Raw genomic sequence first — 288,358 nt, forward strand, 5'->3', positions numbered from 1 at the left:
TCCATGCCATCAAGAGACGTACTTGAAAAGAGATACAGTGTTGTGCTACCAGAGGCTCAGTTGTGGGAAGACTTAGAAAATGAGCCCGGCAAACACTATTTTCGCATTTTTACGGATGGCTCCAGGACCGAGCATGGCTCCGGCTCTGGGGTCTACGTGGAATCCAACGGGACAAAACTGCACTTTGCTCTTGGAATGCATGCATCTGTGTTTCAAGCGGAGGTGTATGCCGTTCAAGAAGCAATGAACTTTGTTGTGGAAAAACGATGGAGAGTCAGATCTATATGTGTCTGCAGCGACAGCCAAGCTGCGCTTATGGCCTTAGACAGCCCTCCAACCACATCAGGGGTAGTCAAGTCCTGTTAATCCAGGCTGAACTATGTCCGTAGACATAATAGCCTGATGTTAACATGGGTCCCGGGACACGTGGGTATCGCGGGTAACGAGACCTCTGACTCCTTAGCTAAGATGGGTTCTGAGGCCAACTTCTTTGACCCAGAGCCCGTTTTGCCACTCCCCTCTGCGGCCATCACGGCCACGGTTAGCAAATGTCCGATCGACTGTCGCAAACCATTCTGTCATTAGGCAGAGGGGAGTGTAGACGGCTGGTTGGACTGATGACGGACCACTTTCTGTGGGCAAAGCACATGGAAAGGTTGGGCATCTCAGACAGTGTACTCTGCCCAGCTTGTGAAGAGGAGGATGAGACGGCGGACCACTGCCTGTGTGTCTGCCCCGCCTTCGCTCGAATCAGGTTTGAGGTCTTTGGCACTGATGTGTTAAGAAGCGACCATCTTGGCCCCATGGCACCACAAGATCTACTCAGATTTCTTCGGAGATCGCGTAGATTTAGAGAAAATTAAAAGGGAATCCAAGTGTAGTACAATGGACTTAGTTAGTGTCTGAGTGCTGCACTTGCTAGTTGTCCCGACAAAAAAATAATCCAACATTAGCAAAGCAAAATCCTGCGGCCATAATATATCAGGAATAACGACCTTCATGGTGAGTTTGACGTACCAACTCCAACTGAAGTAACGAAGCAATTGTAATAGCTCACAAACAACGAACAAAAAACCATATCAACGATGCAGCTTCCAGTCTACTTCAGTTGAATTCTTCTCAAAGACGCTTAAAACGCGAAACGTTAACAGACCTAATGGAGAGTAAATAGCGATTTTATTGCAAAACGCTTCTTAAAACTACTTAAATTATCATATGAAAATAGCCTATTAGTATCTTTTTATATATACTAGGTGCAATTGGACAACGCTTCTAAAAAATATATAAGAATCGTTAATAAAGAAAAATAAATTTCGATACAAATAATGATAGATGATGCCGACAGTACTCTATGTTTTATGAACTTACATTCTTTATTGGGTATTTGGCCGAGCTCCCCTCTGCTGTCCATAGTTATAGATAGCACTAGTTCTCACGCGTTCAGAAACACCCAATATAAAATTTAAATGCACCTCTGAAAGATGAAAGTTTGGCTGTCAAGGCAAATCCACCCAAGGTGTCTTGAATATAGCAGCTGAGTTGTTTTTTATTAGCGATTTGGTAGTTTAGATGTCAAAGAGTCCTGCTTCTCTGCTGTTGACTTGTTTGTTTACATTCTTATATAAATTTAGTATTCATGCTACCAACTTCCAAAAACAAAATAAATATTAATGTTGTTAGTGCTCTCCCGAAACCACCTTATATGAATTCGCTTAGCGTAGCTGCTTAAATTTGATAAAAGAACGCCGTTGTTTAGCGCCGGCTCGATTTATTAAGAGCAGTTACTTGCGCGACAAACCCATTGAAGAAGTGTGAATAAGTGCTAAAACAGTTGACTTAATTTTTGTTTTCCACTTTTGTACTGGTTTTCCGATTTTGTGAAACTATTTAAGTTTTTCCTCGATTATTCGAGTGAAACTAAATCAAAATAAAACATACAAGAAATTATTTACATTGGTCGGTTTCAGAGTATTTCGGTTCGGAGTGGTTTTCTTCGTGTGTTTCTTCGATGCAATGTTTTCGATTGTGCCATTTTTAAGCAATATATAGTATAATTTGTGTTTTGTATTTCTGTAATTGGATTGTGGAAAACGTATTTCTGCGAATGTAAAATACAGAATTAATATACATTTATCAACTTCAATAAAACTTTGTCATAATGTTCATATGTATATGTGTGTGTCCGTCGCAATATTTGTGGACTGAAATTTTATTTACAAATTTAGCAAAATACACTTCCATTTGCCTTTGCGTTATTAAATGACTGCAAATGTCTATATAAACATACAGTATCCAGCCAACTATTGGAAATACCTAGTATGCTCTCTTAAGAGCCAGAAAGTTTTCTCGTATTTGGTCCAAAACGACCACAGTATAGTGCTTATAGTTTTTAAGTAATTTGGAAATTGTTGCTTCAGTCTCATATGCACCTGTTCAGACAAATTAGCCACAATGACGAGATTTACCGTCAACAATCATCAAAGCTGCTTCAGTTTCCGTTTTGTGATTAGAAAATGCGCCAACATCGATAGTTTTGTATATTTCATTATTCGTAATTCTATTTATTAGAGTTCACTGAGAGTACAGGACATATTAGGGGAATTCACATTAAGCTGGTTGATTCGTTACATGACATTTTTACGTATATATAGGAGCCCTCACTCCAATTTCGTCACATTGGCGGTGTTATGAGTTGGCAGTTCGGCAAATATGGTTTGCTGTGATTTATTTCTGTGCTTTTTAACCTATATCTGTAGAGTAATGCTATTCCACTGGAAGAAAATATGGGTTAGCTTTCCTTTATGGCCGAATTTGTTTCGCATATAACGTCGCAGTGGGCGGGCCGAAATCAACGTTTTTCACATAAGCACGTTGCTAAGGGATCGCACTTTTCTCTAAAAGCAGTGTTATTATAAACTTTAATATTAGTTAATTTTACAAAAAAGTTGACTAATCTCTCCATTACTAACGCAATGTGTTTGGATGTTGGGCGGAGGGGAGAGGACGTATCACCACCCACCACCCCCATAAGAAGGAGCAAAGACCCACCATTCTAACTATGAAAGTCTTAATCTCTTAAGGTCCCTATAGAACTCTAGGTAACTCGAAGGAATATGAATGTATCATAATTTTTAATATATGTAGGCCCACGTACTTAGAGAGTACAAGTAAAACTCTCATAGTAGTAATGGAAGCCAACTCAAAATGTTACATTGAAAACTCATATTATTAATTGCAGGATATAAAGTAATGTGGTCATTTTTGTTTCGCTGATTATGTCATAAAGTCCCCCATTTATTGCTCATTGGGTTAACCATACCGGCCGTTCCAATGTTTGAACGATTTTAAATTCTTTTAATAAAATAAAATCCAAGAGCCATAGAGTTTCAGTTTTGAAAAAAAAGAATATATTTTTGGAAACGTCCATTCAGGCCACGCCCCCTTCTCCTTCGTTCACGATCTCTTTAGCTATCGGCCATATCGAAAAGTTTCCAGAAAATTTTCATTGAATTATGATATTTTTGACTAGTAATTACTTCTTTCTTCACATTTTGATATATTAAACTCAACTTCGTGCGTCGCGGTCAGATGCCAATTGTCAAACAGCTGATTGTTATTTTGCCAACTACTGATAGTGAAGTGCCCGAACAGATTTTATACGTAATACTGTCAAGTAACGTACCAACGAGCTCGGTTTGAATGCCCCAATTTTTTTCGCCATAACTTCTAATATTTGTATGGATACTGCACCGACATTGCTATAATTCGTCGGATGTTAACATATACTTTAAGTCAATTTTATGCACAAATACAATACAGTAGGTTCTGTTTTTATGCGGTAGATACGTTCCGCAAGAAACAGCATAAAAAAAGCTACTAGTTCTATAGTAAAACTATAGATACGTTTCAAAAGTGCTAAAACCGCATAAATCTGAAATAATGTAATAAAATCGCATAAAAAAGGGCACTAGTCCCATATTATAACTATAGATACGTTCCATAGACCGCATGAATCTGAAATAATTAAATAAAATCGAATAAACAAAATATTGTATTTTTGAAAATTATATCTTTATTTAAGAAACGTCAGAATCGAAAAATGTTGGCGTTCGTTTAGGATTTGGCGTAAAATCACTTTCGTCACTTGAGGAAATGTACACGTCTGATCTAGATAGTTATGCAGGCGGTTCCATACTTGTAGGGTTAGCATTTCTGATGTAATCTGTGATGAGTTTTTGCTTAGCTGGTTTAGAATCTTGTTTATATGTACAATTCCCGATAGGTCGACATGCATTTTGTAATTAAAAAAAAACCGCACTATTTCAAAACCGCATAAAAACAGAACCTACTGTATATAACTTTTAATGCAGCAATTTTTACAACTCTAAAAATACTGTAAGAGGGTTTGAAACTGCACTGTGCTTTTTTACCTTACACAACTGAGAAAAGGAATATTTTTAAAATGGCAATGGAACAACGAGATGTCGGTGTCAGGGACTTCGTGCTCCTAGACCAAATAACAATGGAAAAATTTATGGACAACTTGCAAAAAAGGTAAGTGACCCATAGCAGCAATATGATTTAAATTATATGGCAATTATCCAATTTATGCGGCACATGGAGAAATTTATAAAAAAAGTCGAGTGAGGCGTATTGACCTCACTATTAATAATCTGAACGCGAATTGATTGTTTTCACCGTACAAAAGTTACTAACAAATACCACTTTTAACGAGGTAATATATTATATGTTAACGATGTTTTCTACAAAAACTCAGTGAATATTGGCAATAACTTAAATATATATCTAACTAGCTTTAACCCGGAGGATGGTTCCATGTGTAGAAGTCCACGCAAGTGGGGAAAGTTACTGATCGCCATTCACTTGGGAATGGCCAGGACGATTCTTCTACATATGGTTCAAGCAGCTCACAACGGCCGGGATTAGCCCACGTATCCTCTGGGTAGCTTCCGAACATCCGTTCGGGAGTGAGCTAACGTGAGAAGGCGAAACATTCCAGGATAGCTGGTTGTGCGTTGGGTTTGGGACCCGCCACTTAAAAACCGCCCCCAATGAAACGTTTTAAAAAGCCTCGGATGAGACCTCCCTATACTGATGACGACCCCTGCAAACGAACTAAGGATTATGATTTGAGGGCATGCACCTGGAATGTCCGGTCCCTTAATGGGGAAGGTGCCTCTGCCCGGCTGGTTGATGTCCTCGTGAGAGTAAGGCTGACATCACTGCCATCCAAGAGATGCGATGGACGGGGCAAGGAAAGAAAACCATGGGACCTTGCGACGTCTACTACAGCTGCCATGTAAAGGAGCGCAAATTCGGTGTCGGATTTGTTGTGGGAGAGAGACTTCGTCGCCAAGTACTGTCGTTCACTCCGGTGGACGAGCGTCTCGCAACAATCCGCATCAAAGCCCGTTTTTTCAACATATCGCTAATTTGCGCCCACGCCCCGACGGAAGAGAAGGACGATGCGACCAAAGATTCCTTCTATGAGCGCTTGGAACGTTCCTATGAGCGCTGCCCCCGCCACGACATAAAAATCGTGCTTGGCGACTTCAACGCCAGGGTGGGCAAGGAGGGAATTTTTGGTCCCACAGTCGGAAAATTCAGCCTGCACAACGAAACATCCGGTAACGGACAGAGGCTGATCGACTTCGCCGGGGCCCGAAACATGGTAGTCTGCAGCACCAGATTCCAGCATAAGAAGATTCACCAAGCCACCTGGCTGTCTCCTGATCGAAAAACGCGAAACCAGATCGATCATGTTGTGATAGATGGAAGACACGCTTCTAGTGTATTAGATGTACGTACGATCCGAGGACCCAACATCGACTCGGATCATTACCTTGTTGCAACCAAACTGCGCACCCGCCTCTGTGCAGCAAAAAACGTACATCTACCTACGCAAAGAATGTTCGACATCGAAAAGCTGCAATCACAACAGACAGCCAGAAGATTCGCCACTCGACTCTCACTCCTGCTCTCGGAGAGCACTGCCCAACAACCCGGCATGCGCGAGCAATCGAGCAACATTTCTCGTTCCCTTCGTACCGCCGCCGAAGAAGAAATCGGATTCCGGCGAGCCCGAAAAAACAATTGGTACGACGAGGAATGTCATGCTGCCGCAGAAAGAAAGGATGCCGCCTATAGAGCCACGCTGCGATCGGGCGCAACGCGAGCCATGTGGGATCGCTACAGAGAGCTGAAAAAGGAAGAGAGACGTATTATCCGAAAGAAGAAACGAGAGGCCGAAATACGTGAGTGCGAAGAGCTTGAGATGCTGGCCAACAGGAACAACGCCCGAAAATTCTACCAGAAAGTTCGGCGGCTTACAGAAGGTTTTAAGACCGGGGCGTTTTCCTGTAAGAACAAAGACGGCGAACTGGTGACTGACGTACAGAGCAATCTTAGATTATGGAGGGAACACTTCTCGAACCTATTAAACAGTGACAGCTGCGCATGTCACCGAGAAAGTGAAGATCCCGATACCCCAATCGTTGACGACGGAATTGTCGTTCCGCTACCCGATCATGACGAGGTGAGAATAGCGATAACGCGGCTAAAGAACAACAAAGCTGCGGGCGCCGACGGACTGCCGGCTGAGCTATTCAAACATGGCGGCGAAGAGTTGGTAAGGTGCATGCATCAGCTCCTATGCAAAATATGGTCGGATGAAAGCATGCCTGCCGATTGGAATTTAAGTGTGCTCTGCCCAATCCATAAGAAGGGCGATCCTGCAATTTGTGCCAATTACCGCGGGATTAGTCTTCTAAATATCGCCTATAAGGTTCTAGCGAGCGTATTGTGTGAAAGGCTGAAGCCCACCGTCAACCAACTGATTGGACCTTATCAGTGTGGCTTCAGACCTGGAAAGTCTACCATCGACCAAATATTCACAATACGCCAAATCTTGGAAAAGACCCATGAAAGGAGAATCGACACACACCATCTTTTCGTCGACTTCAAAGCTGCATTCGACAGTACGGAAAGGAGTTACCTGTATGCCGCTATGTCTGAATTTGGTATCCCCGCAAAACTAATACGGCTATGTAGGATGACGTTGGTCAACACCAGCAGCGCCGTCAGAATTGGGAAGGACCTCTCCGAGCCGTTTGATACCAAACGAGGTTTCAGACAGGGTGACTCGCTGTCGTGTGACTTCTTTAACCTGATGTTGGAGAGCATCGTACGAGCCGCAGAACTTAATCGCTCAGGCACAATTTTTTATAAGATATGATATTGACATCATCGGCCTTAACAACCGCGCTGTTAGTTCTGCCTTCTCCAAACTGGATAAAGAGGCAAAGCGAATGGGTCTGGTGGTGAACGAGGACAAAACGAAGTGCCTCCTGTCTTCAAACAAACAGTCGGCGCACTCGCGTATCGGCACCCACGTCACTGTAGACAGTTATAATTTCGAGGTTGTAAAAGACTTCGTCTATTTAGGAACCAGCATTAACACCGATAACAATGTCAGCCTTGAAATCCAACGTAGAATCTCTCTTGCCAACAAGTGCTACTTTGGACTAAGTAGGCAACTGAGCAGTAAAGTCCTCTCTCGTCGAACAAAACTAACACTCTACAAGACTCTCATCATGCCCGTCCTAACGTATGGCGCAGAAGCTTGGACGATGACAACATCCGATGAAGCGACGCTTGGAGTGTTCGAGAGAAAGATTCTGTGTAAGATTTTTGGACCTTTGTACGTTGGCAACGGCGAATATCGCAGACGATGGAACGATGAGCTGTATGAGCTTTACGACGACATAGACATAGCGCAGCGAATAAAGATCCAGTGGCTACGTTGACTGGGTCATGTCGTCCGAATGGATACAAACGCTCCGGCTTTGAAAGTATTCGATGCGGTACCAGCTGGTGGTAGCAGAGGAAGAGGAAGGCCTCCTCTGCGTTGGAAAGATCAGGTGGAGAAGGACTTGGCTTCACTTGGTGTGTCCAACTGGCGCCGGTTAGCACGAGAAAGAAACGACTGGCGCGCTTTGTTAAACTCGGCCAAAATCGCGTAAGCGGTTATAGCGCCAATTAAGAAGAAGAAGAGCTTTAACCCGCGGCCCCGCTCGCGTAGGAGTAGTTTTGAGGGATTTAGGATATGTATATAAAAGAATTACAAACAATAATTTCATAGAAAATAATTTTTTATTAATAACAATAATATTACAATACCCGGCATCCGTTGCTATGCCTCGTTGAATAAAATCAAAACAACCAATCACAAAAATATCAAGCAAAATTATTTTTATTAATTTTCTATCTCAAACCGTTTTTGAACTTTGCATTTGGGTCATAGTTGAACAGCTTATGCGGATTATGAAGTCTAGAGTGTGCTATAAATAGTGGGAAATAGGAAAAACTAAGATTTTTTAGATTAAACTTAAGCAAATATTCGATTATTAGTGACGAATGAGAGTGGCGGCGCGGCCTGTGGGCTGTGGGAAGGGAGTTCCATCATAAAAACATGCCTATAACCTTCATTGGGTGAAAATATGAATGTATAAAAATTTTTACGTAATTTGGTGTTGTCATTTCGTAGTGATGCGCAGACAACGTACAGACATTCACCTTTATAGTATAGATAAAAATCAATATTTCTGTAACAAAGCAGCTTCCTTAATTATCAAATGTGCGGTCTTGTGGATGTTTTTAAAACTTTTATCGAGTTTTCTTCGTTCTAGGACACCTTTAATTGTCTTCTTAGTTCTGAAGGGATCGCCTTCATCCAGTTTTTTTTTCTTCATTTGAACATTCCCGGTATCGTCACAACGTGCAACGGTCTGCTGAACAAATCTTCTGTTCCCATTATGTCTTTTCATGGACTTCACATATGGACTTGCATATGTTGTCTTGCCCTGCAAATGCAGTTCTAAAACAAGCTCACGTTTCACATCCATGATGCAGAAAACTTTGTTACCTCAACCTAGTTACTTCGCTCTGTAGTTTTAGGATGTATGCCGATAATATCGATACTGGTAGCCGCCGTAGCCGAAAACGTCCGAATGTACTTTTGCCATCAAGCTTCTCATAAATAAGCATCTGCCGTTCGGAGACGGCATACAACTTTAGGCCCCATATTTGGTACAGCATCAAGACCCACACATAGAAGTGCCTGTATCTAAAAGACTAAAAATTTCCTCTCTTTTGTTGCTACTTGGTAATTTTGTTGTATTTGAATTGTGCCAAACGTAAATTGCTTAGGAAGTTATTGCGTATCAAACATTTGAGTCATCTTTTTTTTGGTCCTTTTTCTACCCTTTAAAATTTCCCACCAACTTTTGAATTGTCGACTCATTCGGACCATTATTTCCACCAAAAAACACAAATTTTGCGATATGTTGATATTGAAGATCGACTATTTTCATAATAAGTTTCTATAATTTTGACGCATTTCTCTGTCCAGTAAAATTGCAAATGTGTCTACTTGACAAATGCCAAAGTTGACATAAAAAACGGACTAAAAAAAGGGATTATCCACTACTGACATCTATGCGCCATTTTTGAAAGACCCCTTATTTCAATGCATAAATGCTTTGGTACATAAGGTGGAGAAAACCTATGAAGTCGTCACTTAAAACTATTGTTAACAAGTACATAAAAAACAAATAAAAAATATCTCGCAGAATTTGAAATAAATTTCTCAAAGTTCATTTCTCTTTTGGATAATTTTAATATCGAAAATAAAGAGTTGCTGCATTCAGTCCGGACCGAACTTTATATACCTGCGCACATTTTAAAATAATTAAATTTGGCTGGCTGTCAAACAAACTTATAGACAATATGGATTATAGTCTGTAACATCAGACGAACGGACGGAAATTTAGTCTTTAAAATAGTTCTATATTAAAAAGAACCTATCTCGATAGGATCAATGCATGCACCAAGCTTGGGCGAACTTTAAAAGTGCTAAGTTGTTATCGAGATATATGCATTTACTTAAAAAAGGGCACGGTTAAAAATTTTACTTACGTCGCATTTATTTTGTTGATTAATCATTTGTGCTAAATATGAGCAATTTTATTTTATTTATTGTTCTTTTAAAGTTTCATGAAATATAGTAAGTTTTGCTTGAGTTGTCGTGCACACGGACAAACGGACGGACGGACATATATGGCTAAATCGGGTCCCGCATCATTCTGAGCATTTTGATATAAATGGGTCTATATAAATTCTAATACCCTTGTGAATAAATGCACGCCGGTATAAATTTGAAGAATCGCATAAAATTTAAAATAGACTTTTCAAAGTTCATTTTACCCTACGATAATGTAAATACTATATTTTAGCGAGGTAATATAAGTTCACTTACCAAGGCGCTAAGGGCCATGTGTGATTAAGCCATAATAACGCAAAGCATTTTGTTGTTTATATTTAATTTCTAAGAATAGACAGATATCTATGTAGTTGTTATCTTTAGCCTGAAAACTATTTATGGTATTCCCTCTTCAACTGAGTCGTAGACGTTTCAATATATTTACTTATAGTTTGCTAAACTAATAACAATATTTTGTGCGTACTGAAGTTTTATTTATTTTTGCTTTTTATAATACAAGTTTTGAACCCTAATAATTTGAATTACAAATTAAGAAAAATATGCTATCATATACTTATTTTACATTATTCCGATATAAGCACTCGTTGTATATATAGTATGTATGCATATAATTATATTTTTTAAATAAAGAACATAAGAACTAACTGACTAATTCACTATACGGCAACCGTGACTACCTTTCGGAAGTGCGTAGGTTGGAATCTCCGTCCATGAAACACGAAAATGATATTATAGAAAAAGTTGTTTCTAATAGCGGTCGCCCCTCTGGCAATAGTAGACCCTCGAGTGTATTTCTGCTTTGAAAAAGCTCCTCATAAAAAAGCATTTGCCATGCGGAGTAGGCTTACAACTGTAGGTCCCTGCATTTGTGGAACATCATAAAGACGTACACCACAAATAGGAGAAGGAGCTTGGCCAAACAGCCAAAAGGGTGTAAGCGCTAATTATATATACTAGGATCGCCCATACGTCGGAATTTCGATGTTATTCGACGTTATATAAATACGGAGAGCAAAATTTAGTCATACCTTTGTTTGGTATTTATAGTCATAAAAAAAGTTGAAACATATATAAATGGATAGCTTATGTTGAAACTTTTTACATGATATATGTGAATAGATCTAGTAAAATTAAATGTGTATGAAGCGATCCTATATTTGTGTATTTCAAAATCATAATTTTTTTTACTCATGAATTGGATACATTTAATTTCATGTATTGCGGAAAAAAAATTTATTTTTTTTTGAAAAACCATAATAAAAAACAATCATTGATTAATCCTTGACCATCATAATTTCTGAATCAAATTAATAATAGTATTGTTTCACAATATATAAGTTTTCAGTTGTTTTATCAACTTTTATATCATGATACATATTATAACATGATATATAATAATATAGGTAAAATAGTGTGATTAATTTTACCTGCACTTATTCACTTATGTATCTTTTTTAATACAGTGTGTAATATATGCTATCCATTGGTATATGTTTCAACTTTTTTCTCTGACTATAAATACTAAAAAAAGGTATGACAAAGTTTTGCTCTCCGTATTAATATATAGATTATATGTATATGAATATATATATAATTCGGAGAAGAGATTAAACCTTATCGTATCTCTTGTTATTGGCGACCGCTGTAGCCGAATGGGTTGGTGCGTGACTACCATTCGCAATTCACAGAGAGAACGTCGGTTCGAATCTCGGTGAAACACCAAAATTAAGAAAAAAAAAAACATTTTTCTAATAGCGGTCGCCCCTCGGCAGGCAATGGCAAACCTCCGAGTGTATTTCTGCCATGAAAAAGCTCCTCATAAAAATACCTGCCGTTCGGAGTCGGCTTAAAACTGTAGGTTCCTCCATTTGTGGAACAACATCAAGACGCACAACACATATAGGAGGAGGAGCTCGGCCAAACACCCAAAAAAGGGTGTACGGGCCAATTATATATATATATATATATATATCTTGTTATACTTATTGTATATATCTTTTGTACTTATTGTATATATGTAGATGTATTTACCCAGTTTGATTAAAATAACTTAGTTTAATGCCACAGGACAGATGGCCACAGTATTCCTTACGGAAGTTTATGCCATCTTGAATGTGGCGTACTGGCTAATTGAGAAAAAGTGGCGGGGCAACAGTATTGGAATTTGTAGTGACAGTCAAGCTGCACTGAAAGCCCTTGCTAACCCACGCTGCTCTTCGAAGTTAGTCGGTGAATATAAGACAAAACTGAACAGTGTTGCAAAACACAACAAAGTTAGTCTTATTTGGCTTACTGGACATTGTGGTATTACAGGGAAGGAGTTAACTGATAAATTGGCTAATGAAGGCTCTGCAAGTATGCCACTAGTCATTGAACCCTTTCTAGGTGTCAATTCTGTCAAGTGATTGCCGTATTACAAAGGAAACTACTTTTTAAATTTACCTTTAGTAGGACGAAGAACGCGTCCCATAGTTGGAATCAACAAATGCGAAAATGCAAACCATAACATTTTGACAGCAGACCACTGTGCGCCGGGGATTATTCCCTTATCGCTTGCACCTTGAAACTACAAGTTCTACCTTAGATTGTGAGGTATTTTGTTCGATTTTTGTTTTATAAGCTTCGTAAATAGAAATACGTGGCCAATAAAAAATTCTAAAGTTAGTCCCATGTATGCAATCTTATCGTGTTTCGCTTTCATACCAAAAGTGTAATTTCAATGGCAAGTACTTTTGATATACTTCTTAGGAATAAAATTTTCCATAACTATTTCACTATCTTATCCAATTGAAATTGTATTGATAAGATTTTAATTTCACACAAACATCATTTAAATTATTAAATTTTTAAGGCTTCTTGACTTTATAAATTTCTGTATTATATGGTATGCAAATTGTAGTTTTGACTTATTTTCCTTCATTAACCTTCGCCAATTAATTTTAAACTACAGGGTGGCTGATGAAAGCCGCTACCAAAAAAAAATTGAATAACTTTTTTTTCTTTTTAAGTTATCTGTTCCATTTTTGTTTTAATTTGCAGATTGATCTTTAAAATTTATTAAAATGGATAACTGGGACACGCAAACAAGAATTTGGATAGTCCGACGCTATCACGCACTGGAGTCCGTAGTTTTGGTACAGAGAGAGTACAGGCGGATGTTTGGCGGCGATCCCCCGAGCAGATGGACCATAATGAGACTGGTGAATAATTTTGCTGAGTAAGGAACAGTCGCAAGAAGGCCTTATCATCGAAACCCACCAGTTCGGACGGAGGAAACGATCGCTGCTGTAGCTGCAGCTATACAAAGCAATCCAAGGGTTTCAACAAGAAGCTTATCTGCTCAACTTGGTGTCAGCCGACAGTCTTTGCAAACAATAATGCACAAAGATTTAGACTTTTTACATTTTAAACTGCCTTTTCATGTCTGATGAGGCCCATTTCGATTTAAACGGCAATGTGAACAAACAAAATTGTCGAATATGGAGTACTTCTAACCCACAGATACTCCACGAGACGGAATTGCATCCTCTTCGCGTGACAGTGTGGTGTGCGGTTTCTTCACGCTGTATTGTCGGGCCTTACTTTTTTGAAGAAAATGGTCACACCGTTACGGTTACTGGAGACCGTTATTTGAAAATGCTGGAAGAATTTTTCTATCCAGAACTACGCCGAAAGAGAATTCCTTTCAACTCTGTGTGGTTTCAACAAGATGGGGCAACGTCTCACATAGCCCAGACTGTTATGACAGAGTTGCGACGAAAATTTCCCAATAAACTGATTTCAAGAAACTCCGAATTTCGTTGGCCTCCCAGGTCGCCTGACCTTACTGCACCTGACTTTTTCTTGTGGGGTTTATGTAAACAAGAAGTTTATAAAACAAAGCCAACAAATTTGGATGAACTAAAACAATCCATTCGGGCAACAATTGCGGCTATTCCTGTCGCAACTCTCAAAGCAGCAATGAACAACTTTTTACTAAGATGCCGCACTTGTGTCAACGAGCATGGGGGGCATTTAAATTCAATTATTTTTAAAACTAGTTAAGCTACATTTAATAAAATTTAATGACCTTCAACTTGAAAAAAATAAATGAATTCCATACACTAAAAAAAAAGTTATTTGAGTTTCTTAATGTAGCAAAATTCATCAGCCACCCTGTATTAATTAAAGCTGTTAGTAGTTAAGCGTTCGATTTCGTTACAAAATCTTATGTTATGAAGCATACCAGAGTTTTTCAGCTTGTTGCGCGAATTTATGTCGGTGGTCTTCTTTCATTGCTCACAATTTTTTAACTAATTGACTTTTAAGCGAAACTAATTATTAGAACTTTCTATTATCCACATACCTTTCTTTTTTATTATTATGATTAATGTTTGCCTTGTCTTGCATTGTTATTTAGATATGAGCTAAAGTTACGGTTTTTTAGAGGGTAGAGGGCCGTATTTTTATGGTGATAGGTTAAAATAATGCTTATTTAAATAGTTTTAAAGTTTTCTTCTTTAATTCAATAAAAAAATTAAATAAACTTCGGTGTAGAATGGATGATCTGAACATAACCCTATTAGTACGAGTATTTTTGAAAGGTGTGTAATCAGCGGAAAATGAAAAATATCGTTCGGGCTGAAGACAGATTTTTAAGACTCATGCCGGGGATGTTGCCAGATTTTAGTATATTTGTCTGCCAACTACGATGGTGAAGATGTTAACGCTTGCCGCTCACTGTAAAAAAATGTGAAACTATTCATCACCGTTATGTGGCCGTCATATAAAAATCGGTGCTCTCGGAAGCAACACTATAAGCTTGCACAGACAACGTCTAGGTAAAGTTATCGTAATATTGCCACACCGGTTTCCAAGGATACCGTAGCTTAAGCTCGGTTAATTAAATTGCAATTTTTGTACTGAACATAAAATTATGTATTTATACATACTTACATACAGCTATGGGCAGAGAAATATAATTGTTTCCTTTAAAATCGTTTTGCCCGAAAATGGGAAAAGGGCCCGCCCCACTGCTCATTTGAAAAGAAAAATATTATTTGGGTCATTTACGAAAGAGGTACAAAGGAAACCAAAATTGCAAAAATAATGAGTTGTTCATGTAAAATGGTATACAATGTCATGAATGTATTAATACAGAAAAAAATCTGCTGAAGAAATAAAGTTCAAAAGACGCATACGCGAAAGTCTATAATTCAGCAAGGCAAAGCCATCGTTAAGAAAAGTTAGCGTGAGGCTTTTAAGCCCTCTTTCGAGCGATAACGCTGGAAATCAATGAGGAATATAGACAGAATATATCAAGCAAAAATAAAAATGAATTGTATGAACGTGCTAGCGATACTGTCGAAAGAAAAAAATATATATCAAGCACGTTTGTCTTTCGCCAATGCCCGTAGAAACAAATACATAAAATTCTGGAAAAGAATACTTTTACGGGCGAAACTAAAATTAATATGATTGGTTTTGATGGGATGAATTTTTTTCATTGTAAAAAAAAAACAAGACTCAATTTCCTGGTAAACAACAAAAACCGTAAAGCCCGGTGGGGGTAACTTAAAAGTTTGGGGAATGGAGTGGGACCATTAGTTAGAATAAATGGCAATATGGATAAGTTTGCTTATGTTGGTATTCTCAGAAATGCGATGCAGCTATATTTCTTCGAGCCCATGCCACTTAACTGGTTATTCAAGCATGATAACGACTTCTGGCATACAGCAAAAGTGGTGAAAAAAATTATATAGCGTTTTTCAATAGGTGCGCTTTAACTTTTTTCCGATAGGGAGGACGAACGACGCAATATTTTTTATTTTTCGCTTGTCATTTGTAAACTTCATTAGTATACATTTCATCATGGAACGCTACACACTCGAGCAACGATTGCAAATCGTGCAAATTTTTTATGAAAATAATCGTTCTGTTGCTGCTACTTTAAGAACATTACGGCCATTTTACGGTGAAGCTCACTTTTGGCTCAATGGCTTTGTCAACAAGCAAAATATGCGTTACTGGGCAGAAAGCAATCCACACGTGATTTATGAGGCACCGTTGCATCCCGAAAAAATCACTGTTTGGTGCGGTTTACATGCCGGCGGCGTAATTCGCCCATATTTTTTCGTTGACAAGAACGATCGCCACGTTACTGTGAATGGAAATCGATACCGCGACATTAATTGAATTGTATGGACTTAGACGACATGTGGTTTCAACAGGACGGGGCCACAAGCCACATAGCACACGCTACAATTGATTTGTTGAAGAGTAAGTTCGATGAGCGCATTATTTCCAGAAATGGACCGGTCGAATGGCCGTCACGCTCGTGTGATTTGACGCCTCTAGACTATTTTCTTTGGGGTTATGTGAAGTCATTGGTCTACAGTAACAAGCCGGCGACGATTTGTGAGCTCAGAGCCAATATTGAACGCGAAATTGCTGGAATTTCGGCCGATTTATGCAAAAGAGTGGTCGAAAATTGGGTTCAACGATTGGACTTCGTAAAACATGCACGCGGTGGTCATGCAAAAGAAATCGAATTTCATACTTAAATGTATATGTTCAAACTCGATAATAAAAAAAAAATTAGTTAAAAAAGTCAAACCGTTTGTGTTTTATTAAAAAAAAAAGTTGAAGCGCTTTTACTGAAAAACGCTTTATAAGATTGAGGAAAAAATTTTTAAATACCGATGAACTATGCGAAGAGTATAGCAAGCGTGGAACTACATTCCTTTGGAAAAAGTTAATAGAAAGTTTACCTCGCAGGTGTGAAACAGTTTTTAAAAAACCCGACAAGTAAATAACAAACAGAAATAATACCAATTTGAACTAACTTTGATAAAATTCCGATTTTGTGATCTCTTTCTGATTGTAGATACTGGATTTTTATTTATTTTGCGTTTTTTTTTTTTTTTTGATAATACTGAAATAAAAGAATATATTTGTGCAAAAATACTTGTCTTACTAGGACATCCAGTAAAAATAATCATCGCTATATGTTATTAAGGGGAAATGCCCTATTTCTCTATCCATAGCTGTACATATGTACTTATATGTATATAAATACATACATATGTACATTAGAAAATAAATTGCTTCATGATTCATTTGTGGCGTTTTATTATACATGCATGTATATATACGTACACATATATGCGTGTGTGACGCAGTTATAACACTGTTTTTACTTTATGTGGACCTCTTAACCTTATTACAATTACAGCGCACATATCCGTATTTAATAAGCTCCACTCTTTACTTCCGTTTTAACATTTTTTTTAACATATAGAAACTAAACTTGGTTGTAAGCAAATATGCCTATTTACGCATCAATTCTGATTTTTAATTAAATACTTATCCGTCTCCATTCGATGAATGTTAAATTTCAGAAACGTATTATCCAAATTTTAAATCTACAAAATAAAACTTTCAAGCGAATATCAATGGCAACTCTATGTCAACTAATGCATTCGATATGCTTAGCTCGGTATGCGTATACACAAATAACAGAATGATGTCAGCGCGTCACATTTGTATTATGTTTAAAAAAGATGAGGGAACGGGGAATACGAACACTGCAAAGGAGCGGTTTTCTGACAAGGTTTGTTGCTATATTACAGAACTTAGTCATCAATTTGACTTTGTTTACAATTTTTTTGTTGGCTATATAATTTCGATGCTAGTTAAAAGAAAAGTATAAGATGGAGGGAGTGGGAACTTTTATGTGAAACTTAGGTGTTTCTAACATGTGAATTTAATATTATTTAAAAAGCGATAAGGTTTTTTTGCAGTCGCGTATATTTGCGAATATGTGATAATTTTAATTAAATGAATGTTGACTCATCGGCAAACTGATGACAAATGGTTTAAAATCTGAGCTCTTGATCTAATAAATAACTTTGAAATTCCTCAGATGTTTTTAAAAGCAATTTACCAACACGTATACGTACAAATATTATCTTTTGGAAATTTGAAATAAGTATATATAAGTATATAGGTACATATAGTACATAAATTCATACAGAAAACTTTACGAACCCCTCAAAAATAATGCGTTGAAAAGATAATTGGTCTTATTTAAAAGCAACTCAGTACACCAACGAAATGCTAAAGAACACAAATATTTATTTCGAAAGTAAAATTTAAAGTTGAAATATGAAAAATGGAAATATTCAATTCACAGCACAGAAAAGTATACGTATTCGATAAAAAAAGATTGAAATCTAATTATAATAAATACAAATAGTTTAGTTAGTGCCTAGTTGGGCCCCCCATTGCCTCTGCTTAAGGTCAATGGCAGTAACCGATTTTGCATGTGAGAAACTATTTTTTTGTGGTTTCGGTGTTATTTGGTTGTATTCACGGTTCGGACCATCCTTTATTTCTTGGTTTCTTTTGCGTATTCGGCGTTCTAATTCGTCCCATTAATGTTCTATAGGGTTGAGGTCCGGTGGTTATGGTGGCAAAAGGAAATGTTTTGCCACGTTATAAAGCAACCATTCCTTTAATATACAGGATGTGTGCTTCGGATTTTGTTGGAAATAACCTCTGTCATGTTTCATAGTTGGGATACAGTTTTTCTGTTGAAGCGCTTCATTCACTTTGTGCCATATTTTCTGTTTACCACTATAACCGAATAAATTATATGCCTCTGCTTGGCTCACTTGACGAAAAATTTGCTTGTGAAAGCAACAACAAAGTTATCGAGCAAGATTCGCCGCAAGCGAGTATGGTTATACTTTATAAAACTGTTATAACTCATTATAACGTGTTCCTTCATCTATTCGCCACATGCTAACGCTTGGCCTTATTATTATTATTATTATTACAAACTGAAGCTTATAATTAAAATTATAAAGCTATGGCTGCTAAGGCCTTCAGCTTCTTCTTATGATGTAAAATTAGTGCTTAATTAATGCTTAATACTAAGTGCTTATGCGTCGTTTAGAATTTCATTATAAATTAGGAGATATAATATATTTATTCGACATGTTTGTTTAAATTTCGCAATATAATTTTGATATTTTTAAGAAAGCTATAATTTTTTTAATATTATCGATTGTGGGGTTGGAAATGCATTGAATGGGATCGGTGTTATAAAATATATGGTTTCTTATTGAGTTGAAGGGATAACATTCGGACATAACGTGATTAATGGAGATCGGGGTGGAGTTACAAAACTGACATGTTCTGGGGGTATTGCTGTCGATAAGGTGATATGGGTTAATTTTGAATGGCCCAGACGTACTCGCGTGAGTTTAACAAGGTCCATTCTAGAAAGTGAAAGGTTAGCGTGTTTTAGGAGGTTGCTTAAATCAAGCTTTTTAACATTTTGCGCTTTGTACCAAGTTGAGCATTTTTGCCAAGTCTCAGATTTATATTGTTTTATGAATTTTTTCTTGAGAAATTCAGCTATATCATCAACATTTAGATTAGTATGGATCTATGGTGGCATATTTAGCTGTGCTATCAGCAAATTCGTTACTCTTTATAAGGGCATGGCGCGGGGTCCATATCAGTAAAATATTTGGGTATTTTGTTTGTAAAATACTACGGATAGAACTGGGATAGTAATCATTGTTTTCGATATTGGATATGGCATCGAGAGATAAAAGTGAATCGGAGCAAATTGCAAATTTACCTTTTTTATTTCTAATTATATTAACAGCCGACATGATAACAATTAATTCAGCAGAGTAGACTGTACTGTATGCAGCTAGGTTGGATACTATTAAGTTTTCATTTTCGGTAGTTACGCCAAATCCGATCATATTATTGCTTTGGGAGCCGTCTGTGTATATGAAGGTGTAATCCCTGAGTTTATTTTGTATGTGTGCAAAAGCTTGTTGATATATTTTAGCTGGTGTTTCGAATTTTTTATACTTTCGGAGCTCAGAGTTAACTATTACTTTCTGGAAACGCTATGGGGGGATGTGGGTTAGAATAGGTTTTAGTGGTAGATATGGAAGGTTAAGTTTTTTGCTGTTGAGGACTGCTTTACTAACTGCTGAGGGCACTCTTTTAGATGGCCTATTTTTTTGTAGGTTTGAGCAATTTTGAAGAGAGGGGCATCATAGCTGTTCATAAGCACTTTATTTAATTTATTTGTGATATAGTCCCTTTTCGCTTCTATTGAGGGAATGTTAGCTTCAAAAAGCATATTATTAATCGGGGACGTTCTAAATGCTCCTAGTGCGGTTCTTATAGCCGCATTCAGAATAGTTCTTAACTTATTTAGAGCAGATTTAGGTGCGAAACCATATAGAAAGAGACCGAAATCAATTCTTGATATAAAGAGCGCTTTCGTTACTTGTATAGGACCCGCCATCTATCGTTACGGATTTGAACTAGGTATTATTTGAAGAATGGTAACACTTAGCTGTCATCTGATTTGACAGAAAATTAGTTTTATTCTTCCGCTGAACGAAAATGTTTGTGTATACGCTCAAAGAACGCTGGGAAATATTGCGACATTACTTTGAAAATCATGGTAATGTTGCAGAATGTGTACGAAAATTACGTACGGCAATGGGAAGAAGAAAAGCACCGAATGAAGCGTATGTGCGTTACTTTGTGAAAAAAGTAAGAGAAACTGGGTTGCTTATTGACAAACCAACGCGTCACCGACCAAAAACCGTGCGTACACCCGAAAATATTGCTGCGTCAAAGACTAGTGTTATGCCAACAAACCAGCAACAATTGATGCACTGAAGACCAACATACGCAATGTCATAGCTGAAATACAGCCGCATACAATCGAAAATGTGTTGAAAAATTGGACCGATCGTATGGGATGGTGCATGGCTAGCCGAGGCAGCCATATGAATGAAGTTGTGTTCCATCATTAACCGGAAGGATTGTACTTCGAAATAAAAAAAACAGTTTGGAAAAATATTGAGTAGGTTCTTTTTTATAGCATTTTTAGTTCCGTAAAGTTATATGGCGGACCCTGTATAAGTGTTACTGACTTGCAATTGAATTTGTAGCTAGAGAGGCACTTGATGATATTAAGGCGCTGTGAAAAGTCTTATTGTAGAAGTGCTATGTGTGAATTCCAATTATAGTGGTTGTTAAAAGTGACTCCTAGTATTCTTAAAGTATCTACTTTGTTTATTTGGATGTTGTTGCAGTGGACAGAGGGCGAGCACTCTTTTTTACGGCATATACATATGTAAGTGTTTGCATTTTTGTACCGAGAGTGAAGCACCAGAGTAGTTACACCAGGAGTTAATGTCTCCAAATAAATTATTTAGATTAATTCTAACATTTTTATCCTTTTTTTGTTTAACTAAAAGATTGAAATCACCTGCGTAAGCGCAGAACGAGACTTCTTTATAAAAGGAAATTGTGGCACAAATCTTGTTGTATGCTATTAGGAATATAATTACTGAAAGGGGTGAGCCTTGCGGTATTCCGTTTTGAAGTGGGTAAGTTTCGGAAAGGACATTGTCTAATCTGACTTTAATTTTCCTATGGGTCATAAAGTTTCTTATATCGTTGCAAATTCGCGGCCCGAGTTTCCACTCGAGCGGTTGATCTATTATAGCGTGGACTCCAATTTTATCAAATGCTTTTCCGAAGTCGAGTGTATTTACTCTCATTGCTTAACAACATTCGCAAAAAATTAGTCGATTTGTCAGCGTACTGTAATGCGAATTCCAGCCGTTTTTTTCTTAATTTCGTTTATAAATGGTTTCTTTCTCGGCACTTGGCTTTTATACTCGTTTTCTCTCGAAAAACTTGTATATTTTGGCATGAGCATTAATATTGTGGCCGGTTTCCAATGTATTCCGAATATCTACGGCTGTTGTTTTCGGATTCCACAACATTTTTGGTGTCTCAAAAAAGTTTTTGTTTTTAATATTGTTTGTACTGTTGACTTAGCACGGCCAAAAGCTTTAGCGATAGAATTCATACAATGCCCTTCTTTTCTTAATCTTATTATTTGCTCTCGCACTTCATATGAAATTACGAAGCCTACGCGAGACTAACGGTACAATTTGCTGCTTATTTTAACATATACTTCGTTCCAAATATATGTAAATACAAAGATATCATAGATTAGAAATAAGCAGTTTGTCTATAACTACATTTTTATGGAGGCACGTATAGTTTTCTGTGTGACTGTATATATAGTACATGATGGAATAAAAAGGTGATGTCATTGCGCAGTAACGACTTCGAAGTTTGACAAAATGATATTTTAATGTTTTTATTAGGAGATGTAAACAAGAGGTGGCCGCCATATGAGTTGGTGCGTTACTACCATACAGAAAACGTAGGTTAGAATCTCCATGAAACCCCAAAATGCCGAAAAAAATTTTCTAATAACGGTTGCCCCTCGTCATAAAAAAAATCTGTTGTTCGGAGTTGGCTTAAAATTGTAGGTCCCTCCATTTGTGGAGCAACATGAAGGTGCACGCCACAAATAGGAGGAGGAGCTCGGCCAAAAACGAAAAAAGGGTGTAAGCGTCAATTATATATAAGGTTGGCCAAAAAGTCTTGCGGTATTTCCGTAAGCTTGTCTTTGCAAGCGCGTAGTTCTAGTTGTATTCGTCGCATCGGTTCCCGCTAGAGCTTTTTGGAAAGCTCTTTTCACGTGCTAACACGTGTTTGATTAATTGTTGTTTGCTTTTAGTCGTCCGTCAGTTATAGCGTCGCAAACATGGAGTAAAATAAAGAGAAAATACGGCATATTTTACAGTACTACTACGATAAAGGCAAAAATGCATCTCATGCTGCCAATAAAATTTGTGCAGTTTATGGACCCGATACAGTTTCCATTTCCACCGCACAACGATGGTTTCAACGTTTTCGTTCTGGTGCAGAGGTGATCGAAGATGCGTCACGGTCCCGAAGGCCTGTCGTCGAAAATTGCGATAAAATCGCTGAATTGATCGAAAGAGACCGGCATACTAGCAGCCGTAGCATCGGCCAAGACCTGGGCATGAGTCATCAAACCGTTATAAACCATTTGAATAAACTTGGATTCAAAAAGAAGCTCGATGTATGGGTGCCACATGACTTGACGCAAACAAACATTTTTGCCCGTATGGATGCATGCGAATCGCTTCTGAATCGCAACAAAATCGACCCGTTTTTGAAGCGGATGGTGACTGGCGATGAAAAGTGGGTCACTTACGAATACGTGAAGCGCAAACGGTCATGGTCGAAAAGCGGTGAAGCTGCCCAGACGGTGGCCAAGCCTGGATTGACGGCCAGGAAGGTTCTTCTGTGTGTTTGGTGGGATTGGCAGGGAATCAACCACTATGAGCTGCTCCCCTATGGCCAAACGCTCAATTCGGACCTGTACTGCCAACAACTGGACCGCTTGAATGCAGCACTCATGCAGAAGAGGCCATCTTTGATCAACAGAGGCCGAATTGTCTTCCATCAGGACAACGCCAGGCCCCACACATCTTTGGTGACGCGCCAGAAGCTCCGGGAGCTCGGATGGGAGGTTCTTTTGCATCCACCGTATAGACCGGATCTCGCACCAAGTGATTACCACCTATTTCTGTCCATGGCGAACGAGTTTGGTAGTCGGAAGTTGTCCACAAGAGAGTCCTGTGAAAATTGGCTCTCCGAGTTTTTTGACAATAGGGAAGCGAGCTTCTATAAGAGGGGCATTATGAAGTTGGCATCTCGTTGGGAACTCGTCATCGAATAGAACGGCGCATATTTGACTTAAATCGCATTATTATAACCAATTTTATGAACAATTGAAAATTCAATAAAAATACCGCAAGACTTTTTTGACAACCTTATATATATAGCTGGAGGCCAAAGAGAGGTGAGAATATATTTTGAATATTAGTGTAACCTTTTAGCTCAAGCAAAAAATTCACAAAAAAGACCCACTTTGCAAACGAAAACAATTCTTCTTCATCAGGACAATGTACCGTGTCAAAAGAGCATTTTGACAATGGCTGAAATCCATGAATTAGTAAAACGTATTGGACGACCTAGTATATTATATTTGAACTATACTTTCTAAAAAACTCGCAAAATATTGGCAATAAGTTAAATATATTGTTAATAAAATTTTAAAAATTTATTAAAAACTAATCTTTCTTAAATCTATTTTCATTTGACACGTTTATTTTAATATTTGATTGAACTTATTACTTTAATTTATTTTAACTTCTTAATGGGCATTAACTCTTTTATCAGTCAAGGCGAATTTATTACAAGTGATGGTATCCGCATATAAGTAAAAATTTACATGCATTTTGTTTTTACTTGTTGAATCCATAACATCAGCTTGTTCATGGTTTTTTTCATGGCGAATTACTCGTGCAAAGAAAATTAGAAACGTATATAAAGTATTTCAAGCTTCGCGTTTAAATTATTTGAAGTAAATATAAGTAAATTTATTATTTACTCTTGGTCGATGAGCAAGAAGTAGCTGCAGTTGTAATAACAAAGTGTTCAAGATTGTTATTAAATGTAAAGAGAATAGGTGAATGAAATTTTTGCGGACATGGGTATAAAAGTACCATTTTGTGTTATTCAAATCTTGCAAAAAATCTTTTCGCAACAAAAACTATATGGGTCAGATGTAATCTGATATGAGCAATGAATTAATTAACAAATATCTTTTAACAACTTAAGGGGTTACGCCACTCTAGCTACTGTAAAAAAGCAGTTTTTTAAGGATTTTTTTTACATTGAAAGAAAGGTGCCAGGAAAAAACTTTTTAAGTATATTATTAAGCATGTATTTAAGTGTAATTACAAATATTTTTATTGAAAAATATTACAAAATGGCGCCTTTGGAGTGAATCTCTGAACGCGCCCTGCGAAAAAGGCACTTCACGGCAAGCAGTACAACTGACGTAAATGTCCACCTAAACCAAATTAAAAACATTCTTCTCAATCGACGTGAGTATAGCTGTAGAAATACGTACGGGATTTTAGAAATATTGAAATTTGTGTATTTTGCAGATGTTTGAAGTCAAAAGTAGAATTTTTCGTCTAAAATGGAACCGTTAATTGTTTATAAAAATTTTTCTAATTAATTAATAAAAAAATCCGTACGTATTTCAGTGCGGAATAATGTTCTAAAGATCCTTGTACAATTACAAGTGAAAATATTAAAAATTGTTTGTGTTATGCTGCTTGCCGTTTTGAAAAATCACGTTTTGAGATAAACACGCTTTAAATTTGAATAGTCGGTTCAGAGACGTCAGAGGCGCTCGCGCAAAAGTGCGAAATATTAGAGATAAACATTTTTTTCACGCATAGGACTTTTTGTTTTATATTCTAAAGAGTTTAAAGCATCTTTTAAGCAAAAAAAAAAAATTTCGATATTTTGAAAATCCTAGAGTGGCCTAACCCCTTAAACAAGTCCTATAAGGACTGTGAACTGACGTTTAATGCAATATCAAGTGTAATCCAAAAAATTTGTTGCGCTGCATTAAACTAAGAAAAAGGTTTAAATATCTCCAATATTGTTTTTTAATCACAAATTCTATTGCCGCTAATATCCAACTTTTTCTCCTCAAAATTGGTGGTTAATGATGATTTTCCTGATAATATGTGAATTTTCTTCCTCAAATTCTGGTGTTTTAAATTCTAGTATTTTCTGCTTTGTGTTAGAAACTGAGATCAATCACTGCAACCTTCGAAAGTGGGAATAAAAGTGATAAGGTACTTAATTTGTTTGAATCAACATGATTTTGTCACAGGTAGGCCTACGCTAATTAGTCTGGCAGCTTTTTCTGATGATTGCTTTTAGTTAATCTAAAATGGCTATAAAGTCTTTACTATTTAAGAATGATAGAATACAAGATGGCGTCCATCAGAGACGCGCGAACAAGAATGCAAGAAAAAGAAGAAATTACACAAACAACACACGAACGAATTGCGCAAATGTGACGTCCAATGCACGCGAATTCGTCAGATTCACTGAGGGCAAAGTAGCGGTACTACGAACAGCACCGCCCTATAATTCTCTCCAGTTTGGTTACTATCTATACGAACTTTTCTAAAGCATTTGATAGTAGCTCGCAAAAAAATGTAAAGGGTGTTTTTTTAGAGGTTAGGTTTTCAAGATGAAATAAAATATATATAATTTAATGTTATGGCCAAGAATTTAGCTTTATTATAAAGATAAGGGTTTGCCATTATGTTTTAAAAATGATTTCGGGCAAGTGGCCGCCGGGACTGGCTCGAATAAATTCCAGCCGAGAGGCCCAATTTTCGAACACTTTTTGCAGCAATTGGGGCCGTATGTCAGCAATAACGCGCCGAATATTCTCTTCCAAGACGTCAATCGTCTCGGGCTTATCTGCGTAGACAAGCGACTTCACATAGCCCCACAAGAAATAGTCCAGCGGTGTTATATCGCACGATCTTGGAGGCCACGCCACAGGTCCACGGCGCGAGATAATGCGCTCACCAAAAGTTTCCTTCAATAAATCGATTGTTGCGTTAGCTATATGGCATGTAGCGCCGTCTTGTTGGAACCAAAGGTCGTCCACATCAACATCGTCCAATTCAGGCACGAAAAAGTCATTAATCATGGCTCTATAGCGCTCTCCATTGACTGTAACATTATGGCCGGCTTCATTTTTAAAGAAATATGGACCAATGATTCCCTCTGCCCATAGAGCACACCAAACAGTGACTTTTTGAGGATGTAACGGCGTCTCAGCAATGGCTTGTGGATTATGTTCACTCCAAATGCGACAATTTTGCTTATTGACATACCCATTCAACCAAAAGTGAGCTTCATCGCTGAACAAAATTTTTTTCGGTGCGTCGCGCGAACCGAACCATTATTTTCGTAATAAATTTGCACGATTTGCAAACGTTGTTCAGGTGTTATGAAATGGCAAACCAAACTGAGCATAAATCAAGTGACAGCTGTCAAAAAGACCATCTACGAAAAAAGTAGTGCCAACTTGAAAACCTAACCTCTAAAAAAAACACCGTTTACTTGCTAAGGATGCTCAATTTGGGTTTCATTCTGTCTTATTTCAGTGACAGTATTTTGTGTCCATTACTTTTATGTATGAATATCATCGAAGCTTATATATAATCTGCTAAGTCAATTCACGCTGATGATTTAAATATTTACTCTGTTATTAAACGCTTTGATGATTCCCTTGTTCTTCAGGCTGAACTTATTAAGCTATGCTCTTGGAATGAACCATCAAATAATATTCACTAAATTCCAAAATGAAAACAAAAGTTAGTACAACAATATTTTTATATAATTCTTAAATAGCCAATTTTTTGCCGTTACAGATTTCAAGCTGGTTCTATTTATACATATATCGGTGAAGTCTGTGTATCTATTAATCCATACCGCCAGATGAATATTTACGGCCCCGATACGATCAAGATATATAAAGGCCGGGAACTGTTTGAGAATCCGCCACACATTTTCGCTATAGCCGATGCAGCATACAAAATTTTAAAACAAAGACATCAAGACACTTGTATCTTGATATCGGGAGAGTCCGGTGCGGGTAAAACTGAAGCGTCAAAAATTATTATGAAATATATTGCGGCCGTTACAAATATCCATGGTCAGAACGAGATCGAGAGGCAAGTATATTAATTTTATGGTACTGAAGCAAACATAAATATTCAGACTATATGAAAAGTAAAAATGTTTAGGGTGAAGAACGTGCTAATACAAAGCAATTCAATCCTGGAAACATTTGGAAATGCGAAAACTAATCGGAATGACAATTCAAGTCGATTTGGAAAATACATGGACATTGAGTTCGACTATAAAGGGGATCCAGTAGGCGGCATTATCACTAACTATTTGTTGGAAAAATCACGTGTTGTGCAACAACAAGCGGGTGAGAGAAATTTTCACAGTTTCTACCAGGTAAGAAAAAACAAATTAGAGTTTATGTCGATACAAAATGTTCATTCCCTATTCGAAACTTGCAAATAAGAAGTGAAGAATAGTCATATTTGCATGATACCTAAACTGCAAATACATGGATGTTCCGAAATTCATATGAAGTACTTTCCCAGTGAAATTAAAAGAATATATTCTTGTAACTCTAACTTATGGAATGTATTTAGTCGAAGTCAGCAAAACTAAGCGTTCCCACACGGTTCTACGTAACCGGAACGACCCGGATTTATATCCAGCGAAGGGCTGTCACTTCAGCAGCGTGTCCTGTATATGTATGGGGAATATTTCTGCTACAACAACAAAAACTATCTCTAACCTAAAACAATCCGGTACATTTTTTTTAATACCTGTAAATAAATAAATGAAATTTCTCGTTGAAATTGCTTCATATGAATTTCGCGATAGGCCTGACAGTCAAAAGCTTTTCTCACTTCGTTATAGCTTCTGCGAGGTGCTAGCGATAATGAATTGCGGCAATTTGATCTCGTCAAAGATCCCACCAGATACCATTATATGAATCAAGGCAGTATCGACGAACTCTCTGAAAAAGCAGACTACAAAGGCACAAATAATGCTTTCAAGACGCTTGGATTCTCTACTGAAGAAGTGCAAACTATTTGGCGTACTATTGCAGCTGTTCTTCATTTGGGCAACATTGAATTCCAATGTATGCACTGGTGTGAAAAATTAAAAAAAGAACACTTTAAAATCGAACCTTTCCTTAAATTTTGTTTTATTTTTAGCGATTGAAGATGATCTGGTTATCAGTAACAAATCGCATTTACAATCTGCAGCTAAGTTATTGCAAGTGACAGAGAACGAGTTGTCTAATTCTTTGACAACTCGAGTTATTGCTGCTGGCGGAACCGTTATGCAAAAGGAACATAATGACACCCAAGCTGAGTATGGCAAGGATGCCTTGGCTAAAGCCATTTATGATCGTCTATTTACTTGGATCATAGAACGCATAAATCGTGCCATTTTGTTTCGCGGTTCGAAGACTCAGGCGCGCTTCAACTCAGTGATTGGCGTTTTAGACATTTATGGATTTGAAATTTTTGACAGCAATAGCTTTGAGCAATTTTGTATAAATTATTGCAATGAAAAGTTGCAACAGTTGTTTATTGGTAAGTATTGGAAACAAAAGAACATGCCAGCATTTTAGTATTTCCGGTTTATTATTTATTTATTAGAGCTGGTATTAAAACAGGAGCAGGAAGAGTATCAACGAGAAGGAATTGAATGGACCAATATCGTCTATTTCAATAACAAGGTAAAGTAAATTGCATTATATTGAGATTTCCTTTAACTTCAGATTTGATATCGACATTAAGGATACATATAGCAGACTTCAATTGTTTCAAATTGATTTATCAATAGCATAGCAGATTGATTAATAAAATATGTATATAAAAAATAATTGGAAGATCTTTTAAAACTTAAACTAGTGACAATAGAAAGAAAAATGAAATATTCATGTGGCTGTTGAAATAGGTACGAAAAAGAAACAGATATTGTATAAAAATAATTTAGTGATTTTATTGAAAATGATGTGTAAATTATCGGATTTTAATCAATAACCACTGGGTCCACCGTGATTGTCAATGACTTTTTGTATTCGATTTGGCATAGAATTGAATATCCTGCGGCAGGTTTGTGTGGGAGAGGAAAGTTTTCGATGAGGTTTAGGTCGGGTGACTGGCCTGACCAATGCATAACTTTAACATTATTTTGCAAACATTGAGTGGAGTTTTGGTCCTTATCTTGAATACCAATCCACCGAAGTGACATATTCTCTTCAGCAAATGGCAGAATTACTTCGTCAAGTATGTCCTTGTAAATAAGAGTGTCTATTTTACTGGTTATGAATTGAATAGGTCCTACTCCATACCAAGAGAGCAGTCCCAAATCTTTATGTTGCCGCCACCGTACTTGACTGTTCATTTTTGTTTTATACCATTTTTTCATACCCACTAGTCCACACCATGGCTTATGCTTGTGAACAATACTTTTCCTCTTTCTTAAGGGGTAACACCACTGTACACGCGTAAAATAAACACGATTTTTAAAGAATTTTTTTGTATAGAAGGAAAGGGAAAACAATCACTCTGATTTGGGAAGTTATTACTTATATACTAAAATACAAAACTACAAAGTTTGATCGAAAAGTTTTACAAAATGGCGGCATTGGAGACATTTGTGTAATGTGGTTTCTCTTGAAGGAGCTCCGCGGCACGCAGCACAGAGGGTGCAAATTCTAATCTGAACAAAGAAACATTTTTTTTCTTAATCTAGATAAGAATAGCTAGAGAAACACGTAGGGGATTTAAAAAATATTTATTTTTGTGGAATTAGCAAGCATTTGAAGGAAAAAACTCTATTTTGGACGAAAAAAGCGGCACTTAAATAATTATAACAATCGTTTAAATTAATCTATCGAAAATCCCCTACGCTCTTCTCTTAAGAAGGTTATTATACAGACGTAGTGAAAAACCTGATTAAAAATATTAAAAATTGTTTGAGTTATACTGCGTGCCAATTTCAGAAAACGTGTTTTGAGAAAAACGCGCTTAAAGTTTGGAAATTTGGAGAAGTCGTTAGGCAGCAGTCACTAACGCTTGGTTAAAAGATTAAAATATTTATGAAATAAACTTCGGTAACGTATAAAACTTTTTGTTCTGTATTTTAAAAGGTTTAAAGAATTTTTTAAGCTTATAAAAAAAAGTCAATTTTTGGAAATTTCTACAGTGGTGTTACCCCTTAAGTGTGTTTGTTTCAACAGAGGATCCTTACGAGCTATTCTGCCTGACAGGTTCGTGTTGTACCCCTCAGTTTTCGCTGACGTTGTTGATTTCAGCTGCAATAGGATTTGATGACTTAAAAAATCCCTCTTAGCAGAGTCCCAATAAAATTATCAATAGTGCAATCGTTTTCTTTTTGCCCACATGCCGTTTTTTGAATTTTTTGGGCTTAAGGGACTTACAACAAAATGTTTGGACTATCCAAGTGACTCAGCGATACATTTGTGCGATTTTTTTTCGAAGATTTACAATAAGCCTTCGCTCCTGAAATGTGCAACGCTACGCCCAACCCATTTTCGAAAGAAATTCATATTAATTATTAGTTATTAAATGAATTATCTATCGGTACTTACGTTACATTCAATATTTTTCACTTAATTCGTTTTAGTAGCCACGCAAAATTAAAGCAGCAAATTTCCGTGAAGGTTTTAAATTTTTTTTCATATACATATAATAATTTTGGCAATCTAACATAATGGAATTAGATATGTAGACAGTCTGTGGTTGTTGTAGTAAACATAAACATTTCCCATACATGTAGTCGAATATGTGAAACCCCTATATGTGAATATATGAATATATTATCAATGCAATGCAGTTTGTTAGAACCGAATTAGTCAAATAGTCAGAATATGTACACCACACACCTTTCCGATGCTAATTACTCGAAGGTATTCGAACGTTAACTCGAGTATAAAGAGTTTTTTTTGAGTAATTCGAGCGATGCTTGTCTTGATTATTCTGTCTTTTCGCCACCAGTTTTTTAAGTGTTAAAAATTACTAACACACAGTGCTAAAATGCTGGATAGCCGAAGAAATGCTAACAAATAATTTTGACAATTTTTGTTTAGTTGCTCAAATTTTTCAGAAGCCCGAAAATCTCGAATAAATACCAGCTCTGCTCAATACCCTGATAACTAGAGCTTTAGTATATACTACTTCTATACTGAATTGTGGTTTTCAACTTAAAAATTCTCAAAGGCAAATTTCTTATTTGTGAGAAATTCAATCAGCTTCTATTTTTTCTCCCAATTTCTCCTTCTTGCCGGTTTTTTTGGACCATACGAACACAACTGAAACAAGGAAAAATATATAGATATGAAGTTTAATTGCATATACCTATATGTAGGCCACACTTTCCTATAATTAACATAATAGCTGTCTTTTTCTCTGATGTGATTGTACGAACTGCTAACTTTTACTAATATTTGTAATTTTGTTTAAATCAGATTATCTGCGATCTAATCGAACAACCGCATAAGGGTTTGATTGCTATTATGGATGAAGCTTGCCTCTCGGTAGGTAAAATCAACGATGAAACACTACTAGATGCTATGGATAAAAATCTTAGTGCCCATCCGCATTACAGCAGTCGCCAATTGAAACCAATGGATAAAGAACTAAAACATCGAGAGGATTTTCGAATCACACATTACGCGGGTGATGTTATTTACAACATCAGTGGATTCATTGAAAAGAATAAGGACACTTTGTATCAGGATTTCAAGCGACTTTTATATCACTCTAAAAATGCCAACTTGAGTAAAATGTGGCCCGAAGGTGCCCAGGATATTAAGAAGACTACCAAACGTCCTCTTACCGCTGGAACGCTTTTCCAACGCTCCATGGTAGATTTGGTGAACACGCTTTTAAAAAAGGAACCATTTTACGTCCGCTGCATTAAACCTAACGATATAAAGAGTGCAACTGTGTTCGACGATGAGCGTGTACAGCATCAGGTTCGCTATCTTGGTCTGCTGGAGAACGTGCGAGTCCGTCGAGCTGGATTTGTACACCGTCAACGATACGATAAGTTTTTATTACGTTACAAAATGATTTCTCAGTATACATGGCCTAATTTTCGCGGAGGCAGCGATCGCGATGGCGTGCGAGTTCTAATTGAAGAAAAAGGATTCGCCAATGATGTGAAATATGGTCATACAAAGGTGTTCATACGCTCACCTAAAACATTGTTCACATTAGAGCGGCAGCGAAATGAAATGATTCCTCATATAGTTACATTGTTACAAAAGCAGGTTCGTGGTTGGATAGCACGGCGTAATTACAAGAAAATGAAGGCCGCGCTCGCCATAATGTGTGCTTATAAAACGTATAAATTACGCTTTTACGTACATGACCTAGCTCAACGATTCCGTAACGTCAAGAATACAAGGGACTATGGTAGAAGCATCCAATGGCCAAAACCACCATTTGCCGGACGACAAGTAGAACCTCAATTACGACGTATTTTTAACAATTGGCGAGCTTATATGATACTCCGAAAATATCCACGATCTGAGTGGCCCCAACTACGTTTGCAGATCATTGCTGCGACTGCGATAAAGGGCCGTCGGCCATATTGGGGGCAGCAACGTAAATGGCTTGGTGACTATTTAGCTAATTCGCAAGAAAATTCAGGCTATCAAGCTTATAGCATCAACACAAGGAATTTAAAGAACAGCGAGGCATATAATGCGGTTCTCTTTTCCTCTTTTGCAAAGAAATACAACAAGCATAATAAATCTGCTGATCGCGCTTTTATCGTAACGGATACGGCTATCTACAAACTAGATGGAGCCAAACACAAATTTAAAAACATGAATCGCTCTATATCTATCAAAGACGTAAGTCAATATTTCAACATACACGCGTATTTATTTATTTATAGTATTAATGACTTTTAATACGTTAGTTAAATTTTGTCTAATTTTTATTCACTATCCACTGAATATGTACATACATATAGTAAATAAACAAAATTCTTTAGAGGTGTGTAACTAGGCCGGGTCGGTCGCTATACAAAAAAAAAGGGAGGAAAAGTCCACGCCTGTATTTAATGCTTTTGTTGAGAGGATTTCGGCAAATTTGTTTGCAATGGTTTTGCTAAATTCATAAAAAAAAAAATTATGACAATTATAAGTTTTACAAACTTATAGGTAACAATTAACCTTAAAACGCGCGATGTTACCTTTTTTGTTGTATTCATAGCACGCTATTAATAATAGAAAAGTCGTTTAACTATTTTTGGAGTATCATTTAGGTGGAAATTGCCTTTTAGCAGAAAATATGCCTCTCACAAACAAACTAAACAGACGGGTGTACCAACATAAAAAAATAATAATAGAAAGTCGAATGTACGTATATAGCCCGCGAAATTTGAAACCTTCACCTTATTTTTTGAACACACCACGTACTATATTCTGTTGCACAATAGAAGTATTGAATGCTCTCAATAAAATTAGACAAAGAAATCATTATAAAATGGAGCGATAAAAAGCATCGGTCGTTTGTATTTCTAAACCGTAATAAATATAAATCTCATACTCGCGAAACTAATTTGATAACTGGTGATTTGGGCATATCCATCTACTATGGCTAAGAAATAAAAAGGCAGGTGCCTAGCATCCGGTTGCAGAGGAACCCGCATTAGGCTTGCACTTTTAATTTTATTTATTAATTGCTATTCGTCCTTAAACCATTTTTAAGGCGAGATTCTTCAAAACAAAATGTGATTTCTATTAAAATTCTAATATAAATCACAGAAAATATAAGCAAAACCAGACAAATGCAATTGATAAACACTTATATGTTTTTCATTTGCAGTTAACATCGATCAGCATAAGCCCTGGACGTGACCAACTTATAGTATTTCATTCGCCAACAAATAATGACTTGGTATTTGCCTTGCAAGGTGAAAATTCACAATTAAAAGAGGACCGCATCGGCGAAGTAGTGGGTGTGATCTGTAAAAAATACTTCGAGTACGTATCAGTGCAAATATGCCGAGGACTTTAAAGTTAATATTTTGTACTATTCTTTTAGTATTTGCCAACGTGATCTGCGTGTGGATGTTAGTGCTACAATAGCCTGCCGATTGGGTGGTAAATCCCGAACCATTACCATAGAGGGTGAACCAGGAGTAGAAAGTCCGAATTTCCGACATACAGCGGGAAATATAATTTTCGAAATTCCACCATCCTATTGCGCTTAAAAATGAATGCGCTTTAAAAATGAAACTACTGGAAATTCTTCTATTGTCTGGTTTTTATATCCGACTCGTTCGTGCCGCTTTCTAAAAGTGCATCTGTATATTTTTGTGTATATAGCATTATCTTTGACTTGTATTGTTTAAATATTTGTGTGCAGCATTTTACAAAGCGTTTCCCCCTTTTGTGGTTTAATATAAAAACGGTGCAACTCCAATTATGTTGTCAACATTTTCACCACTTTTCGTTAAGTTTGTTAATAATGGAAATAACACAGTTTTAAATCTACCCACCTTTATTTAAAAGTTACGAAAGTTGGTTTATGTTTATGAAAGTTTTTATATGTACAAATGTACATGTGCATATCTTACATACAGTCGCCTTCAAAATACAAGAACATTACGCTATGATCAAGGGCATTAAATTGTAATATTAAAATTTTACTGATTACCGAAAACAATTATAATTTACATCGCCAGTAAATTTTTATTGATTACTAAAAATTTCTACTGGCGCTGAAAACGCAATGTACTCTAGCCTGAGGAGATAAATCCTAAAAACTTAGCTTATCTAAAAAGAACGTATTACAAAATCATCACCGCAAACTTTATACAATACGAACCAGATAAACTGTATGGAAGAACAGAGAAAAGTCATCCGATGCACTAAAAAAAAAGTGCAGTAAGTATTTTTATTATTGCACATTTGTGTCGTTGGTTGTGAAGCCTAGGACAAATGGTGACACATACGCTTAATTTTTTAAATTTATCAGCACAATTTTACTGACTACTGCTATTTTTTCAGTGACAAGTCAAAATTTACTGATTACACTGTGTGACAAAAAAAAAAAATTAAATATACTTTTATGGAGACCTAGCACAACTTGTGGCTATAGAAAAACTAAAGAAAATGGTATAGGAGAAAATCTCGTTTTATGGCCATAAAACCGTTTTTCAGTAGGTTGATGTGAAGAATCACTCCTAACTTCGCCAATTTCCATCCGATTTCGAATTTGTTTTTTTAGTTCGAAAGAACAAAAACAAGCCTTTTTGACAGTGTGTTGACAATTTTTCCGAAATGACAACTGACGAGACTGTAGGCGGAAGTATTTGGAATTTTTTTTATTTTTTCTCTATTTTTTCAACTTTGACATAATTTTTACGATATTATCCGATATTGAGGGTGTTTTTTAGTAGACTACTGTTATAGTAAATTTAATTTTGCGTCGTATGAGCTATATTTGACTGTAATTGAATTAAAATTAATAGAGTTGTGTGAGTTTTAAGATTTTATTTTTTTTTTGTACTAATTTGGTATGTAGGCATCGAAGCATGAAAATGATAACAAGTGTGATTATAAACACATAATAATTATTGGAGTAAAAAAACAAATTCGAAATCGGATGGAAATTGGCGAAGTTAGGAGTGATTCTTCACATCAACCTACTGAAAAACGGTTTTATGGCCATAAAACGAGATTTTGGGGGTGTATTGGAAATTTTTCCTATACCATTTTTCTTAATTTTACTATACCTACAAGTTGTACTAGGTCTCCATAAAAGTATAAAATCACTGTCGCACAGTGTTATTTACTTTAATCTTTTTCAATAATCAGTACTAATTTATTTTATGCAAGTTTACTGGTAGTGCAAAGTGCCCATTTATGGTCTTCAATACGATTCGAGTAACCTGATAAGTATTATATGCATTTGTATTGAATAACTAATATTCCATAACAACCAAATATATTTACATAAGTATATATGTACATATTAAGGAATGTATTGTATATAATATTAAACCCAAGGAATATCCAACAACTTCAGGCGCATAAAACATACTTTTTTTAATAAAAGGAATAAAGAAATTTATGTACTTAAGATATACATATATATGTATGTATGTACGTATGTATATGGCATTGGAGTAGAATGAAAGGAACTCCAATACACAAATAAAGCACAGCGATTATTTTATTAGTATGACTTGTATCACAAAAACCGATTCGTGGCTCATGTAAACGAAATAACATTTTCCAAATAGCATTGCACAACATTATGTGTATGTACACAAATGGTGCCATATTATACATAAAAATATCTTCACAGTTACATTGCAAAAGGGCTTGTGATTTTTGTAAAAGCCCATATGATTTTGGAGAATGTTGCTGTCTAGACATAAATCCGATACTGTAGACCCGACCGTAAAAGTGACTTGAATTCATGCATTATTCGTAGCAAATAAGTATTTACATATATATTTAACACTAAACAGCTTACATTCAAAAAATATACTTAAATTATTTTCATATGAATATTCAAGGAATTCGCATGGAATGGCATGCCTTAAGCAATATCATATAGAGCAGTAAGCATCCAACTGGTAATGACCTTGGCATAGTTAGAAGTTGGTATAAAAAAGTGCTGCATGGATGTATGAATGTTTCTAATTAGGAAATAAGACAGAGATTAAAATATTTTCTGATGAAAAGTGTATGTTTATTAAATTTTCTTTATAAATCCCATCAAACCGATATTTTGACTTTGGTGTGTCTTAAAAACTGTCACGGCTGTTCTTGTAACATCATAAAACAACCCCCATACATTTTTAGGGAATGCTGTTAAAGCGACAGTCCTTGGCCATAGAACCGAATGTTGGGGCAACAGAACCATAATAGCTCAAGAATTGTGTTTAGTACATAGTTCATATGGCAAAATAAAAATATTAATTCGATAGTAAATATCAAGGATATCAGTAAAGCAGCTGATTTGTTCGCTTAGTTCGCTGTTTTTGACGTGATAACGTCTTATAATTCGATTTAGTCGGCTGCACGCACGAAAAAATGTGTCGTTAACTTGCTCATTGTCGTTACCTTGAATAAACTGCAAGCGAAAGCGCGGAACGAACGAGAAAGCAAACAAAGCAAACGAACGGCAACGTTCGACATCTTGCTCTCTCCTACTTAAGTGAGCGTATATATGTATGTATATGCGCATATGTACATATATAAATTCACGTACTTGTATTTGCATATGCCTTCTTATTGATTATTATTAATTTGATTTACTTGAAGAATTTAAAATAAAACCAAGTTTGTTAATAATACCTGTTGTTTTAATGTTATTATTATTAATTTTTTTATTATATATGAAGGAAAAAATGTATGGTAATATTTACCACATACCTTATAAGATATGTTGTATACTAATATATGTATATAAACATGCATATACATATACAATATCGCGCAATTTTCAAAAAGAACAAATCTATATGTAAAGATGCATACGCAAGCAAATGTAAGCTAATGTGCTTGAACTGCAAGCGAGAGCGCGGAACGAACGACAAAGAGCACAATCGGCCCCCGCGTTCGGCAACGTTCGACATCTGGCTTTGTCCTACTTGAGTGAGCATATATATGTATGTATATGCGCATTTGTATATAAATTCACATACTTGTATTTGCATATGCCTTCTTCCTGTGTGCATGGTAATGAACCATTTCTCTGTTGAGAATAGGACGATGATAGAAAAAGTAGGAAATGAAAGGGAGTGTTTCGAGTGTAAAGTGTCTTGAAAAAGGCAAATCGATGATGGTGCCTCTTAGTGTTGTTGACTTATTAACGTCTGATGCACAATCGAAATTGAACATATCTTTCATGAATTTGATAAATGTTTCGTCATTTTTCACGTTTGCGTAAATGTAACTTGACCTATTCCATTGCAATTCCATTTACCTCCTCCTCTATATCCATACAAAATATCTATCAAACAAATAAAATTAAAATTTTGTTTTGAAAATTGCAACCCTTACATCAGTATTTTCTTATGACGTTGTCACGTTAAACTATCGTCAGACTTTACAGACAACCTCTTTTTTTTTAAATTTATTTTGCCGTGACATTCTGTTGCACAAAATGTTGTTTTTGTTCTACTGTTGTTGCTTTATATGAATGCGCCTTGGTGAATACATTAACATCTATGGAATCTCGTTACCTTATATTTATTATTTGGCATTCAAAGGAATATACTATGACAACGGAATGTGTCAGAAAAGTATAGTTACGAAAAGGAAGGAAGTAATGACGCATTTTGCCAAGGCGAATCTATTAAAGGTGATGGCACTAGACACTGTTGTGTACGTTTGATTGTCAAAGCAAAGTATTGAGAAACAAGAAAACAAATAATGAACTCGCCTAGTTTCATTCTGGGCTGACAGCCACATGGATACGGCGAAAGAAAAAAAAAACAACTCAGCTGATTTACCAACACCACCTTTAATAGATTCGCCTTGCATTTTGCTCCCAAAAAACAAAAAAAAAACACAATGAAAAGTAATAAGAGGCAAAGTTATCAATAATTATAGAATAAATCGTCCCCTTAGTATTAAAATAGCCTATAAATTTTTTGATGTTTTGAGAAAATGAATTTCAAACTTTTTGTCGAAAGTAGCTCTCACCCAAATATCGTTATGTCTGTAAATATTTATTATTTTTTGACTGACATTTTGACCCACTTTGTGGAACTAGAATTTGACAAAATTTTGACCACATATAAAATCGACGATGGAGAATCCAAAAATTCAATAAAAAAATAATAGCCTATGAGCACATAGGCTATTGTTATACTAAGGGGACGAAATGATTGTGCCTTCCCAAGTGCTGTGACGCTAATAAAAAAAAATAAAGAAACGGAAGGGGGAAATAAGCGAAAGAAAGCCAAGAATATGGAGCATATACTGACGTCATTCAATTGTCAAATTCACCAAAAATAAAGTAGCAGTTTTCGGAAAGCGCCATCTTCTGTATTCTCTACATCGTACAACGTTGTGGAATATCACGAACCCATAGAAGGTGATAGCAATAGTACAAAAACAAAATTTAACAAAACTTCAATCGGAGTGTAATCCAACAATCGTAACAACAACAAAAAACAAGGCACTTGGCATTAAAATCACTAAATTGCAAGAAAAAAAAACAAATTAACTATTCTACTGTATGAAGGTGGCTTGTTCCGAACTTTTGCTTCACTAACTTATTTTGTTCTTATATTGCCTACTTTTAAAACTTTAATATAATAAAATGAAAATTGTTAGAATACTGGCGATTTGTGTACTACAGTGTCGGACAAAACATATTGAAGGTTGCTTATTATTGACACTATCATCTGTCGCGTTGTTGTTTCTTAAAGCCATATTCACTTTTTTACTTGATTTTTAAGGAAATATTAAAAAATTGAATGCGTCACAACTTTTCACTTCATTCAGAGTTCATCAAATAAAAGCTTACTAAGAATGCTTAAACTACGCATTACATAACCAAAAACGTTTTTTTTTATCGCTTACTATGATAAATTTCGACTGTTATTTGCTTAAAATTTGTAAAAAAAATGTTTACATCGAATTCGATTATGAAAAAAAATGTATTATTAAACTTTGTCTTAAGGGGGTTAGTTTAATTTTATTTGCTAATTTTTTAAATTTATATTTCACTTTATATATATACTTAGATTTATATGTTTTGTCCGACACTTCGTATGATTATGCATTATTATGAATGCGTAGTTGAAAGTTTTACATTATTTTAATACATAAATACAAAAAACAATACAAATATATTTTAAATTGTATACAATAAATGGAATTTTAAAAAATGCAAACGTAAATCGTTAATTTACACTACACGTATTTGCATCTGCCGGCAAGTGATATTTTTATTCCTACTTATTTGTCCACATTGTTTTTCAGAAAGCTAAATATAAAACAGACATCCGACGCGCAGTTTAGTGCAAATGCGGCACTTAAAGAAATTACCATACAGTAAATGACCAAAAAACTATACGCTAATATTTGCAACTTCCAATTTATACACATACGTATGCACATTTACATAAACAAAATTTACACAGATTACTCCTAAACCACTAAATACCTCGGTTCGCAATACATAAGTACATACATACATACATCGTACGTACGTACATCATTGTGCAGTTGTGTTAATGTGATCGATTAAATACAGAACCAAAACTGATAAAATCGACAGGACAAAGTAAGAGGAATCACGGCAAAACCGATATAAAGTTGTGGTCGCGGAGTATAGCTACAGCAAAATCGACCACAGACTGTTGTTGAGGTGATTGCATAAAAAGTGAAAATTTTAATTCGATACATTTCATCACTGAAATGGTATTTACTATTACATACATATAATAAAATATGTAAAAAAATCATAATTGCAAAAACTAATATAGTAAAATAAACGTTACAAAAGGAATTTGATTGAGCGGCACTATCCAAATACAATATTTAATCCAATGTCTAGGAGAGTGCGTCGCTTTTTAAAACAAGTGCGTGAGCAAAAAGAAGAGGAACTTAAAAGGGAAGTCACTACTAAAAGGGTAACCATAAATGATACACCTGAGCTGACTATAGATGATCAGATTAAATCACAGACGCTTAACGAAGCTGAGTCCCTCGATGTTGTGTTTACGCCTTCTGTAAATCACGAAATTTGTAAAGATTTTAACACAAGTTTACAAAGATGTACCAGTCCTTCTATGAATCCCAAGGGCAAATATGTCAATTGGATGAGCAAACATACCGAATTGGCTACACAGCCATGGTGCTGTGTTGGTGATTTAATGGCGTTCTGTGACAAATATGAGTACCGAACGCTCAGTCTTAGCGATACTCGTGCTCATAACAACATTGTTTCTGAAGTCAAAGCCTTGTTAACTGTTGGCCAAGCTCCTTTTGACCTGCGTAAACGTTTTCCAGGAAACATCCGTAATCCAGAAAATCTGTGGATCTGCATAGGTCGTAGCGCTAGTGTGGAGTATCATTTGAAAAAAATTTTGAGTGTGTTTCGCAAACCGCTGCTGCACCTGCCTGTGGATAAACAGCGAGTGGCAAGAGAAAACTTCCACCTGGCGGTAAATGAATTACGTTTAGATATATCAGCCCGTATTAGCGCGGTTCAACTTTACGATCGAAATATATTCGAGCGCGAGTTTCATTTGCACTGGCAAGACGCGGTTGAGTGAAAACATAGAAAACAATGTTTTAATTTAACTTTTGAGTTAATAATAATAAAAGGATATCAATTGTTTTGTACTTCTTCGTTACACTTTTATTTTGAACTTTGGCAGGAAAAAACAAAGAATAATACTGGTTTATTTTGAAAAATAATAAATAACACATGCAGACCTATATTGCATTCGGATTTGGGTTAAAAAGCAAAATTTTACACATTATCCACTTGGGTTACTATTCTCTTAATTCCGACAATACTTTTAAAAACAAACCAATTTTTTTAGAATCGTAAAAAGAAGCATTACTCAGTTAAAGCTCTTGTTTTAATTTTTTATTTAATTTCTTTTTTTTTTAACTTTTTCTTTTAGAAATCCTTGCTAGTTAATATTTTTATGTTGGTTTTTTTTTCAATTAAACATAAAAAATAAAGCGCCCGAAAAACTATAATATTATAGGAACAATGCTTGTTTTAATTTTTTATTTAATTTCTTTTTTTTTTAACTTTTTCTTTTAGAAATCCTTGCTAGTTAATATTTTTATGTTGGTTTTTTTTTCAATTAAACATAAAAAATAAAGCGCCCGAAAAACTATAATATTATAGGAACAATGCTTAGACATGCTACGAGACAATCCCCTTAATATCGTAGAATAACATAATTTCGTGATAAGTTTTTTAATTAATACTGAAACAGCAGGTATAAAAACCGAATAGAACTGTCAAGACAATCAAGATGCTTTTTCAACTCTCAGATAGCTTATTCAAAAATTTCACAGTACCTTCTAAGGGGCAAAAATCAAAAATGTCCAAAGCATAAACATATTTGGTATAGTTAGAAAGCTTCGGAAAGAAATGTTTTTCGATTTTCATCTTAGTCTTAATTTAATCGGTTCGGTTAACTCTGTGGAGCCGCAGAGTTGTGTGTCATTTACTCTTCGTGTATACGACCAAATATTGCGCTGATTTGCTTTTCCTCTCCTTTTTATGCTTGTTACTCCATAAAAATGAGACGAACAACAAACACCTAAGTAGCACCCCACATATAAAATAATTTTCGTTCGAGATTGCGACTTAATGTTGCAACTCGAACCAGCCATGACTTTCTCATTGCGTAACGTAATGCCCTTTTGAAACATTCAAATGAACGACGAGGTAAGTTCTCATTGTTAATTCCGCAAACATCTCCATCTATTTATTTCGCATTTAAGGTATTTGGAAGAAATTACAAAATGTATACCCGTTTGCGCATCTCTTATAATTACAAGTCGTTTTATTTATTTATTCTTTTGGAAAGTGCACGGATTCAGTATCCATTTGAAGGAACGGTTCCACCTTACTATATTTTTATCATGGCTTAAAATATATGTGCAGACGAAATTGAAAACTGAATGAGTTGTACATATGAATTTTTACAAAACTTTTCGAGGGCAACTATATTTAAGGTATACTGTGCGATAAATGTATTTTATAATTCTATTGATTTAGTGGAAGACTTTAAGAACTTTTCAAAAAGCCTTAAGATAGGTGCTTCCCACCACTAGGCGCAGAGAAATTTTTTTAATACAATTAAGTTTTGAAAGGTCTTCTAGTGGATCTAATTAGATTTCGTCAAGGTGAATTTCCTTCGAGAGAGAGACTTCGTCGCCAAGTACTTTCGTTAATTAAATTAAAAATTAAACTTTTTTTGTTCGAAAGCGCGGGGGCCAAAAATAAAATTCGACTGTTATTGTACCACTGGTGGTCGCTGTCGTTTTATGTTCCTATAAAGTAAGATTTATGAATTTTTACAAAATGAAGTAAATAAATACAATCGGTCTTAAACTATATGTGTCCTCGCGCCCTTTCGTCTTTTGAATGAACATTTTTGACCCTTCATCTGACAGATCTGAATACGGCCTGCACCGTTATCGGAATTAACAAATCATTGCTTTGTGAAGCACCATTAGAATCTACAAGGTGTTCTTTCACAATAGTTCGAGTCTGGAACACTTTGTCAGTATGAGAAAAATAATTACCTTACATTTTTTCGAATTGTCAAATTCCTGATACGCTGAACAAGTATTGTAGATGTATTTTTTGTCTGTAATAACATACCACAACGGCATAGTATAAAAACGTAAACGTACTTAAGATTAACGAACTGCGAAGACATCCTATAAATCGAGGGTTAATGTTTACTCTTTTTAAAAGATCAAAAGCCAAAGATGCTCTCTTAACCTAGGATTTATATAAGATAATTCTCTGAAGACAATTGAAAATACTTATTAGCTGTCAAAAAAGAAAAAATCATTTGGGCAATATAGACGTCTCAACAGTTATAAAGACAATTCACTCTTAACAGTTTGGGTACATTTGACGTGTCAGAACGTCAAGCATTTATTTCCCCAAATTCGCACTTCACATTCTGATACGTCAGTAAAATGGAGATAATATTTAACAAATCATTCTTGTTTATTTGAGAGTAATTCGTATTGCAGTGAACCTTATTTGGGATACACAACCCCATAATGTCAAAAATAGAGAACATATTTGGAAAAACTTTCCTTTGCTACCACGATATATTTGAATGGGGGGCGGAGGGGGAGGGGGCGTGGCACCACCCACCACGCCCATTAGAAAGAGCAAGGTTGTACCATTATAACTGTGAAAGTCCCAACCTCCTAGGGTCCCTATAGAACCCCCAGGAGAAGTTTAAAAATTAGGTTTTTTCCGACCACATTTGCAGTTTGTACTGAAATGCAGTTGAAGAGAAGAGAATACAGCAGTCGAAAACCCAGCAAGCATTTAACTTAGGTTTTATAATTCATAGCTCTTATGAAAATGTTGTTTTATCGTAAAAGTAATGAGTGCCGATGGCGAAAATTTAGGCGATTTTTATTCCAAATTTTCAGTATTTGTAAAAATATTTGTTTTTGTAATATATATGTATATTTGAAAGCAAAAAAGCGCCGCAGGCGAAAATTTGGACTAAAAATCGCGCGATTTTTTTTCCAAATTTTCAGTATTTGTAAAAATATTTGTTTTTGTAATATATATGTATATTTGAAAGCAAAAAAGCGCCACAGGTCAAAATTTGGACTAAAAATCGCGCGATTTTTATTCCAAATTTTCAGTATTTGTAAAAATATTTGTTTTTGTAATATATAGTATATGTATATTTGAAAGCAAAAAAGCGCCGCAGGCGAAAATTTGGACTAAAAATCGCGCGATTTTTATTCCAAATTTTCAGTATTTGTAAAAATAATTGTTTTTGTAATATATATGTATATTTGAAAGCAAAAAAGCGCCGCAGGCGAAAATTTGGACTAAAAATCGCGCGATTTTTTTTCCAAATTTTCAGTATTTGTAAAAATATTTGTTTTTGTAATATATATGTATATTTGAAAGCAAAAAAGCGCCGCAGGCGAAAATTTGGACTAAAAATCGCGCGATTTTTTTCCAAATTTTCAGTATTTGTAAAAATAATTGTTTTTGTAATATATATGTATATTTGAAAGCAAAAAAGCGCCCCTACAAATAATAAAAATAATAATATAAGAGTTATTCCCTTTAGGTTGACTGGGTTTTTCTCATTTCGCTTTGTTCTTCTCTCTCTCATCGTTCGTTTGACAGTTCGCTCCGCACATTTATTCTGCACGGCATTACAAACGTTTAGAAGAACATTTGTAATAATAAAATTCTAATAGAATTTGTAGTATTATTTAGTGAAAATAGCTTTAAATCAAATCTTCAATTAATAAAGAGTGTTTATAAGTGAATTCGTTAATTTTCTGTGTTTGTATTTAAGTGAAATAAGCGTCTGTAATAGGGCATTTTTTCAAGCTTATGGAAAAAAAGGTGCATTTTTAACGTTAAATATTGCTAATAATTCCTAATTTTAATTTATAAAAAGTAATATAAATCAAAAGGCTGATATAGTGACTACATTTGCGTGTTATAATTTTTAAATTCGGTCCACGCATTTAGACATTATAAGCAAATATATCGTGGTAGAAAAGGAAAGCTCAGCCACATATTTTGTCAGCGCTCGCGACAGTTTAGAAGAAAGTAGTGCTTTTGATCAATGTGAGAACTTTTCAGTAATCCTTTTGAAAAATATCACATGCTTCAAAACTATTAATATTTTGCTTTTTGTTACGAATTGGTTTCATTTATTTTACTTTTTTTGTAACAATAACTGCTTAAAGCTACCTAAACACCATTAATCTAGGAGTATATACCATGAATAATATGAATTCTGGCATAAAATATATTGATTTTAATTTCCAACAAAATTAAATGCGCGCCAAACGCTGGATTTCTATCAAATAAATGCGTATCCAACAACTGCCATTAACGCGTTTCGTGCAAATAATTGGTTCTGACTTCGATTCTTACACAAACTACAACGAAACGTCGCCGTTGGCGAGTTACGTCAAATGCCGAATTTACTATCTCCGAAAAATCATAGCCAGTGACGAAGCCAAGAAAATTGTGAATGGGCTAGTAAATGTGAATATACCTATTCATGATTCAATTATACAAGGTTAAGTAAAGTTTGACAACTGATTTCGGAGCTACTTAATCCATTGATGCAATTTAGAAGCAAGGGAAAAAAGGGCATAAGTTTATCCCCTTTCTGAAAATGTAGTAAAAAATTGAAAAAGGTCGTTGAAGCCATAGAATAATTTTATGTTATTTTATAAGTGGTACTTAATTATTTATATTTTTAACTTAACTATTCCCATGGATTTGTGTCATATATATATGTATTTTGACCGTGCATCGGATTGGAATCTATGTGTTCCACTTGTAAATCTACACTGAAGTAATAAATAAAACAACTTGAGAATAGTGGAAACTCTTAACGAGGAAAAACCACTTTTATTTCGTCACGTCCGCTAATCATACATTTGATTTTTTAACGAGATTACCTGCAAAGTTACAAGTATAAAATCTGTGTTAAAAAAAGATAAATTTATATATACGCAGAAACAAAAGTAGACGCCCAAAGCATTGCTTACTTTACTTACAATTATCTTATCGAATGCTCATTGTTCTCTTCTTTTGTTTATTGCAGCGGTTAAGATGCTTTATTCGAAAGTGCATCCGGCATTTAAAAAAAATCGTTTAACATCATCGCGAAAACTCGCGTTTCCACTTTATGTGAACAATTTTTGTAAAAATGATATCCCACCGTAAAGCTCCCTGCCGTTGAACTGGTTAAACGCTGATTCCAACATTTTAATTTTGTCCAAGAACTCGGTGCTTGGTTTAACTAATCCACCCTTAGAGAAAGTGTCAACCGAAGTAAATGTTGGCTCATTGCATGAACAATCGGTCAACTTTAATTTGCGTATTATGTAACCGGCAATATATTCAAGGGCATTTTCGTGTAAGCTATCAAAGTCAGAGTTCTCATTTAATGAATCGTTGGTATATTGGTTATTACTTCTACATTAAAACAAAACAACAGAAAAATGGTTGTTTTTGTTTTAAAGCGAATATAATATTTACTTAGAATATTTTCGATGTTTATCTAACACAAGAGCACTCAGAAATATATGATGTTACTTATGTATGTATGTGTTTTAAGTTAGTTAGCAGTTGTAAAACAAATATTAGTTAGATGGGAAACGAGACAAAAGTAAAAAAATGGAGTCTCTAAAAGAGTATTTTCATTACATTAAAATGGAAATGCAGCTAGTAAACAAAAATATTTTGGAAAATTATTTCACTCTTATGCATATAAAGCCATATTTAGTAACCTTTGCATTACGTCGTGTTGCAAATTTCATCATTTCAGCATCGTACTAACGTAAATGTACGTTTCATAACTGTTTTTACAAACTTTTATTCCTGAAATAAATGCTGACTTTTAGCATCCTTCATATGGATTGAGAGAGTAACTTATTAAACCATTGAATTTGATATAGATTTGGCTGCCATGATATGTTAACGATAGGAATGAGATAAAACAGAAAATTTAATTTCGTATTTCGAGCATAACAGTATATGTATGTCCATTTGTTACCGTAAAGACATTGCGAAAGCAGAAGTTCAGTCGATCATTTCTCCACATAAGAAAAATATTGGAGTTAGAAGAGTTAAAATTGAAAAAATTACAAATTTATTAGTTTATTGTTTAAAATTTGTCTACTTTAATATAATTGGCGTCCCTAATATTAGTAAGAGTTAGTAAAATATATTCATATAGACTAAAACTAATACATCGAAAAATTTCTATATTGATAATATAATCCACTTTTAGTAATTGCGATGATTCGGGCAAAAATCAAAAATCTGTAAACCAAAAATCTTAAAAATTGTTAATTCATAAATATATCACAACTTACATGTAAATGTAGACGTAAAGCGCGAAGACTTGCTCGTGTAGGTGTTGCGCATGCATCTACGTACAGCATATTGTTCTAGACCGGGTAGGGTATCAACATGAGGAGCCAGTTCACATAATGACCGTCACATGTCAAACACTTACTAGGTATTTGCACCATCATACACAGCACGATCAATATCATCTATGAAATTGTCCGTAGCACCACATGTGACGATGGTAGAAATACGGGCATACTTGCCGTCGTTTCTAAAAACCAGCTCTTCAACAACCATCTTCCGCTGCGCTTGCTCGTCTGTGAAGTCCTACAAATAAAAACTTTTAAAACCAATTTATTAGCAAATATTCTAACAGAACTTACTAACTGTAGTTTATGTATTGTATGTAAGGTGGTCACTATTATATTTGCAAAAACGCTGTTCTAAAAACCTATGAATGAAAAAGTTTACTAAGAATTTATACAAATGTCTGATCTGGACTTACGTGTATGAAAATTCACCAACCGGTAGTTTTCGGCAGCAGAAAGGCGACTTCAAATAATCGACTACCACCATATGTAAGACATAATCGACCTAAATAGTGAAAAATGCCATTAATTTACAAAATAATTAGCTTTTATTATTATAATTACTTGAACGTTTACAAGTAGATAAATGATTTTCAACGAATAATAACAAGGCAAAGCGTCAAAGTGAAAACGATGTTGCCGACAACATAATTTGCACCAAAAGTTTAATTTTTACTACAATTTAAAAATTGTTTCGTAAAAAATGTAGGAATATTTGTAAAGAAGCAACATGTTTTCAAATAAGGGAGCCGATTTGTCAAGTGGGAGCGAGAAAGCTGCTTACTTACCTAACCTTGTATAATTGAATCATGGTTAGTGCTCTCCCGAAACCACCTTATATGAATTCGCTTAGCGTAGCTGCTTAAATTTGATAAAAGAACGCCGTTGTTTTAGCGCCGGCTCGATTTATTAAGAACAGTTACTTGCGCGACAAAACCCATTGAAGAAGTGTGAATAAGTGCTAAAACAGTTGACTTAATTTTTGTTTTCCACTTTTGTACTGGTTTTCCGATTTTGTGAAACTATTTAAGTTTTTCCTCGATTATTCGAGTGAAACTAAATCAAAATAAAACATACAAGAAATTATTTACATTGGTCGGTTTCAGAGTATTTCGGTTCGGAGTGGTTTTCTTCGTGTGTTTCTTCGATGCAATGTTTTCGATTGTGCCATTTTTAAGCAATATATAGTATAATTTGTGTTTTGTATTTCTGTAATTGGATTGTGGAAAACGTATTTCTGCGAATGTAAAATACAGAATTAATATACATTTATCAACTTCAATAAAACTTTGTCATAATGTTCATATGTATATGTGTGTGTCCGTCGCAATATTTGTGGACTGAAATTTTATTTACAAATTTAGCAAAATACACTTCCATTTGCCTTTGCGTTATTAAATGACTGCAAATGTCTATATAAACATACAGTATCCAGCCAACTATTGGAAATACCTAGTATGCTCTCTTAAGAGCCAGAAAGTTTTCTCGTATTTGGTCCAAAACGACCACAGTATAGTGCTTATAGTTTTTAAGTAATTTGGAAATTGTTGCTCCAGTCTCATATGCACCTGTTCAGACAAATTAGTCACAATGACGAGATTTACCGTCAACAATCATCAAAGCTGCTTCAGTTTCCGTTTTGTGATTAGAAAATGCGCCAACATCGATAGTTTTGTATATTTCATTATTCGTAATTCTATTTATTAGAAGTTCACTGAGAGTACAGGACATATTAGGGGAATTCACATTAAGCTGGTTGATTCGTTACATGACATTTTTACGTATATATAGGAGCCCTCACTCCAATTTCGTCACATTGGCGGTGTTATGAGTTGGCAGTTCGGCAAATATGGTTTGCTGTGATTTATTTTTGTGCTTTTTAACCTATATCTGTAGAGTAAGCTATTCCACTGGAAGAAAATATGGGTTAGCTTTCCTTTATGGCCGAATTTGTTTCGCATATAACGTCGCAGTGGGCGGGCCGAAATCAACGTTTTTCACATAAGCACTTTGCTAAGGGATCGCACTTTTCTCTAAAAGCAGTGTTATTATAAACTTTAATATTAGTTAATTTTACAAAAAAGTTGACTAATCTCTCCATTACTAACGCAATGTGTTTGGATGTTGGGCGGAGGGGAGAGGACGTATCACCACCCACCACCCCCATTAGAAGGAGCAAAGACCCACCATTCTAACTATGAAAGTCTTAATCTCTTAAGGTCCCTATAGAACTCTAGGTAACTCGAAGGAATATGAATGTATCATAATTTTTAATATAATATATGTAGGCCCACGTACTTAGAGAGTACAAGTAAAATTCTCATAGTAGTAATGGAAGCCAACTCAAAATGTTACATTGAAAACTCATATTATTAATTGCAGGATATAAAGTAATGTGGTCATTTTTGTTTCGCTGATTATGTCATAAAGTCCCCCATTTATTGCTCATTGGGTTAACCATACCGGCCGTTCCAATGTTTGAACGATTTTAAATTCTTTTAATAAAATAAAATCCAAGAGCCATAGAGTTCCAGTTTTGAAAAAAAAGAATAGATTTTTGGAAACGTCCATTCAGGCCACGCCCCCTTCTCCTTCGTTCACGGTCTCTTTAGCTATCGGCCATATCGAAAAGTTTCCAGAAAATTTTCATTGAATTATGATATTTTTGACTAGTAATTACTTCTTTCTTCACATTTTGATATTTTAAACTCAAACTTCGTGCGTCGCGGTCAGATGCCAATTGTCAAACAGCTGATTGTTATTTTGCCAACTACTGATAGTGAAGTGCCCGAACAGATTTTATACGTAATACTGTCAAGTAACGTACCAACGAGCTCGGTTTGAATGTCCCAATTTTTTTCGCATAACTTCTAATATTTGTAAGTCAATTTTATGCACAAATACAATACAGTAGGTTCTGTTTTTATGCGGTAGATACGTTCCGCAAGAAACAGCATAAAAAAAGCTACTAGTTCTATAGTAAAACTCTAGATACGTTTCAAAAGTGCTAAAACCGCATAAATCTGAAATAATGTAATAAAATCGCATAAAAAAGGGCACTAGTCCCATATTATAACTATAGATACGTTCCATAGACCGCATGAATCTGAAATAATTAAATAAAATCGCATAAACAAAATATTGTATTTTTGAAAATTATATCTTTATTTAAGAAACGTCAGAATCGAAAAATAAATTTAATTCAGAAATAGAATCAGACAATACCCACATGTTGGCGTTCGTTTAGGATTTGGCGTAAAATCACTTTCGTCACTTGAGGAAATGTACACGTCTGATCTAGATAGTTATGCAGGCGGTTCCATACTTGTAGGGTTAGCATTTCTGATGCAATCTGTGATGAGTTTTTGCTTAGCTGGTTTAGAATCTTGTTTATATGTACAATTCCCGATAGGTCGACATGCATTTTGTAATTAAAAAAAAACCGCACTATTTCAAAACCGCATAAAAACAGAACCTACTGTATATAACTTTTAATGCAGCAATTTTTACAACTTTAAAAATACTGTAAGAGGGTTTGAAACTGCATGTGCTTTTTTACCTTACACAACTGAGAAAAGGAATATTTTTAAAATGGCAATGTAACAACGAGATGTCGGTGTCAGGGACTTCGTGCTTCTAGACCAAATAACAATGGAAAAATTTATGGACAACTTGCAAAAAAGGTAAGTGACCCATAGCAGCAATATGATTTAAATTATATGGCAATTATCCAATTTATGCGGCACATGGAGAAATTCATAAAAAAAAAAATACCAGTCTAACGGTTAGACGCGATAGAAGTGAAACCTTCCGTAAAACAAACTGAGAGAGAATAAGACGAAAGCAGCATTAGGAGCGGGATAATTATAGGTTCATTATAATATTGCTATAAAGTTCATATTTTATTTTCTTCATTTTATTATTATTCATCCTCAATGTTTTCAATTTCAACAAATGATACGAGTGGCTTATGATAGCTAAAATATGATACAAATGCTTTGGTTTCGATGTTGTCAACATATCTTTGAAATACCGCCTCAATGGTTGTTTTTGATCGTGTTGTCGATTCAGTGCGATTGTTACACATTTTCAAATTTAATGTTGTATTGAGAACGTCAATTAAATGAACCGCTGTGTCCAATGCAAAATTTACGTTAAAATCGCCACTTAAAATCATTGGAACTTTATTGTAATCTTTTCTAAGTATCCGCGATACTTCCGGTGTATACTTTATTAAATTTTCGTGAATGAATTCCGTGATGCTATTTATTGATTTTTTTTTCTGTCGATATTCACGACACTTTTCTGCATTATTTTTCGGCATAATTGCGGTAAATATTTAAAAATGAAAATATTTACGAATATAAAAATACACACGCGGTTGCTATTATGAGCGTCCCCAGCAAAACCTGCGTGACCGAAACTCTAACACAATTACATTTTTTTGAATGTTACAAACACATATGCACGCAGGTTTTGCTGGGGCGTGACCGAAACTCTAACACAATTACACATATGCACTCGTATTTGTTTGAAAATCGACTTTTTTTTTGGTTCTCCGTCACCTTTGGAAAATGTGTAAACAGTAAGCAAACTTTATTCATATATTTTTCCTCATTTTTGCATCAGTAAAATTAAACAAACGCCGTAGCTGAATGGGTTGGTGCGTGACTACTATTCAGAATTCACAGAGAGAACGTCAGTTCGAATCTCGGTGAAAACACCAAAATTAAGGAAAACTATTTTTCTAATAGCGCTCACCCCTCAGCAGGCAATGGCAAAACACCGAGTGTATTTCTGCCATGAAAAAAGCTCCTCATAAACATATCATAAAATAAAATAAAAAAACTGTATAAAAAAAAATTTTTTCTTGTGATTCGAACCAAGGATTTTGGATCGGAAGCTCACATTGCTAGCCGCTCGGCTATCGCGCCATGCTGTCGGCGCTGGCCTAAAAGTTATTTAGTTCGTCGCTACGTTTATATCAACATATAATATAACGCTTCGTAGCCAAGAGTGTCGCTTTTTCGTTTCATCGAGTCTCAAATCACTCCCAACTATTCTAAAGAAGTTTTCACTTGAAAAGTCAAGTGAGGCGTATTGACCTCACTATTAATAATCTGAACGCGAATTGATTGTTTTCACCGTACAAAAGTTACTAACAAATACCACTTTTAACGAGGTAATATATGTTAACGATGTTTTCTACAAAAACTCAGTGAATATTGGCAATAACTTAAATATATTGCTAACTAGCTTTAACCCGCGGCCCCGCTCGCGTAGGAGTAGTTTTGAGGGATCTAGGATATGTATATAAAAGAATTACAAACAATAATTTCATAGAAAATAATTTTTTATTAATAACAATAATATTACAATACCCGGCATCCGTTGCTATGCCTCGTTGAATAAAATCAAAACAACCAATCACAAAAATATCAAGCAAAATTATTTTTATTAATTTTCTATCTCAAACCGTTTTTGAACTTTGCATTTGGGTCATAGTTGAACAGCTTATGCGGATTATGAAGTCTAGAGTGTGCTATAAATAGTGGGAAATAGGAAAAATTAAGATTTTTTAGATTAAACCTAAGCAAATATTCGATTATTAGTGACGAATGAGAGTGGCGGCGCGGCCTGTGGGCTGTGGGAAGGGAGTTCCATCATAAAATCATGCCTATAACCTTCATTGGGTGAAAATATGAATGTACAAAAATTTTTACGTAATTTGGTGTTGTCATTTCGTCGATGCGCGGACAACGTACAGACATTCACCTTTATAGTATAGATAAAAATCAATATGTTTCAGTGCCGGACGAAAAATTAGCCAAATAGTGTTTGGCAATGCACTTTTTCCGCTGATATGAAACGTTTCGAGACGAGTGTACCAACATAAAAAAAAATAATAATCGAAAGTCGAATGGTCGAATGGTCGAATGTACGTAGCCCCAAAATTTGAAAATTCACCTTATTTTTTTTAACAGTCCTCATACATATTTTTAAACCATTCTACACTTTTCTTGGCTCTGGAGTGTAAGTCATTAGCTGCTTACACACGATCATTTGGAAGGTTATGAGATTTCTGTAACAAAGCAGCTTCCTTAATTATCAAATGTGCGGTCTTGTGGATGTTTTTAAAACTTTTATCGAGTTTTCTTCGTTCTAGGACACCTTTAATTGTCTTCTTAGTTCTGATCGGATCGCCTTCATCCAGTTTTTTTTTCTTCATTTGAACATTCCCGGTATCGTCACAACGTGCAACGGTCTGCTGAACAAATCTTCTGTTCCCATTATGTCTTTTCATGGACTTCACATATGGACTTGCATATGTTGTCTTGCCCTGCAAATGCAGTTCTAAAACAAGCTCACGTTTCACATCCATGATGCAGAAAACTTTGTTACCTCAACCTAGTTACTTCGCTCTGTAGTTTTAGGATGTATGCCGATAATATCGATACTGGTAGCCGCCGTAGCAGAAAACGTCCGAATGTACTTTTGCCATCAAGCTTCTCATAAATAAGCATCTGCCGTTCGGAGACGGCATACAACTTTAGGCCCCATATTTGGTACAGCATCAAGACCCACACATAGAAGTGCCTGTATCTAAAAGACTAAAAATTTCCTCTCTTTTGTTGCTACTTGGTAATTTTGTTGTATTTGAATTGTGCCAAACGTAAATTGCTTAGGAAGTTATTGCGTATCAAACATTTGAGTCATGTTTTTTTTTTTCAGAAAAAGTTTTGTTGGTTTTTACCACAAGGGAAGTGTGCTTAAGAAATGGTTTGAGTATAAAAAATGCGTTATTTGATTTTCTCTAGAAATTATTTATTGAATTTTTGGCTATGTGGTTCGGTTAACGTGGACATGAAAATATTTATGTGCAGAGGCGTTGTGCCTGTATACAAAATGCGATAAACAAAGGTTTTGTAAAAATCTGGGTTTTTGTTTTTTGTAGGAGATGCATTTTACCTCTGCAACGTGTGCGAGTATATTATTCACTAGTGAGTTTTTAAATAAAGGGTATTTCGAAAGGCGCACCTGACTGTTGTTTAAAAATGAAATATGTAAACATTTAGATTCTCTCAGGTTTCTCTATTTTTATTCAAAGTCGGACTCTTAACAATTATATATATGTATATATGGCGCGTACACGACCAAAAACCGTGCGTACACCCGAAAATATTGCTGCCGTCAAAGACTAGTGTTATGCCAACAAACCAGCAACAATTGATGCACTGAAGACCAACATACGCAATGTCATAGCTGAAATACAGCCGCATACAATCGAAAATGTGTTGAAAAATTGGACCGATCGTATGGGATGGTGCATGGCTAGCCGAGGCAGCCATATGAATGAAGTTGTGTTCCATCATTAACCGGAAGGATTGTACTTCGAAATAAAAACAACAGTTTGGAAAAATATTGAGTAGGTTCTTTTTTATAGCATTTTTAGTTCCGTAAAGTTATATGGCGGACCCTGTATAAGTGTTACTGACTTGCAATTGAATTTGTAGCTAGAGAGGCACTTGATGATATTAAGGCGCTGTGAAAAGTCTTGTTGTAGAAGTGCTATGTGTGAATTCCAATTATAGTGGTTGTTAAAAGTGACTCCTAGTATTCTTAAAGTATCTACTTTGTTTATTTGGATGTTGTTGCAGTGGACAGAGGGCGAGCACTCTTTTTTACGGCATATACATATGTAAGTGTTTGCATTTTTGTACCGAGAGTGAAGCACCAGAGTAGTTACACCAGGAGTTAATGTCTCCAAATAAATTATTTAGATTAATTCTAACATTTTTATCCTTTTTTTGTTTAACTAAAAGATTGAAATCACCTGCGTAAGCGCAGAACGAGACTTCTTTATAAAAGGAAATTGTGGCACAAATCTTGTTGTATGCTATTAGGAATGTAATTACTGAAAGGGGTGAGCCTTGCGGTATTCCGTTTTGAAGTGGGTAAGTTTCGGAAAGGACATTGTCTAATCTGACTTTAATTTTCCTATGGGTCATAAAGTTTCTTATATAGTTGCAAATTCGTGGCCCGAGTTTCCACTCGAGCGGTTGATCTATTATAGCGTGGACTCCAATTTTATCAAATGCTTTTCCGAAGTCGAGTGTATTTACTCTCATCGCTTAACAACATTCGCCAAAAATTTGTCGATTTGTCAGCGTACTGTAATGCGAATTCCAGCCGTTTTTTTCTTAATTTCGTTTATAAATGGTTTGTTGTTGTTGTTGTAGCAGTATCTTCGCCCTGTCAGTGTAGTGTAAATTACCGGTCGTCTTCGTCTAGCTCATCTAAAGGTAGGCCCAGGAAACTGGCAGTTTCGACGGGTTGGGTCCAGAGGGAGAGAGGTGTTAGATGAGTGGGTTTGATGGGGCATGTGAAGAGGTGGTTAGTGTCGTGCGGGGTACCTTCACATGCAGGACATATGTTTAGTATGTCGGGCTCGATTCTGGATAGGTAGGAGTTTAACCTGCTACAATATCCAGAACGTAATTGTGACAAGATTACGCGGGACTCTCGAGGAAGCTGGAGCTCTTCGTCTGCAATGGGTGGTGGTTGGACTCCGATAACGGCATTCGGGGGTCGGGAGCTTAGGAAGGTGGTAAGTGTCTCCCGATGAATGTCGTTAATAGCCTGTCTGTATACTGTCTGATCCTGGAGAGGTCTGTCCGTTTTGTCCTGGATCTCGTCCACGTAGTTGAGGAAGTGTCTCCTGATGTGCCTGGGAGGTGGCTCAGGCTCGAGCAGGTGTCTGCATGGGTGAGGCCTACGGTGACACCCAAGCAGAAACTGCTTGCCGAGCATTTTGTTATGCTCCTTAACCGGGAGCATGTGCGCCTCGTCATGTAAATGGTGGATAGGGGACATCAGGAGACATCCTGTCGCGGTCCTGATGGCAGTATTCTGGCAGGTCTGAAGCTTCGTCCACTGCGTATCACTGGTTCCAGGCGACCAGACAGGCGCGGCATAGTTCAGAACCGGTCGGCCTATTGCTTTGAAAGTCGACAGCAACATTTCTTTGTCTTTGCCCCAAGTGCTGCCGGCAAGCGACTTGAGGACCTTGTTGCGATTCTGTACTCTCGTTGCAATAGCGGTTGTGTGCGCCGAGAAGGAGAGCAAGCTGTCAAAGGTGACTCCCAAAATTCTGGGGTTGTTTATCGTCGGAATTGGGGTATCGTCGACGTGTACCTGAAGTGGCAGCTTGACCTCCTTTGTTCAGGTGGTAAAAAGGGTCGCCGTGGATTTAGTGGGAGAAAGTTTTAAGTTTCTCGCAGTGAAGAAGCGAGAAAGGCGGGCGAGGTAGTCGTTTACTTTTGAGCATAGGCCATCAATGTCATTGCCCGTCGCCATTATCGTGCAGTCGTCGGCATATGAGACCAGTGAGACTCCCTCTGGTGGCTGGGGGAGTCTCGAAATATAGAAATTAAAAAGCAAGGGTGAAAGGACACCACCCTGCGGTGCTCCTTGCTTTATTTTTCTCTGTTTTGAGGTTTGGTCTCGAAATACTACCGACGAGTGACGACCACTCAGGTAGTTCGCGGTCCACCTCTTCAGCCCTGGCGGGAGTGTCGACTGTAAAATGTCATCTAGTAGCGTGGCGTGGCTGATTGTGTCGAAAGCCTTTTGTAGGTCCAACGCTACTAGGACAGTCCTCTCGCAGGGGCGGTTTTGGTTAAGGCCGCGGTTTACCTGGGTGTTTATGACGGTGAGTGCCGTGGTGGTACTGTGCACTCTACGGAAACCATGCTGGTGTGGGGCTGGAGTCAGGTGTTGAGTGAGGAGTGGGAGTAGAAGGGCCTCAAGTGTCTTCACTACTGGGGAAAGGAGAGTTATCGGACGATAAGACTCCCCTTGGTTGGCGGGTTTCCCAGGCTTCAGCAGTGGGACCACTCTCCCTAATTTCCACTTATCAGGAATGATGAGAGTGGCCATAGACAGGTTGAAGACCTTTGTGAGATATTCTACTCCCAATGGACCCAGCTTTTTCAGCATCAGCATGTTTAGTCCGTCGGGGCCAATGGCTTTTGATGGTTTCATGTGTTTAATGGCCCCCTGAACCTCGTCGCTGGTGAAAGTAAGCGGTGCACTGTTGTAGGGCAGTTTGTGCAACAGTCTGGTGGCACGACGTTTGGATCTGTCGACCGGAGGATGCAATATAAATTGCCGGCTAAAGTAGCTCGCGCATCTCTTCGGGTCCGACGAAGTACGACCGTTGAAGGTGATATCCACCTTGTCGTTGTGCTTCGTCGGGTTCGACAGGGACCTTACGGTGGACCAGAGCTTGCTCACACCAGAGGTGAAGGTACAGGACTTCAGATGCTCTACCCATTTGGTCCGCTTATGTTGGGTGACCAGTTGCCGGATCGCCAAATTGAGATCCTTTATACGAGGATCCCCGGGATCGGCCTGGCGTAGACGGTCACGCTCGTTTGCCATAACGGCTGCTTCGGCTGGGAAATTGGGACGTAATTCCCGGATCCGTCCAGCAGGTATGAAGCGAGCCGCGGCGGCTGTAATCGCCTTGCGGAATGCGCGTTCGCCTGCGCGCACATCGGTGGGAGTGGGTAGGGCTGCGAAGATGTTCTCAGTAAATTCCGCGAATCTGGTCCAATCAGCTTTGTTAAAGTTGATATATGACCGGTGATCCGCGGAAACAAAATCGGCAGGTCTCTCGATCGAGATGATAATGGGCAAGTGGTGTGATGCAAGCGATAGCATAGGTCGCCAGGTTATGCTATTTATCAGTCCAGCGCTAGCAATTGTTATGTCAGGCGAGCTGCTACAATTGCCCACTACCCTAGTGGGGGCGTCGTCGTTTACAGTGCTGAACGTCGAATCGTCTATCTGCTCTGCCAATAGCTGTCCCCTACGATCATTTGGCAGGCTTGAATGCCAAAGATCGTGATGCGCGTTAAAGTCACCTACTACCAATCGGTTTTCTCCCCTGATGAGCGCACCAATATCGGGGAGATATCCTGCCGGGCAGCAGGTGACAGGGGGTATGTAAATATTATAAATTTCGAGCTCGGCATCGCCTGACCGGACAGCTATACCTTGACGTTCTAAGGTGCTGTCCCTGCGGTCGATGCCTTCATCAATAAGACGATACTGCACTGAATGGTGTACTATGAACGCTAGGCCACCACCGTTGTCTCGCTCGCGGTCCTTTCGGTGCACGTTATAGCCGTCCCTGGTAATCAGGGGGGAGCTAGCGTGCAGTTTTGTCTCTTGGACCGCAGCTATCTTAATTCCGAACCGACTCATGAAGTCGACTATCTCGTCAATCTTACTCGTTAGTCCGTTGCAGTTCAGTTGCAAAAGCTTGAAGCTTCGCGGGAGGGTCATCGTAATTCGGGGGGTGAGGGATGCGTGATGTTGTCTGCGTTGGTCCTGCTGTGCGTTCCGCAAAATGGGGAGTGGCCTGATGTTGTCGGGTGGCCGCGCCACGGGGGGCGGTTGCGGGTGCAGAGCTCTGCAGCAGGGGGCAACGTAGTCGCGTGTCCACTCACGGGTGGTGTGCAGGCCGGAGCACCTCCGAAAGTGACACCAGCCACTGCAAGAACTGCATTGGACAGTTGTCAGGTTCCGAGGAACTACGGTCTGGCACACGGAGCAGACTGTGCGGGGGGCTAAGAGCTGCTGGTTTGTCCCCGCACTGGGGTAGGAGCAGGAGGGTTGTGGGTTGGAGAGGGAGTCGTGTTGCTCTTGGGGGCTCCTGGCCGTTGAGGTGTTGTTAGTGACGGCAGTGTGATGTGCCGGCACTGAGGGCAGTGTAGCCGTAGAGGCGGTGACCGCTTGTGGGCGGGAGCAACACGTGGCCACATACCTTGTGGACCACTCCCTGTGAGTCTTAAGGCCTGAACAGGTCTTAAGATGGCACCACCCGTTGCACTGGTTACACCTAACCGAGGTGGAGTTCGGGTGGAGCCGTTTGTGGCAAATGCAGCAGTAAAATACTTCAGGTCCGGGGTTGGGTTCGACGCCAGCCCGGAAGAGAAGTATTTGGAGCAAACTGGCTGCAATGAGTTGCTCCTGTGACGAAAGGTTTAGGGTAAAATACTGTGCACTAGACAGGGCTAGTGTACTGGGGCGGCAGCCCTTGGTCGGGAATAAAAACCCGAGTCATTCCGGTAACGTAGAACCGGCTGCCATGGGAATGTGTGACGAAAGGTTTAGGGTAAAATACGGTGCACTAGACAGGGCTAGTGTACTGGGGCGGCAGCCCTTGGTCGGGAATAAAAACCCGAGACATTCCGGTAACGTAGAACCGGCTGCCATGGTTTCTTTCTCGGCACTTGGCTTTTATACTCGTTTTCTCTCGAAAAACTTGTATATTTTGGCATGAGCATTAATAGTGTGGCCGGTTTCCAATGTATTCCGAATATCTACGGCTGTTGTTTTCGGATTCCACAACATTTTTGGTGTCTCAAAAAAGTTTTTGTTTTTAATATTGTTTGGACTGTTGACTTAGCACGGCCAAAAGCTTTAGCGATAGAATTCATACAATGCCCTTCTTTTCTTAATCTTATTATTTGCTCTCGCACTTCATATGAAAGTACGAAGCCTACGCGAGACTAACGGTACAATTTGCTGCTTATTTTAACATATACTTCGTTCCAAATATATGTAAATACAAAGATATCATAGATTAGAAATAAGCAGTTTGTCTATAACTACATTTTTATGGAGGCACGTATAGTTTTCTGTGTGACTGTATATATAGTACATGATGGAATAAAAAGGTGATGTCATTGCGCAGTAACGACTTCGAAGTTTGACAAAATGATATTTTAATGTTTTTATTAGGAGATGTAAACAAGAGGTGGCCGCCATATGAGTTGGTGCGTTACTACCATACAGAAGACGTAGGTTAGAATCTCCATGAAACCCCAAAATGCCGAAAAGAATTTTCTAATAACGGTTGCCCCTCGTCATAAAAAAAATCTGTTGTTCGGAGTTGGCTTAAAATTGTAGGTCCCTCCATTTGTGGAGCAACATGAAGGTGCACGCCACAAATAGGAGAAGGAGCTCGGCCAAACACGAAAAAAGGGTGTAAGCGTCAATTATATATAATATATATAGCTGGAGGCCAAAGAGAGGTGAGAATATATTTTGAATATTAGTGTAACCTTTTAGCTCAAGCAAAAAATTCACAAAAAAGACCCACTTTGCAAACGAAAACAATTCTTCTTCATCAGGACAATGTACCGTGTCAAAAGAGCATTTTGACAATGGCTGAAATCCATGAATTAGTAAAACGTATTGGACGACCTAGTATATTATATTTGAACTATACTTTCTAAAAAACTCGCAAAATATTGGCAATAAGTTAAATATATTGTTAATAAAATTTTAAAAATTTATTAAAAACTAATCTTTCTTAAATCTATTTTCATTTGACACGTTTATTTTAATATTTGATTGAACTTATTACTTTAATTTATTTTAACTTCTTAATGGGCATTAACTCTTTTATCAGTCAAGGCGAATTTATTACAAGTGATGGTATCCGCATATAAGTAAAAATTTACATGCATTTTGTTTTTACTTGTTGAATCCATAACATCAGCTTGTTCATGGTTTTTTTCATGGCGAATTACTCGTGCAAAGAAAATTAGAAACGTATATAAAGTATTTCAAGCTTCGCGTTTAAATTATTTGAAGTAAATATAAGTAAATTTATTATTTACTCTTGGTCGATGAGCAAGAAGTAGCTGCAGTTGTAATAACAAAGTGTTCAAGATTGTTATTAAATGTAAAGAGAATAGGTGAATGAAATTTTTGCGGACATGGGTATAAAAGTACCATTTTGTGTTATTCAAATCTTGCAAAAAATCTTTTCGCAACAAAAACTATATGGGTCAGATGTAATCTGATATGAGCAATGAATTAATTAACAAATATCTTTTAACAACTTAAACAAGTCCTATAAGGACTGTGAACTGACTTTTAATGCAATATCAAGTGTAATCCAAAAAATTTTTTGCGCTGCATTAAACTAAGAAAAAGGTTTAAATATCTCCAATATTGTTTTTAATCACAAATTCTATTGCCGCTAATATCCAACTTTTTCTCCTCAAAATTTGTGGTTAATGATGATTTTCCTGATAATATGTAAATTTTCTTCCTCAAATTCTGGTGTTTTAAATTCTAGTATTTTCTGCTTTGTGTTAGAAACTGAGATCAATCACTGCAACCTTCGAAAGTGGGAATAAAAGTGATAAGGTACTTAATTTGTTTGAATCAACATGATTTTGTCACAGGTAGGCCTACGCTAATTAGTCTGGCAGCTTTTTCTGATGATTGCTTTTAGTTAATCTAAAATGGCTATAAAGTCTTTACTATTTAAGAATGATAGAATACAAGATGGCGTCCATCAGAGACGCGCGAACAAGAATGCAAGAAAAAGAAGAAATTACACAAACAACACACGAATGAATTGCGCAAATGTGACGTCCAATGCACGCGAATTCGTCAGATTCACTGAGGGCAAAGTAGCGGTACTACGAACAGCACCGCCCTATAATTCTCTCCAGTTTGGTTACTATCTATACGAACTTTTCTAAAGCATTTGATAGTAGCTCGCAAAAAAATGTAAAGGGTGTTTTTTTTAGAGGTTAGGTTTTCAAGATGAAATAAATCGTATATAATTTAATGTTATGGCCAAGAATTTAGCTTTATTATAAAGATAAGGGTTTGCCATTATGTTTTAAAAATGATTTCGGGCAAGTGGCCGCCGGGGCTGGCTCGAATAAATTCCAGCCGAGAGGCCCAATTTTCGACCACTTTTTGCAGCAATTGGGGCCGTATGTCAGCAATAACGCGCCGAATATTCTCTTCCAAGACGTCAATCGTCTCGGGCTTATCTGCGTCGACAAGCGACTTCACATAGCCCCACAAGAAATAGTCCAGCGGTGTTATATCGCACGATCTTGGAGGCCACGCCACAGGTCCACGGCGCGAGATAATGCGCTCACCAAAAGTTTCCTTCAATAAATCGATTGTTGCGTTGGCTGTATGGCATGCAGCGCCGTCTTGTTGGAACCAAAGGTCGTCCACATCAACATCGTCCAATTCAGGCACGAAAAAGTCATTAATCATGGCTCTATAGCGCTCTCCATTGACTGTAACATTATGGCCGGCTTCATTTTTAAAGAAATATGGACCAATGATTCCCTCTGCCCATAGAGCACACCAAACAGTGACTTTTTGAGGATGTAACGGCGTCTCAGCAATGGCTTGTGGATTATGTTCACTCCAAATGCTCCAATTTTGCTTATTGACATACCCATTCAACCAAAAGTGAGCTTCATCGCTGAACAAAATTTTTTTCGATGCGTCGCGCGAACCGAACCATTATTTTCGTAATAAATTTGCACGATTTGCAAACGTTGTTCAGGTGTTATGAAATGGCAAACCAAACTGAGCATAAATCAAGTGACAGCTGTCAAAAAGACCATCTACGAAAAAAGTAGTGCCAACTTGAAAACCTAACCTCTAAAAAAACACCCTTTACTTGCTAAGGATGCTCAATTTGGGTTTCATTCTGTCTTATTTCAGTGACAGTATTTTGTGTCCATTACTTTTATGTATGAATATCATCGAAGCTTATATATAATCTGCTAAGTCAATTCACGCTGATGATTTAAATATTTACTCTGTTATTAAACGCTTTGATGATTCCCTTGTTCTTCAGGCTGAACTTATTAAGCTATGCTCTTGGAATGAACCATCAAATAATATTCACTAAATTCCAAAATGAAAACAAAAGTTAGTACAACAATATTTTTATATAATTCTTAAATAGCCAATTTTTTGCCGTTACAGATTTCAAGCTGGTTCTATTTATACATATATCGGTGAAGTCTGTGTATCTATTAATCCATACCGCCAGATGAATATTTACGGCCCCGATACGATCAAGATATATAAAGGCCGGGAACTGTTTGAGAATCCGCCACACATTTTCGCTATAGCCGATGCAGCATACAAAATTTTAAAACAAAGACATCAAGACACTTGTATCTTGATATCGGGAGAGTCCGGTGCGGGTAGAACTGAAGCGTCAAAAATTATTATGAAATATATTGCGGCCGTTACAAATATCCATGGTCAGAACGAGATCGAGAGGCAAGTATGTATATTAATTTTATGGTACTGAAGCAAACATAAATATTCAGACTATATGAAAAGTAAAAATGTTTAGGGTGAAGAACGTGCTAATACAAAGCAATTCAATCCTGGAAACATTTGGAAATGCAAAAACGAATCGGAATGACAATTCAAGTCGATTTGGAAAATACATGGACATTGAGTTCGACTATAAAGGGGATCCAGTAGGCGGCATTATCACTAATTATTTGTTGGAAAAATCACGTGTTGTGCAACAACAAGTGGGTGAGAGAAATTTTCACAGTTTCTACCAGGTAAGAAAAAACAAATTAGAGTTTATGTCGATACAAAATGTTCATTCCCTATTCGAAACTTGCAAATAAGAAGTGAAGAATAGTCATATTTGCATGATACCTAAACTGCAAATACATGGATGTTCCGAAATTCATATGAAGTACTTTCCCAGTGAAATTAAAAGAATATATTCTTGTAACTCTAACTTATGGAATGTATTTAGTCGAAGTCAGCAAAACTAAGCGTTCCCACACGGTTCTACGTAACCGGAACGACCCGGATTTATATCCAGCGAAGGGCTGTCACTTCAGCAGCGTGTCCTGTATATGTATGGGGAATATTTCTGCTACAACAACAAAAACTATCTCTAACCTAAAACAATCCGGTACATTTTTTTTAATACCTGTAAATAAATAAATGAAATTTCTCGTTGAAATTGCTTCATATGAATTTCGCGATAGGCCTGACAGTCAAAAGCTTTTCTCACTTCGTTATAGCTTCTGCGAGGTGCTAGCGATAATGAATTGCGGCAATTTGATCTCGTCAAAGATCCCACCAGATACCATTATATGAATCAAGTCAGTATCGACGAACTCTCTGAAAAAGCAGACTACAAAGGCACAAATAATGCTTTCAAGACGCTTGGATTCTCTACTGAAGAAGTGCAAACTATTTGGCGTACTATTGCAGCTGTTCTTCATTTGGGCAACATTGAATTCCAATGTATGCACTGGTGTGAAAAATTAAAAAAAGAACACTTTAAAATCGAACCTTTCCTTAAATTTTGTTTTATTTTTAGCGATTGAAGATGATCTGGTTATCAGTAACAAATCGCATTTACAATCTGCAGCTAAGTTATTGCAAGTGACAGAGAACGAGTTGTCTAATTCTTTGACAACTCGAGTTATTGCTGCTGGCGGAACCGTTATGCAAAAGGAACATAATGACACCCAAGCTGAGTATGGCAAGCATGCCTTGGCTAAAGCCATTTATGATCGTCTATTTACTTGGATCATAGAACGCATAAATCGTGCAATTTTGTTTCGCGGTTCGAAGACTCAGGCGCGCTTCAACTCAGTGATTGGCGTTTTAGACATTTATGGATTTGAAATTTTTGACAGCAATAGCTTTGAGCACGTTTCCACGACAGTCGGTTCTACGTTACCGAAACGACCCGGATTTATATCCGGCCAAGGACTGTCACTCCAGCAGCATTCACCGTATGTAAGTATGGGGAATGTTTATGCTGCTACAACAACAACAGCAATTTTGTATAAATTATTGCAATGAAAAGTTGCAACAGTTGTTTATTGGTAAGTATTGGAAACAAAAGAACATGCCAAAGAACATTCGGTTTATTATTTATTTATTAGAGCTGGTATTAAAACAGGAGCAGGAAGAGTATCCACGAGAAGGAATTGAATGGACCAATATCGTCTATTTCAATAACAAGGTAAAGTAAATTGCATTATATTGAGATTTCCTTTAACTTCAGATTTGATATCGACATTAAGGATACATATAGCAGACTTCAATTGTTTCAAATTGATTTATCAATAGCATAGCAGATTGATTAATAAAATATGTATATAAAAAATAATTGGAAGATCTTTTAAAACTTAAACTAGTGAGAATAGAAAGAAAAATGAAGTATTCATGTGGCTGTTGAAATAGGTACGAAAAAGAAACAGATATTGTATAAAAATAATTTAGTGATTTTATTGAAAATGCTGTGTAAACTATCGGATTTTAATCAATAACCACTGGGTCCACCATGATTGTCAATGACTTTTTGTATTCGATTTGGCATAGAATTGAATATCCTGCGGCAGGTTTGTGTGGGAGAGGAAAGTTTTCGATGAGGTTTAGGTCGGGTGACTGGCCTGACCAATGCATAACTTTAACATTATTTTGCAAACATTGAGTGGAGTTTTGGTCCTTATCTTGAATACCAATCCACCGAAGTGACATATTCTCTTCAGCAAATGGTAGAATTACTTCGTCAAGTATGTCCTTGTAAATAAGAGTGTCTATTTTACTGGTTATGAATTGAATAGGTCCTACTCCATACCAAGAGAGCAGTCCCAAATCTTTATGTTGCCGCCACCGTGCTTGACTGTTCATTTTTGTTTTATTACTACAAAGTGTGTGACTTAAAAGGATCCCTCTTAGCAAGAGTCCCAATAAAATTATCAGTAGTGCAATCGTTTTCTTTTTGCCCACATGCCGTTTTTTGAATTTTTTGGGCTTAAGGGACTTACAACAAAATGTTTGGACTATCCAAGTGACTCAGCGATACATTTGTGCGATTTTTTTTCGAAGATTTACAATAAGCCTTCGCTCCTGAAATGTGCAACGCTACGCCCAATCCATTTTCGAAAGAAATTCATATTAATTATTAGTTATTAAATGAATTATCTATCGGTACTTACGTTACATTCAATATTTTTCACTTAATTCGTTTTAGTAGCCACGCAAAATTAAAGCAGCAAATTTCCGTGAAGGTTTTAAATTTTTTTTCATATACATATAATAATTTTGGCAATCTAACATAATGGAATTAGATATGTAGACAGTCTGTGGTTGTTGTAGTAAACATAAACATTTCCCATACATGTAGTCGAATATGTGAAACCCCTATATGTGAATATATGAATATATTATCAATGCAATGCAGTTTGTTAGAACCGAATTAGTCAAATAGTCAGAATATGTACACCGCACACCTTTCCGATGCTAATTACTCGAAGGTATTCGAACGTTAACTCGAGTATAAAGAGTTTTTTTTGAGTAATTCGAGCGATGCTTGCCTTGATTATTCTGTCTTTTCGCCACCAGTTTTTTAAGTGTTAAAAATTACTAACACACAGTGCTAAAATGCTGGATAGCCGAAGAAATGCTGGCAAATAATTTTGGCAATTTTTGTTTAGTTGCTCAAATTTTTCAGAAGCCCGAAAATCTCGAATAAATACCAGCTCTGCTCAATACCCTGATAACTAGAGCTTTAGTATATACTACTTCTACACTGAATTGTGGTTTTCAACTTAAAAATTCTCAAAGGCAAATTTCTTATTTGTGAGAAATTCAATCAGCTTCTATTTTTTCTCCCAATTTCTCCTTCTTGCCGGTTTTTTTGGTCCACACGAACACAACTGAAACAAGGAAAAATATATAGATATGAAGTTTAATTGCGTATACCTATATGTAGGCCACACTTTCCTATAATTAACATAATAGCTGTCTTTTTCTCTGATGTGATTGTACGAACTGATAACTTTTACTAATATTTGTAATTTTGTTTAAATCAGATTATCTGCGATCTAATCGAACAACCGCATAAGGGTTTGATTGCTATTATGGATGAAGCTTGCCTCTCGGTAGGTAAAATCAACGATGAAACACTACTAGATGCTATGTGCTCATCCGCATTACAGCAGTCGCCAATTGAAACCAATGGATAAAGAACTAAAACATCGAGAGGATTTTCGAATCACACATTACGCGGGTGATGTTATTTACAACATCAGTGGATTCATTGAAAAGAATAAGGACACTTTGTATCAGGATTTCAAGCGACTTTTATATCACTCTAAAAATGCCAACTTGAGTAAAATGTGGCCCGAAGGTGCCCAGGATATTAAGAAGACTACCAAACGTCCTCTTACCGCTGGAACGCTTTTCAAACGCTCCATGATAGATTTGGTGAACACGCTTTTAAAAAAGGAACCATTTTACGTCCGCTGCATTAAACCTAACGATATAAAGAGTGCAACTGTGTTTGACGATGAGCGTGTACAGCATCAGGTTCGCTATCTTGGTCTGCTGGAGAACGTGCGAGTCCGTCGAGCTGGATTTGTACACCGTCAACGATACGATAAGTTTTTATTACGTTACAAAATGATTTCTCAGTATACATGGCCTAATTTTCGCGGAGGCAGCGATCGCGATGGCGTGCGAGTTCTAATTGAAGAAAAAGGATTCGCCAATGATGTGAAATATGGTCATACAAAGGTGTTCATACGCTCACCTAAAACATTGTTCACATTAGAGCGGCAGCGAAATGAAATGATTCCTCATATAGTTACATTGTTACAAAAGCAGGTTCGTGGTTGGATAGCACGGCGTAATTACAAGAAAATGAAGGCCGCGCTCGCCATAATGTGTGCTTATAAAACGTATAAATTACGCTTTTACGTACATGACCTAGCTCAACGATTCCGTAACGTCAAGAATACAAGGAACTATGGTAGAAGCATCCAATGGCCAAAACCACCATTTGCCGGACGACAAGTAGAACCTCAATTACGACGTATTTTTAACAAATGTCGAGCTTATATGATACTCCGAAAATATCCACGATCTGAGTGGCCCCAACTACGTTTGCAGATCATTGCTGCGACTGCGATAAAGGGCCGTCGGCCATATTGGTGGCAGCAACGTAAATGGCTTGGTGACTATTTAGCTAATTCGCAAGAAAATTCAGGCTATCAAGCTTATAGCATCAACACAAGGAATTTAAAGAACAGCGAGGCATATAATGCGGTTCTCTTTTCCTCTTTTGCAAAGAAATACAACAAGCATAATAAATCTGCTGATCGCGCTTTTATCGTAACGGATACGGCTATCTACAAACTAGATGGAGCCAAACACAAATTTAAAAACATGAATCGCTCTATATCTATTAAAGACGTAAGTCAATATTTCAACATACACGCGTATTTATTTACTTATAGTATTAATGACTTTTAATACGTTAGTTAAATTTTGTCTAATTTTTATTCACTATCCACTGAATATGTACATATAGTCAATAAACAAAATTCTTTAGAGGTGTGTAACTAGGCCGTGTCGGTCGCTATACAAAAACAAAGGGAGGAAAAGTCCACGCCTGTATTTAATGCTTTTGTTGAGAGGATTTCGGCAAATTTGTTTGCAATGGTTTTGCTAAATTCATAAAAAAAAAATTATGACAATTATAAGTTTTACAAACTTATAGGTAACAATTAACCTTAAAACGCGCGATGTTATCTTTTTTGTTGTATTCATAGCACGCTATTAATAATAGAAAAGTCGTTTAACTATTTTTGGAGTATCATTTAGGTGGAAATTGCCTTTTAGCAGAAAATATGCCTCTCACAAACAAACTAAACAGACGGGTGTACCAACATAAAAAAATAATAATAGAAAGTCGAATGTACGTATATAGCCCGCGAAATTTGAAACCTTCACCTTATTTTTTGAACACACCATGTACTATATTCTGTTGCACAATAGAAGTATTGAATGCTCTCAACAAAATTAGACAAAGAAATCATTCTAAAATGGAGCGATAAAAAGCATCGGTCGTTTGTATTTCTAAACCGTAATAAATATAAATCTCATACTCGCGAAACTGATTTGATAACTGGTGATTTGGGCATATCCATCTACTATGGCTAGGAAATAAAAAGGCAGGTGCCTAGCATCCGGTTGCAGAGGAACCCGCATTAGGCTTGCACTTTTAATTTTATTTATTAATTGCTATTCGTCCTTAAACCATTTTTAAGGCGAGATTCTTCAAAACAAAATGTGATTTCTATTAAAATTCTAATATAAATCACAGAAAATATAAGCAAAACCAGACAAAGCCAATTGATAAACACTTATATGTTTTTCATTTGCAGTTAACATCGATCAGCATAAGCCCTGGACGTGACCAACTTATAGTATTTCATTTGACAACAAATAATGACTTGGTATTTGCCTTGCAAGGTGAAAATTCACAATTGAAAGAGGACCGCATCGGCGAAGTAGTGGGTGTGATCTGTAAAAAATACTTCGAGTACGTATCAGTGCAAATATGCCGAGGACTTTAAAGTTAATATTTTGTACTATTCTTTTAGTATTTGCCAACGTGATCTGCGTGTGGATGTTAGTGCTACAATAGCCTGCCGATTGGGTGGTAAATCCCGAACCATTATCATAGAGGGTGAACCAGGAGTAGAAAGTCCGAATTTCCGACATACAGTGGGAAATATAATTTTCGAAATTCCACCATCCTATTGCGCTTAAAAATGAATGCGCTTTAAAAATGAAACTACTGGAAATTCTTCTATTGTCTGGTTTTTATATCCGACTTGTTCGTGCCGCTTTCTAAAAGTGCATCTGTATATTTTTGTGTATATAGCATTATCTTTGACTTGTATTGTTTAAATATTTGTGTGCAGCATTTTACAAAGCGTTTCCCCCTTTTGTCGTTTAATATAAAAACGGTGCAACTCCAATTATGTTGTCAACATTTGCACCACTTTTCGTTGAGTTTATTAATAATGGAAATAACACAGTTTTAAATCTACCCACCTTTATTTAAAAGTTACGAAAGTTGGTTTATGTTTATGAAAGTTTTTATATGTACAAATGTACATATGCATATCTTACATACAGTCGCCTTCAAAATACAAGGACATTACGCTATGATCAAGGGCATTAAATTGTAATATTAAAATTTTACTGATTACCGGAAACAATTATAATTTACATCGCCAGTAAATTTTTATTGATTACTAAAAATTTCTACTGGCGCTGAAAACGCAATGTACTCTAGCCTGAGGAGATAAATCCTAAAATCTTAGCTTATCTAAAAAGAACGTATTACAAAATCATCACCGCAAACTTTATACAATACGAACCAGATAAACTGTATGGAAGAACAGAGAAAAGTCATCCGATGCACTAAAAAAAAAGTGCAGTAAGTATTTTTATTATTGCACATTTGTGTCGTTGGTTGTGAAGCCTAGGACAAATGGTGACACATACGCTTAATTTTTTTAATTAATCAGCACAATTTTACTGACTACTGCTATTTTTTCAGTGACAAGTCAAAATTTACTGATTACACTGTGTGACAAAAAACAAATTAAATATACTTTTATGGAGACCTAGCACAACTTGTGGCTATAGAAAAACTAAAGAAAATGGTATAGGAGAAAATCTCGTTTTATGGCCATAAAACCGTTTTTCAGTAGGTTGATGTGAAGAATCACTCCTAACTTCGCCAATTTCCATCCGATTTCGAATTTGTTTTTTTAGTTCGAAAGAACAAAAACAAGCCTTTTTGACAGTGTATTGACAATTTTTCCGAAATGACAACTGACGAGACTGTAGGCGGAAGTATTTGGAATTTTTTTTATTTTTTCTCTATTTTTTCAACTTTGACATAATTTTTACGATATTATCCGATATTGAGGGTGTTTTTTAGTAGACTACTGTTATAGTAAATTTAATTTTGCGTCGTATGAGCTATATTTGACTGTAATTGAATTAAAATTAATAGAGTTGTGTGAGTTTTAAGATTTTATTTTTTTTTTGTACTAATTTGGTATGTAGGCATCGAAGCATGAAAATGATAACAAGTGTGATTATAAACACATAATAATTATTGGAGTAAAAAAACAAATTCGAAATCGGATGGAAATTGGCGAAGTTAGGAGTGATTCTTCACATCAACCTACTGAAAAACGGTTTTATGGCCATAAAACGAGATTTTGGGGGTGTATTGGAAATTTCTCCTATACCATTTTTCTTAGTTTTACTATACCTACAAGTTGTACTAGGTCTCCATAAAAGTATAAAATCACTGTCGCACAGTGTTATTTACTTTAATCTTTTTCAATAATCAGAACTAATTTATTTTATGCAAGTTTACTGGTAGTGCAAAGTGCACATTTATGGTCTTCAATACGATTCGAGTAACCTGATAAGTATTATATGCATTTGTATTGAATAACTAATATTCCATAACAACCAAATATATTTACATAAGTATATCCCTATCCCTACTAATATTATAAATGTGAATGTAAGTTTGTTTGTTACGCTTTCACGCCAAAACTACTTAACCGATTATTACGAAACTTTGTACACATGTTTTTGGAGGTGATAGAAGTAACATAGGATACATATTGATTTGTGGATAGGGTTCGAGATATAGGTCAAAACGTGGACCCAGGTAACCTTCGGATGTGTATGTACAATATGGGTATCAAATGGAAGCTGTTGGTGAATGCTTTAGTTCAGAGTATTTTTCATGCCGCTCCGTGACTAGGGTCTCGAGATAGAGACCAAAACGTGGACCCTAGAATGTGTTTGTACAATATGGATATCAAATTGAAGCTGTTGATGAATGCTTTAGTACAGAGTATTTTTCATGCCGCTCCGTGACTGGGGTCTCGAGATATAGGTTAAAACGTGGACCCGGGTAACCTTTGGTTGTGTATGTACAATATGGGTACATATCAAATGAAAGCTGTTGATAAGTTCTTTAATACGGGGTAATTTTGATACCTATTGATGACTAGGGTCTCGAAATATATGCCAAAACGTGGACCCGCCGTGCCTTCGAACCGAATTAAACCAAAGTTACACACATTGTTAAGTAGGTATTGAAGATGGTTTCCGTATAGTTTGGATACCTATTGGTAGATAGGGTCTCGAGATATAGGTCAAAACGTGGACCCGGGTAACCTTCGGATGTGTATGTACAATATGGGTATCAAATGGAAGCTGTTGGTGAATGCTTTAGTTCAGAGTATTTTTCATGCCGCTCCGTGACTAGGGTCTCGAGATAGAGACCAAAACGTGGACCCGGGTAACCTTTGGTTGTGTATGTACAATATGGGTATCAAATGAAAGCTGTAAGTAAGTATTGAAAATGAGTTTCGTAAAGTTTGGTTTTAATTCGGAACATTGGCAACGCGTACAGCGTTTTTTTGAACCAGCCATAATGTCGTTTACTTTTTTAACGCTTGGGGCGGAACTGAACTGTCAAATTGACAGTGTGAGTTACAATGTGTCAATATTTCTTTTTGATTTAGATGCCATAAGGAGAAGAGTGCAAAGTGTAAAAATTCTTTGTGAATTTTTTTGGAGGGGATTTTGGAACAGTGAATAATTTCTTACGAAATTTGAGAATTTAATGTGAAATCCGAATGTTCAAACGAAATTATGTGTTCGTGGAAAAAAAAAAATTTTTCGTTTTTTTTTTTTTGAAAAATATAAATGGATAATGGTTAAAAAAGCTCCAATGCTTAATAAAACATATAAATTGAAACGGAAAATTCATGGATGATCAGGAAAAAAGACGATTGTTTCTTAGTTATTCATTTGCGTTGATTTGAAATTCAAAAACAATCTTCTTTTTTCCTGATTTTCAATTTATATTTCATATTATTTACTCAAAAACAAATAGAAAAACAAAAAATATTGCTTATGCCAAAGCGCTTGAATAAAGAATAAAGAAATAAATAATATGAAAACCATATCTTTTCTGTTCTAAACCATATCTATTCTATTTTAGTGTTACATTTTGCTCCCAAAAAACAAAAAAAAAAACACAATGAAAAGTAATAAGAGGCAAAGTTATCAATAATTATAGAATAAATTGTGCCTTCCCAAGTGCTGTGACGCTAATAAAAAAAAATAAAGAAACGGAAGGGGGAAATAAGTGAAAGAAAGCCAAGAATATGGAGCATATACTGACGTCATTCAACTATCAAATTCACCAAAAATAAAGTAGCAGTTTTCGGAAAGCGCCATCTTCTGTATTCTCTACATCGTACAACGTTGTGGAATATCACGAACCCATAGAAGGTGATAGCAATAGTACAAAAACAAAATTTAACAAAACTTCAATCGGAGTGTAATCCAACAATCGTAACAACAACAAAAAACAAGGCACTTGGCATTAAAATCACTAAATTGCAAGAAAAAAAACAAATTAACTGTTCTACTGTATGAAGGTGGCTTGTTCCGAACTTTTGCTTCACTAACTTATTTTGTTCTTATATTGCCTACTTTTAAAACTTTAATATAATGAAATGAAAATTGTTAGAATACTGGCGATTTGTGTACTACAGTGTCGGACAAAACATATTGAAGGTTGCTTATTATTGACACTATCATCTGTCGCGTTGTTGTTTCTTAAAGCCATATTCACTTTTTTACTTGATTTTTAAGGAAATATTAAAAAATTGAATGCGTCACAACTTTTTTATTCACTTCATTCAGAGTTCATCAAATAAAAGCTTACTAAGAATGCTTAAACTACGCATTACATAACCAAAAACGGTTTTTTTTGTCGCTTACTATGATAAATTTCGACTGTTATTTGCTTAAAATTTGTAAAAAAAATGTTTACATCGAATTCGATTATGAAAAGAAATGTATTATTAAACTTTGTCTTAAGGGGGTTAGTTTAATTTTATTTGCTAATTTTTTAAATTTATATTTCACTTTATATATATACTTAGATTTATATGTTTTGTCCGACACTTCGTATGATTATGCATTATTATGAATGCGTAGTTGAAAGTTTTACATTATTTTAATATATAAATACAAAAAACAATACAAATATATTTTAAATTGTATACAATAAATGGAATTTTAAAAAATGCAAACGTAAATCGTTAATTTACACTACACGTATTTGCATCTGCCGGCAAGTGATATTTTTATTCCTACTTATTTGTCCACATTGTTTTTCAGAAAGCTAAATATAAAACAGACATCCGACGCGCAGTTTAGTGCAAATGCGGCACTTAAAGAAATTACCATACAGTAAATGACCGAAAAACTATACGCTAATATTTGCAACTTCCAATTTATACACATACGTATGCACATTTACATAAACAAAATTTACACAGATTACTCCTAAACCACTAAATACCTCGGTTCGCAATACATAAGTACATACATACATACATCGTACGTACGTACATCATTGTGCAGTTGTGTTAATGTGATCGATTAAATACAGAACCAAAACTGATAAAATCGACAGGACAAAGTAAGAGGAATCACGGCAAAACCGATATAAAGTTGTGGTCGCGGAGTATAGCTACAGCAAAATCGACCACAGACTGTTGTTGAGGTGATTGCATAAAAAGTGAAAATTTTAATTCGATACATTTCATCATTGAAATGGTATTTACTATTACATACATATAATAAAATATGTAAAAAAATCATAATTGCAAAAACTAGTAAAATAAACGTTACAAAAGGAATTTGATTGAGCGGCACTATCCAAATACAATATTTAATCCAATGTCTAGGAGAGTGCGTCGCTTTTTAAAACAAGTGCGTGAGCAAAAAGAAGAGGAACTTAAAAGGGAAGTCACAACTAAAAGGGTAACCATAAATGATACACCTGAGCTGGCTATAGATGATCAGATTAAATAACAGACGCTTAACGAAGCTGAGTCCCTCGATGTTGTGTTTACGCCTTCTGTAAATCACGAAATTTGTAAAGATTTTAACACAAGTTTACAAAGATGTACCAGTCCTTCTATGAATCCCAAGGGCAAATATGTCAATTGGATGAGTAAGCATACCGAATTGGCTACACAGCCATGGTGCTGTGTTGGTGATTTAATGGCGTTCTGTGACAAATATGAGTACCGAACGCTCAGTCTTAGCGATACTCGTGCTCATAACAACATTGTTTCTGAAGTCAAAGCCTTGTTAACTGTTGGCCAAGCTCCTTTTGACCTGCGTAAACGTTTTCCAGGAAACATCCGTAATCCAGAAAATCTGTGGATCTGCATAGGTCGTAGCGCTAGTGTGGAGTATCATTTGAAAAAAATTTTGAGTGTGTTTCGCAAACCGCTGCTGCACCTGCCTGTGGATAAACAGCGAGTGGCAAGAGAAAACTTCCACCTGGCGGTAAATGAATTACGTTTAGATATATCAGCCCGTATTAGCGCGGTTCAACTTTACGATCGAAATATATTCGAGCGCGAGTTTCATTTGCACTGGCAAGACGCGGTTGAGTGAAAACATAGAAAACAATGTTTTAATTTAACTTTTGAGTTAATAATAATAAAAGGATATCAATTGTTTTGTACTTCTTCGTTACACTTTTATTTTGAACTTTGGCAGGAAAAAACAAAGAATAATACTGGTTTATTTTGAAAAATAATAAATAACACATGCAGACCTATTTTGCATTCGGATTTGGGTTAAAAAGCAAAATTTTACACATTATCCACTTGGGTTACTATTCTCTTAATTCCGACAATAATTTTAGAAACAAACCAATTTTTTTAGAATCGTAAAAAGAAGCATTACTCAGTTAAAGCTCTTGTTTTAATTTTTTATTTAATTTCTTTTTTTTTTAACTTTTTCTTTTAGAAATCCTTGCTAGTTAATATTTTTATATTGGTTTTTTTTTCAATTAAACATAAAAAATAAAGCGCCCGAAAAACTATAATATTATAGGAACAATGCTTAGACATGCTACGAGACAATCCCCTTAATATCGTAGAATAACATAATTTCGTGATAAGTTTTTTAATTAATACTGAAACAGCAGGTATAAAAACCGAATAGAACTGTCAAGACAATCAAGATGCTTTTTCAACTCTCAGATAGCTTATTCAAAAATTTCACAGTACCTTCTAAGGGGCAAAAATCAAAAATGTCCAAAGCATAAACATATTTGGTATAGTTAGAAAGCTTCGGAAAGATATGTTTTTGATTTTCATCTTAGTCTTAATTTAATCGGTTCGGTTAACTCTGTGGAGCCGCAGAGTTGTGTGTCATTTACTCTTCGTGTATACGACCAAATATTGCGCTGATTTGCTTTTCCTCTCCTTTTTATGCTTGTTACTCCATAAAAATGAGACGAACAACAAACACCTGAGTAGCACCCCACATATAAAATAATTTTCGTTCGAGATTGCGACTTAATGTTGCAACTCGAACCAGCCATGACTTTCTCATTGCGTAACGTAATGCCCTTTTGAAACATTCAAATGGACGACGAGGTAAGTTCTCATTGTTAATTCCGCAAACATCTCCATCTATTTATTTCGCATTTAAGGTATTTGGAAGAAATTACAAAATGTATACCCGTTTGCGCATCTCTTATAATTACAAGTCGTTTTATTTATTTATTCTTTTGGAAAGTGCACGGATTCAATATCCATTTGAAGGAACGGTTCCACCTTACTATATTTTTATCATGGCTTAAAATATATGTGCAGACGAAATTGAAAACTGAATGAGTTGTACATATGAATTTTTACAAAACTTTTCGAGGGCAACTATATTTAAGGTATACTGTGCGATAAATGTATTTTATAATTCTATTGATTTAGTGGAAGACTTTAAGAACTTTTTAAAAAGCCTTAAGATAGGTGCTTCCCACCACTAGGCGCAGAGAAATATTTTTAATACAATTAAGTTTTGAAAGGTCTTCTAGTGGATCTAATTAGATTTCGTCAAGGTGAATTTCCTTCGAGAGAGAGACTTCGTCGCCAAGTACTTTCGTTAATTAAATTAAAAATTAAACTTTTTTTGTTCGAAAGCACGGGGGCCAAAAATAAAATTCGACTGTTATTGTACCACTGGTGGTCGCTGTCGTTTTATGTTCCTATAAAGTAAGATTTATGAATTTTTACAAAATGAAGTAAATAAATACAATCGGTCTTAAACTATATGTGTCTTCGCGCCCTTTCGTCTTTGGAATGAACATTTTTGACCCTTCATCTGACAGATCTGAATACGGCCTGCACCGTTATCGGAATTAACAAATCATTGCTTTGTGAAGCACAAGGTGTTCTTTCACAATAGTTCGAGTCTGGAACACTTTGTCAGTATGAGAAAAATAATTACCTTACATTTTTTCGAATTGTCAAATTCCTGATACGCTGAACAAGTATTGTAGATGTATTTTTTGTCTGTAATAACATACCACAACGGCATAGTATAAAAACGTAAACGTACTTAAGATTAACGAACTGCGAAGACATCCTATAAATCGAGGGTTAATGTTTACTCTTTTTAAAAGATCAAAAGCCAAAGATGCTCTCTTAACCTAGGATTTATATAAGATAATTCTCTGAAGACAATTGAAAATACTTATTAGCCGTCAAAAAAGAAAACATCATTTGGGCAATATAGACGTCTCAACAGTTATAAAGACAATTCACTCTTAACAGTTTGGGTACATTTAACGTGTCAGAACGTCAAGCATTTATTTCCCCAAATTCGCACTTCACATTCTGACTCCCCATAATGTCAAAAATAGAGAACATATTTTGTCAGCGCTCGCGATAGTTTAGAAGAAAAAAGTGCTTTTGATCAATGTGAGAACTTTTCAGTAATCCTTTTGAAAAATATCACATGCTTCAAAACTATTAATATTTTGCTTTTTGTTACGAATTGGTTTCATTTATTTTACTTTTTTTGTAACAATAACTGCTTAAAGCTACCTAAACACCATTAATCTAGGAGTATATACCATGAATAATATGAATTCTGCCATAAAATATATTGATTTTAATTTCCAACAAAATTAAATGCGCGCCAAACGCTGGATTTCTATCAAATAAATGTGTATCCAACAACTGCCATTAACGCGTTTCGTGCAAATAATTGGTTCTGACTTCGATTCTTACACAAACTACAACGAAACGTCGCCGTTGGCGAGTTACGTCAAATGCCGAATTTACTATCTCCGAAAAATCATAGCCAGTGACGAAGCCAATGAGAAAATTGTGAATGGGCTAGTAAATGTGAATATACCTATTGCTATTGTTTTTGCGAAACGGTACAAATGACGAACATGGTTGGCAATATGTCTTTACATTTATTTTTTCCCTTGAAATATTGGGAATCTGAATGTAAATTAATAAAGCACTGGCAAAAAAATGGATTACTGACATTCAAACTACCAGACCGTAAGAAAGAAAATTTTCTTAATTTGCAATCCATTCACTGTGAATTCTTCGAAAAGGAAATTAGGATTTCTTTGTTTTTGTTTTGTACAAACAGCTGATGACAAATTTTGCTTTGGTATTTATTTTATTTAAGATCTTCAAATTTAAACTTGGGGCACTACTAGTAACGTAATTTATTTTATGGAAGGAAATTTACTAAATTCTTAAATAGAGAAGATCTATAAAATACACAAACATTTCAAATATTACATTTCTTGTGATATGGATTTGTCTGACTTCCAAGTTCGCATGGTAAATTCATTCGATGCGGTGAAGGTTCAAAAACAAAAAAAGCAAACAAAATGACTAACTCTTTTTTAATCTACTCAGTGCCCTCCAACGGCTATATATATTCCAAACTTCATAACTTCGGAAGATGAGCAACGTATTTTCTCTCAGATCGATCGAGCTCCAAAACCTAAATGGACACAGTTGCTTAACAGGCGCCTTATAAACTACGGGGGCATACCCCATCCGAACGGAATGCTAGCTGAGCGAATTCCTGAATGGCTGCAGGTTTATGTAGACAAAATAAATAATTTAAGTAAGTTTGGTAATGGTAAATTTAGTACATAGTGTTTTCATTTAATGATTCCAATTTCCTACCAATTTTGATATAGATATTTTTGAGTCTAGAAAAGCAAATCACGTACTAATTAACGAATACTTGCCTGGACAAGGGATTATGCCACATACTGATGGTCCTCTGTTTTACCCTGTAATATCAACTATAACTTGTGGCTCTCATACGGTCCTTGACTTCATTGAACGAGAAAAGGATGCATCCAATAATCTCCATAGTTTAGGTTTCGCGCGTAAGCTTATTTTCAGAATACTTTTAGAGCCCCGTAGTTTGTTAATACTCAAAGACTCATTGTATACTGACTATTTGCATTCAATTAATGAAGTCAAACAAGATGTTCTCTGCGACCGAATCTGCAACTATAAGAGCTGCGAAACGGTCCATAAAATTGGAGACATATTACAGCGTGGGACTCGTATATCACTAACTATACGGCATGTGCCGAAAACGACTAAAATGAAATTAAAATTTTGAGAGCTCTTTGGATATATATGTATACATGTGTATACCAACCAAACAATATTGTTACTCTTAATTCAAGCTGGGTAATATTAAATGTTACAAATTTGTATGTAAATGTAATATCTGATAGTTATGTTTTAATAATAACTAGTATGTAACTCCCGAAAATCGGGTGGGCTTTTTTCCCACGGAAAGTAATCAGCATATGTGACACTTTTATATATTAAAAGTTATGATGATTAGAAAAGTGTATATTTTTAAAATTTTTTTTCAGTTAAATCAGTATTTTTTTTTTTTAATTACTTCATTATAAACTACATTCAACGTAAAGTTTTCGTTATTGCCCATTTGAACTCGTATATTTTCCCAGGATCTAACCCGGCTTAACGCAACATAAAGTTGGCCGTGAGCAAAGCAATCCTCCTTTAAATGAAGCCCCACCCTTGATAATGTTTGCCCCTGGGCCTTATTTATTGTTATGGCGAAGGCTATTATAATGGGAAATTGGCGGCGCTTCAACGTAAAAGGAAGTGTGGTTTCGCTCGGCTGCAAATTTATACGAGGCAATAGAAATCGCCTTCCCTGTACATCCAGTTGCACTTCTGCGTGCAAACAATTCGGATGCATTTGTTTTATGATAAGTCGTGTGCCATTCACCAATCCTTCTGCTGGGCTTAAATTGCGAATCAACATTATCACTGTTCCAATTTTCAATTATATATTGTAGTTCAATTGTACCATATATGAACGAAAACAAAGGTGGATGGATGCTTCTACCAGTTATATCCAATACGTGACGTTTCAAACATTTCTGACTTACTTACCTGCTCTATTCCTCCACTTAAAGTAGGAACTCTTCTACGAACTCTTCTTGGTCGTCCTGTAGGCATATTTTAAAATTAAATATGGATGTACTTTTTTCTAAAATAAATTCTATTTTGCGTTTGTCCAAAACTCTTGCTAATTTGCACTGTTACCGTTTTTTTAAGTGAATTGACAAATTTCCAGTCAATTGTCAATTCATACCAATTATTGCCATCACAATAAAATTTTGAAAAAAATTCGCAGCACCCGAGAACAAAACAAAACAATTATTGAGAATCGAAATGTACATTTATAAGTGCTCTTGTATGTGTCGTAATCCCGCTCCCAAAATTAATTTTACTCTTTGCATAGACATGCTGTGATCAATACAAATTAAAGAGTTCTTTGCCCATACAATGCTGTGCTCATTAGAAAGAGAGCTAAACGAAGTACTAATACATGATGCAAAGAATAATGTTTCTATCATTCTTGGTACTAATATATATGCGTATATTCGTATTTGTGTATCATCCCGCTTTGCATAGACATCGTTGTTATCAATATGACAATTTTGATAACTTTACACGCAAATATTTCATGAACAAATTAACCAATTTTAATTTTTATAATTTTCCGGAAATAGGTATGCTCATCTAAACCATTCTTTTGATATATATTTTATATCTGTACATATTGTAGTTTAGTCAGAATAAGCGCCATGTTTTAAAATAATACTATAGATATCTGATGTTTAAAAAGTATATTTTTATTTAATAAATAATTAAATAATATTTTTATATAATATATTCGCACATAAAAATTTTCAATTTAAAAATCCAACAAAATCTGAAAATTTAAATGGGTCAATAGAGAAATTACATGTATATAAGTAAAAAAACAAGCCTCATATGAAAAACATCGGCGTTCGGAGGTGGCGTAAAACTGTAGGTCTCTCTATTTGTGGATAAAAACATCAAGATACACACCACAAACAGTAGAATAGCTCGACCAAAACACCCAACAAAAGCGCTTACCTCAATTATATATTGATTAAAAACACAATATAAATATTATATATAGTTGAAAACATATTTTATTAATTTATTCCTCCATTACATCCCTAAGTTACAAAAACAAAGGAAAACAACAAGATTCCTCACTCAATTTTTTTGCATAAAGTAATTGCAGCACGCTGTAAATACAGCGACCGAAAATCTGCGTTCACTTTATTTCTTTTAATAATACCGTTACTTTTATTAGACGTTTTTCTTGTTTTTGCTAATTTTGCTCTTTGTTATTATAATTGATTGGTTGACGAACGCAGTTGGTTTTATTTAAAAAAGGTAATAATTTGAAAACATGGAAACTAAAGGGAAAGATGTTAGTTAGTGCCGTTCCCCCGACCGTCGGTTCTAGGCAACCGGAACTGGCTTTATATTCGACCAAGGACTGTCACTTCAGCAGCATTGCCCATATATATGTAAGGAAAAATTTTATGCTGCTACAATTTATTAGTGTATCAGAAAGAAAAATAATTACAAATTTGTGGAAAGATGGAAATAGTTTCCGCAATATTGGCAAATCTATTAGGAGAATGTATTCCTCTGTTCAACGCGCAGTAAACAGTTACAAGAAAACGGGGACTTTAAAATCCAAACCCAGATCTGGGCGTCCCAGAACACTATCGGTCCGAGAAGATCGCAACATAATCAATATGGCAAGAGTTATCCTTTATTAAAAATTCTTAAAAAAAAGTTGTACATAAAGCTGGATATCATCGTATAGTCGCTCGAAGAAAACCGTTTATTTCATTTGTTAACAGAAGAGAGCGCATTGAATTTGCTAATAATTATGTATATATGTAAGTAAGCCTCCAGAGTTTTGGAAACAAATGATTTTTTTCGGACGTAAGTAAATTTTGTATATTTGGGATAAGAGGTCCTCAAATTGTTTGGCGCAAATCAGGAATTGCTCTTGAGAAACAAAATTTTGTTGGCACAGTCAAACCGACGGTGGTGATGTTATGGTGTGGGGTGCAGGCGGCAAGTAGAGTGGGTGAGTTAGAATTGAATTGACAATGGATAAATGGGAAAATTAGAACGTTTCAAAAGGGAATTTGAAACAGAGTACCGAGAATCTTGGCTTACTAAGAACGTTTTGGATCCAATATGATAACGACCCAAAATACACAGCCGAGGTCGTTAAGCTTTGGCTCTCTGTACGCAGACTTTATGGGCTGTGTGTAAATAGATATAAATGGTAAATTAACCCAATGTTTCGTTTGTCTTCGAGTTGACGATAACGGATTGAGGACGCGTCTGACTAAAAACAGAAAAGTATGGGAATTTTTACTTGCACTGCGGTGCAAAGGTTTTCATGGATTTGATTGTTCTGCGCTCGACAGCTTTTGGGTGCCTGTTCTATGGTATAATAAAGTATGGTGACTCGCCCGAAGATCTGAAGAGGGTGGAAGCGGCAGCAAAATCAATATTGATGTATACCTGTTCATCTGAAAGATACAAACAAGCGGTGATAGAGTGGTATACTACAATCTAAAGAAGTATGGGATGGTATCAGAAATTTGTCAGCGTTCGTACTCAATGATTTGAGATAAATGGAGAGAAGGCGAAAAAGCGAAAGCATAGCACTAAATAGCTGAAATTCCATAGTAGTAGATGTAGCAACTTTTCCTGTAGTGAATTTGAATTTGAAAACGTCGAGACAAGGAGCACCAGGAGATTTGGTGGCTCCTAAAACACTCAGGCTAAGAGCCCATTGTATTTAAAGCTCTGGAAAGGGGGTAGATAGTCAGGGAGGGAAGGAGAAAAGTATCAGAGAAAGAGATAGGAAAGAATAGAGACAGAAATAGAGATAGTTAGTCCTGTGAGAATTTTCCAGATTCTTTGGCAAATCTGTAAATATCCTCCAGTTTTAGAGAACGAATATTACTCATTCTCATGACATCGGAACCCAATACTCGTAGCCTTGGTCTAGCAAAGGCAGGACACTCACAGAGAAAGTGCTCAGTGCTATCCGCCTCCTACAAGCATGACAGGCATACCAGGTTCTCGATGATTCCAATGGTGGTCATATGCTGACCCCATGGGTTGTGTCCTGTAATGATGCCGACCATCAACCGAATATCAGAATAACAGTAACTTACGGTTGTGCTGTAGGACCACTTTCCAGATAAATTTATTTGGATGCAGGTAAACTGACGATACCAGACATAGAAACTTACGTTTCTGTGGTATGGACAGAGACATGGTGGGTGGGGGAGTACTGTTATGACAGGGACCTCATCAGATGACCTAAACAGTGGGTGGTAACAAGCAGATGCTACTTTCGACGTATTGCATCAGGACAATAACGGACATTGAGCTTAGTGCTCAAACCGCCTCCCGACGAATACTTAACGGTTGTACCGGGGGGATCGGTACTTTGACGGTAGGAGGTTTAGGGGTTAGGCCATGATTTGTTGCTGCCTTCCTATACACACTTTTCGCTAAACGAACAGAAAAGTGGCGAATCGAATGCACCAGTTAAATAGTATGGATGAGTAAAATACAAACCTGTTGTGAAGTTTTCACATAAGGAGGAAACTATTTTTTATCCAATGCTAAATATTAACTTCCTTATGTACGGGAAGGCATACACTAAATAACATTTGTATAATTATGACGCACATAAAAAGATGTGTATATTTGCATGTTCATATTTAATACATCAGAGTTTTACTAGTCTCATAATCTGAAGTTAATAGACTTTAATTCACTAAGTGACAGAAATTTAAAATTTTTATAAAACATAATAGTGTTGAACAAATTTTAGCAAGAAGCACATAATTGTATCCATAAAAGTTAATAGGTATTCCTAAACTGACTAGTAATAAATAGCTTAGCATTAAATAATGTACATATTAATGTAATTAATGTAAATATTAAAAATATTTGAATATTTTAGATAACTGCTGACTTGTTTGTTAATTATCTTATTAAAACGATAATTACACTAAACTAGAAATTCCATTAAAATTAAGTACACTTTCTTTAGGGGTGGGTACATTGGGAATATATAAATTTATTTTAAGAAACTAGCCTTATTTCTAATAAATTGACTATTTTTTATTTTCGGCTTTGAAGAGTTCATGTAACCTGGTTAATAGTACAACAGAATGGTAAGGAAGTTATGTACGCATATGCAGATAAGCTTAAATTTATTTTTCATAGTAACTATTTCAGTGGAAGACTGCGATGTTTTGTTGCTTATTATTTTTAATATTTACATATCATATTTTACTACTAAAACAACTATATTACTATAAATATGGTAAAAAAACTATTCTTCATTATACTAAGGCATTTTTTATGAGAAAACTTACTTACTACATAACAGCAAAATATTTGCATACTATTGTGATTGCTTTTCTGTTCTACATATGAATGAATTGCATGATATTCTAAATGCATCTTTAATGCTATTATATTTACAACAACTATAGCAATAATGATTGCTGTTCAAAAACTGAAGCTAAATTATTTATACAACAAACTGAAGTTCCAGATTACAGAAAATTCGTTACATCCTGTATTGTGGTAATCACAAATACTTCGAAATCTTTAGTTTTAGTTTATTTAACCCCTTCCGGTAAAATGAGAGTCTAACTCGTGGTTTTTTATGTCATGCCACTAAAGTTTCTGTTTAATATGAAAATAATTTCAGTTTAAAATTTACCCGTGTTTTGAAAAGTACCACACGCTTGAAAACTATTAACTTAAGCTGATTAAGGTTTTGCTTGCCAATTTACATATTAATTAAGATTTAAGATATATACACTAATTAAGAATAGGTAAGAATTGTACAATGAAACCAGTTTTTTTAAATAAAGTTTTTCATTATTAAATCGTTCCGGGAGGAGTTAATAATTCAGAAAACTATAATTTTATGGAAAATTGAGTTTATTAAAGAAAGGTAATATAGGGCGTTTTTTTTAGAGGTTAGGTTTTCAAGTTGGCACTACTTTTTTCGTAGATGGTCTTTTTGACAGCTGTCACTTGATTTATGCTCAGTTTGGTTTGCCATTTCATAATAAATAGACTTACACCTGAACAACGTTTCCAAATCGTGCAAATTTATTACGAAAATAATGGTTCGGTTCGCGCGACGCATCACAAGAAAATTTTGTTCAGCGATGAAGCTCACTTTTGGTTGAATGGGTATGTCAATAAGCAAAATTGTCGCATTTGGAGTGAACATAATCCACAAGCCATTGCTGAGACGCCGTTACATCCTCAAAAAGTCACTGTTTGGTGTGCTCTATGGGCAGAGGGAATCATTGGTCCATATTTCTTTAAAAATGAAGCCGGCCATAATGTTACAGTCAATGGAGAGCGCTATAGAGCCATGATTAATGACTTTTTCGTGCCTGAATTGGACGATGTTGATGTGGACGACCTTTGGTTCCAACAAGACGGCGCTGCATGCCATACAGCCAACGCAACAATCGATTTATTGAAGGAAACTTTTGGTGAGCGCATTATCTCGCGCCGTGGACCTGTGGCGTGGCCTCCAAGATCGTGCGATATAACACCGCTGGACTATTTCTTGTGGCGCTATGTGAAGTCGCTTGTCGACGCAGATAAGCCCGAGACGATTGACGTCTTGGAAGAGAATATTCGGCGCGTTATTGCTGACATACGGCCCCAATTGCTGCAAAAAGTGTTCGAAAATTGCGCCTCTCGGCTGGAATTTATTCGAGCCAGCCGCGGCGGCCACTTGCCCGAAATCATTTTTGAAATATAATGGCAAACCCTTATCTTTATAATAAAGCTAAATTCTTGGCCATAACATTAAATTATATACGTTTTATTTCATCTTGAAAACCTAACCTCTAAAAAAACACCCTTTATTAGGACTGGTAGAATGAAAAGCTCAAGTGAATTACTAATATTTTAAACTGTGAGATGTGCCAATAAAAATGCATTACCTTACGTATTACCTTCAAATTAGCTATGTATACCATATTTGTATGTACATATGTATATATGTGAAAGTGTTTTCTGCACACAACAATAAAACACTACTCATCCAAACCAGACTAAGTTTCCATTGAGCGGAACTGAAAACTAGAAGTTCAGTTTTGTCGAGAGGAATTGTAGATATGTATGTATCTAAATATCGCTCATTTACTTCAAGAGAGCCATCATCCGAAAAGGCCGTCAAAGCTTTCTATTTACTTTGTCCTTAAGTAAAAAGGGCAGGATTCTCTTCCAAGTGAATTTCATTGAAATCTTAATTTTTTTGCATTGAAACTCATTCCAAAGTGAATTCCAACCGTACCTGTCCGATATTTTCACCTAACGAGATGCTGTAAATTGAAATTTTGTTGAATTTTATACGCAATATAAAATAATGGACTAGTCATTTCTACATGATGGATGATGACACGTTGCAGCAAATGTGCGATACACATAGGTATATCTTTGCCCTTTTTAAAAATTAGCTAAAAGTCTTGGTTTATTGAAAACTGAAAGTCATCGTACTTAAATTATATGTTAACGACTGAATGGCGCATTTTAACTTGAAAGGTTTAAGCTGAGCTTCTTCTCCAATTTTTGTAGTGCGTTTGATTGTTTAATTCCTTCCTATAATTAGATAAACTTAGTTTCATGCTGCCTTCGAGAAATGTATTCGGGCATTATAACTGAATTCACGCAGCGGTTGTAAGTAAGAGTTTTTATTTCGACACTAAATAAGTAAAATACGGGTCGGAAAAAAGTACGCTTATAAGACAGAGCGGAAAACTTTTATAAGATATTTGTGAATATTCGCTATATACATACATACTTAAGAGTTATGCCCCAGTGTCAAAAAATCATAGCTTATCAAGCTCGGTGGGGGCAGTACTAATATATATAGTGGGGGCAGTACTAATATATATAGTAATACCATATACACAATATCAAAAAACGGAAGCTAACTGCCAACATCTGCGACATCACCTGTTCCGGCTCGTTGTAAACTCCCGTTCTTAGTGTTACTGCTCCCGCCACTTCTACTATTACTTTTGCAGTCTTTATTTGCTATGGAATCAAACGGAGTGTCGAGTATGCAGCAAGTGTTACCGCCAGTCGTTTTGTTAGCTACTTTTACGCCGCTTCTCTTATTCTCACTACTTACTTTCTCATTGTTGTGACTGTCACTGTTCGGCTCATTCTTATATATATTGGCGCTTATCTGTAGTGTGAGGGCGGAACAGCTACTGCTGCTCTCATTATTGATACTGACACTCGGTCGCCGCTGCTCCGTTATTTGTGTTTGTGTTTGTTGGACTTCTTGTCTTTCTTCACGACTCTGTTTTTCTTTCTCGTTTATATCGCTAATGGCGGCGATATCGTTAGTCGGTCCAACCGTGCTTGTATCTCCAGTTGCTGCTGGTGCTTCTATTGGCATTGTTGATATCGGTCTCGCTGCATCATTCTTAGCAGCGGCTTGTAAGGCCAACATTTGCCGTGTTTGTGTAATGCATGCCACGCATGGGCAGGGACCGCCTAGTTTTTTCGCAAGCATTGACCGCAACTTTAACGCAGGTCCTAATTTCATGCCCAATGAATTCAGCAAATGGTCCTCCGTGAGCAAAGGCAAACCGCTGCCATCAATGCATTGATCACGAAAATGCTGCAAAAGAGTAGAAAAGGGAGTTCTTTAGAGCAAAATGTAATTTTTGTCAAGATGCATACATTATAGATACGCCTTGGTAATTGTCCTATTTCAAGAGTAGGATGACTGCCAGGTTTTTCAGCACTTTACATTAGTATTGTAGCTATAAGCTCATGTACCTCTTTTAATATGCATATGTAACAAGCAATGGAATGGATCCATACGATCTCAGAACAATAGTAGAAAAAAACGGAAGAAGTAAATAAACAATAGAAGTTTTTATGCTGATTTCAACGGGATTTAAGGCATTTTTTCTTGAAAGTTAAACATTTTGATATATCGAGTATCAAAGGTAAATTTTATTCTTCTTGATCGGCGCAATAACCGCTTAATCGATTTTGGCCGAGTTTAGTGTATAATAAAGCCGTTTCTTTCTCGTGATATCTGACGCCAGTAGCTCACATATGAGGCTAAATCCTTCACCACTTGATTTTTCTAACACAAAGGACGGCTTTTCTTCTTTTGCTACCACCTCGTACAGCTCATTGTTCCATCGTCTACGATATTCGCCATCTTTAACGTGCAACTGCCAGTTCGGTAAAATCTTTTTTTCAAGCACTCTAATAGATGTTGGCATCGTCAAAGCTTTTGCGATATATAATAGAACGGGCAAGATGAGAGACTTTTAAACAATAGTTTTTGTTCCCCGAGAGGAGATTTTAATACTTAAATGCCCACTTAGTCAAAAGTAGCCCTTGTTGGCAAGATAGATGCTTCGTTGGATTTTAAGATAGACAATATTATCAGTGTTAATGCTGATAAATAAATGAAGTCTTTTACTACTTAAAAATTAAACAGTCCGCAGTGACGTGGGTGCCGAGGGCGCTAACATCTTGTTTGATAACTGGAGGTGTTTCGTCTTGTCCTTCCTTACCAATAGACCCACCAATACATATATAACTAACGTCGCGGTTGTTAAAGCCGATATTACTATCATACGCCAGCAGTTGCACGATTTTATGATAAATTATAGGTGAGCGATTATGTTCTGCGGCTCGAACATTCTTTTCTATCACCAGGTTTAACAGACACACAATTGTCTAAAACCTCGTTTGGTAAAAAAGGGCCGGAAAGTTCCTTCCCAATTCAAACAGAGTTGCTTGTGTTATTTTGCGGAGATATCAAATTCAGACTTCGCAGCATATATGCAACTCCTTTTCGTGCATTCGAAAGCGAGTAGTAGTGGACACAGACACAGAATCATTTTTTTTTATGGATTGAACAGAGCACACTTAATTTGCAATTGGAAGGCGTGCATTCATTCCACCATATTTAGCATAGGAGCTGATGCAAGCGCCAACCATCGCAGCCATGTTTGAATAGTTCAGACGGCCGTTCATCGGCTCGCAAGGTATTGTTGTTCTTTAGCCACAATTTTCTTCGAAAAGAGAAAAAGTGAGTTTCATTAAACAGTATATTCAATTACCTTCCATTTGATATACCCTATGCTTACTTTTAACTTTGCCTTCCTCACCATTGTCAGCACAAGAAGTTCTATCAAAACTCAGCTCAACAAATTCATCAGTCTCAATCATCGTCGGACATATAATATGTACATACATACATACACATTTGTGTTCACATAACTAAGCCAGTTTATTTTTTACAGTATTTTTCATGCTAAATTTTTTTTCGTTAACTTCTTATAAAGTTTCTTCTTCTTCTTAATTGGCGCGATAACCGCTTACGCGATTTTGGCCGAGATTAACAAAGCGCGCCAGTCGTTTCTTTCTCGTGCTAACCGGCGCCAATTGGACACACCAAGTGAAGCCAAGTCCTTCTCCACCTGATCTTTCCAACGCAGAGGAGGCCTTCCTCTTCCTCTGCTACCACCAGCTGGTACCGCATCGAATACTTTCAAAGCCGGAGCGTTTGTATCCATTCGGACGACATGACCCAGCCAACGAAGCCGATGGATCTTTATTCGCTGCGCTATGTCTATGTCGTCGTAAAGCTCATACAGCTCATCGTTCCATCGTCTGCGATATTCGCCGTTGCCAACGTACAAAGGTCCAAAAATCTTACGCAGAATCTTTCTTTCGAACACTCCAAGCGTCGCTTCATCGGATGTTGTCATCGTCCAAGCTTCTGCGCCATACGTTAGGACGGGCATGATGAGAGTCTTGTAGAGTGTTAGTTTTGTTCGTCGAGAGAGGACTTTACTGCTCAGTTGCCTACTTAGTCCAAAGTAGCACTTGTTGGCAAGAGAGATTCTGCGTTGGATTTCAAGGCTGACATTGTTATCGGTGTTAATGCTGGTTCCTAAATAAACGAAGTATTTTACAACCTCGAAATTATAACTGTCTACAGTGACGTGAGTGCCGATACGCGAGTGCACCGACTGTTTGTTTGAAGACAGGAGGTACTTCGTTTTGTCCTCGTTCACCACCAAACCCATTCGCTTTGCCTCTTTATCCAGTTTGGAGAAGGCAGAACTAACAGCGCGGTTGTTAAGGCCGATGATATCGATATCATCGGCATACGCCAACAATTGTACGCTCTTATAAAATATTGTGCCTGAGCGATTAAGTTCTGCGGCTCGTACGATGCTCTCCAACATCAGGTTAAAGAAGTCACACGACAGCGAGTCACCCTGTCTGAAACATCGTTTGGTATCAAACGGCTCGGAGAGGTCCTTCCCAATTCTGACGGCGCTGCTGGTGTTGAGCAACGTCATCTTACATAGCCGTATTAGTTTTGCGGGGATACCAAATTCAGACATCGCGGCATACAGGTAACTCCTTTCCGTACTGTCGAATGCAGCTTTGAAGTCGACGAAAAGATGGTGTGTGTCGATTCTCCTTTCATGGGTCTTTTCCAAGATTTGGCGTATTGTGAATATTTGGTCGATGGTAGACTTTCCAGGTCTGAAGCCACACTGATAAGGTCCAATCACTTGGTTGACGGTGGGCTTCAGCCTTTCACACAATACGCTCGCTAGAACTCTTATAAAGTTTAGATTAGTAGTAAAAACTTGCCCAGTGTGCTTTTATGTACATACATCTCAGGGGCTTTGGACAATTCACGTACAATTCGTCTGGAGTATGAAACTTTCTATCATAGGACCGACTCTAGGGAGTACAAGAATCAGTTATTCTAAGGAAGCAACATATCTTGGTGTGTTGCTGGAAAGAACTCTGACTTGAAATGCTCACTTATACGCTGTTAACAATAAAGCGACGTGGGATCTGTCCACTCAAAAAACTTACAGGACTTACTTTTGTTATAAAATCAGTAGTCATCTTAGCATTCCTTAGCATGATGACTTAAAATTGGACAAACAACTTCAAGAACAAAATCAAGTTAATTGCTACGATTTGTGTGCATCGGCATACCTGGGGCGATAAGAACTTGAACTCAGTGCACTTATGTATAGGAATACCTTCCTTTCCTAACATGACAAAGAATGAGCTTACCCTATGAGCTCTAAGACTTCTCACCAAAAGATTCGGTTCGCAGGGAAATCTCAATGAAATTCATAAACAATCCTATAAAGCAATTGCATGATGTCAAGAATCCTGCGCTAAAGAGTTACAGAAATTTCACGGTATCTATTTTAGACTGGGCTCTCTCCAAATTTAGTACACAGATGGGTCGTCGCTTGCGGATGGTAGAACTGGTGCGGTTTCCTTGGACCAGACTTCAAAATATCGATACCAATAAACAGTTTCACCACCGTCTTTCAAGAGATCCATGACATAGAAGTCTCTGGCAGAGAATACCTAGGAAGATATACTACATCGAAGCGTATCAGTATTTTGGCAAAAAGCCAGGCGACCCTAAGTGCACTGTACTCTCACACAACAACTTCTAAACTAGGAGTAAGGCACACCGTCTTGTTGGACTGGATACCAGGACCTGATACATCCTCTATCCGCTATTAGAAAAAACGTTTTCTTCATTTTGGTGTTTCACGGAGATTCCAACCTACCTTCTCCGAATTTCTAGCCAGCGCTCTCCTTTACTTTTTGTGGGGTAGAAAATGCAACATTTTGAGAAATTATAACAACACGCTCCCCTATGAATATGCCTAAGGAAAACACGGAAACCTGACAAATGCATCATTATTATGATAAGAACAAACAGTAAGAGCTATAACAAATTATAGGTCTAGTAATTAATATGTTATATTATGTAATTAATAAATTATATTAAAATAGAAAAGAAAAGGTTCGAATCTCGGTGAAACACAAAAATTAAGAAAAACATTTTTCTAATAGCGGTCGCCCCTCGGCAGGCATTGGCAAACCTCCGAGTATATTTCTGCCATTAAAAAGCTCCTCATAAAAATATCTGCCGTTCGGAGTCGGCTTGAAATTGTAGGTCCCTCCATTTGTGGAACAACATCAAGGCGCACACCACAAATAGGAGGAGGAGCTCGGCCAAACACCCAAAAAGGGTGTACGCGCCAATTATGTATATATAAAATAGAAAAAAGGACACATAAACATACACACTATGTACAAGGCACATATGTATATATAGCAGGCTTATTTAAAAATTAATAATATTTCATTGGTTGTCTTTTACTGAAGCATCCCCCATTTTTTAATGCGCATGCTCATCTTTCATGCACGCTTAAATGCCAACCTAAATTATAGAATTCCTTCCCGACAAATGAAATTTGCCCAACATCCAAAACAATTAACAAAATTCAAAGTTGTTGTTGCTTTACTGTATGGATAAAATATCCTGCTGATGCACAAAAGCCCAATGTGTAAATAGTAAGTGCAGTCTGATCTCTATGACTTTTATATATACATACTTACATACATACGTACAAATATATAATATATGTATTAGTATGTAAAGCAACATACGGGTACATGTGTACGTACATACCATAGGTATTTGACTGGGTGGTTGCAAAAGTTATGTACGAGTATGTGGTTACCGTATCTGAACATTGCAGAAACCCAGAAACACGCATGCATATTTGTTTTCTGAGATCCATTTAAAATAAATATTCATTACTTAAATACTAAATAGATGGCTACAGCAACAAGAGAAAGAAGACAAGAGGAAAAAGACACAGGACACATCTGACTAAATTATAAGTAAATAAATATCCCAAAAAACTGTGGTAAAATTTCCTGGAATATAATTGAAAATATTTTTCCTCTGCGATAATGTAGTTTTTCGCACAGAAGTTCCAAAGCCCCTATTTCTAGAAGTTTGGTTTAAGTGTTTAAAAAATAAATTAAATATATTTGACCACAATTTACATTGAAACACATTCTGTGTAATGTCACCTCGTGCTTTTCTAATGGCATTGCGCGATCTAGAAGGCGCGCATGCGGAACAAGTTCATGCAACTGGAGCAAGCAACACATCATTCATGGTGAAGCGAACCATGCAACACTAGGATCGGTCGCCATACAACAATGACAAGCTTGTGCGTTATATTAACTTACTTGGTAAGGAGACATGAAGGTGATTCAACTAGTAGAACAAATGACCAGCCGGTATAGCAAACATGTAACATTGCAAATTCAAGTTTACCAAAGTGGTTGTACGGCGGTGGATGGCGATATCAGGTATTTGACAAGTGCATGAGCAGAGGCCATAGCCAGTACAAAAATACACAGCAGCAACGAAATATGTTTATGAGTATATTAGAGAAAAATGCACCGGCTATGTATGTATTTGTGAATGTATGTATGACAATCGACAGCATCCGTAACACTTCTGATAGCAACGTCTCAACGAGACATTCAAGTGTCGCCGTGGCCACATGTGTATATTATTTAATATTATTACTCAAATTGCTTTTGAATTTAGTTTAAGAGCTATGTGGCATGCAACTTAAGTTCACTCTAGATGGGTCGGTTCTGCTACGCATATTTGACGCTACATGGATAAACTACGCGCTCTAGATCGTGCTAACTGGCTCGACAACTACTAATGCCTTGGTATTGCCATTACAGCCGGTATTTGCTCAAGCTTAAAATAATGTGTGTATGCACGTACATATGTACATACATATGTATATTCACTAATGTATGTTCATATGAACGTATATATGTATGTGCATATGATTATGTAGGGATGTAGATGTGAATATAGTTTCCAACAGAGGCAGTAGTGTCAAATATCCAGTTATTGGTTGAATGGATGCATATTTACTAACATATCCATGAGTATTTATGTATATGTAAATCCTGATAAATCATAATAAAAATTGTAACACTAATAAAAATAATAATAACAGTAATAATAATAAGTTCGTGTACATATCCCCACGGATATGCTTTGCTTTAATTTAGTTTAATACTAGGTTTAACCCGCGGCCCCGCTCGCGTAGGAGTAGTTTTGAGGGATTTAGGTATATAAAATAATTACAAACAATAATTTCATAGAAAACAATTTTTTATTAATAATCATAATATTACAATACCCGGCATCCGTTGCTATGCCTCGTTGAAATCAAAACAATCAATCAGAAAAATACCAAGTAAAATTATTTTTATTAATTTTCTATCTCAAACCGTTTTTGAACTTTGCATTTGGGTCATAGTTGAACAGCTTATGCGGTTTATGAAGTCTAGAGTGTGCTATAAATAGTGGGAAATAGGAAAAACTAAGATTTTTTAGATTAAATTTAAGCAAATATTTGATTATTAGTGACGAATGAGAGTGGTGGTGCGGCCTGGGGGTGTGGGAAGGGAGTTCCATCATAAAAACATGCCTATAACCTTCATTGGGTAAAAATATGAATGTATAAAAATTTTTACGTCATTTGGTGTTGTCGTTTCGTAGTGATCCGCGAACCACGTACAGACATTCACCTTTATAGATTGAAAAATAAAATTTTATTCGATTATTATTTAAATTAAAATCGCGAAACTAATGATTGGTTATGGTTTATTAGAATGTTTTCTTTGATAGGAACATATGCGTATGCATACCGTGCGGGACGAAACATATTGAACGTATTTGTGTAAAGTTATTACCACATAACTTAAAAAAAATTAGCAAATAAAATTAAACTAAACCCATTAAGACTAAGTTTAATAGTTATTTTTCATAATCGATTTAAACAATTATCAAAAATCTTTTTTACAAAAATTGGGCGACAAAATATATTTGACTCGTAGTAGGCGGCAAAAAACAGTATTTGTACATGTAATGCACGTATGTATGTCCGACACTGCATGTACATATGCATATAAACAATTTTAAGTCCACAGGTTTTGTGGTTTATCTAATAGAGTTTTCTTTTCTCGAATAAAATAACAACTCATTATACGCCGACATTAACAAAAATAATTCTAAACGCTACGAAGATGTTGTGTATTTCATATGAGAATAGAACAAGAAAAATGCAATCCTTCCACAAATTATATATTGAATATAATAAATTACACGATGTACTTCCATTTTTTTATAACAATTACAATTTTCGGACAACATTTTTGACAACAAATCAGTGGGACAGCGCTCTCTTCAATATTTGAAGAGGATAGAAAATACTTTACATTTTCTGGTCAGAGTACAGCGTTTTCAGAAATGAACATGAAAATTTTACAGTCCTGGCGGAGAGGATATGATATTTCCTTGGATTCATTTATAGCTACATAATGGGTGCCCAAAGGATAATTTTTGGGCCTTTACTCTTTGTTTTTTTTTTGTCAATAATGACATTTGTAGTTAGTTTTCGTTTTAATAGTGTTTGCTGTACTTATACGATTTTTGCGGTGGTTAAGAATTCAGTCGGTGCATTGGAGCTCCAAAATGATCTGAATAATCTTAATCGGTGGTATGGGAAGTCCCGACCACCTCTGAATGTTAAGTGCTTTGATTCAGCATTTATGACATGTTGCGATCTTTATGAAACTTTTTATACTATTGCTAGTGGTATTCTTCAAAAGTTATAGATCTGTCGCTCATATTTGAACGCTAAGTTTTCTTTTAATAGCCATATACATTTTATTATTCCGAAGTAGTAGTCTCTAGACGTAATACCTCCTGATTTAAACAGCTACATATTTGCGCTCTTGTCCGTTTCCACTTAAAATACGCTGTTATAAGTTGGAGCCCATATGATCAATTTTTCAGAGATGGAATAACACACGACGAGTTCAAAATGCTTTTTAATATGCATTTTCTTTATCCAGGCCAGTTTTTTTAAAAATCTGACTATAATTGCCTACTTGTTTTTTTCATGCAATAACTTTTATGTGCGAATTATAATTCTTTATTTCGTACGTCTGCGAGGTACATATTTTGTACCGCAGATTGAAATAAATAAATAAAAACAACAGAAGTTACCTGATTTTATTACTAACATTGATACATTAGTTGGAGTATTTGATGGTATTGAACTTCGCTTGGAAATTCATTGCTTTTGAAATAGTATACACAAAAGATAGGTTTTTTTGTAGAAGTATAAGATTCATAATCAATTGAAATTTTTTCCTTCATGGTGGAAGTACAATCATTTTTTACCATAGTCTCGAACTTACCTGCACATAATCAGCGCATATATCAATTTCGCCCACGAAAGCGCATACATTATCAACGGTCCACCGGGCTACTTCTTCACTTTGAGCCTGACATTGTTGTGTAGTAGGTGACTGGCGAGTTATTGCCGGCGCTGGTGAGACTGAATCGCTGAATTTGTCAGGTGTATTCGAACGTGCTCTTTGTACTCCACCACTGGAACCAATCAAGACATTATTTTCTGATGTTGGTGACGAAGGGGCCATTGCTGCATTTGATGAAACAGGTCCAACTGATTCACTATTGCTACCAGCAGCATGTAATTCCATTTTAAATCGTTTGGCCGCTGGTGGTTGGGAGCTCAAGTCAAGAGGCACGGTCGCCGCACTTGTAGCCACTGATGATTTGCTTTTCTGAACAGAACTGCTGTGCAAAGGACTAGACTGACGTGAAGATTGGATCTGCTGCTGTTGTTGCAATTGAGTAGAATAAATAAATGCGGGTGAAACAAATTGTGCGGCCTGTTGTAATGCAACACTGAGATTGGGATGTGGTGAGGCAGGTGTGGAGTTTATTGGTTTGGGATTTTGCTGAGTATTGCGAAGTATAGTCTGAATCTCGGCTTCCTTAGCTGCACGTGCCTACAATTAATTTAGAATCCTTATAAATATTTTGTTCCTGACGCTATTTAATAGTTCTAATTTGTGCTTTTGAAACTGTTAAAGAAAAGCCCTAGAGGTAACTTACCAATGTAACTAAAGCTTGTGTGCTGCTCATATCGATCAATGGCGGACACACGCTTTGTGAGAATGGAAGATTGCTTAGAAAAGATGCAGCAGCCGCTGCCACCGCTACTTCTCCCGGTGACATGGATAGTTGTGGCATCAGTTGCGGTTGTGCGTCTTTCTTAGGTAAAGCACTTTGCGATGCTGCAGCACCTGCATTTCTAATGCCAGTTTGCTGGTTGATATTTTTGCTGAGAACAGAGGCGGTAGGAGTTGTTGATGAATTTTCAAAAAAGGTATTACGCCGAGCCGAAGAGGAGCTGAAAAGTTAAAATAAAAAGGGGGAATTCGACTCAAGTCTTTATTAACTATGCACTCTTTTGTAGTTTACTTTATTGGGTTGGATTCATTATATTTGGCCGCTAAATTGCGCATAATATCGGAATAGTTGTGTGTTGAAAACTCTGTCGGGAGTGCAGCATTTGTGGTTACTAGATGCGCAGTATCCATGGTGGCGGCAATAATAGATGAATTATGACGCCCAGCTGATGCAGCTTGCTGGATCCGTAAAATCGAAGTTAGTGGCATTAGTGTTTCTGTCGACATATGTTGAGGCGAAGCACCACGAAATGATGAAGGTGTGGTGCTGCGTGATCTATGAATAGAAAAACATAATGGAATTATTAAAGTAATTATGCCAGAAGCTTACAGATCTACTCAAAGTCTAAATCGCGTTTCAAATATGATTCATGGATAAATTGCTACACCTATATACACCCATGCATAGATACTTCCTTGCTTCAAAGTGTAGGAAGACAAATGTGACTCTGTGCTAACTGTTTATTGTCGTTTCTTTTAAGGTTGCTGGATATTTTAGTATAGAATCTTTGTACTTCCTGCTATCCCAGAATTATGCAAGAAAAAACTCTTAATATTGAACTAAAGTTGCTTAACTACTATTATGGGCAACATTTTATTTTGAACCTTGAGCACCTAAAAATTCACTTTTTCCGCAGCTATATATTTTTATTTATTTGTTTTTTCTTAGTTCAATTGAACAATTGATTCCTCTGTTTATGATACCATGAATGCAAACATTTTTGTGTGAATTGCTTTAAATATATGCTCAAATCCTGAATTTGTTTTTGGAAATTAATGCGTGGAAAAATGTAACGTTTTTTTTTCAATCAGAAAGGGTTCAGCGAACAACTACTCTATTTGTTAAACTCATAAAGCTTTACATACTAAATTACAACAATATGCATTAGGGCGGGTCAATTCATTATTAATGAACGTGGTGTTTGGGGATGTTTTTGATGTTTATATTCTTCAATTCTAAGTTTGTATAAAAGACAATGCCAAACAATCTAAAGTTTTTATATTTTTGTAGATTTATTCCATTGTTTCACGGGGAAGTTAAAGTTTTTGCGAATGACTTCAAATCACACACTTCCATATGATGTTTCCATTTTCATTAAATGCAGAAAAAAATTTAATTATTACAAAGATCCTATTCTTCTGAATAATATCTATTAACAAAACATTCTGAAAAAAACTATCAAAAAAATGTTTTCCATTCAAAAGCAAATCTGTTCAAAAGGGTTGTAGAATTATCACGTTTATAAATATGTATATATACATATATATATTCATACGCCGGCCCCCGTAGCCGAATGGGTTGGTGCGTGACTACTATTCGGAATTCACAGAGAGAACGTAGGTTCGAATCTCGATGAAACATCTAAATTAAGAAAAACAAATTTTCTAATAGCGGTCGCCCCTCGGCAGGCAATGGCAAACCTCCGAGTGTATTTCGGTTATGAAAAAGCTCCTCAAAAATTATCTGAATAAATATATAATAAATACTGAAACTGTAGGTCCCTCCATTTGTGGAACAACATCAATGCGCACGCCACAAATAGGGGGAGGAGCTCGGCCAAACACCCAAAAAGGGTGTACGCGCCAATTATATATACATATATGTATGTATTTGAAATGGCAATTTAATAGATCCTTTATGATCCTAACGGGAATTTCCGATACCTCGTATATGAATGCACTTATGTACATATATATTTTTGGCATTTCGCATCTATTCATTAGGAATTATTGTAGCGTGCAACAAATTACAGAGTAAATCGTACCATATTTCGTATTAATAATATTACAAGTACACACATTATTAATCAACTATCTGGCGGAGCCTATGTTGCTCGAACCTATTAAAGTTATGTTTTTTTCATATTTATTAGTATTTTTATATGTTTTTAGGCATAGTTTCCGCGAATTTTTTTTGTTTTACTTAAGTTTTGTTACAAATTGCTAGTAGATTCGTGTTCCACTGCCAATTTCTACTACTTTATGGATTAATGTAAAAAGTTGTATGGTACAATTTAGTAATGGGCAAGAACATTTGCTAATTTATTTATTTCTAAAGATTCGGAAACTCAAAATAATACATGGCATGTAATGAAGTGAATTTTAATTTACTAATTATTTTATGGTAACCACAAGAAGCTAAAATAAAACTTGAACAGTAGTAACACAGTTATCTGACCATATGTGTCGCCACACTCACTTATCGCTTTTAATATGAAAATAAATGAAACCGAGCAATAGCGGGAGTCATTACCTGAATTACAAAGAACAGAGTTATAATCTTAACGTTGTTGTTTTTCCTCGTGGCTCCCAACTCGCCCAGTAATATACGGCGTACAGTAGATCAACACATAAAGCGCCAAAAAAAGATATGTGGGTATACTATGCAGGTATGTTTGTATGAATTTTACACCAAACCTAAAAGCATAAAACACCGATTGATAAAATCTTCCTGATCATTTTTTTCAATTTTGAAGCCTCATTTTTTTGCTTTTAATTTCGTCGTGCTTTCTGCACGTAAACGTGTTATCAAACGCGCCTAATTGAGACAAATTGTTTAATTTACAAATTGCGATTGATACCTGCGCTTTTCATTGGTATTCTAATTTTTTTCCCAGTCTGGTTAGCCAGTTAACCTGTCAGTTGGTTAAGATTTAATTATTATTTTATGTTAATGATTTGGTATAATGACAGCTAACGTGTGCCAAGTGGATTTACATACAAATACTTATGCTGTAAATTTATGTATAAATATACAAAGTGAAATATGTATAATACAAATTTATGCAGATAACGCGGTAGCTAAATTATTGTGATGTTCGCCTGAGAGAAAAGATTCAGTGAAAATATCTTTCGGTTCGGTAACAATGGAAGGGAGTTACGAATTAAATTGAAAGTACTAAATGAACATCTTGTGCAGATATTTGGTCTCCCATTACTGTATTTATCTTTTGCATAATCATCAATATTAATCTTAACAAGACTTATAGTGTTTTTTTTTTATCTCCAAAAAAAATTAAAACATATGGTGGTCTTGCAATTTTGTTGCATATTTCGTTTGAATATGACAAGAAGAAAATACATACATATATATATATATATACATATATATACATATATATATATAATAAGGAGACGACCATACCCAAAGAACTTGTGTGTGACTACCATTCAGTGGGGTTCAAAACCCACTGTGGGCAAACACCGAACCATAAAAACAGTTTCTGTTTTTAAACGGTCGTCCTTTGGCAGGCAATGGCATCCTTATAAAAAACCATCTGCAGTTCGAAGACGACATAAACGTTAGGCACATAGACAGGCTATTAGCGGCACTAAATCAAGACGAACAAAACAACTATTTTGATAACTCGTGGACAAGAATAAATTGAAATCGCTTAGACAACGCTCACCCTCACTTTTGGATAGGGTAGAAAATGTGGCACGTTAGGTAAGTTACGCCATTTATTTATAGCTTCATTCCCTTCCTCTACACCCCTTAACCAGCATATGAAATTGTATATTGAAAGTGCGCACTGTTTGCATATTGCAGCTATGATCATACATAATAAAGTGACGTCAGTAACTTAACCTCACTTTTTCGTCAACTCTATTTCAGTCAACGTCATTTTGAATTCGTGTGCAAATGTATTATTATGTATTATGTAAATATTAGTTTTTATAACTCCGTATAATATAAAAATATTTTCATATTTCACTTGTTTATTATTAAGACTTCACAATCAAATTCGTAATGCGATTCGATACAAATGGTTTCGGTTTAATTATATACATATATGTATGTATATATAATTGGCGAGTACACCCTTTTTGGTGTTTGGCCGAGCTCCTCCCCCTATTTGTGGTGTGCGTCTTGATGTTGTTCCACAAATGGAGGAACCTACAGTTTCAAGCCGATTCCGAACGGCAGATATTTTTATGAGGAGCTTTTTCATGGCAGAAATACACTCCGAGGTTTGCTATTGCCTGCCGAGGGATGACCGCTATTAGAAAAATGTTTTTCTTAATTTTGGTGTTTCACCGAGATTCGAACCTAGTCATGCACTAACCCATTCGGCTACGGCAGCCGATTTTATTAAAGTTTCCGGATTCCTTTAGAAAGAAATAATTAATGATATACCATATTTGGCTTATTTGATTACGCCGGGGCGAAAAAAAGAGGTTTATACAACACGTTGTTTGGTAAGATAAAAGGAATTTAAGAAAAAGGCGCATCATTCCAAAATAAGCATGCCACGCTAGTCAAAATTACAAAAAACACTACTTATTATTTTATTGGGTTGTATTCCTCCTTCTTACGTTAGAGTTTTTTTCCAAAGCCTCAGAGCCAACTATTGAATTTCGAAAATCACTCAAACTTGGAAGAAAGTGCTTTACCACACTAAATTTTATTCGATCAGAAGAGTACTATTTTTTATAGCAGTTCATATTTAAAAAGAAAATAAGCTAAGAAAATAATGCGAAAAAAGAAAAATATACATGAAGCGGAAAATTGAAAGCGATTTTAGAAATGAAAATGTCAAAGCTATGTATCAGAACATTAAATACTATTCGGGAGTGCGTGCATGAAACACCAAAATGATAGAAAAATAAAAAAACATGTAATGATCGGGGTCCGCATTTGTGGAACAACATCAAGACGTACACTATTAATATATACATAGAAGGAGGAGCTCGGCCAAACAGCCAAAAATGGTGTAAGCGCCAATTATATATCAGACAGCGTCAAAAGATTATAGCTTCTATTGGCACCTCCACAGTCTTATTTGTGTCCAAATATAATCGATTTTACTTTAGCTCTCCTCCGGAGATGTTGATTAGAAACAGTTAACTTTTATTGTCAAAGTAAAAGAAAGTTATTTTTTCAATTATTTATGCCGATCGACTAAGAAATGTAACTTTTCTTGAACTCGTAGTACAATCGTCTATGGTATATGCCTTTATTTATTTTTTACTTAAAAACGTTATACACAACAACACGACTTAAACTGCATTTCATTTGGCAGGCACACTAACACTTTACTTGAAGTGGAGACTTTGAAGAAGGACGGCGTGGATATCCTGCGAAGATAATTGATTCTATTTTATTGAAATATACGGTCAATACGATTTTGTCAACCGAATTTCTATTCGATTGGCTTCCATCGATTTAAATACAAAATACAACTCTACATTTTGGGGTATTTGTGCCTAATTTTTGAAAATTCAATTATTTTAGATTTACTGGATTATTTTTGTTAGGTATGATCGCTCTCTGTCAATTTCATGAAAGAGCTGAAAACACGGGTAATATAGAAATACGTCTACAATCTACCACAAATATTGTTTGAGCGCATATTTTTTATATACCTCGACATCACTGACTGAAGGTCACCATTAGGACCAGCACCCGGACTCAGCCCTTCCCTCTTCACATTTCCAATGTTGCTTACATTGTTCTTTTGTGCTTGCTTTTGGGCTGACTGGGGTTGTTGAGAACTGTGATGGAGTGAGTGTTGTTGGTGGGGATGATTGTTGGTCATATTAGCAATAGTTAGATTGCTGGAGGAGCCACTAAGCGCATTTTTCACTTGACTAATTATTAAACTGTTGGCAATATTACTGTTGCTGTTTTTATTATTATTGCTATTTCGATTGGTACAATTACTATTATTGATACTCGCCGCTGACTCCATGCTGGCATCGTTTAAGGAGTCAAATTGTGCTTCTGACGCTTTTGTCACATGCGGCGATAACTTCTCATGTTTCACTTTCTCTAAATATATGCAAGCTGTTGCAGCGGCTTCTGCAGGTGAAGGCGAGGTGGGCAGATTTGCACCAATATCGCTCAGTTGCTTATCGATTAAATTAAATCCGCCACCGAAAGCTAAGAGCAGCGAACGATCACTGAGCATCTTCTCGGTAGCGGAGCTAGGTGCCGTGGCAGCGAAGTTCGCAATGGCTAACGGCACCGTCGGCGGCAACAAGAACGGTACAAATGAGCAATCTTTGTTACAAACACTCTTTATTCTACGTTGTGGTAAGGTTATAAGCTGCGATGGTTAAAACATTGTTTAAGTCGTTATCTGTTACCGCTGCTGTCAATGCTACTGTTGGAGTTGACGGTTCCGTCGAGTGACGCAATATTTTTGTCATGCTACTGCGTTTTCACTTGAAGGGTGATTTATGCGTCACGATGTCACCAACGTCGCCAAATGTTTTCTGATTGCTGCTTTGCTTGTGAAATCTTGCTGTGCGGGGGCTGATGCCTTCGATTTAACCGATGCAGACACTGCAGTTGCTGATGCTGCCGATAAGTCCGGTTGTTGGCTCAGTTCTCCCTTCACCGATTTAACAGCAACTGATAATTATGTTAAAATTTCGCTATTTATTTTATCTGCAATTGGTAGAAATCAAGATGAAAAGAAGATAAGTCAATAATATAAAACTTTATTTCTTCAAAGCAACAACATATAAGAAGTATTAAAATGCCCTGCAGGAACACTGCAATTGGTAGAAATCAAGATGAAAAGAAGATAAGTCAATAATATAAAACTTTATTTCTTCAAAGCAATAACATATCGTCCCCTCAGTATAACAATAGCCTATGTGCTCATAGGCTATTATTTTTTTATTGAATTTTTGGATTCTCCATCGTCGATTTTATATGTGGTCAAAATTTTGTCAAATTCTAGTTCCACAAAGTGGGTCAAAACGTCAGTCAAAAATAATAAATATTTACAGACATAACGAGATTTGAGTGAGAGCCACTTTCGACAAAAAGTTTGAAATTCATTTTCTCAAAACATCAAAAAATGTATAGGCTATTTTAATACTAAGGGGACGAATATAAGAAGTATTAAAATGCCCTGCAGGAACACTGATGGTCGGTTGGAAGTTGTGTGAGGCGGTGTTCATGTTATTATACAATATTCCAAAAACTGACATTTGGCATGATTACTATTTTTATAATGAAAAATAAGTCCGACTGAGGCTCGCATGAAAATTAGTGTAGGCTGAGTTCTAACCTTAAAGATACATACATATGTTAATTTAAAGTAAGTGCATAGGTTGTGAACTATTTATTGCCTCAGTTTTAATCCATTCCTTCTTACATTTCCATTCTCCAATAGTTTTGGAGAATAAACTAATCAGAAAACAAATACGAATTAAAGTATTTATCACTAAATTATTCCAAGTACGGTGAGTTTGTTTTTCTATGTAGATACATGCCACCAGAATCGCAAATATCAATTCAAGTGTGGGGTAAAATCAGAATGAGAAGAGAGAAGTGACTGGTAGGCGCTTTGAATTGTGATCGCGTTGAAGTAGGTAGAGTTAGCAACATTTGTTGTGCCTTTTTTGTAGATATGTAGTCACGATTTGGCCTTTTCTTCATTTCAATTTATTTTGTGGCAGTTCAATCTCTGAGTGCACATATTGAGTACCTAATGACAGAGGTACCAACGCATGTGCTCAAGCACAGAAGTGCTGTTTGACGGTTTTATTTACTCCTCTTTGTATGGCAGCATATAATTTGTATATACGTAGGTATATATATGTATAAATACACATGCGTATACAACCACATAGGGTATGTGAGTGTGAGTACAATAGGTTTATTTGCTTTTTGTTCCTTTTTTGTATCGAGAGCTTAAATGTACTGGTAGTATTATCAGTATCGTTGGTGCTAAGTGCCGAATGTCGACTTGCGGTTATGAGACGACGAATTGACTGAGAGAATAATCGTCAGGGCCATAGTGACAGATAGAAACCAATGACCGGGGTTATAGCTATGAGTGGGACCATCACCGACAGCAACGGTGACCGTGTTAGCTCCCTGCATATTTGTATCGTAGCTCACCAGCTAGCGCGCGTGTTGTTTGAGCAGCCTTTTATTGCGTACGAAGTGTCAATAATACTAATAGGTGTTCAATCTTTCGAGTACAATTATGACTGCTACTTATTTTTGTTGATTTACGTATGTATATATTTGTATGTGTTTGTGTATATATATATGTATATATATATGTATATATATACACTCTCTACGCTATTTGATTTATACGATCCGTTCGTACCAATACGCAGTAGTGCCGGGTTTGAAAAGTTCATTGCCGTTTGTTGTCACTTTTAAATTGACTTACCTAAATAAGTGCTCGCAAATGTGTGCCTAGCAAACACGCACATTCGATGAAAGCAATAGAGAGCAAAAATGTACATACATACATATGCATAAACATACATACATAAATCCTTATTTTTTACTGATGAACACCAAATTATAGATTCTACAAAGTCTGTTATCAAAGGTATGTATTGGAAACTATTTATTTAAAATTATTCAAATCTATTAACAAAAATCCATTTCCTTGCCTTCTTCAGCCAATGCAAATAGAGATCTAACTAATGTTAAAAATATGGGCCATAAGACGATTGAAGTTTAACTAAGCATGCCGTCATTGCCACTATGGTTAACAATTTCGCAGACAAAGGATATTAAAGTTTCTGATATTAATATATATTTTATTTGTTCAACTTACACTCGCGTGCTAAACTATCCTAATCCAATCAAATTAAATATCAACTAATATATTTCCATTTTCGTTGGCTTCGTCGCCATAAACTTCAGCGTGGACATAATTTTTGCGAAATATTTTCCTTTGTAGCGATGTGGCGGAGTAGTTCTTGACTTGTTTTCAAAATAATATGTAAAAATACCTATGAATACAAATTTGTAAAATTGTATTTAGCAATAAGACTTTTGGCTTGTGACTTTTCTTCTATCTACAAGTTGTTGACACTTGAAAATACCTGTTCCACTCAAGGGTGATATATTACAAGGTTTGGCCATCCGAAGAAAAATTGTTCGAGTAACTTAGGCTAGCACGATATCGGGGATGCAGGAACAGAATTCTCCCCGGTCATTTCCCACGTATTTACACACTTGTCCAATCAGTCGTTGTTTAGACCTTACTGACTGGTTGTGTTGATTTTTTCTTGCATCTACAACACAATCTCAGCTTTGTAGTAAACAAACTCCTGTTACATCCCCTGTTACGTCAATAAATCAGCTGATTCCTTAAAAATAGCTGAGAGCCAGTTAACAGTCTGATGTTGGCCATACCTTCTGAATTCACACAAAATATATTCAACTGAACTGAAACACTATTTATCATGCAAATTTTGAAATATTTCTCTCCATTAAATTAGAACTGAAACACTATCCTCTCACCCGCCGCACTGCCTGTATAATTTCGCAACACTCAAAAGCAGGAACCAAGAAAAACAGTTATTTCGAGTTTACAATTTGAAAACGTTGCCGCATACGTTGCCGTAGGTGTAGCTACAAGCCGTGCATACTGCTATGCCGATATAGCACTACTCATGAGAGTGGCCTCTTTACGAAAAAAAAACGTTCCTACGAACGCAATTTTTTTGACGACAGCACGACTTCAGGTTGCAAAACTGCAAATTGTCGTTGTCGCCGAATTAAATCTAAATATCTAACTTTGCTGGCGACAACTGGCAAATGAAGTGTTGCCACTGAAGGAGGAAATATGACTTTTTACAAAACTTTTTATGAATCTCCCGTCTTTTCATCAAAACCGAAACTATGCACAGTTAAATGTAGTAATGATCGATAATTCTAAACATTTAAAACAGTATTACTTCTTTATAAAAAAAGTATAAAAAAACCAATTTTACTTGAAACAAGATATTTTAATTTATTGAGAAATGTCGTTATGTGTTTCGTCTTATCAATTTCTTCCAATCCAAACGCAAATGCTTACCACACAAGCTTTAAATGAATAAATCGCAAAACCTCTAAATCAGCTGTTTTGCTTGTCGCTGCCGCTTTCAAAATATTTATGGAGCTGGCTTTACAACCACATTCGCAGACAAGAAAAATTTGGCTGTCGCTATGTCGTGAAGTGCCGTGGTCAATGTGTTTACGAGTATACTATAACAGAGTATTGCAGATTGAATTATCATCTTGCTAATGTGAAAATATGCTCTAACGGAATTTCCAATTTCTGTAGGGAGGAAGATGAAACCGCTAAAATATGTGCGAGGATCGAGCCTTGCACTGACCCATAAGCGATTGAAACACCTGGGTAAACTTATTTTACAACATTTAATAAATTAAGACAAATACTAAAACACACAGAGAAACACTCTAAATCCATGAAGGTCGCAGTGCTAAAACCCCTCATAATATGTAATAAAGTATTTTTATTTTTTTACCGTTCTTACCGTTGCTGGTTGTTTCTTAAATTGAAAATGTCATGTGTACCAACTTTCCTTAAAATAAGTAAATTCGCTTGAGTAATTCGCCCCACAGGCAGATTTGGTAGTGTTTGGTAAAGACATTTTTTTGATATATAATACATAAAAATGTATTTTAAAGTACGCAAGTGGGGCGTATTTCTTTCTGTGGTCTCATATACAAAATTTGAAGAAAATTTAACTATCGCATTTCTTGCATTTACCCGCATATATAATATAAGTATTGTGATTAATAGCTGATTTTAAACAGTTTTAGAAACTGAATTACACTTCTAAAGTGTGGAGATAATCTTTCGCCTTAACCATCCAACACCTATGAGAGCCACTAAGCCATAATGGTATGTTAGATCTTGCATGTCTGTGCATCATCTACCATCTTAGACATTTCTTACTTGATTACTCAGCTAAGAATTATTTTCCAGCCAACTGTGATAATTATTACAGCAGTTCGTGTTAGCTATGATTTCATCTAGCAATTAAGCTATCCTATTTTATGTTGGATCCTGAATGAATGAATATACGTACTTAGTGCAGGTTAATTCCATTGCGTGTTTATTTTTAATGCTTCGCTGCATAATTCAAGTGGTGATTTACTTGCATTTAATGCCTAACCAAGTGTACGCGACTAGTGCATCTAATTATATATAAATGCTAATTAAAGCATATTTGTATTGTTCAAAAATATTGCAAAAGAAGCCTTATATATTTATGAATAATTAATTATACTTAATAATACCCTGCAAACATTTTAAAACCTTTGGTCTAAGCACGCCAACATTATATTTAGTTACCATCGCACACTCCTATCGGAATATTTGCTCTAAATTATATAACATATGTATTTGTATTTGGAGATAGATCAGCCAAATTTTAATTTGTAGGACTTGGAAATGAATTGAGAAGAGTTGGACCATATAGCAGTAGCTACAATGACATCACGACTAGATTTAATAATATTTTTGATCATTGAACTAAAGTTATGCGATGGATTTAAATTTTAGTTTTATTTCAATACTTTATACACCTTTTAATCACTAATGGAAAAACGTTCTTGGACATCTATCTATATATATAAAAATTCAGCCGTTTTTCGAGTTGTGATGAACTTTACGGAGAATGGCTCAACCGATTTTAACCAAACTTTGCCACATTGAAGAGACACACGTGGAGTTTGTGTGTTTGTGTTTTGAAATTTTAAGAATCGGACACCAGGGTCTCGAGAAATAGGCCAAAACGTGGACCCGGGTAACCCTGGGATGTGTTTGTACAATATGGATATCAAATGGAAGCTGTTGGTGAATGCTTTAGTACAAAGTATTTTTCATGCCGCTCCGTGACTTGGGTCTCGAGATATAGGTCAAAAGGTGGACCCGGGTAACATTTGGTTGTGTATGTACAATATGGGTATCAAATGAAAGCTGTTGATAAGTGCTTTAATACGGGGTAATTTCATACCTATTGATGACTAGGGTCTCGAAATATATGCCAAAACGTGGACCCGCCGTGTCTTTGCACCGAATTAAACCAAACTTACACACATTGTTAAGTAAGTATTGAAAATGGGTTTCGTAAAGTTTGGTTGTAATTCGGAACACCGGCAACGCGTACAGCGTTCTTTTGAACCAGCCATAATGACGTTTACTTTTTTAACGCTTGGGGTGGAACTGAACTGTCAAATTGACAGTGTGAGTTACAATGTGTCAATATTTCTTTCTGATTTGGACGCCATAAGGAGAAGACGTAAGTGCAAAGTGTAAAAATTTTTTGTGAATTTTTTTGGAGTGGATTTTGGAACAGTGAATAATTTCTTACAAAATTTGAGAATTTAATGTGAAATCCGAATGTTCAAATGAAATTATGTTTTGTGGATTTATTTTTTCGGTTCATATGCGATAAGCTACGATACACCATGAGTGAAAAAAATGGTAAAAAAAAATTAAAAAACAAAAGAAATTGTTAAATGATGCAAAAGAAGAGCACGAAATTTTCAGAAGAAAAGAGATGATTTAAGAAAATCGCAACAAAATAAAATAATCCTGACCATGTGGACTTGGGCTTTTAAACACATATGCATCGAAAATATAATCCACAAAATTGAAAAAAAACATGTTTTAAAATCTCAGAATACCATAATTACAATCATCTTTATTACAGTACAAATGCCAAGACAATCACGTAATCATATTGGTCGTTCGACAAATAATAATAGGCGGATGAGAAATGCCCGGAATAACGCGACATCAGAAGAACGTCAAGAACAAAATGAAGTAGTCAAACGATTGATGAATAATGTTATCCAAGCAACTATTTTAATTGGCAAATTCTAGAATGAAGTCGTTCTAATACCAATTGCCATTTGAATTCAAGTGTTTACAACTGCCCATTCGTTTAGCATTTGCAATAACTATCAATAAATCACAAGGGCAAACTTTAGAAATATGCGGGATGAATTTATAAGAACCAGTATTCACCCATGGTCAACTATACGTTGGCTGTTCACGTGTTGGGAAGCCAACAACATTATATATTTACTCAAAAACAAATAGAAAAACAAAAAATATTGCTTATGCCAAAGCGCTTGAATAAAGAATAAAGAAATAAATAATACGAAAACCATTATGAAATTATAGACAATGTTGCAAATGAAAGAGGAGGAATATTCTTCTTAGATGCACCAGGTGGGGCTGGAAAAACGTTTTTGTTGTCGTTAATTTTGGCCACCATTCGATGACAGAATAATATTGAATTGGCTTTGGCATCATCTGGACGGCGGTCGCACTGCACATTCTGCATTAAAGTTACCATTAAATATGAAAGTAAATGAAGAACCAACTTGCAACATTTCTAAAAATTCTGGAATGGGAAAGGTTTTACAAACATGTAAAATTATTGTATGGGATGAAAGTACGATGGCTCATAAAAAATCCAGTGATTTTTAAAGAACACTGAAAGATTTTCGAAATAACACAAACATATTTGGTGGTGCACTAATTCTATTGGCCGGTGATTTTCGACAAACTTTGCCTCTAATTCCCAATAAATCAATTGATTTAATCACTAATCTCGACGATGTAGTGAATTATCCAATTGAATTTTTGAATTCACTTAATTTGCCTGGCTTGCCACCACATCGTTTGCAATTGAAATTCGGCGCAGTGATCATTATGTTGCGAAATATCAATCAGCCGAAACTATGCAATGGGACAAGATTAGCAGTGAAACGGACAATGAACAATGTAATTGAAGCAACAATTTTGAAAGGCAAATTTAAAGGTGAAGATGTTTTGATTCCGCGCATTCCAATGATTTTAACAGATTTGCCTTTTGATTTTAAGCGACTTCAAATTCCCATTCGCCTTGCTTTTGCTATTACAATCAATAAGTCTCAAGGTCCAACACTTCAATTGTGTGGAATTGACCTAACTTACTTTATATTTATACACCGCATGAAAATAAAACCAAAAATTTTGTGTATCAGAAGGCTTTAGAATAAGTTGTTAGTTTACAATCATTAGAGTAAGTCACTAAAATAAATAAAACATTGTTATTAGAATAAGTCACAAAATAATGGCCGAGCATGAATTAAATGATGAAACAAGAAAAAAAACAAAGAACACTTTTCATTTATATTTTTCTTTCACCCAGCGAAGCGGGTGAAGGTCCGCTAGTATATGTATATGTACGTAAGTGCATATTGCAGGTTCTTTGAGAAATGTGAATCCTGAATGAAATCTTTGAAGGCAGGAATTCCATCGTTTAGTTTTTATTTTATAGTGTAAATTTTGTAGCCGTATAATGCGCTTGTATATTTTCTCCTGATAATATAGCATGTAAAAATGTCCACATTTAATGATTTTATATAAATATCAGTTAGTCGTAGGCCTCCTTAGTACACCGGTTTAACAGGGAAATGAAGGCGCATTGCATCGTTCGCATGCTGCTGACCTAAGCGTAGGTCGAAAAGCCATCCACAGTGGAAGTGGCGCAGATTGCCCGTAAAGCGAACGCAACCACTCGACCTGCCTCTGCTGCTTTCCACATGCTCTTGATAATAAACCTTAATGAAACGCTAATGCCGCGGTACATCATTACTGTTTGACTAGTTGACTTTTTAATCGATGTCTGGCCGGTTTGAAAGGCTGCATGGTCGCTGGTTGCTTCAAGTCTATGGTTGGTTAATTGGTTGATGATGTCAGCTGCGCTGCCCGCTGGCAGACATTGACAGTTGCTAATAGACACTGCTGCGATTATACCACTAGTTAATCCCGATTTCCAATGGCAAATTTGAACTGGTTTCAATGAATCAATGGAAAAATACTCCGAAATGACTTGCAACTTCCCTCCTTGCCTTTTCTGGTTATGTCATAATTGCCATCGTCAAAAAGGCACACGCCCAATCAAATGTACATATGTATGTAAAAATATATGTAAATCATCATTATAAAGTTAAATAGGTACATATTTATGTATGTCCTGTCACATTTTACTACCATAACAAGCAATGTCGATTAAGAAAGATATAGAAGCCAAGTTGTTTTTTCGTTGAAAATGTGCCTTCACATAGCACTTGTGCATGCGAACCTATATATTTATACATATAAATATATGTGCATATGTACTTTATGCATACCAGAATTATTTCACCCTATTGTCGGTCAAGGAATATAAAGTCATGGATAGATGTGCATCCATCGATACTCCACAAAATTAAAGCATTCGACAGTTAAGTTAGCATATTTCAAAGCGAATATGGCCATAGAAGCTATAACATAACAAACTTTTGCATTCGCATCCACAAGTGATATCACTTATTTAGCCCGATCTCCGACCTGTTTACTAGCAAAAAAATTAAGAAAACAAAGTAAAGAATAATCTGCCCCAATACACGTTTTTTGCTCTGGTTTATCCAGTTCAAAAACTAAAGGTGATAATAATTTGTAATCTATCATTGATTCGTCTCGTATTGGTTTCTGTTTGTAGAAAAGTGCATATGTGTAGGTATTATGTGGAAGTCCAAGTATAAAAATACATACATACCTATGTCTGGGCTCCGCAATGTCAATTTTTGAGGAGCAAATTGAACACCATCTCGTCTCATTATATTGGCCTTTTGCCATAGCGTGCATTTTTGTTGGTTTTCCCTCCCTTACTTTTGCTTTAAATATAATGGCTGTGCAGTTATTACTTTTTTGGTTTAATACTTTAATACAAGTAGCAAGCGAACCGGTACAGGTACATTCAGTGTAGTGTTCAACATGGCTCGATTTAGAACTTTCTATCTACCAACTATACATACACTAAAACACATTATTTAAGCAACAGGTTGGTTAGTGATTGGTGTTAGGTATTTCAATTAAAGTGCAGTGTACCGTTTGTTGCTTGCGGTGGCTGAACGTCGTATCGCTCCAGTACGTCGAGGTGAAATTAGTTTTGTTTTTACCATTTATTGCCTTTATTTACTCGTATTATTAGTATTTCCAAGCTTTTGCTGCATTCAGAGCATCTTATAAGTGAAAGAAGTGTAAGATTCCACAGGTTTTCAACAAAAATACAGAGGCGTACGAGTATACACATAAGAATATCCAGTTCTCTACGCTTGCATTGACACCTGTAATTTTCTTTTTTTCCCAAAAAATTTGTTTATATTATTTTTAATGCATAAGGAGAAATGTTTGCTTCTATATTCTTTTTCTTTCTATTAATTGCCAGATTAACCGTTTAAGTACTTTGACTGAGATCAACAATAAACAGTATTTTATCTGACTGCCTCACGCCACCACTGCCAAATGATTTAATTAATAAAGAGTCCATGTTTTACAATACTTAATCAATAACTTTGAAACAAGAAAATCAAGAAAGATTGCGCCTTCAATTACTTGGTTGAGAAGAGGAAGAGTCAGCGAAAGCAATGGAACCTTCTAAGCACAAGAAATTATACACACACACACAGTAACTGACGTTGAGTATAATGCCCAAACCGCTTCTTGAGGAAATATTTTGACGGTAGGAGGTTTAGTTCGGGTTAAATCTCCAAACTCAAATACCATGGAGAAGAGGGGAAATTTATTTCTACACGGATGGATCCAATCTAGAAAATAAAGCAGCAGGCGGCCGCCGTGGCCGAATGGGTTGGTGCGTGATTACCATTCGGAATTCACAGAGAGGTAGTTGGTTCGAATCTCGGTGAAAGCAAAATTAATAAAAACATTTTTCTAATAGCGGTCGCCCCTCGGCAGGCAATGGCAAACCTCCGAGTGTATTTCTGCCATGAAAAAGCTCCTCATAAAAATATCTGCCGTTCGGAGTCGGCTTGAAACTGTAGGTCCCTCCATTTGTGGAACAACATCAAGACGTACACCACAAATAGGAGGAGGAGCTCGGCCAAACACCTAACAGAAGTGTACGCGCCAATTATTTATTTTTTTTTTATAAAGTTTTTTCAAAATAATTAGGATTAGATTTATCTGACCGACTTCGGGACTACTCTTGCGTCTACCAAGCCGAAGTCCTAGCCATAAAGGAATAAACTGTGTACCTTAACCCACACGCCATGACAAAAACTACGATAAATATCTTTTCGGCCAGCCAGGTGGCCATCAAACCAATGAAGGCAGTTATACTAAGATCAAAAGTTGCTCAGGCTGCCAGGCCGTCTTCAAAGTTAGCCTTATATGGGTTCCGGGAGATAGATATATTGAAGCTAGCCAGAAGGGTACTAATGTTCCACTGACTGAGAACAGAGGCAATATTGGTATTTCTAGGGCAACTCGCAAATTAAGGAAAAAAATAATATTCTTCAGTAGGCCAATATGCCATAGAAAGAAGAAAATACGTGTTTTACACCCAGGCTAATTTGGCCGCAAATAGATAAGAAAAGATCAGAAGAATTGCTTAACTTTCTAGAGAGAACATTTCGAAGGTTAAAAAGACATAATATACTTATGTTAACTAGTGGTTCTTATTTCCAAAAATAGATGTAACTACAAACTCTGATTTGAAATATGCCATTTTCGAAATTCTACATTCAAAGAGCCTCCTGTTTAAGCTCGGTAGTGGGTGGAAGTGGCTCATCGTATTCGTTCAAACTATTAGTGAACTATCATAGCATTCATGTCTGTTGTGAGTTGTTTGTTGTTCTTTAGTTTCATTGCTAATTCAGAATTAATGTGCATCGCTCTATAAATTTGTTAGCAATTAAGCAGATTAGCGAGAAACACTCAACGGTCTTTTCATTACTAGTAGTTGCAGTGTTTTGAGTATCGCAGACGTTTATGCGTGGTTTGGTGAACGCAGCGAAGAATGAACGGTAGGTAGGTTCATGCGCAGTGACTTCTTTGCATTTGCGTGTTCGGGCTTAATGCATGGTAGGGTTTATTTAGCTCGTTTTGATAGGCCTGGATATACATATATGTACTTCCATATGTATATACTATGCACTTTTGTGTAAGTACGGCGGCTGCTGTAGCAGAATGGGTTGACGCGTGACTATCATTCGATAGGGCTCAGGTTCGAAACCCAGTGATGCCATGATGAAACAACAAATGATAGAAAAGGGGTTTTCTGGATCGCTTTATACCGAAACAACGCGAAATCAACGCTATAAAACCCGAAATGCAGAAAAAAGGTCGCAGTTTTTGATTGCTAATAAAGGTGGCCACTTGATTGATATTGTATTCAAAAAATAGTTTTAATAAATTGTAAATAACCAAACCAAATAAAAATACCTCACTTATAAAAATTAGTTGTTTTTTTTTCAAAGTTATTCAATTTTTTCATACCGACATAAAAGATTTTTTTTTTTTTTGCCTCCTATATTAATTACACCTGTCGTATGACACTAAGTAATTCTTTCTGCAGCTTGGATTTTATAACATTAATCATTATCAATATTACATTTGGGTTAAGTTTTTGTGTGAGTTTACAAGTGTATGTGCATAGCTTTAAATTATTCTAGTTATCAGCTGAGTTGGGGTTGGTCGTTTGAGCCGCCTAGAGTTTGCCCTTTCTGCTGTTGGGAGTTGTCGCATGTCATTATTGGAATGGTTCATTAAACGGACAATATGATTTGTGCTGCGTTTGCGGATGATTTCCGCTACTGTTTCGATGTTGAGATCGCGATGAATGTCTTCGTTTGGGATGTACCAAGGTGCATTGGTTATAGTTCTGAGTATTTTTGATTGTAGTCTTTGAATAATGTTAATGTTACTTTTGCTTGCAGTACCCCAGATTTCTATGCCGTATGCCCAGATTGGCACAATCACAGTTTTGTATATAAGTATTTTATTCAGCAATGACAGTTTCGAGCGCCTGCCAAGTAGCCAATATAGTTGTCGGAATCTGTTTTTTACCTCATTTCTTTTCATCGTAATATGTTCTTTCTAGAGAAGTTTGGAGTCAATAGTCATTCCAAGGTATCTTGCTTTCGTGTCTATTGGGATTTGTGAGTGGTTTATTGTCAGATTCTTGTGTCTTACTTTCTTGTTGGAATAAACTACATGAATTGTTTTGCCACTATTGATTTGTATACCCCAAGCATTAAACCATGTTAGTGTTTTGTTCAAAATTTGTTGTAACTTGTTTGTTGCTGCTTCTAAGGTTTTATGAGTTGCCAATAGGACAGTGTCATCTGCAAAAGTTGCTATCATGTCGATACTTGCAGGCAGGGGAATATCAGCTGTGTACAGCACATATAGTACAGGCCCTAGTACACTGCCCTGAGGTACACCGGCTTCCATGAGTTGAATATTAGAGTATTTGTCTCTATATTTCACATAAAAGAATCTGTTTGCTAAATAGCTTTTCATTAACAAATAGTAGTCGAGTGGAAGATACTGTTTAAGTTTAAATATTAAACCCTTGTGCCACACGCTGTCGAAAGCTTTCGCTACATCAAGATACACAGCAACACGTGTATTTCTTTTGTCAATTTCTGATAATATTTTATTTGTTACTCTTTGTACCTGTTCTATTGTTGAGTGTTTTCTACGAAATCCAAATTGGTGTGAGGGAAATAAGTTTCGCGCCTGTAGTATGGGGTCAAGGCGGTCAAGTATAAGCTTCTCAAAAAGTTTAGATAATGATGGTAATAAACTAATTGGTCTGTATGAAGAAGCTTCAGAGGCATCTTTATTAGGTTTGGGTATTGCGATGATTTCAGCAACCTTCCAAGGCAGTGGAAAATACTTCATTCGTAATGCTGAGTTAAATACATTTCTTAAGTACAGAGTTGCTTTGTCAGGTAACTCCTTTAGAATCCTTCCTGTGATTCCGTCATATCCTGGGGATTTATTTACGTCAATTTTTGTCTCAATTGCTATACGAATTTCTTTTGAAGTTATTTTCTTGATTGGTATATTTATGTTATTTGTGAGGTGGTCATGAAATTCAGAATTGTCAATGTCTTGGTTGTTATGTTGATTTGTAAATGTTTTTTTAAAATGATCAGCGAGTATTTTTGCTTTTTCTTTTGGTGTTTTCGCCCAAGAATTTGTACTTGTCCTTAGAGGGGGTTGGTGCATAACCGCGTTTTCGATTTTTTTGCAGGCCTTCCATAGTGTATAGTTTGTAGCTCTAGTAGCTCCCAGTGATGCGATATATTTTTCAGATTTTTCGTCCTTGTCCACTTTTAATATATCTTTAATTTCTTTTGCTGCTATATTCAGCCTTTTTTTGATATCTGGTGAGCGTGTAGATTGCCATTGTTGCCTTAGTTTTCGTTTTTCTCTGATTTTTTCCAAGATTTTATGGGGTAATTTGTGTTTGTTGTTACTCATCTTGATTATAGGTGTGGAAGTTGTTGTTGCATACACTATACTGTCATTGAAGTATGCGATTGCGGAGTCTATTTCTTTTTCGCTCTTTAGGGGGACTTTTATGTTAAGGCTTTGCTCCATAATTTCACGAAAATAGTTCCAGTTCGTATAATTATTGTAAAATTTATGTGTCTTGTAGTTTAGGATAGGACTGGTTTCATAGCTTAAGAATATTGGAGAATGGTCAGATGAGAGGTCAAAGCTTGGATTTATTTCCAGTTGCTCACTTTTAATATCTTTCGTAATATAAAAGTCAATTAAATCAGGTCGCTTCCGCATATCAGTTGGCCAGTAAGTTGGTTCTCCAGAGCTTAAAGTCACTTTTATTTTCTATTATTGCATCGTAAGGATTTTGTCCTTTCGTGTCTGTTATATGACATAAAAGATGGCGCACCCTGTACATTTCTTAATAACGAATTTGTTGTAACCCTGTGTATAAATAAATTTGAAGAAAATAGTGCTTTAGAAGAAAATATGAAACGGGAGTTACTTTCATTCACGAAATTGTCCTATGGTAAACATACATATATATATATGTAGATTATTTTCCGTTTAAACCGTACTCGGAGTAATAGGAATTTTGTATGAAGCACACGTTGGACCAAGTTCGATAACCAAACATTTATCAGTTTTGTCTGACGGCTTGTAGCGGTCAGTCATGTCAGTTCAGAAAGACAGAAAATTAAAATATTTGGCATGCCTTATTAATCACACTGTTATTTAATAAAAATTAATCACACCGTTATTTACGGCGGCCGTCGTAGCCGAATGGGTTGGTGCGTGACTACCATTCGGAATTCACAGAGAGAAGGTTGGTTCGAATATCGGTGAAACACCAAAATTAAGAAAAAAAATTTCTAATAGCGGTCGCCCCTCGGTAGGCAATGGCAAACCTCCGAGTGTATTTCTGCCATGAAAAAGATCCTCATAAAAATATCTGCAGTTCGAAGTCGGCTTGAAACTAAGACGCACACCACAAATAGGAGGAGGAGCTCGGCCAAACTCCCAAAAGGGTGTATATATATATATATTTAATAAAAAAAATAAATACCAGAAAAGCACCAAGTGGGTAAATAGTTGCCAAAGGAAAAATAGTTTTGATTGATAAACATTATAATACCGAAACCTTGAAAGCTCTCTTCTAAGGAAACTTCCAAAAATTGTTAAGGCCGCCTGCTATATGTGCATGCTGGTGTTAAACATGTGCCTTTTGTTATGAGCTAATATTTCGCTTTAGATACTGCAAATTTTTAACTACACTATCAGTCAAAATTCAATATGGTCGCTGGTTGTTAACTGACGAAAATAAATCGCCATACTCGCAAACCAATAAAATTTTAGCAAAACTGTCAAACTTGATCGATAATAAAGGAGGTACAGTAGTAGGCAATCCGCCAACAAAAAATGTGCGTAAGAGTGTCCCACCGTTTACTGAGAGCGAATTCATAAAAACATTTAGTTTAGTTTAGTTTTTGAAGAGCTTTTATAGTTATGCAATTTGGATTGAATGGTTACAATAGGAAAAATTGGTAACCGTTGTAATTGATGAAGGCAAGACATTGATTGGACATAAAAAGGGTGTGGTGGGTAGATTTGGAATTAAACTGAGAGGAATAAGTAACTTAACCTTACCTATGCTTCCAGACTCCACGATCCCAAATATATATTTTCTGCATCTTCCCCACCTGCATGTATACAATGAGGATGTTTTTGCATTACATATTTTATTTTAATGGAACTTGGGGAAATAATTTTTACATGTGTGAAATCGATTGCTGCAAACACTCGGGGGAAGTTGTTCCAACTTAAAAGAGCGTAACAGTGACTCTTGTAACTCTCTTTCCGTTTGAGGGAAATAAATGGTCTTTTAATTTGCGGCGAAACTACTGATATAACTCGTGGCACAGTATTTTTAGAAACAAATAAATCTCTTACTGTTGCTAACGACCTTCCTTTACCATAAGGGCGTATCGTAAACAAAAACATTTGTTTCTAAAATAAATGTAAATGTCAGTGAGCGGCGTTAAGTAAATTAGATTTACCATTAGGTTTGGTGCTTAATTTCAGTTTAAATAGAACCGAGCACATTTCAGTCGGTTTCTTTGCTAATACGGATCGGTTCGGGAAATCTTTTTCGCGATAAGTATAACTCGAAGAACTCTGACGAGATTTTATTTCATTTATTCGTCGCATTATAACAACCTTCCACATTTCATCATATTCTGGATCACTATCAAAATCCCAACCCCAAGCCGCTTCCATTTTTTCAGCTTAAATTAGAAGTTGTTTCTTGTTTTCTTATTTCATCTTTTCCAGAATAGTTTAGTCTTTCTTTCATACATATTTCTCTCCAGAAGAGTGACAGAGCAGTTCATAAATTCAGTACTAGAGCTGTACTGTCGCTAAGGTCAACGAAAGCAGATGCTCGTTCACACAACTCATCGCTTACGTTTTGCACTAAGAGTTGTTTTTAGTATTTTTTAATGAATTTTAATAAAATATTTTTTTATTTTAAATAAAATCCGATCCATTTTTGAAAGTATTATAAATGAAATTGTTACAGTATAAAATTAACACACCGTATAAAATTAACTCCAGCTCTTATTGAAAAACTTATTAGAATTTTTAACCAGATAAACTTAAAACTTGATTTACCTGAACTAATTTGAACAAACTGAGTATTTGAATAAAGTTTTCAAATTCGAAATGAAATAAAGTCATTATATGACATATTAAATTATGTTACCATATGTGTATATGTAACTATAAAAATGGAAAGCGTCAGTCGACACCCATAAAAAATGATTGCAATGAATAAACTCTGTAATTTATGATGTGCATAAATAGTCGCAAAAGTACCACTGCGGAGAAAAGAGCAACTCGAAAATTATACAAAAAACGGTTTAGCGTTCCTTCTTAAATGGTGTGTGCATATAAAATTTTACAACTTCATATTTGCATAATAACAGAGCGAGTTAGCGACGAAGTGTGCGCATGCGCAACGCCAGGATACTAAAATTGTGCAGCACCAAGATAAAATAAAGATGGTAAATAAAGAGTAAGAACTGAAAGAGTAAATTGCAATAACAAGTAACAAACTCGACGGATCAAAGCAATTCAATAAGAAAGCAAATACATAAAGCATTCGTTAACTCTCGAGGAAGTAAAAAACTTGGAGCATGCAAAAAAGGAGCAACAACTATTGTTGACTTTTGCAGGTAGCATTCATATTCAATCATATGTATGGGTTGTATGTTTACTTTATGTTTATGTGTTTGTAAGATAGTGATGCCAGATGGCGGATGCTTTTATATTAAATTTTGCGTAGGATGAACGTAATAGATAAACGCAAAAGATTGCACTTAAATTATATTACGAAGGCAATACATTGCATGCATAATCTATACCTCCGCCAAAGCTGCGTTGAGTATCGCGAACTATTTAAAAAAAACAACTTATGTTAAACTTATATTGTCCTTCTAATTTTCACTTTAATAATCTAATCTAATCTCAACTTTAATTGAATATGCAAGCTCCGGCTGCATAGAAAATTTTTAAACAAAGTCGCAACCTAAGTCGCATCGACTATTATGGTAAATATGGCGAGGTCAAAATGTCCATGCTTCTTTCTAATAATTTCAAATATTTCGTTCTATGCAAAATAACTTCTGCAATTGTGTAACAGATTATCAGCTGAGTATCAAGCAAGCCACAAGGTTTGCAATAATGCGGTAATTATTGCATAGTTCAAACGCGTATTTCCTTACGTTATCCAGCTCAGTATCGATTCCCACTGGAAGGATCTGGACTATTTTTATGGGTCCTAGCAGCCCTGATATAAAACTTCTGTTTTAGTTCACTGAGCGGAAAGTACAGACTCGGGCTCAATCATTAAAATAATTATTTGTGGATGTATTCTACACAACATTTGATGTTTGGAACCTGTCATCATTAAAGTGAAGGATCCGTAAATAATACACATTTTCAAGAAAATTATATATTGGTGTTTTTCAAGAGCTATCAATTAAAATGTTATCAATTAGCCGTAATGCTTTATACTTAATAGTGTTACAATTTTTAACAGAAATCCTCAATCACCATGAAATATATCTATGAAATAAAAGCTTTCCTAATTTAGTTCCCGTAACCTCTTGTTTATGTATACATTCAATTGCCACTGATGCCAGTTACAAAAGGCTGGGCTGCAAAACTACTCACAATGACGGAAAACAAAACGAACAGAACGGATCAGAAATTGAGCCAGATCTCTATCAGTGCTATATCGTTGTTGTTGCATTTGCGTGCATAATTTTTATCCGGCTATAACATCATCGGATATTTCATATTCTCAGTTCCTTTGTGTATTAAATGGTTTATATTCATTTCCAAATCTACATATTTACCTACATATGTATGTACATATATAGTAGTTATTTATATGCATGCTCGACCATTCAACAAAGAAAATTAAAGAATACAGCGGAGCTTCCTTAGAATTGATAATTAAAAAGTACGACAACTGGCAACTCTAGAACAGAAATATTTATGCGTTGAATGCAATACTAATACCCATGCATCTCGATGTTTACGTGAGTACCCGTCACGTTTTGCTGCTGAAACTGCTACGTGTCAATTGTTTTTGTTGCATTTGAAAAGTTCTTTTGTATGAAGCTCAGAAATCAATTTGTTTAGCAATTGCAAATAAATATCGATGCACATTCACACATTGACAAATGACTGCAAAGAATAACACTTTGAAAGCAGCGATGGCATTGCGGCGTCTCCAATGTCACCGATAACAATAAGCGCTAACAAATCACTGAAATCTGTGACAAATTTATGATTGCTTTGTATTCTCTGAAGTAGTTTTCGTCGTTGTAGCTGTGCCTTTTTCATACTTTTTGGGTTGAAGATGCAGAGTGGACCATTGGAGGTGCTTATGAAGATGGGCTAATGGCTAATGCTATTCCACGCTTTAAACTACTTGAGGATTGTCGATGACAAAACTTAAATTTGCACTTATTTACTTAGATTTATATAGATGTATTATTTATAATTGTTTGGCAAGTAATTAATCTTTGCTTTTGACTATTAATTTTTGCTTAAGACTATAATATATTACATATATTTTAACTTCCGCCATTATTTCGGAAAAATATTATCCGAATAATATCCAACCATTGGTGGAAAAACCGCATCTTTTTTAGTGAGGTTCTCTAATGTACATACATATTAAGTTTTTAATAGATTGTTTTGTTTGTTGCTGCCATTGGGCAAATTTTTACATTTAAATATTTAACTAACTTCACAAGCATTAGCCGATCATCCCCTCTTAGTAATGACTGGATTAGCATTTTATAAAAAGCATACTTCCAATTTGAAGTTTATAGAATAGCGACATTAATAAAAACACAACAAAGAATTTGATATCACTTAGCGGATTCATAAGTCTAGTTTAATAACACATTTTTACTTTAATTTTTTTTGGGTGTAAGCAATTCTACCAGGTTGTTCAATAAGTTTTGTGGTTCGATAAGAAAGGGCATTGCTAGTGGCCTAAATTTTTTTTGTTATGTTGGTACACTTTTAATTCGAATGTATGTGAAGTGTCATTTCAAACTGGTAATTCTTTTTTTGTTTACAAGCTATTTTGTATCGACGTGCCATAATATTTTCTACAATAGAAAAAATCAAGTATTCAAGTGATTGAATTTTTATTTTTGGAAGGTTTAAAAGCAAAGGAAATTTACGAACGAATGTGGAAAGTGTATAAGGACTTTTCGCCATCAATTAGTACAGGTCAAGGACGTCCAAAAACAGCAATAATAATAATCGTAGAAAAAATAAATGGATTTTGTGCGTTTATTCATCACTACGATGCGACTTGGGTCTATCATTATGATTCTAAATCAAAACAGGAGGCTAAAGAGTAGTGTGAATCTGGCTCTTCGGTTCCGAAACGAGTATGTGTCGAGAAATCGGCCAAGAAGTTGTTAGCATCAGTTGGCATATCAGGGATGCGAAAGGAATTAGATTTGTGGAATACTTGCAAACTGGTAAAACAATAAGCTCTGAATATTATTGTAACCTTTTAGACCAACTGAGGAAAAAATTCGAGAAAAAAGACCCAGTTTGCAAAAGAAAAAAAATATTCTTCGTCAGGACAATGCACCGTGCCACAAGAGCATTTTGACAATGGCTAAAATCCATGAATTAAATTTCGATTTGTTGGAGTATCCACCGTATTCACCAAATTCGGTCCCTAGCGACTTTCATCTGTTTTCAGACCTAAAAAAATGCATGCGTGGAAAGCGTTTTCCATCAAATGATAAGGACGTAACAGCTGTGGAAGAGTATTTTGCAGCCCTTCTAGATTGTCACTTCAGGGGTGGAATTCATAAATTGGAATCTCATTGGAACAAGTGTATTGATGCTCAGGGAGACTATACTGAATAATAACGTGCATTTCAAACCATAAAATTGTGTTTTTCTTATCGAGCCGCAAAACTTATTGAACAACCTAGTATATTCAATTAAAAATTTAACTGCTTAATTTCAAATCAAGACAGTAGCAGATTTGTAAACACTTACTGAAAAATAATGTTATAGATACGTTTTCGTTACTTTTTTGGGATTAATTACATACAAATTACTAAAAAAGAATATTGCCCAGGCCTCGAACATTTAAATTTGGTTATTTTTAATGTACGCCCTATGTGTGACAAAAATCGAATGCGAAGCTAAATGGCAGTAATACCAAATACCAAACAGAAGTCATTATTGACACCAAAGTTTTGAAAACAATTCCATTTTTTCTTATTTTTAAGTTATTTCCACCTTCAACCAAAACTAAAGTTCTTGCTTCTTGAAATTATACGGCATTTTTCAACAATCTTCTTAACACGCATCGTTAGCAAAAGCTAGCTAAAGGGTCGTTCGTTTATCAATTTGACACCCCATTAATACCAATCCAGAGATCCAGGTATCCGTTCTTTTTAAGTACCCAAAATCTTGGGCTAGTTAGGACTTGATAGGTCAATTATTATTTTTTTGCAAGTATATTATAGGTCCCAGGGATATTTATTCGGGTGAATAATTTGGATTCGTACCGCCTTGCCTTGGAATGGCACTTGTAATAATATTAGTTAAGGAATAGACGATTTTGCGTAAAATGACGCAACATTGAAACTAAATGAAATTTACAATATACTCGTAAATATAAAAACTCTTCTTGAAAAATGTATACCCGACTAAGAAATAGCTAAAGCTAACGGAACATGATAAAAATAGTGTTCATCGAAGGCTTAGACCTAACGATTGATAGTTACGTCGGCAGCCAAAACAACCTACAACCTAACCTAATCTAGCTCACACTCAACCGGCTATGTGGCCCGCCATTTATTTGCAAAAGTACAACAATAAAAATGTGCTTTCGAGTGAATACTCCATAGTTATTTGACTTTGAGTTGTGGCAGTTTTGAAATTAATGTTCAATATGTATACCTGCACGTCCAACTCCCCCTTGTAAACATTCAATGATCGCATGTTAAGGTTTAAAAGTTCAGAACCTTTATACGCTGCAACTCTTATCACTACATTCCAATCAAAAGCACTATTGCATAGAGCGTTAAAATTATCTGCCACAAAATGTTGGTGTATTGACTTATTGCTGCTGTCATCTATGTTAGTAGCTGCTATGTGCATGATTGAAATAACCGAAGTACTCTGAATATTCACATTAGACAAAAAAGAGAGAACATGAGTGATGGACCACATATGGTTGTATATATAAGCACATATTCATAAACTAATATGCACAGGTTTAAAATACATACGCAAATAAAATAAATATTTAAAGATGGAATGTTTATGTGTGTTTACTTGATATAATTATAAAAAAATAATCGTACACACATACTCTAGAAGTTGGAGCACTGGACGTATATTCACTGCGGTCCCGCTATTGGTAACTTATTGCCTGTTTCCAATTTCGCTGCAAACAAGTGCTCTCTTTTATTTGTGTATTCTAAAAATTGTTTTACAATTTTATCATGAATTCTCACCCCTTTTTGGGTGTATGACTGAGCTCTTACTCCTATTTGTGGCGTGCGACTTGATGTTGTTCCAAAATGAAGGGATATTTTTTATGAGGAGATTTTTCCTTAGCAGAAATACACTCGGGGGCTTGCCATTGCCTACCGAGGGGCGGTCGCTATTAGAAAAAATTGTTTCTATCATTTTGGTGTTCCATGCACGTAGATTCGAGCCTACACACTCCCAAATGTTGGTCATGTACCACCCATTTACCTACGGCGGCCGCTGTAGTTCATCAAAATAATTAGAAGGTACAAAGTAAACAGGGGTTTTTAAAAATATAATACGTTTTCTTAGTAAAGCACGAGCATTATAAAGGTACATTTTTCAATTACATATTATCAAAATATCATGAAGGATATCACTTTATTATAATACAGAATATTTTCTACTTTTTGAATACGATAAATCGGCATAAAACAGTACCTCCACTTGTAGGAGAACATCAAGACGCACACCACAAAATGGATGGGAAGCGCATCCAAACACCTAACGAAGTATGTACGCGCCAAATAATATATACATATGATTGGGTGAAATTTACCCCAATGTTTAGCTCGCCTGCTTTTTTCATATATCTACAGTCAACGTCAAACGAAAGTTTACCCATATATTGACAAGACTAGGACACTATCACCCACTTCTAGACCACATTGCCATTAATGCTCTAAAAGAAAAGCACTCCTTATAAAAATGGAATTAAAAAAGATAAAAATATACTTTGACAAAACTAAGCTAAATATTATTGTATATTATAGTTTATATACGTATATACTGTCAGCGTCAGAGGAAAGTGTACATCACATATTGATAAGTTTTGCCTATTTATTTATTTATTTTTAAATTTTAATTAATTTTATACAAAAATATAGTTAATACTACTACAAAAACCATATTATGCAACTTACTAACAAACTAATAAAAATAAAATTTAGTTTATAAAGTTTTCTAAAATTCAGATAGTTTTCCGATATATATACAATATATATATTTTTTTTTTTTGAGAACGCAAAGCCTATTTTTGGTAAAAATTGTCTTTATGTGAATTAAATCCAAATAGTTATTACAGTATCTGATATGTTTAAATAAATTAAATTCAGCAATTCATTTCAAATTTATTTTATCTAAATACCAAATACAAAAAAAGGTGTAAATAAAAACTTTAACTCTTTTTTTGGAAAAAAGTGTATGAATTGGGGTGTCGTTTAAGCAAAAAAAGGTGTATCTCCGAAGGTTAATACCTTTGAAGGATATTGCCCAGTATTCCAGTAAAACGATTAGCACAATATCTGGGATCGTAAAGCGCGTTATGTCAATTTTACAATTGTAATAAAGAAATAAAGTTTCATTCATTTCGAAACCTGATAATTCCTTAAAAAACGAGACGCAGAGATGCTCTTGGCATTCAAGCATTTCATGACAGACATTTTATTATAGTGCAAACACTTCATTCTCATTTTTATACCTTCCATAATTCCAAATTTCTTTCATAACCAGATATAACAAAAAGGGTTGCACATTTAATCTTTCTAATTTATTACCATTTCCTATATTAACTATTGGAAAGTGGGCGCATTGGAGGACAATTGACACTTCTTGTGATATTCATTAGTTCTTATTACGGAACACAGGATAGCCTTGGTCCTAAATTCACTAAGAGCGCACCAATTCGGTTTTAGTGCATTTCCCTGTAGGTAAGTGTCAATGCTGCAAAAACAACTATACATATATACATTCGTGTATGCATATACATATACATATGTATGCAAAACGAACGACTAATCGAACGAAAGAGGAGCGATGATCGCGGAGCGTTAAAACGTCAGAAGCCATCTACGTCGCAGCCATTTGATAAAGCCAACATATGCACATAACAGTGTTTAATGATACTAGTGTTACAGTCACACCGTAAATATAAATTTCGGTTCCTACAACGAAATATTTGGTTAAAAGTGTTATAATTTACCTTTAATATATATGCCCACTAGTGCATTTATGACATATTATGATAGTAACACAAAGCTAGACATAATATTAGGTACATCATAATATACAGAATGGCGAGAGAAACCGGGATAACCATATATTTACATTACATACAAACGTACATTTCGGAAACCGCGGATTAAAAAAAAAACTGTTTTTTGGAGGTGTTTTGTTTGTGTCCATATTTTTAACATGTCTTAATCGTTCTTCAATTGCTACAAGGCGGGCAAAATTAATATGCATGATTTTTTGCAAATGGAGTCGCACGGCAATCATGTTTGACAATTGTGTATTAGACAGCTCCTTTATATAAACAGACAAGGAATGTTGTTTTTTATTTAGTAAAAAAGTTATTCAAAAACTAAATTAGATGATTAGTTTTGCGATCCCTTGTACTTAAATACATAGATATGTGTGATATGTTTCGGGGCTTAAGCTCGATGACATCTTTGGTGTAATTTAAAGCTAGGTCTTCGGTGATTTCAACTTCGATTGTTGTTGACAATGAGCTGAGTTCATTATTTTGGTCGGTCTTTTGTTTTGATCAATATGGCACCCTTTCGCACTCCCCGTTTAGATGGAAGTAGAAAGAATGGAGGGCTTAAGCAGCTCTTCCTCCACAAAGTACTTTAATAGGAAAATATATAGTATAAAACTTAAACTTTTGTAATAACTTCAATCGTTTCCGATTGTAGAAATCAAAGTTGCATTTCCTTTGAAGAATATTTATAGTATTTATTTTCAAAGTTGACTTCTGCAAGCCATTCCATTTTTTTCAGAAGTCATGATATCTGATTAAGTGTTTTTCCTATTTTCAGTTTGCCAATTTTTTCATGGTTCTACTTTCAAGTTTTTTGAAAGATTTTTCAGATTTAAATTTGTACTTTAATTAACTTTTTCGAACCACTGTAATTAGATACTCGTATGTATAAGTAAACATAGGTAACATTGTCGTTGAAGCTCGTCGGTGACTGGATCGTACAGCGGACGTTTAACTAGCCTAAAGCAACAAGCGAAGCCAGCAAAGGTAGAGTAAGCACGCTTGGCGCGAGTAACGGCCGACACAGAGCCGTCATCAAATCAATCTTGTGGGCGCCGAAAGGGTGATCAAGCGAATGCATTCACGCACACGTCTAAATATATGGGAGTGCATATGATTTTGTTGTATTTTTCACAATATGCCTTTGACTCAATATACTAAATACGCGTATTTCCACAAAACTTTGGTCAAGAGAATTTCGATTCGACCGAAACGACTGGGATAGGTGACTCCGTGTAATTAAATATGTTTGTTTGGATTGCAATGTGAATGGAATGTTTTCTTGATTTCTCATTTCGCATTAAACTATTAACATATAAAAATAGCACTGTACTAATATACATACATAAGTAATTTATCGTACGGAATATGGTTTGGATAATGTACTATAATTCATACATACGTGCATACATACATCTTTATTCTGAGTATGTGCATGTATCGGAAAACTAAAACTTTTATCCGCAGTGTCAAGCTGCTACTCGTATTTATATTGATTTATCAGTTAAACATTTACATACATACAGCTTCGTGATTGTGTTTCTATGAATTTCATTAAATAACACTGTGCGACAGTGATATTATACTTTTATGGAGACCTAGTACAACTTGTAGGTATAGTAAAACTAAGAAAAATGGTATAGGAGAAATTTCCAATACACCCCCAAAATCTCATTTTATGGCCATAAAACCGTTTTTCAGTAGGTTGATGTGAACAATCACTCCTAACTTCGCCAATTTCTATCCGATTTCGAATTTGTTTTTTTAGTTCGAAAGAACAAAAACAAGCCTTTGACAGTGTGTTGACAATTTTTCTATAATGACAACTGACGATACTGTAGACGGAAGTATTTGGAATTTTTTTATTTTTTCTCTATTTTTTCAACTTTGACATAATTTTTACGATATTATCCGATATTGAGGATTTTTTTAGTACACTATTGTTATATATTAGTAAATTTAATTTTGCGTCGAATGAGCTATATTTGACTGTAATAGAATTAAAATTAATAGAGTTGTGTGGGTTTTAAGATTTTTTTTTTTTTTTTACTAATTTGGTATGTAGGTATAACTTACGCTAAATGGGAATAAGGACGTGTTTTGATGCGTTATTATAGATACGTAATATTTATTGGAGTATATATGTATACATAAGAGTACACTGTACTGCATACAACAGGACTGGTTAGAACTTACGAAAATATCTTACATATTATAGAACATTTTTTTTTGAATAGAAATATGAAAAAGCTCCCAAGTGTACCAAAGTTCAAACTGTACATTGATTAACAAAAGAAGTTTGTTATTATAATTTAACCTTATTGAAACGTCAAAGTTTTATTGTTTTGCTTCAATTTGTGAGAAAGAAATGTGCGATAATCGCAATAAGTTTCGTTTCATATGTGGTTTATGGATCAAAAGCATTGTTTGAAGTTACAGAGTAATAAAGCTCTGGTTGATGGCTAGAAAAGTCGAATTTCTTTATATTCTCCGATGATGTGGCATCATCAGCCTTATCATAAACCAGATGATTGTTATTTTTGTAAAACGGACGTAAACGGTCATCATTATAAAACTCGAATGATGATGATCGAATTTCTTACAGGGAAATATTCAAAACTGATGAAGAGAATGACAAATGTACCGTACCATACTAAACTCCAAAGGACCGTTTCCAATGCATTTTTAAGTTTGGAACCAGTTCCGTTGTGTACTGCACCGTACCGCACCGTACCATACCGTACAGTGCTGCACTGCACATTACTCCAATAAATATTATGTGTTTATAATGACACTTGTTATCATTTTCATGCTTCGAAACGCGCCCTTATTCTCATTTAGCGTAAGTTATACCTACATACCAAATTATTAAAAATAAAATAAAATCTTAAAACCCACACAACTCTATTAATTTTAATTCAATTACAGTCAAATATAGCTCATTCGACGAAAAACAACAAATTCAAATCGGATGGAAATTGGTGAAGTTAGGAGTGATTGTTCACATCAACCTACTGAAAAACGGTTTTATGGCCATAAAATGAGATTTTGGGGGTGTATTGGAAATTTCTCCTATACCATTTTTTTAGATTTTCTATAGCCACAAGTTGTGCTAGGTCACCATAAAAGTATATTTAATTTTTTTTTTGTCACACAGTGTAATTAAGTGAACGAGCAAATGTTATACAAATATGTAAGTACCTACGTAAATGTATGCATTTGACTCACTTGCTGCACACTTATGTATGTCAAGTCATATACATTTTTATAACATGCATAAGTAAGTATGTAAAATTTGCAGAACCCGTCGGTGCGAATTCAAGACTCAAAAATGCGCATGAGCACCAGCTTTTCAACCAACCTAAGTCACCAACAACTCTCAACTAGTCTAGCCGTCTGATTGGTTGGCTGGTTGTTGACTAGTAGTTAACGATGGTTGGCTGTTGTCCGACGCCATAAGCAGGTATTGAATGCCGCAATTCACGCACGTCATTGACCATCTAATACCGTCATCAACTAAACAAACCAGCAAATAAACAAACTGCCAAGTCCAAGACCAAAATCACTCAGCACAAGGTCTTTGTTTTTGATTACATACTTACCAAAGCTTGACTCTCAAGATCAGCAACGAATCATGAACAAACCATAAGAATAATTAATAGTAACGATAATAAAAGTACTGATAATCTAAGCTGGTGTTACGATAGGCCTTTTAACAGTAGAAATGTGATAGAGAGGGTTTTAAGTGAGTAGACTGTGGGGCTTCTTATCAGAATTGAAAACATTATATATATATTGTCATTATGTTGCAAAATGCAACCGACGAAGCTGAACGGGTTGGTGCGTGACTACCATTCGGAAGTACGCCATGAAAATCTCCTCATAAAAAATTTCTGCCGTTCGGAGTCGGCTTGAAACTGTAGGTACCTGCAAATACCAAAAACGGGTGTATATATACATTTATATATACATATATATATATATATGATGCCAAATAGCCGCCCCAAACCAATTTTGGAAATCGGCTTTTATAAAAACTTCCTTGATAGCGAAAATTTTTTTCGTACAGTGTAAGATCTGGAGCAATAAACAAATATTTTTATATTCCGAGTACTGTTGCTTTTGGAAGTAAAAAAAACTAAAGTATAAAAACTATTCGGCTTTGAACGAAAAACGCGGGTAGCGAATTATTTATAACAAATAAAGTTTACACTCAATAATAAAAAGGCTACGTACATTTACAATATAAATTGTAAACCAAATAAAATATAATTGTAAACCAACTAATTGGAAAAAATGGGTTTCGCGTAAAAGTCTTTAAAATTATACGGCCAACTATGAGCTCTGTAAAACCAATCTGAAATTGACCCAAAAAAATACTAAGCTATTGCTGAAGTCAAAAAAAAAAAAATTTCAAATTCCGACCGTAGTTATATTTCTAATAACTCATAATTTTGTCGTACTCAATGTAGAATCTGGTAAAAAAATAACCATTTTAAAACCCTGAGAACCTTACAAAATTAAAGAAAGTGCCAGTTTATTATCAAATTACGAACCAGCGGTCGCGTGGTTAGCATTGCTCTATATGGGCTATACTTCTAGTATACTTTTTGCAGCGCAACCACCTTAGTTAAGCTCACAGCAGTAATAAAAATCGAAACTTTAAACTCTTCTGGTACGTGGGTTCTTTAAAAATTGCCGTCTACTACGTTCTACGACAATTTTTACATGAATACCAATTTCACGGCAAATTTGAAGTTCGAAAAACATATTGCAAGCAATCACGTTTCATACTTGAATCACCTCACCAATTTTAAATTTATACAAGCTTTGGTTCTGCCAGATACTTTTACGAATACATATTCGTAAATGGTCGGGAATATTTAATTTGAATGTGCCTCAATTGGAATTCAAACACGAGTTTCTTCTTCTTGAGACAATATGTTATGCATATATACGTGCATACATATATTTATTTATATTATATAGGAGAAAATTACGAAGATCACACGACGGTAAATCAATACACACATACTTTGTGCTTATGAGTCGTCAGAATGGAATGGAAGTTAGCAGTCCCTGTTAATTCACCAGACGAATCTTAATTGGCAACTGCGTATATGTAGGTGTGATAAAGTACTTATATACCTACATACACACATATGCATATGGTAAGTACATGCATAAGTAAGTATGCATTACGCATGGCTTATCCGAATAATATTTGATACAAATAGCTCACACGATTTTACATTACATAAGAGAGATTGTTTATTTTTGGTCTTATAAAGCTATTCCGAAGGCGACTACGCTCCACCCTTGATTTGAATTTAGAATGAACCCTCGTTAGCTTTTCAGAGGCAAGATTTTGCATTTATTTTTGTTTTTAGTCTAGGCAATTTAGTTTTAGCTGCGTGGCGTTTTATAAACATTTCTACTTACATCATTAATTTGCGTAAAATTAATACTTTTAATACAAGTTTTTTTTTTACATGAAGTTTTGTACAGGGCGGCCCATATTGTTTTTTTTTTTAATCTTCATTATTTTGGCAGTGGCAGCTCTCTCCCACTAGAAATCTTTTCTCAAAGTCAGTATCATATTTACGTGGAACGTAATAAATCGGTTTAAACTTGAACAAAGTTGAAAAATGTTGCAAACTAAGGGGTTTCCAATAACAGGTGTTATCTATCGCTGTCGATAGATGATTAACGACTTTTTATGGCCGGAATTGGATGGTATTGATCTGGACAACGTCTATTTTCAGATCACACAAGCAACGCGCCACACAAGCAACGAAACCATTGATCTTTTACGGGAAAAGTTTCCGGACCATGTTATCTCTGGAAGAGGTGATCACAATTTGCCACCGAGATCTTGTGATTTAACACCTTGTGACTTTTTTCTTTGGGGCCACGTGAAAGAGAAGGTCTACGCTAACAACCCAGGATCGATTTAAGACGTCAAAGATGGAATTCGTGAGGCTATCGAGGACATAGGGCAGCCATTTTGCAATTCGGTTATGGAAAATTTCATGAAAAGGATATTGCTTTGTACGCGTTGTCGTGGTGGCCACTTGCCTGATGTTATTTTCCACTATTAACGGCATACCTTCCTCTTTATAATGGAATAAACATCCGATCATTTATATTAAAAAATAGCATTTTTCTTTGAATATCAAAATCACACCTCTTATTAAAAAACCCTATATTTCCAAAGTCTATATTGTGTAGCCCGAACCATGCGTTTATTAAAGAAGAAGAAAAATCATATTTTCTTACGAAGCACATTTCCATCTCGGCGGCTATGTCAACAAGCAAAACTGCCGCGCGTGACAGAGTGACAGTTTGGTTCGGAATTTTACTGCTGTTATTTCGTTCAACGGTGAGCACTACAGAGGCATGATAACAGATTTTTGTTGCCGAAATTTGAAGACATGGACTCAGAAGATATTTGATCTTTGCAGAATGGTGCACCATGCCACACAGCTCATGATACAATTTCCTTTGTCGCGCCAAGTTTTATAGACGTGTTATCAGCCGCCTCGGCGATGTCAATTGGCCACTTCCGAGCAGTGATTTGACGCCAATAGACCTTTTTGGTGGATGCCTTGAAGAATATCGAGCAAGCCATTTGTGAGATAGAACCAGAAACCGTTACCAAGGCCTTGGAAAACTGAACTAGCAGGATGGACTATTGTGAAACTAACCCAGCCAGTTCCATGAATGAAATCGTATTTTATAAATAAGGCTAATATTTGCTCACAAACCAATGATATACTGGAAATAATTTATTTTTAAAAAGAGAAACTAAATAATATAACATTACTGCAGATCCACTTTTTTCGATATCGTCAGATTCTACATAACATTGCAAGTCCACTAGAGCATAGCTCTGAAGTAAATGTTGAGTCCCACAATTTTTTAAAGAAGCTACACTTGTCTTCACATAATTAACCCGCTTCATCCTTACATCCTTTTCATGCAACCCTTTTTTCGTAATTCTGAAAATATAGTGGAAAATGGGCGCTGCCACGCTTACTTTTGGGTAAATGCGTGCACCTCGATAACGACAGAGTTCACGGCTGTCTACTCATAGCAATATACTAGAAAATAGTCACCTCAGCCCATATTTTATCCAAGACGAACAGGGAAATTGTATGAACAAGACAATATTTAAAGACAAGACAAGACAATAAAAAAAAGTTTTTCTTCATTTTGGTGTTTCACAGAGATTCCAACCTACTACCTCTCTGAATTCCGAATGGTAGTCACGCACCAACCCATTCGGTTACGGTGGCCGCTTTATTTCAATTTAAAATCCGATACCTCACTCTTTATGCATGCATAATTTAATATAAAATAAACTTTAGAGATAAATATAGGAATTAACAACAAAGCCTAAATCCTTAATTTTGTTAGTAAACATCAGGCAGCTATTACCGACAAACTACTTTAGAATATCTTCTACATGCACTAAACTGTTACTAATAACTAAGATAAACTGAGATCCAACGTTGGCAGGCTTCAAAATTGGTTAACGAGAATTGGAGACAAGTCCGAATACAAACGCGTGGTGACGGCGCCTTCTCCGAAAGTGAAGATGATAAAGTTATACTACTTCTTGAGACACACTTTTCAGACTCCTCTCCGATGGTAGCGACAGGTAGGGACAGGAAAAATGTATATTAAAGCCCTGGGAAGAGCTAACAAGAAAGGATTATTGTCAATGAAATATTCACTACACTAAAATTAAAGTACGCGATAAACAGCCTTCCTGGCGGACTACCCAACTATAGTTCCGAAACCATTTTGTGTAACAGCTCTCTCGTATTCAGGAATTAGAAATACAAAGAATATTATTCTAAATAGAATTGAATAGAATAGAATAGAATGTATAAAATTAAATAAAAATAAATTTAGAATCATCACAAGAATTCTAACAGGGCATTGTAGATTATCATCTTACGAGTACTAACATGGAAATATACTCCAATGGAACTTACAAGTTCTGTAGGGACGAAGATGAAACCACTTTGGTGGCCTCGTGCCGAGCACCGACAAATAAAAATTAGGACAATACTAAAATTTATTTAGGGAATTTGGCTCAGAGAAATACTCTGAATCCACGAAGGAAGCACAATAGATATGTTAGGTCGCGGTGCTAAATCCCTTCACACTAACAATAATATTATATTAATTTTACAACGGGGTGTCATGGCAAAACTATATGCCATTTTCCAATTGAAAACCGGGATATTTGGTGGCTTATTTTCGTGTGTATTTTACATGGGCCATTGCTTGAATTTTCTGCACAAGAATAAATTATATTAGACAGTTTTTTTTTAAATTTGTATTTGGTTATTAGCAACCCACTGTACTCATAATGGCACTTCAAACTCTTGACTTTTGCTTGATAGTACGTCTGTAAGTGCTTGAATTAGTTGAAAGTTGTGCACTTTGGTATGCTTGTACAAAATGCTCTATTGTAAATACATATGTGCATATCTACATACACACGTATAAATTTCAATGTTTTGCTTCGACTTATAAATCATAGGCAATATATTTATTTTCAAAGGTACAGTTTTAAATGTTGAAAGAAAATTCCAATGAAAAAATAAAAACAGCAAACCACCGTTTTTTATCTCAACTTAATATTATCAGGTCTGTCCATAAGTTCGTGTGTTTTTCAAAGGTGGTTTTAAAATTAATAAAAAAGATGTTTAAAGTATTTATTAATCAATAATATATGTTCCTTCATTATTTACAATGTCTTCCCAACGTTTAGGCAAATTTTAAATTCCCTGATCAAAAAATTGTTTGTCCTTGGGGCCAAAATACGCTTCGATATCCCTTTTTATAGCTTCTTTTGAGGAGTAGTTCCACGGAAAATGTGATAATCACAAGGTGCAATAGGTATGATGCGGAGAGTATGGTGGATGCGGCATTAGCTCCCATCCGAGCTCGTTCAGCTTGCCTAATGTTTGCCTTGCGGTATGAGGTCTTACGTTGTCGTGGTGAAACAAAACTGTGCGTCTATTCACTACCGACGGTCGATTTTTGTTAAGTGCCTCATTCAGATTTGATAGCTGATGGGAATAATAATCAGCAGTTATCGTCTGGTTTGGTTCCAGAAGTTCATAATAAACAATACCGGGAGAATCTTCTTGGGTTCGGTTCTGGAGTTTCATCTTTATCTAACCATTGGCGTTTGTGAACCGAATTATTGTAAAGGACCATTTTTCATCACCATAGCGATACGGTTCAAAAAACCTTCATTTTCAAGCCGTTGCAGCAGCTGAGAACACACATTCACTCTCTACTGAAAGTTGGCGACGGAAAGTCTATGCGGAACACATTTTCCCAGCCGGAACCTTTTCCAACTGAACCAGGTGCCTGTGAACTGTTCCATCCTCTGAGCTATCTTATCGACTGTCAAATTTGGCTCAGCTTTCACGAGTTCGAGCAAGGCGTCGGAGTTAAAGACTTCAGGTCGACCAGCGCGGGGCATTCTCTACGTCGCAGTTACCACTTCGGAATTTTGAAAACCACTTTTGCGCAGTCCTTACACTCACGGTATCCTCTCCGTGAACAGTGTTTATTTCTGCAGCAGCAGTTTTTGCATTTTTACCACTTTTATAAATAAAATACAAAATATGCCTCTGATACGCGTTCGAAGATTCCATTTTATTATAAAAACACGTGCTTCTATCCGCGATTAAAATCACTTGTTGAATGCACAATATATCAAAGAAAATAAAAAATAAAAGAAAGAAATATAAAAAAAAGAACAAAAGTGAAACTATGGGTAAAATACGCACGAACTTATGGACTGACCTGATATATATTTTTTACTTTAAATTTTCTTAAATTTCTCAATATTACGTACTTATGGTAATAGTTTTGAACTCAAAATTTAATTGGGTATTAGTTGCTTACGTACAAACATTTCTATTTTCTATACTTAACTCTGTTTCGTGCTTTTTAAGATATGTACCATATAATTTTCGTTTCAAATTACAATACAAAAAGTGATAATAAGTCGCGAGGTTTCCTCCAATATACGGTCTTTTAAAAATACTTCAGAACGATGCGTCGGCATACCATACGCGCATCTCTTATCGAGTACGGTGCCGTAACGGTACTTTTTGCGCTTGAATTTATTAGCTGTTATCACATTCATCGAAATGCGTTCATTTAACTATCGCACTGATTTTTTGCGCGTTGTATTAACACTTGTACATGCATTGAAAAAATTCATGTTTTTCGTAGATGAAAATACTTACATATATAGACTGAAAACACTTTATTTATAAAGTAAAACCTAGCATGTAAAACATTAGTGATTTGATTAAAAAAAGTATCAAATGGAGAGAACTGGGTTGAGAACTGTAGTTATTCTACCCGTACATATTTTATCTTATTTCTTTCTTGTAGCTGTTTTTGTTGAGTTCTTCTTCCGAGAAGACGACACAAATCAATTCACTTAGGCTGCTTCTAAAACTAGTGTAACAACAATGAGGCCTTTTACATATACTTATCAAATATTGGACATCACTCGCTTTTAATCTCACTGTCTCCTACAGCATATCTTTTGTATTTAGTTGTCACGTGTTTCATACCTAATGATGTATTATGTTTTGTCAAATGGAACCGAATTGAACAGTGTTCTAATTAAAATAAAATAGGATTACTTTAATATGTATAACGCAGGCATTTAAATGGGCATATAACATTTCATCCAGGAGTAGCCTTTAATGCACTTTGACAACAAAATAATAATATGTATTACGATCGCATACATGTATTTTCATAAATATGTATACATACATGTGTATGTGCATACTACATATGTAGATATTTGTTAGTACAAACACTTTCACGTGCTGCTTCAAAGCTCCAAAACAAAAAATAAATACAGAAGCGAATTTTTATACTAAAGCAATACTCCAACTGAAACAAACAGGTGTGACTAACAAACATAACAAACGTTTTTGTATATGATTTTGCAAATAACACATCTTTTTAATTATTCAAAAACCAACCACAATATAATTTTTACGAGCAGCGAGTGCGAAACGTTCTTATAGTGTACTGGTTTCCGCGTTTTCATTCAGTATGATATCAGAGAAAAAAACAACCAAATGGGAAACTTCAGCGCACGTCAGATGCGATAAGAAATGCTCCCTCAGCTCCAACCAACGCCATTCACAACACACTCTCACACGAATCACACGACACTCGCGTCACTACTGCTAGATGATTTCGAAATTGTTCGAAATATTCTACAACAATCCAACAGCCAACAGCCCAACCAACGACCGTTTGCTGAGAGTAGTGCTGAAGAGAACAAAAATGAGAGGGTAACTATTGCACTCGTTAGTGATGCCAATTATGCCAATAACGAAAATATTGCAGATTGGGTGATGCTGAAAAAGGTATATAACATATAAGCGTACCTACTCATCCGAAACATCAAAAATTATAAACAAAATCTGTTCCAATGTTAAACTACCGAATTTCTGTTATGAAAAAGTCTTTCAGAAGTATCTGCTGTGCGGAGTCAATTGTAATAAAAAATCAATACCAATTTAATATCACTTCGTTACTAAACCTTGTTATATCAATTAGAATCGTCATCTGCAAAGGTTCGAAAATTTGTTTTTATATAAAGTTTTTCTGTATCACATAAACTTAAACAATTTACTCCAGGTGAGCAGGTAAATCTATCGAGTCACTAATATTATATTATATGCTTCTATCATTTTTCTGTCCGGCATCATTAAAAATGAGGGACTTATAAATATTCGGATTTAAAATACAATATAATCATAGGCACAAAGCAACTGAAAATGGTAAGAGAAACTGAAAAAGAGTCTACGCACACAAGAAGAGAGCTATACATTTACTTAGGCGTATGCAGGAATTTTCGTACTTAAGCACATTTGTCTGCACATATGTATGTGTTTATAAACAACACACTTGTACATTATTCATAAATTGCTTTTTATCTATTAGTTTATTCTTTAGATTAAATGTTCAAAGACTTAATCGTAATATAAATTCTTATCGAAAAGTCGCAAAAATATTGATTGTCTATAAATCAAGTGTAGATGTAGAATTAATTCATAAGCATCCTCCTGAAATTATTTTAAATCAGCACACACTCAATAAATAAAGTCAAATGTTCTTCAATATCTGCAAGAATAAAACCTCAGTGTCATAACTTAAAATATTCTATAGATACAGCCGTTGAAAAATACTTAAGAACGAAACCCAGTTACCTCCATTTGATACTTTTTTCAATAAAATCACTTAAATGTTTTGCATATATGGTTTTATTTCATAAATTTAAAATATTTTCAGTCTATATAAGTATTTTCATCTACGAAAACATATATTTTTTTTATTTCATGTACAAAAGTTAATACCTTGCGAAAATCATTCGAAAAAAAAAATAAAAAATTCAAGCGAGATGTTCGCACCAAATATTGTATGTTATATTGGATTTAAGTCGGCACTTGAATTGTCTTCGAAAATATTGTTTGCCACACGAGAAGTGTGCTTCGGATCATTGTCTTGTTGAAATTTCCAATTCATCGATGAATTCTCTTCCGCATAAGGCATAGCTATACATATTATCTTCAATACGATGAATCGACTCGACACTGTTTCACGAAAAGCAGCCCCACACCATTACTGAGCCTCCCCGTGCTTCATGATTTGTGAGACGAATTTTCGGTCGAATTCTGGAAGTTTTGGCCGCCGAACGTGCTTCCTATCATCTGGATCAACTCTATTTATTTTCGTTCTATCGGTGAATAAAATATAACTCCACTGGTTTTCAATCCAAGATTACGATGCTGCCTCTTCCGTTCCAGGTGACCTTGAGCTCTGCTTCAGCTGTCTCAGCGGCCGTCGTATTACGTATACGAAAAGATAAAAAATTCAATTTGTTATGAATATGCTCAAAAACTAGTAAGGAAATATCTAAGTTCGGCCGAAATCGAAATTTATTTACTTGGCCTATGCTTTTAGTGAAATGTTATAATCGCAGTACTGTATAAAATGCCAGTACTAATGATACATGTATTATACGCAAATAGTTTTACAGTTACTTACTTGAAAGTGGATGGTTCCATATCCGTTTTACAAATTGTATGGCATAACTATAATATCACCTTGGTATTGACACTATTACCAGAGAATGTTAATGCAATGAGAAGGAGCAAATGTTAAATGAGCTTTTTTCGAGTTCTAATTTGAAGATTTATAATAAGGTCATTTCAAATTCAACTTTCCTGAAGAGGTCGGAATTGCAGATATTTACCACGCGAGTGACGCGAGTGGAGGGTTTCTATATTTACTTACCACGCTTGGACAGTAATTCAGATATTTTCTGCGTTTACCATACTACTGAGGACGTTCATAAGATTTTTCGGCACACTACTAAGGAAATCGAAGCGAATAAATTTGCGATTAAGAAGGCCGCGTGGTAGTTAGTTTGTGGTGCAGAAGCTAAAGTCGGCGGAATTATTCGTTTTGTTTTTTGGCACGTATATAATTCAGGTTCGAGTCCTGAAGACATTTTTTTTTTCTTACACATTTTTTTTTTTTACAATTCAAACCAGGAAAGTTTGGTAAAATTTTTGAGTTTATTTTAATTAAAATTTCTTTAAAATACTGTTTTTTTTTTTGTATTTTATAAATGGAAATTTCTTTTCGGTATAAAATAGTTCATACTGGATATGACCTGATTTTTATATAAATCAATCAAAACAGAAAATATGTACATATGTCTATAATCTATTTCATCAAATCCAAATTATATTGATGAGAAAATATCATTCTAATATCCGTCCAGAAAGCCAAACGCGCATACACAGATGCATATGCATATAATTACGCATACAAACTTTCAACTAACGCAGAATATGTACATATTAAACTGCGAATCGAATAAATGAGTGATTTAGAAAATATCATTAATAATTGTAGATTAGCGCAATCGTGAAAGACGTGTCGTATATGCAGTACGTAGTCTCATGTTTGACTCAGGTTCAAATCCTGTGCACAGTTTTTTATTCGATATTTTTATTTCATTTTTTATATTTGGTTTAATTGAAATTGATTTAAAATAGTGTATTCAGGTTTTTCTAATACCAGTTATTTAGAAATTTATTTTCTATATAACATTATTCATTTGAATTGATTTATATGTAAAACAGCCATAAAGTCAATCATATGAATATGCATTCCTATATTTAATTTCTTCAGTCAAATCTGAACTACTTACATACACATATTGATGAGAAAATATTCTAATATCCATCCAGGAAGCCTAACGCGCATACTCACATATGTGTTTAAATATATGTACAAACTACCACCATTCTAACAAACCCAGAACACAAGCTTCTGCGCACACTTGACACATGGGATATGTATACCCTATGAGCAAAAAGAACCGGGAAGGTGATGTTGACTGCTTCCTTCGATTGCCAAGGCATAGTCCACCATGAGTACCTTCCATCGGGCCAGACAGTCAATAGAGAATATTATTTATCCGTTTTGAAACCTTAGAGAGATGCTGTGTGCTGCAAACCGCCGGAAATGTGAGCAAACAATTCTCAGATTTTGCATGATGATAACGCGCCATCGCACTGATCAAAGAGAATACAAATCGGCCTGCCGGGGGTGTTTGGAGGACTGGGTTAAACGTTGGCACATGTGTGTTGCTTCAGACGGGTCATATTTTGAAGAAGATAATATAAATTTGCCTTAAATTTAACTCTGTTTTGTTTAATTTAAACATTCCCGGTATTTTCTGATCATAAGGTACATACTTGCGGCTTTGCGGACAGCAATGTGTGATTCGCTGGAAGTCGCATTAACTCTCGACTGTCGCACAGTTAGAAGACATATTTACATACATATAAGGGTGCATACATACATACGGAGCCGCGGCCACTCGACATGACAAAAATTTAAGATTTATCAAATATTGGCAAATAATTCTACGCGAAATATTCCAATATTGACTATTTTCGAACGGTCGCGAAAATTGGCATATGGGCGGCTCGTTTTATGAATGAAATTGAAATATGAGCTCTAACTTATGAATGAACTTTTTGTTTTTCTTCTAAATTGTTCAGCGCAGTCGCTGATAGAATCATGGCCGCTGCGACTGCGTCTACGAATGTATTTTATTTTTGTGGTCGCCAGGCTTAGATTTTAGCTTTGGGCGACATGCGCATGTGAGGTATGTGTTTTTGTTGTGTTCTAGAACATTTTAGAATGTGCGGTGGCAAAGCGGCCATGGCGTTGCGCTTGCTGTTGCTTTTGCGTCTATCAAAGTACATATCGTGTTTTTGTAAGAACAATATTAGGAATATCGTCTGGTAAAGACAAAAGTACACGGAAGCAAGAAGGGAGCGCTGTGCTCGCGCATATACATATGCATGAATGTATGAACGTGCATGGATGTAGTAACATATGAATACAATTATTTTGTAGGAAGTTTAGAAGGCAAGTAGGTATATATGTATGTATGTATATATGCTAGGACATAAAGTCGGTATATATACATACATAGATCAGAATTGTTTTTGCACTTGTTAGGAAGAAACTCGCTAGTGCGTATGTGTATTTGTCTTGTAAGAATGTGATGTGCTGTGACTTGTGCACATACATAAGTCAAGGTTATTTGGGCATACATGCATATGTACATATGTATGAAAGGAAGATGATGTTCTTGCGCTTGTGCATTATTGTTTTTCATATACAAATGTACATACCTACATATGTATGTAAATGCTGTCGAATACATAAACTATAAATTGACATAAAATAAGTGTTGATTTATCTTAAACCGTTTTTTTTTTTTCTTAATGCAAATACCTCCTATTGACATGTACATACATATTATGTATGTATATTGTCATATACCATCATTTATGTACATATAGAGTATACGTTCATTTATGAATGTATGTAATGAAAAACTTCATGAATTACTTTCAGAACTTTATTAAAATTAATTCGCGTCGCGCGCATGCACAAAACCTTGGTTCACAACGCAGGCGCAGAAATAAACGCACTGCGTATTTATCCTCCCCATGTCACTCGGCATCAATTCTCGGCGCCAATTTTTTTTTTTTTTTTTTAATTTTTTTTTTTAATGTAATCGTAAAAAATTTTTAATAAATTTTATGTATCCGCTTATCATTTCAAAAAATACGAAAATAGTAAAAATTTAATTAGTTTAATGTATTTATCCTCCCCACGTGACTCGGCATCAATTCTCGGCGCCAATTTTTTTTTTTTTAATTTTTTTTTTAATGTAATCGTAAAAAATTTTTAATAAATTTTATGTATCCGCTTATCATTTCAAAAAATACGAAAATAGTAAAAATTTAATTAGTTTAATGTATTTATCCTCCCCACGTGACTCGGCATCAATTCTCGGCGCCAATTTTTTTTTTTTTTTTAATTTTTTTTTTTAATGTAATCGTAAAAAATTTTTAATAAATTTTATGTATCCGCTTATCATTTCAAAAGTAACAAAATGGTAAAAAAATAAGCAGTCGAAGAAATAAATGCACCGCCTATTTTTCCTCGCCACATGTTAGACTCGATTTCAATTCCCAGTGCAAACCTTTTTTTATAAATTTTTTTTTTTTAAATTCGTTTTTTTTTATGTAATTAAAAAAAATTATGTAATAAATTTTACGTATTCGCTTATTATTTCAAAAAATACGAAAATAGTAAAAATTTAATTAGTTTAATGTATTTATCCTCCCCACGTGACTCGGCATCAATTCTCGGTGCAAATTTTTTTTTTTCGTTTTTAAATTTTTTTTTTTTAATGTAATCGTAAAAAAATTTTTAATAAATTTTATATATCCGCTTATCATTTCAAAAATAACAAAATGGTCAAAAAATAAGCAGTCGAAGAAATAAACGCACCGCCTATTTTTCCTCGCCACATGTTAGACTCGAGTTCAATTCCCGGTGCAAACTTTTTTTTATAAATTTTATTTTTTAAAATCGTTTTTTTTTTTTTTAATGTAATTGAAAAAAAAAAATTATGTAATAAATTTTACGTATTCGCTTATTATTTAAAAAATACGAAAATAGTACAAATTTAATTGGTTTAATGTCGAGGTGAGAAATGTGTTGTATGTTGAGGTGAAAGATGTGTGGTGTTTCTAATTTTTGTGTGGGCAAAAGTCAGTGAGGTGTCTATAAACTCGGTGTGCTAAATGACCTTATTACAAATCTTTCAGATCTCAATTGTACTAAAAAAAGCTTACAGTAACATTTGCACCTTCTCATTGCATTAACATTCTCTGGTAGTATGGTAAACGCAGAAAATATCTGAATTCTTGGCCTAGCGTGGTAAGTAAATATAGAAACCCTCCACTTGCGTGGTAAATATCTGCAATTCCGACCTCTTCAGGAAAGTTGAATTTGAAATGACCTTATTATGAATCTATAAATTAGAACTCGAAAAAAGCTCTTTTAACATTTGCTCCTTCTCATTGCATTAACATTCTCTGCTATTACTTGTTTCTGATATCGGAACGAAGTATCGAGTAATGAATAAATATTGAAATTTATTGGGAAAACAATTTGAATTATAAAAATTTACATTTTTACATTTAGCATAGGGTATAAAATAAGATACGGGCGGCCGCTGTAGCCGAATGGGTTAGTGCGTGATTACCATTCGGAATTCACAGAGAGAACGCTGGTTCGAATCTCTGTGAAACCAAAATTAATAAAAACATTTTTCTAATGGCGGTCACCCCTCGGCAGACAATGGCAAACCTCCGAGAGTATTTCTGCCATGAAAAAGCTCCTCATAAAAATATCTGCCGTTCGGAGTCGGCATATATAATTGGCGCGTACACCCTTTTTGTGTGTTTGGCCGAGCTCCTCCTTCTATTTGTGGTGTGCGTCTTGATGTTGTTCCACAAATGGGGGGACCTATAGTTTCAAGCCGACTCCGAACGGTAGATATTTTTATATATATATATAAGACTAGCAAACCCGGTCCCCTTCGCTGGGCACACTAAAATAGAATAGATATGGTTTAGAACAGAAAATATATGGTTTTCATATTATTTATTTCTTTATTTTTTATTCAAGCGCTTTGGCATAAACAATATTTTTTGTTTTTCTATTTGTTTTTGAGTAAATATAAAAATAAATTGATAATCAGGAAAAAAGAAGATTGTTTTTAAATTTCAAATCAACGCATATGAATAAACAATCGTCTTTTTTCCTGATCATCCATGAATTTTTCGTTTCAATTTATATGTTTTATTAAGCATTGGAGCTTTTTTAACCATTATCCATTTATATTTTTCAAAAAAAAAAAAACGAAAAAAATTGTTTTTTCCACGAACACATAATTTCATTTGAACATTCGGATTTCACATTAAATTCTCAAATTTCGTAAGAAATTATTCACTGTTCCAAAATCCACTCCAAAAAAATTCACAAACAATTTTTAAATGTTGCACTTACGTTTTTTCCTTATGGCATCCAAATCAGAAAGAAATATTGACACATTGTAACTCACACTGTCAATTTGACAGTTCAGTTCCACCCCAAGCGTTAAAAAAGTAAGCGACATTATGGCTGGCACAAAAGAACGGTGTACCCGTTGCCACTGCTCCGAATTACAACCAAACTTTACGAAACCCATTTTCAATACTTACTTAACAATGTGCATAAGTTTGGTTTAATTCGGTGCAAAGACACGGCGGGTCCACGTTTTGGCGTATATTTCGAGACCCTAGTCATCAATAGGTATGAAAATTACCCCGTATTAAAGCACTTATCAACAGCTTTCATTTGATACCCATATTGTACATACACAACCAAAGGTTACCCGGGTCTACGTTTTGACCTATATATCGAGACCCCAGTCACGTAGCGGCATGAAAAATACTCTGTACTAAGGCATTCACCAACAGCTTCAATTTGATATCCATATTGTACAAACACATTCTAGGCTCCACGTTTTGGTCTCTATCTCGAGACCCTAGTCACGGAGCGGCATGAAAAATACTCTGAACTAAAGCATTCACCAACAGCTTCCATTTGATACCCATATTGTACATACACGTCCGAAGGTTACCCGGGTCCACGTTTTGACCTATATCTCGAGACCCTATCTACCAATAGGTATTCAAACTATACGGAAATCATCTTCAATACCTACTTAACAATGTGTGTAAGTTTGGTTTAATTCGGTTCAAAGACACGGCGGGTCCACGTTTTAGCATATATTTCGAGACCCTATCCACCAATAGGTATCCAAACTATACGGAAACCATCTTCAATACCTTCTTAACAATGTGTGTAAGTTTGGTTTAATTCGGTGCAGACACGGCCGGTTAGCGAACACACACAAAAAGTTGACTTTATTTTATATATAAGATTTTTTTCAGTTTGTGTCCGAAAAATCCAAATATCTTACGGAACCCTATTTTTTTCCAAAATAAAATGTAATCCATGTTACTCGTGGATAATGTAGTTTTCGAATGGTGAAAGAATTTTTAAAATCAGTCCAGTAGTTTTTGAGCCTATTCGTTACAAACAAACAAACAAACAAACAAAGTTTTCCTCTTTATAATATTAGTATAGATATTAAGCAAAAAATCGTCTCTCCAATTGAACTAAAAAAAAGCAAATTTCTCTATTTTTTCCTGATAGTTTCTCGATTTCTCTCTCTCACAAGGGGCAGAATACTACACCCCTTTATTACATATTTTACACGATGCAAGTTTATTAGAGCCACGTTTTTCAAAGTTTTTTTGCTAGCGGATGATATTGGAGGTACAAGAAAAGTAAACACGAAAATTAACGCCAAATTGGAATTTGCATGACTTACTCTGACATGAGGAAATGAAGTTATAATGAATGATAGTTATAAGGCTGTCATATAGCAAATAATGCAAAAAAATATCGAAATCAAGTACCAAACTCGAAAGCATTTACTCTAAATACTTGCGCGTGCAGGTATTGAGAAATCACTAACAACCCCGACAAACGACCATGAACAGGGCCCAACGACAATGGCGAAATGGAAATCATGGTTTCCATATATAAATCTCCTCCATGAGCTCGGATAAAAGTCAAAATAATACGGTATAGACTTGCTTAAAAGTATTAATTTCTGCTCTTTAATTTCAGTAAAAATTTTTAAATGCGGTCAAAAATATGCTCGAAGCACTAGCGTCAGCTATTTTCGCTTTCACTCTCACTGCGTATTTGCGAATTTGCTGTTCGCCCGATTTGTTTTCATATTTAGCAATAGTATTTTAATGCACATAACAGTGAAAGCTAAAGCCCAGAAGCAATTCAGCCAAATAACTGACAAATAAATTCAAAAAAATATATTTCATGTTGAATAGTGTTATTTTTATCAACTCCAATATTTGCTTAAGAGTACACCTTATCGCCTCACAATTGGACCGCGCAATAGAATAGCGTAGGCAAGAGCGCTGGAGAGGGGATACGCAACTGGTGTCAAGAATTGTAAACATTGTGGCCTAAATTGTGCTGATTGTAGGCACGTTAACAGTCAACACAATAATATACATATGTACATATTATCAACAAAAATAAAAATGACAAAATACGCATGCCGATCAGAAAATTGAAACATCACCATTCACTAAGAATCTGAGCACAGCTATCTACATGTGTGTATGTATGTGCATGCATAAAAAAGAGTGTCAAGTTAGGCTATGTATGTATATGCGAATACTAGAAGCCGGAGCTGCCACTCAAAAAATATTTGTTCTGATAAACTTCTATATTACCATAATAGATCAAAACCTAACGAAAAAATACAACCAATGCATAAAAACTCACAGATTATTAAATTTGTTTAAGAGTGCATTAATACATAAAATTCAAGTATGTATGTGAATGTGTATTTGGTGTTGCATCCTATCTTAGATGCTTGGCCGATCTCCTCCTCCTATTTGTGGTGCAAGTCTCGATGTTTTTAAACAAATTCAAGAAAACATAATAAATATCTTTTTATTCAAAAATATGTAAGAGAAGTGAGTATTTGCTTTGCAATACTGCTAAAAGCAAGAATAATTATACGGACGGGCATGTGCCAGAAGGGTATATTTCAATAATTCGTGAATGGGTTGAAAAAAGCCACTTACAAACAAATAATATATAATCAGAGGAATGATTAAATTTAGCTCGCTTCAATAAAATTTATATATACATACATATGTAATGTATATATATTTATCTACATACATGCTTATTAGCTCATTTATTTAATTGGCACTCGTAGTCTAATAAACTTACGAATTTTGGTAGCAATAGCTCAAAAGCGGCAACACTGTCAACAGCTATACAAGTACAAACATATACAAATAAACGAGTGGAGCGCCTACATACGGGGAGGTACTCTTAAATTCATTTACATTGACATTAAAATGCACTTCGATTCTTCCATCGGCGCTGCTCTCTGTTCTTTGTTTGGTTTAGTTGCGGGTGCTGATGATTATACTTCGTTTTTGTATCTCTTCTGCCTCTACTCGATTCCCTCCCGTAGCGGGTACTGTGAAGTTAACAAAAGTGACATGTTCAGCCTCAATGCCCCCGACAACCATTGCCTCAGGCAGTAGCAACACCAACAGTAACAGCGAAATAAGCAAAAGCAATAAAGCAACAAACTTGGCATGCATGCGAAACACTTTGTGGTTGAGTGTGAAGAGGACTGAGCCTTAGGCGGGTTGGGTCGAGGAAGGGACTGGAGTTCAGCGGGCTGACACTGTTATACTCGATCGTAGACCGTATTAGCATTAAGTGCATGTGCGCGTTATATGCCTGCAATCACAATTACAAGCACATACATATCTATAGTATACCTATACACAAGAAACACCTACCATGCACAGAAAATATATACCAACAACAACAGTAATTATAATAACAACCATAGGTTTATGTATGTATGTAAGTAACAGCACGTTTTATATCATGGCAAAAGATTGTACGAATGCTACATACAGATATATAAATATGTGCATGTTTATATGTAAGAAAAGTTCAATGGAGGTCACAGTTCAGAGTTCAAGAATATTCACTAATCGACATGGCGGGCATATCAACTCAACGACTTTATGTCTGAGTCGTATGTTGCGACGCTGATACATGCTTGGGTAAATATGTATAGGTATACAACTGAACTCTCAAAAAAGGTTCTGAGTTGTGTAAATTTATTTATAACACAATACAGAACAATTGCATATAATTAGACACACGATCGTGGGTTCGGTACCCACCGCCGGCCTCACACACCAAAAATATAGATGATGTCCTATATATGCATGCTTTCCGTAAACATATCTGTGTGTTCATGTACCTGGAATACTTGTACGGAGAATGCTGCTGGAGTGACAGTTCTTGTCTGAATATAAATCCAGGTTTTTCTGGCAACGTACGACTGTCGAGGGCACGTAAAACCATTGATAATAATTACTTGTTGCATAAAAAAATTATTTTAAAAATTACCTATTGACAATATTTTTGTTTTTTAGCATCAATTGAACTATCGTATGCCATCGGATTCAGGGGTGGTTGCATGTACACATTTCTCTATGGCGGTGGGTTGTATGAGATGGCGTTGGATGCACCTAAGAGGCGGCTCGGCCTCTATCAGGTCCCTGTGGTATGTTAGGTTAGGTAGTACTGGCTGATCTGTAAAAATACCTTACTTAGACCTTTAGGGTCCATTACATTACCAGTGGTGGAGTCAAATTATTATTTTATGTAATTATTAATGCACTTCTTCGCGCGCCTCAAAAAGCCGTTCAGCCTTTTGTCTGCAGTATCCCTCAGAGATGAAAAATATTTGGTTCCTAGGCACATGCAAAGCAGGGCAGTGGTAATGTAGGTGTTCCAAGGCACCCCTGCCATTCGCTTAGTTTTATGTGTTACACGCATCGCTCTGGACTAATCCAATTTTTGCTGCGAGATGTGGGGTGACCAACCAATGTTTCGCATCCTTTTCAGAGATGACAAAATGAAGTTTCTAATTTTCATATTCCAAGTCCTTAGCATAATCATGGCAGTACGAGGTTGAGTGTTCCCGCATCGAGTGCATTTCAAGAGAGAGCTCATTGGCTCTTTCATTTTCTTCTATTCTTTTGTGTTCTGGTCCCATTAAATAATGGCCTGGCCATTTCCGCAGAGTTCATCGATTTTGGATCTGTTGTATTGAACATATTCCGAGATAGTCCAAGGATCCATAATTGCTTTAATAGCCGCTTGGCTATCAATCAAAATGTTTGCCCGATTATTAAGAGGGGTTGATTCCAGACACAATTCCGCTGCTTTTGTTGCGGCTTAGAATCCAGCTTGAAATATTATATACTGGAGTAATTAGGGAGTATGAAAGACTTTTGGAGATAAGATTGCGAACAAGAGACAGACGCTGCCACTTCATCCGCCATTTTGGACCCATCTGTAAAGAAAATGTATGAATTAATATGTGGACTCTAGACCATTCTTCCATTCATTTTGCTCTGTAATTAAGCAAGGCTTTTTGTCAAATTTAACTGGTGGAATTGCTTAGTCTGAACTTCCGTTTGAATCCAAAAACAATGAATGTTGTTGTGGCCAGAAAGAGCAGCTCTTTTGGTTGGTATTTGCATTATAAAATCCTTTAAGGGGTAACACCACTGTAGAAATTTCAAAAAATTGATTTTTTTTTTATAAGCTTAAAAAATTCTTTGAACCTTTTAAAATACAGAACAAAAAGTTTTATACGTTACCGAAGTCTATTTCATAAATATTTTAAGCGTTTAACCAAGCGTTAGTGACTGCTACCTAACGACTTCTCCAAATTTCCAAACTTTAAACGCGTTTTTCTCAAAACACGTTTTCTGAAATTGGCACGCAGCATAACTCAAACAATTTTAAATATTTTTAATCAGGTTTTTCACTACGTCTGTAAAATAACCTTCTTAAGAGAAGAGCGTAGGGGATTTTCGATAGATTAATTTAAACGATTGTTATAATTATTTAAGTGCCGTTTTTTTAGTCCAAAATAGAGTTTTTTCCTTCAAATGCTTGCTAATTCCACAAAAATAAATATTTTTTAAATCCCCTACGTGTTTCTCTAGCTATTCTTATCTAGATTAAGAAGAAAAATGTTTCTTTGTTCCAGATTAAAATTTGCACCCTCTGTGCTGCGTGCCGCGGAGCTCCTTCAAGAGAAACCACATTACAAAAATGTCTCCAATGCCGCCATTTTGTAAAATTTTTCGATCAAACTTTGTAGTTTTGTATTTTAGTATATAAGTAATAACTTCCCAAATCAGAGTGATTGTTTCCCCTTTCCTTCTATACAAAAAAAATCTTTAAAAATCGTGTTTATTTTACGCGTGTACAGTGGTGTTACCCCTTAATACAGTGTGTTTTTTTTTTAGAGGTTAGGTTTTCAAGTTGGCACTACTTTTTTCGTAGATGGTCTTTTTGACAGCTGTCACTTGATTTATGCTCAGTTTGGTTTGCCATTTCATAACACCTGAACAACGTTTCCAAATCGTGCAAATTTATTACGAAAATAATGGTTCGGTTCGCGCGACGCATCGAAGAAAATTTTGTTCAGCGATGAAGCTCACTTTTGGTTGAATGGGTATGTCAATAAGCAAAATTGGAGCATTTGGAGTGAACATAATCCACAAGCCATTGCTGAGACGCCGTTACATCCTCAAAAAGTCACCTTTTGGTGTGCTCTATGGGCAGAGGGAATCATTGGTCCATATTTCTTTAAAAATGAAGCCGGCCATAATGTTACAGTCAATGGAGAGCGCTATAGAGCCATGATTAATGACTTTTTCGTGCCTGAATTGGACGATGTTGATGTGGACGACCTTTGGTTCCAACAAGACGGCGCTACATGCCATACAGCCAACGCAACAATCGATTTATTGAAGGAAACTTTTGGTGAGCGCATTATTTCGCGTCGTGGACCTGTGGCGTGGCCTCCAAGATCGTGCGATATAACACCGCTGGACTATTTCTTGTGGGGCTATGTGAAGTCGCTTCTCTACGCAGATAAGCCCGAGACGATTGACGTCTTGGAAGAGAATATTCGGCGCGTTATTGCTGACATACGGCCCCAATTGCTGCAAAAAGTGGTCGAAAATTGGGCCTCTCGGCTGGAATTTATTCGAGCCAGCCGCGGCGGCCACTTGCCCGAAATCATTTTTGACGTGATAACGTCTTATAATTCGATTTAACAGGCTGCACGCACGAAAAAATGTGTCGTTACCTTGCTCATTAGTGTTACCTTGCTCATATGTAGTTACCTTGCTCATATGTAGTTACCTTGCTCATTGCCGTTACCTTGCTCATTTGTCGTTACCTTGCTCATTGCATTGAATGAACTGCAAGCGAAAGCACGGAACGAACGACAAAGCAAACTAAAGCAAACGAACGGCAACGTTCGATATCTTGCTCTCTCCTACTTAAGTGAGCGTATATATGTATGTATATGCGCATATGTACATATATAAATTCACGTATTTGTATTTGCATATGCCTTCTTATTGATTATTATTAATTTGATTTACTTGAAGAATTTAAAATAAAACCAAGTTTGTTAATAATACCTGTTGTTTTAATGTTATTATTATTAATTTTTTTATTATATATGAAGGAAAAAATGTATGGTAATATTTACCATATACCTATAAGATATGTTGTCTATACTAATATTATAAAGAGGAAAACTTTGTTTGTTTGTAATGAAGAGGCTCAAAAACTACTTGACCGATTTTAAAAATTCTTTCACCATTCGAAAGCTACATCCTCCACGAGTAACATGGATTATATTTTATTTTGGAAATAGGGCTCAAGATATAGGTCAAAACGTGGACCCGGGTAACCTTCGGATGTGTATGTACAATATGGGTATCAAATGGAAGCTGTTGGTGAATGCTTTAGTCCAGAGTATTTTTCATGCCGCTCCGTGACTAGGGTCTCGAGATAGAGACCAAAACGTGGACCCTAGAATGTGTTTGTACAATATGGATATCAAATTGAAGCTGTTGGTGAATGCTTTAGTACAGAGTATTTTTCATGCCGCTCCGTGACTGGGGTCTCGAGATATAGGTCAAAACGTGGACCCGGGTAACCTTTGGCTGTGTATGTACAATATGGGTATCAAATGGAAGCTGTTGGTGAATGCTTTAGTTCAGAGTATTTCCATCCGCTCCGTGACTTGGGTCTCGAGATAGAGACCAAAACGTGGACCCTAGAATGTGTTTGTACAATATGGATATCAAATGAAAGCTGTTGATAAGTGCTTTAATACGGGGTAATTTTCATACCTATTGATGACTAGGGTCTGGAAATATATGCCAAAACGTGGACCCGCCGTGTCTTTGAACCGAATTAAACCAAACTTACACACATTGTTAAGTTGGTATTGAAGATGATTTCCGTATAGTTTGAATACCTATTGGTAGATAGGGTCTCAAGATATAGGTCAAAACGTGGACCCGGGTAACCTTCGGACGTGTATGTACAATATGGGTATCAAATGAAAGCTGTTGCTGAATGCTTTAGTACAGAGTATTTTTCATGCCGCTCCGTGACTGGGATCTCGAAATATAGGTCAAAACGTAGACCCGGGTAACCTTTGGTTGTGTATGTACAATATGGGTATCAAATGAAAGCTGTTGATAAGTGCTTTAATACGGGGTAATTTGTTATGTTATGTTATGTAATGTTATGTTATGTTATGTTATGTTATGTTGTGTTATGTTATGTTATGTTATGTTATGTTATGTTATGTTATGTTATGTTATGTTATGTTATGTTATGTTATGTTATGTTATGTTAAAGTATATTATGTTATGTTAATGTTAACTCATTCTCTATATCCATACAAAATATCTATCAAACAAATAAAATTAAAATTTTCTTTTGAAAAATGCAACCATTCAATCAGTATTTTCTTATGACGTTATCACGTTAAACTATCGTCAGTAAACCGACTTTACAGACAACCTTTTTTTAAAACATAATGGCAAACACTTATCTTTATAATAAAGCTAAATTCTTGGCCATAACATTAAATTATATACGTTTTATTTCATCTTGAAAACCTAACCTCTAAAAAAAACACCCTTTATATAGTTTATTTCGGAAGTTGTGTACAAATTTTACAACCGTTTTATTTTATCGTCATCAAAGTTTATATGGTTGAATCCAATCATCACCGTCTGCATCCATTGGCGATTCTAATTGCAGCAATTTGCAGTTGAATATAAGATGGAAAGTCACGCCCGCCATGCTACTTGGACAATTCTTAAGTTTAAGAATCCGATTGATAGTTTATTACATTGTTACAACTCAACCAGGCACAGCCACACCGATTGCCAAGAAAAATGTAATAATAAAAGACCCAATCGACTATTATTTACTTATACATATCAGACGAGATGTTAAAATGTTTAAGTCGTTAGGTCTGTTAATGTGAAAAAATTATCCAGTAACTTGCCAATAACTTAACTTCCGAGAATTCTCTCTCAAAGAGAAAAATATCAAAAAAGTATATGAACGCAAAACCAGTCACAATTTGCAAGTTTTACGAACAAATTGTTGGCAGGAAAACTCACAAAAATTAAAAATTTTTGCACTTATAAAATAAAGCAAATAAAATGCAAAATGATTTCATTTTGTCCACAATAATTTGTTCCATTTCATCATCGCTCTCAGATGAGAAACATTCCATTAGCAATTGCAATTCGCAAATTTTAATTCAAAATGAAAAGTCATTTTGCTCTCTCACTTTCTCCTACTTTGCAAGTTTTTTGGGTACATGAATACCAAAACGTGATAATGTGAAATTGTTAAAACTATTTTCTTTATGCATAGACCTATTCATTCCACAGATAGATAGAAGTCAAAGTTCCATGCATGTTCCTGTTGAAACGATTTAGTTTATTATCATTTAGGTAGTAATCAAGTTTAATATCTTTTCGTTTCTAGCCCTAGCGAAATCAAATCGTTTGAAAACGCTGTACACTTTCGTGCGTTTAAAAGCGAAGCCCTCGTTTAATATAAACTGTTTTCATTCATTTATTTCTTTTTAACGTTAACGAAATTCTTTTGAAAGGTTATTTTTACTCTTTAGCAAACCAAAATGGATTCATTATGGCTGGGTTTTCGTTTGATTCCGATAATTTTCAATTAAATGCACATGCATGCAAAAATATAATCTCAAAGAACTACGACAATTAAATAATTTTGAATAAACGGCGTATACACTAAACTTCAGTATTCCGTAAAATAAAAAGGGAAATTTATTTTCACTTTAATTCCACTCTCCCCGCAGTACATACTATACAATGAATGCATTAATAAATGTTGGAATACACCACGCGCTACCCACAGCTTTTCTCCATAATATTTTGCTTCTGTTTTTTTCTTTTTGATAAGACTTATAAACTGAGGGACTAGATAGATCTTTTTAGTTTTGTCAGAATATGAGCCACAATAATGTACGTATGTATATAGAGAACATATGTATCTATGGCTGGCGACGAGCTAACCTGAAGAGAGACTGTATTCAATAGAAGACTGGCAAAGCAGATGGGATTCGTTAACTAATGGACGCTGAGCTCATAGACTTATCTCAAATATTAGCCAATGGGTGACCAGGAAACACGTGGACGATGATTACTACCTCGCTCAAATACTGAGTGGCCACGGTGGTTTTTTGGAGTACCTCCATCGGTTTAATCTGGTGCACACCTCGTTTTGCTCAAACTGCAACAATTCGTTTCAAAGTGCGGAACACGTATTCTTCCACTGCGATCGTTTCAGAGTGGAGCGCCTAACGCTTGAAGCACTTCTGGATGTACAGCTATGCCCGGAAAATCGAATCACCAAGATGATCGCATCAAATACTTGCTGAATGTAGTAAACAATTTTGCAACAATGATAGTATCTTCAACGCACAGAAGGGCAACGACATGCAGCGAAGAAATCAACAGCAGCTTTCGACTGGAGGTAGATTGACTACGAACCGAGGACAAATCACAGACGCCTGAGCCTAGCGGTCACGACGGTATCAGACCACCACATGTCGGTAATACTTACGACATCGATGTTCCATTTGCTGCAGAGCCACTTTTGAAGTGGAAGCAGGATCGGGACCCCACAAGGATGTTCGCTAGTGCCGAACAATTTCGTTTTTCGTGAATTCCGAGCCATCACTAGTTGGCGATACTTTTGTCACATCAGGGGAAAGTAAGTCTGTAACCTACATACATGCATAGCTCGCGCTGCTGGCGTTAACAGAATAGTCGAGAGGGCACAGCTTTGGCGCATCCTTCAGGAGATCCTATACGTTTCTATTAAGTTTACTTATCTTATTATTGTCAGTTTATAAATTTTGATAATTTATTACACGACGCCATAACACTAATGTGGGAAGTGGTTCATATTTGGAGATATTTACTTCACTTCAAGCTTCTCCTGCAGGGTAGCATCAGAGCCCACGCCCATCGACCACCAGTATCACGATCAAATGAAGAGCCTACAAAAGCTGATGATCACTTTTGATCAGAATGATAATGCCATAATATGATCAGATACGTCGATAGCTAACTACAAACACACCATCACTACACTAATGTATTCATATGTAACCGATCGCTTGTTATCTTCTTCGCACCACCGTTTCACGCTTGTTGTGAGCGCGACCAACTCTTCAGCGAATTTTGCCAACGGATCACAAACCTTATGACCTCTGTTACATTGGTATTAGCGTATTTGTTATATGGACACGCAAAGAAGCATGCTAGCAAATGCATCGATCGATTCTCATGTGGGCTTTCTGTAACTTTGTGTGCGACTGTGTCCGCTAGTATAGCTACGAGTACAAGCATAACAAAGTTTATGCCCTGAGTTGCCCTGGATGTGATATAAAAATGTACATATGTGTGTATACCAATTTAGTCGGTTCGTTGTCAGTCTCTGTCCGTTGTTCATGCTCTTATTTGTGTTTGCTCGCTTTAGTTGCGAAAAGTAATTCTAAAAATATGTGGTAATGGTGATGGCTCAGGTCGTGCGGTCGTCGCATTTGAAACATATTCCACATCGAATTTGCGAGAGAATACTCGCTGCTATACAATTCTGCCCCTGTGACAGTATATTTTTTTTAGCAAAATATGTCTGCTTTATGAGATCTCGACTGTTGTAATATAAAACAAATGTATATGTGTTCGAACGCATTCGAAGGTGTTGAAGAGGAGCAATCTATTTATAACTGGTCAGTGCGGGGTACTTTTTATAGCCCTGAGTGAATAACAAATACTGAAGGGAATGAAAAGTTTTGTATTAAAGGTCAGATGGTAATGTATCGTCTTCGGCAAAAGTGGTGAATTAAATAAAAATCATACGTAAAATGATGTGCTGTATATGTACGTATGTAAATTGTTTCTAAATAGGTACATATGTACATGTGCGTATATAAGTATACTTATATATATATACATATATATACATTATATACGCATATAATATAATGCATACATAAATATAAAGGTTTGGATCGTGGGACTCATTCGCATTGCCGAACTTTAAACACATGTTATGCATTTGCTTTTACAGACGATCATTCCTTAGGAAAGCTCTTTTCACTAAGTTTAACTACATCAAAATCTTTGCTAGGATAATAAAGCTATTTACGTAACATCATCTTGGTTATTGAAAAGCTATATCGAGTAGTGTCCAAATCATATGCAACTAGTGTCCTATTATAGAATAGTTACTATGGTGTGCTTACTTTTATTTAATGTTTTCAAGTTAAACAAAATCCGTCCTTATAGAAACAAAAAAATTAAATTTTTGTTTAACAACTAAAAAATGCGTATATGTGTAGATTCTAAATGTTAATATTTCAATTTAAAATTAACTTACTTTTTTTTCCAATTCAAAGGGAGATTTTCTTTAATATTAATTAAGCTTTCTTTATACCTCGAATCCAAAGATAAAGCATTTCACACAACAACAAAAGAACGTGTTCATATTTTTGGTGGTATTTTTTTTTTGTTTTTTGAAAATATTCAAATGTTCTTTGTCCGTTTGAACTCTCTAATCTACGAAACTGATGAATGGAGTTTTAAGGAGCTAACTGGTAACTAGATTATTGAAAACTGTCTTGAACCTACATACATAGTATATATGTACATATGTACGAATTGTATGTGCATATGAAAATCAGTTATCAACAATTTTTTGACAGTCCTGAGAGTTCATTTCAGAGCGTTTTATTATACATATTTGAAAAAAAAAAACAGGCGACAGGTGTTGGTATTGTTACCTTTATATGATTTTACAATTTCTGTCCAAAATATATATTAAGTGGAAGATATAACAATAATGTTATAAAATAAAAAGTGTTTGAGAAGGTGTTAATACAGACTTATGCCTACTTTGGACTAAGTTGGCAATTGGCGCATAATCTTGACGATGTGATGAGGCATTCCGTGAAGTGTTTGAAAGAAAGATTCTGTCGAAGCAATTACTACTGCATATATATTACTTATATGTGTATGTGCATAAATACATATGTACGAGAAGTAGGTCCACATGAGTTTGGTGTAGAAAAAATACTGCTAGAATTCGTACCACTCTATTACTACATCATTCATATCTCTTGAAATCGAAAGTGAAGCAGGATTACAGGCAAGTGTAGCGGCCGATAGAATAATCAGCAATGCTTCTCGATCGTTTATTAGGTTACGGCCAAGAGCGCTGGTAGCATATTTTGTAAAAATGCCTCTAGCTGATTGTACATAGACAAAACCTCCTTCCAAAGAGGGTTCAAACCATTGGGCAAACAATTATCCCAAATAATTATTGAAATTTTGATTTTGTGAATCACTTTTACAAAAACAAAATACATGTAAACGTTGTTCTGGCTCGATTCCTATCACCTTAATAGACTTGCCCCTCTACTTAGGCTAAACATTACACATACATACACAGTTCTAGTTATGCTGGCGCGTTCGCCATTGTAGTTTTAAAAAAACGTTTTCGTCTTTTATATATCTTAAATATTTTTCCACAATGGAATAGGGCTTTGAAAGTTCAAAAAGCGGGTATCCTTGAGGTAAATATGACACATATAAATCAGAAACACTTTTCCCTTCAATATTTGTTTGGTGAATTAGATAATGTAACTTCGCTTTGTCACAAAATATTGGATAGCAGCAGATTTGGATTCGAATTCGAAAAGGGATATTTCCTTCAAATCCATTGTATTATATTTCGCTCGTGTTTTTGGTTACAATTTGTAAAAGCCTCGAGTTTTCGAACCGTACCATGAACACAATCATTGAAATTACATTAAGGAAATCTATTTCATATTGTAAAATATTCGCAGTACACTTTCAAAGATGATAGAATTCAGATATTGGTCACTTGAAGCAAAATTGAGAGAGTAACTTTGGCGATGTAGCAGCGGGGGTTTTGTCGGCAGAATTATTCTCGCTGATTTCACACGTATTCTCACGCAGTTTCAATTCTTTGGTCAAACGGTAACATGAGCAGGGAATGTATTGACTTTTTCGTATACCACCAAACAATCTCCGATTTTGCCGACCTCTGTCGTAAACAAACCTCTGCTATAACCCCTCAAATTTCTCCTCAAAATTACATCGTCTGTACGTATGGCACGGCCAAGGCAACGAAGTGGTTTTATTGAATGCGTTTTACAGAGTGTAAGCCATTGGAAAGCTCGTACAGATTATCAATCCTACTTCTGCGGTCGCCCATGCGGTTAAGGATATACATATGAACATACCTCGTCTGTGAAACAGTTCTTTGAGATGCACCTAAATCTCACCTGATATTTGTACGAAAGTCGTCGAATGAAGCTTCCAGCTGAGAGAAGTTATTATTGATTTGATCTTCAGGGTGATCTTTAAGCTTACTCTTAGAAATTATGTATGCAAATGCGTGCCAATCGCAATGTGTCTTCAAAACACGATTGCTTTTTTTATAATTCCGATCGATACATAATATACCTTTTCCGTGATGAAGTCAATGAATAATTTGTCAAAATAGGACAATCGCACCAGTAAGTAATAGCAAGTATTTACAATTTCATTTTAAATATTGACATATTCACATATGTATATGTACATACGTATCTAAAATTACTCAAACTAAACCACAGCTTGCATCACTATCGATGTCATATGAAACTATTCGAGCGATTTAAAAGTGATTACGATTGCGATCTTCGGTCTTACAACTGTCATAAGATCGGATTATTAAAACGAAACTACACAAAACGGTACTATTGCGTTGCAATGCCAACATGTACGTTTGTAGTTTGAAAAGAAAAATATTTTTTTATATACGCAAGTGTACATAGCACATGGAAGACGAATGTATGTAAATAAGGCTGTGTGCGGGAGTTGAAGCGATGGAGAAAAAACATACTGAGGGCAATAATCAAGAGTGTACATAAGGTCTTAAAACATGATCAGCAAGTTTGTTTTATATGGAGCTCAACTTCAGCAAATAAACAAAACCAACATAATTTTTATTTAAAGTAAAATAGCAACAAACCTTTATACGTATCAACACAAACATTAATGTGTACACTAGCAAATTTAGAGGAGGCACATATAGTAGGTCGTCGTTAGGGTGACATTCAAACAGTTACTTGAACATTTAGCTCATAAAGAACTCATGTGCCCACTCACACTTGTAAATACATCCACATCTATTCGGGGGCTCACTTGCATATAAATTCCTACTTGTAAACATAGAATAATAGCTGACATATACAAAATATTTAATGCCAAAGTCAAAAATATAGCGGCGGTTAAGGTGACGATTTCCTTTCGATGCTAGAATATTTATGCACACACATATGTATGTACATACATATGTATATTAAGCGAAAATGTGCATCATTGTTATTTTACCACTCCAGAACTCCTCTGCTCAACCTCAGCTTTTTAATTATTGTACCGTAATACTTTTAATACCCCCGGGGGTATTCGCCTAATCGTTTAAGTTTATGAATCCCGTATATTTCTTCTTCTTCTTCTTGATTGGCATGATAACCGCTTACGCGATTTTGGCCGAGTTTAACAAAGCGCGCCAGTAATTTCTTTCTCGTGCTAACAGGCACCAGTTGAATACACCAAGCGAAGCGAGGTCCTTCTCCACCGGATCTTTCCAACGCAAAGGAGGCCTTCCACTTCCTTTGCTACCACCAGTTGGTACTGCATCGAATACTTTCAGAGCCGGAGTGTTTGTATCATATAGTATATACGCACGATATTATTATTATTCTGTGAATTCGTTAACAATTGTCCAATGTTGTTCTACACTAAATAGCAGCCGACTAAGAGTATCTCGGTAGGTGCATAGCATACATAACTTCCAACAATTTTAGGTACCAGTCGGCATTTTTTATTCATTCAGTTAATATCGCTAAAATCGTCTTAAGGACCCTATTCACGCGAAATGACTAAATTCCATAGATGTACAATAAAACAAGTTCATCATCGTTTGTAATTCGTCTCGGTCGGCTATAATAATTAAAATATTTTTCTAGGGTGAATGAATCGATCACAGGAAGAATATGTTTACACCTTGAATGAAGGGACGCGAGTGGACAAAAGTGGTCAATAGAAAAGGTGTCAAAGGGAAATGATGTTTTTGGGGTCACAATGAAATTTCTATCTCTGGCATGCGGAGGTGTAGCGTACATGAACTTTTCCTTTTTCAATACCATTTTTCGAAACCAATGCTAACTGGCGGTCATTTCAACATATTGGTATCCTATGTTTTCATGCATCAATCTAATAATATTATATTCCATTTCGCTAGGCAAATATAGCAGTCTTTGCCGTCCGACTTCATTCGAATCTTCTTTAAGCTTAAGTTATTGCTAGTGTTTCAAGTTCGATGCTATGATATTTGGATTCGGCACTGGATACAGTTTTGGAGAAGTATGAAATGGGGTGAAAATTATTATTGTACTGTTGCTGTAACAACACGACACCAAATCCTATTGAACTTGCATCACAGTGCAGGTCAGTTTCCTTTTTCCTACATGGAGGAGCGGCCGTTACATATTAGCAAAAGCCAATTAACACGTTCCCTGTCCCAATACAAAAATGCAAAATTGACCGACAAGTCCAATATTTCACAACGTAAACATGTCATATAATCGGTTCTCGTCAATATTACGTTGCTGGCACTTTGTTGATAATGAAGCTCCGAGGGATCAAAACGAACGTCTATACAAAATAAAACCACTTTTGGACCTTGTTATCAATAACTGGAAGAGCTTACTAACACCTGGTGAATGCATCGTCAATGACGAGTCGATGATGCCGTTTGGAGGCAGGATATCTTTCCGTCAATACAGCCCATAAAAAGTTCATAAATACGGCTTGAAAATCTATAAACTGTGCACAGAAGAGGGTTTTGTCTGGAATTCTGATATTTACATAGGGCGTGACCCCGAGATTGCTGATTTGGATAAGCCTGGGAGTGTCGATAATAACAATAATTTGTGATTTCTGCGTAAAATAAAAATATTTTTTCGTATGTCCCGGCGTTTTTCTTTACTTTATTATCGTACCAGCACGTCCAGTGCAGAAACTGTACAGTTCCGTTACATCCAGTCGAATCATTTGCTTTAGAAGTTTCATATACCTCCTGACGCACATATGGCTCAGGAACGTATCAGTGGGATAAATGGGATCGCAATGGAATAGGTCAAGTTACATTTACACAAACGTGAAAAATGACGAAACATTTATCAAATTCATAAAAGATATGTTCAATTTCGATTGTGCTTCAGACGTTAATAAGTCAACAACACTAACAGGCAACATCATCGATTTGCTTTTTCAAGACACTTTACACTCGAAACACTCCCTTTCGTTTCCTACTTTTCCTATCATCGTCCTATTCTCAACAGAGAAATGGTTCATTACCATGCACACAGGAAGAAGGCATATGCAAATACAAATATGTGAATTTATATACATATGCGCATATACATACATATATATGCTCACTCAAGTAGGAGAGAGCGAGATGTCGAACGTTGCCGAACGCGGGGGCCGATTGTGCTCTTTGTCGTTCGTTCCGCACTTTCGCTTGCAGTTCAAGCAAGGTAACGACGATTGAGCAAGATAACGACATATTTTTTCGTGCGTGCAGCCGGCTAAATCGAATTATAAGACGTTATCACGTCAAAAAATACTTAACTAGCTAGCTTGAATTCTATTCTTACATAATTGTACGCCTCAGCAGTGCCGGCATCGCATAGTATTCTATTGCAATAGCTCCGTCGTCTTTTCCGTTTCAGGGCTTTTCTCGTGCTGGGGTAATTATCGAGTTCCATCCTCCAGCATTTAAAACATGAAAGAGGCATTTCGGCTTTAGTGCCCATTTTGCGAGCAGTTGAAGAAGAAAATATTCTGCCTTACTGCTGTCGTCCCTGGAACAAAATATTTTAAAGATTTCCTACCTGGTCACCGTAAAATTCACATCTTTAACTTAAGTCCCCTTGAGTACATAGTAGTTCAATGCCGTCGTGGTTGATAGAAATACATGCATGGTATCGGTTAAGAAACGACGGAGTGCCAGCAATTAAAATGTGCAAAATCCACAATCGACCAGATATTCACAATACGCCAAGTTTTGGAAAATACCCATCAAAGGAGAATCGACACATACCATTTTATTGGATTTTAAAGCCGCATTCGGCAGTACGAAAAGTAGTTGCCTTTATGCCGCAAAACTAGGACAGTTGTTTAGAATGCAGTACCAATTATTCTTTCAGAATTAGGAAGGACCTCAGAACTGCTTTCTTTAACAAGTTGGTATCGGAAAACAGCTGTGTTCTCTTTTGCAACGACATACACTTTGAATATACCCAACGACAGTTTCCCACTCAATACTTTTATTATTACTCTTATTATTATTATCGTCATCGTTTTCACACCAAGGAGCTACTATTAACCGAATGCTTATACTTATATGTACATGTCGGCCGCCGTAGCCGAATGGGTTGGTGCGTGACCAACATTCGGAATTCACAGAGAGAACGTCGGTTGGAATTTCGTGAAAATCCAAAATTAAGAAAAACATTTTTCTTATAGCGGTCGCAATCAGCAAGCAATGCAAACCTCCGAGTGTATTTCTGCCATGAAAAAGATCCTCATAAAAATATCTGTCGTTCGAAGTCGGCTTGAAACTATAGGTCCCTCCATTTGTGGAACCACATCAAGATTCACGCCACAAATAGGAGGAGGAGCTCGGCCAAACACCAAAAAAGGTGTACGGGTGTATGTAATATATATATATATATATACTTATACATGTATAGTATAGACACACACATATAGGCCACATAGACAAAATGTATAGACATATAAATAATGGAAATAATTCATATTGGCACTAAATTTGACGCAACTTTTTAGATTTTGACAGCACGTCCATCGGCATAGAACACAAAACACCAGCTTTAACGTGCTAAACACGAAATGTATATAACAAAGCTGTATGTATTACAGCCGTAATTGTCATTGTTAAAAGAAGGCTGACGTTGTCAAGCGGTAGACATTTGGTGTCGAAGTGCTGGCGATACTTTGCCACCGGATATGGGTGCCATTATTTTGACCATTTTCTCACCGTGCAAAATTTTTGAAAATTCGTCAGCCAAGTAATGACTTTAACTATTTTTTGCATTCGATTGTTTAGTTGTTTTTACTGTTGTTATTGTTATTATTGCAGAAGTCGTAACTCTGGTGAATTGCAAATGCAAATATTCGATAACCGTATATTAAAACAGAAATGCGGAAAGAAAAACAAACAAGAGTCCGAGAAGCAGAAGCCCAGCAAATAAAACTTTTTACGAGCAACTGCTGCTGCTTCGGCTGATGCTATTTTAAGTCGGTTATTGATTTAATAGTTTTGCAAAACTTACTAAACTTAACTATAACTTACGTTGTGGAAGATTTGTAAGCCCATTTTGAAATACTTGAGTTGATTTTAATACCTCAGTGCACTTCTACACAAAGGTATTATGGTTTTGTTCACAAGGTTGCATGTAACAGCTTAAGGTATCAAGATAGATATAGATATACACTCCACATGGTAAACATTTCAGGGGGCCAATATCAGACCGTTAACCGGTTCTCAGGGAATTTGAAAGAATCAGCTGGTAAGCTTACATAAGCAGGGTAACGACAGCGGTTTGTTTACGAAACAACTGAGACTATGTTGGTGGTAAGCGAAAAAAATCAACGCAGTCTACATCAAGGTGGATTTAATAAGGTGACAGCATTCACCCAGCTGAATTTTTCGCCGTAGGTATGGCTTACATCAAAATGATATGCTTTGTTTGTATGTATTGGTATGTTTACATTCGTATGTGTACATTTGCTTGCTGATTTTGACATGATGCTTGCACCAAACGCAACAACAAATACATGTAGGGTTTTACTTATATGTGTTTGCTGTCACCTGTAATAAATTCGCCTTGGTTTACATCCAAATTACTTCGTTGCCGCTAATTTCACATGTAATCATGCATTCATCCAATCAGTCGTTGTCCTGACGGCAACGAAGTAACACTAGTAAATGTACAATGATTTTTTAAATATCGCCAACACTATCTTAGTTTTTTCGTAAACAAACCGCTGTCGTAATCATGGTTGCGCCAGCAATTGAGCTAATTTCTTCAAAATCGCTGAGAGCCAGTTAATGGTCTGAAGTTGACACCTCTGCATTCTGTATATCGTGGACATACGTATATATACCAAAATTGTCAGAATGATGAGAGGAATCGATTTAATCAATACCCTCCGTTCGTCCATCCATCCGTTCGTTTATGTGCGTAACAAGCTCGAGCAAAAATAAATAACTTTCAATGAAATTTGGTACGCAAATTACACCTATCCAAAGTAGTTTAGTAATGAGAATGGGCGAAATCGATAAATAATCACTCCTACCTCATACATAACGACTATTTTCTAAAACAGAGGATATGGATAAGAACGACACCCTTTTTAGCTTTAACGTTAAAACTAAATTAATTCGAAATATTAACGCCAGTCCAAATTATAAAAATTATTATACTAAATTTTACTAAAATGTGCGCTCTAAGCTTATCTCATGGTATTACAATACATCTATTTGCCTATAATATTAAATTAATAAAAGCTGTGTTTTTTAATTTAATTCCATACAATCTTTAAATCGGGTTGGGTTAAAGACACCTATCACTGATTTTGATTGCGATTTAGGTACAGATACATATGAGCATAAAAAACACAGCGAATATCTACGATACTAAAAATCGAGTATTATCAGGCATGTTCTGCAAATCGTTTTCGGGCAATATTTTCGCATTTTCCGTTTTCAAATCGTTTGACATGTTCTGTAAATCGTTCCGTTTTCGTTTTTTTTCGAACATCAGCAAATTGTTTTTTCATCCTGTTCTGGAAATCGAAATCGTTAAAATTTTCCAGTTTTATTTTCGGCAACTTAAACGTTAGCGGTTTGTGACATTCTTAAAACTGTTTGTTGAAATAAATTTATCAAAATGTGAGTATTTACTCAAAATAACTGCATATATTTATGTAAATAAAAGTGTTTATTTAAAATATTTAAAACTTATTCAAAAACTTTTAGGGGAAAACACAAGAACTCCAAGCAAGAGCTAATTTTAGTCGAGTTTATGGAATCTCATCCAGATTTGGCGAAGAAATTTTCGAAGGGCGACAGAGTTGCTGTTGAGGAAAAGTGGAAAGAGCTAACGACGCTGCTAAATGCAGAAGGGCCGCCCCAAAAAGATGTTAATGGATGGAAAAAAGTAAGTATTTAGTAAAATATTAAAATAAATATTTTTGAGTTGTCTTTTTTCAAGATATGGTCTGACTGGAAGGGGTGCATTCGGAAAAAGGTTGCCCATAACAATCTAGAATCGAGGGCAACAGGAGGTGGACCCTTTAATAAGCATGTACTGACGAGCAACGAAGAATGTGTTGCAAGAACTTGTGGAATTTTTGCAGCCGTTGAGGGCATAAGCCATTCTAGAAGCTTTGGGACAGAAGAAAATAATAGCGCTATCGAATCTGAGGAAGAACGTCCCCAAACAAGTAGGGAAGCGGTGGCTACCCCGAGAGCTGCAAAAAGGCCACGAGTGTCAACGCAGGACAGCCTTCAGTCGTGTATGGCAACGCAATCTAGTTGTATGGAGAAAATATCCACCACTTTAGATAACATTTGCGAAAACCAACACAAGATTGCAAAATCGCAGGAAGATGAAAGGGAAGAGATTCGACGACTTCGTCGTGCTGTTGAGAAACAAAATGAATTGCTGGCAGAGCAAAATCGCTTGAAGACTCAAAGTATAGAGCAAAAGCAAAGACATTACCTCAAAATGGAGCAGTTGCAACAGGAAACAGTTAATATTAAAACTAAAATGCTTGAGATAGAGACTAAAAAATAAATATAAAAGAATCTTATTGAACTGTTATGTATATATTTACTTTTAATATGAATAAATTTTATGTTTCATAATATTAAATTTCTAGCAATAGAGTCTCTTATATTTCTGCCAACACTATATAAACTACTGTTTTCCTCATTTTCAGCAATTTCCTCATCAATTGGATTGTTTTCTAATACGGTTTCTGTTTCAATGTCATCTATTTGATTACTCCTACATTTGTTATGTAGTGCGCAACAAACATTTATTATCTTCACTACCATTTGCGGCGTATATGGCAGGGTAGTTTTCAAACAACGAAACCGACTTTTTAATACTCCTATAACACGCTCAACGATGTTACGTGCTTTTGCATGCTGCTGGTTAAATCTGTGTTCTGCCGATCTTGGGCCTGGGTTTCTATATGGAGTCAGTAGAAGTGGCTCTATACCAAAACCAGAATCTCCCAGTAGCCAAGACCCTCGGTCACCAGCTTCATACTGCGATAGGTAATAGTGTTTTGCATTGCTCATACTAAATACGAAAGCGTCATGGCTTGCACCAGGCCGAGTTGCATCTACTGCTCTTATTATCATATCAAAATCACAAATCTGTAAAATAAAGGCAGTAAATTTTAAATTTTAGAAACACAATTTAAATTCATTCTTACAATCATTGCGTTTATGCTAAAAAATCCTTTTCGGTTAAAAAATAGATGCTCGTTCTCAAAAGCTTTAATCAGAGCCACATGTGTTCCATCAATACACCCTATTACTCCTGGAATACCGAATTTTTCTACAAAATGAAGTTTTGATTTTCTAGAATCCTCTTCAGACATTTTCAGCTTAATCCACTTAGGATACAGAACATTTTCCAAAGCATTGATCATTTCGGATAATATTTTTGAGACTGTGCTTCTACCCATAGCAATATCTGTATCCTTTCCGACGGAACGTTGATAGGAACCTTCTGCGAAAAACCTAAGACTTGCTGCCAGCTTTAATAAAATAGGTATGGACGTTTCCTTGACGAAAGATTTTACTTCATTCAGCACTTCTAAAAAAGCGTACTTGTTTAGGCGATAGTTGGAAACAAATCTAAAGTAGAAAAACTTAATGAATGCCACAAAGTATAACCATTTCTAATCTTACGTAGAATCCGGTGCACTGAGAGGATTCGAATGGTCTCTTAAACGCCGCCTATCTATTCTACTTTGGTAATCTTGCTCCTGTTCGTTTAACACATAAGCTGCCATAAAAAACATGATAATTTTTTAATTAAATCCATTTATTTTGAAATTATTTCGTATTTTTTGCCAACGAATTCTTTTGTCATTTGGTTTGTTTAATTGCCAAAGAGAAATCAGCTGTTTCGAACTTAAATTCGAATTTAAATGAAATCGGACGAATTACAGAACACCCAAAACAAAATCGTACGAATTGCCATTTCGGATCCGAATTGAAATCGCGCGATTTTCAGAACATGCCTGTATAAATTCTATTCACAGATTTTCCATCGCGGGGTTTATCCTCAAATCCGATCCCAAAATCTTTATATGGAGGTATCTGCCAACATTTTATAAAGGCTTAGGAAGACCATTAAGAAGAGATTTTTAAGATTAACCTCTTTATATGACAATAACTGCATAGTGGAAAAATAAAAAAAGAACTTTAAAACAACTTACAATAAACTAAAATTGATAATATTAAATAAAATACCAATGTGTGCTCCCTCTTGAGATGAAATTACTCTATACAGTTTCCCAGATCGTTGTAGACAGTTCCAAAGAGCTAACCGTACTTCCAGCTACTTATATATCAGGTGTTTTTTAGCTACATGCGAACTATCGATAACTATGCTTTCACAGCTGAGAATGGGAAACCATGTTGTCATATCTGTTCAGTAAGGTTTGACAAGCCATCATGAATCGTTCAACGCCAGAACAACGTTTCCAAATTGTGGAAATTTACTTTGAAAGTAAAAAATCTGTTCGCGAAGTTCATAGTGTACCGTCATCATCGGTCCTTATTTCTTCCAAAATGAGGAAGGAGCTGCCGTAGCGGTGAAAAGCGAACGCCATCCAAAAATTAGTTAGCTAAACATCGACACCATTCAATTCTAACCAGACCGCGCAACTTGCCGTTGCATATGCGCTCATCAATCGATTTATTGCAATATTCAAGCAAAAAAAATAAAATATTCATGAGGCTTACGGTCAGATTTAGTCAACAATTGGACTGAGCGAATGGACCATGTAACTCGTAGCCGCGGCGGTCACATGTCGGCTACGTGCCATGATATTATCTACCAGATTATAATAAAACAAAATTCATTCCAACAATTATTATGCTCCTAAAAAAACACCCGATATATACATGCCCTAATCAGTACAAAAAAGCTCTTAAACTTTTAAATTCAACCTTTTAAATATACGAGGAGTAGACCACTTTCATCTCCAAACGGGGTGCTTTCGACAAAATTAAAAAAATTAAACCCTAACGCAAATGTCAAATTACAATCTAGGAGAATACCCGCTTTCATTTTAGATTATTTTATTAAATTTTAAAAGTAGTTACCACGCCTTCGCCATTTTTGAGCATAGAAGCACGAGGAACATGTTCTATCACATCTCTCATGTTTAACTACCTAACGAAATTCTAAATTCATTTAAACTTGAATAGAAAATTGCATTATCTTCCGAAAGAGGTAGCATAGAATTTAGCATAGAAGCAACTTATAGAATGGAATTAACAAAACATGCGGCTTTGTTAATGTTGCAATACACATACAAACGTCTGCATTTTGTTTCTATGCATGACCCACCCCTGCCAAGTAGTTCACTTATTCATTTCCAATGCCCTCTTCCCCCTTTTGTGGGTTGCTTTGTTAAATATATAAACTTTATACACAAATGCATTATTTATTTATGCACCTAAATGAATACAATCCCTACATGTTCGCACTACATATACATATGTACTATATATTTGTAAAGTTGTTCGTTGTAGAAGATCCGTCAGAAGCAAGCACAAGATCAAAAGTGTAATGTTAAGTCGAAGAGAGCCATACAGATTTTAAGAATTATATTCAAAAATTTTTATTGTGCTACATATGATTATCGCACGATTGAAATTATCATTGTCGCCACCTCTACAGCAGTGGAATTTGGCGTCAGCAGGTTGCAGTGTTTCCGGTTTAATCCACTTCCATCTTTACCACACCACTCTCCTCCCTGTTGAGCTTCGCTCGAGTACTTCTAGAGTACAGTTCCTATTGGGTTTTGCTGCATACCTATCGAGTATACTTGTATGTATATATACATGCTGAGGTTGCACATGTGTAACTGCAACCAGTGATTAAAATATTATTTGATATTATTGCTCTGCGTACTCTGAGAGCGAACAATTGTCACACAAACGATGACGCCTCAAAATTATGTTATCTACCTTATCAGATTACGATATTGTGATTTTGCAATCCCCATTTAATTTTTTTCAATCGTTTCAATTGCATATCTAAATGCACACATACTTATGCATACCAATGTACGTATGTATATTAATTTGTATACTTACTTCCCCTTAGAGAGGTTATTGATCAAACAAATTGGCACACATCTTTTAAGACATGCTGCACTTGTCTTCCTAAAGTCTGCACTAATGAATGCCTCATATGTGTTTTTTCTTTATTTCATTTGGCTTATGATTCTTTCTTTTAACTTCCAAGTTGAAACTTATCAAAAGTTCACTACGCTCATCACTTAACACTCATAAGAGGGAGTCTATTTCATTTAATAATCTATTCATTTATTTACTTGAAGTTGTTTAACTTTGTATTTGTATATTCTGTACCCAAAGCTTTCTTTGCCGCACATTTGATTGGGATTTCAACCGTTTTTATTGAACACTTCCAATTCTGAAAACCGACGAAATTTAACCCAGCCCCACTCTACATAACTTTGGTCAGTTTAAGTTATTGATTGACAAGAATTGACATATTCTGCCCCCACGATTTATTATACATAGTACTTTTCAGAATCTACATATGTGTATATGTATATACATATATGTCACTGTTCGCTCTACTATTTGTTCGATTGCTTTGTCTCTTCGCGCACTCCAGTTAGACAGCGATCAACACACGAAAGCGTTGCAAAAACAACTGATTGTCAAAAACAGGCGGGAGAATTTCCCGTGCTCCTCATTGTCAAAATGATCGCCGACCCTTCCCCCTTTCTTAAGGTGTTTTTGCTGTTGTTGTCGATATCAATGAACACAATATTGCTCAAATCGTTTGGCGCTCTATCACTGTTGGAGCAGTAACGAAATTTCTCTTTAAGTACTCTTCATTCTCTTTAATGAACAACTAACTTAAGAGAGTCGAACTGAGAAGCGTCAGAACTTATCTGCAAGTCATTTGGTTGAAGGTTTTGTAAGTTTTCGCTCTCCTATATTGCTCATTTACACTGCACAACATTTCAAAAGCGATGTACCCGTGTAATATAATATTTCTAAGAATAAAATATAAAATAAAACTTATTAGGCTTAAATCTTATTTTGTTGAACCTAATGTGTTAGGGAATCGTCTTCCCATTTATGAATTTAAAAAAAAAATTGTACATCAACAGATTGAGATCTGATATTCCATCACATTCAAGTAATGGGAATGGAGTCATTAAAAGTAGAAGAAAAAACTATAGCTATTTTTGTCTTTGTCTTGACCTTTTGTAATAGGTACAATAAATAGTGTTTGCCGAAAAGCATGTCAAAGTATACAAGTAAATATGTTATCTAAAATCTCTTTATTGGCGAAAATATTCTTCAAAGTACAGTCTACCACTCTTAGTGGTTGTTACACATTTAACCAATACCTGTACCAACTGTCAAAATTAAATGTCTATGGATTAAACTTAGAGAATTTCATTAAAATAAATACAGCAGGTTTTGAGCTATTTCTGAACTTTTTTCAGAAGTATTTCATTTATAAACGGTCAGCCCTTTACGCGGACTGGTGTCAAGATTTTATAAGGTATTGGCTGAAGCCAATATAATATAATCTGAAAAAGAGTGATGGGGGCTTTTGTGAGAGTGAGGAGGAGAAGGTCAAACTACTTCTGCACACCCAGTTCCCGGGATCTACCCCATTGCGAGAGACAGAAAGGATTGAAAATGTTAGGGTAATTAGTAGAAGCAACTAGCATTTAAAGTAGGCAGGAAATACCAAGGAAAAGCCGGGAATTGACGACATCTTCCCGAATAGGTTACAAAAGATATAGCCATTATCTTTGGACTTCTTTTGAAGATGGCTAGATGAAGCCAGAATCAATGCTTTCGGTTAAATACTTAAGGTTTCGGTTAAATTGAAGGTCGGAAAGAAAGACCCACTCCATTCAAAATCCTTCCGGCCAATCCCCCAACATCGTTCCTAGAAAACACTGAACATTATCCACTGCATTCTTGCACATATAGCAGGAAACTCGTGATCAGCTCATGAATATATAGGACGCTAATCAAAAGGAGGTAAGAAATGCAAACTATTACCGTTAGCATAACTCGAGACGGTTGTTGACAAGCTAGTTCAAATGCTTGATCTAACCTCCACGAATGGAGGAAATGCAGGACTAAGTTTGGGCACACCCTGAACAATAGGACTAAATTATTTTTTAATACAACCATCAAATTGTCCTACTAAAATGGGTTGAAAACTACCACAGTATAATTTACATGAAAATATAAACATTATGATCGAAAATCGATTTGAGTTAACAGAAGAAACACTGAATATCAAATACTAGACCGCAAACTACTCTGGAAACCACTTACAAAGGCAACATTGGGCAAATCTGTAAGAATATTAATGACTATAATTTTAAAGGACTTTAAAGTTTTAAATAACTAAACTTTCAAAAAATGGTTTCACATAATTATACTCACTCTCTGATATAAATGTGAATATCAAGCGAGAGAGAATATATCCAGTAATTAAAGAAAAAAATGTGCTTACTTTTCACTGGGACAAATATAGAGCAACAAAAAAATGTATATGTTAAAGATATATATATATATATATATATGCAGAAATGCATACCTCAACTTCGTTCTACTAGCTATTATAAAAACGTAAAAAATAGTCAAACTTTCCTTTTATGAAATAAAGTATACGCAATGGATACCTCTGTTAACGTTTTCACCTTTAAAAAATTAAGTTGATGAGAAAATAAAGAGCTGAGTATGCAGCATTATTACAGCACCCCTATATTTTCACGTGCATATGAAATTTCTCGGCATTATTTATATATCATATTAAGTTATCATTATCGCAATGTAAATCCATCTTAATATTTTTGAGTTTGGATAAAATCCCCTGATAAACATAAAATGAGTAAATATGTATATGTATAAATTGTGAGAAAACTTAAAAATAGACATTCATTTTCAAGCACATAACAAGAAATAACAGGAACTAAAAAAATGTATTATACAACAAAAAAGAAAAACAATATATGTAGTCAATCAATCTATGAGATTTAAAATGATTAACGCAGAGCGCATGTAATAAACTTGAATTGATATGAATCGCTATTTCGATCTCAAATTGTTGTATATATATAATTGGCGCTACACCCTTTTTGGGTGTTTGGTCGAGCTCCTCCTCCTATTTGTGGTGTGCGTCTTGATGTTGTTCCACAAATGGAGGGACCTACATATTTTTATTAGGATCTTTTTCATGGCAGAAATACACTCGGAGGTTTGCCATTGCCTGCCGAGGGGCGACCGCTATTAGAAAAATGTTTTTCTTAATTTTGGTGTTTCACCGAGATTCGAACCCACGTTCTCTCTGTGAATTCCGAATGGTAATCACGCACCAACCCATTCAGCTACGGCGGCCCAAATTGTTGTATACTTAGAGTTATTATCAATGAAATCTAATGGAATTGTAAATAAATCAGATCATTTCAATTGAACCATGGATTGGAGCTATATTCAAAGTTGTAAGTAATTACTATGGGTAAGTTGCTTAAAAATCGACTACAAAATTCCTATTGAAATATCGAACAAACATTTATCTATCTCCTTCAAACTGCCGAATACTGCAAAGGTTTTTCAAGCAGAAGTCTTTGAGATACTGCAGGCATTCAAACTGCTTAGGGAACGCGGGACCGAGGGAGATATTAACATTTTCTCCGATAGTCAAGCTGCGATCAAGGTTCTGACGTCGCCATGGTGCAGAACGAAATTAGTAAACTCCTGTAAGGAGGAGATCAAATCTCTTGGGTATGCAGGTAACATTTCTCTGATATGTGTTTTAGGACATAGGAGCATAAAGGGAAATTAAATTGCTGATGAGCTTGCCAGGAAGGGGACTGAATTGGCCTCAGAGACCTCCTACCCGGTCATAGGCATCCCCCTGACAGTTGTTAAAGGGGAACTACACAAATTATTTCCCAGGAAAGCGCAGAAAAGAATGAGCTCCATTTCTTCATGCGCTATTTCGAAAACACGATGGCCCCAGTACAATATTCGAAGGACTCAGAAAGGCCCGGGGACTCCACGCCATTCAATTTCCAAACTCGTTGTTGTGTTTACCGGTCACTGGACGATCGGCACACACGCGGAAAAGCTAGCGTTACCATTTAACCCACATTGCAGAAGCTGTGGGACCTTTAAGAGAAGGAGATTGTTGAGCACTTTCTTTGTAAATGTCCGGGTTTGGCAGCTAGACGATTAAGGTCACTGGGTGCTCCTTTCTTCGACAGCCTGGGGTAGTGCGCCAACATAAACCCCATCAATCTTCTCCATTATAGCTCAACAGTTCTGGCTGGCTTTAGATATCTGCCTGTTAGAAGTCTCATAATGGTATCAAAACGGCGCTTAAGTGCTTTTTGAGGAATGCCAGACTGGCACTTCAACCATTTCACCTACCTACCTAATATCGAACAAACAAGAAAGTGAGTTGATATAAACGTTCTAAAAACTATAATTTGATTCCAAATCATGGCTTATTTTCAACAATTTTTTCCAAAACTCCTTCCACCATGGGAAGATGTGTTAGAATAGTTAATAAATTATATAATCGGGTATATATGTATTTGGTAGGGTATCTTTTTTGCATAGTTCAGCGGCTTCGGAAACTGTTTTTGGCCTTTTCTGGAACTTCTTATTACAAATTATTTTCCCAAGATTAATTCCATCTGAGAAAATATGATTTTTTTTAATTTAGTAGAACATTATCAGATTAGTAGATTTTTTCTTGTGCTGCAAATCATTTCGCAATGCCCCTGATACTGTCATTACATTTAAGACCAATTCATCATTCGTGATACCTGCTCGTGTAAATGGCGTTTCGTCTCTCTAAAAAAAGTGGAGTTCTACCGTACTTGCTAATTTACCTTCGACGAAAATGTAACGGATGGTGTTTTCATGGTGCACACTTATGTAGGTTAGATGAGATTAACCTGGCTGACAAACAATGATACAAGTAGATACAAGCGCACCAAAATGAAGAGAAAATGAGCGTTGGCTTCAAATTTTACTCGCAAGACAAACTTAGCTTAATCGCGATCTGCAAAATATTGGGCAGTGACGCAACAAGTGCTTTAGCCTGAAAGCAGTTTTGCTTTATTCCACACCAGTTATATTTGTGTCGCGTGAGATGTAACACAGTGGGCCCTAATCTATGCATCTCTGGGATAGTTGTGGTTTTTGCCTGACAAACAATGATATAAGTAGATACAAGCGCACCAAAACAAAGAGAAAAGGAGAATTGGCTTCAAATTTTACTCGCAAGACAAACGTAGCTTATATTTTTGTCGCGTGAGATGGTGTAACACAGTGGACCCTAATCTATGCATCCCTGGTATGGTTGTGGTTTTTGCCCAGATCTGGCCTCCAAATAGATTCTGCTAAAGCTTCAATTTCGAATATATGTATAATAATATTTTTTCGAAGTTCATTAGAAATGCTCCTATCTTTTTCTTCTCATCAAGTATTCATGAATGTTGATCAATTTAGTCCGAAGCCAAGAAGCTTAGGCGCAAATCATCGTCTACACCTACGACATGGCCTAATGGAAGCCTATAGGCAGCTTTTTTGCTGATATCAAAAGTAGTTTCAAGGTTAATAAAATCAATAGTCGGTATGTGTTTCTGGAATATTTTCCAGGATTTGACATACACAAAATCTGATCAATAAAGGATTTGCTAACGACTGGTTAACGATAAGCATCAGTATTTAAAAAATTTGACAATAGTAGCAGAGTACATTCAAATTATGTGCAATCCTTGAAGCAGCTGATATATTTTATTACCAACATGTCGTTGCCTCACAAAATCATTTATTTCAACATGTGAGGAGCATATAAGTACTTATATATCTGGAAAGAATCCTTATTGATATGCGTACCTATGTATGAATAATGTATTCTCGCATATTATGGATTATATGTATTGTATAGTTTTGGTACTTGTTGTTCCTGTTGAGTTTTAGGTATTTTAGTATGGTTTTAAATTAATAGAAGATTTGCCGAAAATTTCGCGAAAACTAAAAATAATGACAAGTAAATCTAAATCGGTTTCAAAATATGATAGCATTTGGCTCACTACCTCTGATTAGCTGTTGATTTTCATTTATTATGAGCTCGATTTCCATCCGTTTAAAGTAAACAAGCACATTTTTTTGTGATCCATATTTAAAGCTATTCTTCTATCTTCTTATGTGTGTGCATATATACATCTCTACATACATGCATATGTTGCAAGTGGATTCGTGCGATGTACATGGATATACATATTCATGTAAAATATATGTGTTTGAATCGTTAGAGTATTCAATCGAAGGGCGCATGCGCATGCGCAGCGCTCAACGCGCTCACCTTTGGTTCAACGCATCCATGCTATGTTTCTCTTATTTTTTTAGATGCAACTGAAGCAACGACTATTGCAAATCTAAAATCATTATTTTTCATTATGGAAAGGTGGCTGGCAAGGCGAGCCGTCGCGTTGCTCTTTTGAATTGTTGCGCTGAACTCAGCCTCGTCGCTAAATTGGCAAGCTGAAACATTGGTTTAAAAATGTAGCTGGTTGTTGGTCAATGGCTAGTGGCTGGCTGCCTGTTGCTGCTCGTCAATAGGATCGTTAAGGCAAAAAAGCAACTGCAGAAGCCGTTGGCGGTAGCAGCAGTCACAAGAACAGCGCCAGTACTTTGACCATCGAGATCGTTTCATTTGGCCTATGTTGGCCTTTTAGTGGACGATTTCTGTTGCAGTTCTACCACCTTTTATCTTTTTGTTTGCACTTTATTTTTATTTTGTTGCACTCGCGCTGCAGAATGACTTCAAGAGAAGTTGAAATTACAGCTGGCAAAAAAGAAGTTGCTCACAGGTGCCAGCAGAGCCAACGTTGTGGCCAGAAGAGGCACCGTGGTACGAATTGAATTAATTCTCAATCAAAAAGATGAGATATACAAAACACGAATCATTATTCTTAGGCTAGGAACTTATTAATTTTTACAATGATTGCCAAGAACTGCAACATAATCTATTAGTAAAGATGATAAATAATTCCCCTACGTAGTGTATTAAGATATATACGTACATACATATATTCAAGTATGTATCCGTGTATTTACAAATATCTAGTATAAAAATTTTAAGACAGTTCTCATAGCTGTGCCGTATTTTCAATACAAAAAGCTTTTTGGCTCCACTGTTGCCCCTGACTACAAGTTCAACTGAGCACACAGTGCACTGGCCGGGCTTGCAGTGGCAATGCGAAAGGGCAAAAATAAACTCTTGACTTCTGAAACAACAATGAAGCTGACTTGTGCCTCCACTGACACTGCTTAAAACACTAAAAACAAGTACATTTAGGCTATCGAGTTGCTTAAGGAATCACTGCCAACAACAATACGATGCATGATAACCGAGTTGATTGTTTATTGGTTGGTTGGCCAAGGCGGCGAGCTTAGCTACAGCAGTTCAGCGGTCGAGACACTGACCGATGGCCACAAACTCGACAGTACATGCAGTGCTGTTACAATTTCAAATGTCAGTAGCAGCGGCAATCAGGTAGTGGCTGCGCAAGAATGCCACATCACCACACAAGGAATTCGATGAAGAATTCTTAGCAAAAAAAACAAAACAAATTGAAAGAGAGTTGCAACAGAAGCTGGTAGAGCAGAAGTGGTTACAACACTCAAAATTAAAATCTTCCGGATGCTTTGAACTTGTTTCTGAACAATCACATTATGAAGTGAAGCTGGATATAAAGACTACATGAATGTATTAGAACTCTTACGATTGCAACGATATGCCAGTTCTCGCCAGTTTCAGCGGCAAGGAAGAGTAGTTGCCCGCAATTCGAACGCGTTTTAGTACACCTTGTAAATTAAATTTTCCGAATGGTTATACCTGGTTCTGACCATGTATCGTTGTTATACCCAAATGCTGCGCGTGCGCTCACCCATCTACATATATTTGTCTGTGTGTCTTATGATTACTGTGTTTTTTTATTGCGTCTTAGCCTATTGAGACAGTATACTGGTTAATAAAAGGTGAGTGTAGCAAGTCATGTAGGCATTTGATGCTTCACTCATATGCCAAGCACCACTGCCGATACTCAAAGCCTGGATAAGTGTTAAGTGAAAATTATTGTATTTAATACTCGTTGCGTTTGATTGAGATTGGTGGCAACACTCTTATTTCAAGATAAACACCTAATATATCAATACACAAGTCAAGCACTCTTTGATCGATCTAATTGTTCCCCCATAAAAATGTTTTCTCCAGAATTTTAAATATGCACATAGGTCATCTCAAAACGATTTTTTTGCATTAGTGTAGATAAATATTTAAACAAAGTATTCAATATGATTTTCATTGCAACTAAAAGAAAATAGCACCACCTTAATGTATATGTACATACATATGTGCAGTTTAATATACATGCATTAAAAGTAGAACTATACCTCTATACCTCACAAAGTGGAACTATAGAAATCCTGGAACTTTCAACTGAGCGATCTTTGCTAATACATTTATGTAGGTAGCTTTCGAACAGGTAGGTAGTAAATGACTCCGATTTTATTTTATTTATTTAGTACTAGTTCTTTCCTGTTGAAGTTGCAGTAGTTGTTTCGAACATCACCGCATTCATTATAAATTATCAGGTGTATATGTACTCGTGTACTCTTTGGAATTTGCACTACATTGCTTCTTGTTGTATTTTAAAAATTACCTTTCTTCCCCAGCCAATCGTTGGTACCTGTTAGCAATACTCCTTCCGAAATGCTCGTTACTACACACATATGCATACATAGGTATGCATGTACATACATAGCTATATTCTCTTCATGTCTCACTATGCTTCTAGCTTCAAACTAAAGAGTGAATACAGTGAATGTATGCGAGCCAGGCTTGTAAGTTTGCTATGTTCATTGATTTGCTGCACTTGTATGAACTTGTTGCTACACATGTCGCACCGATCTTTATTCGTTTGTTGTATATTTAATATTTATGAGGTCGATGTTACTCCCATACTCAGCTTTAGTGTCCCTAACTTCATCAGTGCGTATGCCTTTAGGAATTCAACTTAGTTACATATGTACGACATAATTTTTCTATTCTTGTATTAGTTACACGTCGTAAGTTATTCATAAAGCATTTTAAATGAAACTTACTTCCTTTGTGCGTTTTTAACATTGGTCGTGTAGAATGAAAGAAGAGCAGTCATAGGTTTGCCATAGAAACTGCATTTCTAAAATTTGGAAAAATAGTATATAGTATATATGTAAGTGCAGATATTGTAGAAAAAAACTTGTTTGTGACTTAGGAAACAATTTTTGTCTCCTGCGTAATCCTTCACAAATAATAAGATTTCGTTTTAATTTACACTCCATTTTTTATTTTATTAACAATGATTATTACTATACATACACAAATGTCCTACCTCGCATATGCGGTGCATAATTTTAAGAAGCTTCAAACCCTTTTGCTCAGATTTTCAAATTTTTACGAGAGTTTGTCCTTTGATTTGTTTCGGCTGCTAAATAATGCAATCGTACAAATTATTCAATTAAAACACTCTTTAATGAAATTTGACATTTAAATACATACAAATATATGTACTTATATATTTACCACATGAGATGCATTCCGCCGTATATAAAATCAGAGTATGTAAACAAAGGGACTTAAATCAATATTATAGGCATTTTGAACGCTATTATTATTTTTTTTTTGTGTGTTTTTAAAGTCATGCTTTGGGATGCGATATGGCAAAACAACGAGTTTGTGATATACATACATTTAATAACACTTACATATTTTCGATTCAATAGTTTTTGATAACATTCATTTAAAAATAAAATTATGTAGTTAGTTACTATAACAAAATCCACACTTTTGCTAGTTTTGACACATATCCATACATAGTTAAAGGGAGTAAATGTAGTTTTCTGTTTGAAATGTTGTCTTTATGTGATCTCCACTAATGAATTAAATAGCTATGGAACAATGTTTTAGACATTTTTGTTAATAAATAGCATATTTACAAATTTCGTCTTTTATGCGATATTTTTAGCTTAGATTTTTTCAAAACATTTACTTCTTGAAGCACGAAATAGGGTTAAAATAGCACTGTCTATATCTAACTTGACGTTTTGACTCAGGCATGCGGAAGAGTTCGTTCATGCTGCTGCTCCACCCGGGAGTACGAATGTACGATCTATGAACACAGCAACCAAAATCCGTTACAAATATGTTTTAAAAGTTGTAAAAGTATTAACTCACGTTGGTCTATATTGTGCAATCAACATTTGCAGGCGATCGAGTGGGACGCCAGAATAGGATCCGGGCGCTGGCAGCTCATAGTAACTATTACGTACTTCATCGACATCCTGCTCCAAATTCTCCAGATTCTATAATTGAAATTGGGTTATAAGTTTAAAGTTTCTGGCCTTCATAATGTGCTTTATCTCTTTTAAAAAATAAATTAATTTTCAGTAGTGTGGATCATTCCAGAAGTAATCAAATCTGTAGTGAACTCAATTGTAGTATACTAAATCAGCAGTTTCCGGGTAAACAGGTGTTGTTGATCTACTAGAATAAAAACCAAGTTCTATATCAACGCAAATGTGGTCTGCTCCTGGAAGGGTGAGCAGGCGTCTGTAAGGTCGGGAAATCCTTCTGCAACGGGTGGATTGAGAGAAATTCTAAGATAAAGCCTCAGCTTTAGAAATTTGAAGAGGTGCCTCAGCTGCATGGATAATAAGGTGCAATCATCTCATTACCTTCTCCTTTGCTGTTTTGTTTTCGTTGGGCTAAGATTCAGGCATCTTGACTTTCATTTCTGATATAATAGGCCTTGATGGCAGCCACCTGACGAATTTCATCAACAGCATCAAGCGATTAACACACAACGACCCATCATCGTTCGGTCGTCATCCACAAATCCGTCCAATTTTGCGATCCTCGCTAATCATAGAAGGCTATATAAAATGCGCTGAGTGTAACCTTCACCCCACTCCAAATCGGGAAGAACCTTTTCGGGCTATTTAAAACCGAACGAGTTTTTAGATAAGGTGACTGTTTTTCGTGCGAAAGTGGCTCTACATTTAATATATTTACCATGATATTGGCCAAACTGCCATTTCCGTTATGCTTTGGAAGTAGGTTTTCTACGGCTTCATTTATCTGGTATTAACTTCAGAGCAAATTAATACAAAAGAGAATATTGTTAGCGAAAAAATATATAACTAAAGATTTAGTTCTCAAACTGAGCGATTTATTTCCCTCCGTTGAACTCGGTAGGTTAGATGGCAAGAGTACCCCAGGTACACTACAAGTAGCACTTACGCGCCGTTTTGATACCATAATGTTGATCACTGCGAAAAAAAAATTTAGGGAAAAGAAAACCGTCTACAGCCATCCAGTGCTGTCGATGTAGTGGAGGAGAGAAAAGGGATCTAAGCTAGGGAATTTCTTCAAGACCTCCCTAAAGGGCACGCTAAGGAATCTCAAGCGCCTAGTCGCCAGAGCCGGACATTTGCAAGTGTTCAACAGTCTCTTTCTCTGCAGGATCCCCACAGCTTCTGCAATAGGGGTTGTACGGAATTCCAAGCTTCTCCGCATGAGTACCGATCACCCAGTGAGCAGTGAACACCGCAATGAGTTTGGAAAGCGTTCTGTTTATATCGTATTGAGGCCATCGTGTTTATCGAAATAGCACACGATGAGACACACCTCCATCTGTCTTGCGCTTTTTTTAGAAAGCAATTGTGTAGTTTCCCTTTAACAACGGTCAAGGGGACACCGATGTCTGAGAAGGGGACAACTGAAACCGGTTCTGCCGACCCCTTCAATTCTATTTCCCTCTATATTATTGTTTAACTCATTTCTATTAAATGTGCAAAGTTTAACGGTGAATGATATGTGAATGTATGTATCTGGTTAACCTGTTCATTATGCAGAATAATTTATATGTTTTGCTAAAACATCGATATATGTACATGTATATCTGGGCGAATGTTTGGATTTGGGTTAAATGCAACATACATTCGTGACCGAAAATTTCCTCAAAAATGTATATCGATATATAGAAAATATAAAGAGTAAGTCCGTGAAATTACAAGATTGGTTAGCTCACCTCTCTTAACTATTCGATTCGATTCGTTGCCGGTTGGGCGGACGAAGGGCAGTCGTTAGGTTTATTATATAATTATTTTCATGAAAAGCAACTTTTCAAGGTTTTAAGCGTGTTTCTTTAATTATAAACATACATACATATATCACACAATATTTTCAAAAATATTCAATGAGTTCAAGATTTTGTATATATGTTCGTGTATGTATGTTACGGGTATGCTAATCAAATTGAATCTTCTGAAACTATCATTTAGCTTACTCTACTAAAAGTTTTTACCTACAGGCTCATATACATACACATACTCAGCCACACATAAGTATTTATTTACCTGATTATTCTCGAGCACATTTTGTGGACGGGACTCGATCGTGACAATATCCATTATCATCAGCAGGGCGCAAAACACGAATATAGTCATAGATTTCATCATTTTTATAGATGTATGTACCGGATTGCTACTGAGAAATAATAATTCAACTTTTATTAATATAACATACCAAACAATTAGTAAAAAATCCTGTGATCATAATCAAAATACTTCTACGTCAAAGGCATGCTACAAAAAAGTGATTTTATAAATCAAATCTATGCTACACAGAAACCAATACGTTAAGTCAAACTGTTTTTATTAATAACATTTTGTAAAACGTTCTTAGGGAGGAAGACGGGTGAATACAGAATTTATAGGCGTTATCCCATACTCTTTTATCAGTCATTTATGTATATGTTTTTACTCTTATTAAAACAAATATCTTCCAGATTACTCGCAGTTAGGGCGAAACGCATATATATTACTCTGCTCTGCGCCAGGGCTATAAAATATTATGTTTTTCTCAGCATAATCATAGAGTTGCGTGCATTTGCACAAACTGTTGCACTCTGGCCTATAGGCATATACCTATATGTATGATATTTTCTACTCCCACACAAAATGAGGACGAACGTTGTCCAGCTGATTTTAGTTTATCATAATAGTTGTGGAAAACCTTTATTTTCGTATTATTGCGATAACATATTTCTTGAGAAAATAAAACTTTATAATCCATACATTTCTCATCGAGCCTTTATATTGATTGGACAAATCAACACAATTCGCAGCTTTGGAAATTACAGGATGCAACAGTTTTCCTCACCAAACTGCCTCTAGATAAGCAATTACATCCTTTAAGAAACATGTAGTTTCTTCAATAATTTTTCTAAATCACATTCAATAAAGAGTTATTGAAGATACTCAACGACTGAGACAGATGACAAGAAACCCGGCCAATGTGATGCCATGTCTATATCAAAATTAATTTCAAGCATTATAGTCGGATATTCGTGATACAAAATTAGGAACAAAATCACTACGATTCATTTAAGTACAGGAAGCATGAATCTTGAGTTTTGATTTTGATATTTAGGTAAGTCCATTGCTTAAATTTTATTTCAAGATAAAATCGTTAAAACTCTAAATCAGGTTCACCAAATAAAACTTAACCATTATATTTACAACTGTGGGAATATCTCGTTAAAAACATAAGTACCTACTGTTGTGCCCAATGCTCAAATGTAAGCCACTATTGCAAGTTTCCTATTATATTTATCAATATAATTCTTTTGTTCAGTATACCATAAACGCATATATCTCAGTAGGCCAAATCCCAGTAGACTAATTCCTTTATACAATTTGCAAATATTATTCGCATAATATTGCATTAAAAAATGTATTAGTCATAAATATTCATGTAGCAAATATAATATATACCTACATCTCACTTAGTGCAAATAAAGTATGTATACCTACTTGTATATTATTTACATAATCGTATGCCCCTGCGGTATAGGATCAGTTTTTACTTCAAAGGCAGCTATATTTATGTATTCAAAGGGTATGCATTATGAGCATCACAACTAGTCAGAGTAAAAATTATGCACACAGTCAAACATTATTCCACATGAGCATATGTATGTGTATGTTGGAATGGAATAAGTAATGTGCGTAATGTCTACATAGGTAATTACATCCTCTGTCGAAGACAATTTCCGTTGATTGCATTGAATTTGACCGCAAATACGAATCTAAGAATATTAAAGAATACTAATTACCAGTTCACTATCAAACCGCATGATTCAGTGTTAAGAATTTGATTTACTAATGCTGTTAATTAGTTGTATTTGCTTTAACTGTTACCATTCAAAAGTTTGTTAGTAAATGCATTTATGCATGAAATTGAGAAATTGACTGTGGTCAATTCTATACGTTTTTCCATTGAAAGTATTTTTATTCAAAATTAAATTCAAAATTTAAAATCAAAAATTTATCTGCGAGTAGTTAATTTATAAATTTTAGGACAACTTTGCAATAATTGCATTAAAATAATTAACATCTGACCGCTCTAGTGCACTAACGGTTCTATAAAACAACATAAAGGAAAAGAGATCAGGGCGAAGAGGAATGTTGAGGCATTTTAAAGAACATTTGTGCTCCATTGCTACATTATAAAAGCACCACATATTGACAAGTTTTGGTTTTCTAAAAAAATATAGTTCATTATATAACAAAGACCACATTAATCCAAATTTAAAACTTTATACACGATTTATTGTATATAAAATCCCAATTTTCAACAACCTTTTAAACATTTTAGCCACCAGCAAAAATAAAAAACATCAAATATCAACGAAATTTTTTATCCACTTCACACTTGCACTCTTTTATACTTAAATTTAATGGCGTTTATAAAACGATGGTCAACCGATTTGACGAATTTGACGATCGATACTAAAAGCCTCTTAAGCACATTATTCAAACCAATCCTCGAGTATGTTAACTATGGAATTTGAGATGACGCCAATCAAAGTCTTAGACTTTCGTATTTAATTATTAACTGGACAAAGCTTAGACTCATATATACCAATGACGTAGAATGAATCACGATCATTCGGATAAAATAACAAAAATATACAGATGTACAGATATCTACATATCCTCAATATGGAAAGTCGCTAACTAACATTTTTGTTAGTTTACAAAAGAAGGAAAAACCTAACGACAAATTTTATCAAAACAGAGATAAGTAATAATGCTCAACTTTAGTTGTTCAACGCTTATATTACCAATAGTTTCAATAATAATGTAATATTTTTTAATAGAGGTACATATATTTAAAAGTAATATATCGAAATCCGTTAAAAAGTCGATTTGGTAAAAATATGAGTTAGTGCTTTTTTATATTTAACCAACGATATGCGCTTTAACTTGACATTTTTATAAACATAAATAATATACATATGTATAAAATTTAATTTTTAATTCTTGTAATAACAACAATGACTCAACAGCGCTAATCGCAAACTTAATAATTCTTACTGCAGTCCAAGCAATATGATTAAATCGGTGACATGACTATCAATTTCTTACAAGAAAATCGCAGCGACCTCCGCTAGCTCACCCACAAGATTGTGTTGCCTCTGATTGTTCTGAAAGGTAGAATTTTTTCCGTATACTCTGCACTGCTGCTACTGAGATGCATTTCCGCAAATCGTGCCACACCGGCAAAAGCAGTACAAATGCCAATCGAATACAGAATCAGAGTTATGAAAAGGATAAAAAGTTTAATTGCAATGCTTCGACATGGTTTCCGTTTCGTATTTACCACCAACAATGGTTTAAAGCACCGTTGCTTCAATGCTTTAACAATAGAAAAATAAATTCCACGTGACAAAATATTGAGAAGCACACAAGTATGAATATTATAGTAGCGTAAAAATTTAAGTAATTATAAGCATTAACTATGTTACTTATTTTTAAATTGCACACAACATTTTTGTTTGTACTGTCTTCAAAGTATAAAAATGAGAAAATTTCTATAACGCCCGTTAAAAATAGTTTAATATTTTATATAACACAAAGAACAAATTTCTAAACGAGAATTATTGCTGTGGTTAGTGCTGTAAACATTTAAATCCCTCTATAAAGTCAATTACTGCGAATAAGTGCTTTACACGCCATGACTGGTCCACGGCAAAGCATTTCTTCCTTCCATAATTTCGAATTGGTAAAGGCAGGTGATGCGTATGAGTGCAGCTTATTCCCTGTTGGCAGCAGCGAAAATGTGCTATGCACATACATGCCACATATGTACGTATGTACGTGTTAATAAACATGAGTGCACATGCACGTATGTACACATGGGTGTACACAAAAAGTAGTTTAAAAGAGCTGTGTCATAAAAAATATTAACACATATCCACACGTATCCAACGGCGAAATAATTCATTACAACAGACCGGAAGAAATAAGTACATATCTAAAGTTATTCTAACAAATCGAAGGGCCTACAATTTGAGGACATTTTTGAAAACAATTTTTTTTTGAAAATACAATCATTATTAGAAATTTTTTCAGTAGTTTCATATAAGCGACTTTCTGCTTTCTAGCCGATATGCCTCGCTTGAACTTAAACTCACTTAGCCTTACATTAAAAGCCAGAATAAACGATTTCAATGACTACTTTTTTTGTTATACACTGTTTTGTCTACAGCCCTAAAGGTATTCCATGCGTTACCTGCTGATGATAGCAGAGGGGAAGGAAGTATGATATTTTGTATTTTGAAAAGGCCAAAAGGACAACGACATGGCTTCATTGATATTTCTCACCCATGTTATCTAGCACGAGAAACAGAAACTCTGCCCTAATTGCTTAGGTGGTTATACCACTATTTATTCGAGAAGAATAACAATATTCCTCGCCATACCTACATATTTCTAGAACTAAGTTTTCCCATTCTTTATAACTTTTGCTTTTTAAGAAGTATTGCTTAAAGTACGCAGTACTATGTTATATTATACATTGAAACCTACTCTCCATACTAAAATTATATCACAGACGAAAGAAATAAAAGTTTTAATAATTTAAGTGGCATCACAAAGTCGCCAGTTTTAAATTAAACATTTTTAAATGATTGCATTTCCAAAAACTATAAAGAAATGTATCAGCAAAGGAAAATAGGTTAAGTGAAATAACACTCATAGAAGTAGCTAGGTCTTTATTTTCATTTTGAGTATGATACTAAATGCCAATTAAAACCTCCAATCCAATTACCATCTCCCTCGGAAAATTCTGTCGGTTAAACATAATTGCGGGGGACGGAAAACACAGGAACGGTTTTCAGCTGACATTTTATGGTTACAATAAAATTAATTTTGTGGTGAATTTTTTTCGTTGCTATATTTGTAAAGTAACTTGTTAAAGCTCTGTGTTAAATAAAAAAATAAATAATTGGCGCGTACACTTCTGTTAGGTGTTTGACCGAGCTCCTCCTCCTATTTGTGGTGTGCGTCTTGATGTTGTTCCACAAATGGAGGGACCTACAGTTTCAAGCCGACTCCGAACGGCAGATATTATTATGAGGAGCTTTTTCATGGCAGAAATACACTCGGAGGTTTGCCATTGCCTGCCGAGGGGTCTGTGTTATAAAATATGAGTCTAATTATTTTCTCGTCGTAAAAATAACCGACGACAAGAAATCCGCCCCCGCCGCAATTCTATGCAATTTCATGCATTCTAATATTTACATCGGGTATCTATCAACCCCTTACCCGCTGTCCATTGCAAGTCCAAGGGGTAATGACAGTGCGTCTTATTAAAAAAATGATATTCACTCTCGTTGATGCTATTTCCTGAACTAGGAAATTCGTGTACTTATATATCCAAAATCAATAAACGAAAGTCAAGAAGGAAAATAAAGCTGATGGGAAGAAACTTCTTTAGATTAGGCTAATTAAATTTGCTTAAAAGCCGTAACTTATTCCCCTCAAATGTTACTTTCCTCACCTTTTAGAGCTCGTCAATATACCATACGGGGTTTTTTTAATAAAAAAAATTTCTCCCGGCATGCCAGTCTACCTGCTCTTCAAGCCTCACAATTTAGTTCGAAAAATTGTGAGGAAAAAGGTTATTTTTATAAGACGATGGGTGGCGATACACACGTAAAGAAGATCGTATAAAATATACTAATCAAGAAAAAATCGCCCACTAATGACAGGTTAGGTTGTCCAGGTTGCTTGTCTAAGGCAAGACACTCGGGTGGCCCTAAGGTCCACTGTGATGTCAGCATTTGATTTCCATCCCCTAACTAAGTTGCTTAAACTACTTAGATCTTTTGAAGAAGGTAACTAGTCGCTCCAGTGAGACATTTTGTAAATTGGTTAGGCTGCCAATGGTACCCAGTGACCAGTAACTCAACTAATGATACAACTTCAAAAAGATATGACGATACCAAGACTAATTGGAAGTACTTAAACTTTCCCTAAGCCAATCACGTTCCAATAACAATGATTCTCGCCATTATTTACGCGTAAAGTGTTTATGGTATTTATCGATTTTAATGCTGAATGCCAACCCAACGAAATTTTCTTAAATCTAGAAATTACAACAGTGACAGCAGCGTGCCTGCCTATATCCGAATGTACCTTATCAAATTTTCTTTGGAACATGTAAGGAATTTCTGAATTCATTCTATGTCCGTGCACATTTTAGTAAAATTTAAATTGAGACAGGCAGACGACAGAAATTTAGTCCCAATATGTAAAGGAGGGTATGAACTAAATTTGGGTCAGTTTTATTAAATTTACCAAAAAATTACTCTGGCACCGCCCATTCTCCAAAATGTTTGTTTCGTCATTCACCCTGTTTTTGGGTTCATCAGTTGTACCAAATATGAACAATTTAATTTACTTATATTATATTAGAGATATCAGATTTTTTCCTTTTTTGAAAAATTACCGTTAGAAAGGAGATGAGCGTAGTTATATACCGACTTTGCCCATTTTCAATACTAAATTGCTTTGGACAAAATGTCATTAAAAATAAGTTTCATTGAAATACATATAATACAAGTGCACATGGGCATACGGACGGACAGGCAGACATTTCTAAATCGACGCCTCCCACTATTCTGAACGTGTCTATGTTCATATCTACCTTCATTATTTTATGTTATTATATGATATACAATCGTTGTGTGGACAAAATTATAATAAGCAAAATCCAGCATCAACCGTTCCCCAATTCTCGCTTATATAGATTTCTTTAATAAGCTTCTCAATTGATTAAATATGAATTTCCGAAAAGCCGAAAATTGATAATTGAATCCCCACCGCTTATATTTGATAATACATACTTCAGAAACAATGTATTTTTCAAAATCCATCCCGCTTGCGTTCCTTCCTTTATTCTTTGCAAAAATTATGAATTTATTTGTGGTTGATGAAAAAAACCATCCTCGAAAACATCACTTTCTTTTCAACTGTATTGTTTCTACAACACCGTGAATAAGTCTAAAAAACTTTAACCCCAACACTGCACATTTTCTAACGCAGCATTTAGCTGAAAACAAATTTTTTTATTGCCATCAGAATGTTTTCCAAGTGCGGATGTTAGTGAAGTTAAATTTAAGAACAGAAAACTTGAACCATAAAACTCCCACTAAGATTTAATAAAAGCTGAAAAATTCTACTAATGAAATTTTAAAACTTGATAAACATTGTATCATATCAGATAAAGTCATGGATAAAGGCATTTTCAGTGTTTTATAAATACACACACATATATATATCAGAATATACATATATATTTTATCAGAACAATTTTTTTTGAGCAAAAAGGATAATGGTGGGGAAAAATTTATTTGGAGAGAAAAAATTATAAATTTATGTCATTATATTTTAATTTCAGCGTTCAATGCATATACATACTTACATACATACTTGTATATAAGTTCAGTAAAGTAATGAAAGATAGATAAGAAGTTGACGGCATGATTTATTGCTTATATTTAATAAACACTAAACGAATTTGGTTACTTAAATCAACCTAAATATAAATATTGTCCTGGTCTTTATGGAAATGTTGTTGTTGTCACCTACGACAACCTTTGCAATGCCGTTTTAGATGTTTTTCTTTTTCGGCACAGCAAGCGGATCGGATTTCATTACCATCATTACAGTGTAATTTGCATATGTACAACAATGTGTAATTGCGGAGGCATTTTTACAAGTAAGTTAAAAGGTTTTGCGAAGAAAGCAAAAATTTGTAACCACTAACTTCCTTGAAATAGAAAAAAAATTGTTGAAAGGAAATTAAACTTGCAAACCTCTGTAAAACCCTGCTCAATCGCACCTCTTGTTCAAAATAATCTCTGCGAATGTGTCTTAAAGCATATCATGAGAACAACCTGGCACTGAATCAAGTACCAACATAGTGGATTTCTTCCGGCGACATGGGTTTAAACATGAACATATAAGTACATATGTACAAGCAAAAGCTGTATTTTAAATTTAGCCATAGCAATGCGGAGCTTAATTTGCTGTTGCTTCAATGCCTCTCCACACTACGTAGGTATGTAATCGACGGATATAAATTCCATACATACAGAGCAGACACATTTTCCGATATCAAATTTCTAATTAACTTGCAAACGTTATTTATCAGAGCAATAAAAATGTCCTGATTATGAGGATTTTATTTGATGTACTTAAGAGTACACACTTTTTGTCGTTAGAATAGTAGTTGAGGTTGTCTCACAGCGGGACTAGTATACCATTACTGCTCATATTAGTTTTGTTGTGAACATTTTTTATTTTCGTTTGTAAAAGGGTTAACGGAATTTATTGAATGTACATGCTATGTACACACCTTTAGCGCTAAAGCCAAAATTCGCTACTTGGTATAAACATATGTATGTACTTGAACATATGTAGGAAACGGTTCACCATTTTAGCACCCAATTTTTCAACCATTAACATACAAACATATTTGCACATATGCAAATGCATATTTTTTGCTATTTCGCTGAATTAGAACTCAACGATTTTATGGCCACTAACTGATTAAATTTTATTGCCTAAGATTCCATTCATGTTCATGCGGTGTTAAGAGAGCTCACTTGTGGCAATGAAGCACTTATATGTGGTAAATGGCAATAGACAACCAACTGATTGATGTACGCAGGTGATTTAACAAACAAAATCGCATCATACTTAAATTGGTTTTAAGATATTGAACTTAATAACACTGCACACATATAGGAGGAAAATAAGTGACTCAATTTGAGTTTTTAGATTGCTTTCCCCATAGTTCTATAAATACAAATACTAAGTTATTAAAACGTTAGACGTTGGTCCGATATATCAATCACTACGAAAATTCGAGGCAATCACAATTGCCTCCACTTAGCCCTCCCTCAGACCCAATTACTTAATAGCATCCCTTCCTTCTAAAAGATTGTATTTACAAGCTTAATTGAGGATAAATGACTCAATCAACGCTAACAAACTTACGAAAGAAACGAAAAGTTCTTGATTGCTACAAATTAGTCAATAGATAATCAAAAAAAGTTTGCATGGTTTTTTAACCTTTAATTGTAAGTTGAGACCGTGCTTATGATTACACATGCTGCACCGCACGTATGTAGCGACAATTCATTAGATATTATAACTTTGGGCAAGGAAGTATTCCTTTTTTATGTACATACATATTAGCTATACATAAATATGTGCATATATGTCAGTAGTCTTCCGTGCATTATAATATGGAAGTTTAGCGCTGAAGGACTCAATATACATATATTATCGAAATGTAATTTTTTAAGAAACCAAATTAAATCAGTACCTTAATCATTGGTCAGTATCATGACCTTAATCATTGGTCAGTTATATATTTCGGAACCGGCAGCATTCAACTGGACGTGAGCTGAAAGTCTGACGACGAATATTTGAGTTTTCATCTCTACATAGTTTGATTACCTAAAAATTTAGTTTTTATTCTGATTTCTAAAAATCTTGTATTTGTCAAAGAGAATATTTGCCGATAAAAAGAATACAATAATCAAACATATGTTTTTTGGTGTTTGCACTCTAAAAACTCCTTTTTTTATACATATTTGTAGATACGTGTTTCATTTGATTAATTAAACAAAACTGTAAAAACGACTCTACTAAACTTACCGTTAAAATTTTCTTATTTTGTAGATCTTTATTTTAATTTTAATTTGGCGCCAATTATCACTTAACACGTCAGGATAGGCCTCTGTACAGAATCACACACTTGCTATTATACTTGGGAAGGTAAGTGAAAAACACGAGAGTTATACCAAGAATTGCTACAATTGCTGTTGTTCACACTGTTACTTATGCCGACAATCTGATGCAGAAACCACGTTGCTTAGCCTTTTATACAAAACAGAGCCAAAAGTCGAGTGGCTTACTTTCCCACCCGCAACATTCGCGTCATTATCACAACGATGACATAGCGTTGGCAATGGATTCGTCGCAGCCAAAGAGGCAACAGCAACATTTAATACAGAAGCAACAGCCAGGAACGATGCAGGCAATTGATGTATCGTTGTCTCAAACTCGGTGTGTTATTTTCGTTCCTACTCGTTTGTTTGTATTGATGTATGCATGTCTAGGTATGTTAAGGAGGGTTGTAAAAACTGTCGGGGCTAGGGGCATGCATCCTCGTTCATCACATGGAGTAACGAAGGAATAAATAAATTGGAATAACTTTTGTTGGAAACATGTTGCTTTAGTTTAGGGTTTTTTCATCATTAGTCGCGACTATCTACGTACCTTTTGCGTGTATAACACTTCCGGTGAATGATAACAGTTTTCGTTTACAAACGTGTGTAGAAAATAATTAAAGATGAAAGTGAATGTAATTATGACACTTTTGTAGCAAACGAGCGATATATACTACCGTTATGCCCTCATGCAATTGATAAAATCAATGACATTTCCGAAAGTGGAATATAATTCTAACTGTTTAGTTTTTAATCCTTTTTTTCTCTTGTGTTTCACATTGAATATAAGCCAAGCAGCCGTTATTTCCCAAGCCCATTTTTCCCCTTAATAATATCATGCAGGTATTTTTATAATTACACATAAGGACGATAAAAGCTTTATAATAGTTCAGAAATTAGCAGAAGTTTTACGCAAAATCTAATGCTCACTATATGTACATAAATTTAATTTCATTTGCAATTTAGCAAAGCAATAACACGTATTTACGAAGCAATAGTTCTAGCTCAAAAACAAAACACATGATTTCATTTTATAAAAAAGCTTTGTACATACGAGCTGTGAATGGCTCTGCAAAATTATTTAATTATTTCTACCTTCAATATATCAGGCCAGTCCATAAATGCGTGCGTTTTTTAAAGGTGGTTTTAAAATTAATAAAAAAGATGTTTAAAGTATTTATTAATCAATAATATATGTTCCTTCATTATTTACAATGTCTTCCCAACGTTTAAGCAAATTTTAAATTCCCTGATCAAAAAATTGTTTGTCCTTGGAGCCCAAATACGCTTCGATATCCCTTTTTATAGCTTCTTGTGAGGAGTAGTTCAACGGAAAATGTGATAATCACAAGGTGCAATAGGTATGATGCGGAGAGTATGGTGGATGCGGCATTAGCTCCCATCCGAGCTCGTTCAGCTTGCCTAATGTTTGCCTTGCGGTATGAGGTCTTACGTTGTTGTGATGAAACAAAACTTTGCGTCTATTCACTAGAGATGGTCAATTTTTGCTAAGTGCCTCATTCAGGTTTGATAGCTGATGCGAATAATAATCAGCAGTTAACGTCTGGTTTGGTTCCAGAAGTTCACAATAAACAATACCGGCCATATCCCACCAAATAGATAGGAGAATCTTCTTGGGGCGAAGGCCATCTCTAGGGGTCGGTTCTGGTGTTTCATCTTTATCTAACCATTGGCGCTTGCGAACCGGATTACTGTAAAGGACCCAGTTTTCATCACCACTAACGATACAGTTCCAAAAGCTTTCATTTTCAAGCCGTTACAGCAGATGAGAACACACATTCACTCTCTGCTGAAAGTTTGCGACGGAAAGTCTATGCGGAACACATTTTCCCAGCTTTGAAACCTTTCTCAACTGAACCAGGTGCCTGTGAACTGTTCCATCCGATGAATTTAACCTCTGAGCTACCATATCGACTATCAAATTTGGTTCATCTTCCACGAGTTTGAGCAAGGCGTCGGAGTTAAAGACTTCAGGACGACCAGCGCGCGGGGCATCCTCCACGTCGCAGTTACCACTTCGGAATTTTGAAAACCACTTTTGCGCAGTCCTTACACTCACGGTATCCTCTCCGTGAACAGTGTTTATTTCTGCAGCAGCAGTTTTTGCATTTTTACCACTTTTATAAATAAAATACAAAATATGCCTCTTATACGCGTTCGAAGATTCCATTTTATTTTTTAACAACACGTGCTTCTATCCGCGATTAAAATCACTTGTTAAATGCACAATCTATCAAAGAAAATATAAATAGTTCCGTTATATTCCGCGAATAATTTTTTGTATGCAAAAATCGTACGAAAGTGAAATTATGGGTAAAATACGCACGAACTTATGGACTGACCTGATGCACCCTTCCTCTTTCGCTAAAATGCTGCATGCGTTTCTTTCATGGTTTGTAACAGTTCTGGAAATATTCTTCTGCCAGCAGAACAGGATCAAAAAACTCAAATCCTAATTCTTAATTAGATTCCTTTTAGGAAACAGATTGAAATCGCACGGCGTACTGAGAAATTTGATATCCAGGTATGGCGTTAGTTTTTTATCTCATAAATACTCGTACGTGTTAATAAAGTTGTTAATAAAAGAAGTGTTAATGCTTGCTAAGGCTTACGAAATTTATATTATATTACTTCTTACGCTTAATATATTTATTAATTTACTTACATGTATAACACTTCTTTTATTAACAACTTTATTAACATTTATTTATGAGATAACAAACTAACGCCATACCTCGATATCAAATTTCTCAGTACCCCGTGCGATTTCAATCTGTTTCCTAAAGGGATTCTAATTAAGAATTTAGTGAATATATGTAATATATACTATATAATATACATATAATATACTATACTATATAATATATATATATATATATATATGTAATATACGTAATGTAAATATACGTAATACGTATACGCCTATTTGTGGCGTGTTTTTCTACACATGAAGGGATATATATAGTTTTAAGCCGACTCCGAACAGCAGATGCAGGAGTACGAAAGCCACTGTATGTGTTGCAGAGTTGTAGCAACCTTAAAACAAATAAACAGCTGTCACAGACTGGCACTTGCCTTCCTACACTTCAGTGCAAGGAAAATTACATATGTGTAGGTACTGCAAATACTTTCTTGGATATGTTTTGTTGTTGTGTGATTGCACGTATTGGAAAACATCGCAATCATGCGATCCGTGCACCTTGAAATGGTTTTTCAAGGCATAGAGAACACTCCTAATATGTTGCCACCGAATTTATAATTGATTTATCAGGTCGACACTGACGTCAGTTATTTCAGTTGTTGGTTCTAGATTTAGGAAGAGTCTACCTGAAACATTGTGTTCATTTGTAGTTCCTGCAACCTGCATTACATCTATTTTAAAATCCATTTTCTTAAATAAAAACTCCTACAAATTTGGAAGTAATTTGGTTATTTGCTGATTACTCGTAAGTTTGCAGATATTTGGAACTGGAAATAATTTAGAAATACTCTAAGGCGGCGAAGCATCTCCAAAGACTATTGAGACACTTAATACGAGTATTACCTTTTGATCCAAATTTCTTTAATATTACTCTTCTTCTTTATAGTATCAACCAAAACTTTTAATATGTTATTGAACACGATATGGTATGCCATTTTATATAATCAAATTAAATTTAAATTAAACACCACCGTTCAGAATAATTAGTCATTCATTAATTATTATTCTGAAGTTATTTATATTACATTCCTACTATTTTATGGGTTGATTTTTGAAGCAATTATTTGCTAAAATACTCTCACTTATACTCAATTTATTTTTCTAATTTTTTAATGCTTATAGAAGGGGTACATAGGAAGCCTTCAGTGGACATTTCTGACGTTAGTTCTACTCATTTCCCCCGGAGCTCATTGCCTTCCGCTTTTGTCATGAAAGCTCGAGTCCTCGTAAACCATGTACATAAAACCATGTACATAAAACCATGCACGTAAAAGATGTACATACATATATCCGTTAAAAATTCATTGACACACACATTTTTCAATAAATTAAAAGTTCCAGTGCCAGTTATTTTTTTAAGTTTCATTATAAAAATTCACGATAGCTATTTATTTTCAGAAATAGAAGACGCTAAACAGCTAATTGCCGCAGGCGTTCGGCGCTTCTAAAGCAGGAGCAGTCTCCAAGGTATTCTTACAAACATGGTGGGTTGGTACTCTTAAATCAAAACATCCCCGACATAAAAGTTGTATGTTAAACTAGTGTGTTACCTGAAAAAGGTTCTCATAAAAACGAACTACCGATCGGGGGCACTATTTTAGATCCATTTATGGGATTACATTACATCGCCCATCGAAAATTGGATGATGCATACGTCAGTCTGATATTATTATTAGCCATGAAACAACTTTTTAATAATGTTCGCATATTACTGAAAACTATTCATATACGCGTATGTATGTACTTCCTACAGTCTTTGAACTCTCAGGTTTGGATTATAAGCTTTATTCTCCTAAATATTCAGAGTATCGTATCAAATAAAACAAAACAGAGTTAAATTTAAGGCAAATTTATTTTATCTTCAAAATATGACCCGTCTGAAGGAACACACATGTGCCAACGTTTAACCCAGTCCTCCATGCACTCCTGGTAGGCCGACGAAGGGATGGCCTTCAGCTCCTTCGTCGCATTCTCTTTGATCTCCTCTATCGACTGAAATCTCCTTCCACGAAGTGGTAACTTGGGAAACAAAAAGAAGTCGCACGGGGCCATATCAGGTGAATCGGTGCTTCCACGATGGTATTTATTTGGTGTTTGGTGAAATAATCCAGCACAATATGGGCTCGGTGCGATGGCCCGTTATCATCATGCTAAACCCAAGAATTATTTGCCCACATTTCCGGCCGTTTTGTAATGGTTGCAATTTTCAAAACAAAATTTTAATTTCATTTGTTTGACAGATATTTTGCATGGATACAGAGAAGGAGGTAAATGGAATCGCAATGGAATAGGTCAAGTTACATTTACACAAACGTGAAAAATTACGAAACATTTATCAAATTCATGAAAGATATGTTCAATTTCGATTGTGCATCAGACGTTAATAAGTCAACAACACGAAGCGGCACCATCATCGATTTGACTTTTTCAAGAAGCATTACACTCGAAACACTCCCTTTCATATTTCTTACTTTTCCCCTCATCGTCCTATTCTCAACAGAGAAATGGTTCATTACCATGCACACAGGAAGAAGGCATGATGGAAAGAATAATGAGATGGCGCCTATCGTGGTCCCGTTACTTTGCGCTCAGCGAATTTGACAACTAGTTACGTGATTTTAGCTCCAGTATGGCCAGATTACCATTTTCGTAACTTGTTTTAGCTTTTTTTTTTTGTTATTTAGTCTCGGAGTTTTAGTTCTTTCTTCATGACATTTTTCTAGCTGTTCTAATTAAAATGTCATGTTTATAATTTTGTAAAATATACATTTTTTAATAATTGTTTAAATAATTCACTCAGTTTTATTTAGCTTTACTTTTTTTTAACATCTGGTGGCATTGCCCGCGATTGCAGGTGTTGTTGGTGTTCTTCTGCTTTTGGCAGTCAAATCTCTCTGTCGCTACTGCAGTGTTGCCTAGCTTTGGATATAAAAACGCACTAAAATGCCTATTCAAAGAAAATAACCCAACAAATTTTTATTGAATCACTTAAAGAACTTTGTATGCGTAACAAATTGTCTTTAAAATGTGCGTTTTTTTAAATAAATGTGTTATGCTTATGTACAATTTAATTTATGAGGTTTTTTTGTTAAGCGAGACTCTTTTGTTAAGGGAACGACTTTTTTGCTATATTTGAAGTTATGTAACTAGATAAGGTACTCTTTTTGTAAAAATGTCAGTATGGTTTCTTTAGTATTTTCTGGTATTTTCTTGTTTATTTTTACAATGAATATAACTCTTAATGTCCTATGTCTCACTAAGGATTGATGGCCGGAAGAAACGATTACACCTCTATGGTTTTAATTCGCATTCAATAAATTCAAAGGCTTTTTAAAATGTGTAAAAAGGTTTTCAATCTTAAGAAGAGTTGCATAACCTTAAATGGAGCCAAAAATTAAATTTGCACTTTCAAATTATGAAATTTTATAAGAGTAAAAAAGCATTAAAATCTTCTCAGAGTGACCTTTTTTAACCTTTTTTTGAAGTGAAACTTCTTTTGTCTCGAAGGATGAAACGCTGTGAGGAGTAAAACCATAGCGTTTCATCTACATGTGACGCTACGCCAGCGCCATCTGTTAAAAGCGTGGCGTGGATGAAACGCTGTGAGGAGTAAAACTACGCTAAACTACGTAAAACTCACGCTATGCCAGCGCCATCTGTTAAAAGACTGGCGTGGCGTGTCGTCGTGAATGTAATGCGGTCGTTTATTATTGCATTCTTATCGAATGTAATTTGTAAATATGACATTTGATTGACGGCCGCCGTAGCCGAGTGGGTTGGTGCGTGATCACCATTCGGAATTCACAGAGAGGTCGTTGGTTCGAATCTCGGTGAAAGCAAAATTAATGAAAACATTTTTCTAATAGCGGTCGCCCCTCGGCAGGCAATGGCAAACCTCCGAGTGTATTTCTGCCATGAAAAAAATCTGCTCATAAACATATCATAAAACAAAATGAAATAAATGTATAAAAAAAAAAAAAAAAAAAAATTTCTTGTGATTCGAACCAAGGATTTCGGATCGGAAGCCCACATTGCTAGCCGCTGGGCTATCGCGCTGTGCTGTCGCCGCAAAATAATGTATCATAAATCTGTTTACCATACCAAAGACCATACACTTTGCGAACGCATTTCGGTGGAAACAGTTGACAGTTATCCCAAACACAATATTATATTAGTAACGCGAGACGCGTCATAGAGTGTGTGTGTAGTTTTGAGCAAATCTTACAAACATATTTTGTTTTGTTGATTGATTTCTGTTAAATATGGCATCAAATCAACAAAAACGGAAACCGAAAACAGGTGCTGAAAGGCAACGTGAGTATTTGGAGCGTAAAAAATTAAGAGCTACTGTTGAACACCGTGACAGTGAATCCTCCGGTTGTACGATAAGTGATAATTTGTAGTACCAACAACAAGATGCGGAACTACCATTGATGCAGTATTTCATCGATACCTTGATAGATTAGAATGTAGATTATTTTTTACGTATTTCAGTTACCATAAAGCCCTTGTTTCATTTTTGGAAAACGAATCCAATAATGATAATGACAATGCCGAGAACCAAATGTAATTGAGTACAATAAATTCATTTCTTTTTATATTAAAATAAATAAATAATTCTGTTTAATAAAATTCCATTCCATGCTTTCCATGACTTCTGCATGCATTATATTGAAATAATAGTTAAATTATTGATTTGTTGATAAAAGAAGTTTCACTTCAATCGTGCGGGTTCCGTGAACTACCACACACTTTCTTTTTTGTTTAATAATATAGTTTGTTTTTTAACTTAAAGTTTCCGTAGCTTTAAATTAAAAAAAGAAACAAACACGAAACTAAAAATTTTTGCATTTTGGGTATAAAAAAGCACTAAATTTATTGCGAAGAGCAAATGGTTGGCAATACTGCACAACTCAGCAAACGTGACGTCACGTACGCTCTGATGGGCGCAATCTTCTTTCTATCATTCTTGGGAAGAAGGCATATGCAAATACAAATATGTGACTATATATACACATGAGCATATACATACATATTTATGTATGCTCACTCAAGTAGGAGAGCGCCAGATGTCGAACGTTGCCGAACGCGGGGGCCGATTGTGCTCTTTGTCGTTCGTTCCGCGTTCGCGCTTGCAGTTCAAGCAATGTACATTACCTTACATTTGCTTGCGTAGAGAATATTTTCGTGCATTTGATATGTCCATATCTCTTGTATGCATCTTTACATATAGATTTGTTCTTTTTGTTTGCAAATTGCGCGAAATTTTATATATGCATGTTTATATGTATTGGCGCGTACATATGTACATATATTAGTCTATGAAAATTGCACCAAAGTATATGTATGTATGCATGTTTATATACATATACAGTGAAATTCCCCATTACGGACAGTCCTTATAACCGGACAGCTCCAATAACCGGACAAATTTTGGGCACACAGGTTTTTCATTAATTTTTTCATACAAATATCATCCTAATAAACGGACACTCTAATAACCGGACGCGGACAAAGTATTTCAAACCATTTTCATAAAAAAATTTCTCATAAACGGACAAAATTCAAAAATATCACAAGCAAGCTTTCTTGTTCATTATAAAAATGAAAATGAATAGGGGGTGAAGTGTACGTTGCTTCTTGGGGGAATGCACACAGAGGCGTATGGCAGTTGTGCCAGTAGCCTAAAGACCGACCATTGTGGCAGAATGCCACTCCTGCACGAGGTGCCCCTGCTTTTAACCAAAAATGGCGGATCTAGAGAGGCATAACTCGAAAAAACCCGTAATCCTAGGTGTAATTCGAACCGTGCCTATAGGATGAATGGCACTACGTAAGTGTGTCTTATAACGGTGACCTCCAGATATCGGGCGCCCTCTGGTTGTAATTAGCCTTACCGCGACACCGGGGCACTGTCGTGGCTCGACCTTCCCTTCCCCTTCACTCGTGGGACCACATGGCAGAGTTAAACAACTTATTAAAAAAGGCAGAAGTGCCTAATATAAACCAGGTCGATAACGACCTTTCGGCAAACAGTGCCGAATTACCAACAACATCGCAGGCAGCTAAGGGCAAACAATGCCCTCCAACTGTCAGCGAAAGCACCGATATGGAAGTTGACGACATAGCCCTGGGGCCAGATGGCAAAACTTCTATCATATCACCAGAGGAAGAGGAGAAACTATTATCTTCTCCCACTCGTGACTCAGGAAGAAAGGACGAAGACAAGGTGCGGCTTTGCGGTGCCGCCAGAAAGCGCCTAAAGTACTTCCTGAAAAAAGGTCACAGCATTGACGAGGCAAGAGAGTTGGCTCAAAAACCAGCTGATCTGAAGCGACAACGCTCCAGCAGCACCACGCCAAAGCAAAGCTCCCCTAAACGTGCCAATTTACAAGGGAGCTCCAGCGTTGGAAAAAAGGCAGGAGAGACTACCGAAACGGAAGGACCAAAGGCAGCAGTGACTAATCCAGAAGTCAAGGTAGACTCAACAAAAATGTCTTACAAAGACGCGGCGTGTAGCACGAAGTTGGGAATAACTCCTCCCGACTATCCCACTACAATATGGTCGACGGAAAGACTAACGGCCATACAACATGCTATCCTGGAGGCGATAAGGAAAAAGCAGACTCGCGCTGCAAAGCCCAAATTTAATAGCTGCACCTTTCGCCCAGGATATATATGTAGTTATATCATGCGGCTGCGATGACACGGCTATTTGGCTAAAGGAAGTAGTTCCTAAGCTGAAGCCGTGGAAAGATGCACAGCTGAAGATTGTGCAGGAGGCGGACATACCGCGCCCACAAATCTTCGTTGGTCACTTTCCAGAATTGGACAGCACCTCAACTGAGGATATCATTAGCCTCCTTGACGGCCAAAACGAGGGCCTCAACACCAATGACTGGCGGGTGCTCAACAGAGTGCGCAAGGGTACGGTGGTAGAAATTACCATTTCTATTGACCCAATCTCCGCAGAAGTCATAAAGACTTCCAACAACTGGTTGAACTACGGGTTCGGTAAAACCCAACTTCGGCCAAAATCTAGAGGCCCGATTGATCCGCCTAAGGTTACCGAACAGGACCCTGACCCCTCGGCGAAACAAAGCTCTGAGGAAGCGGGAACTTTGACTCCAACGGCTTCAATAGCCCAGGACGATAAGGCCAGCTGCTCCAGACACGAGCCAGAAAAGCCAACAACATCCGGCACATGGCGCCATAACGTGGCCGAGGGTATCCGCATGCGACCCCCGTTGCAGGCTGACAAAAAAGCCCACAGCCACAAAAAGGATCGAAGGGGGGATCAGATGTCCGCCGAGGAAGCAGTCCTGCTGAAAAGCAACCGAGGCAAAAAAAAGGCAGCCATTGCCAAACGAAGGATCGCTAGATGACCTGGCCTAAGCGTAAACCCTACAACACCAGAAGGCAACTCGGATGCCTTCAAATAAATCTCCGTCACGCAAAAGCAGCCTCGGACGTGCTTACGAGGAGATTTAACCAAGAACTCTTGGATGTAGCTTTCATTCAAGAACCATGGGTACGTAAAGGAGTCATTCAGGGACTCCAGAGCGCAAACGGTAAGTTGATATATGCTGCCAACAAAGACCGACCCAGAGCGGCGTTGTTAATAAATAATCAACTAACCTTTATCCCAATATCACAGTTCATTACAGAAGACCTGGTGGCGATTTGGGTAAAAGTGCCAACGAGCAAAGGTGAGCATGAGGTAGTACTTGCCTCCGCCTACCTTCCATGAGGTCACTGCTCCAACAAGGGAGGTTATAGCCCTGGTGGAATATTGTCAGCAAAAACGTCTCCGGTGGATCCTCTGCTGTGACGCAAATGCGCACCACACAGCGTGGGGAAGCACAGATATCAATCCAAGAGGTGAGTACCTTATTGAATTTCTACTTAGGTATAATATATCTATCCTAAACCGAGGCAACGAACCTACATTCATTAATGCAATCAGAGGTGAAGTCCTTGACATCACTCTCTCTAGCCATAATGTTTTGTCCGAAGTCTCAAATTGGCATGTATCAGAGGAAACATCTATGTCGGATCACAGACATATTAGATTCGATATAGGTGCAACCAAACCACAAATGACAATTTACAGAAACCCCAGAAAAACTAACTGGGACTACTTTCACTTCTATTTAGAACAAAGTGTTAACTGCTCTAAGCGTCACATTCAGCTTATATCTGAGCTTGAGTTCGAATCGAACGAACTACATTCAAACGTAATATCTGCGTTTCACGAAAGTTGCCCAGTAAAAGTGAAAAAGCCACAAAGAAATGTTCCTTGGTGGAATAGTACACTTTCCAACCTGCGTAAAGAAACAAGAACCCTATGGAATAGAGCTAAAGCAATGGGGGACTGGTCCTCCTACTCAACAGCCCTAACCAACTACAACAAAGAATTGAGGAAATCTAAAAGGGCTACTTGGAGGAATCACTGTGAAAAGATCTGTAGTCTTCCGGATGCTATTCGTATCCAAAAAGCCCTACTAAAAGATCACTCAAACGGCATTAGTACCCTGAAAAAGCCAGACGGAAGCTACACAAGGAATCCAGAGGAAACCAGTCAACTTCTGCTGGACACTCACTTCCCTGGGTCACTTGTGCTAGACGAGATCTCTGTACCGGCGGAAACTACTACATCTGCGGGTGCTGAGAGCTTAAAACTAGCAAACAAGCTATTCCATGAAAAGCGGGTACAATGGGCGATATCAACATTCAGCCCATACAAATCTCCTGGTCCTGATGGGATATTCCCCTGTCTTTTACAGCAGGGTGCACACCATATTATCCCTAATTTGACCAGACTATACAAAGCAAGCTTACTGCTAGGACATTTGCCTACAAAATGGGCTGAGGTTAAGGTTGTATTTATTCCAAAGGTAGGGAAAAAACCCGAACAATTGCCTAAATCATACAGACCAATTAGTCTCAGCTCATTTTTCCTTAAAACAATGGAAAAGATAGTTGATCAGTATATTAGGGAATACAATCTAGCTAAATTCCCACTGCATCGACTTCAATTTGTCTATCAACAGGGAAAATCCACTGAGACTGCAATACACAGCCTGGTAACAGTTATTGAAAAGGCTATTGAGTCCAAACAGATAGCTCTATGTGCATTTATTGACATATCAGGAGCTTTTGATAACACCTCCTATGAGGCAATCTACAATGCCCTATATCTAAAGGAGGTACCTGAACCCATCACTAGATGGATAATATTCATGCTGAAATCTAGGACGATCAGCACCGAACTAGGAGGAACAATCAAATCTATCAAAGCAACAAGAGGTTGCCCCCAAGGTGGCGTACTCTCCCCTCTTCTGTGGACTTTAGTTATAGATGAACTTCTCCACAAACTGAATAACCTAGGATTTCACACTCAGGGTTACGCTGATGACCTAGTAGTTTACGTATTAGGGTGGCATGAGGAAACCATTTCGGATCGCATGCAGCAAGCCCTTACAATAATAAACAAATGGTGCACGGAAAAAGGGCTCTCCATCAACCCATCCAAAACAACACTTGTACCGTTTACTAGGAGAAGGAACATAAATCTCAAATGTCCGATCCTTAATAGAACAACACTTGAACTCTCGACAGAAGCGAACTATCTTGGCGTTAGTCTTGACAAAACGCTTACGTGGAACTCCCATATTGAGAGAGTTACTTCAAAAGCCACAAGGGCATTCTTTGCCTGTACAAGGCTTTTTGGTAAGACATGGGGACTTAGCCCAAGAATGACCTTCTGGACATTCACCACAGTTGTAAAACCCATAGTCACTTATGCATCCTTAGCATGGTGGCCCAAGGTCAAGCAAAGAAAGGCGGCAAACGAATTAAGCAAACTGCATCGCCTGGTATGTGTTGGGATTACAGGGGCTATGAAAACGTGCCCCACGGATGCATTGGGTGTGCTCCTGAACATACCACCGCTTCCAATTCTAATTGAAAGGGAAGCTCGATCGAGTGCCTTAAGACTAAAAGGTATATCTGAACTCAAAAGTGGGGATATGAAAGGACATTTAAAGATCTTAGAAGACTTCCTACATAGTCCCATTCTTCATAGGGATGATATACTATCACCCAAACCAATACTCTTCAGGAACTTCCAAGTTATAATCAATGAACGAACAGACTGGAGAACTAACTCTATCACCTTCAAACCTGGCTCCCAGCTATGGTTTACTGATGGGTCCAAATTGGAAAATGGTAGAACAGGGGCAGGAATCAATGGGCCCAAATTCAAAAAATCGATTCCGATAGGATCCTTCCCAACAATATTCCAGGCAGAAATACATGCCATTGAAATATGTGTGAGAGAATGCCTTAGAAGGAAAATGAGAGGTACTCACATCTACATACTTTCGGATAGCCAAGCGGCTTTAAAAGCCCTTCTATATACAACCATCACCTCCAAATTGGTAAACGATTGCCTAAACCTCTTAAACACGTTAGGAAACCTCAACACAGTAACACTATGTTGGATTCCGGGACATGAAGGACATGAGGGAAATGAAATGGCTGACGACCTTGCAAAACAAGGAGCAAATATGCAACTTACTGGTCCTGAGCCTTTCTGTGGACTGACAAAAGGCTACATTAATGAATTCCTTAGGAAATGGGAGGAAAGAAAACTTGCCGCACACTGGCTAAACTGTGCCGGTCAGCGTCAAGCCAAACTATTCCTAAGTCCCAACAAAGGAATATCTGACAAACTTCTCTCACTAAACAGAGTAGATCTGCGTCTTTTAACTGGATACCTTACAGGTCACTGCAGCCTGAGGTACCATCTAAACAATATTGGTCTATCCGAGACCAATGTTTGCCGCTTTTGCGAAATGGACATAGAAAGCTCAGAACATGTGCTTTGTGAGTGTCCTGCGTTGGGCAGACAAAGACTTCACCACCTTGGTGGTATCGTAGTATCTCCATGCAATCTTTGGAACAACAAACCCAAAACTGTGCTAAAATTTCTAAAAAGCCTAAAACTCTAGGGTTACAAAATAGGCCTTTCACAATAGATCAGCTCTGGTCGCAGTGCGTAATGGCCTTCTAATAATAATAAAAATGAAATAGGTGATTTTAACATGTATGCACACATTCAAGCCCTGTGTTTTAAATTAAGAGTAGTTTTCCATTCAGTTTGTTAAGTCAGTTGCATGCGAATGGTTGCGTTCAAAGTTCGTAATAATATGGCGCCGAAAAAGAAGGTACTTTCTATTAAAGGAAAAAGGGAATTTTTAATGTTTTCGAAAAAGATAAATTATCAGTACGTGGAATTGCAAAAAGGTAAAGTATAGTGAGCCCAAAAATTTAATGGTAGGTACACGTTTCTTTTGCTTTGAAAGGTTCAATATTGGCAAAACACAAGCTGCTGAAATCAATAAAAATAAAGAAAAAATTCGTTCTAAATGGGAGTCTGGAGTTAATGTTAATCAAAAGCGAAGCTTTCTTAAAGAAAGCAGCTCTGAAATAGGCAAGATGTGTTTTAATTGGTTCGCTAAGGCTAGAAGTGAAAACATTCCGATTTCTGGTCCCATTTTGGAAGCAAAGGCAATGGAAATTGCAGGAAAACTGGGTGTACCTAATTTTAATGCTTCAGATGGATGGTTAAACAAATGGCGAATAAGGAATAATGTTGCTTTCAAATGCATATCTGGTAAAGCTGCAGATGTAAACCAGGATGGTGTCGAACAGTTTAGGACAAAACTGCCATCTCTGTTGACCTGTTACAAGCCTCAAGACATTTACAACGCAGACGAAAGTGGGCTTTTTTTTCGTGCCTTACCTGACAAAACCCTCGCTCTTAAATCCGAAAAATGCGTGGGCGGTACACTATCAAAGGAAATACTCACAATTTTGTTCTGTGCTAATAGGTAAAGCAGCCCGTCCTCGATCTTTTAAACATGTTCCAATCGCAAAACTGCCTGTGGATTGGAAGTCTAGCCAACCCCTTGATCAAGGTATAATCCAAAATTTTAAAACTTTGTATAGAAGCTTAGTTTTAAAATCTACTATCTAAAATTGACAATAAAAGTTCAGCCTCAGAGCTTTCAAAATCGATTAATGTACTAAAAGCTGTGTATTTCATCCAAGCATCTTGGGCTAAAGTGGAAGCCACAACCGTCCGAAATTGCTTCCGTTAAGCAGGATTTTTGGAAACTTATGAGGATCTTCCAGATTTTGATTCTGAAGATGATATTCCACTGGCAATCTATACTAGGCTTCAGGAAGGACTAGACTTGGCAAATGATTTGGAAGGTTTTCTCCAAATGGATCAAAATGTTTTCACTGAGGACAACAATATAGAAATTCAATTTGACCAACAAGATGATACTACGGACATAAGTGATTCAGAAGATGAATTTTCAGAAGAAATAAGTGAGCCTATAACATCATATGAGGAGGCTTTAAAACTTGTTGCGGGCTTGAAACAATTTGCAAAAAATTACTATGTAGCTTTTCAGCACATTCAAAATATCGAGAGTCACTTTGAAAATGAACATTTTAAATTAAAGCAATCAATGTTTAAGCAATCAAGCATTACCGATTTTTTTCAATCAAACTAGTATTGAAATGTAAAGACTTGTACAATGTACTTAATCGATATATGTACATACATATATGTATTTATATGTAATACTAAAGTATGCAAATATTCTTTACTTCCAAAAATTTCTTAAATAAACTATGTACAATACAATTTATATGTGTGGTATATATTTTATAAGCGGACATCATCTTATAAGCGGACATCTCCCATAGCCGGACAAAAACGCTGCGACGGTGAGTGTCCGGTTATAAGGAATTTCACTGTATTAGTACACAACATATCTTATAAGGTATGTGGTAAATATTACCATACATTTTTTCCTTCATATATAATAATAAATTAATAATAAAAACATTAAAACAACAGGTATTATTAACAACTAGTCACTAATTACACTGTGTAAATATACTTTTATGGAGACCTAGCACAACTTGTGGCTATAGAAAAACTAAACACAATGGTATAAGAGAAATTTCCAATACACCCCCAAAATCTCGTTTTATGGCCATAAAACCGTTTTTCAGTAGATTGATGTGAAGAATCACTCCTAACTTCGCCAATTTCCATCCGATTTCGAATTTGTTTTTTTAGTTCGAAAGAACAAAAACAAGCCTTTTTGACAGTGTGTTGACATTTTTTCTGAAATGACAACTGACGAGACTGTAGACGGAAGTATTTGGAATTTTTTTATTTTTTCTCTATTTTTTCAACTTTCACATAATTTTTTGATATTGAGGATTTTTTTTAGTACACTATTGTTATATTATAGTAAATTTAATTTTACGTCAAATGAGCTATATTTGACTGTAATTGAATTAAAATTAATAGAGTTGTGTGGGTTTTAAGATTTTTTCTTTTGTTTTATTACGAGATTTGGTATGCGTTTCGAAGCATGAAAATGATAACAAGTGTCATTATAAACACATAATATTTATTGGAGTATTGTGCAGTGCAGCACTGTACGGTGCGGTACGGTGCAGTACACAACGGAACTGGTTCCAAACTTAAAAATGCATTGGAAACGGCCCTTTGGAGTTTAGTATGGTACGGTACATTTGTCATTCCCTTCATCAGTTTTGAATACTTCTCTGTAAGAAATTCGATCATCATCATTCATCTGAAGTCGTCATCAACTAAATTCCATTGTTTAAATCGAGAAGCGAGCGTTTCAGACTGTCTTCCCGATAGAAGTAAATCACGAGAAAGATCCTGAAAATCTGAATTTGATACAATGTGTCGTTCTGAAGGCTTAGAACCAGACGGAAAGTACTCTTCATCATCAGGTTTATTGTTATCAGTTTGATCATCATCAGCAATGAGTTGAACTTCCTTCAGTTCATGACCTGCAGTTAAGTCAATCATATCGTCCAAGACTACGGGGTTCTTAACAGTTGCAACATCAGCATACTTTATGTGTTTTCGAGTTTTATAATGATGACCGTTTACGTCCGTTTTACAAAAATAACAATCATCTGGTTTATGATAAGGCTGATGATGCCATATCATCGGAGAATATTGAGAAATTCGACTTTTCTGGCAACGTTTTGATTTATATCTATTGAATTTCAATGAAACAAACAACAAAACTTTGACGTTTTAATAAGGTTAAATTATAATAACAAACTTATTTTGTTAATCAATGTACAGTGTGAACTTTGGTACACTTGGGAGCTTTTTCATATGTCTATTGAAAAAAAAATGTTCTATAATATGTCAGATATTTTCGTAAGTTCTAACCAGTTCTGTTGTATGCAGTACAGTGTATATTGTTGTATAAATATTACGTATCTATAATAACGCATCAAAACACGTCCTTATTCCCATTTAGAGTAAGTTATGCCTGTATACCAAATTAGTAAAAAAAAACATAAAATCTTAAAACTCACACAACTCTATTAATTTTAATTCAATTACAGTTAAATATAGCTCATTTGACGCAAAATTAAATTTACTATAACAGTAGGGATATCAACGGACAAACTCTGTCTTTATCAACCAGCGCAAAGTACTTAGGGGTAATTTTGGACTCCAAACTTAGCTGGAAGTTAAACGTCGAAGAACGGGTAAGGAAAGCAGAAATTGCTTTATATGCCTGTAAGCGTATGCTTGGAAGAAGATGGGGTCTTCAACCTAAGCATACATTATGGCTGTATAAGGCGGTTATACGACCCATTTTATCGTATGGTTCGGTAGTTTGGTGGAAAGCTCTAGGGAGAGAGTACAATACCAAACTACTCGGCAGAATACAAAGATCAGCCTGTGCAATAACGGTCGGTGCAATCAGATCATGTCCTAGAGAGGCTCTCAATGCACTGACACACGTTATTCCAATAGACCTACATATAAAGAAGACGGCAACCATGAGTGCATTTAGGTTAAATGAGGCGGGTCGCTGGAAAGGAAAAACTTATGGTCACGCTAGTCTATTATCGCGACAAACTCAGTTAACCTCGGTGAGGACTGACTACATCGTCCCGATGGTAACGTTCAATAGGAATTTTGCCACACTCTTTCCATCTAAAAAAGAATGGAATAAGGGATTCTCTCTAAACAACTTCAATACCACAGTCTATACAGATGGCAGTAAAATGGATTGTGGTGTTGGAGCTGGTATATATTCTCATAGACTTGGAATTGAAAAATCTGTGCGTCTCCCTAATACCAGCAGCGTCTTCCAAGCGGAAGTACTAGCAATTGGGGAAGCCTGTAGGTTACTAATCGCAGATTTCTCTTTTAAGGGCAATATCGCTATTCTTTCGGATAGCCAAGCCGCAATCCAGGCGCTGGACGCGACTATAACAACCTCTAAAGTGGTGGAGCAAAGTAGGAATAGCCTCACCAACTTGAGTGAAAACCATAGAGTAACCTTAATTTGGGTGCCGGGACACCGGAACATAGAAGGCAACGAAAAAGCTGATGAACTGGCAAGAGGGGGATCTGCCATGAATAGCGCTCTTGCAGTACCAGTATTCACTCCACTAGGTGCGGTCAAGAACGCAATTTCCCTAAAATACCTTCGAATTGCAGATTGTAGATGGAGAGACCAGACGAAATGCAAAATCAGCAGAACGTTATGGCCAACCTACAACCTCAAGCAATCGTCGACATTAATAAACATGAAACGACGGGACACCTGTAGACTTACGGCAGTCATAACTGGCTTCTGGTCTATCGGAGAACAAGCCGCCAAAATGGGCATCCCTCACAACACATACTGTCACAGTTGTAAACAACCGGAGAAAAAAGAAACAATCTTCCATTTCCTCTGTGAATGCCCTGCCCTATGGAGGGACAGAATGTTAACCCTGGGCAAACCGCTGTTCGAGAGTCTCGAGCAACTGTCTGGCTTAGACGTCAACAACCTAATAAGGTTCCTAAACCGCACAGACTGGATATAGTCCTGCTGCAAATAACTGTTAAACAATTTGGTAACGAGGATGTGGCAACAAAATGGTGCGGAAGCGCTAGTTGGATTCTGGCTGAATCACCACTCTAACCAACCAACCAACCAACCATAACAGTAGGGTACTAAAAAAAATCCTCAATATCGGATAATAACCTAAAAATTTTGTCAAAGTTGAAAAAATAGAGAAAAAATAAAAAAAAAATCCAAATACTTCCGCCTACAGTCTCGTCAGTTGTCATTTCAGAAAAAATGTCAACACACTGTCAAAAAGGTTTGTTTTTGTTCTTTCGAACTAAAAAAACAAATTCGAAATCGGATGGAAATTGGCGAAGTTAGGAGTTATTCTTCACATCAACCTACTGAAAAACGGTTTTATGGCCATAAAACGAGATTTTGGGGGTGTATTGGAAATTTCTCCTATACCATTTTTCTTAGTTTTACTATACCTACAAGTTGAACTAGGTATCCATAAAAGTATAATTTCACTGTCGCACAGTGTTATAAATTCGGTAAGGATAATGATGATACACTTGGTTTTATTTTAAATTCTTCAAGTAAATCAAATTAATAATAACACAGTCCTGCGAGGGTGAGTCTCTAGAATGGCTGTACTTGTTTCTTGTAGTTTTTTATGCGCTGAAAACGAATCTGACCTTCAAAATGCTCCATCACGTCAGGATTTTTGGTAAATGAAGCCTAAAAGGTCAAAAAATGGCCATTTTAGCCATTTTTGATAATTTTTTTTGGGATAGAAATTTTTTTTTCGATTTTCGACGAAAAGGTTGCATAGTACAACTCTTTAGCTTTAAAACCCATTTTTTTAAATTATTGTACGATTTTTTAAAAAAAAGTTATGACATTTTGAAATTAACAGTTTCAGTTACGCCAATAGACGTTATACCCAACGTATACGTAACTGAAACTGTTAATTTCAAAATGTTCGGACATTTGTGAAAAACAATTATCAGATTTTATAACGCCACATACATGGAGTTTTTTTGAACGTTTCGATATTTCCAAAGAGATTTAAAAAATTATTCTGATTTTTGGGTCCTGCACAAGAATTTCTAAAAAGAATTGGAAACTGTTAGCAAAATTAAAGTTGTTAACGACACTGCTGAGCGTGGTGTTAAACATGTTCAAACGTACAATAAAAAACTTACGAAGAAGATCTACAAAACTTACTGCAAGGCGTGAAGGATTATACTTCGAAATTTCCACTACATTCAAAAAAAATCCTTAATCAGCAATTCAAATACGATTTAAGTGCGTAAACGGGAGTCGTTAATATTAAATGTGAAAAAACCAACAAAAAATTTGTTATTGAGACATAATATTTGTTTACTTTTTTTAATATTTAGATTAGTGGGTAAGGCTTTCTCAAGTGGGCATCAAAATTACCAAAGTGAATATTTTGCGATGAAATTCAGCCAGGACTGAGTTCTATCATCCAGAAGCACACTCAGAAAATTTTGTTGTAAAATTCTAAATAGTTTTTTTTTTATTAACTATCGAAGTTTTTTGCAGCGCTTGAATAATTATCACATTTCTCGTAAAGTAAGTATCCGATTACAACGATTTTTCAACTGCAGACTGATAAAGGATGATATTTTCCAAAAACGTTATTTTTGTCCCGAAACTTGATGTTTTGTTTTTGTAAATAATTTTGTTTAATAAACAATTAAAAATTTAACTAATTTCTGCGCCTCTGGGATAAAAATTTTTTAAGGATATTAACGTAATAAACATCTGTGCATTTATGTATGAAAAAAATGCGTGCAATTCGAAAAGGATTAATTATAATTAATTTTTTTGTGCCAGAATGCGCGCTTCCATTATGTAAAAATAAACTACATGAAAAGTGTAAAAAGCGTGAATGATTTTCATTTTTTCTCGAAATAACAAATGAATAAGCGATATCTGTATAACTTTCTATATCTTTTCACTTTTTGTGTCCACATTGTGAGACACATGAAAATATTCACGAATTTGTTTAATCGTCCATGAGTCTGGGATGAAAGTGAGCACACGTATTTTATCTGTACGATTGTTTTTACTATTAAGCAATACCAGCAATTCTTCAAGGTTTTTGTCAAATCCTCCGATTTCAGAATTTCTAGAAAGACGCGCACTACAGTCAGTCCCTTTTTTCAACTCATCAACGCTCGCAGCTAATTTTACTTTTTCTTTGTTTGTTGGACAAGAGACTCGGCGAATTTTTACCGGGCTCGCGCCAAATTTTTCTAGTAAATTATTGATATTATCAATTTTTATTTCGTTATCAACAGCCGCACAAGTGAAATTAGGATCTTCTTGTTCATTACCTTCAGTAGTAATAATTTCGTTAGGGAAATTTTCAACGGGATTCGGAGGATCATTTTTGAAAGTTAGTAAATGATGCATTTATAATTATAAGTACACTTAATACGGTATTTTAACAAGTATGTGGAACATACAATAGGGGAGACGTGAACTTTTCCTTGGTATAAAGACGTCCTGCAAGAACGGCACACAAATTGTCCAGCTATTTCGCTAAATTTCACATTTTGGTCACTTATTCGGACTAGATTTGTGTAAACACGACTATGGTTTTGTTTTCCGAAAGGGTTACAACAACGATTTGCATGTGGCATTATATTAGTCTATACTTAGTTTTGTACACATTAACGTACGCGATTTACATCATATCACAGTTTTTATTATCACCGAAACACATCACTACAGCAGTCGGAAGAAGACTAGACACAACTAATGACAATGTCGGCAAAACTGATCTTACGGAAGCATATCGCGTTGAGACGTGTCTAAAACGGTTTTTCGCAAGCCGCCCGCGAGTCGCCGTTTGTGTGTTCGTGCGCGTCCGCGTAAGTCGAAGCGCGCATTCTGGCACAAAAAAATTAATTATAATTAATCCTTTTCGAATTGCACGCATTTTTTTTCATACATAAATGCACAGATGTTTATTACGTTAATATCCTTAAAAAAATTTCATCCCAGAGGCGCAGAAATTAGTTAAATTTTTAATTGTTTATTAAAAAAAATTATTTACAAAAACAAAACATCAAGTTTCGGAACAAAAATAACGTTTTTGGAAAATATCATCCTTTATCAGTCTGCAGTTGAAAAATCGTTGTAATCGGATACTTACTTTACGAGAAATGTGATAATTATTCAAGCGCTGCAAAAAACTTCGATAGTTAATAAAAAAAAACTATTTAGAATTTTACAACAAAATTTTCTGAGTGTGCTTCTGGATGATAGAACTCAGTCCTGGCTGAATTTCATCGCAAAATATTCACTTTGGTAATTTTGATGCCCACTTGAGAAAGCCTTACCCTAGTGTAAAATCATTATTTCTTAGGAAGTAACATAGTTTTAAGAACACAACATTGTAATTCTAAAACTGCAATATTTCGAATAGTAAACATACATAAACTATTTTTATTTTACTTAACTTGAGATTAATTTAAAAAAATAGCCATTTTTCTTTATTTTTCAACTTTAGGCTCATGTCGGAACCTCTAAATTTTTTCCGATTGGCTTAAGATTTCATAATTTGCAGTTTTTTAGGTAACCTTACTTTTCTAGAGGGTGTCCCGCAAAAATAAAGGTGTTTTATTTTTTCCACATGAATAACAGCCACCTTAATATAGATATACATATATATATATATAGATAATGCAACATCATACATGTTCTTCAAAGATGCATCGACTCAACCTCGTTTTAAGAAACGAAAAAATGGCTTTAAGTCGGCTGAAATTTCGCCCAATTAGGAGCGACTAACTGCTTTTTGGCAACTAATTCAGGAACTATCTAAAATACATATGAATCTTTTCGAGTAAACATTTGTTAAATATGTGATATGTTGAGTTAATGCATTTTCCAATCTGAATCGGGCCTTAGCTAAACACTTATCAAAAACGTGTAAATATGTACGAGTATAGTAACTTGCAAAAGGGTGAGCTATTTATTATATAACAAGTGCCAGGTTTAGACAGCTAGCCGCTTCAAATACTGCTAATTGCAATCATTTTGTGATTGCACTAGACTAGTAAAAAATTGTTGACTACCAGTCATGACTAACAAAATGAAAGGTGAAATGGTTGAAGTACCACTCTGGCACTCCCCAAGTAGCACTAAAGCGGCGTTCTGACTAAGACTAACTTTTTTTCGTGTAAGTCATGGCTAGCAAAAAATTATGCAGTCATTTGGCCCCCATTCAAATGAAAATAGTAGTCAAAAAGTATTGCATTACTCAACACCTCTGCAATGCAAGTATGGTATATATGTTGCTCTCACTATCTGGAGCCACGGCCCGTAAAATAAGCTTATTAGAGGAACTTATTTTGGGTTCGTACTTCTTCTGTTAATGCTGATACTTTTCCACTATCTACTTACTATTTATCTGCTGCCGTATCATAATTCTTGACCTTAGAAGTGCAGCTGCACAGTATATTTATCATCATCTTAACATTACACCACAGTATAATAGTAGCGTTGTCACGTAAATTTTTGTTATTTGCAAATTTAATTGAATGGCCCTTTTGCACAGTATCGACCGCTAATATCCGCGTATTCAACCTACATAAATATGTATGTACAGATGTATATACTTGTCTGTATATGAGCTTAGACAGGGTAATTTCTTTCCACATTAACACCCGATATGTGAATGTTATTATCAGTGAAGGCTAACGGTTATGGCAAGGCAATAGACTGAAAATGCATCTATTACAGAGGACATCTATTTAGGAATACATTAAAAAGTTTTATTGATCATTTTGTTGAGCATCAAGATGTTAAAAGTTGAAAACTGTACGACATTTTAATAATTTCAAACGCTATGTCCTAAGGTATAAACGACTTTGATTTCTGTGTGTGTGTGGCCAATGCGCTTTTCATAACACTTTTACATGAAATAGCAAATGGGTGTTTAAGTTAAAGTGGTCTCTGTCGCAAATACTTTACAAGCCACCCATTTTGTAAAACTTACAATATATAATATTGAGCTGGTTGAAGGTGTGAATTAAATTCTTTTAATTTGCGATTTATTTATCATATAATTTTATTTATGAATACATATATTTTGTAAGTATGTGCACATGTATGTTAGGACGCTAAGTATGTGTACATAAATACATGCATATATTCTTGTGGCATTAACGGTATTTGTTAGGAAGAAGTTCATTCATTGGCCCCTATTATGAGTTACATTCGATCTTTGATATTCGTTGGTTGTCGAAGATCGAAAATCGAATGTCAATTTGGTATTATGAGCGGTGCAACCCTATCGAAATTTTCGTTGTTTACCGAATTTAGAGTCGAATGCAATTTTGCTTTCGATCGTGTAGCGTATTGTGGGAAAACTTGTTAAAGTGTAAGTTGTTTGCGGTTATTTATGGTTTTATAGTAACCAAATAATAAATATATACTAATTTTGTTAATTTTATGCAGGTCGAAAGCCGTGAGTACCAAACAATAATTAGAAAGGCGAATCCACAATTCGGAAAAGGGATTTGCACCAAAGTTCTAGCAGCAAAAAAATGGGAGGAATTTACAACGGAGCTGAATTGCTTGGGAGCACCAGTGAGAACGGCAACAAAATGGATTAAGCTTAATAATGTTTTTTTTTGTGATGTTTATAGAAATACATTTTTATTTTCCCTTGGTAGGTATGGGCTGAAATACGTAGAGGAACTGAAATACATATTTTTTTCGAATGACGAATAATTGAATAAAGAAAATTTATAACAAAAATAAAACAGAAAATATGGCGTAAAGGTTTCTATTTAATACTTTTTAGATTTTTCTATAATATTCTCAAAATTTCATTTCTTATGTTTTCTACTTCTCCGTTATTTAACTCCACTTCAATATCTTCAGCACATCGTACACAGTGGGTTGAGCAAGTCCTAGCATACCTTCATTACCAATACTCAATTGGTACGATCCCTGAGCACAAAATCGCAGAACTGTGGCTAGCTGTAACATATTTGGAATGGATTTGGCTCGGGTGCACTGCTGCAACTGGTTTTCTTTACTGGACAGTAGGTTCATAAACGCCTCTTTAGATAATCTAAAGTTCTATAAAAATTTGTAAGGAAATTTCTGTAATATTAAGTACGTCAACACATTTTAAAAATTCTAAACTTACTCAGTGGAAGCCATTTCTAGGGAGTTGGATGCGCCCCTCAACTGTTTTCTACTTCTAGCTAGTTCACTAATCTTTCATCGTCCGATGAATCGTCGAACCACAACTCCGTTGTACTCATTTTCACAAAAAATACTTTTTTTAACTTTTAAAAATGTTGTTAGCAAAGAATTTCAACACAATCGGTTTTTCTTTTATTTTGATTTGCTGTATCAGCTGAGAAAAATTATCTATTGTAAACGCGTCCAGCGATCGAAATTCACAATAGTCCTATTCTTCAACGAATGAGCACCATAATACCAAATGAAAATTCGTTCGATCAGCACTTTCGACTACAGTCGAAGATCGAATGTTGCTCATAATAAGGGCCATTGTATTTTTGATTTCTTGTAGGAATGTGATGGTTTCTTGTATGTCAAGATTATTTTGGCACACATGCATATCAAGACGAATTAAATGAAGTGGCGTTTTCCCAAAACAGTAACTCTATTTTTCGTGATTTTTATAACTCTGATGTCAGGCTCCTTTCCAATGCAAAACAGACGAACAAAAGGAAGAGAACTTGCAGGTGTGAGAAAATTCAGTGAATAACTTGGTAATATTGTGCTTTGTGGCATTTAAACTAAACAAACTAATGAAAACGAAGTGCTGTGTTTTACATTGCATAAAGCATAAATACATATTAAGCCCCCAAATGCAGAGTTTTTACGTTTTTATGCGAATGACGCTGTGGCAAGAATATGTGTGTGTGTATAATTTCTTGTGTTTGCTAGTTTCTATTGCTTTCGCCTACTTTTCCTCTTCACAAACAAATAATACCCCTTCCTTTTGTTTGTTTATTCATGAAGCTTGAACCTTGTATTCATTATCCTTGCATCCTGTCACCATGGGTCCGTTGCGTCCAAAATAGTATTGTACTCGTATTATGTGTTACTCCATGTCCTCCTATTTTTTCGTTACGATGGCGCAGTGGACGTTTGAGCAACATGCGTTCACAATCGAAGTGTATTTCAAGGCCGAGATTTGCAGGTGGCAAACAGCCCATGACCGGGGCCCAGCCGGACATCGAGAACAGGAATAGTCTTAGAATACAGTCCTTCAAAATTCAAATCGTGGAAGCGCTTAAATCTAACGTTGTAGCAATTTCGGACGGTAAACATTATCTTTTGGAGTGATGAAGCCAACAACACGTCATAGCCAAAGGGACGGTTTGAAGTGTATTGTCAAGCAGTGAAGTAATTGAAAAATCGTCGTGAATATTTTTGTGAGATTCGTCGAGGGCAAGTAGTTTCTGTGAACGGTGTCTCTTTTCGGCGCATGCTGAATGATTACAATATTTTCTGCCAATAATGAGAGAGTATCATTTGCTCAGTACACACACATGGTTTCATTAAAAATGCGCCGCGCCGCACACCATGGCGATACTGAGTGATTACTTCCTTAACAAACTGATATGAAGTTTCAGTGTCATATGCCGGCCTAAGGACCTTTTCTGTTGAGGTACATCAAAATTCAGGTATTTGAAACAAACCCAGCAACCATCTCAGTGCAAAAACAAAAAAAAGGACCTATTTTGTTTTTATCTCCGTTACATATATGCGTGCCTGAATACCAACACACGGTGCCACATTTTTATTTTTTTTTTTTGTTTGTTTTATTTTATCTTATTTTATTTATTGATTTTTTTAAGTGTATTCAAAACAATATTATGTAATAAATTTTATGTATTCAAAAATAAGAAAATAGTTAAATTTATAGCAGGTAAATAGGGGGATGGTTCCATATGTAGAAGTCCACGCAAGTGGGGAAAATTAATGATCGCCATTCACTTGGGAGTGGCCAGGACGATTCTTCTGCATATGGTTCAAGCAGCTCACAACTCCCGGGATTAGCCCAAGTATCCTCTCTGTAGCTTCCGAACACCCGTTCGGGAGTGAGCTAAAGTGAGAATGCGAAACATTCCAGTATAGCTAGTTGTGCGCTGCGTTTGGCACCCGCCACTTAAACCCCCCAAAGCGACGCTTGGAGTGTTTGAAAGAAAGATTCTGCGTAAGATTTTTGGACCTTTGCACGTTGGCAACGGTGAATATCGCAGGCGATGGAACGATGAGCTGTATGCGCTTTACGACGACATAGACATAGTGCAGCGAATAAAGATCCAGCGACTACGTTGGCTGGGTCATGTCATCCGAATGGATACAAACGCTCCGGCCCTGAAAGTATTCGATGCGGTACCAGCTGGTGGTAGCTGGGGAAGAGTAAGGCCTCCTCTGCGTTGGAAATATCAGGTGGAGAAGGACTTGGCTTCACTTGGTGTGTCCAATTGGCGCCGGTTAGCTCGAGAAAGAAACAACTGGCGCTTTTTTAAACTCGGCCAAAATCGCGAAAGCGGTTATCGCGCCAATCAAGCAGAAATAGGTGAAGTATTGAGGTGGTGTTTTCAGTGTGATGTTTATATTGTCGGCATCCTAAAATCTCTCAAACCTCAATTCTACAATGGGGTAGGCAATAGTGGTATAGTGAGTTTTTCCTATAATTATACGCCTTCAGAAATTGCTGCCATAATGAATTTTAAAGAAACATATTTTCGTAGTTTCAAATACGGGGTGGTAATTTTACAGTAAATTTTCATTAAAATTATGCACCAAGAGCAGTCGCTATACTACAAATAAAATAACGTAATTGGCGGCAATCTGCAACAAAGCTGAAAAGAAACAAATCTTACATTCCTATAAGGATTTTTGAAGTGAAATTTCTTTGGCGTCGATGGACGAGCGAGAATGGAGAGTAAAATTTCAACGCCATGCAATGTTTTAGACATTTTTGTTCCGAGAGAGAGAAAAAAGATATAACGTAGAGGAAAGGGGAGAGAGAGCTATACCTTATATATATATTATATATCTAGATACACTTTAGGCTATTTTTCCTGAGTTTTTCCTTGTGATTGCTAATTTCTAGTGAGAAATAACACTGCCTACTTTTTGGCGCTTGCTTGTTGGTGCAAACTTCTAGGAAATATATTTTGGTGCCTACTTTTTGGCCTTATATTTCCTTGATGCCTACTGTTTGGAACGTTTTTTGGTCCCAATTTTTTGGGGTTTTTTTTTGGTGCCTACTTTTGGGCGCTTATTTCCTTTTCCTGGCTAGTGCTTGTGCGTACTATAAAGTGCTATCCATTCCGGCGTCGGATTTATTGATATTGCCTTGGGATAATTTGTGCCGTTGCTGCGGTAATGGAATCGCTGCGTTTGTGCGCGTGATAAACGCTCGGAGTAGTGCGCGTTGTTGCCACGGTTTGTATCCGGCGTTTACCTACACCGGTCGACCCTTCACCTTTTTTGTAAATTTTGTCTATTTGTATTCTCTGCAATTGTTGTGAACTTATTTAGATATATATCCTTTTTCTCTCTCATTCTCTTTCGGGTCTCTCCCTCTTTCTTTGTTTGCCTTGAAAGTTTCACTTCTGTTATGTGTACTACGCTACACGCATTTTTTTTTAATCTTAAGTACGTTTAACTTGAATATGTTACCTTTTAATGGAATCCAACGAAAATGCGACTATTAAAATCATAATAAAAAATTGCAAAGCTAAAAGTTTCCGCATTTCAATTATAATTTTTCAAATCCTAAAACATATAATTTGATCTCTTGATTTCATTGTTATATTTGTATCGTTGTATTCGTCAAAGAAATGAATATATAGGTTAAACTTATGTATTTTTCATTAATTATAGTCGAATTCTTTTTTAGCAAATCAAGGACGCGCACATTGGTACAAATCCATATATTTTTTGGAAAAATCAGAAGTGGTCAATTTTGGATATACCTAAATTAAGATAAAACATAAACATAAAACAATATCATAAATGCATCATAAAAATACATACATATGACTGCGAATTTGTGTCCATACGTTTATAATAATATTATAAGTGAACATTCGAAAAATGGACGTAATCGCTTTATTTTAACGCATAGGCTCAGATAAATATTGTAAACTATTGGATCAAAACCAGGTGTGAAAAATAATTTTTGCGTTACTCTTTTTCTAGACATTTGAAGTATCTAGGATAAAGCGATTCAAAGCAAAGATGAAGATACCCTATTATTCTTATAATATATTTTATCTTATTTATATTATTCTTATAATATATAATATAACACACATTTTTTCTAAATTTTTCATAATTCTCGTTAAAATTGAGACGCCTTCTTCTATTGGAACAACAAAATACGCTACCTCAGCAAGTACCTTCTGCTCAAATATGAACGAGACGTTATCAATAAAACGGTCCGCGGATGACATATGACAAAAATAAATTTTTTGTTTTTTGGTAGGACTGTTATAAGCTTACATGGCAAATTTCAGCGTGATATGTCACATAGTATGTTTTCTGTGTTACTGTAAACAAGTTAAGCTCGAGTGTGTTCTTCGAGTTTAACGATGGAAATTCAAGTTGAACAAAGAATTTGTTTGAAATTTTGTTATTCCAACAAAATTTCGGCTTCAGACGCCTTAAAAATGTTGCAGACAACCTATGGGGACTCTGCTCTATCGCGTGTACGTGTTTCCAGTGGTACAAATCGTTCAAAGAAGGCCGTACATCGGTTGAAAACTTGCCTCATGAACGTCGTCCAGAAACATCAGTAAACGACGAAAACATCGGAAAAGTAAAGGAAATTGTGCTTGAAAATCGCACAAATCGCAAAATCGGTTAACGCTGAATATTATTTAGACGTTTTAAAGCGTTTGCGCGAGAACATTCGTCTTAAAAGGAAGGAATTGTGGGACAAGTCATGGTTCTTGCATCACGATAATGCACCAGCTCACACATCACGTCTTGTTCGCGATTATTTGAACAAAAATAATGTTAATATCGTTCCGCAAGCACCGTATTCGCCTGATATAGCTCCATGTGACTTTTTCCTGTTTCCCAAGCTCAAGTTGCCGCTCCGTGGAAAACATTTTGAGACGATTGAAGTCATAAAAGAGAATTCGAAGAACACACTCGAGCTTGACTTGTTTACAGTAGCACAGAAAACAAACTATGTGACATATCACGCTGAAATTTGCCATGTAAGCTTATAACAGTCCTACCAAAAAACAAAAAATTTATTTTTGCCATATGTCATCCGCGGACCGTTTTATTGATACAGTCTCGTTCATATTTGAGCAGAAGTATACCTTCAGTATTAACTACTGCATATGTATGCATGACACTATAACACATGGGCTGAAAAGTTCCGGGCCTAACACATATGTAGAGATGACCTAGTTGTATTGCATTCACCTCTTTTTCAGGTACTAACCTTAAAAAGACAGCTATTAAAATGTCATTTTATTGTATGCAATAGTTCGAATTTATCAAGTTTACATACATACATCTAACAATCTCTAGCTCAGTATTCTAAGCATACACAAGCCGCTCAATGTATTGTTTAGTATATTTCCTAATCAGTTTGGTTACTGTATCAGAAAAAAAATTTACAAATCTCTCGTGGATCTTTTAGATTTCTTGCTTAAAAATATTTGCGACAGTATTCTAACAAAAACCGATTAAACATATTTGTACCATTTAGTCACTTTATCTTTACCAACATAATAGTTTGTACTCACTAGTAAGTAGACTTGCTCAACGGCTGTATATTCCTCTTGCACTTGGAGAGTGTCCTCCACCTCACTGTCCCTACCCATTGTGGAGAGATATCAGAAGTGACCAACATCAAACCGTTAACTGGCTCTCAGCGATTTGGAAGGCATCAGCTGACTTGCTGATGCAACAATAGATGTCACAGCGGTTTATTTACGACAAAACTGATATAACTAACGTGGCAGCCGAAGTTACTTTACGAATATGCTTCGGATGGTTAAACCTTTTAATCTATCATACTTGGTTCTTGCTATCGTCGTAATTTTAATAGGATTCTTCATATTCTCATTTTTTTTTCTTCATCCAATGTGGTAAGAAAACCAGTTGAAATTAATTAAATTGCGGTTTAATTATTGTGATATATTATATGTATTATGAAATAAAGAAATATATTCAATTGAGTAATACTTTAAGTTTGAAGACTAGTTACTTACCTAATAGTAACACTTAGTAATAGAAATAAATTAGCACACGCTCACTCGGCACCAGCGCTCACGCCAAACTTGATACCTTACAACAAATTACTACCATTAACCGTTTTGTGGGCCCGACAGACCAACGCTCGAGTATAGGAAGGCTACTTCATAATCCAATTTTAGAAAGTTCTTATAGGATTCATGTCTGATTCCCGAGATACATGGGTCTGAGGGCACTAAGTGTTAACCCTATTACATTTCTTCGAATACATAAATCTAAATTTTTTATAATCGTTGTTTCTAGTTGCTTCCACTTCTTCGGTGAGAATCTCAAAGGCAACTCTGCTGCAATATTAACACCCATAATAATGTCAGCCTTGAAATGCAACGGAGAATCTCTCTTGCCAACAAATGCTACTTTGGATTGGCAATTAAGTAATAAATTCCTCTCTCGACGAACAAAACTAACACTTTATAAGGCTCTCGGCATGCCCCTACTACCGTGTGACGCAGAAGCTTGAACGATTACAGCATCCAATGAGGCGTCCCTTGGAGTGTTTGAGAGAAAAATTCTGCGAAAGATTTTTGAACTTTTCCACGTTGGCAAGATGAAACAATGAGCTGTTTGAGCTTTACGACGGCAAAGACATAGTGAAGCAAATAAAGATCCAGCCGCTTCGTTGGCTGGGCCATGTTGTCCGAAGGGATACAAACGCTCCCGCTATGAAAGTATTCGATGCGGTACCATCTGGTGATAGCAGAGAAAGTTCCTCTTCATCTCAGTTTCCCTACCATGTAAAAATGTGTTTTGTACTATTATGGGAATATAGCGTGGCTGTTTGGGCAATTCGTCCCATAATTTTTTACTTTTGCTTACGTTATGTTGAAGGTTGCACAAAAAATGTAAAACATACGCATTCAAGCGTTCTAAAATAATGTAATATGTTCAATAAATAAATAATCAATACATCTACAAACTATTTTCATTACGTTAATCATTTAAATAATGAAAAACCTTTTCCGCTTTAAAGTTAGGTGAATGCAGACTCTAAAGATTTATATGCATACAAATTAAAAAGTCATTTAAAAACTTAATTATATGGTTTATATGCATTGTTTGCCGCTGCAGTTCATGGAAACTCTCATCATTGCTGCTGTCAGACTTCGATCAATCTGAAAATATCCACTCCCAATTACAATAAGGCGTTCAACATTTTACTCCAAATTGTTTTTTTTTTTTTTTGTTTTTTGTTCTTTTGGAACTTGGATATGGGACTATCGTGGTGTAAGATTCAAACTGTAACTTGAGTATCAGTTGAAGTTTCTAGCCTGTCAGAATTTTGAGAAAAATGGAGGTAAAACCCCCCAAACAACCGTTTTCAAGGGTGAAAAGAATAAATTTTGTTGCCCTGCATTGTTTTACTATTGGGCGCCTAAAACTTTGGTTTCAGTTTTTCATATCTTTAAAATCGATCAAAATATGTTTTTTTTTTGTGTGAAAATAAACGAACTTCGTATGTGAAACCTTTATTCACTGATATGAATGAAGCAACTTATTCTTATTAACTCAAATTAAAGCACATGCCGTGCCCACGCTTGCCGCCATATACGTATGATAATATTGCGTATGTAGATAAAACCAACAAAAGGGGCAATAAATTAATCAAATGAGGATCCAATCACAATATATTTTTTATAAATAAATTTATTTTAATATGAATGGAAATAGGAGATACAACAATGCACATTTACATAAAAAGTAGATATACGTGCATATGTTGCTTTCAGCGGGTTAATGTGATTTATGGAAATATTTAGCGAATTTTCCGCATTTTCTTTTACAAACGCAATTGCATGGGGCCGACCCGCATACATAAGTGTGAATAGGATATTCTCACAAAAGTAGTTTTGTAGAGTATTTGTTCGCTTTTTAATAAAATACATATGTACATTACGAAAAATTGTTTTAAAATTCATATAAATGTATGTTTGTATTATATATATGTACAACTCCTATAACATTCATGATTTCTGATATATTAAGTATTTTTAGTTCTAGAAGCAGCTTACTGCATTGAAGTAGCAACGCCAGTACATACGTCCACCATTGCCAATTCCACTGCGCCCAACACCGCCGCCTAACCCACCGGCATTCGCATCTGTCCTTGCCGCTGCCGTCAGCATTGCTACACCTTCGGCATTACCCAGGCCGCTGCCTAACTCCGAACTCATGCCTCCTCTTCTCTGAAAGCTCTTTGCCATTAACTGAAAATTTCTCACACACATGCCCAAATCACAATGCAATTATGCTTTAATTATCCAACTTACAGTTTCGCCAGTGGCGCGATTTATCGAGTTCAAATCTTTGAAATCGTAGTCCATCATAACCGAGGGATCGTCGTCACTATACATATGATTTGCACTCACTTGCTCGGTCTCATCATCGCTACTAGGAGCATTCCCCTCCTTCGAATTGACGTATTTATCATTGCGTTCTGCATAGAAATCGCTTATTTTGCTACGCTCCTGCTCAAGTGCGTGATGAAGCGCAACCATAAGTCGGTCAAGCAAAAGAGCAGCTCGTTTTGGTACCACCATCTAGAAAAGATACTCGAATCAGTAAATAGTTCAGAATGATAAATATCATTTGCATCTTTGCAGATGTGCAGTTGATGACTAGATTATAATAATAATTATTATTATAAATTACGACACATATTTTTGAAATCTAAATCTATAAAAATTTCACCAAAAAGGATTTCAATTTTCTCCGTATTCATATTAAATTTACTTAAATTAAGTTATAAGACAAAAAATAATATTCTTGTATGTTTTACGAAAATATTTTTACATTCAGAGAACCAGAGATGAAATCATTGGTTCCTTGTTCAGTAGCAGTACTTTCCCCGCGCCTGACTCAGGCATGGTTTTTAACAATACCGATCAGGTGTGAATTCATGGGTGATATTTAGTCATTCACAGGTGATTTCAATGTTCTTCTTCACTAGTAGAATTAAATATGAATTTTTATTTTTTGTTACTTAATTTATCGTTTTTTAAACTATTTTTATTAATGCATTATAATTTTTTAATCAGGGGCCCAAAAACTAATGATTTTCAATAATTTTACAAAAATAAAAACATAGCATTTTTCAACTTGACTTTAGCAAAATTTCAAGAAAAATATTAATAATTCAAAAAGTTATCGCTGTTTGTGTGGAGCCCGTTTCTCCAGAAGTCCCTTGCGGTGATCATCATAAGTCCTTGGAGACTCATCTAAAATCAATCGGATAAGATAAATTAGTTTTATTAATAGATAATCTTGTGCCTGATCGAAGCTTTTTTTACAAAATTGACAATATGGTGGTATCAGGAAATATTTTTCAGATTTTCGAGTAAAAAACGACAATTAATTGTTTAAAAGAAATTTAAATTTTGAAAAAAAAATTCTAGGCCACATAATAGTTCTTCAACCGTCATAGCAGCTTTCAAAATATCGATTTACTGTTGCCTGCGTAGCATTCTACCATCTCGAGTGTTATCGTTAGCACGCTTATCTGCCACTTTCATACGTGCAGCATTCATTTTTTCAGCATTCCGATGAGAATTAGGCCCACAATTAAGTACCAGTGCATTCAATGTAACCAACAATGAATTTATACCTTCATTGAATATACAAGTAGCTATCTATGCAGCAGTTTGTACCGTTTTTGAGCATATTTTCCATACTAGTTCATTAAATCTTTCATTATTATATTGATTGAATCCACCTGCACATCTTGAAGTAAATAAAAAAATACTGAGATCATCGTAAATAGGTTTGATAGCTTTTAAAACATCAGGAGGTCGCCGTAGCCGAATGGGTTGCTGCATGACTACGATTCGGATTTCAGATAGAGGGCGTTGGTTCGAATCTCGGTGAAAGACCAAAACGCAGGAAAAGTTTTTTCTAATAGCGGTCCCCCCTCGGCAGGCAATGGCAAACCTCCGAGTGTATTTCTGCCATGAAAAAGCTAATCATAAAAAATATCTGCCTTTCGAAGTCGGCTTGAAACTGTATCCATAAATAGGAGGAGGAGCTCGGCCAAACACCCAAAAAAGGGGTGTACGCGCCAATTATCTATATACTAGCTTTAAACCGCGGCCCCGCTCGCGTAGGAGTAGTTTTGAGGGATTTAGGATATGTATATAAAAGAATTACTAACAATAATTTCATAGAAAATCTTTTTTTTATTAATAACCATAATATTGCAATACCCGGCATCCGTTGCTATGCCTCGTTGAATAAAATCAAAACAACCAATCACAAAAATATCAAGCAAAATTGTTTTTATTAATTTTCTATCTCAAACCGTTTTTGAACTTTGCATTTGGGTCATAGTTGAACAGCTTATGCGGATTATGAAGTCTAGAGTGTGCTATAAATAGTGGGAAATAGGAAAAACTAAGAGTTTTTGGATTAAATTTAAGCAAATATTCGATTATTAGTGACGAATGAGAGTGGTGGCGCGGCCTGGGGGCTGTGGGAAGGGAGTTCCATCATAAAAACATGCCTATAACCTTCATTGGGTGAAAATATGAATGTATACAAATGTTTACGTCATTTGGTGTTGTCGTTTCGTAGTGATGCGCGGACAACGTACAGACATTCACCTTTATAGTATAATTAGATATATACATATATGTACATATATATCAGCAAGAGCTGTAAAAGTTTGAAATCATCATTCGCATCTCAATTTTTTCTATACTGAAATATGAGGCAATTTTAAACTGAATGAATAAATACAATCTTAGCTGCGTGTGAATTCATCCATTGAGTATATGTAGTACAAATAGTCTTAAGCCCAGCTCCGTATTGTACAGAAATATGAAAAGATGCATTTTGTGTTTATGATATTTCGACAGATTTAGAAAAAATATATATTTTGTTGACATATATAATACAACGACTTTATTGTACTATTTTAGTGTGAATGCAAAAATCCCCAGTTCTGTTGTAGGTCAAACTACAGGTAGTGAATAGAGTCGCCGTGTACTGGGATACTGTTGTGTTAAGGGAACGAACTTGTTAAACAGTTTAGGTGACCCCCCTATGGGGCCTGAGACATTCATCGCCCAAGTTTTATATTGTGTACAGGTGCTCGAATCATTTATCTTTGAATGGAATTAATTGTGAACATATGGTAAATATTTGTGTCTTTAACATACAGAAAGAAATAAACGTGCGAATTTCTGTTTATACTATTTCCGAACCAATATTTAAAAACTGATAATTTTTAATTCATCCTGATAAAAAACCCCAAAAGCACAAGTATACGTGCATGGCGCGTACATGCTTTGGCGGGCTTGGCTTAGCTCTTCCTCTATTTGTGGTGTGCGTTTTGATGTTTTTCCACAAATGGAGGGTCCTAATGCACGGAAATTGAAACATACGCACTCCCGAATGGTAGTCATGCACCAACCCATTCGGCTATGGCGACCACCAATAATTAGATACCGCATAATTTGACAATCGCCCAAAAAAATTCAGTTCGGTTCCTTCGAAGATTTATTCAAAAGCATGCAGAAGTGTATTGAGTTTCAAGAGTCAAAATTTTAAAAAAGCAGAAAGATATTTTCAACCATAAATACATATTTCCATTTGCCTATCTCTTAATTTAAGTGATAATCCTCATAATAATATATCTTAATTTACCCCTCTTGCTTTTATTTGATATATGGAACTCGAACTCCATCGAATGGTAGTCGCACCAAACTCTTCCGCTACGGAGGCCGGTATCGATTATTTGATGCTAATGGTGGGCACGGGTGTGGCTTTCACATACGTCCACGCACACTTACGATGGCAATTTCACAAATCACGCGCACTCACATTTTGCCTTTGTTGCTTTTTTTTGTTTGTTTTTGCTCACGTTTAAGAACATACACGAATCGTCGTTTTTAATCGCATTTCTTTCCGCACATTTTTCCAATTGATACAATATATCGCATCAATCTGCATTTCATATACTCATAAACTTAGATTTATATTTTTTCTTAAGCAGTCGATGACGACCACAAATGATTCTGCGGATTCATCTCTTGTACCTATGAATTCATCGAAAGTTGAAGGATTGCTTCCCCTTTTCGTGATACTCGTAGAATCCAGAGTTTAAAATAAAGCTGTGAGCATGCACTCTTTTCTACTAACTTCCTGTGTGATCTTCATATAGTACAGAATGCTCCCTATACAAAATGGGGAGCATCTCAGTAGAAAAATTAGAGAGTTCCATATCATATTATATCATAGAAAATATTACAATATAAAGGTGATTAATGTCGTCACCATCTTTCAGGTTTCTTACACGTATAGGCGTTTTCGTTGCAGATTTAAATGAATGTTATATTAACTTTAAATGTTATATTAACTCACCGGATACTCATCATAATTGGCTTCGATGCGATCGTCAAAACTAAAAATCTCCTCAGGCTGTCCACTCTCAATACGACGTTTTTTCATTCCAACTTCACTACTTCGTGTGTCTCTATGGTTAATATTTTCTGCAATATCGCTCTCGGCGGTGGTATAACCAATGCTGTCGCCATTTGCATGTGCTCGATTTCGTAGGTAGTGCGCGTCATCACGACTGCTATCATTATTCTGAGATGTTCGCTTATTTGCTGGTATGTGATGACTCATGTACAAGTCAACATGTTGCAACAATATGAGTGCAATTAAAAGTACAGCCCGTTGCTGTTGTTGTATGGGTATAGTGAGATAGGTATCGACGTGATAACGTTTGCAAGGATTTGAAAAGGGCTTAATTTTCTGTTGTTGGTGATTTGGATTTTTACGTACGAACCAATATTCTTTGACTGCTTTCTGCATTTTGACTCAAAACGTTTACCAGAATAGCCTTTTTTACTTTTACAGTTTAGTTCATATGACTCTTAAGCGATTAAAATGAGAGTACCAGGACAACTCTCAAACTTTATTTGTTACAAAGTCTCAACGTACTTAATATCAGTCACTGTGATCCATGGCATCCATCTTCGAATACGAAACAGAAAATAACAAATATTCCTCTGATTTTGAAAATGATTGAGTTCGAAAATTTTAGACTCCCGTCTGTTTCGATGGTAATATTTGCTTGCACTGACTTTGCTGCCACTTTCATCGTGCCTTTTTATAATCACTCCATTTTATTATAGATTGATACATACATATGTGTAAATTCTTTTTGTTCCATTTTTTTCTACTTATGTTTCTACTTTCTTATGTTTTCCACTTGGTTATTAAACCATGTTTTTTCAATGGCGAATACTTAATTCATTGCCACAGCATACAGAGAAATGCTTTTCAAAATCATTCGCCTTCCCAATATTTTTTGCTTGCAATTCATCATTTGCGTCGTCCAAATGTTTCTGTGGTTGTTATAATTAATACTGGTACGCATTTACGAACAAGTAGTATATACTTACATGCATGTGTGGACGTTTGGTTCCAGCAGGATTATAAGAACATGGTTTTAACAACGCTACAACAACCAGTTTACAACATATCCTGAGCGCCTTAAGCGTTTCGTAGAAAATGGCAATGTGGCTATATCGCCTTGTTAACGAGCGGTAGCACTTTTGATAAGTACAAACATCCCTACACGTATAGCCACTATAAGTGGAGTATATAAGTATGTATACAATATATGTAAACTTAAAGTCTTATGTATGGAAAGTATATACTATACTCTTCATGCATATATTTTTATACTTGTACATAGGTATGTGTACGAGAGTAGCTGTGGAAATGTACTCAACATCCAATACGATCTGCTTGCATATTTAATTGAACACCACTACATTCATTACCAGCAAATACTTACTAATTTCGTACTTACTGATTTCCCGTGGAAATGCAATCGGACTGTTAGTATAATTGTTCAATTACATCTTCCTCATTACTTTTATTCACCGTGTATTAATCGTGTATACTTTTGCCTATTTGTATAACGGGTGTATTTTAAGACAGAGATATTTTCCAAACCAGCAGTTCGAATAAACTTACATACATATGTACGCTTTTTCATTTGTGTTTGTTACAAATTGTGGGAGTTTTCCAAATTCAATTTTCAAAATCAGTCGATAATCTCTAGTGGAAATATAATATTAATATATAATATATTTTAATATTACAAAAGCGCAAAAAAACGATTCATTATATTCCAAATTTCAATTTTTTTGGGAATAAAATCAGTCCTCCCACTAATGGTATTTATAATTCAAATAAACTCAGGTTTCCTGGTATATCGAATAAAAAAAAACAGTTATATAATATATTCATTAGTTATTAATGAAACATTCTTTTCTAACTTTTGAAACTATACTGAAACAGTCTGAAGCAAAATAAAATAGAACGGGCCCCATTAGATTATTTAAGTTTCACTACTTTTAATGTTCGAAATTTGCTCGCAAACAAAGGCTTGTTTTACCATTATATATACATACATATATGTATGTGTAGGTATATATGTAGGTTTGTTGGTCGGGAAATTCTTCCAGTACTAGATATTTATGCCGTCCGCCGTAGCCGAATGGGTTAGTGCGTGACTACCATTCGGAATTCACAGGAGAATGTAAGTTCGAATCTCGGCGAAACACCAAAATTAAGAAAAATGGCAAGCCTCCGAGTGTATTTCTGCCCCGAAAAAGCTCCTCATAAAAATATCTGCCGTTCGGAATCGGCTTGAAACTGTAGTCCCCTCCATTTGTGGAACAACATCAAGACGCACGCCACAAATAGGAGGAGGTGCTCGGCCAAACACCCAAAAAGTATGTACGCGCCAATTATATATATATATGGTAAAGGGTTTTTCAATAAGGGCGGGTAGATGTTGAAATGGAATAAAATGGCGTTTGCTGTGTGGCACGTAGCGCCGTCCTGCTGGAACCACATGTCGTCTAGGTCCATATGGTTCAATATGGGCCATAAGAAATTGGAAGGGCCACCACGTCTACCGAAAAATGGGCGCAACGTTTGCGTTAATGAACACTCATTTTGATAATAAAGTTTTATCATTTGAACGTGCTGTTCAATCGTGTAACTTGCCATGATGATTTGGCATAAACAACTGAATAATAAACAAAAGATTTGACAGATGTCACCAAAACAAAATGGCTGCCACAGGGCGCCAAAATCGACCCGCGCCAATTGAAAACCCCTAATACATATACAGTAGGTTCTGTTTTTATGCGGCTTTTTTTTATGCGGTTTTGAAATAGTGCGGTTTTTTTTTTAAATTACAAAATGCATGTCGACCTATCGGGAATTGTACATATAAACAAGATTCTAAACCAGCTAAGCAAAAACTCATCACAGATTACATCAGAAATGCTAACCCTACAAGTATGGAACCGCCTGCATAACTATCTAGATCAGACGTGTACATTTCCTCAAGTGACGAAAGTGATTTTACGCCAAATCCTAAACGAACGCGTAACATGTGGGTATTGTCTGATTCTATTTCTGAATTAAATTTATTTTTCGATTCTGACGTTTCTTAAATAAAGATATAATTTTCAAAAATACAATATTTTGTTTAAGCGATTTTATTTAATTATTTCATATTCATGCGGTCTATGGAACGTATCTATAGTTATAATATGGGACTAGTGCCCTTTTTTATGCGATTTTATTACATTATTTCAGATTTATGCGGTTTAAGCACTTTTGAAACGTATCTATAGTTTTACTATAGAACTAGTAGCTTTTTTTATGCTGTTTTTTTTATGCTGTTTCTTGCGGAACGTATCTACCGCATAAAAACAGAACCTACTGTACTAGATATTTATCAATACATTGCGTAAAACTAAAAACAAAATGCAACGTAACAGAAATTGCAACGCATGTCAATTTGTTGCTGGAAATAGCCATGTACATTCATTTGACAATATATGTATACTTGCTTGTATATAATAATACTTGCTAACAAATTTTGGACCATGCACCATCACTAATAAATTTATATACCCAGCGCTCCAGAGCACTATGGTATTTGGGCTAAGTCTTTCTGCTCCCTCCCCTTATCTAACTCAGCAAAGTTTTATAATGCTCATTGTGGTTAGTCTTATTAAGCATTATCTAAAAATTAATAATATCCAACAATAATCATATCTTATATGTCTAACATCAATTTAAACAAAAGTAGGTGAATTTTTACTACACGACAATGATTCAAAAGTTCTCTTCTATCATATACTAGAAGCTTTTGCATTTATTTCAGAATGCCTTTTTTCGTCATGACAATCAAGAGCTTGATTCTAACTAATGCTAGAACTGCAAAACTATTTTTTAACGAAAATGTTTATTTATGACTTTGTACTCGCTATTAAGTACATACTTGCATCTCCTGATATTAATTTAGAGACAATTTGCAGCATCCCTGTTATTTCTTCTGCTCATGCGCTCAAATGAGGTTGGCATGTGTCATATTAATGGAACTGTCAAAGCGGGCATCCAATTAAAAAGCAAGGATGAAAAGAATCTTAGTTCTAAGTAGTAAAATATACAGTTAGCAAATAAAAGACATATTTACTAGTAAGAAGGAAACCTAAAAATTAGCGGTAAATTCTATTTTGACGTAAAAAACTGAAATGCAGTCATCCTATCACGACAAGGATAAACGTAAATACGGCGCTGTGAGCTATGAGTAAGCATTAACACCATCAAGCACTGAAGGGATATTTTGCGATTGTTTGTCTGATTTTCCTTTATTTTCGTTTTTTGCTGTCTGAGAGTGGGCGAAAAATATTTGCGTCTGGAAAAAGAGTTGTTTCAATTAATAGATACTTATACAAGTATTTACATATATACACATTAGTATTTAAAAATATTTGATTCACAAACTTAAAACTTATTTACATATATATGTATTATATATTTATATATGTATAAACATTCTAAAAATGGTATTACTCATGCATACTTGATATGGGATTAAGACGAATCTCTCTTTCATTCGCTCCTGCGCGGCGGATGGTTCTTATGGTAAGCCTTTAAATACACAGGAGATGCCTTCCGAGAGGCGTCTGCTTTGTAAATAACATTTTCTGACATTCCAGTAAAGTTACATAAGCATTCATAAATACACCAGTGCTTATATAGGTAATGTGGGTACCACCCACGCAGAAGCGGGTTTCCCTTTCTCCAATATTCGCATGTAAAAACAAGAATTTGTCAATACCGCACCGAAAATTTTGGTTGAAGTACGAAAGAACTTCCGCAAATATTTAGTATGCACATTCATATGAACAAGTACAGTGGTGTGGTCCCTCTCAAAATAAGTGTATTTAAATAAAACGGATGCAATATAAAGCCAATTATCCGAATGCATATCCATATACATATGTAGATTATTAATATTATGAGGGGATTTAGCAATGCGACTGTGACATCCCCGAACATACTCGTATATATAAAGGGGGATTTTTAAGAGCTATAGGAAAGTTTTTCAAAAAACACGCGTAAAATTCAGAAAAATGCATGAAATTTTTATTTAAATCGATAGTACAGTCCATATGATTTAATGTTTGAAGATTATTTCATGCAAATGTTGACCGCGACTGCGCTTCAAATGGTCCATCCGCTTAGTCCAATTTTGGCATACTCTTTCCAATGTTTCGGCCGGTATCTCACATATAAATGCTTTAATGTTGGCTTCCAATGCGTTAATTGAAGCAGGCTTCTCTGAATAGACATGAGCTTTAACATAGCCCCACAAAAAATAATCTAAAGGCGTTATATCGCACGATCTGGGTGGCCAATTGACAGGTCCCGAACGTGAAATAAAATGTTCACCGAACTCGCCTCTCAACAAGTTCATTGTTACACCGTGCTGTGTGGCATGTGGCACCGCCTTGCTGAAACCAAATGTCATGCAAGTCAAGCTCTTGCATTTTGGGCAAAAAAAAGTTGGATATCATTTCACGGTAGAGCTCACCATTCACAGTTACGTTACGATTCGCAGCATCTTTGAAGAAGTACGGTCCTATGATACCTCCAGCCCATAAACCGCACCAAACTGTGACCTTTTCTGGATACATTGGTAGCTCTTGCAATTCTTCTGGCTGATCTTCACTCTTCAAAAAAGTGGATCTTCGGCCAACTTTCCAAGAGCCCATTCACCAAAAATTCTGCGTTGCGGTAGGTCGTTCGGCTTCAATTCTTGCACCAGTTGTATTTTGAAAGGCTTCACACCTAAATCTTTTCGCAAAATTTTCCACGTTGTTGAATAACAGAGGCCCAATTGCTGCGAATGGCGACGAATCGATATTTGATGGTCCTCATTAACACTGGCCGATACAGCTGCGATATTTTCTTCAGTTCGCACTCGACGTAAGCGTGTTGGTGGCTTGATGTCCAATAAAGTAAATTTGGTTCTAAATTTAGTCACAATAGCTCGAATAGCCGCTTCAGTGGGTCGATTAAACTGACCATAAAATGGAAGAAGCGCGCAATAAACTTTCTTAACAGAACATGCATTTTTATAATAAAATTCAATGATTTGCAAGCGTTGTTCGTTTGTAAGACGATTCATGGTTAATTTATAGACCAAACTGAAGATGTTTGACAGTGAAACAAAACACGAAACGTGCATCTGCTATTTAAACCAACTGTTTAAAAAGATAATAGCTAAAAAAACACCCGTTACTATTATATCACAATCACAATATCACAATGCAGTATCTGATGCACTTTTATTTTAGGCCTAAATACTATCCTTTAAGAATAAACTGGAGCAAACTTAACTTAAGTTTCGTAAGAACTTAAATACATTTGTTTAATCAAGCCGGCAAATAAGCTATCTTACGTATAAAGCTTCATAGCAAATAAATAATTACAAAGTTATGGACCGCTCAATATATCCCTATTCAATGCTTCTTTCGTTACGAATTGGTCATTTTCGTGGCCATTCGTAGGACTAGTGTATAAAGGTATATGAACACGCTGTACTTGAACTCCTTTCTATTCTTCCTTACTTGTAATATGTACAGAAGGACACGCACAATCTTGGTCTGTTTTGAAAATTTGGGGTGATGCCAAAAGGACAATTTAATATAATATATTTGCGTGTTTATAATAAACCAATTACCATCATTTATTGGTCGTGCTTGGAGAACATCGCATATCAGGACCAAATGATGTTTGGTCGGCATCGAAATAGGTCTTCTGGTTTCTATTGGCAAAGAATCCGGATAATCCTTCACTGTCCACGTATGGTATTCAGTCTTAAATACTGCTGGGCTTGCGGACACACTCGGATCTCTTCAGAATTACCACTTCCTCGGCATAAGCTTCGTGTAGTACTGTCTTCATTATCTTCTTCTCTGCGTTGTCAGGATAACACTGAGCTCAATCGACACTCTTGGTATACTCAGAATTTCTAGCCGCTCGCTGCACTTAAGCTATTACCCGTTCAACTTCAAATAAGAGAAAAAATTATTCAATTTAAACAAGCCATCATTTACCTCGATTTATAAAACATTATGCTGCCACTGTATGCGAACGTATTTGTGCATGACTACCATTTGGTACGACCCAGGTTCGAAACCCACTGTGAGCTGATTTTAAAATGCATTGTCGAAGATAATAGGCAACAGTTAACCCTTTATTTGCAAAAAATATTAACCACCGTTTCAAAGCCATAACGGTACAATCTCGATGGAATTTCCAAATAGTGTGATGTACGTATGTGTATCTGCAGAAGAGCAGATTGAGGTAAATGGACTGTTTATATTATTTTAAACAACTTAAATTGAAAATATTTGCAAACAGAACAGCAAGAGGTCGACGAATTTTTAAAACCTATAACTCCTTTAAATCATATTTAATTCGATCCCTCCTCGTTTTTCTTTATTATCCTCTTCTAATTTTTGATTATGCTGATCCACGCTCAGAGTGATAAAGCTGTAGTAAATAGCACCCTACATAATGAATGAATGAAGTTGGTACTTTAATAGCACGAATAACATACATTGAAAAGATGTGATAATAGGTCTCTTCTTTTCTATGTTTGCACCGCATTTGAAGTCGAATTATGTTCCAAACCCTCCTGTAAACTTTCGCCATACCAATAAACTTTGTCCATACCAATTGTTTTCGATTAGTTAAATTACTACTCAAGTCATATTATTATTTTTCAACAATATTCAAATATTCAATAATATATTTTTAACACATGCCGATTATGTAAAAGATTGATCAAGCCGCAGAACTGAATCACTCAGGCACTATTATAAGTGCTTACATATGCTTATATAGTATATATGTATCTAGTGTTTTTATTTATGTACATACAAAATTATTACAAAATTTGGTTACATTCTTACTTTTTGGATATAACTTCCTCAATTTTAAAGCTATTTTGCTAAATTTTTGCACAGGTCCGTTATTTAATACAGCCTCAGTTATTTCTGAAAATTATCAAGATAGAATCACTTTAAAATATAATTTACGAATATGTACAGTTTGTTTCTAATGAGCTTTCAGTGGCCCTAGGCACATTTTCAAAAACCGCTATCTCAAAAATTGGAGCCAATTGGCTAAACGGAAAACGCCATTGAATTTGGAGAGTTCCATTTACCAGAACGTATACCCAAAATAAAAGTGAAGATCTGAGTCCAGTCGAATTGTTACCAAATCATTATGTTCAGAACGTAAAGGCTCAAAAGTATCCCCCATTAATTAAAGTGATTTTCTTTAAAAAGAACATTAAACTTGTTTCAATTTTGAAATGTCACGTTATTATATTTGCTATATTTGGCAGGAATTTTGCTTTTAACATACATTTCGGCTATATGGATTTTCATACGCGATAACATAAAACTTACGCGATAAGATATAAAAAGTCAAGATGGTTTCTAAGCAAATAGGAAGGTTCGGTTTAACACTTCATTTCTATTCTCCTAAAGGTTATAACTTCGTACGCGTATACTATGAAGAGTGTGCCACTTAAGTCACTGCACTCTTGTTATATTTGCAAAAATCACGCTGTAACTTGACCAAATTTTTGTTAAATTTAAAAAACTTTGATGTAGGCTGATAAAACAATATATTTTCTTCTAAGCCACAAAAGAAAAACAATTACTTTTATTATATTATTGCAACGAATGTAAACATATCAAATATTTGCGTCCTTGCGCTGTCTGGCGCCAGCGTTCTTCCTAGAAATAACGGGGATTTTTGAAAAATGTGTGCAGTAATGAGTAAATTCATTATAGTTGGCGCGTTTTGCTTAAGCTGGACAAAATATTCGATTTTTATGGACAAAATGCCTCGAAAAGAGTTATCACTCGATGATCGTGGAGAGATCCTGCACTCCACACAAAGGAGCAAAAATCTTATGCAGAGATAGCTAAGATTATAGGTAGAAGCAAATCCACTATTCGGTATGCCATTGGGCGATTCAAATACGAAGGGCGCGTTAAAAATTATATAAGATCCGGGCGGTCACCTGCACTTTCCGATCGTGACAGGCGCACAATAAAGAATATGGTGGACAAGGATCCGTTTTGTAGCTCAGTGCAAATTACGTCAGAGCTAAGTCACAAGGAGGTGCACCCGGAAACAGTCCGTGGAGCGATAAAAACATATATTTTTAGGTCCTACACTCCTCGCAAGAAGCCGCACGTAAATTTAATTAATAGGAGGAATCGCTTCTTCTTCTTCTTAATTGGCGCGATAACCGTTTACGCGATTTTGGCCGAGTTTAACAAAGTGCGCCAGTCATTTCTTTCCCGTGCAATTGGACACGCCAAGTGAAGCCAAGTCCTTCTCCACCTGATCTTTCCAACGCAGAGGAGGCCTTCCTCTTCCTCTGCTACCACCAACTGGTACCGCATCAAATACTTTCAAAGCCGGAGCGTTTGATCCATTCGGACAACATGACCCAGGAAGAAACGCTTAGAGTTTGCCAAATCGTATGTGGACAAATAACCAATTGACTTCTGGCAGAAGGTCATCTTCTCAGATGAGTCGAAGTACAATATTTTTGGCTCAGACGGGCGTCTCCGCGTATGGAGGAGACCAGGAGAAGCCCTAAATCCAAAAAATACCATAAAAACCGTAAAACACGGCGGCGGAGGTATTATGGTTTGGGGCTGCATGGCTGCAGCAGGAGTCGGAAAATTGGAATTTATCGACGGAGTGATGGACCAATACGTGAATATTGATATTTTGATTTCTATTTTCAGCAAGACAACGACGCTAAAGACAAAGCAATGAACACCAAGCTGTACCTCTCGTACAACACTCCACACCTTTTGGAGACGCCACCTCAGAGCACGGATATCAATCTGATTGAACTCGTGTGGAATATGCTGAAAAAAAAATAGGAAAGCAACACATAAGCAATAAAAACCTCCTGCGAGAAGCATTGTACCAAGACTGGTGCGCAATGGATCCAATTACATTAAAAAGCTGGTGTTGCCAGTGCCAAATCGGCTCAGAGAGGTGATTAAGATGAAGGGTTATCCCACTAGATACTAAGTTAAAAGTTGTAATGAAAATAATGTCCCTTATAGTTAATAAGGTACTGTATGACTTCATATGGCTTACAAAAACGAGATATGAATAACAAAAATATTAATTTTGTGTAACATATAGTACATATGTAACGGGTTTTTCAGTAAGAGCGCTTCAACTTTTGAACTTTTTTGAATAAAACACAAACGGTTTGACTTTATTAACTAATTTTTTTTTATTATCGAGTTTGAACATATACATTTAAGTATGAAATTCGATTTCTTTTGCATGACCACCGCGTGCACGTTTTACGAAGTCCAATCGTTGAACCCAATTTTCGACCACTCTTTTGCATAAATCGGCCGAAATTCCACCAATTTCGCGATCAATATTGGCTCTGAGCTTACAAATCGTCGCCGGCTTGTTACTGTAGACCAATGACTTCACATAACCCCAAAACGGGACGGCTTGTTAAATGGACCGTAAAATGGCCGTAATGCTCTTAAAGTAGCAGCAACAGAACGATTATTTTCATAAAAAATGTGCACGATTTGCAATCGTTGCTCAAGTGTGTAGCGTTCCATGATGAAATGTATACTAATGAAGTTTACAAATGACAAGCGAAAAATAAAAAATATTGCGTCGTTCGCCCTCCCTATCGGAAAAAAGTTGGAGCGCACCTATTGAATAACCCTATATATATAACGTTCCTCTAATAAGAAAGAATTGGTAGACAAATTGGATTCCTTGGACTAGGAATTGATTTAAAAAATACGGTGGTGTTGAATGCGAAACTCAAAGCGTTAAGCGGACAAATTATCTTCCGATTTTCGCGAGACCTTTCAGTGCCATTCATACAAGAGGTGAGTTTAATAATAACCCGAATTCTGAGCAATTAAAAAGTACTTGAAAACGTTTATTAGTTCGAATTAATTATTAGTTAGTAATAAATTTCAAATGTAACTGGAAAATGCAATTTTCATAATTTAAAAATTTCTTGTATTTCTTCTGGCTCAAACGAAAAATATAAATTGCATTATGGGGTGAGGGATATGTCTGACTATAACTAACTACGTTGATACTTTATGGAGGTTTTCGACTTTTGTCGACGGTGTCGTTAGATATATCGGCGAGTTTGTGTCGTGGAGAGTATATTACAAATTAAAGTTTTTTAGAAAACAAATTGTTGGCGTTCTAAGCTTATATGAAAGTTCTGTCTAATAATGTCTAATAACTAACGAGAAATAACCTAATCAAATTAAAATTAAAATTAAAATGTATTTAATGACTCAAGTTTTACAATGCATTGGAGTAGTATTTATGAACCAGTTTATGCAAAATCGGGTTAAAATTAAAACTTTTTTGGCATCGATTACAGCGGGTGGCCTAAACTTTTTTACTTTTAAACTTTTTGTAAGCCTCGGATACATAAGTAATCGGAAATTGGAAAAATAAACATATTTCTTAATCATTATTTAATAAAAAAATATTTAACAGGTACAGGGGCGTAATCCTTTGCTGTGTTATGTTACGTGTACCTTTTCTATTACTGACAAGCTCTCCATTACAATTTGGTCGCATAATCCTTCCATGTAGTATGTTACATTTAGCCTTTCCGAGTGTATTCGTTTTATTGATTTTTTTTTGTTTTTGTAATTTTTTTTCCTTTTTTGTAATCGTTCTTTTTTTCTTTTCTTTGAACAACATCGTCCTTCTTTCTCTTTCCAAGTGAGTATTGCTCTCTGTTGTAATATGTGGCACTCCTCCGCAATCTCTTCTGTACAGCATTAAGGAGGTCATCCTTCTTTAATGAAAAACCGCATTTGAAAATGAGTTTCATCCATTCCGTAATTTTCTTCACTTCTTCTGCAAACAGAAAAATTGAGTACTTCTTTTATTTTAATCCTGGGTTTTGTTGCGAATTTCCCCAAGAGTAGACACAATTCTATTTTGAAAATCTGTTGTAAATAGTTTTATTCTAAACTATTTCACTTAAACCAACCAACCAAGCTAAATTAAAGATGAAATTTTTAACTAAACGTTGAATCTGAATTATTTACACACATTAACATCAAACACGGTATCAAAATTTTCGCTGCTTTGTAATTTTCAAATGACTTTAGCTTCATAACCTGCACTAACCAAAAACATACATATTTATACATCTAAAAGTTAGCTTTACTGCTGACCAAACAACAAAACTAACCAAACAAATGAATTAAAAAAAAAAAAATTATTGCATTAACCTACTGAAAAAGTCTTCAACAACACTTCGGCGTCCACGTCAGGCTCCATAAATAAGCAAACAAAAGGAAGAGGAATTAATCGTTTGTGAAGAGGAAGAATATGTGAAATCAATGGAAATTACCAAACACAAGACGTTTCCACGACAGTCGGTTCTACGTAACCGAGTGACCTGGATTTATATGCTGTCACTTCAGCAGCATTCCGTATATGTATGCTGTTACAACAACAATAACCAAACACAAGAAGCTATGCACACATACACACGTTCTTGCCATGGTTATCCGCATAAAAAACGCAAAAAATCTGCATTTGGAGGCTTCTAACTTGTAAACATTAACTTCGAGGTCGTATAGGACTACTTAAAGCTAATTCTTAATTTCTTGATTATTAATTTCTAGATGGGCCCTCTTCAGAGTAGCATGAAGTACCAACTCTGCTCACATCTTTCATTTGACACCTCAACTTACTTTCACAAAAAAAGTTAATATTTCACATTTTCTCTTGGATATTCCAAATGATGTTTTCTCATTTTCTTTTGTTTTTTATAGACGAAAATATCTATTGGATCCCAAGTACATGACAAAACGAGATCTACAACATTATTATCGATACTATCACAATGCCGCAAAGGGCCAACGACAATGTAAAAAAATTGTATTCATCATATTGTGTGTGTGCTTTGTTGCTTATCTATTCGTTGATTATAATCTTCGTTCCAAAATTATCCAGTTCCGTGATCGTTTCGAGTTTATGGCTCGAGTTGATGCAGACTACAACGTAACACAGGCTTATTTTGTTGATACGCCGGGTTGTCATATGCCTTACTTTGACGTCATCAACTATCGCATTCTTCAATATATGGGTTCACCCCCAAATTTGACATGTGACAAAGCCCTTACACGTACAAAAGATGTCGGCTCTCATTTGTGGTGGGCCATGACGGACGAGGAGGTGATGCATCGGTACCGAATAAACGATACCAAGAGCATCAACTGTCATTATGCAGTACTCAAACACAATCATACAATATCAAAAAGTACTTTCCAAGGAGTAGTGTCATTCAAATTGCTTTATAATCAATCAATCGAAATGGCCCCCGAAACTGAGTTTATTAGAGTTCGTTGTTCAGACACTCCGAAACAACAAAACTTTTACGAAGACTACCATTTCTTTGCTTTAAATAAAAGAAACATCAAAAATAGCTCAAAGGCAAAGTAAAAAAAAACTGCTAATCATAAACGGCTTCGAAGCGAACAAAGCAAAGACAAATCAAGTAATAAATCAAATGTAAAAGATGACGCTCGTGATGATCATTCTCAAAGGCTTTCGGTTATGATTCTTGGTATTGACAGTGTATCGCATTTGAATTTCTTGCGGCACATGAAACGCACCACCACTTATATTCGAAAACGCCTTAATTACGTAGAGTTCTGGGGATTTAACAAAGTGGGTGATAATACCTACCCCAATCTGATTCCACTTCTTACGGGCTTGGCAGCAGATGAACTGAAACTATCTTGTATGCGTACAAAGGAATTTCAGTACGTTGATGACTGCCCGTTTATTTGGAAACGATTTAAAGAAGATGGATATATGACGGCTTTTCTTGAAGACGTGGCCCGAACCAGTCTATTTAGTACCGATTCGATCTTCAATCATCAACCTACTGATTATTATATTCGACCCATTGCTATGGAAATGGAGAACAATATTGGTTACTACTACTCAGTAAATGTGGATTTATGTATGGGAGGGCGACGTACCGTTGACTTAGTCCTCGAGATGATCCATAAACTAACGCCATTTCTACAGACCGATGACTTCTTTTCCTTCTTTTGGCTAGTTTCCATGACACACGACTTAATATATATGCCAAAACTACTAGACAATGATTTTGTTGATTTATTTGAACGTTTCCAAGCATCTGGAGTTTTGAATAAAACGATCATTCTACTAATGAGTGACCATGGTTTGCGCTGGGGATCATTCCGTCGAACGTACCAAGGCATGATGGAAGAGCGCCAACCACTCCTCATTGCCATATACCCATCCTGGTTCAAGCAAAAATACGCTGAAGCCGTTGCCAATTTAGAAATCAACTCCAAGCGATTAACAACTTTCTTCGATGTATATGAAACAATATTGGATGTTCTCAATTTAAAGAATTTGCGACCCTCGAATATACAGTCGCGCGCTAAAGAGCTCCGCGACTCTGATATAATGCCTCGAGGTATAAGTCTGTTTCTTCCCGTTCCAGAAACGCGGACTTGTGAGAACGCTGGAATTGCATCGCACTGGTGTACGTGCTATCAACGCTCTGAAATGCCAACCAATGATGGTCGCGTTCAAGCAGCGGCACGATACGTTGTCAAATTGATCAATGAACAACTGAAGCCGTATCCACAATGTCGGGTTCTATATTTAAATTCCATACAGGAAGCAGTTATAGCAGCGCCACATCACACGATTGTCAGGGATATCAGCAATGATTATGGCATTGACATTACATTGCGGCTGCAAACTAAACCTGGTTTGGGTCTCTTTGAGTCAACAGTGCGCTTGGCAGGTTACACAAAAAAGCTAACCGGCACCATTAGTCGCCTTAATTTATATGGAAGTCAAAGCTATTGTATTAATAACAGTTCACTTAAAATGTATTGCTATTGTCACAGATAAAACCTTTAGAAAAACAAACCTATAATATAGTATGTACTCACAGTATGTCAAGGAGTTTCGACATTGAAAATAAATTCAATTTTTCGAAAAATAGCACCCTTTATTTATGTATCTCTGATTTCTTCTTTTACTGATTCATATTTATTCATATCATTTAAAAGGAAACTTCAACTAAAGCACCAAAAACAAATAACACACTATTTCGACACTATCAGTAAACTGTTTCTTCATTTTGCTTTTTCAATTTCTTTAGAATCTCTGCTTTGCACTGATCACTTTGATCCTTCCGTTTTATTATTCAGTCAAAAATGTTTGCTTTATTCGGACTTTAAATTAAATACTGTGTTTATAATGTTATAAATCGAGCGGAAAGAGGGTAGATTAAACCAAAAGCGTGCAGTTGGGCCCAAAACTAAAATTCCTGGACGTGCAGAATGCTTGATGATCCGAAAATTGGATCAAAATCCCAGAATTTCCTTGAGAACGCTTGCAAAGGAGCTTAACGAGGAGTGTATAGTGTAGTATTGTTGTCTCTCTTCAAGCAGTGCGTCAAGCCATACTGCACTTCAAATATTCATCGAGATCAACATGCAAGGAACCATTTCTGTCTGCACAGAATGTGGAAAAAATTCTGTCTTATGCTTTGAACCACATTTCCGAACCAGAAGATTATTGGGACGACGTTATACTATATTTTGCGACGAAACAAAGATAATGGTATATTACAAGAATGGACCAATTAGAGCTGGCGAAAGCCCTTGGCAGCTTTACGAAATCGAAATAGATTTCCCTCGGTTAAATTTGCAAAAATTTCCGTTATGGTTTGGGGGTGCATTTCAAGTAAATGAGCATAATATGCAGCAGCATTAAAAACTGCAATAATGGAGGAATGGCAGCACATACTGAACGTATCGACGTAAACAAATTGGTCGATTCCATGAAAAAGTGCCTACAAATTATAGTTGAAGCTAACAGTTATCATACCAAATATTACTATTAATCAAAAATTACGTATTCATATTATGTATTCAATTAAAAAAACCGGTATTAAAATTTGTAAAAACAGTTTATTGACAGTGCCGAAATAGTGTGTTAATTGTATTCGTTGATTTAGTTGTTGTTTTTCCAAAGAATTTGAATTTTTTTTATTAATTCCTTTTAAATGGCGTAAATAAATATGAATCAGTACAAAAAAATGGTCAAAGATAAATAAAGGGTGCTACTTCTTCTATTGAAATTGAAAAATTGAGTTTATATTCAATGACAAAACTCATTGTTTGCATACGGTATAAATAATTAAACCACTACATTTTCCATTTTTGTTCCCACTAAAACCTATCTAATAAAGTTAAAACCTTTCTTGGGATGTTTAAAATCCCAATAAAGACTTCAGTTACTATTGTTGGCCAGTTGGCAGTCCTTTACTGTAATTAAATCCGAGTTATTCCGATAGTTATTCCTCTCGGCAGGGAATGGCAAACCTCAGACTGTATTTCTGACATGAAAGAGCTTCTCATAAAAATGATTTGCCGTTCGAAATCGGCATAAAACTGTAAGTCTCTCTATTTGTGGAACAACATCAGGACGCACGCCGCAAATAGGAGCAGCTCGTCCAAACACTCAAAAAGAGTGTAAGCGCCAGTTTTTTTATAAGTATATTATTACCTAAAATGTAATATTTAGAATTAAACGTTTTTAATAAAATAACACAGTCTGTATTAACAATAAACTGTTTGCTTGTAGGAAATAAAGGGATTGTCAAGGCTATTGCCAAATTACTTTTAAAAATAGATGTTATTAATTGGAAATGAGTTTTATTGAAGGTCATATTTAGGCAAGCATATGTTTGGTACCATACAAATCATTATCACTATATTTTTTACAAAGAAACAGAATTCACAAAAAAATCGTAAATGCAAACATCTACTAATCTCCATTTCTGGTCACTTATTTCATTTGTAGTTCAAGGATCAAAATAAAAATAATTAATTGTTATACTATAGTTTTAAAAAATATACATAAAAATACATACTTCCTCATAGAATTACTACTTGATAATTAAAACAACTTTAATTCTCTCGGATTTACAAAAATATTATACATCATTCTACAAAAGATATTTAAATTTTCATATTTTTTTATTTTTTTTAATCGGTTTATTCATTTTCTTGACGGTCTGCAAATTTATTAATTACTTTCTTTCATATGAGAAGAGTCAGTGAAATTGTATTTCAATTACTGCCCTGCTGATTTAAATATTTTTTACGACTTCTCATCAATAAATTAACGCTTTCGTGATTTAACGGATATACTATGTACAGCTGCGCTGGGTGCAGCTGGTGTCGAAAATACCAGTCTTTGAGCTGTTAGCGTTGGCTGAGCACACATGGCCGATAATATTGAAGTATAACAACCAGCAGTCATATATTAAAATTGGTCCATATATGCTTGAACGGCCTTCATTAACATACGCACATTGCTACACTGCGGGCTCTTGGAATGGCTTACCAAAAACATTTTGCAATTACGAAATAGTTCTTGCAGTACTTTTGGTGCATGTTCACGCGTAATGGGATCCATCGGGTTAATAGCTAGTAGAGCATCGGCTAAGTAGCTTAATAATTTAAAAATAGCAAATAATTTCTTTTAAATCTGTAACAAAAAAGTTTAAACCTACTTTTGTTTTACTTCATTGTGATTACTCATATCGGCCGAGATTTGTTGAATCAGCGATAATAACACTTTCTGCTCCAAGCAGCAATCGGGTGTGAAGACCGTAGCATGGTCGGCATTCTTTAAGGTAAACTCCACCAAATTTAAATCATTGGCCAACAAAGCCTGATGAAATGCTTTGTTGATTTGGTTTTGATGGAGTAGTAATTTTATAGTGTCTTTCATGTCAAACATGGGAGCCGGAGTGTTGGTTTGGGAGCGTAACGCAACAGTTTGATTCTCAAAACATCTTCGCATCTTTAAAGATCATAAACGTATGTTATATTCTTACATTGTCACTGAATCAAATCAGTTACCTCAGTGCGAAAAGTTTCTTGAATTTGTCGCGAAAGTAGAATCTCTAGGCTTTTCACGTCTTTACGTGTCTCAAGCATTGTTTCTGTCACCGAATTCCGATGCTTAATTAGTATAGAGTCCAAATGTTGACGAAAGCCGGAGAACTTATTAAGAACCTCTTCTGTGGAGTCTTGCATAGGTTGCAAATGTTGCAGATAATTATCGAACTGTTCCATAACTGTTTCAAATGAAACAATACATTTAACATATTAAAAAATCATAATAACGATATTTAAAATATATCCTACATACATTCTTTGATTCCAACAGAAAAAGCGTCATGTAGTTGTTTAAACATATTTTGTGATGACTTCTCGTAAGCCGGTATCAAAGTGCTAGACATCGATTCAATAAATGCTGCCTGCAGACTACCTTGAACCCCAACCAAAACGGATTTTCCAAAAGTCTCAATTATGTTCTAGAAGCAAATTTAGATGTAAAGTATTTGCAAATCGAAGTATTCTACTGTGATATACCTTGCTCTTGCAAACTTGTGAAATATTTTCCTTAAGCATAAGGTCAAAAGCTGTTAGTTTCTGAGCGACATCTAATTGTATTTGTTGTTGCAAGTGTTCAATTTTCGCTGACAGCATTGGTGCTAATTGACGCTGAATTTCCATATTTATGACCTTGGATACGACTTCCCCAAGATGTGTTAAAATATATTGATTCAGAATTTGAATTAAACTTTCCCGTAATTCTCTATTTTGCTGATCCCTATTGATCAAAATAATATTATTGGAATAAAGTTTGGGTTTTAATTAATGGATTCGAAATACCGTCCGGCCATAAAAGCTGCTAATTTCTTCTTGTGCTCATTTTCGTAACGTTTAAGATACTGTTCCATCAGCTTTGACAACTGCATTTCTAATTTAAATGAGAATTCAGACATACTCTTTGTAGATGCCATTGGATTTGCTTTCTTCATACTGGCCACTTCTGCTTGAAGATTGTTAATTTGCATTGATTGCGCCTTTACTAGGTCTATTAAGCAAACAATTGATATTTAGACCATGAAAACGAGTTAGTTATTAAAACCTACCAATTAATTGACTTATTTTCCCATTTAATTCCGAGAATTCCGTGTTGCTGCCACCTCCCATACCTTGAAGATTCCCATTACTGCTGCTGTTAGTACTTATAAGATTTGGAGCAACATGACTGTTATTGAGATTATTCCCCGAAGAAGCGCTTACTGCTTGCGAAATTAAATTTGCCGCATTCTGAAGCTCAGTTGAATGTTTGGTAGCAGATTTGTGCATCTCCGGGACTTTTGGCCAATTCGGGATGCTACTGGTTGAATGGCATGTGGAAGCAGACACATCCAATCCTACTTACAAGAAATAGTTATTACAGCACTTTGAACACAAAATGTATCATTGAATTTAAACCTTGTTCATCCATTTGGGCTGCTGGTGGATTATTCACCTTCACTTTGATATTAGTAGCAGTTTTGTCGAGTAACTCATCATCGCCACTGTCATGCTCTTGTAGTGACATGATTTCCTGTACTTCCCGACTGGGGCTTGATCCACCACTAGCCAGATTGTCCAAATTACGGCCGATATTATTTTCAATAGCTACCAAATTGGAAATTCCAGGGTTCAAATATGTGTACATGCATATGTTCTCAAGAAAATAATTCGAATTACCGATAAATTTCTTCTGCGGGTCTAAAGACTGTTTCAATTGCAATTTTTGATGTTCTTGATCTTCAATTATTTTATTATTTACCAAATTCAAAATATTTATAGTTTCTGTTTTTGGTGCCGATGTTTGTCCCGCTACACTGGCTAACATTAAAATTGTGTTTAACACTTCTGAACTGACACAATCATTCGTGTTTTTATCTGCAATTAAATTAAAACTGTTTAAACTTTACAGCCCGTAGTATTAAAGAGAATTACAAAACTTTATAAAAAACTAAATATCTTACCACTTAATGTGGAGCTAAATGCATCCGGCGTCATAAGATTTACTTGTGTGAAGCTTTTATTGCTTGTTTGGGGAGAAGCAGTGCGCGATCGAACATCATTTAGTTCAGCGGACACCGCTGCTGGTATGGCGGATGCCGTAGCTGCCACTGTGACAACTGAAGACGAAATGGTTGCTGTTTGCACGGTCATTTGATTAGCGACACTAACAGATGGGGCCGTCGCAATACCGAGTAATGATTCCAAAGAATTGGTTTTACTGTTTTTTTCTTGTTTTACGCGTTCCTCATTTACGTCTTCCGATTTAATATGTGAATGTGATAATTTATTCGAGTTCAAACTGTTTGCAATTCCAATAACACCACCCTTGATAATATCACTCCCACCACTTCCAATGCAGCTTACTACGCTATCTAGTAAGGATGAATCTTTAGAAGCAATTACTTCTCCGCTCTCATCAGACAATGTGCTTCGCACGTCCGTATTTTCCGTAACAGATGGTTGATATAGTATGCGGCACTCCTGCATACTCTTCGATTGCACAATAAACATTCGCACCACTACGCAGTATGTGGAATTAGTTTCCTCATCATAGTCATCAAACTCATCGCATAGATAATTATCGTTGCAACATTTATAACGCCGCACTGCAGCATCGACAATTGAAAATGATAGAATCCCGGAGCTAAGTGGGAACTCTGAAATGCTTTTTATATATACGAGCGAAGGTGAATTTTTCGAAAGAGACTTGAAACTGCCAATACTACTATTGCTACTAATGCTGATATTCGCCAAATTGTTGTTACTCTCATTATCAGAACCTTTCGTTAGTGATGTATTGTTGCTGTTATTTACAATTTGCATGATATAACATGTGCGTGTATCTAGACTTGATATAACGAAATACGAGGATGTTCGATCGATTTCAGCAATAAAACGCAGCGGTTTTTTTTCTTCCGTTGCTGTCGTAATGCAGAGTGATTGCAGGCATTCCCAAGTACTGCAGTCCCATACTTTGAATTCAGTATTATTAGCGGCGCCGGTGATAGCATATTTCCAATAAGTTCTGCAAAGAGTAGGATATGATTATCAGAGCAGGTGAAATTTTTTTATTTAAGTGCATTTTATTATAAAAGAAATATTTTCACTCAAAACGGACTTGCAAAGTGGCTCTGAGATAAGAATGTGTTGAAAATCGTTGTTCATAGCCAAATTTGGTTCAGTATGTTCGTGACTACCATTCGGAATTCACAGAGAGAACGTAGGTTCGGCTCTCGGTGAAACACCAAAATTTAGAAAAAGTTTTTTCTAATAGCGGTCGCCCCTCGACAGGCAATGGCAAACCTCCGAGTGTATTTCTGCCAAGAAAAAGCTCCTCATAAAAATATCTGCCGTTCGGAGTCGGCTTGAAACTGTAGGTTCCTCCATTTGTGAAACAACATCAAGACGAACACCACAAATAGGAGAAGGAGCTCGGCCAAACACCCAAAAAGGGTGTAAGCGCCAATTATATACATATATATATGTTTCTTACTTATAAAAAAAAAAACAATTTTGCATAATAAAATTTTTATGATCATTAAAAGTAAATTTTGCGTCAAATATAACCCTCAGATCAATAATCTCCAAGAAGTTTTGAAGAACCCTATTAGCAATGGTATGAGCGTTGTAAAGACCACTGCATCTCGTAAACTTTAAATGAAAAAACTTTTTAATATTCAAGCACAGTCGCGAAGTTCTTACTAACTAGCTACAATATATACAAAAACCAAAACAAAAAAATCATAAAAACTTAATAAGTAAAGTTTATTCGTACCTGAAATAAGAAAATAATAGATTTTTAAGACAGAAGCGGCTTGAAGAAAAATCAATACAGCATTTTTTTATATTCCTTTAACTCAATTATATATAAACCTTATACTTCAAGATGCAAACTTATAAAATTGCAGACTCTTAACAGTAGCATTTATTGGAGTGGAAGAATAATTCATCATAATTCATTCATTCCACATTTATCAAAGTGGAAGAATAATTCATCTGAACACTAACATTTATTGTTGGAATTGATACAATTTTATGTATCTGCAAAAAATGTTAGGCCGTATTCAATATTTTCAGTTGATATTGAACCTATCACTAGATATTTAATTGAGTTTAAGGCAATAGAAAAGAATAGATGTATTGTACGTTTCCACGACAGTCGGTTCTACGTTACCGAAACGACCCGGATTTATATCCGGGCAGGGACTGTCACTCCAGCAGCATTCCCCGCATGTAATTATGGGGAATGTTTATGCTGCTACAACAACAACAATAGCTGTATTGATTTTTCTTCAAGTCGCTTCTGTCTTAAACCTCTATTATTTTCTTATTTCAGGTATTAATATTTTACACAGCTTAAGATAAACCTGTTAGAATTTTAATTATTAACTCGTTGAGCCCGGCGTCGGTCCCTAGGGACCGACAGTGAACTTTCCGTTTGGCCGGCGTCGGTCCCTAGGGACCGACAGTGAACTTTCCGTTTGGCCGGCGTCGGTCCCTAGGGACCGACAATGAACTAAGACCGATAGTTAAAAAATAAATGTATAGTAATTTTAATGAAGTTTATTGAAACACTCTAAACAGAATATATTTTCAAAGTGTACTTTTGTCTGCTGCAATTCGTTTCTAACTAATCGCTCCAGTCTCCAGTCTGAATATTCCCGATTGCTCGCTCGTTGCCGGCCAAATGGAAAGTACAGTAATATCGATGCCGGGCTCAACGTGTTAATATACTTACTCAGATACATTTTTGGTTAAATTGTCTAGAAAAAAGAAAGAGGATATAGGTTTTCCATTATGTGGATTCCATTGATGTAAACACCGAGGTTCCTTGTCATGCATGTAAACTTGATAAAAACGTATAACACCGTCAGTACTGCCGACACCCAAAGTAGAACCATCGGGAGATAAAGCTACCCAGCTTATGGTGCACAGTTCATCGTAGACTTTTAAATAGCCTGTCGAAATATCATTCGGATGTATAACACCCGCCTAAAAATGTTTAACAATTGTAGATCGTAAATTATGTGGCTATACGTTTGTATATATATACACTCACTCCATATTCAGTTACGATAACGCTTATATTGAAACATTGTAACATTGAACCTCTCGCCCACGCAATTAATTCGCTATCTTCATCATCCTCACCGGGGACATCAATAAAAGGACACCAAGATATCTTGTCATATTTGGGAGAATAACTTGACAACGGATCTTCTATTTTCACAATAAGATTGCAGAGCAAGTTGTTACCAACAAGATCTATTTTATGTATGTAAAGAGAATTCATATCAATTGAACCCAGTATACGCTCCTTTTCAATATGTGCAAATTGTAGATCGAGAACTTCCCCCGACATCCCCTTGATTAAAGCACGAAGTCCCGTCTGAGCTTTAACAACACGAACCATACCCTCAACACGCGATAGTTTGTTATTAACTGTAATATTTACAAGATATAAAATTTATATTACAAATTAATGAATAATCCACTGATTTTATACCGTTAATGACATAGGCAATGTGTTTTCCATCCATGTGCACAGCAATTAAATGACCAGGATAGTTTTTTAACTCCCATTTGTAATCCACAATGTTCTTTAATTTCACTTTTGAAGATCCATGATCATGAGTGCCGGGACTGCAAATAACTTTCACATTATTATTTGTGATTTCATGAGTGCATTGGTTGTCGTCAGGTTTAAAAGTACTGAAGAAGAAATAATAGAAACATGGACAATTTATTTATATTGATCTGACTCCTTTCGAGTTATTTGTATCTTTACATGATACTGCCACTGGAAACTGCACCAATGCCATTTAGAGCATCACTAGTTAGCATAGACGAACCCACATTGTCAACATCAGTTTGTTGTTGCTGTCCCATGTAATTCACGCTCATTTTAATTTCACTGGTCCGTCCAGTTATTGCAAAATCTGAATTCAGACAGCCACGCCTTCGCAACCGCTGTAAAGAACTCCTTATAAGCGCAATTGTAATTACCACCGAAATTAACATTTACACATAAACGCGCAGGAAATTAAACACTGCGCTTTTTCCACCGCGCCTTTGTTGAACAAAAAAGTAATTTTAATTTTTATTGCCTTGATATTCCTTTTTAAGAGATTATTCACAATCTCTGGACTGCCAATGATGTGCTCCTTACAGAAATTACAACTCACAGAAATTCTGTATTTCTAATTAAATATCTTCAATTTTTATCGCTTATATAGCTTTATTTTAATTGCATTTATAACCGTAAACCTACGTATTAAAAATTTTGCAATACTGTTTCCTTTCTTTAAACATTCGCAGTTCTTCACCCACAAAAAATTTTTCCCAACGCCGCAAAGCGAAGCTCATATTTTGAGAAAAAAATACCAGATTGAAATAGTGAGGAATAAGTCAAAGCAAAAACAGGGTTGTGTTCATTCCGAGTGTATGTAACAAGGGTTAATATTTTAACCGTGCACAATAAACATAAATCGATAAGAATCGATAACTTGCTGAAGGGAAAATTATCGTTAAATGTTAGACCATAAGTAAAAGCGAATTTACTAAAGGTTGGAGCGCTAGAACAACAACAACGTTTTGAATTACTTTATTTTTCGTGATTTTGACAAGTCTGGCGTTAGTTTTTTTTTCCAATACAAAACAAAAGGAGGAGAAATTGCATATTTGTGAACATTCAGTTAATGGCTTAGTAATATTGTGATTTCTGAGATTTACAAGCCATTACGAACCATGTGAAATATAAAATGTTTGTACCATGTTTTTCTTATTAATTCGGTATTCTTGAAACATATCCAAATTTATTGAATAATATTAAATAAAAAACTAAGATATAAAATATCCATAGTACCCAAAATTGCACACCCAATTTTTGTCTTTTTAATGACAGTCCGGGTTTATTCTTTGTTAGTTGAATTCTCTTACTAACGGTACTGAAAATTGCATGTGAGTAGTTGTGAATAATTTTTCCAAGTATTTTAGGATTTAGTATTGTAGAACAATGCCTACGGGTAACTCAATAAATACTTATGACAAGAAATATTATCGCTCTATGTATACGGAGACTTTAAAAGAAGTAATGCTTCCCTATGCTGAGGAAGAAATACAATTAAAATGGAGGTTCCAGCAGAAAAATGATCGAATTCTGCTCCCCTATTACGTGGCAGCCGAAGTTACGCACATAATTTTGCTTCGGTTAGCCAAATCTTGTAATCTATCATTCTTGGCTCTGAACAACGTCTAATTGGAAGAGCGTAAGAGTACATGAGCGCACACAATTCTGCTACCTGATCGCCTGTGACGCATGATGGAAAGAATAATGAGAGGGCGCCTATCGTGGTCCCGTTACTTTGCGCTCAGCGAATTTGACAACTAGTTACGTGATTTTAGCTCCAGTATGGCCAGATTGCCATTTTCGTCACTTGATTTAGCTTTTTTTTTTTTTTTGTTATTTAGTCTCGGAGTTTTAGTTCTTTCTTCATGACATTTTTCTAGCTGTTCTAATTAAAATGTCATGTTTATAATTTTGTAAAATATACATTTTTTAATAATTCTTTAAATAATTCACTCAGTTTTATTTAGCTTTACTTTTTTTTAACATCTGGTGGCGTTGCCCGCGATTGCAGGTGTTGTTGGTGTTCTTCTGCTTTCGGCAGTCAAATCTCTCTCTCGCTACTGCAGTGTTGCCTAGCTTTGGATATAAAAACGCACTAAAATGCCTATTCAAAGAAAATAACCCAACAAATTTTTATTGAATCACTTAAAGAACTTTGTATGCGTGACAAATTGTCTTTAAAATGTGCGTTTTTTTAAATAAATGTGTTATGCTTATGTACAATTTAATTTATGAGGTTTTTTGTTAAGCGAGACTCTTTTGTTAAGGAAACGACTTTTTTGTCTGATTTGAAGTTATGTAACTAGATAAGGTACTTTTTTTGTAAAAATGTCAGCATGGTTTCTTTACTATTTTCTGGTATTTTCTTGCTTATTTTTACAATGAATACACCTCTTGATGCCCTATGTCCCATTAAGGATTGGGGACCGGAAGGAACGATTACACCTCTATGGTTTTAATTCGCATTCAATAAATTCAAAGGCTTTTTAAAATGTGTAAAAAGGTTTTCAATCTTAAGAAGAGTTGAGAGAGGGGCATTTAATATTTTTGCATAACCTTAAATGGAGCCAAAAATTAAAATTATGAAATTTTATAAGAGTAAAAAAAAATTTCATTAGCATTAAAATCTTCTCAGAGTGACCTTTTTTAACCTTTTTTTGTTTAATAATATAGTTTGTTTTTTAACTTAAAGTTTCGGTAGCTTTAAATTAAAAAAGAAACAAACACGAAACTTAAAAATGTTTGCATTTTGGGTATAAAAAAGCACTAAATTTATTGCGAAGAGCAAATGGTTGGCAATACTGCACAACTCAGCAAACGTGACGTCACGTACGCTCTGATGGGCGCAATCTTCTTTTTATCATTCTTGCCTGTGACGTTGCAGCTGAAGTTACTCTCACATGTGACGTCATTATAATCAAAAATTTTGTCGATTCATTACAGAAACGGGCTAACGAATTTTGCCTGAACATTTTTTAATTTTTATTCCTTCAGGAAAAAATAAAATTGGACTTTGGGATTTACATGATGCCGATATGATTTCCAGTAATAACATAGAAAACAACTTTTTTTCATTAAATATTGAGTTTGTTTATTTATTCAAGAAGTCAAGAAAAATGAGTTCAAACTGACTACTAAAAACTATAAGCTGGTCACTTATCTTAATGAATATCTGCTGTCAAGAAATTATAATATTTTAAATACTGGTATTAAAGCCCACAAGTAAAAAATATACTTTATATGTACATATAATGCTTCTCCACCGAGTGTGGCTAGTGAAAAATTGTTCAATGCTACAGGTCAGATCTTTCCCGGTAGACAGTTAGGCTTGCAAGGTGTCTGACTATACGAATAAATGTACAAATGTGAAAATAATTTTTTTTTGTTTTCTTTTACAAACATAAGGAAATGTTATGAGCTGAAGTAAGTGATTGATTTTTATTAATAAAAATACTAGGTTTTAAAAAAGTACGCCTTATTTATCATTTGGAGCCTTAAAATTGTTCAATTCGGTCCGGCTCATTAATACGATTTTTGCAAATATCTCTACTCCAGCGCCACCTATCCCATCCAAAAACAAACTCGTATACCTTCTCAGATCAGCTCACAAGAACTCACTAAAGCTTCATCCCAATTAAATGAACGGCTAAGGAGTGCATAAACTAAAAACAAGCATTCAAATTTATCACTTATTTATTTTAGTTAATTCCCATTAATAGAATGCGGATATTTTAAATAAATCCGCATTTTAAGAGCATTAAGAAATTATAAAGGGAATTCTTGTATTGATTAAAGCTAATCCCGTTCAATGTCTGTTTTTATGTATAAATATGTGTTTTAAAAAGTTTCGGTTTCAAAAATTTCCCTCGTTGAATTTCAAATTTCCAAGAATAAAACAAAAATTTAGCAGTACTGCATTATTTTCGTTTTGGCAAAGTGTTGTGTAATAACATTGTTTTCCAAAGAAGGCGCCTCAAAGTACGCAAAATGGTTTAATCCCGTTGTCGGAAGGCGAGCGTCCTGCTCCTCACCACATGTCGCTCAACTGTTAGTTGAGTAAGAGTATCCAAAAAAAAATTTCCCCACTTATAACTGAACATACTGGCCTTAACGTATCGCTTGTAAACTAAGCGGCTAAAGACAAAGTCGATTGATCATCGCAAACTTGATGTTGCTTTCATATACAAATTTTTCGCATAGCGGGCAGAGAAGTGATGAATCCAAAATGGCAACGATTGGCAGTCACAATTCGTAAATACTTTGAAACATTACGATAAAGGAAACAAAATATCAAATAGAGAATCTTCCATATTTGAAAACAGAAATCTTCACACTGCCGGAACTACCCTAAAAACAAATTTTTTAAACACTAAAGTCTGCTTTTTACTGTTACAACAACAATTCTGATATTATTTTAAACATCACAGGCCTATCTCAAGTTTAATTCGTTTGTATTTAAGCTACAAAATTTTTAAACCATATTTTCAGATTTATATATGTATATTACATCAACATTTTTTATCATTTGGTTATTCATGCCCGGGGTTCGAATAATGGTAGTCAAGCACCAATCCATTCGGCTATAGTGACCGATTTAGTAAATAAATAATATGCACTCTGTGTAATCCAAGTCCTTAGTTTGGTGAGTATCAGCATGTAACCTGTATATGTGAAAATAGTATATTCTCGTATTTTGAACATATACAAGTCTATAAATACATGTGCACATACTCGTATTCCTTTTTAATCATATAATAAATATAGGGATTATTTTACCTTCAGGCAGGACACACAGGTATCGAGGGAAACACATATACCGATAATGCAGCGAAAGTCGCTTGCAATGCCCCAATTATAATCAGTCCAAAAACAGAAAGACTCGATATAAAACGACATATAAATACATGCATAATACACAAACAGCGGCAGTCATTAAAAAACTACAAGCATGAACACTATTCCAATATTAATAAGAATGGAAACCCTCCACTGTACCCAACAAATATACACGGATTTAAAACCCGAATTTTTTCCCGCCTTCGCCTAGGCCACACAACACAGACCCATGAACATATCTTAAAAAAAGAAAATCACCCTATCTGTATAACCTGCAACACAAACCAAACATTGGACCACATCCTCAACAAATGACCAAATCACGCCAACGCAAGAAAAGAAATACTAAACTCAGAACAAATAAGTGACATCCCCGCCATCCCCAGTCACTCAAACATCGAAAAAATAAGCAAATTTATTAAAACTATCGAAATGACAATATAACAAATAATCCAGACACCCACAGACGACACAGAGCTGATGGCCTCTGCAGCCAATGCTCAAACATAATTTTAGTACTGGTATTCATACCAGTCACTAAATAATAATAATAATAATAATAATAATAGATTGTTACACATTTATATATGCATATATGTATGTACATGTGCTTAGTATTTGATAATTTACTTTATGTTACCTTTATGCTAATAGAACGGTAAAACATAAATATTTTCCTTTAATTACTATAATTTCAATGAGGTTAAGGAAAAGGAACGAAAATGCAATATACAATCGATTCTAAATAAGGCTTCAAGGGAAGGAAAACTGTTGGTATGTAGAAAAAACTAGTCAGTATTACGTATAAAAATTTCGATAATTGTATTCACAAATCAGCGTAAAACATAAATATGTGTTGACCTGGAGTTGAAAATAGGGAAAGTTCGATGATTTTTTATTAAACATAGGTATGTATTATATTTGCATATCATCCTACAAATTTGTATGTATAGTATGTATTTTCCTCAGATATAAATTTCCTAGCGATTAAGAAATTATAAGAGCAAGTTTATCAAGCAAATCAAGTGCATACATACATACATATACATATATATTCATTAATTTTAGCAAGCTTCGATCTAATTACTATATACTCAGGAAAATTTGATTCTCATTTGAGTGTGTTGTTTAATACTTGAGTGTGGTTTAAATATGCATATGTATTTCCCCAATATGTTAAGCCGGGTTTCTTTATCTGTTCTTTCATGTTTTATACAAAGTACTTAGAAGGTACATATTAGCTTTAATTTTCTAATCACTAATTTACCACTTTGTCAATTATATTAATGAATTCGTGTTTAAACTGTTACAATCACATATACCTATCATTAAAACATTTGTATGGCTTCAATTTTTCTTCGATTTGCGCCAAGAGATACACGAAGACTATCATTTTATAAATGATTAACGAAATTGTATTATCATAATATATATATATATATACGGTATGTACATAATAAAATATTCATATATTAGATAAATGAAAAATATATGTAGTTCTTAAATAAACATAATATAATATAATGACATTTTCTAAATTGTATGAATGCGATTTATTTTCAATTTGGAATGAATAACTATTATTTTTTAATTGTCATTATAGTTAGTCTATGAATATAGTTTGTGGTATACTCTTAATATACTTGTCGCTGCTAGAGCTTGGATATTTTTTACCAACATGGCATGGCATATCGGATATACATATGTACATACTCGTCTTATCGTGAATTACTTGTGTACAAATCATTCTCATAAGCTACGATGCAAAATAAAAACAAAGTAAAAAAAAATGTGTATTATATTCTAATTTATTGACATCATTTGCTCACATGTAATTCACAATACAAAGTCAAAAGCTTTAAGTTGTGGTATGAGTGTAACTGGTAAATAAAATGTCAAAACAATAAAAACGGTAGTATTTTTTCGTTCAATCAAATATCAATGATTTATACTCAGCAACTCATACGGCAATCAAATAAATAGATTTTGTGAATATGTTTTATACGAATAGCTGCGCATATTGAATTTGAGCTAAAATATCACGCTGAGGAATGCATTCTGATTGGTCGAAAACTTTTTGAAACATAGTTGTAGTCATCAAACACCAACTTAAATGTTTTTCTAATTCAAATTATGGCAAATCCTTTTAAGAATATAAATTTTCTAAATATGCTATTCTGAGAAAATACTGGTAACGTCTTGTAAGCCAACTTATTCAAATAGTTCTGCAAGCAAAGTACATGAAAGTTTGCTTATATAGGAGAATATATTTTTAAAACTACTTCTGGTATTCTTCTTCGTAAATTGATGCATATTAATAAATAAATAAAAATAGATAGAATAATTTCATAATAGAAAGTTAAAAACAATGAAGCTCCCCGTGCACTTTATACCTTTCGTTTTTAGTTTACACATTCGAGTGTACTCCTGAGCTGCCTGAACCTCCAGTAACATTTGCTGTAACTGGTGCAGAAATAGATGAACTAGTTCGTATGCTTATTTGCGGTAGCTGTTGTGTGTTAATCAGAGTTGATGACTCGGTCAATGTCAACGTTTCCATTTTCAGTCGTAATTCTTCCTTGCGTGTCTGCACGCTCAGCAATTCATCACTTAAATCGTTGCACAAATGTAACAAGAGGTTATTTTGCTCACGCAAGTGCCGTAATATATCACTCATATTGTTTTCCTGTTTAAAGGATACGTGTCTTAACGTCTCGCTAATAGCATTCACTCGTTTTTCGTAGAGATCAGCATTCGGTAATTGTGGCGGTTGTGCTATTGCGGCAGCCCCTAGAGCACCAAATGGTGTAGGCATAGGAGGTGGCGGTTGTGTTGGTTGTGTCGGATAACTAAGCTGTGACTGAAAATATGGTTGCTTTTGTAACGCAGAATCTTTCGCTATGGGTGATTGGGAACTGTGCAACGTATTTGGTTTCCGATATACTTCAAACGCCGATATTCGCTGATTCGACTGTTGCAACGAGAATCGTGTTGGGGGCATGACGGTCGCCGTTGAAGCTGCTGGTACTGACACCGATGGTTGCACTGGAGGCAAGGAGTACTGTTGTTGATCAGAGGATGTGTCTTTCTATAAAATACGAAAAAATAGAAATATTATCCGTTAGAGCAGAAAATATATATTGCTCAGGTATTTTCCAATACCACATCATCGCCAGAAAAATGAGTAAAATCGGCAAAACCAGTTGAGGTCTGTAGGTCAAAACTTGCTTGTGCTGTCATCTAAATAAAATTTATGATATACAATTAGAATTAAAGAAATAAACTTAAATAAATATTTTATTTTTATTATTGCCAATTATAAAAAAACTTAGCAAGTACGTATACCTCCGATTGCTGACTAGCAGGTGCACAAATTTTAAATTTATTTAAATCCAAACTGCTACTCCGGCCGTGGCGGTGTGGTCGCGGGGGTGGTAGAGGTGGAGGATCCTTTTTATTTTGAAATAACTGCTGGTGTTGACTGCTATTAATCAATTCGCTGCAATCTCCTCCACCAGCAGAAACTGCCGAACCTACATATGAGGTGTTTGTGATACCTGAAGCACTCCCTGCACTACTTATAGAGGACTCTCTTTGCGGCGGTGGCGGCAAAGCTCCAATATTTTTCGTTGGTAACTTTTTTGCCTGTGGGCGTTGTATTGCACGTAAATCGTTATTCTGAATAGGCTCTCGATTATGTAAATTCATGTTTGTGGCACTGCTATTGTTGTTGGAACCTACGATCATTCCACTAGTAGAGATTTGTGATACTTGTTTAGAACTTGCATCTTGATGATTGGACATATCGCAACCGTCCGTGTTCAAAGTTTCAGTAGCAGATACTGCAGCATTCACAGGAACCGAGCCTGCTAAATTACAAAGTTAGCTTATGTATAACATTTTAGGGGTAAGACTCCGTCAATAAGTAAATAAATTGCAAGTAGGTTTTTTTTTGGGAAATTATAGTCTTATATGAGATACTTTGAAGTCTAAGAGGATTTAAAAACAAATTTCACACATATTCAATTAAAACTGATGAATGATGAATAAAAACAAAAACACAGTTCAAAATTTATTCAAGAACAAAAATACTAATCTCCGGTGTATAGCACACAAATTTGACATTGCCCATGACGTGTATCATTTTCGAAAATAATGCAGTATATATTTAATATGGAAATTTATATAAAGAAATATTACAACATTAATGGCGACAGTTTTATAGAGTTTATGATAAATAAACCGTTATACAATAACTTGCCTTTTTAAAATTACTCAAAGTATATTTTGGGATTTAAAAGAAACATAATCTCCCAATTTGAGAGGCAAGCGTACCTGGCAACTTTGGGTATTTTACAATGTTGGGTTGAGTGTAGGGAGTAAGTAAGTATAAAATTTTACTTTATTTTTTTTTTCTTATAGATCTATCAGGTTCATGTTCTCAACATTACCATCAATTGCACAATTATTTTAATCGCAGCTTAATTTGCATTTTTGTAATCGTTAATCGAGTTAAACCTAAATTTCAATTCAATCCAAAAAAATGTTTAATTACAATCATAGTAATTGTAATCTTATAGCCTTCGATGAACAATTACTATAATTCCAGATTAACAATAATAATAAGAATTTTCTTAATTAAAATTTTCTGAGTAATCGTAAACAAAGTAATTCGAGAAATGTGCAAAAGTTAAACGGGAAAGAAGTTTGTTAAAGACTACTTTGAAGGTAAATAAATATTGCAATTCTGCGAAAACTTGAACAATTTTTTTATAATCGTTGAAATTGGTAGTCTTTTCATAAGCTTTGCAAATACTTATGCATATATTTCGATCGACTTATTTAAGATATTGTTTCATATAAATTCAGAGTTAAGCTAAAAAAATCCTTTTATCTGTTTAAAATCCACAGTGATTTTCTCTAATTCACACTTAGTAAAAGTAATCCTTTAACTTAAACGAAAAAGACAGGACCAAAATTAAAATAATCCTTCATCGAACAAACTTAGAATACGATTACTTTAATTGTAATTTCGTTTTCTTTTTTTCAAAATTACGATCACTGCATCATCATCTAATATCATATTAATTGTTGTTTTCTTAACTTTTATATACTCCTGAAATTATAATAATAATAATCCTTATCGGCCAATTCTCTACGTGTGCAGGTTCGTGCACGTTTGTGTGTTTCAAGCGTTACATGATAATGATAACTTCTCCATAATTTTACTTACTTACTTACTTAGGTGGCCATAACAACCCGTTACCGAGTTACGGCCGACCTCACTAGCTCTCTCCAGGCGCCTCTGCTCCGCGCGCGCCTTCTCCAATTCTGTATACCAAGCGAGCATAGGGTTTCCTCCACTTGGTCTTTCCACCGGAGCAATGGTCTTCCTCTTCGTCGGCTCCCTTGGACTTCGCCCTCGAACACCTTCTTTGCTGGAGCTTCTTCATCCATACGCACGACATGCCCTAGCCAACGCAGGCGTTGGATGGCGATGCGTTGAACTACGTCAATGTCGGCGTAGAGCTCATACAGCTCGTGTTCATTCTTGAACGGTAGTCTTCGCCAACGCGCACAGGACCGAAGATCTTACGAAGAACTTTTCTCTCGAACACCCCAAGAGCGGCTGCATCGCTTTGTGACACTACCCATGCCTCTGCGCCATAAAGCAACACGGGTATGATGAACGTCTTGTAAAGTGTCAGTTTGGTCATGCGAGAGAGGGCTCGACTACTCAATTGCTTACTTAGCCCATAGTAACACCTATTAGCAAGAGCGATTCTCCGTTTGATCTCCAGGCTGATATCATTGTTGCTGTTAACGGCGGTGCCAAGATAAACAAACTCTGACACAACTTCGAAAGTATAGTTGTCCGCAATGACGTGTGTTCCTACACGCCGTGTGTTCCGCGTTGTAGACAACATATACTTCGTTTTACCCTCGTTCACTGCCAGACCCACTCGTGATGATTCTTTCTCGATAGCAGAAAACGCAGCCGTGACATCTCGCTTACAGCGGCCGATAATGTCAATGTCATCGGCGTACGCAAGGAGCTGGACACATTTGTAAAAAATAGTGCCATTACGATGCACACCTGCTTTTCGGAGCACCCCTTCCATCACGAAGTTGAAGAGGTTGCATGACAGTGTCTCGCCTTGTCTGAAACCTCGAACGGTACTGAATGGCTCGGAGAGGTTATTTCCTACCTTGACGGAGCTGGTTGTGTTGCTCAACGTCATTCTGCAAAGCCGTATGAGCTTCGCTGGTATACCGAACTCAGACATGGTGGCGTACAGGCAATCCCTTATCGGGCTATCGAACGCAGCTTTATAGTCGACAAAGGGATGATGGGTGTCGACTTGCTTTTCATGGGTCTTTTCCAGGATTTGGCGTAATGTGAAAATCTGGTCGATGGTGGACTTACCACTTCTGAAGCCGCACTGATAAGGCCCGATCAGTGTGTTAGCAAACGGCTTAAGTCTTCCACATAGGACGCTAGACAGGACCTTGTAGGCGATGGTTAGAAGACTGATGCCCCGGTAGTTGGTGCAGATCGTCGGGTCACCCTTCTTCAGTACAGGACAAAGGACACTGAGATTCCAATCGTCGGGCATGCTTTCTGCTAGCCATATTTTGCAGATGCGTGCATGCTCCCTATCAGCACATCGCCGCCAGTCTTGAACAATTCAGCGGGCAAGCCGTCAGCGCCAGCCGCTTTGTTATTCTTGAGCCGCTGAATGGCAACTCTGACTTCGGCATAACTAGGTGGTGGAACGTCCAAATTATCGTCGACTGGCGGTATCGGGTCATCTTCTACTGGGTCGGAATTGTGTGCGTCATCGCCAGCAACTAAATTGCAGAAGTGTTCCCTCCATATGCCCAGTGTGGACTGTTTATCCATAACCAGATTTCCGTTTTTATCTTTGCAGGCTGATGCTCCGGTCTTGAAACCTTGTGTCAGACGCTTGACTTGTTGATAGAATTTTCGAGCATCATTCCTGCCCCTGTACTCCTCTAGCAGCTCACGCTCACGCTTCTCCTGTTCTCGTTTCTTGCGTCTGAAGAGGCGCCTCTCTTCCGATCTCTTTTCCCTGTAGTTATCTCGAACGGCCCGCGTTGCAGCTGACTGCAGAGTTCTTTTGTAAGCTGCATTCTTCGCTGCAGTAGCTTCGCGACACTCTTCGTCGTACCATTGGTTTCGTTTAGGTGGGCGTTGAAACCCAATGGTTTTTCAGCGGCAGCTCGCATAGAGCGGGATATATGTGCCCAAAGTCCGCCTGCGTCTGCAGGTAGAGAATCGTGGAGGAGCAACTCCGAGAGGTGAGCGGAATAAGTTTCGGCAGTCCGTTGTGATAGTAGCTTAGCGACGTCTAGCTTTCGTTGCGTAGTGGGGCGCACGTTCTTCGCATTGCATAACCGCATGCGTATCTTGGCTGCGACAAGATAGTGGTCAGAGTCGATGTTCACTCCACGGAACGTTCGCTCATCCTGCACACATGAAGCATGCCTTCCGTCGATCACAACATGATCAATTTGGTTGCACGTTCTTTGATCAGGGGACAGCGAGGTGGCCTTATGGATGTTGAGGTGTTGGAATCTGGTGCTACTAACTACCATGTTTCGCGCCGCAGCGAAGTCGATCAACCTTAGACCATTGTTCGATGAGGTCTCGTGGAGGCTGAACTGACCGACGGTGGGATCGAAGACAGATTCTCGCCCAACCTTTGCGTCGAAGTCCCCGAGTACGATCTTCACGTCGTGGACTGGGCAGCGGTCATATACTTGCTCGAGTCTCGCATAGAAATTGTCTTTGATGGCATCGTCCTTTTCCTCCGTTGGGGCGTGCGCGCAAATCAGGCTTATGTTGAAGAACCGTGCTTTGATACGGATTGTGGCTAGCCTATCGCTCACAGTTGTGAACCTAGAGACGTGGGACCGAAGCCTCCCGCTTACAACAAATCCGCATCCTAATTCGCGCCGCTCCGCATGGCATCTTCCCTATTTAGGGTTCGGACATTCCAGGTGCATATCCGTAAATCGTAGTCCGGTTTTCGTTTGCGATGGTTGTCAACGTTGAGGGGTTCATTATCCGAGGCTATTGCGGTCTTCACTGGTTGTGTTTTGATTTCCGTGGCGGGTCCCAAACCCAGCGCACAACCCAAATTTAATGTCTTGGGGGGACATTCGTCTCACACATTCGTTCACTGCCCGGCGGGTGCTCAGCAGCTATCCAGGATTGCCAAGGAAAAGACAGGATCAAATCCAGGGGGCTGTGTGTCGACTTGGATAAAGCAAGTGACAAGGATAGGTCCCTGGAGTTTGCCATGTTAAACCCAGTCAAGGCCGTTGCCTTGTAAACTAAATCCCATACATAATTTTATTTATTTTAAATAAACGGACTATAAATTTTAAATAAGAATTTGAATTTGAATTTACGCACTAGCTAGCACCAATTTGAATTTATTTCAAAATCCTCTTGGATTTCAAAGTGCTTCATGTAAGATTAATATTCCTCAGAGTTTCAAAAAAACGGAAATATCACATGCATATTACTTACTTTTTGACGGAGTCTTACCCGTAGATGTTTCATGACAAAATTTAACTTACCAACTGGGGTAACTCGCAACGGCACGGGATGCAAGATTTGTGGGTCCGACACCACTGCTTGTGCTGTTCGTTGCATATCGAAGTTTACCGGTTTTGGACCAGGACTGGACACATTTGATGTAGGAGATTCCGTGAACTTAGTCCACTGTGTAGGTGGCAAATCCTAGTTATTGATTTTAAATGAAATTGAGTGGAAACAGACTTAGAGGCAATATTTACCGCAGGACCCCATAAAATTCGATCTTTTATTTTGGTTAAAGCAGTTCCTTCAACTGGCAAATTAGGAGGTGTAGCATTGGGTTCGACGATTGGTGAATTAGATATACTGCGATTCTTTGTGTGAGGTGGCAAGGAAGGAGGTGTTAAAGGAGCTTGATTTCCTTGTCTAGAACTTGTACTCGCCTATTAGTTGAGTAAATTTAAGAAAAAAGGGTTACTTTTGCTGATAAAAATATTAAACAATAGTTTGCCTACTTGTGATGATGACGACAAAGTGCTTATATTCATAACGTTTTTATCATTAAATCGTGTCCCAGTTGTTGTATTCGAAATAACGATGGTATTATCCGTTTTGTCTTCTTCGTCGTCATCGTTTAAATGCAACAAATCCGCTTCAGGCGGTTCATGTGGAAGTGTAATTGCAGTTGCATGTTGTGAGCTATGTTGTAGTACGGTAGGATGCAAACAGGATGGCAACGCTCCTGGCAAAGGTATATTATTACGTCTCAGCACTACCAAGTGCATAGCAGCTGTAAATTCAGCCAAACTTAATGCACCATCACGAGTTACATCGCATAGTTGCCAAATGTGCCGCAATTCTTCTACGGGTATCCTTGATTTTTCGAAAAATACTCTGGAATTAAATATTTTAAAATTATTTTCTTTTTGTTCAATAACCAACAGTTTATACCTCGCAATCTGACCGGAAAGCAATCCATTAATATCGTGTTGCACAGCTTTAAATTGTTTGTAGTAATAATCTCGTTGTTCGGGCGTAATTTGATATACACTTTCCAAATCAGACTCATTTTCATCTTCACTACTGTGACGATCAGACGATTCTTCTTCTGTGCCGAGAAGCTGTCGATGCTCTTCTCCTAACAAACCTTGCCATAATGTTTCTTTGGCCCACTGGCGTTCCGTAACGCTATTTGTCGGTGTGGGACTATCGCTGTTAGTACTCCATGCTTCTGGTGAGCCACGATGTCGGTGCTGTCATAGAAATTTTAGAAGTCCAACAGGAAAATTGAATTAGTTATAAAAAGTATTTTCATCCACCATTTATACCACGTACTTATTTGTTGTTATAGTATATTATGCCTTTTAACATTATCTAAAAATTATTTATTTTGGGGAATGCTGCTAAGATGGCAGTGCTTTAAAACAAAATACAATCCACTCCTACGGAATTGTTGTTCTTCCAACAACGCTATACATTAACCGTAGCCGGATTAGACGCCCGACCATTCGGTAAAACTCGGGTTTCAAACCCATTACAGTCATGAAAACCCGTGTAATAAAAGGTTTTTTTTTTAATTCTCATAATTCTCTTATGCCGTAAGTCCTTCAACTGTAAGTCCCTCAATTTGTGAAACAATACCAAGCCACGCATCACAAATTGGAAGAGCAGCACGACCAAAAACCCAGAAAAGGATGTACGATTTAATATATATATATACTGTCATTCGGTATTCAGAAAGAACGTAGTTTCGAATCTGGGTGAAAGGCCAAAAAGAAGAACAGGTTTTTTTCCTATAGCGGTCGCCCCTCGGCAGGCAATGGCAAGCCTCCGAGTGTATTTCTGCCATGAAAGAACTCCTACAAAAAAAAAATATCTGCCGTCCAGAGTCGGCCCGAAACTGTAGGCCCCTCCATTTGTGCAAAAACATCAAGACGCACAGCTCAAATAGGAGTAGCTCGGCCAAATACCCAAAAAGGGTGTACTCGCGCTAATAAAATAAATGGCTTTTGGCGGAATCGTACCGCTAATTTAAACTTGATTTTCGGGCGGTAATAGCCTATAATGTTATCGTCAATGACCAACGCCAATACGTTGCAAATGCTGTAATTAATGAACACATACTGATAATACTGCTTACAATTTCACGCCCGCTACATCCACTATTAACAATACGACTGGCGCCATCGCCACAACTTGATTCATTTTGATCGACTTCTGAATCAGTACTAGGCACGTCCGAGTTTATTGCTGAATCTCTTTCCTTTTGAAAATGTGGTTGAATCATTGCAGAATTCTTCCTAGAATTGTCTCCAGAGCCTTCTACTTGCCAGTCACTTGGCCTACGAGTTAAAGAATTTTTTCGTTCAGCAACTGGAGGAGGTGGTATTGAGTTCGATCCATTTGTAGGCTGATGAGTCTTCGACCCACTTGCAGCTGTATTCGGTTCAATGCTACTAGGCGAATCTTTCCAACTGAAACGAGGCAAAGGCAAAGGTATAGAAGAAACAATAATCTCCTGGCGTAGTTGCATTCCAGCTTGATATGCAGCAATAAGTTTTAGACACGAATAAAACTGCCCCCGTGAAATATGCAATGCCGTCGAAGATATACCGACAAGAGCAATAACCTTAATTAGAAAAATCGAAATTATTATAAAATAAAAAGTTCTGACGGGTATTAAGGTACCTCTTTAATTATGTCGTTTTGGATGTTGGCTGAACGGTACAATTCCATAGCCTTTAGCATGGGTATTTTACCAACTTTTTCCACGTCACAACATAGAAACAAGTCGCTAAAATAACGCGACTCTGTTTCGTTGAGGTACACCTCCATCGATAAGTTGTTGTCTGAATTACTTGTTGCTGTCGGTGCGTAAATGCTACAAAAAACACCAAATGTGCAACTATTTTATCTACAACTCTCTTTAATACACACAAATAAGTCACCACCCACCTACGTCACAATACCCAATGCCAAAATCCTTTTCACAAATAGGTACAACTCCCGTGTGCACTCTTACGCCTTAGTATTGCTTGGCACTTGGTAATTATGTTTGATTAAATAACAGAAGACCCTCTACAATTTTTTTACATCAAATTCTTAAGTATTTGATGACAAAACTATAAGCTTAGTTCAAGTAATTGTGTTTTTATAGCAAATTGTTCGAGATCTACAATCCTTGCATTTACTTCAACGTTTTCACACGACGAATTGTCAAATTAGTATACAGTTTTAAAGGCAATGATTTCCCATTTTCGCATAGTGCTGCCAGCTCATAAAACAAATTCCATGCTATCAGTAGTCAAATTAACATCTGGCTATATTGCTCATTTAACATTTTATCAGTGATGCCAGAAAAGTCATTTTTCCCTTCGGTGCTAACTTTTAATAAGAAATTAACTAAAAGCCTCTTTTATATATTTTTATGAAAAAATTGGGCATTTTGAAATTAAATCTTTATTCGCCGCCCAGTTGAACCGAATTATGCTGAAACGGTATTTTAGGTTTCGTTACGTTATGCTAAAATATATTTAAATGCAAAACAATACAATTTTGCTATTGAAGAAGTAAACACAATTACTTGAACTAAGCTTATAGTTTTGTCATCAAATACTTAAGAATTTGATGTAAAAAAATTGTCGAGCGTCTTCTGTTATTTAATCAAACATAATTACCAAGTGCCAAGCAATACTAAGGCGTAAGAGTGCACACGGGAGTTGTACCTATTTGTGAAAAGGATTTTGGCATTGGGTGGTGACTTATTTGTGTGTATTAAAGAGAGTTGTAGAAAAAATAGTTGCACATTTGGTGTTTTTTGTAGCATTTACGCACCGACAGCAACAAGTAAGTGTTGGATGGGTGACATCAGGAGGCACCCGGTCGCTGTCCGAAGGGCGGTGTTTTGACAGGTCTGTAGGTTTTTTTTTAATTCTCATAATTCTCTTATGCCGTAAGTCCTTCAACTGTAAGTCCCTCAATTTGTGAAACAATACCAAGCCACGCATCACAAATTGGAAGAGCAGCACGACCAAAAACCCAGAAAAGGATGTACGATTTAATATATATATATACTGTCATTCGGTATTCAGAAAGCACGTAGTTTCGAATCCGGGTGAAAGGCCAAAAAGAAGAACAAGTTTTTTCCTATAGCGGTCGCCCCTCGGCAGGCCATGGCAAGCCTCCGAGTGTATTTCTGCCATGAAAAAACTCCTACAAAAAAAATATCTGCCGTTCGGAGTCGGCCCGAAACTGTAGGCCCCTCCATTTGTGGAAAAACATCAAGACGCACAGCTCAAATAGGAGTAGCTCGGCCAAATACCCAAAAAGGGTGTACTCGCGCTAATGAAATAAATGGCTTTTGGCGGAATCGTACCGCTAATTTAAACTTGATTTTCGGGCGGTAATAGCCTATAATGTTATCGTCAATGACCAACGCCAATACGTTGCAAATGCTGTAATTAATGAACACATACTGATAATACTGCTTACAATTTCACGCCCGCTACATCCACTATTAACAATACGACTGGCGCCATCGCCACAACTTGATTCATTTTGATCGACTTCTGAATCAGTACTAGGCACGTCCGAGTTTATTGCTGAATCTCTTTCCTTTTGAAAATGTGGTTGAATCATTGCAGAATTCTTCCTAGAATTGTCTCCAGAGCCTTCTACTTCCCAGTCACTTGGCCTACGAGTTAAAGAATTTTTTCGTTCAGCAACTGGAGGAGGTGGTATTGAGTTCGATCCATTTGTAGGCTGATGAGTCTTCGACCCACTTGCAGCTGTATTCGGTTCAATGCTACTAGGCGAATCTTTCCAACTGAAACGAGGCAAAGGCAAAGGTATAGAAGAAACAATAATCTCCTGGCGTAGTTGCATTCCAGCTTGATATGCAGCAATAAGTTTTAGACACGAATAAAACTGCCCCCGTGAAATATGCAATACCGTCGAAGATATACCGGCAAGAGCAATAACCTTAAATAGAAAAATCGCAATTATTATAAAATAAAAAGTTCTGACGGGTATTAAGGTACCTCTTTAAATATGTCGTTTTGGATGTTGGCTGAACGGTACAATTCCATAGCTTTTAGCATGGGTATTTTACCTACTTTTCCACGTCACAACACAGAAACAACTCGCTAAAATAACGCGACTCTGTTTCGTTGAGGTACACCTCCATCGATAAGTTGTTGTCTGACTTTTACCGCCAAAAAAAGTTTCAGGAAAATTCGAGTCAGAGAGGCTTTTATGTGACATTTTGTGATTGTTGTACATCCAATTTCCAACCGATTGCCAAAAAGTGTACATGGTTGGAAAGTGAGGAGTCTAGCCTAACGTACAATGAAAGTTTCAGCGAAATCAGAGCAAAATTGAGGGAACTATGGGACTCTTACCGCCAAAAATGTTGAGGAAAATTCGAGTCAGAGAGGCTTTTGTCTTACATTTTGTGATTGTTTTACATCCAATTTCCAACCGATTGCCAAAAAGTGTACATGGTTTGAAAGTGGGGAGTCTTACCTAACGTACAATGAAAGTTTCAGCGAAATCAGAGCAAAATTGAGGGAACTATGGAACTTTTACCACCAAAAAAAGTTTCAGGAAAATTCGAGTCAGAGAGGCTTTTGTCTTACATTTTGTGATTGTTGTACATCCAATTTCCAACCGATTGCCAAAAGGTGTACATGGTTGGAAAGTGGGGAGTCTTACCTAACGTACAATCAAAGTTTCAGCGAAATCAGAGCAAAATTGAGGGAACTATGGAACTTTTACCGCCAAAAAAAGTTTCAGGAAAATTCGAGTCAGAGAGGCTTTTGTCTTACATTTTGTGATTGTTGTACATCCAATTTCCAACCGATTGCCAAAAGGTGTACATGGTTGGAAAGCGGGGAGTCTTACCTAACGTACAAAGGAAGGTTCAGCGAAATCAGAGCAAAATTGAGGGAACTATGGGACTCTTACCCCCAAAAATGTTGAGGAAAATTCGAGTCAGAGAGGCTTTTGTCTTACACTTTGTGATTGTTGTACATCCAATTTCCAACCGATTGCCAAAAAGTGTACATGGTTGGAAAGTGAGGAGTCTAGCCTAACATACAATGAAAGTTTCAGCGAAATCAGAGCAAAATTGAGGGAACTATGGGACTCTAACCGCCAAAAATGTTGAGGAAAATTCGAGTCAGAGAGGCTTTTGTCTTACATTTTGTGATTGTTTTACATCCAATTTCCAACCGATTGCCAAAAAGTGTACATGGTTGGAAAGTGGGGAGTCTTACCTAACGTACAATGAAAGTTTCAGCGAAATCAGAGCAAAATTGAGGGAACTATGGAACTTTTACCACCAAAAAAAGTTTCAGGAAAATTCGAGTCAGAGAGGCTTTTGTCTTACATTTTGTGATTGTTGTACATCCAATTTCCAACCGATTGCCAAAAGGTGTACATGGTTGGAAAGTGGGGAGTCTTACCTAACGTACAATGAAAGTTTCAGCGAAATCAGAGCAAAATTGAGGGAATTATGGGACTCTTACCGCCAAAAATGTTGAGGAAAATTCGAGTCAGAGAGGCTTTTGTCTTACATTTTGTGATGGTTGTACATCCAATTTCCAACCGATTGCCAAAAGGTGTACAACTTAACTTTTGCACGAAGCGCGGAAGGTTTTTAAAAATAAACTACCTTGGTTGGTGTTTCAATAATTAATCTTCCTCTCTTTATTCATCTTTTCTTATTTATAACTTATTTACTTACTACTACATTCATAACCCTAGCTTAATTCTTAATATGTGTGAAGCTTAGGATTCTATGTATATCTTAATTCTATGGAAAGCGGACCATAAGTGTTAGGTGACGGCCGCTTCCTCTATTAGCAAAGTGTCAATGACATATTTGACACTTTCGCTAATGGTACATAAGTGTGTGGGGGAATAAAACTCCACATATACTTTTATATAAAAATTAACACGCTTTATTTTCAATAAAACTCAAGATTAAGATGAATATATTAATTTGTAACAGAACTCTAATTTTTATGTGTCTTGTAGTTGAAAGAACGCTTCTCGAATGATCTAATTCTTCGAATTCATAACGACGTTAAATTCCGTTGAATAGTGAATAAAAATGAATAATGAATAATGAAATCAGTGTGGCCACACTGATAGGTATAGGTGTGTTCCCGTACGACACTTTCATCTGTGTTCCCACACAACTCCCCCCAAATGAAAGCCTTATCTGGGAACCGATAAGGTTGAGTTTAATGCTCATGATTAACCCGTGGAGCGGGTTTCCACCTAGTGTTGTACGGGTAGGCTCGTTGAGGTGCAAGGCTGCAAACTCCCTGGTCTGATGAGAACTCGTCGGTGGGATGTAGAGTCGAAAACTTCGCTGCTGGCTAGATGGGCTGGCTTGAGGCGTTCGATGTTTACGTTTATTTCTCTGCCATTCACTTCTATGGTGAAGACCCGTTCATCCAATCTCTTGATAACTTTATGCGGACCTGAGTACGGTGGCTCGAGAGGTCGTTTGTTTGCATCGACTCTCAAAAATACGTGTGTGCACGCGGACAACTCTTTGAAATAGAACGTTTTCTGTCGACCGTGGTGTGTTGTTGGAGCTGGCCTGATTCTTCTCATATGTGTGCGGAAATCTTCGAGGAAAAACTGGGAATCCACTGGTGGGTCTCCGTCCGAAAAAAACTCACCTGGCACTCGGAGGGTTGTTCCGTAGAGGTACTCCGCGGGTGAAGCTTTAAGGTCTTCTTTATAGCAGGTCCTTAGGCCTAAAAGTACCGATGGTAGAACCTGAGTCCACTGTGGAATCTGGTGGCACATGATTGACGCCTTAAGAGTGCGGTGCCATCTTTCTACCAACCCGTTTGCTGCAGGGTGGTATGCCGTGGTACGAATGCGTTTTCCACCCACTAAGCGAGATAGGGCCGTAAAGAGCGCACTTTCAAATTGTGTGCCTTGATCAGTGGTGAGCAGCTTGGGGCATCCGTATCGAGCAATCCAGCTACCGTAGAATGTATTGGCAACCGTGTTTGCCGTGATGTCTCTAATGGGTACTGCTTCGGGCCATTTCGTGAATCGGTCGACCATAGTCATGCAGTATCTGTACCCCTGAGATTCCGGCAAAGGTCCAACCAAATCCAGATGGACGTGGTCGAATCTCTCGTCTGGGCTAGGAAATTCGGCAGGAGTCGGATGTACGTGGCGACCTACTTTGGAGCGCTGGCATGGAACACACTCGCGAGCCCACTGAGTTACATCCTTATTCATGCATGGCCACACATACCGTTGAGCTATGATTTTGACTGTTATCCTGCCGCTGGGGTGTGCGAGGTTGTGTAAGGCTTCAAAGATCTTTCGGCGTAGCGATGTTGGCACGAATGGTCTGATGTTGCTGGTTGAGACGTCACAGAACACAGTCTGACTATTAGGACCAAAAATCAGTGATTGCAGTTTAAGCGATGTTTCATTGTGAGTCAACAGGTACTGTAACTCTTCGTCCGCAGCCTGGGCGTGCGATAGTTCGTCGTAGTCGATCACTGCTGGCATGTGCATAGTCTCCACGCGAGAAAACGTGTCTGCTACATTGTTGTTTGAACCGGAAATGTACTCGAAGTTGGTGGTGAATTGGCTTATGAATCCCAGCTGTCTGATTTGGCGAGGAGATGATTTGTCTGATTGCTGTCGGAAGGCGAAAATGAGGGGTTTGTGATCTGTTCTCACAACGAACTCGCGGCCTTCGACCCAATGGCGAAAATGTTTGATGGCCTCGTACACAGCCGTCAACTCCCTATCATACGTGCTGTAGTTAATCTGCGCGGGTGATAACTTCTTAGAGAAAAATCCAAGCGGCTGCCAAACGTTATTGTTATTTTGCTCTAATACCGCCCCTAAAGCGGTGCTGGATGCGTCGCAAGTGATACGAAGTTCAGCGGATGGTGAAGGGTGTGCCAGTAAAGTTGCGGTTGCGAGTTGATCCTTGATAGATGCGAACGCTTTGTCTGCCTCTGCTGTCCATGGTACTGGCCTCCGATCATTCTTCTTTGAATCTTTCAGAAATTCGTTGAGAGGCGCCTGTGTCGTAGCGGCATTTCTAATGTGTCGCCTGTAGAAGTTTATTGCTCCGATGAATCTCCTTAGTTCAATAATCGTTTTACGCTTGGGAAAGTCACATAGTGCTTGGACTCGGGTAGGAAGTGGTGCTGACCCGAGCGCTGTTACCCGATAACCCAAAAAATCTACTTCAGCAGCTCCCAACACACACTTTTCCGCATTAATGCAAAGGCCGTATTTGTTGAGCCGTTGAAATACTAATCGGAGGTGTTGTATGTGTTGCTGTTCATCACTCGATGCTACGAGCAAGTCGTCGATGTATGCATAGACGAAGTCGAGTCCAGTGAGCGCTTCGTTAATGAAACGTTGAAACGATTGTGCTGCGTTGCGCAGTCCGAAAGGCATGCTAACGAATTCGAATAAACTAAACGGGGTTATTATAGCGGTTTTTGGTATATCTTCCTCTGCCACCGGGATATGATGGAATGCCCGCCGAAGGTCGATGGTGGAGAATATGACTTTCCCTGCTAAAATTGTTGAATAGTCATTGAGGAGCGCTATCGGGTACCGATCGGGAATGGTTTTCTCGTTAAGCCTACGGTAGTCGCCGCATGGTCTCCAGTCCCCGTTCTTCTTTTTAGCCATGTGCAGTGGGCTAGCCCAAGGGCTGTTTGACGGTCTGGCATGTCCCAACTCGACCATTAGTTCAAATTCCCTCTTGGCCACTTTGAGGCGCTCCGGGCATAACTGTCGAACGCGTTGTACGCACGGTGGCCCAGTGGTTGGTATAAAGTGTTTGACGGAATGCTTGGATGCCGTGAGGTTGGAAGGATTACCCAGCAATTCCGGAAAAGCCTTGAGGATGGCTGTAAATTTGTTGGTTTGAGTAAGTGCTGTGATGGCCGTGACCGGAGCCGTAGCGTACGATCCTATGCTGTGCGAGTCTGAGTTGGGGTCTATTAAGTGACCGCGCTTGAGGTCCACTATTAGCCCGAGAGCGTGAATGAGATCTGCACCTATGATCGGATAAGGCACCTTAGCGATGCGGAAAATCCAACGGATCGGTCGCTGTAAGCCGATGTTGAGCACGATGACCTTCTCACCATACGTTTCTATTTTGCTGCCGTTTGCAGCTTGAAGTCGAAACTGTGTTGGTGTTGTTTGGTCTTGGCGCGAAGGTGGGGCAACCGAAATATCCGCGCCGGTATCGACGAGGAATTTCGTACCTGTTGTACGGTCGTATACAAATAATCGACGAGGAATTGACTTGCCACCAGTATCCGCCGTGTCTACTGGGGGCGACTGGCGTTTCCCTGAAAAGCACAAGGCTGCGTGCACTTTTTGGCACGTTCGCCGAATCTCCGATGATAATAGCACGTGGATGTTGAGGTATTGTCGGTGGTGCTGCGAGATACGTTTGTCGAGTTGTTGAAGCGTTTCTGGCTGTCTTCGCCCACTGTCGATCTGCTAAGTTTCTGTGATAGTTTCTCGATCTGTTTAGCTAGCTCGTCCAGTTGCTTCTGTATAACACTGCTGGCGGCAGTCTCTCGGGCGATTGGCATTACGCAGTGGTTTTCGGAGTCACGCTGAATTGCCATAAGCCTGTTTGCTGTCTGCGCGAGTTTGGCATTGTCCTGTTCACCAGTAGCGGTGAGTGCTAATTGAATCTGTAGAGGAAGTCGATCTAGCCACATCGAGCGGACGAATGCTGGGTCCAGATTGTTTCCTCCAAGCCGATTAATTTCTGCCAACAGTTCAGTAGGGCGTCGTTCCCGCAACTCAATTCCAGCCAGCAGCATTTTGAACCTGCGCTCCTGCGGAATTTCAAAATGGTTGACCAGAGCCTCCTTTAACGCAATATACTTATCTGATGAGGGTGGGTTCGCAACGATGTTTTCCACAATCATAAGCGCATCTTGGTCAAGGCGGGCGACTACTGCATAGTATTTCGTTGCGTCCGCTGTGATCTTCCTGAGCTGGAACTGCGCCTCGATTGCAGCAAACCATAATTGGACTTGTTGGTTCCAAAACGGGGGCAGCTCCAATCGTTCGAACCGGTCGATGTGTGCGGACAAGGGTGTTTGTAGCTGGGAGATATTAACTGCTTCGAAAAATTCTTCGTTGGACGCTCCGCTGTGTACGACGGGGTCAGTATCGCCAGTTTTTTCAATTTCTGTTTGCAATGTTTCCATGATGCGCGTTGGTAAATTGTAGGGGTCACCAATTATGTGGGGGAATAAAACTCCACATATACTTTTATATAAAAATTAACACGCTTTATTTCCAATAAAACTCAAGATTAAGATGAATATATTAATTTGTAACAGAACTCTAATTTTTATGTGTCTTGTAGTTGAAAGAACGCTTCTCGAATGATCTAATTCTTCGAATTCATAACGACGTTAAATTCCGTTGAATAGTGAATAAAAATGAATAATGAATAATGAAATCAGTGTGGCCACACTGATAGGTATAGGTGTGTTCCCGTACGACACTTTCATCTGTGTTCCCACAAGTGCTTCTATTAATTCTTTATTTATTGGGAATTGGTGTGTGATATTAACTTATGGTTAATTGTTTACATACTGGGTAAGTAGTGTGTGGTATGGGTGGCGTTAACTCCCCCTCTTCTAAATCGAAGCGTCCCGTCTTCGAATATAAAGCTGTTAAGTGGTTGATTTGATTTGACAACTTCAATAATATTTTTTCTTTTTCTTTTGATTTTTTCGATTGAATCTGAAAATTAATATAAATAATCAATTTATAGACAAAATATGTTGTTATTGTTATTAATACCAAAGCCGTAAATGACCACCAAATGGGGTTTCTTTTTATTTCCTGTTTTATTGGAGTAAGTATATTAAAATTGTCCAATTTCAGATCAATACTTTTTGTTTCAATGTATTCTTTTACAAAAAATGGTTTAAATTTTCCGTCTTTTAAATGGTTTAAGATTTTTCCTGTTGGATTTTCATATATTTTACTATCAATTGTTACATTATCCTGAAATGTTATCAAATAAACTCCATCTATTGTATGATTATTTACTGTATGAGTGCCTGATGCAATTATAGCACCATCTTTTACAATTTTTATTAGCTCATTTTTTATTTTCATTTATCATACAAAATGCATCATTTAATTCTTTTTTACAAAATTTTACTGAATAAAATTTATTTTCACATTTTATTATTTCATTTTCAATCCACAATTTTCCATCTTTCTGTGCTACAGCTATTGCCTTAAATAATTTACATACGTTTTTTACTTTTGGATACTTAATATAAATAACTATTAAATTGTTTTTTTGTGCAATTTTAAAGTTTGAAACATCCATAAGATCTGATATTGTTACATTAACTCTTTCTTCGCTAACTATTTCTTTTATTTCTGCCATATCCAAAATTAATGGATTCAATATTCCTACTTTTGACAATGTAATTGTTTCCACTGTATTTTCAAGTTCATTAATTATTAACTTATTTCTTTGTCTTAATATAGTTTTTTCATTAGAGCTACCTTGTAATTGTTTTAATATCTGTGTTAATTCCGTAATTGTTTTAAATATTTGAGAATTTGTTGTAAACTGCTTATTATTATTTTCTATTAAATCATTTACTTTATTTGTTATTTGCATAAAATCATCATGATCAGGTGTACCGGTAATCCATTTCCAAACCGTCCCAAGTTCATTAATTCCCCTTTTTGATCTATTATTAATTTTTAATTTTCCTAACAATGTTTCTATCATTTGTATTTCAAAATCCATACTTGAGTCTTCAAGTAATATTATCTCCTCGTTGTTTCTATAGTTTTCTACAATGCTTTCAAATAATGACAGATTTGTTAAATGGTATATTGACCCATAACTTTCAAAAATCGCTGCATCTTCCTCCTCTACAAGTATATAGTTTTCTCTTGTATAATCAATTATGTCTGATGTGATTATGGTGATATATAACGTTATTAATGAAATTTGTATAAGTTTCCCCATTTTTCCTATAATACAATAAAATTTTACTTTAATATTGTCCTTATGAATTATTCTGTTTCTGCTTTGTATTTTAACCCTATTCCCTAAATCTTCTACTACTATTTGTCTTTTATATTTGGGTTTTAGTTTATTCCTTTCCCCATATAACTTTTCATATATAATCTCACCTCTATGATAATTCTTTTGAACCCGTTTTTTGTTGTGATGCTCCAACATTTTTTCTTGAGCATTTTTTAACATATCCCTCATATTTCCATGTGCTTCCCTATTAAACAAAAATTTTCAAGGCTTTTTACCTGTAACCGAATGAATTGTCTTATTATACTGCTGAACTGCCCTCATAATTGACTCATAATCACTTCTTAAACTATGTTCCTGCTTCAAACATCGAGATATTTCTATCAGTGTGGAGTGAACCCTCTCTATTTGTCCGTTGCTAGTACTGTGACGTGGTGCACAGTAGTAAATCTGTATGTTGAACCTTTCCATTAAAGACTTAAACTGTATCGTACTAAAACCTGGTTCGTTATCTATAACTATACTTTTAACATCTGAAAACGTTTGTAAAAGTTCTAAAATTTTATCTTCTAAATTTATCTTATCCTCAATATATTTAATAACTAGATACTTCGAATAAGAATCCAAACACGTAATAAATTTTAATTTTTGAGCGAAAAAGATCTCCTTCTTTTTCTGGTATAGGTGCTTCACCTATAGGAATTAATTTCGGATGCCTTTCATATTTATTATTATTGCATATGTTGCAATTTTTTGCATATTGCTTAAACTGTCTAACCATTAATGGCCAATAATATTCTTGTCTGATCTGAGCTAAGTTTTCCCTATAATTTCGGTGTGCCCTATTATGTGTTTGTTCAATAATTGCTCCCTGATCCTCCCTATTAGTGACATCATTAGCGAACAATTTAGTATATAAATATTTCACTGTTGGAAATGCTTCTCTTAACACATTTTTTATTTCATAAATCACCTCAGGCGTGCAGTATATTACCGTAACCACCTTTGGATTCATATATTCCTTCAAAACACTAACTATATTTTGCGGTATGTCATACTCAATTAAAAATCGTTTGTTATTAAAATTAGAAATGGTCTCTAAGACGGTTATTCTTGCTCCACCATTTATTAGAATCTGCTGTTTAAAGTGGTTCAGTGGCTTTTTTGTTTCATGAATCTGATATTCATCACTGCTTTCCGCAGAATGTTGAGTATTTGTTACCGAATTAATTGATTGATCCGATTCCTCAGAACTTGTTAAATTATTCAGTATCTGTCTTGACAATGCGTCAGCAACAACATTTGTTGCCCCTGGTTTATAAATTATTTTCGGTGAAAATTCCTCAATAAAGGATCTCCATCTTTTTATTTTAATATTCGGGTTTCTTTCAGAAACCGCAAATGACAAAGGTTGATGGTCAGTGTGAATTTCTAGATCACTCACACCGTAAAGATAATTCCTCAAAGTTTTCAATGCCCAGACTATGGCATATAACTCCTTTTCATTGGTTGCATAATTCATTTCCGTGGAATTTAATGTTTTTGAAATAAATACAATGGGTTTTCCTTCCTGTGATAACACAGCACTCAAAGCTACATTTGAGGCATCTGTAGTCAAAACAAACTTTTTATTATAATCAGGTTGCGTTAATTGTACCTGTTGAGACCATAAATTCTTTAATCTTTCACAAGCAGCTATTTCCTCTTGATCCAGATTAATCATCTTCTTTTTTGATAAATATTGGGAAATCCTTCCATTTTCCCCTTGCAAATACACAGTCAATGGTTTTGATACAACCGCATAATTTTCTATGAATTTCCTATAATATCCCGTCAATCCCAAAAATCCTCGCAATTGACGTAATGTTCCTGGTATCGGGTAATTCTGTATGGCTTCGACCTTTTTTGGGTCTGTTTTAATAATATTCTTGGCTACCACATATCCTAAAAATTCTACTTCCTCTTGATAAAATTTTGATTTTTCAGACGATATTTTCATATTTGCCCCCAGTAATATTTCAATTACTAAACTCAAATGCCTTTTATGTTCCTCCAAACTTTTTGAAAAAATTATTACGTCGTCAATATAAACGTGACAAAACTTCCCTATATATTTCCTTAACACGTTATCCATAGCTCGCTGAAAAATGCTTGGCGCATTCTTCAATCCAAACGGCATTCGTAAAAACTCATACTTTCCATTATTCACTGAGAATGCCGCCTTCTCTATATCGCTTTCCTTCATTAATATCTGGTAAAATCCAGACTCTAAATCAATTGTGGAAAAGTATTTTGACTTTCCCAAATTCGTAAGTATAATTTCGGGGTTTGGCATCGGGTACCTATCCGATATTGTTTTCTCATTAATTTTTTTGAAATCGATTACCAATCGTAACTTCGAACTTCCATCGTCATTTGTATCTTTCTTTGGAACCACCCATACTGGAGAGTTGTATGGGCTTTTACTTTCCCTAATTATTCCCTTTCGCAACAAATTTTGAATTTCATCATTAACAAAATTATTTACCGACATTGGGTAAGGATATTGCTTAGACCAAATTGGTCTTTCCTCAGTTGTTCGTATTTCTGCTTTTACATCCGTACGAAAAGGCAAATTTAAGTTTACATCCCCATGTATTGCCAAAATTTCATTACTTGCTTCATTTTGCAAATCTTTTATTTCGTCACTAGATTTTTTTCCGACCCTTTAAACTGACAAGAGCCTTCAGTTAATATGTTATTTATACTATTTTCATTCTCAGAAGCATTTTTATTTTCATTCTGCACTAATTTCCCAGTAGTTACCTGGTACTTGGATAATTCTTCAGGAGTTAATTTTGCCGATTTTCTTTTACCTTTTTCCCTTCTTTTTTTTTGTTTTTATTTTATTGTTTTCCGGTGTCTTATTTCCCGAAACAGCTTTCCATAAGCATTTATTATCTTTGTTGCCGGTATTCCCATCGGCGGGCGCCTTAAGACTTTCCTGTCCCAAGGGGTTTGAATAGTTTAAATCTTTTTTAATATTTTTAATTTCATTTTTTCCTTTTAATAGGCCGGTATTATCATCGGCAGGCGCCTTAAGACTATTTTGTCCCAAGGGGTTTAAATTATTTAAATCATTTAGAAAATGTATTCTTTCTTTTTGATCATCTCCATAAACCAACACTCGACCCGGGATATCAATCCTGGCCCCGATTCTATCTAAGAAACTGACTCCAATTAAGAGATCGCTCTCTAAATTATCAATCTCGTAAAATCGCTCCTGAATCCCAAACAAGTTGATATTATGAAAATACTCTATGATGGTCGAACCATTAATGGTCCTTACCCTCTTCTTAATAGCTAAAACATTTTTGTTGTTGTATATTCCCGCCCGTATATAAGAACTTGTTGCCCCCGTATCTATCAATATTCTAAAGATTTGCCCAGTTTTTTTATCTGATTTAATGATATAGGGCAAATCAGGATTTATTCTAAAAAATGGTTTTCATTTATCCTTTGCATCTTTTGCTGAGGCTGAGTGCCGACTTGAGTACTTTCGTTGGCCCTTTTGGGTATGCTATTTTGTTGGTAATTAGGTTGGAAATTACCCCTATTTCCTACTCGCGGTTGGCTTGATAGCCTAACCCTAGGTCTATTTAATAATTGCATCGACTCATCCACGTCCATTGGTTTTGGATGATTTTGCTTTGACTCATTTGTTGGGGTTATCCTTGTTGGATACCTTAAATTATTTTGAAAATTTTGAGTCCTTCGATTTCCCTGTGGAGGGCTTCGTGAACCAATTGCTTGGTAATTTTTTGAAAATTGAAGAGCAAATTGTGCTCGCATCTGATTTGAATAAAGCTCTTGCGCTTTTGCAAGAGCATTTGGAAGATCTTTTGGTGCCAATGTGAACAAAATTTGATCCAATGGGTGGTTAAGCCCAGTTATGAAAGTCCTTAGAGCTGCTTCCCTATTTTTCTTATTTAGTTCTTTGGTTATGGCAGAACCAGTGCCATGGGTCATTATTATTTTGTTGATTAACAACGTCAACTTCTTATTAACTTTATTATAGAACTCTATTAAAGTCCTAGAACCTTGTCTCAAGACACTCATCTCTTGCTCTATTATATGGCAAGGTCTCTTATCTGCATATGCAAAGTCCAATCGAATCAAAATGGCGTCGAAATTCAGGACAGTGCCATGGTTTGTCAAGATATCGTTAGCATCCTGCGTTATTTTATTTCGCAAGATTGTCAATGCGGCAAAGTATTTTTTACTCCCTCTAATATATAATGACATGGAGTTATTAGCGGCTTCACGCCAACTAACATAATTAGTAATTTTTCCTTTAAATTCAGGAAGGGACTTAATTACGTCTAAATTTTCCTCACACTGTATGGTTGAGTCAATAGTTTCGACTGAATATTCAATCACATTGTTGGAAGAACCCAAATTCTGGAGCTGGCGCCTAACTTTCTCCAGTTCGCTATGCAATGAAGCGGTGTTGGCCGCTATCAGCCTGGACACTACATCCATATTAACTGAATTGTTGTTGTTATTTGCTACTGATATCTTAGAGAATCTATTTATTAAGTTATCCAGTTTATTTTTTATTTACATATATTTTTCCAGGGCACTTTGTTGCACTGTGGTTATCCCTACACTTTTCACAATAATTCAATCTCGTATAACCTAAGCTAGAAGGACTATTTCCCATTAATAATAATTTATAAAGTTTCAAAACTTAATGTAGTTACCGCTACCGAATTCAGGATCCTTGCTCTTTGTATCACCTGATGCCTTCTTCCTGTTTTTGATTTTGGTTTTGATATTATATTATTCCAACAATTTTGTTGTCATTATTGTTCTTTCTTTCTGCTCCTTGTATCACCAGAAGTTGTCCTATATATGATGCCTTCTTGCCGTTGTTGACTATAATTTTTGATATTATTCCACAATTTTCTTCAGTTTGTTTAACTGTTCTCTTATTCAAAGGATACTTGTTTTTTATTTTCGTTTTGGCAACTAGAGATTTTTGTCTCTTTTTAAATGTTTCCGAAACTTATAATTTCTCAGTTTTGTTTCACTTTTCTCCTATTCAAAGCATACTTGTTTTTTATTTTTGTTTTGGCAACTAGAGATTTTTGTCTCTTTTTAAATGTTACCATAGGAGATTTTTAAGTCTCCTGGCAGGATCGCCACTTAACTTTTGCACGAAGCGCGAAAGGTTTTTAAAAATAAACTACCTTGGTTGGTGTTTCAATAATTAATCTCTCTCTCTTTATTCATCTTTTCTTATTTATAACTTATTTACTTACTACTACATTCATAACCCTAGCTTAATTCTTAATATGTGTGAAGCTTAGGATTCTATGTATATCTTAATTCTATGGAAAGCGGACCATAAGTGTCAGGTGACGGCCGCTTCCTCTATTAGCAAAGTGTCAATGACATATTTGACACTTTCGCTAATGGTACATAAGTGCTTCTATTAATTCTTTATTTATTGGGAATAGGTGTGTGGTATTAACTTATGGTTAATTGTTTACATACTGGGTAAGTAGTGTGTGGTATGGGTGGTGTTAACTTACATGGTTGGAAAGTGGGGAGTCTTACCTAACGTACAAGGAAAGTTTCAGCGAAATCAGAGCAAAATTGAGGGAACTATGGGACTTTTACCGCGAAAAATGTTGAGGAAAATTCGAGTCAGAGAGGCTTTTGTCTGATATTTTGTGATTGTTGTACATGCAATTTCAAACCGATTGCCAAACAGTGTACATGGTTCGAAAGTGGGGAGTCTTACCTAACGTACAATGAAAGTTTCAGCGAAATCAGAGCAAAATTGAGGGAACTATGGGACTCTTACCGCCAAAAATGTTGAGGAAAATTCGAGTCAGAGAGGCTTTTGTCTGATATTTTGTGATTGTTATACATCCAATTTC

General features: G+C 36.0%; 13 protein-coding genes and 1 long non-coding RNA gene across 28 annotated transcripts; 7 read left to right on the plus strand and 7 right to left on the minus strand.

Moving 5' to 3' along the window:
- Nucleotides 1-1,772: 1,772 nt before the first annotated feature.
- Nucleotides 1,773-37,274, plus strand: LOC129247047 (unconventional myosin ID-like). 5 transcript variants are annotated; one of them, XM_054885914.1, is made up of 10 exons: nucleotides 1,773-2,106; nucleotides 4,371-4,554; nucleotides 27,325-27,627; nucleotides 27,700-27,919; nucleotides 28,397-28,622; nucleotides 28,699-29,082; nucleotides 29,149-29,228; nucleotides 31,986-33,380; nucleotides 34,360-34,517; nucleotides 34,579-37,274. In XM_054885914.1, exons 2-10 carry the CDS (start codon nucleotides 4,463-4,465, stop codon nucleotides 34,745-34,747), a joined length of 3,027 nt encoding a protein of 1,008 aa, XP_054741889.1. In that variant the 5' UTR covers nucleotides 1,773-2,106; nucleotides 4,371-4,462; the 3' UTR covers nucleotides 34,748-37,274. The 5 variants fall into 5 exon arrangements, with proteins under 5 accessions (XP_054741889.1, XP_054741890.1, XP_054741892.1 ...); XM_054885915.1 differs by having other exon boundaries at nucleotides 1,773-2,048; XM_054885917.1 differs by having other exon boundaries at nucleotides 1,773-1,956.
- Nucleotides 37,275-40,763: 3,489 nt separating this feature from the next.
- Nucleotides 40,764-41,855, plus strand: LOC129247049 (uncharacterized). Its single transcript, XM_054885921.1, has one exon. The coding sequence runs from the start codon at nucleotides 41,057-41,059 to the stop codon at nucleotides 41,783-41,785; it is 729 nt and encodes a 242-aa protein (XP_054741896.1). The 5' UTR covers nucleotides 40,764-41,056; the 3' UTR covers nucleotides 41,786-41,855.
- Nucleotides 41,856-47,911: 6,056 nt separating this feature from the next.
- LOC129247051 (uncharacterized) lies at nucleotides 47,912-48,799 on the minus strand. The gene is made up of 5 exons (XR_008582533.1): nucleotides 48,738-48,799; nucleotides 48,590-48,678; nucleotides 48,468-48,535; nucleotides 48,108-48,411; nucleotides 47,912-48,054 (listed from the first exon to the last, which is right to left on the minus strand). It is a non-coding gene; the product is annotated as an uncharacterized LOC129247051 (long non-coding RNA).
- A 257-nt stretch (nucleotides 48,800-49,056) lies between these two features.
- Nucleotides 49,057-70,920, plus strand: LOC129247050 (unconventional myosin ID-like). The gene is given in 12 exon segments (XM_054885922.1): nucleotides 49,057-49,628; nucleotides 51,674-51,856; nucleotides 64,008-64,310; nucleotides 64,387-64,606; nucleotides 65,084-65,309; nucleotides 65,386-65,723; nucleotides 65,851-65,899; nucleotides 65,960-66,039; nucleotides 67,895-68,001; nucleotides 68,003-69,275; nucleotides 70,250-70,407; nucleotides 70,469-70,920. Coding segments are annotated over 11 exon segments (3,015 nt in total). The 5' UTR covers nucleotides 49,057-49,628; nucleotides 51,674-51,764; the 3' UTR covers nucleotides 70,638-70,920.
- Nucleotides 70,921-75,377: 4,457 nt separating this feature from the next.
- Nucleotides 75,378-76,473, plus strand: LOC129248149 (uncharacterized). Its single transcript, XM_054887595.1, has one exon. The coding sequence runs from the start codon at nucleotides 75,918-75,920 to the stop codon at nucleotides 76,401-76,403; it is 486 nt and encodes a 161-aa protein (XP_054743570.1). The 5' UTR covers nucleotides 75,378-75,917; the 3' UTR covers nucleotides 76,404-76,473.
- Nucleotides 76,474-79,407: 2,934 nt separating this feature from the next.
- LOC129248556 (alpha-ketoglutarate-dependent dioxygenase alkB homolog 6) lies at nucleotides 79,408-80,648 on the plus strand. 2 transcript variants are annotated; one of them, XM_054888148.1, is made up of 3 exons: nucleotides 79,408-79,621; nucleotides 79,682-79,895; nucleotides 79,972-80,648. In XM_054888148.1, exons 1-3 carry the CDS (start codon nucleotides 79,574-79,576, stop codon nucleotides 80,406-80,408), a joined length of 699 nt encoding a protein of 232 aa, XP_054744123.1. In that variant the 5' UTR covers nucleotides 79,408-79,573; the 3' UTR covers nucleotides 80,409-80,648. The 2 variants fall into 2 exon arrangements, with proteins under 2 accessions (XP_054744123.1, XP_054744124.1); XM_054888149.1 differs by having other exon boundaries at nucleotides 79,410-79,603.
- A 7,405-nt stretch (nucleotides 80,649-88,053) lies between these two features.
- LOC129247036 (nuclear pore complex protein DDB_G0274915) lies at nucleotides 88,054-173,379 on the minus strand. Of its 4 annotated transcripts, none has more exons than XM_054885902.1 (7): nucleotides 139,729-139,921; nucleotides 113,789-113,906; nucleotides 103,832-104,858; nucleotides 98,478-98,741; nucleotides 98,109-98,406; nucleotides 97,385-98,002; nucleotides 88,054-88,877 (listed from the first exon to the last, which is right to left on the minus strand). In XM_054885902.1, exons 3-7 carry the CDS (start codon nucleotides 104,374-104,376, stop codon nucleotides 88,176-88,178), a joined length of 2,427 nt encoding a protein of 808 aa, XP_054741877.1. In that variant the 5' UTR covers nucleotides 104,377-104,858; nucleotides 113,789-113,906; nucleotides 139,729-139,921; the 3' UTR covers nucleotides 88,054-88,175. The 4 variants fall into 4 exon arrangements, with proteins under 4 accessions (XP_054741877.1, XP_054741876.1, XP_054741875.1 ...); XM_054885901.1 differs by having other exon boundaries at nucleotides 113,789-113,921; XM_054885900.1 differs by lacking the exons at nucleotides 113,789-113,906; nucleotides 139,729-139,921 and adding an exon at nucleotides 172,814-173,379.
- On the minus strand, nucleotides 169,325-170,502 carry LOC129248992 (putative nuclease HARBI1). The gene is made up of 3 exons (XM_054888595.1): nucleotides 170,390-170,502; nucleotides 169,909-170,335; nucleotides 169,325-169,849 (listed from the first exon to the last, which is right to left on the minus strand). Exons 1-3 carry the CDS (start codon nucleotides 170,500-170,502, stop codon nucleotides 169,325-169,327), a joined length of 1,065 nt encoding a protein of 354 aa, XP_054744570.1.
- An 8,756-nt stretch (nucleotides 173,380-182,135) lies between the features above and the next one.
- Nucleotides 182,136-195,052, minus strand: LOC129248150 (uncharacterized). 2 transcript variants are annotated; one of them, XM_054887596.1, is made up of 4 exons: nucleotides 194,870-195,052; nucleotides 185,207-185,333; nucleotides 183,024-183,151; nucleotides 182,136-182,958 (listed from the first exon to the last, which is right to left on the minus strand). In XM_054887596.1, the coding sequence occupies exons 2-4, from the start codon at nucleotides 185,306-185,308 to the stop codon at nucleotides 182,835-182,837; spliced, it is 354 nt and encodes a 117-aa protein (XP_054743571.1). In that variant the 5' UTR covers nucleotides 185,309-185,333; nucleotides 194,870-195,052; the 3' UTR covers nucleotides 182,136-182,834. The 2 variants fall into 2 exon arrangements, with proteins under 2 accessions (XP_054743571.1, XP_054743572.1); XM_054887597.1 differs by having other exon boundaries at nucleotides 185,207-185,336.
- A 25,231-nt stretch (nucleotides 195,053-220,283) lies between these two features.
- LOC129246830 (uncharacterized) lies at nucleotides 220,284-249,075 on the plus strand. 3 transcript variants are annotated; one of them, XM_054885478.1, is made up of 3 exons: nucleotides 220,284-220,367; nucleotides 245,010-245,091; nucleotides 245,160-249,075. In XM_054885478.1, exon 3 carries the CDS (start codon nucleotides 245,188-245,190, stop codon nucleotides 245,827-245,829), a length of 642 nt encoding a protein of 213 aa, XP_054741453.1. In that variant the 5' UTR covers nucleotides 220,284-220,367; nucleotides 245,010-245,091; nucleotides 245,160-245,187; the 3' UTR covers nucleotides 245,830-249,075. The 3 variants fall into 3 exon arrangements, with proteins under 3 accessions (XP_054741453.1, XP_054741452.1, XP_054741454.1); XM_054885479.1 differs by lacking the exon at nucleotides 220,284-220,367 and adding an exon at nucleotides 244,833-244,937; XM_054885477.1 differs by lacking the exons at nucleotides 220,284-220,367; nucleotides 245,010-245,091 and adding an exon at nucleotides 236,474-236,551.
- LOC129248993 (uncharacterized) lies at nucleotides 227,922-232,737 on the minus strand. The gene is made up of 3 exons (XM_054888596.1): nucleotides 232,282-232,737; nucleotides 228,195-228,464; nucleotides 227,922-228,131 (listed from the first exon to the last, which is right to left on the minus strand). The coding sequence occupies exons 1-3, from the start codon at nucleotides 232,735-232,737 to the stop codon at nucleotides 227,922-227,924; spliced, it is 936 nt and encodes a 311-aa protein (XP_054744571.1).
- Nucleotides 245,944-247,287, plus strand: LOC129248994 (uncharacterized). The gene has a single exon (XM_054888597.1). It carries the CDS (start codon nucleotides 245,944-245,946, stop codon nucleotides 247,285-247,287), a length of 1,344 nt encoding a protein of 447 aa, XP_054744572.1.
- Nucleotides 249,063-256,714, minus strand: LOC129246829 (enhancer of mRNA-decapping protein 4 homolog). 3 transcript variants are annotated; one of them, XM_054885476.1, is made up of 15 exons: nucleotides 256,439-256,713; nucleotides 256,120-256,301; nucleotides 255,838-256,043; nucleotides 255,391-255,773; nucleotides 255,070-255,323; nucleotides 252,293-253,356; nucleotides 252,009-252,206; nucleotides 251,748-251,936; nucleotides 251,399-251,686; nucleotides 251,136-251,340; nucleotides 250,833-251,073; nucleotides 250,609-250,774; nucleotides 250,317-250,534; nucleotides 249,965-250,257; nucleotides 249,063-249,901 (listed from the first exon to the last, which is right to left on the minus strand). In XM_054885476.1, the coding sequence occupies exons 2-15, from the start codon at nucleotides 256,233-256,235 to the stop codon at nucleotides 249,715-249,717; spliced, it is 4,008 nt and encodes a 1,335-aa protein (XP_054741451.1). In that variant the 5' UTR covers nucleotides 256,236-256,301; nucleotides 256,439-256,713; the 3' UTR covers nucleotides 249,063-249,714. The 3 variants fall into 3 exon arrangements, with proteins under 3 accessions (XP_054741451.1, XP_054741450.1, XP_054741449.1); XM_054885475.1 differs by having other exon boundaries at nucleotides 256,357-256,713; XM_054885474.1 differs by having other exon boundaries at nucleotides 256,120-256,714.
- Nucleotides 256,715-261,936: 5,222 nt separating this feature from the next.
- On the minus strand, nucleotides 261,937-272,592 carry LOC129247222 (ralBP1-associated Eps domain-containing protein 1). Of its 2 annotated transcripts, none has more exons than XM_054886254.1 (10): nucleotides 272,321-272,592; nucleotides 272,054-272,246; nucleotides 271,506-271,994; nucleotides 270,317-270,618; nucleotides 269,881-270,259; nucleotides 269,626-269,808; nucleotides 269,407-269,569; nucleotides 264,142-264,665; nucleotides 263,959-264,036; nucleotides 261,937-263,884 (listed from the first exon to the last, which is right to left on the minus strand). In XM_054886254.1, exons 2-10 carry the CDS (start codon nucleotides 272,198-272,200, stop codon nucleotides 263,204-263,206), a joined length of 2,946 nt encoding a protein of 981 aa, XP_054742229.1. In that variant the 5' UTR covers nucleotides 272,201-272,246; nucleotides 272,321-272,592; the 3' UTR covers nucleotides 261,937-263,203. The 2 variants fall into 2 exon arrangements, with proteins under 2 accessions (XP_054742229.1, XP_054742230.1); XM_054886255.1 differs by having other exon boundaries at nucleotides 264,142-264,662; nucleotides 272,321-272,591.
- Between the last annotated feature and the right edge of the window lie 15,766 nt (nucleotides 272,593-288,358).

Source organism: Anastrepha obliqua, chromosome 5 (assembly GCF_027943255.1).
Source record: "Anastrepha obliqua isolate idAnaObli1 chromosome 5, idAnaObli1_1.0, whole genome shotgun sequence".
NCBI lineage: Eukaryota > Metazoa > Arthropoda > Insecta > Diptera > Tephritidae > Anastrepha > Anastrepha obliqua.

What these genes read in the sequence shown, in the direction of transcription:
- LOC129247047 (XM_054885914.1), top strand. Translation starts at nt 4,463, where the DNA reads ATGGCAATGGAACAACGAGATGTCGGTGTCAGGGACTTCGTGCTCCTA. An exon ending in GGTCAGAACGAGATCGAGAG is followed by an intron (nt 27,628 to 27,699) that starts GCAAGTATATTA and finishes AAAAATGTTTAG; the next exon opens with GGTGAAGAACGTGCTAATAC. An exon ending in ATTTTCACAGTTTCTACCAG is followed by an intron (nt 27,920 to 28,396) that starts GTAAGAAAAAAC and finishes ACTTCGTTATAG; the next exon opens with CTTCTGCGAGGTGCTAGCGA.
- LOC129247049 (XM_054885921.1), top strand. Translation starts at nt 41,057, where the DNA reads ATGTCTAGGAGAGTGCGTCGCTTTTTAAAACAAGTGCGTGAGCAAAAA.
- LOC129248149 (XM_054887595.1), top strand. Translation starts at nt 75,918, where the DNA reads ATGAATCCCAAGGGCAAATATGTCAATTGGATGAGTAAGCATACCGAA.
- LOC129248556 (XM_054888148.1), top strand. Translation starts at nt 79,574, where the DNA reads ATGGATTTGTCTGACTTCCAAGTTCGCATGGTAAATTCATTCGATGCG. An exon ending in TGGTAAATTCATTCGATGCG is followed by an intron (nt 79,622 to 79,681) that starts GTGAAGGTTCAA and finishes TAATCTACTCAG; the next exon opens with TGCCCTCCAACGGCTATATA. An exon ending in AGACAAAATAAATAATTTAA is followed by an intron (nt 79,896 to 79,971) that starts GTAAGTTTGGTA and finishes ATTTTGATATAG; the next exon opens with ATATTTTTGAGTCTAGAAAA.
- LOC129247036 (XM_054885900.1), bottom strand. Translation starts at nt 104,376, where the DNA reads ATGCTCAGTGATCGTTCGCTGCTCTTAGCTTTCGGTGGCGGATTTAAT. An exon ending in CTTCAGTCAGTGATGTCGAG is followed by an intron (nt 98,742 to 103,831) that starts GTATATAAAAAA and finishes TTCTATTCATAG; the next exon opens with ATCACGCAGCACCACACCTT. An exon ending in CACAAGCTTTAGTTACATTG is followed by an intron (nt 98,003 to 98,108) that starts GTAAGTTACCTC and finishes AATTAATTGTAG; the next exon opens with GCACGTGCAGCTAAGGAAGC.
- LOC129248992 (XM_054888595.1), bottom strand. Translation starts at nt 170,502, where the DNA reads ATGTTTTTTATGGCAGCTTATGTGTTAAACGAACAGGAGCAAGATTAC. An exon ending in CTCAGTGCACCGGATTCTAC is followed by an intron (nt 170,336 to 170,389) that starts GTAAGATTAGAA and finishes TTTCTACTTTAG; the next exon opens with ATTTGTTTCCAACTATCGCC. An exon ending in TTAGCATAAACGCAATGATT is followed by an intron (nt 169,850 to 169,908) that starts GTAAGAATGAAT and finishes TTTATTTTACAG; the next exon opens with ATTTGTGATTTTGATATGAT.
- LOC129248150 (XM_054887596.1), bottom strand. Translation starts at nt 185,308, where the DNA reads ATGATGAAATCTATGACTATATTCGTGTTTTGCGCCCTGCTGATGATA. An exon ending in ATGTGCTCGAGAATAATCAG is followed by an intron (nt 183,152 to 185,206) that starts GTAAATAAATAC and finishes TTTCAATTATAG; the next exon opens with AATCTGGAGAATTTGGAGCA. An exon ending in ATTGCACAATATAGACCAAC is followed by an intron (nt 182,959 to 183,023) that starts GTGAGTTAATAC and finishes CTGTGTTCATAG; the next exon opens with ATCGTACATTCGTACTCCCG.
- LOC129248993 (XM_054888596.1), bottom strand. Translation starts at nt 232,737, where the DNA reads ATGCAGAAAGCAGTCAAAGAATATTGGTTCGTACGTAAAAATCCAAAT. An exon ending in CCAATTATGATGAGTATCCG is followed by an intron (nt 228,465 to 232,281) that starts GTGAGTTAATAT and finishes TATCTTTTCTAG; the next exon opens with ATGGTGGTACCAAAACGAGC. An exon ending in ATCGCGCCACTGGCGAAACT is followed by an intron (nt 228,132 to 228,194) that starts GTAAGTTGGATA and finishes AGAAATTTTCAG; the next exon opens with TTAATGGCAAAGAGCTTTCA.
- LOC129246830 (XM_054885477.1), top strand. Translation starts at nt 236,496, where the DNA reads ATGCAGTCATCCTATCACGACAAGGATAAACGTAAATACGGCGCTGTG. An exon ending in TACGGCGCTGTGAGCTATGA is followed by an intron (nt 236,552 to 245,159) that starts GTAAGCATTAAC and finishes TGTTTTTTATAG; the next exon opens with ACGAAAATATCTATTGGATC.
- LOC129248994 (XM_054888597.1), top strand. Translation starts at nt 245,944, where the DNA reads ATGATTCTTGGTATTGACAGTGTATCGCATTTGAATTTCTTGCGGCAC.
- LOC129246829 (XM_054885474.1), bottom strand. Translation starts at nt 256,352, where the DNA reads ATGTTAATTTCGGTGGTAATTACAATTGCGCTTATAAGGAGTTCTTTA. An exon ending in TTAACCAAAAATGTATCTGA is followed by an intron (nt 253,357 to 255,069) that starts GTAAGTATATTA and finishes TACTCTTTGCAG; the next exon opens with AACTTATTGGAAATATGCTA. An exon ending in AGCCCAAATGGATGAACAAG is followed by an intron (nt 251,687 to 251,747) that starts GTTTAAATTCAA and finishes TCTTGTAAGTAG; the next exon opens with GATTGGATGTGTCTGCTTCC.
- LOC129247222 (XM_054886254.1), bottom strand. Translation starts at nt 272,200, where the DNA reads ATGGAGGTGTACCTCAACGAAACAGAGTCGCGTTATTTTAGCGACTTG. An exon ending in CTTTCCGGTCAGATTGCGAG is followed by an intron (nt 270,260 to 270,316) that starts GTATAAACTGTT and finishes ATTTAATTCCAG; the next exon opens with AGTATTTTTCGAAAAATCAA. An exon ending in GTTGCGAGTTACCCCAGTTG is followed by an intron (nt 264,666 to 269,406) that starts GTAAGTTAAATT and finishes TTTGTAATTTAG; the next exon opens with CAGGCTCGGTTCCTGTGAAT.